This window comes from Malaclemys terrapin, chromosome 14 (assembly GCF_027887155.1).
Source record: "Malaclemys terrapin pileata isolate rMalTer1 chromosome 14, rMalTer1.hap1, whole genome shotgun sequence".
Lineage (NCBI taxonomy): Eukaryota > Metazoa > Chordata > Testudines > Emydidae > Malaclemys > Malaclemys terrapin.
The window spans coordinates 20,545,909-20,834,266 of NC_071518.1; the positions used below are offsets into that span (position 1 = coordinate 20,545,909).

At 42.1% G+C, this 288,358-nt stretch overlaps 5 protein-coding genes across 7 annotated transcripts; 1 reads left to right on the forward strand and 4 right to left on the reverse strand.

Annotated features, from left to right (window-relative positions):
• Positions 1–536: 536 nt before the first annotated feature.
• Positions 537–139,621, reverse strand: TDRD12 (tudor domain containing 12). The gene is made up of 30 exons (XM_054048563.1): positions 139,598–139,621; positions 135,701–135,853; positions 134,534–134,670; positions 130,056–130,175; positions 128,812–128,867; positions 125,539–125,624; positions 123,425–123,623; positions 121,288–121,367; positions 119,185–119,261; positions 118,254–118,314; positions 117,380–117,484; positions 112,109–112,294; positions 108,889–109,045; positions 90,929–91,056; positions 86,261–86,452; positions 76,112–76,240; positions 67,616–67,733; positions 62,613–62,752; positions 62,262–62,482; positions 61,244–61,343; positions 43,098–43,285; positions 42,375–42,585; positions 41,526–41,618; positions 39,470–39,642; positions 28,241–28,380; positions 25,654–25,708; positions 15,551–15,664; positions 15,301–15,454; positions 15,131–15,197; positions 537–1,147 (listed from the first exon to the last, which is right to left on the reverse strand). The coding sequence occupies exons 1-30, from the start codon at positions 139,619–139,621 to the stop codon at positions 1,059–1,061; spliced, it is 3,753 nt and encodes a 1,250-aa protein (XP_053904538.1). The 3' UTR covers positions 537–1,058.
• Positions 139,622–150,312: 10,691 nt separating this feature from the next.
• On the reverse strand, positions 150,313–155,379 carry NUDT19 (nudix hydrolase 19). Its single transcript, XM_054049342.1, has 3 exons — positions 154,562–155,379; positions 152,431–152,638; positions 150,313–151,168 (listed from the first exon to the last, which is right to left on the reverse strand). Exons 1-3 carry the CDS (start codon positions 155,267–155,269, stop codon positions 150,930–150,932), a joined length of 1,155 nt encoding a protein of 384 aa, XP_053905317.1. The 5' UTR covers positions 155,270–155,379; the 3' UTR covers positions 150,313–150,929.
• Positions 155,380–178,423: 23,044 nt separating this feature from the next.
• Positions 178,424–180,976, reverse strand: RGS9BP (regulator of G protein signaling 9 binding protein). The gene has a single exon (XM_054048554.1). It carries the CDS (start codon positions 180,285–180,287, stop codon positions 179,574–179,576), a length of 714 nt encoding a protein of 237 aa, XP_053904529.1. The 5' UTR covers positions 180,288–180,976; the 3' UTR covers positions 178,424–179,573.
• Positions 180,977–181,064: 88 nt separating this feature from the next.
• Positions 181,065–254,854, forward strand: ANKRD27 (ankyrin repeat domain 27). Of its 3 annotated transcripts, none has more exons than XM_054048551.1 (29): positions 181,066–181,177; positions 191,160–191,290; positions 196,928–197,038; positions 198,306–198,462; positions 199,693–199,847; positions 200,111–200,170; positions 200,266–200,319; positions 200,410–200,475; positions 200,574–200,650; positions 201,495–201,616; positions 202,901–202,979; positions 204,096–204,228; positions 211,004–211,093; positions 211,890–212,017; positions 212,570–212,652; positions 213,470–213,585; positions 214,675–214,767; positions 215,197–215,394; positions 215,740–215,799; positions 215,899–216,018; positions 223,194–223,238; positions 233,784–233,906; positions 236,164–236,361; positions 240,842–240,961; positions 241,613–241,774; positions 244,953–245,064; positions 248,167–248,248; positions 251,550–251,622; positions 253,156–254,854. In XM_054048551.1, exons 2-29 carry the CDS (start codon positions 191,189–191,191, stop codon positions 253,435–253,437), a joined length of 3,201 nt encoding a protein of 1,066 aa, XP_053904526.1. In that variant the 5' UTR covers positions 181,066–181,177; positions 191,160–191,188; the 3' UTR covers positions 253,438–254,854. The 3 variants fall into 3 exon arrangements, with proteins under 3 accessions (XP_053904528.1, XP_053904526.1, XP_053904527.1); XM_054048552.1 differs by having other exon boundaries at positions 181,066–181,173; XM_054048553.1 differs by lacking the exon at positions 241,613–241,774 and having other exon boundaries at positions 181,065–181,177.
• A 3,279-nt stretch (positions 254,855–258,133) lies between these two features.
• On the reverse strand, positions 258,134–268,756 carry PDCD5 (programmed cell death 5). Its single transcript, XM_054048555.1, has 6 exons — positions 268,652–268,756; positions 266,345–266,385; positions 265,731–265,792; positions 264,040–264,131; positions 260,727–260,798; positions 258,134–259,244 (listed from the first exon to the last, which is right to left on the reverse strand). Exons 1-6 carry the CDS (start codon positions 268,715–268,717, stop codon positions 259,194–259,196), a joined length of 384 nt encoding a protein of 127 aa, XP_053904530.1. The 5' UTR covers positions 268,718–268,756; the 3' UTR covers positions 258,134–259,193.
• Positions 268,757–288,358: the final 19,602 nt, after the last annotated feature.

Below are 288,358 nucleotides of genomic sequence, written 5' to 3' on the forward strand. Positions count from 1 at the left end.
GGGGACTATTTAATGGCTGCTACCTTCTATATTAGAAGAATAATGTGTGATTGTGTGCGCACACACACACAAATCTACTTAATGGGGTGATTTGGGATCTTTAGATGAAAGGTGCTAAATAAAATGTAAGTAATGATTTTAGTGCTGAGCAGCAAGACCTTACAATTGGCCTGTGTGAAAGGGAGAAAGATTAATCTATTCCTTATTGTCTTTTTTTCTCTCTAAACTAATGCTCATGAAAAGCACCATCTGACACCAAATTGACATCAAGAGACTAAATCCTCTATCTATCCATCCATCCACAGAACAAGTAAAGCAGAAGCAGCAACAATGCAACCTTTCCCACTACCTCAATATACCTCAACTCTAATCTAAAAGGAGGTTTGAGAAGTTAGTTGAGTCTCCAGACCCATTTAATGCCTGACCTTGATGCAGAACTGTCAGCAAATGTACCAGTAGTGTCAAAGTTATATTGATTCTGTGACATACATACAGTATCAGTTTATTAGGAATTGGTCTTGGAATCAGCACTTCATTTCACTGAGGCCAGTGAAGAATCGTAACATGGCAACAGTTTTTAATCATTGTTAACACAGACTAAATATGCATCAGTGACCGAGTTCTGCAACTTACTGCCAATCCACTAAACCAATCATTTGCTCCCCACACCCAGTTTAGTCCTTTTCTTTATTTTTGCTGTCTGGGCAGCAAAGTTTTTTTATACAGTACACCATCAATAAGTGACAACGCTATTTTAAAGTAAATTAACAAAAAACATTGAGAGGAACATACATAATCTTTCTTCTTGAACGGTATAAAAGATTTCAAATTCAAGTATCCAAAATGAATCAAACAACATATTTTAATACAATAAAAGGGCATCATTCACTATTATTTTACTAAAAAAATTAAAGACTTGATCCTCAAGCCCTTAAACTCTGCAAGTAGTTCCATGGAATTTACAGGAAATATTCATCTGAATAAGGGCTGCAAAACAATCTTTAATAATCATTGTGGGTTGGGAGAAGAAAAGGGATTAATAGAGATTTATCTGCTGGCTAGTCATCACTCTCTGTTCCACTATCTTCTGAGGATTCTTCCATTTCTTCTGTTATCAATGCAGAAGAATGATATGCTTTTTGTGCACCTACAATAATGAAGGTGGAAAATGTAGTAAATTATCATGTAAAATAAAAAATTAGTTTATAATATACTTTGATTATGTAGTATGAAAAAATGTACTGTAGACTTTTAGTTAAAAAAACAAAGCACACACTGGAGAAAAAAACGATGAAAGAAAATAATGGCGTGCAGAACTGGTGCTCTGTTAAGGATTGCTGCATTCAGAATTAGAAGCAATACTCATTTCTCTATACCAATTCAAAAGAGCCTGAACTTATCTGGTTTTGGGAGGTGGTGTGTAAATAACTGGTCTAGATGCTTAACAGGAGAGAATATGTTATACATCAAAGTGAAATGAATATCCATTAAACTTGTACTTCAGGAGACAGAACATAGAATGAAATTATTTGGCGGTGAAACAAGCTTAAAATAATGTTTTCCTAACCAGCTCTGTGAACTTTGAGCAATAAGGTGAAAGAGGGGTCCATTTTCTTATGGATTTAGAAGATATTAACAACAGGTAATCTAAGTGAACATAATCTACTATTCAGCCCACAGTTATATCAGAGACACTCCAGTACAAACTACAATGGCTATACCCACTCCTTTAGTTGTGAGTTAATTCTAGAAATTCATATTAACAAGCTTCTTTAACAGACGCAAGCAGATGACATATCTTTTTCAACAGATGCCTCCCACAGCTGGCCCCATCAGTACCTTATACACAGAAATTGATTTTACTGGTAGTAAATTTTCTTTTCTGCTCATGAGGGTCAAGCAACCTGCACTAACTTGCTCAGCCACAGTATCAGAAGAGTGAATTAGGGCCAGTAGAAACTGGAACGATTTGAAATTTTGGAAAAGTGGATGTCCCTGCTTTAAAAAACAAAACAAAAAGAAAATTATAGTTCAACACCTAGCAGTGTGTGCCAGGAACCAACATTCGCTAAAGCTCCAAACATATTTTATTCTTATTCAGCCCAGCCTATAGCATGTTATGAAATGAAGATACACCCAGGTGACTCTCTTACAAATCTCCAATACTGAGTGCACCAAGAGGGAGGATGCCTAAGTTGGAATAGTGTTGTGAGAATGGGTCTTTTAGGGTATGTCTACATTTTGAACTAAGGGTGTTGTGACGGGTTGGATCACAGAAACCCCCTTGGGGCTGCCAACTGATGTGCCAAGACTACTTCAGCCTCTGCTTTCCCTGCCAACTTGGGGCTCCAGCGCCGTCTTGTTGAGCCAGACACGCCAGTCTGCTCCAACACCGACCCAGGATCTGAACCACGTGCCCCAAAGCTGCAGACTTAACTGAAAGCAATTTAAGAAGTGTTCCTGTCTTTAACACTCAGATGTTCAACTCCCAATCAGGTCCAAACCCCAAATAAATCCGTTTTACCCTGTATAAAGCTTATACAAGCTAAACTCATAAATTGTTCGCCCTCTAACACTGACAGAGAGATATGCACAGCTGTTTGCCCCCCCAGGTATTAATACATACTCTGGGTTAATTAATAAGTTTAGGCCTGTGCCAGGGCACACTCACCCCTTGTGAGCACCTCCTGTCAGCTGGGTGTGAACCTGCACTTTCTCTCTGCTTGTGGTGCCCCATCGGCTACTGTCCTCATCAGGTGGGTGTTCAGTGGCTCAGCCCTCTGGCTAAGTAATACCAAGTCTAAAATGGACGAACCCCTTCCTGGGTAACAAAGGTCCAACAAGGATTATCACTGTGCCCTTATTGGTATCTGTGGCCCTGCCTCTGAGCTCAGTTCTCAGACCCCTCTTGGCTTGCTTTAAGTCTGTCCAAGCCCTGTTATAGAGCAGCACTGCCAGGGCTTTCTCCCTAGAGACTCTTTGCCTTTAGCAGTTCTCTGGTATCCCTTTAAGTCTTGCCCTTCACTTGGGCCTCTAACCTAGTCTCATCCCCTCAGATCTTAGGCCACTTCCCCAGCAGCGAGTGGGGAGACCTGGATCCACCTACTACTCTGGGTCCCAACCCAGGGACCCTACAAATAGCATCCACATGCTGCTTCCTTTAATAGTTGCTGCTGCTGTTCCCTGGGCTGCTTCCAAAGTAGTCCCGCCTCTTCACCCTTACCTTAGGGCTGAAGCTCTCAATGCCTATTCTTCTTCACCAAATGCCAATGCCACCAGAACCTCTGGTTTTCCCTTGAGCTCTAGCAATCAGAAAGGAGCACCTTCCTTACTCCTCTGGTCCCAGCCAGGGACTGACCTACTCAGTCCCTGTAGCTCCTTTCAACTAAGCCTGTTGTGCTCTGATTGGCTGCTTCCCTGCAGTCTTTCTAGGCACGCCTGTAGGTCCCATCTTCACTGCTCCTTCCCTGGGGTCTGGTGTACTAGGACCACAAAGCTTCTAGCAGGAGGCCTCATCACAAGGCCACAAGGCACAACATTAGGGAAAGTCCTTGTCTTGATGAAAAACCTGAAACTTGCAGGAGAGGGTTAAATTTCTTTGGCTTGTCTCACTAATGAAAAAGCCACACCAAAAGCAACTTTAAAAGTTAGAGAATACAATGGGAACAAATCCCTTAATACAAATTGTTTTGAGAGAGTGAGTTTATCATATCCCTCAGGGCTAGACTAAGACTCTGTTACAGAGTTATTTTGTGTATCTTGGGTTTGAGATGTTGAACTGAAATAAATGTTTCACCAGGAGACAGGATCCTACCTCAGGTGGTGTTCTGGGGTTGGTTCTCTGCCACAGACTCCCTGCTTAGCCTAGGCAAAGTCACTTCACCTCTGTGTGCCCTAGCTCACACCTGCCAAATGGGGTTACTCTGACCCTGCCTCCTAGGCTAAATCCATTCATGGCTGTATGATGGAGGAAATGGAGATACCAAGCTGGGCAGATTTGGGCTGAATTTCTCCACAGCCTGAGAGTGAGAGCCAGCTGGGATGGGAGAGAGGAGGAGTTAAGGCCAGCTCCTCTGCACAGGGGGGTCAGGGCTTCAGCCCTGCAGCAGCATCTGTCACTAGAGCGGCTGGGGCTCCAGAGCTGGGGGCTTCAGTCACACCTTCTGCCAGGGTCCGGGGCAGCTCCTCCTGCCTGGGGGGAAGAAGGGGAAGAGGGTAATTTCCCCCACACACATGCACCTCCTGCTGGGGCTTTCCCTCCCCCGACCCCCACACAGCTCTTGACGGGGTCGGGGCTTCTCTCCCCCTCTCCAGAATTTTAATTGTTTTTTTAACAAAACAAAGGGAGGCCCTCCTCCTGCCCTGACTCACCCTCCCCCAGCGCTGTCCTGTCCCACCGGGTGCTCAGAGCTACTCTGCAGTGCAGCGGCAGGCACAAGAAGGCAGGAACTGGACCTTTAAAGTTGAAATTGTTTAACAAAGCACTCCATGCGCACGCTGCCACACACAGGGCAGGCATGCAGGGGACTCTCACGCTGTAGCTGGAACCAAATGCCAATCACCTGATTCAAGCTTTCTGATTGGCCAGGACCAGGGGCGGGCCAAGGCTGCGAGCCAATCAAAAAACAAGAAGTTACAAGCTACTGTAAAAGCCCTGCAAGCAAAAAAACTAGCCAACACACAATGCAGGAGCCAACTTAGCCTAAAACAAGCCCAATTTTTTTTTCATTTTTTTTTAGTGAGTTTGGCAAGTCTGATTCCCCTCTGTATTGGGATCAAAGGACAACTGGAGGCCGGAACCAGAGTCAATGGTATGGGATGTCTGCCATCCCTACCCTGTACCAAGGGAGGATCAGAAGCACCTATGCACTGAAGCCAGCACCATGTCAGTCCATGCTCCTCTTAGAGGAGGCAGAAGAGTCACCCCAAGACATCGGTCTTATGTGACCTCTTCCTTGAGGTCGGTGATGAATGATTCCTGCGCCTCTTCGGAGAGATCCCTGCCTGGAACGAGAGGCAGGAGCACTTTCCAAGCCAGAGGGCTATCTGCAGCCTGAGGAAGGCCTCAGTACTGGGTCAGACCTCATGGCCTACTCAAGCAGGTGCTGCTTAAGGCTAAGATCCCGCACCACCTGAGTCCACTTTTTGAATGATTTACAGATCGAACAATGCTCATTAAGAAGGCTTTGCCAAGTCAGAACAAACACCACATGTGGGGGTCACTATTGGGAATCACCACTCCACACAAATGGCAATGCTTGAACCCCAGTGAGGGCATCACAAGGGAGCACTACCAGCACCACTATTCTAAAACTTTTAATTAGCGCTACTAACTAATTAATAACTATATACAACCACCCCCTTGTGGATCCAGGGACAGAATAGGCCCACTGCTCTTCCTGCATGTCATAAGAGGCGATTAAAGGGGGGCTGCCTGGAGAGCGATGGACTCTGCCAGGTTAGAAATTTGCCAAAGACATACCATATGATAAGCAAGTCAATGATGTCCATACCAGACTGATCGCAGCCCGGGTTAATAATGACCACGCCATCTGTCTCCCACCAGGGCAGACGCGACAAGTATACTACTGGTGTAACCCCAACAAAGAGGATCCGTGGAAGAGACAACATAACCATAGCTGCATGGAATGTAAGGACATTGAGACAAATAGGGAGGTTGAAAGAACTCTCATATGAAATGAAACAATACACCTGGCACCTCCTAGGAATCTCTGAGGTCAGATGGAAGAACTGTGGAGAGGTACTAACAGAAGAAGGCCATATACTCTATTACAGTGGAGAGGACAAACATGTCAATGGCGTAGGATTTCTTGTGCATAAAGATATCAAGTATTCAGTACTAGGATGCCGCCCAATGTCCAGCAGGCTTATTTCCATCCGTCTAACAGCAGTACCATTTAATATCACAATGGTACAAGTCTATGCCTCTACAACAGACTATGACGATAAGCAAATTGAAGATTTTTACAATCAGTTCCAAGACATCATTGATAAGGTACACAAGAAAGATATCCTGATTGTACAAGGAATGCTAAAGCGGGTACTGATGCACAGGCAGATTGGCGAGATTACTGTGGCCCTTTCTGTAATGCAGTAACCAATGAGAGAGGATTGAGACTTTTGGAGTTTGCCAGCTATAACAATATGGTTCTTGCAAACACATTAGGAGCACATAAAGCATCCAGACGATCAATATGGCATTCACCTAATGGTCTACATCACAGCCAGATCGACTACATCATGGTGCAAAACCGATTTCGTTCTGGGATTAACGGAGCTAAAACGAGGAACTTTCCCGGTGTCAATATTGGAAGTGATCACGACCTTGTGATACTAAATTTTTGGCTGCGGCTAAGGAAAATCATCAGGCCAAAGTTCACCAGAACCAAGTTTGACTTAGAAAGACTCAGAGACCAAAACATTGCAGAGTCATTCCAAGCAATGAGTGGCGGAAAATTTGTCCCGCTGCTTGCTCTAGAGGAAGACACAGAAACAATGACCAACAATTACAATGCTGTAATGATTGAGGCAGCAATGGACACCCTTGGGAAACATCGTAAGAAGACAAAACCATGGGTCACAAATGAAATACTACAAATGTGTGACATTAGAAGAGAAATTAAGAGAGAAAAGAACAGCACTGAGGGAGCTGATAAATACAGAGCAATTGGCACAAAAATCAAGAAAGGAATGAAGGTGGCCAAGGCGATATGGATTGAAAAACAATGCTCTAAAATTGATGAGTGTATCAATAATAAAAATAGCAAACGAGCCTTCCGGGTTGTAAAAGATCTGACGAAGGAAAGATGGACCAAAGCTAACGCAATTCAAGACAAAGAAAGGAACAGTCTTACAGAAGAAAGGGACATCATCAATAGGTGGACAAACTACTGTTCTGATCTATACAGCCACCAGACAAATGGAGATCCTAGTGTCTTAGCCCAGATTCAACAGAGGAGGATGACTTTCCAATACTAAGTGAAGAAGTGGAGACAGATGTGAAATTGCTCAAGAACGGAAAGGCTACAGGTATTGACAACATCCCAGCCGAACTGATGAAGTTTGGAGGAGAAATGGTAATCTATATACTCACCAAGATCTGCAACAAGATCTGGCAGACCGATGAATGGCTCTCCACGTGGACACAGTCACTAATCATCACTCTGCCAAAGAAAGGCAACCTGCAATTGTGTCAAAATTACTGGACCATAAGCTTAATTAGCCATCCCAGCAAAGTGATGTTGAACAGATTGAAGCCACAAGTAGAGAATATCATCACTGAAGAACAGGCTGGCTTTCGTGCTGGAAGAAGTACCACAGAACAGATTTTCAACCTTTATGTTCTATGTGAGAAGTACTTACAACACCAGCAGAACATCTATCACGTCTTTGTTGACTTCAAGAGGGTGTTTGACAGAGTACGGCACGAAGCTCTCTGGGCAACCACGAAGAAGCACAATGTTGGTCGTAAGCTTATTCTTACCATTAAACAGCTGTATGCCAAGGACAGCAGTGCAGTTCTCGTCAAGGGCACAATAGGAGAGTTGTTTCACACCACTGTTGGAGTCTGGCAAGGCTGCCTTCTTTCATCCACACTGTTCAACATCTACTTGGAGCGCATAATGACTGATGCCCTAGAAGATCACACATGCACAGTCAGCATTGGGGGGGCGAACAATTTCAAATCTTCGGTTCGTTGATGACATTGATGGCCTGGCAGGCAGCAAAGATGAACTTGCCAACCTTGAGAAATGATTAGATGAAACCTCCGCAAAATATGGCATGGAAATCAGTGCAGAGAAAACCAAGTTGATGACAAAAAAATGTGATGGGGCCAGCTCACCATATCACTGTCACTGGACAAGAGCTGGAGACAGTGAAACAGTTCAAGTATTTGGGGGCAATTATCACTGATGAAAGACCCAAAGCAGAAATTCAGGCAAGAACTGCGCAAACAGCAGCAAAGCCTATCCAAGATCATCCTCCAAGGGACAGTACAGGGAAGAGAAGAAGAGGTAGACAGAAGAAGAGATGGATTGACAACATAAAAGTGTGGACAGGAATGGACTTTGCGGAAACTCAAGCACTGACACACAATCATCAGGGTGGAGACAATTGGTTGATTGCTCAACAATGATGGTGCCCCAACGACCAATGCAGTTATGGGAGTGATGATACAACAAACTAGGCTAAGACATGAGTTTGCCAGGTTGTGAGGCAACAACCGCACAGAGTTCCAACTCCAGTGGTAAGAATAAACTGAGGGAGGTCAGGGCAGCACTGCCTCATATAGCCAGCGGACAGGCTACATACATGAGCACTGCCGCTCTATGGGTACTACAAAGCAAAATCTCTGGCTCCAGTGCACACACACCTACTTGGAAAACATGTCTGCATCTACTTGAAGATGATAAGGGTTAATGTGATGCTTGTCCCTTACTATCAATGATACATTCTTGTAAACAGGCCAGACTGAAATCTAAAGATGTGCCAATAACGTAACTATCCATATTCTGCAATGTTTCATAAAAAATAATAGTTTTTTTTTTTTTATTTTGGTGTCTCATAAGACACTTCTTACTAAAGACAATTTCCAATAAATCATGTCATACGAGATTTACTGAAATGGTGGCCAACTGGTTTTTAGATTTTGGGTGCAAACCAAAAGGGCATCTCTTCTCTGATTCAGAAGGTATGAAGAAATCTCTGAACATTGTAGTCAAGGAAGAAAAAAAAAAAAAAAAAGAGTATACAACCGAGAGAAAATACTTGTCTTTGGTTATACTTTTACCATAGTTAGAAACTGGGCTATAATCCTAGTGGTTATAGCAGAAAGAGTGGAGAAACTGTCAGAATTTACCTCTGTCTTTGTATAAGCTACTGGTTTGGACTTTACTCGGCTGGAACTATAGTACAAATGCTTAACTTGAGAGCATTATTATTTATTTATATGGTGCATATCAACCTCAATAATAAAGTCACTATCAGCCCTCTGCAACTTTAAGCTCCTAACATCAGAACATTCTTGTCACTTATCTGAATTACTCCATCTTATTAACTGGAACCAACTGGTGCTCTATAAACTCCACAGAATAGATAGATATGAAGTAGTTCAAGACCTGATCTAGAGAATCAAGTAGTGATCTAACAGGAGCTATGAAGTAATCATCTAGAACAGAAAGAGCAGAGGGTCAGAGGTATTCTTTCTGGCTCTGACATCACATATAATTAAGAATTGGCAACTAGAATTTATATAATTTTGTGGAGAATGAGCTAGCTAGAATAGAATCTTGCTCACTTGTATGTGGCCCTGCGGTGTTATCAGGAATAAAAACTATTTGTGACAGATGTGAGACCTTGGAAATGCAGAAACTCCAGGAGACTATTATACTGAGAAGTGACAGATGCAAAGGCATATGGAATATTGATAGACTTTGGTATCCCTAAGTATTATACATACCTTTGTGAGCTGGGGAATGTATTCTGGCTCTGTTGGGGAGGATTACAGAGCTTCCTCAAGGGACTAAAATCAGAGGGGCATAATTACTGCAAATCCCTGGACAGGTCACCTTCAACAGAGAGTACCACCTCCCTGGGGGGAACTGCATATAGTAGTTCAGACTAGGTTCAAGAGGCCAAGCAGAAAAATAATTGGTTTTTGGTATAAAGGGGGAGCTGAACTGACTCAAAAATCTCTCATTTGATCCTCAAACTGACATTAAACTATAAACAAGAGGGCAAAACCTATAGGAAAGGTTTGAAGAACTTCGTGAACCTACAGTGTCTCAATGTAGAAGATGTGATACACCTGATAAGCCTGACGTGTGTAGAATATTTAGTTTTTTATGATATGCTGCTCTAATGCTTTTGTCCTAAAATAAATATACTGTTAAGTAAAAGCTGTCTGGTCACTAGTAAATACTGTCATTATCCCTTGAGAGAGAGTGAACCATGAGGCTGGACAAAGGTCAAACCTATTGAGATATTCACAGTGAAATGCAGGAGAGACAGGGATGAGAGTTCCTGCCCACAGAGAGATGAAGACTAGAGGCCTGAGAAGACCAGGGAAGGGGCAGAGGTACCGTTAATCCAGATGCAAGAGATGCAACTGATACATCACAGGGTGAGTTGTGTTGAATAAAAAGATGCCATTTCTAGAGTCACTTAGACCATGAATACAGATCCATGTCATTTCTGTCTTCTACGACAACAGAGTTGTTACAATAGGGTATTAGTCACATATGTACATTGATACTGCAGTCCTGTTGAAAACCAGGAGTGGTGAGCATGTTGGACAGAGATTTCTGAGCTCCTTTGCCTCAAAACATGTGTCTATGGAGAAGTGTTGTGATTATTGTACCTATAAGTTTAACCTAAGTTTAACTGTGAAAAGTATGTGAATGTTTGTAATATGTCACAGTAATCTATGACTTGTTTCCTGCCTAAGAATTAACCTTAGGGTATGTCTACACTATGAAATTAGGTCAAATTTATAGAAGTCGATTTTTTAGAAATTAACCTTAGGGTATGTCTACACTATGAAATTAGGTCAAATTTATAGAAGTCGATTTTTTAGAAATCGATATTATACAGTCGATTGTGTGTGTCCCCACTTAAAACCATTGAGACCACAAGCACAGACAGGTGGGACCGCATAGTATTGCATGTCTGGGACGATTCCCAGTGGCTGCGAAACCTTCGCATGCGTAAGGGCACTTTCATGGAACTTTGTGACTTGCTTTCCCCTGCCCTGAAGCGCAAGAATACCGAGATGAGAGCAGCCCTCACAGTTCACAAGCGAGTGGCGATAGCCCTCTGGAAGCTTGCAATGCCAGACAGCTACCGGTCAGTCAAGCATCAATTTGGAGTGGGCAAATCTACTGTGGGGGCTGCTGTGATCCAAATAGCCAACACAATCAAAGAGCTGCTGATATCAAGGGTAGTGACTCTGGGAAATGTGCAGGTCATAGTGGATGGCTTTGCTGCAATGGGATTCCCTGTGGTGGGGCAATAGACGGAACCCATATCCCTATCTTGGCATCGGAGCACCAAGCCAGTGAGTACATAAACCGAAAGGGGTATTTTTCAATGGTGCTGCAAGCACTGGTGGATCACAAGGGACATTTCACCAATATCAACATGGGATGACCGGGAAAGGTACATGATGCTCGCATCTTCAGGAACTCTGGTCTGTTTCAAAAGCTGCAAAAAGGGACTTTCTTCCCAGACCAGAAAATAACTGTTGGGGATGTTGAAATGCCTATAGTTATCCTTGGGGACCAGCCTACCCCTTAATGCCATGGCTCATGAAGCCATACACAGGCAGCCTGGACAGTAGTTCAGGAGCTGTTCAACTATAGGCTGAGCAAGTGCAGAATGGTGGTAGAATGTGCATTTGGACGTTTAAAAGTGCGCTGGCACAGTTTACTGACTCGGATAGACCTCAGCGAAACCAATATTCCCATTACCACCGATTGCTGTGCGCTCCACAATATCTGCGAAAGGGGGAGACGTTTATGGTGGGGTGGGAGGTTGAGGCAAATCACCTGGCCGCTGATTACGCGCAGCCAGACACCAGGGCGGTTAGCAGAGTACAGGAGGGCGTGGTGTGCATCAGAGAAGCTTTGAAAACAAGTTTCATGACTGGCCAGGCTATGGTGTGAAAGTTCTGTTTGTTTCTCTTTGATGAAGCCTCCCCCCCCCCCCCGGTTAACTCTACTTCCCTGTAAGCTAACCACCCTCCCCTTCCCCCTTCAATCACCGCTTGCAGAGGCAATAAATTCATTGTTGCTTCACATTCATGCATTCTTTATTAATTCATCACACAAATAGGGGGATAACTGCCAAGGTAGCCCAGGAGGGGTGGGGGAGGAGGAACGACAAGGCCACACTGCACTTCAAAACTCATTGAATGCCAGCCTTCTGTTGCTTGGGCCGTCCTCTGGGGTGGAGTGGTTGGGTGCCCGGAGGCCCCCCCGATCACGTTCTTGGGAGTCTGGGTGAGGAGGCTATGGAACTTGGGGAGAAGGGCGGTTGGTTACACAGGGGCTGTAGCGGCGGTCCGTGCTCAAGCTGCCTTTCCTGAAACTCAACCATACGCTGGAGCAAATCAGTTTGTTCCTCCAATAGCCTCAGCATTGCCTCTTGCCTTCTGTCAAGCTGACGCCACCTATCATCTTCAGCCCGCCACCTGTCCTCGCGTTCACATTGTGTTTTCCTGGACTCTGACACTGTCTGCCTCCACGCATTCTGCTGGGCTCTTTCAGTGTGGGAGGACTGCATGAGCTCAGAGAACATTTCATTGCGAGTGCGTTTTTTCATCTTCTAATCTTCACTAGCCTCTGGGAAGGAGAAGATAGTGTGAGCACTGAAACATTTGCAGCTGGTGGAGGAAAAAAAAAGGGAGAGTGGTAGTTAAAAAGAGAACAATAGGTAGACTCTTTCACAATAAACCTTGCTGTTAACATTACATAGCACATGTGCTTTCGGTACAAGGTCGCATTTTGCCTCTTATTGAGAGTATGCCAGTTTGGTGTGAGAGATCTTTCACGCAGGGCCGGACAACAGAATTTGGCTTGCAGGCAGCCATGGTAAGACAGTCTTTTGGCTTCTTTAACCTTCATAACGTGGGAATGATTTCAAACAGCAGCGCCCTCATTTCCCATACCAAGCAGCCGTTGGGTTAGCCATTTAAAAGGAGGAGGGGCTGCGTTTTTCGGGTTAACGTGCAGCACAAAAGCAACTAATACCCTCCCCCACACACAGACCCCCAATTCTCTGGGATGATTGCTTCACCCCTCCCCGCACCGTGTGGCTAACAGCGGAGAACATTTCTGTTCAGCCACAGGCAAACAGCCCAGCAGGAATGGGCATTTCTGAATGTCCCCTTAATAAAATCACCCTATTTCAACCAGGTGACCAGGAATGATATCACTCTCCTGAGGATAACACAGCGAAATAAAGAACGGATATTCTTTGAATGTCAGCAAACACCAGGACCATACGCTGCCATGCTTTGTTATGCAATGATTCCAGACTACGTGCTACTGGCCTGGCATGGTAAAGTGTCCTACCATGGAGGACGGAATAAGGCTGCCCTCCCCAGAAACCTTTTGCAAAGGCTTTGAGTACACCCAGAAGAGCTTTATGGAGATGTCCCTGGAGGATTTCCGCTCCATCCCCAGACACGTTAGCAGACTTTTCCAGTAGCTGTACTGGCCGCGAATGCCAGGGCAAATTAATCATTAAACATGCTTGCTTTTAAACCATGTATAATATTTACAAAGGTACACTCACCAGAGGTCCCTTCTTCGCCTGGCGGGTCCAGGAGGCAGCCTTGGGTGGGTTCGGGGGGTACAGACTCCAGGTCCAGGGTGAGAAACAGTTCCTGGCTGTTGGGGAAAACAGTTTCTCCGCTTCCTTGCTGTGAGCTATCATCTTCCTTGTCCCCAAAACCCACATCCCTGTTGCGTGCTACTCCATTGACTGAGTCAAAGCACAGGGGTGGGGTAGTGGTGGCTGCACCACCTAGAATGGCATACAGCTCATCATAGAAGCGGCATGTCTGGGGCTCTGACCCGGAGCGGCTGTTTGACGCTCTGGTTTTTTGGTAGGCTTGCCTCAGCTCCTTAAGTTTCATGCAGCACTGCTGAGGTTTCCTGTTATAGCCTCTGTCCTTCATGCCCTTTGAGATTTTTTCCAAATGTTTGGGCATTTCGTCTTTTTGAACGGAGTTCTGATAGCCCAGATTCGTCTCCCCATCCAGTGATCAGATCCTGGACCTCGCGTTCGGTCCATGCTGGGGCTCTTTTGCGATTCTGGGACTCCATCATGGTCGCCTCTGCTGATGAGATCTGCACTCACCTGAAGATCGCCATGCTGGCAAAACAGGAAATGAGATTCAAAAGTTCGCGGGGCTTTTCCTGTCTACCTGGCCAGTGCATCTGAGTTGAGAGCACTGTCCAGAGCGGCCACAATGGAGCACTCTCGATAGCTCCCAGCGACCAATACTGTCAAATTGCATCCACACTACCCCCAAATTCGACCTGGCGATGTTGATTTCAGCGTTAATCCCCTCATCGGGGAAGAAGTACAGAAATGGATTTTAAGAGCCCTTTAATTCGAAAATAACGGCTTTGTCGTGTGGACGGGTGCAGGGTTAAATCGATCTAACGCTGCTAAATTCAACCTAAACTCAAGGGCTTAGAAAACAGTTCAAGTTGTTTTTATCCAAGTCTGCCTTGACTAAGGAGAAAGGACCCAGCCAGATGACATCCCTGACCAGAACTTGAACCAGGGTCCTAGCAGCAGGTGTCGTGGTCTATTTGCCAGCCAAAGCATCCACCCACCTGAACCTGCAGTCCAGTGTTCCTAAAACATCAACAAAAGCTGTATTTCACCAATCTTTTCTATCCTCTCTCTCATCCATCTTGTGACCCTGTTTTAAACAGGCAGAAAGTAAATGTCCTTCCCACATCAGGACTGAGAGTGAAATTAACCCTTTCCTCTTCAAAGAAATTAAAATAAGAGACTGATATTTTGACTCCAAAAGGAGAGAGACACTTTTGGTAGGGAATAAGTTTGTTCTGCATAATTATAGTTTCAATATAAAAGCTTGTTTTAATTCCTCATTTTCTTGAGTTTAATCAACAAATTTTCAACTTGAATGAATGCTTTTGGGTATTTGCCAAGTAACCGAGTAAATCAAAGGTCTTTGAAAAAAATAACTTCAAACCTATCTATCACTGCTTAATGTTGGATAGTGAGAGAGTTTAACTCTTTAGGTCTTTGAGATCAATATCTATATAACAGAATCCTACTAGTCCAGATTGCTTGAGCAATATGAGCAGGAAAAAATGAGTACTGAATGATCTTTTAAAAAGTTACTCTAAAAACATTATCTAAACTGCAATGTACATGACCATAATTAACTATACACAGGCAAAAAAAATCACTCTGCTAGCAAAAGGTTTTCTATAAACACTAACGTTTCTAGGAGTGAGAACTATCTATTCTCAGGTAAACAGCAGTATGTAAACTTAAATTACATTAATGACTTAATAGTTTGCTAACAAATTTATGTTAACGCTGATATTTGTTAATGTCTTACCAACAGGAAAGGGGCTTTTATCTTCAAAATCTTCCCAGTGTTCAAAATCAAAAGACACATTAGGAATCTGTTAACAGAAATACAACTGCTAACTATATATATATTTCAATACATAATGTTAATACTTTAAGAACAATAAATACATATTTTAATTGATATTTATAATTCACCTTATGCTTTAGTAGACGGCACCAAAATTCCTTCTTGTCTTTTGCAAGGATAATCACAGGTTCTTCATTCTTAATCACACAAACAGACTTTCCTTTAAGTATGCTTGCATGCAACTCCATGTCAGCCACATAAAATTTGTCTCCTGAAAAAGCACTGAATTGTTTAAACAAAATTGTTAGCTTTTTTTGGTAAATGAAATGGAAGCTGGTAAGACATTTTATTTTGCTATGTATGACATTTTGAACCTACCTGAATACAACCTTGTCTCCAAAAAATTCACATTTATAGTCATGTACATTTCTTAATTTTATCTTCATGGTAACAGTATCTTCCTTTTGAAACCATTTTATTTCTGGATAGAAACTAAAATTTTAAAAAGACTAGTTAAACTGAACTTATTTCAATTTAAAATATGAACACACACAAAAGTTCTAGGCATACTAACAACAATTGAACTCATGATCAATAGGAATATCACCCAGCATGATAAAAAAATAGAAAGAAAGGTTAACATACCACCCAGCAAGTATAACAATTAAATATACCCTGTCACTTTACTCCAAATCCCATTTCAAACCCTCTCCTCCAGAAAAAGATGGTTATTGTACTTATAGTAAAACTGATTCTTCAAGATGTTCTGTGCATGTGGATCCCACTCTGGGAGCACGTGCACCCTTTGCACAGGAGTCCAGAAAATTTTATCTAGCAGTGTCCATTAGGGATCATGCATGTGCCATGCATGCCCCCAGATTCCATCTCCCAAGGACAAAAAGGGCGGAATGACCCCACCCACTCCCCAGTCCCTTCTCTACCCAGAGCCCAGATGGGAAGACTCTTAGATGTGGGGATGGAGGATCATTTGTGTGATCCACATGCACAGAAAATCTTGAACAAACATAATTAGTGTAAGGTAAACAGCTTACCAGAAGAAAGCACTGTGCTTTCTTCTGAGTCTTTGTGCATATGGCTCCCACTCACAGTGATTAGCCACAGTTTTATCTATCCGGAGATGGAAGCTTGGAGATCATCCGAATAAGGACTGAGAACCACCCTGACAACCTGGGCAATTACTCTTGATGCTACCATCTGTGAGTAATGTTTGGCAAATGTATGGACCGAAGAACACACTGCTGCTTTACAGATTTCTATTACTGAAACTTAAATGAAACATGCTGTTGAAGACTACAAGATTCTGGTTGTTTGCACTGGAAGATCTAGTTAATTAAATTAACACACTGTCCTGATATAGTCAGCGATCTGTTTAGACAGTCTCTGAGTTGAGATCAGTCTCCCTTTGCTCTTGCTACCACAGGCCACCTGTGGATGATCACCAAAAATATCTTATTCTATTTAGAGAATACAAAAGAACTGTCCCGGCATCCACTACTCTGTCTGCATAAAGAATTTGACATGAGAGCTTGAATTGCACTTTCTGAACTGACATAATTCCCACTAGGAATGCAGCTTTGATTGATAAATGATGCATAGAACAAGATGATAAAGGTTGGGGGGAGGGAAACCATTAACAACTAAAGAAGGAGATTTAAAGCCCAAGGAGGAGAAATCATCCAAACTGGAGGAAACATCTGATTCAAACCCTTTAGAAATCTTGCAACTACTCAATGCGAAAAGAAATTGAAGAACCTGCTATTGGTGGATGACAGGCTGAGACTGCTGTCAAGTGCACTTTAATGGAACCCAAAGATAATCCTGACTTAGTCTGAATCTTGCAAATGGCATCACATAAGTTAACAATGTCATGTGGCCTAATAGCCAAACACAGAGCCTTACTGAGTTTTGAGGGCTAGCTTGAATCTGTGGTATCAATTGAGGGAGGACGACTCCAGAGTAGTGAGAGTCCATGATCCGAGTGTCACAGCAAAATGCAAGGTAGAACAGATTGTTTAGCACAAATACTTAGCACATATTGTAAGGGACCATTCAAGGTAGAGTGGCCTGTTAACATTGAAAAAACTAAATACTACTGACTAAATATTTATAGGAATTATCTTAAACTCAGTTAAAGAGATGTAGGTGGGACATTCAGTTGTCCACACCTCTGCCAAAGGGCAGTCAGAAGGAACTGGGGAGTGGACAGGGTTGCTCCACCCTTTATGCCCTCAGGAGTGGAAATGCAGGGGCATGACCCCCAGTGATCACTGCTGAAAAAAAACTTTCCAGACTCTTGGGCAGAATACATATGCACACCCAGAGTGGGATCTACATGCACAGAGATTTGAAAAACGTGCCCTAGCAAATAAAAGTCTTTTTCAGAGTGACGTGGAGGCAGGCTTTTTTGTATTTAGGAGAGTGAGGCAGCAAATTGCAAAGTCAAAGTGATTTCAAGAAAGAATGCCTTACCCACCACCCCACTCTCCCCATTATAGCGAAGGAGGACAGTCAAGCTCATGCACCTCTGCTGATCTCATCATCATGTGACAAGTGGGGGGGAGACAATATTTCATGTAGGCTGGTCCCACGACATTTAGGGCTTTGTAGGTCAAAACCTTAAACCCCTTCCAGAAGAGGAAAGGCAGCCAGTGCAGATCAGGGAGCAGTAGGCTCATGCACTTCCTGTGACGTACACCTTTTACTAAGTAGGCTGCAATATTCTGCACCACCTTCAGTATCAAAATGAATTTAAGGTATAGCGTGCACTGCAATAATCTAATCTTAAGGTGACAAAGGCATGACCACCACCAGCAGAGTCCACATCTGAAAGGCCAGGTCATATAACTTCTTCACCAGGAAGGGATGGAAAATGCATATTCCTGATTACTGTTGTAAAGTGCCTATCCAACAAGAGCCATTGATTCAAAACCACCCCAAAGTTGTGAACCTGGGTAACTAATGACAGACAAACCCTATTAATCTGTGGGACTGATGTCTACAATCTCCTCAGGCTGCTTCTCCCAACCTACTGTCAAAGATTGTTGAGGCTCATCTGTTTCTGATTGTTACCCCATGCTGCTCATCCATGTGGGCAGTAACGAAACTGCCAGGTACGACCCTGGACAGGTCAGTAGTGACAACAGGGCTTTGGGTGTGAAGGGGAAAGAATCGGGGGTGCAGGTGGTGTTTCTGTTCATCCTCCTGGCTGACGATAAGGGCCTAGGCGGGGATAAACAGAGCCTGAAGACGAATGCATGGCTCTGCAGATGATGTTGATGGCTTTGGCTTCAACTATGGGATGCTGCTCTGGGAAGGAAGACTGCTAGGAAAAGATAGGCCCACTTAACCAACAAGGAGAAGAGCATCTCCATACACCACCTTACCAAGGAAGACTTTAAATTAGGTTCAAAAAGGAAAGGTGACAAAAGCCCACAAGTAGGCATAAAAAAGGTAGGTACAAAAACAGGAGCAACAAGAGGGATAACAGTGGGGAAACCTGCTGTGACAAAGCTCTATCCTTGTCTCCGTGGATCCCGCAGATTTTGCTAGCCTCAGAGGCTCACTGTGACCCTCCACATAGCCCTCCTCTCTCTAGAGGCAGGGGTCAGAGCCTACTGAGCCATTTTCATCATAAGCAATCGAGGGAGGTGAGGAGAAGCTATACTCCCTTGCACAGTCTCTGTTGTCTCAGTCTCAGTGATTAATCAAGGAGAGTGAAGGGGGGAGCCTGGGCCCACCCTCTACTCCGGGCTCCAGCCCAGGGACCCTAATAGTATCAGATACGGTAGCAGATCTTTTAGAAACAGGATGCGTACAATTCCCTGGGCTACTTCCCCACAGCTGCCCCCACTTCCTCAAGCTCCACTTCACCCTTACCTCAGGGCCTCCTTCCTTGTGCCTGATATGGTGTGTACTGCTCAGTCTCTCTTTTTCTTTTTTCCCCCAACAGCGCAACTTCCTCTCAGCTCCTGACATGCACGCCTCCCTAACTGAGAGGTATTTAATTAGTTTCAGCCAGCCCCTGATTTCCTTCAGGTGTCCTAATCAACCTAGCTGTCTCCTCTGCTTTCTGGAAGAATCTTAATTGGCCCCAGGTGTCTTGATTAACCTGGAGCAACTGCCATTTGGTTACCATGGTAACAGGGATTTGTTTAGCCTCAGGCTAACATACCTGTTTCTCACTACTTTCCTATAGCCATCTGGCCTTGCCCCATCACACTGCTCAACATCTTAGCCCTGGTCTACACTACGAGTTTAGGTCAAATTTAGCAGCGTTCGATCGATTTAACCCTGCACCCGTCCACACGACGAAGCCATTTTTGTCGACTTAAAGGGCTCTCAAAATCGATTTCTGTACTCCTCCCCAACAAGGGGATTAGCACTGAAATCGACATCGCTGGGTCGAATTTGGGGGTAGTCTGGACGCAATTCGACGCCTCCGGGAGCTATCCCAGAGTCCTCTATTGTGACCGCTCTGGACAGCACTCTCAACTCAGATGCACTGGCCAGGTAGACAGGAAAAGCCCCACAAACTTTTGAATTTCATTTCCTGTTTGGGAAGCGTGGCAAGCTGATCAGCAAAGGTGACCATGCAGAGCTCATCAACAGAGGTGACCATGGAGTCCCAGAATCGCAAAAGAGCTCCAGCATGGACCGAACTTCAATACCTGGGAAGATATTGGAACAAATTATTAAGCAAATAGTTTGTAATCACCTAAGGATAATAGCGTAATCCTTAATAGCTAACATGGATTTGTCAAGAACATGCCAAACCAATCTAATTTCCTTCTTTGACAGTGTTACTGGTCTAGTGGATAGAGGGAAAGCAGCAGATGTGACATATCTTAATTTTAGTAAGGCTTTTGACAGTCTCGCATGACATTCTCAAAAGCAAACTGGAAAAATGTGGTCTAGATGAAATTACTATAAAGTAGGTGCAAAACTAGTTGTAATGCCATACTCAAAGAGTAGTTTGCTGTCAAACTGGAAGGGCGTATGTAGTGGGACCCTGCAGGGGTCAGCTCTGGGTCCAGTACTATTCATATTTTCATTAATGACTTTGATAATGGAGTGGAGAGTACATTTATAAATATGCAGATCACACCAAACTGGGAGGGACTGCAAGCACTCTGGATGACAGAATTAGAATTCAAAGTGACCTTGACAAATTGGAGAATTGGTCTGAAATGATGAAATTCAATCAAGGTAAATGCAAAGAACTATACTTAGGAAGAAAAACAGCAAATGCACATCTACAAAATGAGGAATAACTGGCTAGGTGGTAGTACTGCTGAAAAGGATCTGCAGGTTTTAGCGGATCACAAATTCAGTACAAGTCAACAATGTGAGGCAATTATGAAAAAGGCTAATATTCTGTAATGTATTAACAGTAGTGACATATGCAAGGTCTGGAAGGTAACTGTTCCGCTGTACTCAGCGCTGGTGAGGCCTCAGCTTCAGTACTGTGTCCAATTTTGGGCACCACACTAAGGAAGATGTGGATAAAGTGGAGAGAGTCCAGAGGGCAGCAACAAAAACGATACAAGGTTTAAAAACTTGACCGATGAGGAAAGGTTTAAACATGCCCAGTATTTTTAGTCTTAAGAAAAGAAGACTGGGGGGGACTTGATAACAGTCTTCAAATATGTTAAGAGACGTTATAAACAGGCCGATGATCGAATGTTCTCTGTGTCCACCAAAGGTAGGAGAAGTGCGAGAAGTATGGGTAATAAGCAGGAAGAACTGGAAGTGCTAATAAATAAATACAACTATGACATTGTTGGCATCACCGAAACTTGGTGGGATAATACACATGATTGGAATGTTGGTGTGGATGGGTACAGCTTGCTCAGGAAGGATAGACGGGGGAAAAGGGAGGAGGTGTTGCCTTATATATTAATAATGTACACACTTGGACTGAGGTGGAGATGGACATAGGAGACGGAAGTGTTGAGAGTCTCTGGGTTAGGCTAAAAGGGGTAAAAAAAACAAGGGGTGATATCATGCTAGGAGTCTACTACAGGCCACCTAACCAAGTGGAAGAGGTGGATGAGGCTTTTTTTAAACAACTAACAAAATCATCCAAAGCCCAAGATATGGTGGTGATGGGGGACTTCAACTATCCAGATATACATTGGGAAAATAACACAGCAGGGCACAGACTATCCAATAAGTTCTTGGACTGCACTGCAGACAACTTTTTATTTCAGAAGGCTGAAAAAGCTACTGGGGGGAAGCTGTTCTAGATTTGATTTTAACAAATAGGGAGGAACTCATTGAGAATTGAAAGTGGAAGGCAGCTTGGGTGAAAGTGATCATGAAATCATAGAGTTCACAATTCTAAGGAAAGGTAGAAGGGAGTACAGCAAAATAGAGACAATGGATTTCAGGAAGGTGGAGTTTGGTAAGCTCAGATCGCTGATAGGTAAGGTCCCATGGAAATCAAGACTGAGGGGAAAAACAACTGAGGAGAGTTGGCAGTATTTAAAGGGACACTATTAAGGGCCCAAAAGCAAGCTATTCCGCTAGGTAGGAAAGATAGAAAATGTGCCAAAAGACCAGCTTGGCTTAACCACAAGATCTTGCATGATCTAAAAAATAAAAAGGAGTCATATAAAAAATGGAAACTAGGACAAATTACAAAGGATGAATATAGGCAAACAACACAGGAATGCAGGGGCAAGATTAGAAAGGCAAAGGCACAAAATGAGCTCAAACTAGCTACAGGAATAAAGGGAAACAAGACGACTTTTTATCAATACATTAGAAGCAAGAGGAAGACCAAGGTAGGCCCACTGCTCAGTGAGGAGGGAGAAACAGTAACAGGAAACTTAGAAATGGCAGAGATGCTCAATGACTTCTTTGTTTCGGTCTTCACTGAGAAGTCTGAAGGAATGCCTAACATAGTGAATGCCAATGGGAAGAGGGTAGGTTTGGAAGATAAAATAAAAGAAGAACAAGTTAAAAATCACTTGGAAAAGTTAGATGCCTGCAAGTCACCAGGGCCTGATGAAATGCATCCTAGAATACTCAAGGAGCTAATAGAGGAGGTATCTGAGCCTCTGGCTATTATCTTTTGAAAATCATGGGAGACAGGAGAGATTCCTAAAGACTGGAAAAGGGCAAATATAGTGCCCATCTATAAAAAGGGAAATAAAAAAACCCAGGAAACTACAGACCAGTTAGTTTAACTTCTGTGCCAGGGAAGATAATGGAGCAAGTAATTAAGGAAATTATCTGCAAACACTTGGAAGGTGGTAAGGTGATAGGGAATAGCCAGCATGGATTTGTAAAGAACAAATCATATCAAACCAATCTGATAGCTTTCTTTGATAGGATAACAAGTCTTGTGGATAAGGGAGAAGTGGTCGATGTGGTATACCTAGACTTTAGTAAGGCATTTGATACGGTCTCGCATGGTATTCTTATCAATAAACTAGGCAAATACAACTTAGATGGGGCTACTATAAGGTGGATGCATAACTGGCTGGATAACCATACTCAGAGAGTAATTATTAATGGTTCCCAATCCTGCTGGAAAGGTATAACAAGTGGGGTTCCGCAGGGGTCTGTTTTGGGACCGGCTCTGTTCAATATCTTCATCAACGACTTAGATATTGGCATAGAAAGTACGCTTATTAAGTTTGCAGATGATACCAAACTGGGAGGGATTGCAACTGCTTTGGAGGATAGGGTCATAATTCAAAATGATCTGGACAAATTGGAGAAATGGTCTGAGGTAAACAGGATGAAGTTTAACAAAGACAAATGCAAAGTGCTCCACTTAGGAAGGAACAATCAGTTTTACACATACAGAATGGGAAGACAACAAAGAGTCTGGTGGCACCTTAAAGACTAACAGATTTATTTGGGCATAAGCTTTCGTGAGTAAAAACCTCACTTCTTCGGATGCATCCGAAGAAGTGAGGTTTTTACTCACGAAAGCTTATGCCCAAATAAATCTGTTAGTCTTTAAGGTGCCACCAGACTCTTTGTTGTTTTTGTAGATACAGACTAACACGGCTACCCCCTGATACTTGACAGAATGGGAAGAGACTGTCTAGGAAGGAGTATGGCAGAAAGGGATCTAGAGGTTATAGTGGACCACAAGCTATGAGTCAACAGTGTGATGCCGTTGCAAAGAAAGCAAACATGATTCTGGGATGCATTAACAGGTGTGTCATGAGCAAGATACGAGAAGTCATTCTTCCACTCTACTCTGCGCTGGTTAGGCCTCAACTGGAATATTGTGTCCAGTTCTGTGCACCGCATTTCAAGAAAGGTGTGGAGAAATTGGAGAGGGTCCAGAGAAGAGCAACAAGAATGATTAAAGGCCTAGAGAACATGACCTATGAAGGAAGGCTGAAAGAATTGGGTTTGTTTAGTTTGGAAAAGAGAAGATTGAGAGGGGACATGATAGCAATTTTCAGGTATCTAAAAAGGTGTCATAAGGAGGAGGAAGAAAACTTGTTCATCTTAGCCTCTAAGGACAGAACAAGAAGCAATGGGCTTAAACTGCAGCAAGGGAGGTTTAGGTTGGACATTAGGAAAAAGTTCCTAACTGTCAGGGTGGTTAAACACTGGAATAAACTGCCTAGGGAGGTTGTGGAATCTCCATCTCTGGAGATATTTACGAGTAGGTTAGATAAATATCTATCAGGGATGGTCTAGACAGTATTTGGTCTGCCATGAGGGCAGGGGACTGGACTCTATGACCTCTCGAGGTCCCTTCCAGCCCTAGAATCTATGAAAGTGGTAACAGGCTTAATCTGCAGCAACGAACAGTGGTCAGATATTTGGAAAAACTTTCTAACTATAACTATAGTTAAGTACCGGAATAGGCTTCCAAGGGAGGTTTTGGAATCCCTGTCATTGGAGGCTTTTAACAACAGGTTGGACAAATGCCTATCAGGGCCGGCCTAAGTAAACTTGGTCCTCCCTAGGCATGGAGAGCTGGACTAGATGACCTACTGAGGTCCCCTCCCTGCCCTTAATTTCTATGGTTTATGATCATTTCAGTCATGTTTGGATTGAGCTTCAGCCAGTCACCTGTCATCCACTCCCCAATCTCCATTAGACATAGGCAAAGGCCCTCAACTGCAATGTCAGAGTTAGACAAGAGTGAGACAAAGTGTGGTCTGCATCTGAAAATGTCATGCCCCCATTTCTTATCACTGACTTTCACCAATAGCCTCACCATGCACACTGAATAAGAATGACAATAGCACCCTGCAATATGACACTCCTGAGTTTGTACAGAAGAGTAGCTATTTTCCCCAACTAACCACTAAGATGTTTCTAAGAGAAAAAGAAGCCACTGAAGGAGAAATCCATCAACTCTCACCAAAGTCTGCAAATCAGTCAAAAACACCTCATGATCAATTATACTTGCTGGCTTTCAACAGTCAGGAAGAATAAGGGTCCAAGGCACAGGTTGTGGCACAAGTTTTTCTCAGAAGCTACAGTATCTCAAAGAGCAACTTTGACTCAAACTCACAAAGGATTTAGCATTCATGCCCCCAGGATCTTGCTCTGTCTGCATGAAAGTACACAGCTCAAACTGTAACTGATCAATCTTTTCCACAAAACATCACATAATTATCTCGTAACGATAGGGTATACAAACCAGCAACAAATTTGAATGAACTAGACTATCCACAATCTGAAAACTTTTTGATGCCTGAGTTTTGCATATGCAATCGTAGAGAAAAAGGACCTCCTCTTTGCCTCTCTCACCGCCAAAGTATTAGAATTTTAAAATCTTTCTGCTGCATCCAACTAGCTTTGGCACAAGATTACAGTAATTATATTGTATATATTCAAGGAAAGGGGTCTTATTCTATGGACTGTAAATTGCTATGCTCATTTATATTGTTAAAAACATTTTCAGTTATGTTTCTGAAATAATCTCTTCAGGGAAAATGAACCAATTCATCTGAATAGAAACAAATAATGAGTGGGGAAAGACTGGGTTGACAGCTCAGGGGATTTCTGATGGGAGAAAGTCTTTAATATCCAGGTTGACAATTCAAATCCAGCCCAGGCTCGCTGTGACCAAAGCTGATACTATTTTATGACTGTTTGCTGACTGATGTGAAATGAACATTTGTATCAATCCACTTCCTAGTATGGAGATATTCTATGACAAAGATCACCACATAATTGGCATCCTTAATTGGCAGTCTCAGAACATAAATCAAAATCGGAATGGGCAAGAACGTGGTAAATTTGCACCTTTAGTAGTTCAGGGTTGGGCATATTGGTGAAAGCAGAGAGGAGTAACTAGAACTACCACTGAATTGTACCTTTCTGTGTGGGGAAACTGAAGATTTCAATAATCAGGGTTGTCAAATCTCATCTTTCAGGAGCACTAAGTTCACGTTAAAAAGTACAAGATCAAGCAGATAACACATTTTCTCACTACAAAAAGTTGGCATTAATACAAATTTAAATTCCAGTACCATTTATGATGATGCTGTGTAGATCCTTCTGCTTTCTTAAGTTCAGATATAGTATCTAAATTAAAAACAATATATTTTATTCAGCATATAGTATTAATTTACTCCACCAAAGTTATCTATATCATGTAAATTTCATCTTTGAAGTCTGTTCCAAGGTGAAGTAGAGAGAATTCAATGGTATCCAAGTTAGGATTATCAAAAATTTATTTTCTTTTAGATTGGTTACTACTACTTTGGGATGTTTTTAAATCAACTTACACACAAACTATGATGAATCATTAATTAAAAACAAAACTATTACATTTTGCATTAAAAGAAGAAAGAAGAAAAATGCACCATGCAGCCATAAAGGTATTAAAACAATCTAGAACAGTAAACAGCCCTGTACCGAATTTAACTCTTCAAATTATGGGATTTAGTAATTTGAAAAGAGTTGGTTGCATTTTGGGAGCAGAACCAAGCTTAACGCTGTAGTTATGTTCCTGAAAAATGTGACTTGAAGTGAAATGTTAAGCGAATCCAATTTCCCCGTAAGAATTAATGTAAATGGGGGGGGGGTGTTAGGATCCAGGAAAAAAAATTTCACTAGACAAAAAAAATATATATTATATAGATATACCCAGGGCCGGCTTTAGCAAGAGCGGGGCCCAATTCCTGGGGGCGGGGCTTGCTGTAAGCCCCGCCCCCAGGACCCGAGCCGCGGGGGGGACCCGGGGGACCCGAGCCGCGCCGCGGGGGGGAACGGGGGGACCCGAGCCCCGCCGCGCCGCGGGGGGACCCGAGCCGCGCCGCGGGGGGGACGGGGGAACCCGAGCCCCGCCGCGCCGGGGACGGGGGGGAGTGGGGATCTGAGCCGCGCCGCGGAAGCCGCGCCGGGGGGGGGGACCCGAGCCGCGGGGACCGGGCTGGGCCGGAGCCAGGCGGCGGGGGCCGGGCTGGAGCCAAGCCGGGCTGGAGCCGCTGGGGCCTGCGGGAACGGGCCGCACCTCCCCGGAGCCCTTCTCCCGCCCCCACCACCCCCACCCCAGCTTACCTCGTGCTGCTGGCCCGCCCCTGCTTCAGCTCAGACTTCCCGCGAATCTCTGATTTGCTGGAAGCAGGGGAGGGGGCGGAGCATTCAGGGGAGGGGAGGAGGGGGAAGTGAGCTGGGGGCGGGGCGGACAGCTGCAGCGCAGGGCCCTCTTGGTGCGGGACCCAAATCAGCCGAATCGGCTGAATTGGCCTAAAGCCGGCCCTGGATATACACACAGTATACGTTTTAAACAAACAATTTAATACTGTTCACAGCTATGATGATTGTGAAGCTTGGTTGAGGTGGTAAAGTTAGAGGGTGGAAGAGGGAGGGATATTTCCCAGGGAATGCCTTGCTACTAAATGATAAACTAGCATTCAGCTGAGCCCTCAAGGTTTAACACATTCTTGTTAAGGTAGCCTCTCACACAAGGCAGCACAAACACGAGGGAGGGGAGACAGCATAACAGACAGAGACAGACATACATGTTGTGTGAGGGAGAGAGAGATGCACACTGCCCCTTTAAGTAAGCTGACCCACTCTTAAGTGCATTGTCTTTTAAGTGGATCAGGAAGTTGAGACAGCAGCTGCTGCCCCAAGCGCTGTCTGTCTCTCTCCATCTGTGTCCCCGCCCTGCTCTATATGGAGAAGAGATGAGCGGGGTGCAGGAGCAGGCCAAAGGGGGACAACCTAACATTAGCCCGCCTCTCTCCCCCCTGCCGCACAGCAAGCAGGAGTCTCTGGGAGCAGCTCCAAGGCAGAGGGCAGGAGCAGCACATGGCAGTGGGGGGAGGGGGACTAGTGGGCGAGAGATTTATCAATACATTCAAATGAGCACATACATCAGAGCTTGCGTACATACCTGTTTGTTTCTTGTGTGTATCTTCTAGACCAGGGGTCAGCAACCTCTGGCACGCCAGGGTAAGCACCCTGGCGGGCCGGGCCAGTTTGTTTACCTGCCGCATCCACAGGTTTGGCCGATCGCGGCTCCCACTGGCCGCAATTCGCCATCCCAGGCCAATGGGGGCTGCGGGAAGCAACACGGGCGAGGGATGTGCTGGCCGCAGCTTCCCACTGCCCCCATTGATGCTGCAGGTAAACAAACTGGCCCGGCCTGCCAGGGTTCTTACCCTGGCGAGCTACGTGCCAGAGGTTGCCAACCCCTGTTCTAGACTAATACATAGCTTTACTTCAACATGCAGCTTTGCATACACACACAGACTAATGTATTATCATAACAGATGTATCCCATGAAATGTATTCTATTTTCCTAATAAAACAAGTTATTTTTAATATATCTGAATACAAAAGCACAATGAAAAATCAGAAAAATGGTACAAATCGTACTTTTTTTAAAACCTGGGATTTTTTCGGTAAAAAGCCATTTAAACTGAAAATGAAGAGGTTTACACATTGCATACATTTTCAGCATGCGTAGGGCAATATGCATTTTGTAAAAAGAAAATTAATAGATGCCATAATTTAAAGATTCAACCTTCACCTATATTTTATCTTTTTATGGAAATTTGTTTTTCAAGTTTTCACAATTTACCAAAAAATGATTGAAATACTTACCACACTGATGATTTTCCAAAGTCATTTGAGAGCTATTGCAAATGTCTGTAAAATTTTCTCCCATTAATAAGCTATGTGGACTGGCAACATCCTTCTCTGGCACACTCTGCGGGCTGTCCGCATCCTGCTCCGGCGCACTTCTTTTAGGTGTAAAAGAGAGCATTCGGAAAATAAGAAAAGCTTCACTATTATGTGGCAGTTAATAGTATACTGTAAGTATCTTTGAATATCTTGCCAAGTAATATCTGATTGATATATATTGAAAATATAGTAAAAGCTTGTTAATATGCACTTTTGACATTCTGTAAGACTCAACATAGGATTCCTGAACTTAGGGAAAATTTTCCACAGAAATTGAAGCAAACAAAAAATTAAAGAGCTTTTATTTTGGTGGCGGTGACTGTTCTGTACTCTGTACCATACCCATGATACCTATCATTAATATTAGCTTGTATATGAAAGGACTGAAGGGTAGTCAGTTGAGCTAGGCAGAGAATGGTAAGTCTGATTTGTAGAAGAGAGATTTCAAAATCTGGTTTTGTTCCAATTTGAAATGAAAATCAAAACTTCTGGGATTCTCCATGAAACAGAATTACAGTTTTCCATCCACTTCTGCCAAGAGCCCTAGATTATAGGCTCCCAACTACTTTGCAAAGAGTGCTCAGGGTCCTGGGACTTCCAAGACTTCCAGACTGAGCTCACCAGATGAGTAGCTGGGACCCTGAAGCACATACTGACGAAAAGCCAGGTGGGCAAGCTGGCAGGTGACCAAGCAGGTTTCCAGCAGGCAGAATTCTGTGTTTCCACAGAATGTTTGCATTTTAATGAACTGACAGATACTGACATAAAATAGCCTATGAAAATATAATATGATAGGTACAAACTAGCTCAGGGTCTAGAAAATTGTGCCCCTCCAACTTATTACAGTTTTTGAGAAAATCAGAGCAGTGGATAACAAACAGGCACATAAAATTTACTTTGTTTACAAAATAGTCTTTGTGACAAACATTAGCTTTTCTAAAATCTAAGGCACTGAGTAAGAGGTAGGATTCTGTCATGAAACAAACACTGCATAAAAAACAAAACCATGTGCAGAAATAAATTATCAGTTTCAATACTAAAGGAGATTAATAGCATTGCCCCTCAAGAACCTATACTAGCCTGGTATTAAAATATTAATAATCAGGAAAAAAAGACTAGCAAAGAACAGCAAATTTGTTGACACTAAATTTTTTGGGTTAGTTAGGACTGAAGACTTGAAACCTAGGACAGCTCTGATCCCTCCAGTGCCTTTCTGGACAAAGAAGAATACAAAGTATACGCTTAAGAACCTTTAGTCTGAGGGAATCAATTGTATGGTTTTTATATCCAAAAGATGTGAGACCTTTTGAGAGCTTGCGTTTGATAGGATTTCTCAAAATGGGTGATTGGATTAAGAAGGGAAGTGATGGGATGGGATGGGACTTAGCTCCAGTGTCTACTTCTTTCATCTATTTATCCCTGGTTAAGAGAGATCATTCTCTTGAGAAGTGGGATAGTCTGTCCCTAGACTTAGACTGTCATGCTGTGCTCTTAGGGGTTTTGCTGACACCTCTGGATTTGCTATCTGAGCTACAGACAGTTCCATGGTTTTCCTGTGATCTACCAGCCATCCTAACTTTGTAACATCTGTGACTAGTACTTCTGGACAAAAGGAGCATTTCTGCCAGTTAGACTTCCTGTGCGTTCTCAAGGCACTTTGTGGAAATAGGAAGGACTGATTTGGTATGGATGCACTATGTATCTTATCCAATCAGAGACATCAGGTTTCTCATCTGTACTGCAACTGGAGTTTCAGATGTGTTGCCCACATGCACATTTCACTAATGGCATGTATGAAATCCATGCACTTCAGTTCGGAGTCTTTTGGCACAGCAGTGTCTGTATGGTGCTCATCTACCCCAAGAATCTTTGTGCTTCATGACAAGGGCATAAAAGGAAATGGAGGACTGGTTGTGGAATGTGATGTGGAAGTGAGTATACAGACAAAACACCTTGAACTCCTCTAGTTATTGTAGATATGTGATGTCTCATTCTCCTTCGAGTGAAAGGATGCAATGGATGTGGAAGCTTAGAGTCTTCAGGAGAACATACTGCAGCACAGCCTTGCAAATATAGCATTCAGCTTGCAGGCTTCAGTAATAGCATTCAGAGTAGCAGCCCGTGTTAGTCTCTATCCGCAAAAAGAACAGGAGAACTTGTGGCACCTTAGAGACTAACAAATTTATTTGAGCATAACCTTTCGTGGGCTATAGCCCACTTCTTTGGATGCATAGAATGGAACATATATTGAGGAGATGTATTTATATCTGAAGAAGTGGGCTGTAGCCCATGGACGCTTATGCTCAAATAGATTTGTTAGTCTCTAAGGTGCCAGTAATAGCATTGTTTTGTGAACATATGAATGGATCCTCAGGTGGCTGCTTTGCTTTAGAACAGGGGCGGGCAAACTTTTTGGCCTGAGGGCCACATCAGGTTTCGGAAATTGTATGGAGGGCCCACTCCCTATCCCCTTACCGCGCTGCCTGGAGCACCAGTGGCTGGCAGTGCTACAGCTGCGCTGCCCTGGCTGGAGCCAGCCATGCCGTTGCCACCGCACAGCACAGAGCACCAGGTCAGGCCGGGCTCTGCAGCTGCGCTGCCCCAGAAGCTCGCAGCCCGCCGCCCTGAGCATTGCGCCGACAGCGGAGTGAGCTGAGGTTGCGGGGGAGGGGGAACAGCAGGGGAGGGGCCGAGGGCTAGCCTCAGGGCCAGGAGCTCAGGGGCCGGGCAGGAGGGTCTTGTGGGCCAGATGTGGCCTGCAGGCTGTAGTTTGCTCACCTCTGCTTTAGAAATATAGGTGTTCCTTAACAATACTGCTGAGGCTGCTTGAGTCCTGGTGGAGTGATCTCAGATGGGGCGGGAGTCCTAGGGTGACCAGACAGCAAGTATGAAAAATAGGGACAGGGTTGGGGGGTAATAGGTGCCTACATAAGACAAAGCCCCAAATATCGGGACTGTCCCTATAAACTCGGAACATCTGGTCAGATTGGCCACTCCACACCAAGTCCTCATGCAGTAAAAAATCCAGTTCAATAGTTTCTGGGTGGATATGGCTTTGCCTTCCAGCCTCTCTGCAATGGAAGCAGTCCAGGTAAAGACATGAATGGTTTTGTTCTCTGCAAACAGAATGCCCAAGGCCTTTCCAACATCCCAATTGTGCAGAGTGGCTTCCACCTTGGAGACACGAATTTTAGGAAAGAACTCTGGAAGGTGGATTTGTTGGTCAAAAGAAAGTCTGCGGCTACCTTTGGTAAGAAATTTGGATATGTTCTTAAGGACACATTGTCCGGATAGACGACTACGTAAGAAGTTACTCTGTGCAGTAACAATGGTTCTTCGAGATATGTCCCCCTATGGGTGCTCCACTATAGGTGTGCTTGCATTCTTGCGCTGCTGATCGGAGAACTATAGCAATGACGGCACATGGGCTGTTTCTCCTCGTGCCTTGCTACGAGGCTAATCAGCGCAAGTGGGCTAACACCCCTCAGTTCCTTCTCTACCACAGAGTCAATGACAAAAACTCTGAAGTAGAGGGTAGGAAGGTGAGTTGTGAGCATCCATAGGGATACACACTCAAAGAGCCATCATGATTGCACCCTACGGGTGCTCTACCATAGATGACTCCTAAGCAGTACAGGGGGAGTCCCATCTTACGGGGGGGTTAGGTTCTGAAGTCAGCGCATAAGGCGAAAATCACATATAGTCAAACGCTCATTGAGTGGAATGGTGGGCGGAATTGCCCGCACTACAGGTACAGTATTTAAATTATTATTTTTCTCTTTTTTTTGTTTTGCAGAGTTAAAATAGTGTAAGTTAAATGCGCCTATGATGCGACTCCACTGTATCCCTATTGGCGGGTTGGGACTTCAGAGTCAGATCAGTTACAGATAACAATACTGTGGAGCCAAAGAGAGCATCAGTGGTGGAGTCCCCAGCGATCACAATGTTCTGTGAAGGTGTGGACAGACGCCCACGTCTCCGCTCTATAAATTTTCTTAAGGAAGGCAACAGATGAGATCAACCTTGTGGAGGGCATGCAAATAACATCTGGAGGAGTCATATTATGAACTTGATAACATGGTCTAATGCAATTTGAGACCCATTTGGAGAATCTCTGGGCTGACATTGCTGAGTTCTTGGATCTTTCCACAACAGCAAAGAAAAGCCTAGAGACTTCCTGAAAGCCTTTGTCCTATCGAGGTAGAAGACTAGGGTTCTTCTGACATCTAGTGTGTGTCATATAGCTTCCCTGTTGTTTCAGTGGTTTGGGGCAGAAGGTTGGAAGGTGAATCAATTGGTTCATGTGAAATGGGGAGGTTGCCTTCGGGATGAATTTTAGGTGAGGCCTGAGCACAACCTTGTCCCGAAAGAATACCGTGATGGTGGTTATGCCATCAGAGCCTCTATTTCACCTATTCTCCTAGCCAAGATGATTGCTATCAAAGGCCATTTTCATTGAGAGGTATATAAGCAAACAGGTGGCCATGGATTTGAAGGGAGGCCTAGTCAGTCCTTTCAGTACCAGGTTTAGGTCCCATGTTTACTATACCCCGAGGAATCTTTAGTGGCTGGGTGTGATAGCACTGAGTATCCATCTAGTGGTTGGTGGAAGGCTGTTATAGCCGCTAGGTGGACTCAGAGACCTTAGAGATAGTCCCAATCTTTTTAGGGTTAGTACATAGTCTAAGATTTGTGGAAGAGTGGCAGATGTCAGGGAGATTTGTTGAGAAGTAAACCAAATCCAGAACCTGGACCATTTTTGCAGGTAAGTACAGTATGTCAAGGACTTTCTACTGTGTAATAATACCTCTTGTACCTCCTTCGAGCAAGAGCTTTCTAGGTGTTAGAACCATGAAGGAGCCATGCCCTGAAGTGAAGAATCTCCAGGCTGCGATGTAGGATCTCTTGACATAATAGATGCTTGTGAGAAGGATCCCTGAAGAGGGATGAAGAAAGGGCTTGGAGGTAGGCACTATGTGAAATTTGACGGACTAGCCTGCTATGGCTTATGGACACACTGACTAGTCCATGGTGATGAAGGACCATGGATGTCTGAAAAGGGTTAAATGATTCCTAAGTGGGAGGGATTGTAGGTCTGGATTCATGAGTCAGTTTGAATCTCCCAACAGCCCCCTTGATAGAAGGAGCTACCTCTGGAATTCTTCACACCCTGTGTCTTCTCAGATGATAGTGTCCTGTCAGGCTTGGTCTGTCTCAGTACCAGAACTGAAGATGAGGCCCTATGAGTCAGTGAGCCAGTGCTCAGACTTCAGATCCAAGAGGCCATGTAGGGGTGATTCAATGCCGGTCTCATGGCTTTACTCACAAGGAATATCTCCCTGTATTTTCAGGTTCTGGATATAAAGGACTTGCAAAATGCACATTTCATGAAAATGTGCAACTCCCCCAGGCAGTATAGGCATTTTAGGTGCCTGTTTGTGGGTACTGCTTTCTCACATAAGGGCAGTATTTATATTCAGGAGACCTAGAAGCTGCCATCTTGGAGCCTAAAGTGGAATGTATACATGAACAATCACTCAAATGAGAACCTATGAACTCAGATGATCACAGGATTTGTTTGAAGTGGGCACTCTGTCCCAGGGAGTATGCAGATGTGGTGCCAGGGTGCTGAACTGGGTGCTATGGCCCTGTCTAAGAATCTCATTGAGTCTATTGAGGCATCTGTGATGAAAACTGTTGCCAGGAATATTTTCTTAAGAGTAGACCTGAACTCAGTATGGTCCTTGTCATCTAGGGCTTAAGATCTAATAGCCAGGATAATGTAGCTCTCGCAGTGTCCAGGGACACTGAGAGCAGCCAATGAAAGACCTCAAAATCCCTTATAAGGGTGGCCCTTCACCTTCCTGTCAGTTGCGTCTTTGGGGAAAAAATCATTTCTGATGGGATTATTATATCCTTTGCTAATTATGCCACCATAGCATTAATCTTTGGTATTTTTGTGATAGTATAAGATACCAGAGTAAAAAAAAAAGCTCAACTTGTGTCTGCTGATGTGTTTTTCCTTGTCAGGGTATTCCATTCATTCCTGATTACATGTACAAAAGGAAGAGTGCTGGGGAATCACTGACTCAGGCTGGGATTTGGGACAGCAGATATTAATTTATCCTTTGATTTGTCATTAATAACTCATCTGGCTATATGGTAGATGTCATTTCCCTGCACATATTAGTAAGTCAGACAGGGGAAACCATTGGTGTTTTTACATCTTTCCTGCTTAGAGCCTCGATCAGAAAGCTCTCTCCCTCCTCAGCAGATGAGAAGTTTGAGACAGAGAACTTTATTCTCTTACATCTTTTTTATTTTTCCTTCCCTTTGTGGGCTTATGTTTTTTGCCTCTTTGTGCCTACTTTTCAGGAGTACCCGCATAACTGTGGAGAGGGCAGGGTCTCTTGTGGCCCTTTTTATTGAAAGCCTTGAGCCCCCTAGATAAGTTTTGTCCCATTACCTGTGGGATGAAGTATCTTTTTAAGAATCCCCCAATTCATCTTGGGAAGAAAGTAGGAGCCCTGTTTCTTTCCCCAGAGAGCTGAGGACCCACTTCAGTATCTTGGGCACAGGAGGAGGGATTTTGTAACCCTTAAGGGGCTATTCCTTCTGGCTGCAGAACCGGCATCTGAGCAAGCACCGGAGCCACAGCCAGAGCTGGAGCCTGGTCAATTTCTGCAGCCATGTTTTTTTATTAAATATATGGACGGGAGGAATTTCCAGCTCATGGGCCTATTAAGTTATTTTGTGTGCGCTTCTGTTCAGGGTGGAACCCACACCATTCACCCAGCACAATCCCCTTCTATCTAAAGCCACAGCAGATTCAAAATGGATGCTATGAAAAGAGGAAAAACAAGCAGTTATGAAAATTTTACTAGTTACTCACTGATTGTTACAAGCATGGGTTGGGACTCCATAATTAATAGCCTCGCATACCTTTCCCACCTAATACAGCGCACCTTATTAATTAGCCATAACGGCTCTGTCCCCGACTGCCTGTAAACAGACTCCCAAAAAATCTGGCTATTATAAGTTCCAAAAAAAAAACCTTAAGAGTGTATTAGTTCCATTGCTGGCTTTTATATTAAAGAGTCCAAATTATAGCAGATGGCGGCAGACTGTGCCATGGCTGGAAATCCCAATGACTAACCTGTTTGGTACAATGGAAAAACGGAAATATCAGTTCTGCTCTCGAGAAGTCAGACCAGGCTCCCTGTCAAACACTTTCCACTGTAGCTGGCAACAAAGGGGAGCATCCTCCAGTTTGATTTACCTAAAGGCCATCAGGCTATGGCAGCTCTGCATTGAGAACATTACTCCAGTAGCCATCCACTTGCCTGAGGATTTAGAATCATCTCATGGACTATCTCTGCAGGACTTCAGGGACCACTCATTTTTCAGGGACTCAGGGAAAAAACAGTCAGCAGATATGCTCTCAACATTGTGGAATTTAATAAGGCCCCTATGAACTCAATTTTTTGAGTGGGAGCAAAGGTTGACTTTACAATGTTGTGGATGAGAACCAGATGGTTAAGCAAGTGGAGTGTGGTCCTGATGGGAGCAAGAACTTCCTCTCTGGATCTGTCCCTCAGTAACCAATTGTCCAGATACAGGAAAATGTGAATTCCCTTCTTCCCGAGATACATAGTAACAATGACCACTCATTTGGTAAAAACCCAGGGGCCAAAGAGAGGCTGAATGGAAGCACTGTGTACTGAAAGTGGCATTCCACCATGACGAACCGAAGGAACTTTCTGTGGCTCAGTAAAATCTCCACATGGAAGTATACATCCTGAAAGTCCAGAACCACAAACCAGTTGTACTGAGGCAACACGGGGAGGATAGTCTATAGTGTGATCATTCAGAAACTCATGTACCCAATATAATTGGTGAGGCTGTGAAGGTTGATGATGGGTCTTACCCCTCCCTTGGATTTGGGAACCAGGAAGTTAAGCCATGACCCCAGTGTCCTGGTGGACTTCCTCCACCTCTCCCAAAGTCAGCCACAAGTGGACCTCCTCGAGGAGCAGTATCTCATGAGAGGAATCCCTGAAGAGGGATGTGGGGATATGGGGAGAGGAACTGGATGGCAGAACCCAATTTGATGGTACTTAGGATCCAGCTGTCAGTGGTGATCAAACCCCAAGCATTGTGAAGGCAGATCAGCCTCTCAAAGGGGGGAAATGAGGACAGAGGAGCAACGACAGAGTGAACAAGGTCAACAAGGAGTCAAAATGGGTGCCTGGTAGGCGCTGATGGACAGTGTGTGGACAGGCCAAACTCCAGGCCTGACTGGGTTCTCCTGTGGTATCTAACCCTCTTTCTGGGGTATATCTGTTGCCTTGGAGGAGGGAAAGCTGGCCAAAGATGCGCTGCAGAGGATGCTGCTGCTGGACGGTGTAGTGGTACCACTGCACTGCCGGTGTATATACCTCCAAGGACCGCAGGATAGTCCTGGAGTCCTTGAAGGAGTGCAGCGTCTTCTCCGTTTTGTCCAAGAACGTTTGGCTACTAAAGAGAAAATCCTCATTGGTATGCTGGACATAAGGGGCAATACCCGAATTCTGCAGCCAAGAAGCCCTCGTCATAGGGGTGACTGCGGCAGCCATCACCCTGACCAAGATGTCCAGCGCAGACTGAGAGGATGTCTTAGACACCAAGCAGCCCTCAGTGACAAAACCAGAAATTCCTCACGTGAGGTCTTGGGCAGCTGGTCTGCAAACTTTGACATAGCTTTAATTAAGTACCCTGTTAATAAAAGGGTACTTGGACAGCAAGACTTGCTGGTTAGCAATTTGCATCTAAAAGAAAACGAGGTGATGTAAATCTTTCTGCCTATGAGGTCCAATCATTTAGAGTCCCCATCCTTCGGGGTGGACTTAAACCTGCTTGTCCAGTTCGGTTGTTCACTGCAATTATGATTAGGGAATTTGGGGCTGGATGGGAGTAAAACCCTCAAATCCCTAAACAGGAATGAAATAGAACTTTTCCATGTGCTCAGCTGTGGGGGTTACCAAAGATGGCATGTTCCAGAGGGCCTTTGCCGGTTCAAGGAATGCATCGTTGACAGGGAGGGCGACTTCCCCAGGAGTAGACGGCTGTCGAACATCCACCGATTTGTGGGTGCTCTCTTGCAGAATTCTGCTTGGATACCAAGGGACACAGCTACATGCAGAAAAAGGTTTTGGTACACTTTAAAATCCTCCAGTACCAAAGGGGAGAATGAGCCAGACAACACAGCACTGTGCGGAGACTAAGACAAGGCCCTTTACTGAGCCAAAGCCGGATCCCATTCCATGGCTGACAGAGCCAGGCAAGATGATTCTGGAGGCTCCATAGGGAGGACGACTGCAAATGCCAGGGCTGCGACAGATCAATCACCACCACGGACCTGACTAGCAATCTTGCCTTTGAGTGCGACGAAGGGTAGGACATCTGTGACTGAAGAGCATCCCACAGATTCCATGGAGGTCACTGGTGGCCGGTAGGTGACCAGCAAGGGATCTCTGTCTCAACCACAAGATGTGTGCCAATCCTGGTACCAGTAACGGTTCATCAGCGGCCCTCAATGCTAGTCAGGCAATGGAGAGCAGGAGAATTGTGACACTGCTTTCCATATTTTTCACAGTAATATTATGATATGACTGTCACAATCATAATGTATTTTATGCAAGATCGGTCATGTGAGGTATCAGAAAGGTTATGATTTACTGAATATGCTTATCCTATTTGTATGCATGTATCATTTTTGTATCTAAAGTTAGGAATATTTACTATACGCACCTGTACTACAAAAGTGTTTGCATCTGGGGAACGCCCACCAGAGAGAATGCAATCAGTCTGGCTGGCTAGCTAGCTGGGAACAAGTCAACGGACCATTAAGGAAAACAAAAGGTCTTTGAAAATGCTAATCTCCCACCTTACTGAGAAACTTTCCTGGGATACTACAAACAACCTCTGACTCATGGCTGCTTTGACACTGCAGGGTCATGTCACCTAGTACTGGACTCCATTATAGAATACCAGTATTTTTCCACAGGGAGGGGGCAAAACAAAGGGTTCCCGCCATATGTAAAACCCATTTAAGGCAGGGGAGTGACATAATCAGCGTTTGTTTTTCACTGAATCCCCCACCCAGGATGACTGCTGGAAACATCTAAGAAACAAAGACAAAGGGTGGGGAAGGAGGACTGAGCCCAGGCTGGAAAAGGTGTCTTCCCTGTGAAAGAAATACCTGGAGTTTTAAGCCACAAGCAAGAGCAGCTTGCCTTCAAGAACCTCTGCAATCTGCCTAAAACAACATTTAGCGTGAGAAATTACTACTTGTAACCAATTTCTTTAGTATCTTAAGCTTGGCTTGCGTGTTTGTTTCATTTGATAGGTAATCTGCTTTGATCTGTTTGCTAACCCTTATAATAACTACAAAAGATAGATTTTAAGTGAATAAACTTGTTTTCTCTAAAACCAGTTTGTGCAATTCATAATTGGGGGGGGGGGCGACAAAAGCTGTGCATATCCTTCGTCCACATTGATGTTAACTGATCCTGCAGCAGCCAAGCTTCCCCCTCCCCCGTTTCTTCCCACAACGTGGTGCATTCTGGCCCCTCCGCCTTCTCCTCTCAGTGGGCAGCAGCATGCCACTCAGTATCGGCTCGCATGCTGTGTTTGGCACGCGTGCCGTAGGTTGCCGACCCCTGGTCTGGGTTGTCACTAAACCTCTGACTTCCAGAAGCTGGGAATGAACGACAGGGGATGAATGGATGACTCAGATTTTAACAGTTCACCTGCCCTTTTGATGGAGGATACTGAAATTTGGTACTTACTCATTAACAACTACTCATCACAATAAACAACAAATTTGAATTTTGACATTTCTATTACATGTCATTTGAAGGTCAGTAACGATTTTTATTTTTTTTTCTGTGATTTGGCAATGCTGGCTATGAGTCCAGAGAATGCTCTCAGAGAAAGCAAGCATGTTGTAGGTACCAATCAAGTAAACAAGTGAAAGGTTGACTGTTGTCAGCTAATATTCATACCGTATAAATATCCTGTTTATCAGATTAAGAAATTCTTTGCAGACCAAAAACAGCATTCATTAAAAGAAGAAATCAAGCACTGAAATGAAAAGTGATCACTTACAAAGTTTGCAAGGTTTTCTCCTCAAGAGCTAACATTTTTGCATGTTTACACAACTTTTGAAGTTGTTTTATATGTTCTGGATTGTCAATTCCCATTCCCATAGACAAAATCTCAGATCGAATATTGTATTCATTGATAGAAGTCTTCAACTCTGAAAGCTTGGTGACCCGGACCTTAAAGAAAATATATGATGTAAATACAACTGTTCTTATAAGAAACTCATTCTACCTCTAACTTGTCTATTAACTTCAAAACTAAAATATTAGGCACATGTGTATCTATACCTATGAATACACACAACTAGTTGATCTCTAGTTAAATGGAAGAATTACCTACTTGTAATGTTTGGCATTAATTTCTTCTTCTCTACTATGAGAGTGTAATGATGAACAGTGTTACAGTACCACACACTTCCATCAATTAGAGCAACTTTCAGAACCACAGAGAAGGAAGGGTGTTGTAAAGATTAATGATTATGAAGAACTCAAATACTATAGTGATGAATACCACAGAAAAGCCCACCAGGAAACTGATAATTCAGTCTTCCTTGCAAGGTTTGAATTGTGTGCAATAAGTAAGGCATGGGGACATATACATTAAACAATGAAAATAAAACAAAATACCAGAATGAGTATATTGAATAAGGCTGGGGTCCTCTGAAAAAAACAAACAGTATGTGACCACATAATTAAAGAATATATCATAATGCATACTCACAAAGAACGAAATTAAGGTTGCATAGGCAACCTTAATTCTGATATTTCCTACCTTCTCAGTGCTTGACTTTGAAACCTTAATGTTCTTTTAATGTAATTGTGTTACACACACACACACACACACACACACACACACACACGTAAGCTCTTTGGGATAGGGACCATATTTTCCATTGTGTGTGCATAGTCTGACACTTTTGGGAAAATGTCTGTGTCCATTTATACATTTAATGTTGTTTTGTATCATTTAAGACTGCAAACCTGCTTTGTGAATTAGAACCTCCACTTTGCATATTACTGTACTTTGTGTCCTGTGTTGAGAGCCAGATTATGTAGCCCATCAAGATGTTTCGTAAGGCCAAAAGAGGGGGTATTTCTTACCTTATGCAGAACACACAGGAAAAGTAAGCCAAGGTTGCCACGGACTACTGACTTTCTAATAACTCTTATGAGCTTTACTACTCCTTCTGAAATAATGGTAACTGTGTACGTGAACCCAGCATGGTAGGCGTTCTGTGTATAAAGGGAGCCAATCGCTGCGAGCAGCAAGAGGAACTTGAACACCTGAACATGGACAGACCTTGGACCCAACAGATTGTTAGGAGCAGTGAGGAAGAAGAGGGAGGTAAACACAAACATTTGTTTTGTTTTTTTAAATAGATCTATCACTCTTGTATGCTTTGTAAATCTGTGTTTATTTAAAATGTTTCTTTAAAAAGCCTGTGTGTTCCTTACTCTGTCACTTAGTCCCTGAAGTTTATAACTAGGCGCACCAGAGCTCACCCAGCTCTGGAAGGAACAGATCTAAGCAATTGGTAAGGTCAAGAAGACCGAGACACTGGATTCAGGATCAAGTCATCTGGACTGCGGGGTCATATAGCCAAGACGTGTATCAGACACAGGGTCTGCAACTGAGGAGTATGCCTGAATAAACCAGAGCTAGAACAGCGATCAATTGTTACCCAAACCCAGGGAGTTTAGCAGCACACAGAATTAATGTTTTATTGGCATAAATTTGGGATGACCTGTGTAATCTATTTGCAGCTTTGCCACTAGTGCATTATGCAGTTATCCCAAAACTTTGAAAATACACGATGGCATAGTGTATCTCAGTATATTTACATACACATTCACAAATTATATATTATATATATATATATATATATATATATATATATATATATATATATATATATATATATATATATATATATACACACACACACACACACACACACATACCAATAAAAAGAGAGAGCAAAGAGAGAAACATTTACTGGGCATTTATAAGGAATTTAGATAAATATTCTCGAATAGTGCTATTTATATTTAATACTTACCATTGGATCAACCCAAACTGTATTTCCCAAGGCAAGCACTATTTTTGCTTCATGAAGTTTTCCTCTAATTTTGTGATGAATATATCTAGTAACCTAATAAAAACAACTCTGATAGTATTTAAAGTACATCTTAAATCAAATACAGATTTTGTATCTTAAGCTTAGAAGGTTACTAAATTATAATTAACAATGAAATTATGGTATTTATCAAATAGTATCAACAGTTTTGGAGAAAACAGCATACAAACTATAAAAGATGTACATTGCAAAATTACAGATCGTATTAATATTGCATGATTAATGGGGCTGGCCTAGAAGTCTAGTGAATTATGTTTTACCACTGCAACATGGGGAAAAATACAAGTATGGGTCAAGGGTATCGGAAACTATATTTCCAATTGCTCCTGGCAGACCCAAGGAGCAGTGATGACTGGTGCTGGAAGAGGCCACAACTAGCCTTCCTGTATTGGTGGAAGACTGGTGGAAAGTTTTCAAGAGAAAGGGGGTAAAAAGGATTGTACTGGATTCTGAGAAGGGCTCCCTCAGAAGCTTATTCTCCAAAGAAACAGCACCAAGCATTTACCCACTTGGAGGGCAATTATGATTAAAGTAACAGTTATGAAACAGGTTGTTTCTGTCCTTTCTAAAGACGCAGGAATATTAAATCTCTCAGTAACAGAAGATCTTTAAAAATAATTAATGAAATGTACTTACAACACCAATTTCTAAAAATTAAGGATTAACTATGAAGCATAAACTACCAAAAATATTGGCTCCATTTAAGTGAATCAGAAATAAGTTTTCTGAACTTGAGATAAAGAGAAACATACTATATTAAAGAAAGATTACCTTAGGGTTCCATTCGATTTCATTATCAATAGGTTTCACCCTACAAACAATAAATTCCACAGCTTGCGGGGGCAAAATTTGAAATCTTGTAGGTAAGTGAAACAGCTGATGAACCTGAACTCGACCAGTTCTGCCTTCATCTATGTACCGGATAGTAACATTGCAGAAGAAACAATTTTCTTCTTTTGGGGGTATCTCCAACACTTGAACCCTTAAGGGAGAAAAAAAGTGAAAAATTATTTTTGTTTTCCAAATTAAATACAATACATTACCAGAGTTACAAAAAATGAAATGATAAATACAATCTTAATCTATTGGGTTTTGCTTAACATTTATGAAAATGTAATATAATCATAGTAAATGAAAATATGAGTTACCTAGTTGAGAGACAAGGTGGGTGAAGTAATATTTTCTTGGACCAACTTCTGTGGGTGAGAGACAAGCCACACAGAGCTCTTCTTCACCTTGTCTCTCTAATACCCTGGGAATGACACAGCTACAACTATGCTAGACACGACCTGAAACATTCTGTGCACATTAACTATACTAAACAACTATACTACATGGAATTCTGGTTAATAATGGTCTCTTACAGTCCTTTGAATACTAATATTGAGTTTTTTCAGGTATATACAAATATATCAATACAAAGTACTTACTTTAAAATACCTAGAAATTTTATTCTTTAAAATCATTCTTTCCAAATCAATCTGAATATCTTACCTGTGAAAAAGACCTTCTTCATGTAATCCATACAGTGCTAGTTTCTCCACCATTTCAACTGACACTTTATTCCTGGCTTTCTTAAAATACTCAATCATCTCTCCAACAAGAATTGCATATTGATCTTTTTGTTTATCTATTATGCGACCGAAGTAGTTTGTTGCATCCACAATGTGGAGAGGTACTATCTGAAAGTGTTTAAAAAAAAAAAAAAAAGTCAGTCAACTCATAAGATTAAATTACTGAGCTACACAGACTTTTATAGCTAAATCCACAGATTTCATTCCAGCACAGATCAGTATAACAGTAGCCTACATGAAAGGAATACTACAAGCTAGGCATCAGTTCAGTTTCTAATAGACAGGAGTTCATATTGCAAGAGCCAACACCACACTATCAGTTCATAGTGTATTCCATGTCTGTACAGTGGCCAAGAACTGAATTGCACCCATGTTGGTTGAGTCAATGGCAGAATTATCTGGACAAGGATGCACTTGTTCTGGTGAGCAAGACCTTCAATCTGGCACAAATACACTTTAAAATGATAACCAATATTTTAATACTACTTAGCAATTGTATAGCATTTTACATTTACAAATTACTAAGCAATAACAATCGCAACATCCCTGAGAGAGAAGTAAGTACTGTCCCCATTTTACAGACAACGAACCAAACACACAGATTAAGTGACCTGCCGAAGGCCACACAAGCCATATAGATTCTTGTCAATGTATGCACAGTAAAATCAGAAAATCTATTAGGAATTTATTAATTGCTGATTTCTAGCCCTCCTTTTTCAAATGAGGAGTAAAGAAATTAGTGCACTATCTATACCTCCTGATTCAGTTCTAGTCTGCACATCTAGTAGATGCCATATTATAAGGACAACACAAATAACTTGATTTTGGATTCTGAATTACTTAGACTAATGATGAAGAAGGCAGGCTAAAGAATAGTTACTTTACCCTCCAGTAAGTAAGCTTCTTTGGGATGCTGGTAATGCGGATTCTGCTGTAGATGCACTTATGCCTCAAGAGCCCAAACTTGGAATCTTTTCTGAGTAGTAGTGCCCTTGACCCTCCCTCACAATTCAAAGCCTGTGTCTGCTGAGAACATAGAAAAGCAAGAACTGAGGGCAGCTTGTAGGATCCTCATTGATTACAATACCTCTAAGAACCACAGTTACTGTAGGGTACGTAATCTTTTTTGTTGTTGTTGAATTTGCATCACTGTAGATCCAACTCTAGGTGACTAGCAAGCAGTAAATATCCTCTCAGGATGATGGAAATGAGGAGTATCAGCTGCATTAGTGAATTAGAAATTGGAGTACTACTCTCCAAAATTTGGCCTCTGATCTAGTAGCTACGTCCAGTGCACAGTGCCTGACAAACATGAGTGACAATTGCTCCACATAGCTGCCTTGCAGATCTCAGATACAGGCACATTTCAGAAGCAGGCCAAGGATATTGCCTGGTGGACTGTGTTACCCAAAATTGGGCCAGCTAGTAAGCTTAGGGAGGACTAATGATCCACCAGAGTTTGGTGGAAAGCAGCACGTTTATTATACTGATAGTTAAGCTCAAAAGAAGGGGGGATTCACACTCACACACCCAGGACAGGCACAGCACTGGAGATGTCAGGATCCTTCAAGGTAAGTGTTCCACAGCGCAGCGATGGACAGTGCGATGAAGGTAAGTCTTCCCGAGGTACGATGGAATACAACGCGGTGAACCACTGGCCAGGTGGTCCGGGCAAAAGGCCTTCACAGGAGGTACAATCTTGAGTGCGCACTCCTGAGCACATGGCCCCTTCCCCTTTTAAGGACCTGCTCCTCATGGCCTGCAACTAGAGATGACTTGGCTGCATCTGGTTGGTCACACTCCACCTCGGGCAGTGTCCATGCATTAGGTGTGTGATCGCTGCCTAATTAGAGTCCCATACACCTTGCCTACCTGGGAACATTTCTGATCTTCTAGCTGTTCAAGTAGCCCTTTCATTCCACAAGCATTCCAGGAGGAAGGGGGAGGGGGAAAGCTACTTCACAGGTACTCAAAGAGGGATGGGAGACAAAAGTGGGGGAAAATGTAACGGACCTTTTGTTATACATAGCATACAGATCACTGCTGCTCCTACAACAGACTGACCCTTAGAAGTTGGTAGGGGAGGTGCACCAGCCATCTGATAGCGTGAGATGCAATGAGTAAGCCATTTTGACAGTCCTTGCGATGAAATAAATTGGCACTTGAAGCAGCCAGCTATTGCCACAAATAGACCAGGCTGGGAGGGTGGGAAGGGGTCAGTTCTGAAAGATTTGATCCTGCCAATGTAATACCAAAGAGATCTGGATTCATCTAAAGCCTGTAGCCTTTTTCTTTGTGTGAAAAATGTTTTGGGGAACACAGCTAAATTAATTCACTGATTTAAGCTAAACTCAGAAGCCACCTTGAGAATAAGTTTTGCATTCTCAGTACCACCTTGTCTTTATGGAATGAGGTATACAGGGGCTCAGCCATGAGTGCCTGAAGCTCACTCATTCTTCTGACCAAGAAGATGATTTCCCCCCCGCCCCACCAAAAGACCACCTTGAGAATAAGATGGTGGATGGAGCAGTCCATAAAGCTTTCAATTGACAATGCTGAGGTTTCATGCTGGAGTAGATTATCTGACAGGTTGGTAAGTATTCATTAGGTCATGGGTGGGCAAACTTTTTCGCCCGAGGGCCACATTGGGGTTCTGAAATTGTATGGAGGGACGGGTAGGGAAGACTGTGCTTCCCCAAGCAGCCTGGCCCCCTCCCACTTCCTGCCCTCTGTCTGCCCCCCCTCAGACTCCCGAGCCATCCACCACAACCCCCCGCTCCTTGTCCCAACTGCCCCGACTCCTATCCACACCCCCGTCCCCCCCAGGACTCGCATGCCTATCCAACCCCCCTGTTCTCTGTCCCCTGACCGCCCCCACCCCAGAACCTCTGCCCCATCCAACCGCTCCCTGTCCTGACTGCCCCCTGGGACTCTCTGCCCCTTATCCAACCCCCATACTCCTCAGCCGCTTAACATGCCGCTCAAAGCAACAGGACTGGCAGCCGCCGCTGCCCACAGCGCTGGCAGCACAGCAAGCTGAGGCTGCGGGGGAGGGAAGACAGCTGGGGAGGGGCCGGGGGCTAGCCTCCCTGGCCGGGAGCTCAAGAGCTGGACAGGACGGTCCTGCGGGCTGGATGTGGCCCACGGGCTGTAGTTTGCCCACCTCTGCATTAGGTCCTTGAAAATCTTGGATACTGCCAGAGGGAGAAGACTAAGAGTGATTGTATTGGCAAAAAATGTACCAAAATTGCTGCCAGATGAACCCTGACAAAGCTAAAAGAAAATCTAGAATGTTTTAACTGCAGCCCACCACCAAGAATCTTTGGTACGATGCCTGCACCAGCTCAAGTCCATTAGGGAAGCCCACATCAAGAATCCTTTCTATTTGGAGGAAGTCTTTCTCAGACATCTTTTTTTTATCCTGTACCAAGTTTTCTTGATCTTGTGAGGAGCAGTTCTTTTTGCCATTGTGCTCAACCAGTCAGCATCCAGGCCATCACATGCACCATTTTTGAGTCTAGCAATACCTGACCCTGATCTTGCAACAACAGGTCTGAAAGCCTGGCCAGTGGTTTCATAGACATCTGTAACAGGTCTATCAGCCAAAACTGCCTCAGTCATAGAATATCAGGGTTGGAAGGGACCTCAGGAGTCATCTAGTCCAACTCCCTGCTCAAAGCAGGCCCAACCCCCAGACAGATTTTTGCCTCAGATCTCAAAATGGCCCTGGATTGAACCCTGGGTTTAGCAGGCCAATACTCAAACCACTGAGCTACCCCTCCCCCACAATATCCCTCCCCAGTCAATAGGCAGCTGGTCTCATCTGGCTCCAGCAGTCACCCCTGGGGACTGGCAGGGGGAAAAGGAGAAACAAGATTGGTGCCCCCTTGCTTGCTTATGTAGTTCATAGCAGATATACTGTCTGTATCTGCACTACTGTCACAGAACAGGGAGAAAAGCCACACACTTTAATATAACACCATGTTGTAAAGTGATTATATGCAGGCCTGTGTCCTCCTTGTTTCTGTAGATGGTCTGTGTGGGCTCCCGTCCAATCCCTGACACATCGATGACTAATGTCCTGTTGGGACAGGGTCATGAATGGTACTCATTTTTGGGCCTTGTCAGGATGCAGCTACAAGTCCAGCACTGCGAGGACATGAAGTGGTAATAGGACTTTCTTGCTTTGTAGGAGAGTAGACTGACTTAAGCCAGAGCTGTAGAGGCTTCAGGTGAAGTCTGGCAAGCAGGGTTATGTATGTATACACAAACACATGGACTAATAATGCAAGGCAATTCAGTTCCATCACTGCCAGTTGTGATTTCACAGTGTTCAGCAGCACAGGCACTGACTTTTCAAAGTGCCAGGGGGTGCTCGACCCCCAGCTCTGCCCCAGACCCCGCCCCCACTCCACCCCTTTCCACCCCTGCCCCACTCGTGCTCCACCTCTTCCCACACAGTCCCACCCCCTCCCCTGAGCGCCCTGCGTCCTCATTCCTCCCCCTCCCTCCCAGCCTCCTATACGCTGCAAAACAGCTGTTTGCGGTGGGCGGGAGGCGCGGGGACGGAGGGGGAGGCACTGATCCATAGGGCCTGCTGGTGGGTGGGAGGCACTGGGAAGGGGCAGGAGCTGATGGGGGGCGCTAAGCACCCATCATTTTTTCCCCGTAGGTGCTCTGGCGCTGGAGTCGGCACCTATGTTCAGCAGTAACTTAAGTGAGAGAAACGTGTCCTCTGACAAGTAAGCGCTCACTACCACAGAATCTAACCTGGGCCATATGAAGTTTATCATCATCTGTGATGGCATGAATGTCGGTTTCTTCCAATTCACCACGAGGCCCAGATAAGCAGGGAACAAACAGTTGAGAACGGTCAGATTTTGCTTGTGGGATCTGCCTCTGATCAGTCACTGGCCTAGAAATAGCCAGACGTAGATGTTCCTTCTTTCTTAGGTCTGCAGCCACCACAGAAAAGCATTTTCCAAAAGACTCTTGGAACCATGGAGAGTCTGAAAGGCAGTTACTTTGTACTTCTAGTGATTTGGCTCCACTGAAACAGTTACTTATACATGTACTGTAACTGTTGTTCAAGATGTTGTTGCACATCTGTATTCTACTCCAGGATATGTGGGCATCCAGAAAACCTGAACCAAAGTTTTCTGCAGCATTACCCATAAGGGTGTCATATGAGCCCTGCACATTCTTGTGGCCTCTCCCAAAGCTATATAAGGGAGGCACTGCCCTGAACCCCCTCAGTTCCTTTGCATCAAAACATAGCAAAACAGGACTCCAATGCAGATGGGATGGAGCATGGGTCGTGGAATTCAGAACATACGTGCGCAACAACGTCTCAAAAAGCAACAGTTAAAACACAGGTAAGTAACCATTTTTTCTTCTTCGAGTTGCTGCACACGTGCATTCCACACAGGTGACTCACAAACAGTACCATCAGGGGTGTGTGTGTCAGAGTATATTTAAATAATCACTGCAACACTGCCTTTCCAAAGTTTGTATACGATCTCCAAGCAATTGTGATTGCATAGTGATGAGAGAAGGGATGCACCAAGGACCAGTCCTACAAGATCCAGTAAAGGGACATCCTTTGAAAGAGCTACCAAAGTAGCCAGTCTCTGTGGAGGATGGGTGTTTGCTACCAAGTAATACAGAAACGAATCCACCTGGAAATTGTGCTGACACTGGTAGAGCTCTCATTCTGTCATCATATGAAACAAATAGGCAGGAAGATAGCTTGAAAGTCTTGGTCCTGTCCAGATAGAAGGCTAATGATCGCCTGACATCCAAAATAGATGAATGTGGTTTGGGGAAAAAAATCATTAAGTACAGTGATTGTTTCAAATGAAAAGCCGAAATCACTTTAGCTAAAAACTGCAAATGTGGCCTCAAAGCTACTTTAGCTTTAAGCAATGCCGTATATGGCTATCCTGCCAGGAGAACCTGAAAAGCTCTCCCACTCTTCTGGCTGATATAATGCCAGTAAGAAAGGATGTCTTCTGACTTAGGTGAGGCAAAGAGCAGGTACCCGTAGGCTTAAATGGTGTACCCATCAAAACAGCTAACACAGCATTATGGTCCCATGCTGGTAATATATCCTGAACAGGGGAAAAACTCACACAATCCTTTTAAAAATATCTGGAGACTATGGGGTTGGGGGAGGGGGAACCAATCTTCCCTGAATGGGAGGGTGAACAACTGAAATTGCTGCTAGGTGAATTCTGAGGGAGCTTAGAGAAAGGCCTGAGATGAGATGAAATTTAATAAGTACTCTAAAATGTTAGCTTCTGATGGAGATATACTACAGAGAGTAGACCAGATTAAAAATTGATTCCACTTAGCAAAATAAGTGGATTTAGTGGATTATTTTGTGCTCTTATGCAATATTTCCTAAACTGCCACTGAGTAATCTTTCTCTGCCTGATGTAACCACTCAACTGCCATACCATAAGATGCCAGCTGTCTGGATTTGGGTGCAATGTCCATCTGCAATGCTGGGACAGAAGACTTGGGAGAGGAGGCAGAGGCCATGGAGATTGAATCAAGAGACCATGAAGATCCAAGAACTAGCAGAGTTTCAAGCAAGTGGAATTACCTATAAGAATTACCTTAGCATGGTCTTACATAAGAACAGCCATACTGGGTCAGCCAAAGGTCCATCTAGCCCAGTATCCTGTCTTCTGACAGTGGCCAATGCCAGGTGCTTCAGAGGGAATGAACTGAACAGGTAATCATAATGTGATCCATCCTGTCGCCCATTCCCAGCTTCTGGCAAACAGATCCACTTATTTTCTTGCTTCAACTTTAGGCTCACCTGTGGAATGAGTGGAATAGGGGGAATGTGTTCATGAGAGTTGGCCCCCAGCACCAGTAAGTGAGCCTGGACTTTAACCCACTCAATAAAAATGGTTACTCACGTTCTTGTAACTGTACTTTGAAATGTGTTGCACAAGTCCATTAAACTCCATTTCAGATGCAGAAGCACTTCCACTTGCCCAGGTAACTAACTCTTGTGGAAAATTTTCTGCTATTAAGGAGAACATTTTGCAGCACTGCCACTGAGCAATGTGCCTCCTTCGCATTTAGCCACTGATGAACTATGCTATGAGATGCAACACCTTAAGGATTCAGGTGCAGCACCTGGCTGTGGTTCTGCGTCAGGACTCAGGTTATAGGTAACAAAAAGATCCCAAGTGGACAGTTCATGGAGGTCTGAATGCCACATCTGTCTCAACCAGGCTGGGGCTATAAGGATCATTCTGCCATCATCTTGCATGAGCATGACTCTGGAATCAGGGGTACTGGCAAGTATGCACAGAGCAGGTTCTTGTTCCACAGGAACATGAAAGCATCTGATATTAATCCAGGACTGTGACCCACCCGGGAACACTTCCTGTTCTGACAAGTCGCAAATAGATGCAGTGATGGAAAGCTTCCTATGCAGAACACCAAAGCTACAATCTTTTTCTTGACACCATTCATGGTCTAAGTTAAAGGATCTGCTCAGACAATCTGCCAGGCCATTCTGAATTCCCAGCAAATGAGACAGAATGACAGAGCCTTGAATACACCAATTCCACAACTTGACTGCCTCCTGACAGAGGCAATCTGACATGGCATCCCCTTCCTTGCTCACATAAAACACTGCTGTGATGTTGTCAGAGAGTACCTTGACAGTCTTGCAAGTTCCTGATGCAGGAACTGCTAACACACACAAAAATACTGACAGCAACTTCAGTATGTTTATGTGAAGCCTGGCCTTGTGAGCAGTCCACAAATCCTGAGCCTGAAGCGTACTCATATTAACTCTCCAATCCACGGTTTAAGCATCCATTACTAGAGTCATGGACTGGGGGAGAGGGGCAGAAGGGAACTCCCCTGCACACATTATCTTGGCTCATCCATTAATCCAGCACAGACAACACCCTGTCCGGGATCCATACCAGCCTATCTAGTTGGTGAAATTAAGAATGCCTGACTGCCTTGAGCCATGCCTGCAGTGCCCTAAGCTGTAGCCTGACATAAGGGGTCACATACATAAATGCAGTGTTTGAGGCAATTCCTTACAGAGGTCTGAGGCTAGTCCTTAAGAGACAAACAGAGGTCCCACAGAGTTTGAAACCTGGAAAGAGGTGGGAATATTCTGGCTGATGTTTGTGACAGTGTCCAGAGACCCCAGGGGGAGTCTGAACACCAAAGAATAAGGAATTGAATCAACTGATAGTATATGATATTATTATACTATAAAAGTGTATGAAGTCTTATGAAAGCTGCAGACTCAGTGTTAATTGATATTATTGCACGATGTATGCATGGTTAGAGTGCAAAGGGTTATGTATGTGTGCTGGAAATATGTTCCTAAAATATGTTCTTGGGCCCGGTCTACACTACAGAGTTTTGTCAACACAAGTTACGCCAGAATACAGCCACTGCTGTACTTAAACCACTGATGCATGTCCATATTGCTTCTTGTGTCAGTGTGTTTATTTACACCATGCTATGAACCTTCTAATAACATCTGTGTGTGCCTGAAAATTAAACACATTTTAAATCACTTTTTAAAGTAGCACTTAGTAATTCAACCAAACTGGCATTCCTGAACACTAACCTGAGAAGCCCACACAAGGGGGTGGAGGGAGGTGAGTGTGCCAGCATGCTGTCTCCAAGTATAGACAGCAGCCGGAAGCAACCAATCATGAGGCAGAACCTGGTGCACAGACAGCTAGAGTCTCCCTGTCCCCACACCCCAACTCAGAGACCAGTACACTGTGATTCTCTCCAAGTCCTCCCACCCCCTCCCCTATAGTCCAGGCAGAAGTGTGTTTGCTGCCCAGAGTGGCATGCTCAGCTGGGCAGTAGCTATGTGAGCTCTGCACACTGAGGAATTTCAACACTTTCTGAGGCTTTGAAAGGGGAGGGGCACATACCTGTATAGCTGGATGCAGGGCAGCAGAGTTCAAAACAATGAGCAGAGCGGTCATGGTAAGTATATTGGGATACCTCCTGGAAGCCAGCTACGGCGACATAACAAACGCAGTGTCTACACTGATGCTTTGTCAATCTAACTTTGCTGCAAAAAGCTCTATACCGCTCACTGAGGTGATTTTATTTTGTCGGCAAAGCAGGAGAGTTTTGTTAGCGGGAGGAACAGTGCAGTGTAAACACCTCCACTATTTTGTTGGCAAAAGCTGCCTTTTGCCGACAAAACTGTGTACTGTAGACAAGACTTTAGACAAAGAAATCCAAATTCACCAGTCTGCCAGTCAAGCTTTCTAAAAAAAGGACAATACAAGTACATTTACATATTAAGTGAACAAAGCCATCAAGTTAACAAGAGAAGACAATTTAGCAATTATACTGGCCAACCAAATCTGCACCCCAGAAAACCTTCCAGGCTCTTGATGAAGAGAAAATGGACTTTGGGTAATACAAGTGAAGCAAAAAGGCTCTTTAGTTATCCAACACCGATGGGATAAAGCATACAGAACTCTCTGAGGCTGTGAAAGTTGGATCCCTTAGTCTGGAGGACTAGGGATGCTAGCAACTTGATGCAAGAAAGAAAATTGCAAAAATTAAGTTTTAGTCACTAGAAAGCACGCTTTGTCTTATTTGTAACCATACCTTTTCTGTTATTCTTGCTTAGTATCACTTAAATCTCTGTTCTTTGTTGTTGAACTTATTCTTGTTTTATTAATACACATCACTGTATTCAGTTAACCAAACAGGCTGATGTGTGCTCTGTGTCTTTGGTAGGGTTACCAACCCTCCAGGATTGTTCTGGAGTCTCCAGGAATTAAAGATTATATCATGTGATGAAACCTCCAGAAATATGTCCAACCAAAATTGGCAACCCCACTCTTTAGAGGAAGCACACTTAATTTCTGGTTTCAGAGTAGCAGCCGTGTTAGTCTGTATCTGCAAAAAGAACAGAACAGGAGTACTTGTGGCACCTTAGAGACTAGCAAATTTATTAGAGCATAAGCTTTCGTGGGCTACTGCCCACTTCTTCGGATGCATATAGAGTGGAACATATATTGAGGAGATATATATACACACACACACATACAGAGAGCATGAACAGGTGGGAGTTGTCTTACCAACTTTGAGAGGCCAATTAAGTAAGAGAAAAAATTTTTTTTGGAAGTGATAATCAAGCTAGCCCAGTACAGACAGTTTGATAAGAAGTGTGAGAATACCAAATGGCCATTACAAACACTGAATCTATCTCCCCTTGTAAGTATTCTCACACTTCTTATCAAACTGTCTGTACTGGGCTAGCTTGATTATCACTTCAAAAAAATGTTTGCTCTTACTTAATTGGCCTCTCAGAGTTGGTAAGACAACTCCCACCTGTTCATGCTCTCTGTATGTGTGTATATATCTCTCCTCAATATATGTTCCACTCTATATGCATCCGAAGAAGTGGGCAGTAGCCCACAAAAGCTTATGCTCTAATAAATTTGTTAGTCTCTAATTTGCCGCAAGTACTCCTGTTCTTTTCACTTAATTTCTGTAATTGTTGAGAGAGGGACTGCACACTGTAGGGAGATGTCTCTGAGGAACTCAGGAACTGGAGTTGATGGATTACCACGTACAGGGCAAGATTTAAATTGGTGAAGTCTTGAAGAGTTTGCTGGCAAGTCAGACAGTTTGTGTGTCAGAGAACTGATACACAGTTTAGCAGCAGTAAAGCTCTCGCTCTTGCTAAGGCAGAATGGCAACACAGTGGCTCACAGTTCTAGGTGTCCTAAACAGATCACATCACAATGCTGCCCCCAGTGAATTCTATCCTCCCCAGAAGCATCACATTGACTTCTCTTTGTTCACTTTCAGGTCCAGGACATGGAAGAGACTTATTGTTTGATGGATTGCAGCCTATACCTGGTGTCTGAAAGGAGCCCAGACTAACAGTAATCCACTTAAGAATATACATGGATACCTCTTAAGGAGGTAGGCAGCCACTATTGCTGTACACTTGGTAAAAACCCTGTATGATGATCACAAGCTGCATGGCAGGACAGTGAATTAGTCTTCTACGACAAACCTCATGAACATACTGTGGGCAGGATGAATTGCCACATGGTATATGAATCCTTTAAGTCAAGGGAAGCAAACCGATCTCTTGAATCTAGTGAAGGGATAATTGTAGTTAGAGGTACAATACAGAACTTTTTTTTTATATTGAGATTCTGTAGGTCTAGGATGGGATGGAAGCCCCCTCTGGCCTTGTGCATTAGAAAATATTAGGAATAAATCCCCGTCCCAATGAATAGAGGGCTTCTTTTATGGCTCCCTAAGCATGTAGCGTTTTCACTTCTTGTCTTAGCAAAGCCTCATGAAAAGGGCCCCCGAAGGACTGTGTTGGGCCGGGGGGAGATAGAAAGGAAGTGCAGGGTATATCCTGATTCCACCATGCTAAGCACCCATTTGTCTGAGGTGATGGACTGCCACACATGTAGGATATGGTATAACCTGTCCCAGAAAGGTGGGGAAGGGTCAGTAAGTCCCAGGCTGGGTAGCATACGGTCCTCAACATAAAGTCAAAATTGCTGTTTGGTGCCCTGGGAATGCCTAGATTGGTCAGCCTAATGAAAGGGGTCGTACGGCTGTCTAGGTTGATATTGAGGACCATATTATGGCCAGAGCTTGGAAGCCCAAAGACTTCAGAACTGGTCTCAAAGCCTCATCCATTTTGGATGAAAACAAGGCACAATTCTCAAAAGGAAGGTCCTCAATTGTGTGTTGTACCTCCCACAGGAATCCCTGAGGACTGTAACCAGGAGGAAAAGCACATTATTACTGTTATCACAGACCTGGCTGCAAAGTCCATCAAGTCGATAGAAGCCTGTAGGACTACTAGAGAGATGAGGCAGCCCTCAATGATGAGTGACTGGAATTGCTCTCTGGAAGTTTCAGGCAGCTTGCTGGCAGACTGGGATCTGACCTACTCATTTGAGAAATCATATCTGGACAAAGTGTTGACTGGCAACATGAAATTGTAAATTTGCTGCAGAATAAGTTTTTCTGCCAAAAAGGTTGAGGTTTTTTGGCATTTTTTCTTAGAGGGTAAGCCTTAGCCTGACCCTGATGGCTCATCTCTTTCAGCATGGCCACAACTAATGATCCAGGGGTGGGATGTAAATAAAACCACCCCTTGGGACTGAACCTGGTATTTTCATTCCAATTGTTTGGTCACTGGTGGAATGCAGGAAGGGGGCTGTCAGATTGTTTCGGCCTACTGCATAATGGCATCATTTACAGGGAGGGCCACCTTCCCTACCACAGAGAGATAGAGAATGTTAATGAGCTTGTGGGTACTCTCCTCCACAAGCTCCACTTGAACGTCCAGAAAGGCTGCTGCTCTCCTGAGGGGGTCCTGCTGCATCTTAAAGTCACCTGGCACCAGGGAGGATGCATCCAATACCAGGCCCTCATCCTGGGATGAGGGAGCTTGAAGCAGGGGCAACAGAGATGACTCCCATGGCTGATCTTGTGGTACCAAACACCAACTGCAGCTCTGTAGCAGGCTGAGCTAAATCTTACATCTGGGAGTGAGAAGGCTGATTGGTACCTACAGGCCTGTCAGTACTAATAGGAGAGTGCTCCCTTCTGGGGAGATGTACTTGTGCTTGACCTTGGTGATGTCATCCCCCAGAGTATCCAATAGGGCCACTGGAGGAACACTTTGGCAAGGAGTCTTCAAAAAGCTTCCCTTGGAAAACCAAGGGGGCACAAATGCCGGTCTAAGGGCAGCCTTCATGAAGATATATCGGAGGCACTCCTCCCTCAGCTTCTTCATCCTGGTGTTGAAGCCATGACAAATAGAGCACCTGTCTCTAATGTGGCCCTCACTCAAGCACTTGAAACAACAGGAATGAGGTTCACCAACAAGCCCAGGCTTTTTACAGCCTGTGTAAAATTTGAAACCTGGGGACACTGACACAGGCTCCACTGGTACTGGGTTGGGTCTGGAGACTCACTGGACTGGAAAAATCCACAGTGATTCTCCTCAGAAGTTTCTGATGAGACTTTAAAATCCTTTGGAACCAGAGAAGAGTCCAGAATCATTGAGTAATCAGGGGAGAAGAAAGAAAGGTTAGCAGAAGCAGATGGATCCTCCTGTGGTAGAACTGGTTCCTTAGGCCTTGGATCCTCCTGCACCATTAGCTGCTCAGGGGGAACAACATCTCTTCATATTTCCAATCTAGGTGGCTCTGGAAACTGCTCTACTGAACACTCTGGAGACCTTCCCCTTGACTGGGTCTATGACTGAAACCTAGGAGAACAGGAAATATCCCAAGGGCTCCAAAATGGCCAAAGCATAGGGCATGGGGAACCAATAAGCACAGTGCCATGACTATCTGTCTGCTAAATTATCAGACCCAAGCCCGATGCTCTCCTTCTGCAGACAGTCTAGAAGACTTGCTAGATCAACTGAGTCTAGGAGGAAATGGTGAGATAGTAGAGGACTTTGAGCCAGACTCCAGAGAGCCATCTCAATAATGAGCAAGTATCAGGGGCACAAAGCCTGCTGGAGTCACTCAGCAATGTAATCTAGCTGTAGCCTATCGTGAAGAGGCCAGCATCGGTACCAAGGCAGTACCTCAAATACGTCTGAAGACATTGATGGCACATCATCATCAACTGGTGTCAGGAATGACCTCTCATACTCAGTGCCATGGTATAAGCTGGAGTCAGTACCCAAATGGAGTCCCAGTACCAACGCTGTTGGTGCTGAGACAGACGCCAAAGACTGTACCAGTGCCATCACACTTTATACTAGTGCCAAAGAAAGTACCTGAGAAGGCGTAAGCCCCTACAATACTTCTTGTCTGGAACCAACATCGCTACCACTAATAGTCTCCGCGTCAGAACTGAGAAGACAGACAGACAGACCTGGTAAACAGGAAACAATGCAATGGACTCCTGTACCACAAAACAGTCTGTAATGGAGAGGCAAAACAAACCTTTGCTGCATTTTAATCTTACAGGGTTGTCAATACCAATAATATCTGCCCCAAAACAGCATCCATTGTTAGGGGAACCAACAGTTACCCTGAAAACTGTACTGAAAATCAACAGTATGGCACAGATCCTCCTGCCACAGTACTCGGGAAACATGGGTTGACAGCTCAGCTCTACCTGGGTACCTGAATAGTCTCAGTGATGATCTGAGTCCTTTTATTGAAGAAGAGGAGGAACTCTCAATGTTTACCATTCAGAAATGCCTCTCTTGTGTTATGGAATGGAGGAAAATACAGCAAATTAATAGTCATTTCTACGGATAGGAATGCTCATTATTACTGCATAGAACATGCATGGATCTAACCAGCAATTATATTGGACAAGAGATACTGGTTTGTCCTGTGTGTCCTCTTTCAGGGAGGCCCTGGAGAGGAAAACCAACCTCTCTATGAGTGGCGAAGACTCCCCCTGCAATTGGACTCTGTCAGAGACAACCACAACCACACTTGTGGTCTGCAGACAGGCGGGAAGTGAAGTGTTTCCTCCAGGGCCCAGAAGCCGAGGCAGGACTCATTGCCTTCTCCCCAGGTGGTGTTTGACGCGCAGGTCTCTGGAAATCTGCTCTCTTTTCTTGAAAGAGGGGCAGACATTGAACCTCTCAATGTGTCCCTCATGAAGACAAAAAAGGCAGTACATATAGAACTCACTATTCAGGATGGACACCCCACACAATGCTCAGTACTTAATGCTCAGCAAGTGCTGCATGCCACCAGTGCGTAACATCAAAATTAACTAATACCACACAGTACAAAGTAAAAAATAAAAACAAAATAATAAAACAAAAGTGTACTAACTATTTGCCAGTCATGTAGAGTGCTAAACAGACAGACTACGCACAAGAAAACCCATGAGGAAAACTGCAAGGGGAGCTCAGACTCAGGCCATGGACAATGAGAATAAAATGAAGAGAGTCGGGGAGGCACCACCCAGATATAACCTCAGGAGGAGCCACAAGGATGTCAGGACGCATGCACCGCCCTGACAGGTACTGCTGCGAAAACTCTTCTGCTCCAGCACATGGGGTACACAAATATTCCTGAGTAGAAAAAATGTGTTTAACCATTCAAAAAAGAATCTCAGATACTTCCTGTGGACCAGATGGATGTCAAGGTGGAAATCTGTCTTGTATAGTACAGAGCCATAACCCAGTTGGTTCTAATCTTTGGACTGAAAAGGCCCAATTTTGGCAGTCCTTGTTTTTCTAATCCTCTTGCAGGACCTGGTCTTTTGCTGGATACTACTAAAGATCCTGTGGTCAGATGTGCCTAAAATTGTTCAAGACTATAGGGGATACTTGGTAGTGTTTATTTACTGGCTGTGGGCTGGAGGGGAGTAAGGCTAGAGAATGCCACAGTCCCCTTCACTAGGTCCATTATACCTCTCATTACCTGGAGAACAATTCTTGATGGCAGTGAGGATGTCAAATTTTCTCATGGTTCACCATTATCTGGATGTTCAAGGTTTTGTCTATCTTTGTCAGCAAGTCCTGTAAGATTTTAAAATCATATATGGTTGATGTCAGGGCCAAAGTGAGTGCTTCATCAGGAGAATACAAAGACTCCTTTGGTAGAGAAGGTATTTGCAGTGCATCTGCACCACCACAAGGGGCTTCCTCCATCTCGGACATGGGGGTCTGGCCACTAGAGCCTCCTCTTAGTCACATGATACAGTGGCCCACTCCTGAACATATGGTAGGGTAGGTCCCAGTAAGGTCAGTGGGCTAAGGAGGCAAGTTATAAGGGTACCATCCAAATTGAGGTTGACCAATCCATTGCCAATTATACATCAGCATTTGCTACAGAATTAGTCCAGAAACATTGCAGGTGTTTCTCTCTAAACTGATGGGAAAAGGTTCCTGCCTTGATGTACGGAAGGAGGAGTGACTGGGAGTTGGCAAGGTGAAGTTCACCTCCAGGAAAATCAGTGCCATTAGCTGCAAGTCTAGTGCTGGGACCAGTATTGCTGCCCTATTCTACCCTACAGATATGGTGGTTTTGGTGCCTTTAAATGTTTTTTTCTCTCCATTGAAGCCAGGTGTGCCCTGATCATTGGTGCACTTGCCATAAACAGCCTAGTCAACTCCAGCTTAGTGGATGTCTCTTCTTCAGGTTTGGATGTGACTTTTATGGACTGCTCATGTAGATATAATCTGAGACTCATGTATGTCCATTTTCTGGTGCAAAAAGCAATGGCAGATTGAGCACTTATCAGGGACTGTCCTTCCCTGAGGCAGAATAGGCATTTGCTTTACCTATCATCTAAGGCCATAAGACAACTGTATGATGGACAGGGTTTAAACCCTGGGGATTTATGTCCATCCTGATGGCAACTGGCGCCAAGTGCCTCACACCACTGTAAAGAGAGTCTTCCGCATCTTTTTCCTGATAGAGGGGCACGGCCACTCTGCCCTTTACGCCCTCACACAGGAGCATGAGATGGCACAGGGCATATGTGCAGCTCAGATAGACTGCTACTCAGAAAAGATTCAGAGCTTGTGTAAATTCAAAGAAGAATTTTTATTTTCAGTAGTCTCCCAGAAGGCCTCATCTAAGCAAGGCTAGGAACCTCATATTTTTAGGGATGAAGCATGCCACCATATCCGACTTAGGGAAGACCTTCCAAATATCAGAACCCTGGAGAATTACTGGCTTGAAGTCCTTTTGGGGACTTCTAGCTATTGTGCTGGGGTAATATCTGCCATCTACTCGGATATGATCCTGGCCACATATATGGCAAGATGGACAATAAAACACAGAAGTCTGGTCCACCTTTCTGTCTAATGGGTCTTTAGAGATGCTGTGCTGGGGCCAGCTAATGGGAATGACCCCATAACTTCTCCATTTCTCTGAGATGTGGTACAATTTTCTTTCTTACTTGGAGTGACCATCCTGTATCCATGAATAATCACATTAACTGTTTCAATAGAAGTAACAGCTTCTTTTCATCCAGCAACAAGCACAATCTCCCACACTGAACTTAATTTCTGGTTTGGAGAGATGAAGCTATTTTAGTGCAGCCCAGGTTCTGGCACAAACTAATATGACAATGGCAATGAAGAATTAAGTTCCTTATTCAGAAAAATGCTGATGCATAAACAGCTTCACCAAGCCTGTAGTTTGAATAATGGCTAAGAGGCAGAAATTGAAAACAAAAAAACAAAAAACAAAACAAAAAAAAAGGGCAATACAGCATCAGCAGTCCTTTATAGGACTCCTGTTTCCTTTATCCAATGGGTTAGGAATGAGGCCTCATTTTCTAGAAGGCCTGACATAGAATGGCCTCAACACAGGAGGCCTGAACCTTTATTTGTCTCATTGCAGACCCTTCATTGATGCAGTAATAAAAGCCACAGGTGAACTTTGAGGATGCTCACAAGACCCACCTTCACTTCAAACTAAGGGCTTGTCTACACTTGAAATGCTATAGCTGCAGCACAGCAGCTGTGCTACTGTACCGCTTCAGTATAGACATTCACCACAGTGAAGGGAGGGTTTGTCCACCTCACTGAAATGCGGTAGCATGGTTGACAGAAGAATTCTTCCATCGACTTTGCACAGTCCACATGGGGGTTAGGTCGTTTTTAACTACGTGGCTTGGGGAGGAGGGTGGATTCTTCACACACCTGAGCAATACAGCTGGATCAATTTAACTTTTGGGCATAAACCTGGCCTACGGCTGTCACACTGCTTACCTCTACTGCAAACCCTTCAGGTGAGCAGGACACTCCAGATGAGGGTTATTACTGTGGGCTTAAACAGTCACTGGAATTAAGAGCATTTTTTGCCCTTCTTTTTCTTCTGTGAATATTATTGTGAGTCAGCAGTCAAGACCACCTGTTCACTTCCCTGAGCTAAAGAAAGAAATTAGGACACAAAGGAGAGCTATGGGGGAACAGAACACACAAAGGACCAAATATACTAATTATTCTGTTGATGCTGTTAATTGTCAAATCATGTTACATAAGAGTGCCAACTAGCCATCAAACCTGAGTACTGGCAGAGTTAAACAAGATAAATTCTAATAACTTACTGTGACACATCCAGCCATTGGTATAGTGTTATCTGACATCTCTTGGGGTAAGTCTATTTGTAAGTGAACCCGATGACGATCTGGACATATTCTCATATCCCTGCATATTCATATAATAAGAAAAACAGTTTAAGAACAAGATGGAGAACTCAAAAGATAGTATACTAATAGTTTAGACCATGGTTTCAGGAAAGCTTAAAAACTCTAAAATTTTGTAAATACCATAACTGAGACAGAAGCTTAACAAGAAACATGAGGAACAGCAAACTGGTGTGGGGGACGGGAGAAGTAGAGATTTCAGAAATGTAATGTGGAACTCAACAGCAGCAGAAAAAACAAGCACTAAAATGAAAATTCACTACTGAGGGTTATTTATTTTTACTATCTGATCTGTGATATGACCCATATTGCAATTGCAATAGGCACTACATATTAATCCATTAATGTGTGTGCACATTTAACCTCTCCTCAATCCACCAAAGCAAGAGAGAAGATAAAAATTATCTTCAACAGTTCAATTTACTTGAAGAGGTCATTTTAGCACATAATGAGGAATTATTGGTGTTGATTAGTCATCACAAATGTACGCTCAGACTTAACTATTTTAAGAGATCAATAATAGTGATCATTACTACAAAAAATATCACAAAGGGCTGTAATGAAAGAATTCATTAGTTCTATGCTCTTAAAATGTTGGTGGTTAGCTCACTGAACAGTTATTTTCCAAAAGGAAAATAGATTTATCACACAGCCCCTTCACTATTAGAGGAAAACTAGGGGGCAGTCAGGGAAGTAATGTTATAACTTCCAAAGATACCTATTGTCCCCTGGAGGAACATGAACACTTTTTACTGTTAAATATGACAGAATACTTATCACCAGATGGAAGCAAAAGAACCATGACTGCAAATCTAACGTGAATACAATTCTCTAAAGGGAATTCTTATCATTTAACTAGTAACAGTCATTCAAAGCAGATGACATTAAACTTGTTAGCATAAACTTGATATTTTCTTACTTGCAAACACCAGATCTTTTAAGGTACTGACAAAGAGGCCTTGCAAGTTTCATATCTTCTTTGGCCTCAAGCACCCCCGCTGTAAAGTCACACAGTTCCGGTGGAATTTTAGCATCTGTGTGTTCTAAATAACGCAGTACACCAACTGCATGGCATCCATTTCTTTCTGTCAGCAATAAGATTGATTTTGCCTTTGTGTATACTTGATCTATAGAGGAACCCTTCAGCAAAAGTGGAAGAAATTTATTTTTAGGCTTTAGAAGTTCTTCAATAGTCATGTGGCAAAATGTTACTATTAATAAATGAATGCTAGCCAGCAAAACTAAAATGCCCATTAAAAGCTACTCAAACCTTTTCTAGTACATTCTGGAAGTTATCAGACATGCTGTGTAAGCGCACACCAAAGACTCTTGGAGAAGCAGGAAAACTAAAATGAACCACACAAGTTGCATCAGTAATTCCCAAGGATGGCATGCAGTCATCAGTTAAAACTGTAAAAGAAAATAATTTCAAATATACACGTCATGCGTAAGTACTACAAAATATTACAGAAAAAGGCACATTACTTAATGGTATTTGTGCTTGTTATAGCTGTTCTCTCCTCTTCATCCTCTACTAACTATTTTATGACTATTTTTCAATAATCTAAAACGTTTTCCTGTCTTCCATAAACATACTTACAACAGGTATCACTTAACCCCTTTGCCCGCAGTCAAAAAACTTTACACACATCAAAAAATAAGAACACAGGATAGAGGAAGAGGCGACAAATTTTTATCACAGGTAATTTTAGTATGTTAAGATGTGTCTTCTCTTTTTCCATTCAACAGAACAATTCCTTACCCTGAACTGATATAAAAGAATAGTAAAGAGGAGGAGGAGGTCACTGTATCATGCTGTTTGCAACAAATGATCTAAGAGCAGAAATCATATAAAGTAAAATGGATGACAAACAGATCTTTACAAAGACATTTACAGAACAGCTTTGATAAAATAAAATAGATAATCCAATACCTTAAGTGCTGAACAATGCTCAGGGTTTAACCCTTGTACATCCCCAGAAAAGGTGTCAATTAGAAGCAACAAAGTGGTGAGGCAATAACTTTTATTGGACCAACCTTTTACCTCACCCACCCAGCTTGTCCTTCTAATAACTTGGGACAAACACTGGTACAACAACACTGCAAACAATCAATCTGAAGTAGCAGTTTTTCAGCTTGATGTTTACGAACTTCAACACGTTTCCTCCAAATTTGCAGCACAATAATTACAAATACAGTTTAGCCCAAAATAAAGCACAGACCCACAGGTTCCATTGTTCCAGGAGAGTTCACAAAGAGGACCTCAAAAGTGAAACTGCCTTCAGGAAACATACATGTACAAAGTACAATAAACTAAACTCTGAACTCGTATCCATGAAGTGAAAACTGAATGTGGAAGTGGCTTGCATTGAGGCCTTTCAAATGCTGCCAGAGGGAATTAATGGACAGGAGATATGGAAACCTATAGATTATTTATGCTGTAAGGTCTACTATACACCAATGAAGGAAAGCTTCCCAAGTCAGCTGGTACATAAGGTTGGTAGAGTTATTCCTAGGTATTAAAAGAATGGCGTCAGCTTCTGGCGATTAACCAAATACTACAGCATCTCAAATACTGTGCAGTTAGGCTCCATTTTTTGACACCCATATATTGAAAAGGGAACTCCTGAAGGAGGTTGAGAAAAACTGGAATTTTCATGATTGATTTTCCAATTTATCAGATCCTAAAAGACATCTTTAGCATAGATCTTCCTCACAATTCAAGCAAGAAGTGAGTAAAGAGGGAAGTTATGAAAAAGATACTACAATGAAAAGGAGAAGGCATCTGTGTAAGATGTTTCTCTCAGCGTCTGGAACAAGAGTTGCTAATCTTTTTGTTGGACTGAAAGGCAAAAACATTCACATGAAATACATCCCACATAGATGTTATAATTTGAAACGGTGACTTATGTATCTGCCACTCATCCCGAGACATGATGCAACTACAATCTATCAGTATGAGGGTTCAACATTCCATTAGAATGAACATTTTCCTGCTAACTCAAGAATGAAATTTTATTGCTTCTGATCTTAGCTTTTTGTACCTGCTTGATGTACTTCACCCCATCCTGTTTTTGTTACATTCCAGTTCAACTGTGGAATAGTTTTTTTGGAAACAAGTTCTTATCTTGGCAGCTGCTTTGCATGTGACAGTTAATGCTTAAACTCCTTTTTTTTTTTTTTTTAATATATTCTGTGATGGACTCCCATCTAGGTACAACATCTGGGCAATCAGGAAGCTTGATGAAATATGAATGTTCTTTGGGAATGTTAAATCCAGATTCTGGTGCTAGAAACTCCTGCTCTGAAGAAGAAAAAATTGCAGCAGTCTTTGAGGAAGGTCCTACGTGTCTGTGCCCTAAAAGAAAGCTATCATCATGAGGAGGTGTAGCAATTGTCTCTTTTAGTGCTTTTAGAAATTTGTAGACAAAATGGGAGTCTCTCTGGCATTTTCCTGTATTTCTGCTATTTTTGAATGAGAGTTCTCGTTTCCCCTTTTCCCTCACTCCCTCCCCAAAAAAGTTCAAAAACAAACAAAAAACCTCAAACAAATCAAAACCTGCACTTAGAGGTTGACTTGATCTTGACATGTCTAACATGACCTTTTCTACAAGTACATGACCACTTCAACAAAGAAAGTTTTGACCAAATAGAGAATATCAAGGCAATGGTAAATTTGGTTACCCTTTTCTCAGTCACAAGACCATGATCACAGGTAACCTGGAAAGCAGATGTTGGGACTGCAAGGAAGCCCAAGGTTAATATTTGTTATCTATCAGAAAATGAAGGAATTCAAGACTGTTTGGAGAGAATAAAATGAATGTAACAACTTCAGATCTATGGACAACAGGTAATTATCTGGGTCACTTTTAGGCATATGTGACAGGTTGCTAATTCAGCCCTCTGTCATGCCTGCTCCCATTTAGGGGAATAAATTAGAGCTGGCTGGAGATAACCTGGCCCTAATTGGGGAAGCAGAGAGAGCTGTTGCCTAATTAACCTGGGGCTGTATAAAAGCCTCAAGGGAAGGAAGCCAAGGGGGGAGCAGAAAGAAAGGGAAAAGACAGCGAGTGGAAGCAGGGAGGTAGCTCTTCCCTCCTCCAGATGGTGAAACATCAACTGTAGATGGTGAAGCAGTGGTGGCAACAAGCCTGTGAACAAACTGCACCAGTAGTTACTACCCCAGGGTCTCAGAGTGACTTTGTGGATCTAGCAGAGGCAGGAGCCATGGGGGTTCTGCCACGCTCGGCTATAGCATACTAATTGAAAAGTGACTAGCGTAAGACTGCATGAAAGTCTCTGGTCATCTTTGCTTCCACAAATAATCCAGAGTAAATAGAAAAACATTCTTCTGAAGGCACAGGAGATGATATTCAAAAATTTTGGAACTTCTGAATAGCCTGGAAAATTGCAAAACATTTCTTTGCAATGGAGGACAGAGATGATGAGCTAAAAAAAAAAAAAAAAGTGGTGTGATTCTCTTGCATCTCAATTAGATATGTGAAAATTACTTTCTGTGCCCATCTGTTTTGAGTTTTGGTGGCCAGAATATCAAGAAAGATGTTAGACATCTCCTAATGGGGAAAGGCTACTGGGTTAGAGTCACATTTTCTTTGGTGGGCACTGAATTCTGGTTCTCCACTCAGGGAGACTGTACTGTAGAAGCATAGTACTTTTCAATCCAGAGATCTGAAAGAAATGAAGAATGTGAAGGTTGATAATCATAAGCCTAATATCTGAACCTGGATTGTTGAATTCTGATATTCTGGTTGCTATGAGGCAAGATCCTCTCAAACTATGAGGAGTTTCCAAGTGCCTTTATACAGATCCCTCAATTGTCCCATTGGGGAGGGAGAGATAGCTCAGTGGTTTGAGCATTGGCCTGCTAAACCCAGGGTTGTGAGTTCAATCCTTGAGGGGGCCACTTGGGGATCTGGGGCAAAATCAGTACTTGGTCCTCCTAGTGAAGGCAGGGGGCTGGACTCGATGACCTTTCAAGGTCCCTTCCAGTTCTAGGAGATGGGATAGCTCCCTTAATTTAATTTAATTTAAAAGGCACTTGAGAAAGTCAATCTAGATGGAAGTCAGTTCCAATTTATCTGGCCAGTGCATTACTGACAAAGGTTTATTGGGAAAAGCAAGTCACACTGCAGCAAGTATCAGATTCTTCTTAAAAATCTTTTAAGTCTTTTGATATCGAGATTTTAGTCATGACAGCATCACCCTGGAAGAGACTATATTGTTCTTGGAAGCCAGCAAATGCCAAATAAAAATCTCTTATAAGAACATTCTCTGTCTTTCATGACTCCAGAACCATTAAAGCAGAAAGAGAATGTTTTTGGAACTGTTCACTGTGATTAAAAAGGAAGAGACTATTTTCAGAGTAGAAGTAGAGTAAAAGAAAAGCAAGGATATTCATCCCATTTTACTGGTATAGTTGACAAGACACTTTACCAATTAATCTTTACTTGTCTTAATGAAGCCACAAATTATCTTCTTGAGTATATGAAAATACAGCTTTGCAATCCTTTATTTTCAAAGGTGTGCTTTTGAGAATGCATAGGATTCTGACTGTCAAACTGCTTGATATCCAAATGACTGATTTTTTTCCCCTGTTAAAATAAAGTGTGGAGACAACCGCTGAAGCCCAGGTGCAAGCCAGGAGATCAAAGGACAAGCTTTTGTATGAGCACTAGCAACCAGGCTCAGCATAGACCACTATGAAAATGTTGTAATACATAAATGGCTAAGAAGACTATTTTAAAAAACAGGGGGAAAGACTTCAACTTTAAGACCGTAAGAATAAGTACACTATAAAAAGTTGCCCAGCAGTGAAACAAAAGGGACAAAAGGGAAGAAAAGTACCTCCTGGCCCCATATTGTGACTCTACCAAAGAGCTTCCATAGCTTGAGTCAGCTTCACTGAGAATGAGGCAGCTTTTATCTGAGTTACTAATCCACACCAGACCAAATTCAGAGCCAGTTGCCTCCTGTAGAAAATCTGGCATAACCTAGAAATGAGTATTTAGAGTGGTGCATGATCCACACACAAAAAGTGGCATATAGCCAAGAATTGGCAAATGAAACTTTTAGTGGCATTCTTAAGCTGCACTCTCATTTTAGTAACGTAACTAAATTAAACGTTTATCCATGAGTTCTTATATAGACTCAACTATGAAATACCACTGGCTGGAGACATATTCTTTAAAAACAATGTTAAAGCAAAGACCCCAAAAAATTTTAAATGACAAACTCAAAAAGGAATGTACTTACCTAACACAACATGGCTGCCAGAACTAAAAATTTGTTTCCATTGCTCTACAGCATATTTGAAATGAAATTCAATTTCTCTGTGTGCTTTCAAGCAGAATATGGAACTACTCACCACTGCCTAATGATGAAACATAAGAGTTATGAGTTTTTCCAGAAGTATATTACACAAATGAAATCTGATTACCAATTATTACTCTAGCTGAAACAAAGTCTTCTTGTTCTACTGGTACACTGCATACCTCCTGGGCTCATATGTGACAGGGGTACCCACAAAATCTTCTATTTAGAAATAACTCTGCTTTATAACTTTAACTTCAATCATTCTTTAGTTTAACATTTTTAGGTAAACAGACTTTTTGTTTATTAAAATAAATATGGTGTTTTTCTTATTTAAAGTCAATCCTCTGATATAAAAATGATCAGAACTCTATTTAAACATTTTTGTGAAGAAATGGGCTGTCTTACCAACTAAAATGTCTGATGTTTTCTGAGTGCATGGGTAACCCAAAAATAGCTTCTACAGAAGATTTCAACTTTCTGTGGACTTAGTCCTCCATTCTGATTAAAGTTAGAAAAAAACACTCTCAAATTATCAAAAGTATTCAAAAATTGCATCCTGTGCATGTACAGGATTTTCTGCTACTAATATTTTAACAATTTTCCAGATATATTAACGCTCATGGGGTGCATCACATAATGAAATAAATGCTACTATTTTTATCTGCAATTTTTTATTACACATTCAGATTTTTTCCTTTCAAACTCTACTCAGCCAAAAGGAGCACACTGGTACTTTTTGATACCTCAAGGCACAGATGTGTAGCATGTCAAGTAATTTTCTATCTAGGCACTAATTAAACAAATGACTGTAATAGGGCCAGCTGCCAGAGGCCAAATGATTGAATCAGGAAAATGGATCTCTTTAAATAGCAAGTTTTTAATAATTGAAATAATCAATTTTTAAAGAGGGTCCTCTTGAATTAGTATTCCACTTCAACCTGTACTACAAAATTCTGTTTCAACATTTTTGTTAACAATATTCCACTTAAAATATTTTTCAACTGATTTGGCACACATGGCTTAAAACACTTACTAACAGTCGAACGTAAACTAAGCTGGCAAAAATGTAAGAACGATTAACTGAAAAGTCATCTATTTGAAATGTCCTATCTCAACTACATAAAGCATAAAAGCTACTTTATACCTCCCAATTTCACAAAGATAGAGCTTAATGATTACGTGATTAAGATTCTCGAGTAGACTACTGTTGCCACACTGTTTTGTCTCAAATGCAGAGGTTATTTTCAAATGTAATAAGACCCGTGAAGCCACGCAATGACAGGTGGACTGCACTGGCTTAGGGGATATGATTTTTGACTGATACCTGAGAATTCTGGCTGAGTGACTGTCAAGCTGAAACCTTAAACAAGGGTTTTAATGTTCTTGGGGAATGAGACAAACCAATGCTACTTGGCTGGAAATATGAAGATAAAAATGTTTTGCTGGAGCTCAGAAAGGAATGCTATATCTGATTAAGTGTTCTTTGTGCTTTTGCTATTTTTAGTCATCTTTTGAAATAGAAACTATGTGCATACTGTAAATGAAATTACATACAAAAACTCACTTGGAAAAGAGTGTTGAGATGTAAAAGTCAAACACTCAAAAGTGAAGATGTGGCAAAATTAAGGTTGCCTGTGTAAGGGAACCAGGTTTGTTGGAGCCACGTGGGGGCTATAAGGATAACTTTGGACTTTTCCAGTCTGATCTTGTGAAGCACCCGCGCTAGGAGAGGGGTGGGAGGAAAGGCATATAGGAGGGGAGCGTCTCATTTTATAAGAAAGGCATCGCCTAATGAGTAAAGGCCCAGCCCTGCTCTGGAGCAAAACTGCGGACATTCAGCATTCTGTGCAGTTGCAAAAAGGTCTACTGTTGGTAACCCCCAATGCTTAGATTTTAAGGTCAGAAGGGACCTAGTCTGACCTCCTGCACAACGCAGGCCACAGAATCTCACCCACCCACTCCTATAACAAACTCCTAACCTATGTCTGAGTTATTGAAGTCCTCAAATCATGGTTTAAAGACCTCAAGGTGCAGAGAATCCTCCCGCAAGTGACCCGTTCCCCACGCTGCAGAGGAAGGCAAAAAACCTCCAGGGCCTCTGCCAATCCGCCCTGGAGGAAAATTCCTTCCCGACCCCAAATACGACGATCAGTTAAACCCTGAGCATGTGGGCAAAACTCACCAGCCAGCACCCAGGAAAGAATTCTCTGTCGTAACTCAGATCCCACCCCATCTAACATCCCATCACAGACCATTGGGCAAATTTACCTGCTAATAATCAAAGATCAATTAATTGCCAAAATTAGGCTATCCCATAATACCATCCCTTCCATAAACTTATCAAGCCTAGTCTTGACGCCAGATATGTCTTTTGCCCCCACTATTCCCCTTGGAAGGCTGTTCCAGAACTTCTAATGGTTAGAGACCTTCATCTAATTTCAAGTCTAAACTTCTCATGTCCAGTTTATATCCATTTGTTCTTGTGTCCACACTGGTACTAAGCTTAAATAATTCTTCTCCCTTCCTGATATTTATCCCTGTGATATATTTGTAAAGAGCAATCATATCTGCCCTCAGCCTTCTTTTGGTTAGGGCTAAACAAACCAAGTCTTTGAGTCTCCTTTCATAAGACAGGTTTTCCATTCCTCGGATCATCCTAGTAGCCCTTCTCTGTACCTGTTCTAGTTTGAATTCATCCTTCTTAAACATGGGAGACCAGAACTGCACACAATATTCCAGATGAGGACTCACCAGTGCCTTGTATAATGGTACTAACACCTCCTTATCTTTACTGGAAATACCTCGCCTGATGCATCCCAAGGCCGCATTAGCTTTTTTAACGGCCATATCACATTGGCGGCTCATAGTCATCCTGTGATCAACCAAATACTCCGAGGTCTTTCTCCTCCTCTGTTACTTCCAACTGATGTGTCCCCAATTTATAACCAAAATTCTTGTTATTAATCCCTAAATGCATGACCTTGCACTTTTCACTATTAAATTTCATCCTATTACTATTACTCCAGTTTACAAGGTCATCTAGATCTTCCTATATGAATACATAGTGTAGCACACGTGTCCAGTTCCCACTCGTGGTCCTGAGAAAAATTCCTGCTTAGTGCATCTGCTGTGGTGTTTTGGCACCCAGGTAGGTATGATGCTGTGAGGTGGATCGTGTGTGTGATGCACCAGTGCCAGAACTGTATGGCTTCTATGCATAGGGAGTGTGAGAGTGCTCCCCCCCTTATCTGTTTACATAAAAGATGCATGCCAAGTTGTCTGGGAGGACTTATATGGTCTTGCCTTTGGTGATAGGTAAGAAGTGGGAGTACAAATTGTGAACAGCTAATAGTTGTAAAATATTCATGTGCAGAAGGGACTCCACAGCCCTGGATAAAATGTGAGTTCAGATGTGTTACCCAACCTATGAATAGCGTGTCTGTTATGATGGTCATTGTTGGGGGATTCTGTACAAAAGGCACCCCATGCAGATGTTGTCTGGTTGTGTCCACCAGAGTTGGGAGTATTTTATCTTGTTTGGCATTGTGCGGTGTTTGTTTATATTGTGTCTGTGCAGGATAAAGGTTGTCCAGAGCGAGGATTGTAGATACTGTATGTGTAGTCTTGCATGTTTGATGACGAAAGTGATGGCAGCTATATGGCGCAACAGTTGCAGACAAGTCCTGGCAGTTACCTGCAGACTGTTTAGTGTTGTGGAGATCAGATTGGTTAAAGTTAGGAATTGTTGTGGTAGAGAGGGCGTCGCCTCAGGAGAATTGAGGTAGGCTCCAATTAATTCTAGTTCTTGCACTGGTGGTAGTGTTGTGATGGACTGCCAGATTGGTTAAAAAGGAGTTAAACAATCTCCAAATGGTTGGGAGATGATCGGCGGTTCTAACACTGAAAGATGTGGGGGGGGGATCTCAGACTCTCGACCAAAGTCTCAAATTTGCTGTTTAGATGTTGGTTGTTGAGACATAGCAGATGGCGGTGGGAGGTGTCGCCTCCTTGGAAATCTCTGTTTTCAGCCCTGTTGTTCATATTGTCTGCGGGGCTGTGTATAAGAAGTGAACCGGAATCTCTGTGGGTTATAGTATTTACCCTGTCTTTTCTTGGTCCCAGATATATAGATGCCTAGGGATCTCAGTGTCGCCCTCAATTCCTTGAGCATGTGAAGGGACTTGTCTGTTTTGGCTGCAGAGAGTTTTGGTCCTTCAAATGGCAGATCTTCAAGCATCAATTGCACCTCTCTGAGAAATCCAGAATATAACCAAGAAGCCCTTCGCATCACTTCCGCAGTGGTTACGGACCTGGCTGCCGTGTCTGCAGAATCCAGGGCGGTCCGTAATGCAGTCCTGGTAATGAGATGCCTTTCTGAAAGAATGGACTTCAATTGTTCTTTTTTCTCTTCAGGAATAAATTCTGAGAGTTTGGAGTAGTTACTGTGGTCATACTTGGCGAGTAATGCTTCGTAATCCTGAGGTGTAGAGTGGCAGAGTATACCTTATGGCCAAAAAGATAGAGTCTCTTCCAATCCCTGTCATATGGTGTATTTTTGGGGTGTTATCTGCCCCGTTCACTGACCGTATCCACCACCAAAGAATTTGGCATTGGGTGCAAGAAGAGGAACTCTGTTTCCTTCCTTCCTATTTTTTTAATCAGACCTCTTGAAAGTAGGTGGGATTGTTGCTGGTGTCTGCCAGATTGACTTAACTGGTTCCATAATCACATCACTCATGGGAAGAGTGATTTTGGACGAGGTCAATGTCTGTAAAATGTCTAGGAGTTTATGCTATGCTTCCTGGACTTCTTCCAGTGAAACCACCAGTGAGCTCAGAACTCTATTATAAAGGTCCTGAAATTGTTTGGAATCATTTCCCGTATTGGGAGGTGGTGGCATGATGGGGTCATCGGGGAAAGATGAGAAGAAGTGGGTTGCTGGTGTCGTCTCCTGGTCAGAGAATTCTTCCTCCTCTTCAGCCCCCTATTCTGTAGGTTCGGATGGTCCTGGTACCGAAGATGAAGGTGAATGATGTGTGCTCACTTTGGGTGGGCTGGCAAGTTTGGGGGGGGAAAGGGGGGAGCATGGGGGGGGCATGCCAACCACGGGCTCCAATATGGCCACTCTGTCGGAAAGGAAATCAGTGGCATCCATGGACGCCCATACCAGTGATGATCCTGAGGTTCAGCAGAGTATCTTCTGTGCAGGGGATCTGATCTGATGAGAGTATGAACGGGGGAAGAATGTTGTGGAGAGCATATTTCCCCTTCATCCTCTTCATCACTTGAGAATGGGGGAAACGGATCGAGGCAGAGTGATGAGATGGCTTAGTACCAAGCGTGCTGGAGTAATGTCGGTACCGAGAATAGGAGACTACAGCATCGAGATGATAACGAGATCTTTTTGACACAGGAATTGCTGCCATGTTGGTGGCATCAGTACCATTGAAGTCACAGTGGTCAGTACCAACTATTGCAGCATGATTGTCGGTGCGGTGAGTGCACCAAGTGAGTGGTGCCAGCACTAGGTGACGCCATCATCTGCGGAAGTGCTGATAGCATGGGGTTTCAGTTTCCTCTTATTGCCTGTATCACAGCTAGCCTGCTTGGGGTCTTTTGCTCTCCTGGTACCCACGGTACCTGAAGGTCCCACAACTTTGGACACAGAAAAGGCGGTACCAATGGGGTTTACCCATTTGAGAAATGCTATTTCTTGGCTGATTCCCGGGATGGAGAAGTGGTGACTTACTTTTATTTTTGCCACCTTCTTAGTGAGGTGGTCCTGAGTCTGATCCGTGGAAGCAGGGCCCCTGTCAGAGGTTGCCATGGGTGACTTCTGTCCTGAAGGTGTCCTTGCTTTGGGCTTAGAGGCCGGACAGAGAGAGACTTCTCCCTGAGAAGGATTTTGAATTGTAGGTCTCTTGCTTTCCTGGTCCGGACTTTTAGGTTGTGACAGTGCAAGCACTTTTGAGGAACGTGTCTCTTGCTGAGGCAGCAAACACACTGAGTGTCCGTCTGAGACAGGTATTGAAAGTCTGCAGGTGAGCTAGCATTTAAAGCCCAGGGAACCGGCCATTCCCCTCAGAGGAGGGTTTCCTCCCCAAGAGGGAAAACTAAAATTTCTACTCTAACTGATACCAACTGGAAAGCTATCTTCTAATCTAAGGGGAAAGATTTCCCCCCCCCGCCCAAAAAGAAAATTAACGTGGAAGAATTAAACAACTAAGAAACTACGGCTAACTAGCGAAAACTTTGCTAATAGTAAAGGACACTGAGGCTAGGTCTACACTACCCACCTGAATTGGCGGGTAGAAATCGACCTCTCTGGGATCGATTTATCGCGTCCCATCGGGACGCAACAATCGATCCCCGAATCGACACTCTTACTCCACCAGCGGAGGTGGGAGTAAGCACCATCGACGGGAAACCGCAGAGGTCGATTTTTCCGCCGTCCCTACAGCGGGGTAAGTCAGCTGCGATACGTCGAATTCAGCTACGCTATTTGCGTAGGTGAATTTGCGTATCTTAAATCGACCCCCCCCCCCGTAGTGAAGACCTGCCCTGAGGTGCTGGCTAGCTTCTCTGACTCAAGCCAAAGACAATAGAGAAGGAACTGAGTGGGGGGTGGGCGTACAGCACCAGATAACCACCTGAAGTCACGTGAAAGGGGAACCACATATGAGAGACAACTGGACACGGCTACCACAAATCTCCAATTACGAGCACAGGGGTGCACGAACACCTGAAGTGGAGCACCCACAGTGACATCACTCGAAGACCTCACTAGTACCAAGTACAGCAGAACAGTTACCTCCCATGTCATACATACAACACTCCCATTAATACACTCCAGAATTATATTAGCCTTTTTCATAACTGCATCGCATCGTTGACTCGTATTCAATTTGTGATCCATTATAAACCCCAGATTCTTTTCAGCAGAACTACTGTCTAGCCACTTATTCCCCATCTTGTAGTTGTGATTTTGATCTTTCCTGAAGTGTAGTACTTTGCATGTGTCTTTATTGAATGTCACCTTGTTAATTTCAGACCAATTCTCTAATTTATCAAGATGATTTTGAATTCTAACCCTGTCCTCCAAAGTGTGAACTGTTCCCAGCTTGGTTTCATCCACAAATTTTGAGAGCATATTCTCCATTCCATTATTCAAATCACTAATTAAGATACTGAATAGTACCTGAGCCAGGACATATCCCTATGGGACCCCACCAGTATGTCCCCGTAATTCGACAGTAACCCATTGATAACTACTCTGAGTGTGGTCTTTCAAACAGTTTTGCACCCACCTTATAGTAATTTCATCTAGACCACATTTCCCTAGCTTGCTTATGAAAATGTCATGTGGGACTGTGTCAAAAGCCTTACTAAAATGAAGATATATCCCATCTACTGCTTCCCCCTATCCACTAACCCTATCAAAGGAAGAAATTAGGTTGGTTTGGCATGATTTGTTCTTGACAAATTCATGTTAGCTATTCCTTATAACCCTGTTATACTCTACGTGCTAACAAAATATTTGCTTAAGAATTTGTACCAGTATCTTTCCAGGTATCAAAGTTAGGCTGACTGGTTGATAATTCCTCTTTGTTCAGCTTTTTAAAGATAGGCACTATGTTTGCCCTTCTCCAGTCCTCTCGGACCTCTACCATCTTCCGTAAGTTCTTAAAGATAATCTCAGAACCGTTGGCAATTGTTTCAGCTATTTCCTTAAGGACCCTAGGATGCATTTCATCAAGCCCTGCTGACTAGAATACCTTTTTACTTATCTAAATATTTCCTTCCCTCTTGTCATTAACATCAATTGTATCCGGTCGTGGCAGGTAAACAAACCGGCCTGGCCTGCCAGGGTGCTATCCTGGCAAGCCACGTGCCAAAGGTTGCCAATCCCTGGTGAAAAATTAAAATAGGCATGTATAAATTGCAATTTTCAGAGATTTAACTTAGCCAAATTTTTTGTGTGGACTCTCACTGAAATGGCTTTAAGAACTGAACATGGGCAAAACAGAACCAAACACTTTCTCCGAATCATTCTTGGAAACAACTTTTGCTAAAACTTACCGCCATAACAAAAGTGTCAACCTCAGTGAGATCGACCATGGAAAATTGCATCCTGAATGGCTTATAACTTTGCCAAACTTTTGCAACTGAAAACATGATATTATGTGAGTGTTAGGAAACCTCAATTGTACTACATAAATGGCTAAAAAAGGTCTTTGGAAAGTTTGAGCAAAGGAACTGAGAAGAGAACATAATTTCTCTCCCAAAGTGAAAAACCCATTCCAGAAGTCCAAACTCTTCCTCTCTGCTCAGAAGCCAAGACAATATTACTATGGCTTATTGTACCTTGCTACTTAAAACACATTCCACATCAGTACATACGTTATAGATTAATAGTTAAATATCTGTAATACTTACCTTATAGACCATTTCTGTTTCATCTACAGAATTAGTGAAAATCAGGGTCTTTTGAGCTTTACTGGGAGTAAAATCCAGTATCTGGAGTAATACAGAGATTCTCTCACAGTTCAAGCAAAGTTGCACCACCTTATAAAAGTGACAAAAGGTCAATTAGAACAAAGAAGCCTCATAACATACTATCATTTTGTTATATATCTGTTCGTTCTCAGAGCATTTTGTGCATGTATATATTGCACTAGTACTACCTGAAACAAAAAGCATAAATCAATACTAGTTATGAAGCTGCACCTATCTAATCCTAGATGCTGTACTAGAGTTGTTGTAAATAAGATGGTTTAGCTGGTGGCAATATTGCCATGACAAATACATAATATGTGGTACACACAGCCAGCACCCACCCACATACATGAAGGCAATATGCATGTGATAAATTGATTTATCATGCACCTTTGACCACCGTACCTGCCCTTCTATTAATTTACCTCCGAAATTCATGCCAATAAAATCTTTGTATCGTAACTATTTATGTAACTATACAGATAATGCATTCTTTTACACACAATTAAGGCATATCTATACTATATACAATAGTTGCTCGATATCCTCAAAATGTTCATAACTACAAATGGTAAACAACAACACCTCAGCTCATCCCAATTTTTGCAACAGTGCACAGGCTGTACAAACATTTCTATTCACATACAGAAGGTGCACTTAGAATGCATTATGGTTTTGGAGGTACAGGTCTGTCTCATCTTACGCGGGGGTTCCGTTCCGCGGTTAGCGCATAAAGCGAAAAGCATAAAGCGCATATAGCCAAAACCCCATTGAGTTCAATGGCGGGCAAAATCGCCTGCACTACAGGTATAGTATTAAAACTGTTGTTTATCTCTTTTGTTGTTGTTTTTTTTTGTTTTTGCCGACCGTGTAAAGTTGAAATCGTGCATGTTAAATGCACATAAGATGTGACAGACCTGTATTACTAATTCAAGTGACATTTCCTATATTTAAAATCAATGGAATTAGTAATACATCTAAACCTAGAATGCACTTTAAGTATGCCAACTCCTTCCCTGAAATGAAACCAAATATGGGACAGAACTGCACCTTGCATAACACAACAATATGCAGTGACAGTCAGCAGAGGCTGTGGAGCCTGGAGTCTCCTCAGTATAAAAGAGGGAGCTACTAGCAGACATTTTCTGCAAGGAGCCCTCAACTTTAAAATTCACGTTTTCCTTGATCCAAAAAAATCCCAGGTTTGCTGACCTTCAGGGAACCCTGCAATGCCCATCTTTTCATCCAGGTTTTGGGGAACAGGGTATGGATAACTGCTGGTATTTGTAAATATTAGGGCTGTCAAGCAATTAAAAAAATTAATCACGATTAATTGCGCTGTTAAACAATAGAATACCATTTATTTTAAATATTTTTGAACGAATACTACATTTTCAAATATATTAATTTCAATACAGGGGGAGGGATAGCTCAGTGGTTTGAGCACTGGCCTGCTAAACCTAGGGTTGTGAGTTCAATCCTTGAGGGGGCCACTTAGGGAACTGGGGCAAAATCAGTACTTGGTCCTGCTAGTGAAGGCAGGGGGCAGGACTTGATGACCTTTCAAGGTCCCTTCCCGTTCTAGGAGATAGGATATCTTTATTTATTTATTTATCATAATTACACCACAGAATACAAAGTGTACAATGCTCAATTTATATTTATTTTTTAATACAAATATTTGCACAGTAAAAAAAAACAAAAGAAATAGTATTTTTCAATTCACCAAATACAAGTACTGTAGTGCAATCTCTTTATCATGAAAGTTGAACTTGTAATCGTAGCATTATATACAAAAAAACCTGCATTCAAAAATAAAACATGTAAAATTTTAAGAGTCTTCAAGTCCACTCAGTCCTACTTCTTGTTCATCCAATCGCTCAAACAAGTCTGATTACATTTGCAAGAGCTAATGCTGCCTGCTTCTTGTTTACAATATCACCTGAAAGTGAGAACAGGTGTTCTCATAACACTGTTGTAGCTAGCATCTCAAGATATTTACGTGCCACATGTGCTAAAGATTCATATGTCCCTTCATGCTTCAACCACCATTCTAGGGGACGTGCATCCATGCTGATGAAGGGTTCTGCTCGATAATAATCCAAAGCAGTGCAGACTGACGCATGTTCATTTTCATTATCTGATTCTGATGCCACCAACAGAAGGCTGATTTTCTTTTTTGGTGGTTCAAGTTCTGTAGTTTCCACATCAGAGTGTTGCTCTTTTAAGACTTCCTCATCCCTCTCAGATTTTGAAAGCACTTCAGATTCTTAAACCTTGGGTCGAGTGCTGTAGCTATTTTTAGAAATCTCACATTGGTACCTTCTTTGTGTTTGTCAAATCTGCAGTGAAAGTGTTCTTAAAATGAAAAACGTGCCGAGTCATCATCTGAGACTGCTATAACATGAAATGTATGGCAAAATGCGGGTAAAACAGAGCAGGGGACATACAATTCTCCCCCAAGGAGTAAAGTCACAAATTTAATTAACACTTTTTTTTTTTTTTTTTAAACGAGTGTCATCAGCATGGAAGCATGTCCTCTGGAATAGTGCCCAAAGCATGAAGGGGCATATGAACGTTTAGCATATTTGACACGTAAATACCTTGCAATGCCGGCTATAAAAGTGCCATGCGAAGAGGAGGTTACTCACCCTGTGCAGTAACTGACGTTCTTCGAGATGAGTGTCCCTGTGGGTGCTCCACTACAGGTGTTGGTGCGTCCCTGCGCCTTTGCCCGGAGATTTTTGCAGCAGTACTCATAGTGGCCACGCATGCTCAGAAGCTGCCCCCCGCTGTGAATCTAGGTTGATAGTACGCATGCGTGGCCGGTCTCCTCAGTTCCTTCTCTACCACGGAGGCCCCCCAACTCCGAAGTAGAGGGGAGGAGGGTGGGTAGTGGAGCACCCACAGGGACACTCATCTCGAAGAACGTCAGTTACTGCACAGGGTGAGTAACCTCCTCTTCTTCTTCGAGAGATGTCCCTGTGGGTGCTCCACTACAGGTGACTTAAAAGCCGTGTATCTTAAGGAGGTAGGGACTTCGGATCTGGTAGGAACGCCGTTGAAAGTACCGCCCTGCCCAAGCGTATGTCAGATAGAGGGCCTTGAGTAAGGGCATAGTGTTTAACAAATGTGTGGTCAGAGGACCAGGTGGCTGCTTTACAAATGTCAGCCAGGGGAATTTTGCGTAAGAACGCGACAGAGGCAGCCAGAGATCTAGTGGAGTGTGTTCTAATGCCGTCTGGAGGTGTAACCCTCTTCATCGGATAGCACAGTCGGATACACTGGGAGATCCAGTTCGAGAGTCTCTGGGTAGAAATAGGCGTGCCTTTGGAGCGCTCTGCAATAGAGACAAAAAGTCTGGAGGAAGTTCTAAAAGGTTTGGTTCTATCCAAATAGAATGACAAGGCTCTGCGTACATCTAGTGTATGCATTGAGGTTTCGAATGAGTTCGCATGTGGTTTCGGAAAAAAAGTCGGCAGGTGTATGGGTTCATTAATGTGGAATGACGCGTGTACCTTCGGAAGAAATTTGGGGTGTAATCTGAGGGTAACCTTGTCTTTAAAAAATATCGTATATGGTGGGTGTGCCATAAGAGCTGCTATTTCTCCTGCCCGTCTGGCAGAGGTAATTGCCACTAGAAATGCTGTTTTCATCGAGAGGTGTAAAAGGGAGCACGTGGCTAGGGGTTCGAATGGTTGTTGAGTTAGGCCAGACAGTACCAGATGAAGGTCCCACGGGGTGGTCGGTGGTTTAATGTCTGGGTATAAGGTTTGTAGTCCCTTGAGGAAACGCTTCGTGATAGGGTGAGCAAAGACAGACGTGTCATCAATTCTGTCGTGGAAAGTTGTAATAGCAGCTAAATGGACCCTGATGGAGCTGAAAGAAAGGCCGGATTGCTTAAGGCCCAATAGATAGTCAAGTATAATTGAAAGAGGTACCGAGGTAGGACAAAGGTGTTTAGCAGAACACCAATGTGTGAATCGTTTCCACTTTTGAAGATCGGTCGTGCGAGTAGATTGCGTTCTGCTATGTAGGAGCACCTTCTGAACTTGTTCAGAGCAGTCTAATTAGCTTTGGGAAAACCATGTAGGAACCAGGCCTTGAGGTGAAGCATGGACAGGTTGGGGTGGAGAAAACGGCCGTGTTGTTGAGATAGAAGGTTCGGGATGAGCGGCAAGGAGATTGGTGGTTGGATTGACATTCTGGTGAGGAACGGAAACCACGGTTGTCTGGGCCACGATGGGGCAATGAGGATCACCTTGGCTCGGTCCGTTCGTATTTTTATCAGAACCCTGTTGAGAACTGGTATCGGGGGAAATGCATACAATAGGTTTCGGTGCCATGAGATCATGAATTCGTCCCCCAGGGAATGTTTGCCCAGTCCTGCTCTGGAGCAGAAATTGGGACATTTCTTGTTTTTTGTAGTTGCAAAGAGGTCTATCGTTGGGTAACCCCAGGTGCTGAATACATTGTGAATGGTTTTCTCGTCTATCTCCCACTCGTGGTCCCATGGGAAGCGTCTGCTTAGTTCGTCCGCTGTGGTGTTCATGATCCCGGGAAGATAGGCTGCTGATACCCGGATGTTATTCGCAATGCACCAATTCCAGAGCTTCATAGCCTCTGTGCACAGCGAATGGGATCGAGCTCCTCCCTGCCTGTTTACGTAAAACATGCATGCAATGTTGTCTGTCATTATGCGTACGTGATGATGCTTGATTAGTGGTAGGAAGTGACGGCACGCGTTGCGAATGGCTCGAAATTCTAGAACATTTATGTGCAGGGAGGTCTCGGTTGGTGACCATAGCCCCTGTACTGTGTGATGAGACATATGTGCACCCCAACCTGTCATAGATGCATCGGTGGTCAGGATGAGTGATGGAGCCTGTTGAAGAAACGGGACTCCAGAGCAGAGGTTGGAGTGAACGGTCCACCAATGTAGCGAATCTTTGACTGGAGCAGGCAGGGAGAGAGTCTTGTTTAAAGAGTGCATATTCGGTTTGTAGACCGTTGCCAGCCACGCTTGGAAGCACCTCATGTATAGGCGTGCATTCTGGACGACAAAAGTGCACGAGGCCATGTGACCTAGTAGTTGTAGGCAGTCTTGGGCAGTCACCTGTGGACTGTTGCGAATAATTGTGGCCAGTTGGTTTATGGAATTGAAGCGATCGGGTGGGAGCGATGCCAACCCCGTCCGGGAGTCGAGGTCTGCGCCTATGAACTGCAGGTGCTGGGTGGGGCGTAATGTGGATTTGTCTCTGTTTATTTGTAGGCCGAGAGATAGAAAGCAATCGACTGTGAGCCGTGTGAACCGGAGCGCCTCGTCGAATGTTGAAGCTTTGAGGAGGCAATCGTCGAGGTAAGGGAATACTATGACCCCTTGTTTCCTGAGGTAGGCAGTGACTACAGCTAGAAGCTTGGAAAAAGCACGGGGGGCTGTGGATAGTCCGAAGGGGAGTACCCTGTATTGGAAATGTGTCGAACCGAGGGTAAATCGGAGGAAACGTCTGTGGGCCGGATGTATAGTGACATGGAAATAGGCATCTTGTAGGTCGAGGGCAGAAAACCAGTCGCCCTGCTCCAGCGCTGGGATTATGGTAGTGAGGGTAACCATCTTGAACTTTTGCTTTTTGATGAATTTGTTGAGCCGCCTGAAATCGAGGATTGGTCGCCATCCCCCATTTTTCTTTTCCGTTAAGAAATAATGGGAGTAAAAACCCTTCGCTCTGTGCCGTTCTGGCACGATTTCTACTGCTCCCAGATGAAGGAGATGTTGCACTTCTTGGAGGAGTAGCTGCTCGTGAGAAGGGTCCCTGAAGAGGGACGGGGAGGGTGGGTGGGTGGGAGGTAAGGAGAGGAAGGGGATGACGTATCCAATTGTAACTACCTCTAAGACCCACTTGTCGGAGGTAATATTCTTCCATTGATGGGAGAAAGGTCGTAGGCGGTGTCCAAAGATAGATGTGTCGGCTGAAGTGGGGGCGTTGCTTTCTAAACCCTCGACCAAGTCTTCAAATCTGCCTATTAGTTGGCGGGGGTTGAGGTGCCCCTGCAGAATTTGGACGACGTCGCTGGAATCTTGGTCTTTGACGTTGTGGTTGTTGTTGTTCCTGCAGTCTATGGGAATGTTGTGTGAATGCGGGGTAATGTGGCCGGTGGTACGGTTGGTATCTATACTGCCGTCTTCTGGTCGTAGGTGTCTGGAGACCTAGAGACCGGAGGGTTGTCCTTGAGTCCTTCATTGAATGAAGCACGTCGTTCGTGGTAGAAGCAAAAAGTTTGTCACCGTCGAAGGGAAGATCTTCAATGGTGCTCTGAACTTCGAGGAAAAAAGGAGGAGGAGAGCCATGAGCCCCGTCGCATGACTATCGCTGTAGCGGTCGATCTTGCCGCTGTGTTGGCTACATCGAGGGCTGCTTGGAGAGCGGTGCGTGATATGGTTTGTCCCTCAGAAACCATAGCTCTGAACTGTTGTTTTCTCTGTTCTGGAATGTCATCAATAAAGTCCATGAATTTATTATAGTTTTTGTGGTCGTATTTTGCCAGGACTGCAGTATAATTAGCTATACGAAATTGGAGGGTGGAGGATGCATATACTTTGCGACCAAAAAGGTCCAATCGTTTGCTGTCCTTGTTGGGTGGGGCGGAACGAGAATACTGTTGTCTAGCCCTCTGGTTCGCAGCGTCTACTACCAATGAATTTGGTGCTGGGTGGGTAAAAAGGAATTCAGAATCCTTTGGAGAAATAAAATACTTCCTGTCTGCTTGTTTGCAGGTAGGTAGGCTTGTCGCTGGAGTCTGCCAGATGGACTTAGCGGGTTCTAAAAGGGCTGCGTTAATTGGTAATGCCACCCTGGAGGAAGAAGGGGGCTGTAGGATGTTCGTTAGCTCATGCTGTTGTTCGGTGACCACCTCCAAGTTAATTCTCAGGTCACTGGCAACTCTTTTAAAGAGGTCCTGGAATTTTGCATATTCGTTCGAGGGAGTCGGAGGAAGGGGAAGTAATGCTTCTTCAGGTGCTAGCTCCGGCTCTGTTGGAATAGGAGCAGGGCTAGGTTTATCCTGGACGCATGACTGTGTTGCCAGGCGTCTCGTGTCACTGGCATATTCGTTAGGAGGCGGCGCTGGATCGGTGTTGCGCCTGGTCGAGTGGCCATGGGGCATGTATTCCCGAGGGTATGATGCCCATGGTGTCCAGTATTGCCATGGTGGCGGGTAGGGCATAGGTGGTGCCATCCAGGGGTTCACCCCCCAGGAGGCAGGGTCCTGAGAGTGGGATGAGGTAATTTTCTCATAACCTCTATTGCCCAGGGTCTGGGGCTGGGAGTCATGATATGGAGAAAAAACTCCCTGTGGATCTGTTTCCTCCTCACTGGGGGAAAACTGCTCAGATCCTGACTCAGGCATTGGAGAAGAATATTCATTCATCAGGGGAGACTGCAGGGTAGGTGATACCAGGAGATCTGCTGTCTGGGTAAAGTGAGGTAATGAAGCTCCTGCGGGAGGTGAAAACTGAGCCGGGAGAGGCTGCCGTACAGGAGCATTCCTGCGATCGGGGTTTCTGCCTGTAATCTCTGTATCAGAGTGCACCGCAGGGGTCGGTGCCGCGGTCGGTGCCGGGCGGGCAATATCAGCCTGCCTGGGGTCAGGCATGTTGTGGAATGTCGGCACCGTATCATTCGCGGTGCCGAACGGTGCCGTAATAGAGGCAGGCAACTGGAAGCCTGATGCCTCGGCACCGGAGCCTCGCGCCGCCGCCGGAGCCTCAGGCGGCTTTTGCGCGGTTCCCGAAGAGCCCGGCTCATGAAAGTTGCTGAGGCGAGGGAACACAGGCAAAGAGACCGTTGATCTGCCTGGAGATACTTTGTGCCTCATAGCCTTGTTTGGTGAAGAAGGGTGCCCCTTCTTCGTAGATTTTTTCAGTTTTTTTGAGGCGGGGGGGCTGTGGCGGGCAGCAGAGCCGGCTTCAGCGCCTGGGTCTGAAACTGACCCGATAGACTTTTGGAGGAGGAGCAGTTTAAGTTTAAGCTCCCTGTCCTTCCGTGCCCTGGAGCTGAGTTTACAGCAATGGGCACATTTTGGGGGAATGTGAGCTTCCCCCAAACATTTTATACACTTTGAGTGTCCATCCGATAATGGGATAGCTTCCTTGCACGTAGCACAGCGCTTGAAGCCTGTGGAGCCAGGCATAGCCGCGGCCGACAGAAATTTTTTTTTTTTTTTTAAACAGAGAAACGGGGTAATTAACTACACTAACAGAGAAAACTGACAACAACTAGTTACTAGAGGGTAATTGTAGCAAAAGTGGAGGATTTTCTAATGAGTCTGCTGAGCTCCGTCTCAGGCCGGGGACGGTTGAGAAGGAACTGAGGAGACCGGCCACGCATGCATACTATCAACCTAGATTCACAGCGGGGGGCAGCTTCTGAGCATGCGTGGCCGCTATGAGTACTGCTGCAAAAATCTCCGGGCAAAGGCGCAGGGACGCACCAACACCTGTAGTGGAGCACCCACAGGGACATCTCTCAAAGAAGAACACCTGTTCTCACTTTCTGGTGACATTGTAAACAAGAAGAGGGAAGCGTTATCTCCTGTAAATGTAAACAAACTTGTTTGTCTTAGCGATTGGCAGAAGAAGAAGTAGGACTGAGTAGACTTGTAGGATCTAAAGATTTAATTGTTTTTGAGTGCAGTTACGTAAAAGATCTGCATTTGTAAGTTACACTTTCAAGACAAAGATTGCACAACAGTACTTATATGAGGCGAATTGAAAAATACTATTTATCGTTTTTACAGTGCAAATATTTGTAATAAAAAATATACACAGATTTAAATTACAATATATATGAAAATGTAGAAAAACATCCAAAATATTTAGTAAATTTAAATTGGTATTCTCTTGTTTAACTGTATGGTTAAAACTGCGATTAATCGCGATTAATTTTTTTAATCGCGATTAATTTTTTTTAGTTAATCGTGTGAGTTAACCACAATTAATTGACAGCCCTAGTAAATATCTTGAAATACTGTTTGATTTAATGTCACTGCTGGTTATTTGTGTTGGGGGAAGCTGACTGTATTTTTAAAATTATGTTAAGGGTGTCTAGCGCTCTGGATAGGCATTTCCTCCCCCATGTCTAAATAAATAAAACAGAACACTGAAGAAAAGTTAGAAAATAGGAAGTGAATATTACATACAACTGCAAGTGCAAGGGGAATTTAGGCTAGAACAGGGGTGGCCAACCTGTGGCTCTGGAGCCACATGCGGCTGTTCAGAAGTTAATATGCAGCTCTTTGTATAGGCACCGACTTTGGGGCTGGGGCTACAGGCGCCAACTTTCCAATGTGCCGGGGGCTGCTCACTGCTCAACTTCTGGCTCTGCCACAAACCCTGCCCCCACTCCACCCTTTCCCGCCTCCTCCCGAGTCTGCAGTGCCCTTGCTTCTCCCCCCTCCCCGCCCCAGAGCCTCCTGCACACCATGAAACAGATGACCAGGAAGTGCGGGGAGGGAGGTGCGGGGAGGGAGGGGGAGGCACTGATCAGCAGGGCTGCCGGTGGGTGGGAGGCACTGGGAGTAGGGTGGGGGAGCTGATAGTGGGCTACTGACATAACTGTGGCTCTTTGGCAATATACATTGGTAAATTCTGGCTCCTTCTCAGGCTCAGGGTGGCCACCCCAGGACTAGCAGAATAAAGTTACCCTAACTGAAACTTATAAGTCATAAATAATAATGAAAGACCTTATCTGTAGCGCGTAGCCCCTACAAAGCATAGCTGTAGAAATTTTCAGCAATCCATCTACAGACTTTGTACTATTAAAATCTCAAATTAAACACTGAACATACACATTTTTGCATATATTCTGAAGTTTTCTTCTGTTACCATTTCAAAAATAAGCTTCCCTTGTTATCTTTTCTACATCCTACTATGGTAAAACTATAGAATGTTTTCTTATTTTTGATCAAATAAAATAGATACATGTGCGCACATAACTTGTCAATGTAATGCAAACTGCCACTAAATATAAATTAAAGAATCCCACTAAACAACTTCAACTTGGAAGAACAGCATAATCTCTGGGTTTTTACCTGTTGCACATTTCCATATATGGAAGCTTCTTCCATAGCTGTTATCACAATGTAAGGATCATTCATGAATTCTTTTGTTAAATGTTCTATATGTTTACTCCAATGACTTCCAACAGCAACAATCTGATGTGGTGCCGATTCCCGCTCTTCAATAGTAATTGTTTTCTTGTAATACTCTAATATAGTAAATATCTATAAAACAGGAGTATGAATTTCTTTTTGGCAAATTTTCTTTTGTTCCGTTCTATGACCAGAAAAAGTCAGTGGAAGTAGCATTGATCCAGCAAGAAAGCAAAAGAATTGCTATTCATATATAAGCACCCATACACCTCTTCCCTGTTAGATACTTCCAAAGAAGAGCTATTTTTTATAGTACAAATACTGGGTCAAGCAGCATCTTGAAACAGAGGGGAAAGTGGATATTTAGTATGTAAGAAGAGAGTAAAAAGACAAAATATTACCAGGGAATAATTCTGCCTGGTAATAAGTCCCTCTTCTCTCAGCCTATAAACAGGAATAGGGCTTGTTTACACAATGCTTTAGTCCACACCAAAGGGATGTAAATTCTAGTGCGCAACTAGCATGTCCTGCATTAACTGTCCCATGTGGACCCTGCTGGCATACACAAAAAGTTTCCTAGTGTGTGTTGAGACTACATTAGCACTCACTAGGGGGGACTTTTAGTGTACACCAGCAGGGTCCACATGAAACAGTTAGTGTGCAACACACTAGTGAGCACTCGAATTTACACTCCTCTGGTGCAGACTAATGCACTGTGTACACAAGCCCATAATCAATACAGGTAGCTTACTGTTTGCTGCATCTGTTAAGTGGAAGGCTTACTTTGGTGAGCCACTTGGAGAATCTTGTTAGAAAAAAGGCATCCTTTGATATTACAGGATAAACTATTACTAACACACAAAAATCTGTGGGGAGAGATGAATCCACCCTTTGCAAGTCTCTAGTGCACATGTATTAGCCTGTGAAGTTCATAAAGCTAAGACACCTCTATAATTGGATAACGCCTTACAAACTTTTGGCTGCAGACAACCAGCCTGCTCACATACCTATAGATTACAGTTTAAGTCAAATGGCAATGAAAGTTTTAGGGCCTGTTTTATCTTTGTTGCATCCATCCAAAAATATAACTGCACTTTCTAAAAACCTCTCATATGAATCAGGACAAAAGCAAGTGCTTATTTAATATCCAATTAATGGAAAAAAATTCCTAAGAGAAAACGTACTCCATTCAGAGCACAATAGAGGTAGAACAAGGATTGACTAAAATACTAACAAGTATGCATGCTTAAAAATGTCTAATTTACGGGAGTGGGTGGGGGGTGATACTAGTGTTTAAGAACAGGTTGTTACTGAAAATTTAAAAATTACAATTCTACATGAAAAACTTACCTACTTTTGTTACCGGTACACATTAGCATAACTGAAAGATTAAAGAAAAACATTTATCTCCAATTTATCTGTATATCTGAAAGCTCTTTATAGATAGCCAGCTTCAACATTTCCCCTCAAGTTTATATGGGTCTTTCACAATGAAAAAAGGCAGAGAAAAAGATCTTTAAAATGCAAGTGTCATGAAAGTTGGCAAGAGGTTCAGAGACGTGAAATTATTCCAAATTCATTTGATGAAACTGATTAGACTTCAAGTTGGTGTCCCTTTAAAATTTAAGCAATACTTCTCCCAAGGACTCAAAAGAATAGCTTATCCAAACTTAAGACAAATCCCACTGAAGAAGCAACCGTCAATAAAAGGTCTGCTTCAAAAAGGACAAAAATGATAGCTTCAAAAATGGGAAAGAAGCAGTGTGGCTCTGCTAAACAGCCTATCCTTGAGACACCTTCTAAAACCCTGTTAATAAAAAAGGTATTGCTTATTGAAGAAAAATCTTCATGTCATCTCCCCAGGATCACCAGATAGTGTTTAGCAACAGTGGTAAGTATCTATACCATGGTAGGAATCTGGGTCTCTGATGGTCTCCAGAAGTTATAAAGAGCTGTCCAGGGCAGCATCTCATAGGGCCCTCCTTAGATGAAGAACAAAAAAAGACTATAAGAGGGAGCCTTCAGAGAAAGCTACTGAGAAGAGGATGACCCTGACAGAAGGAACTATTGGCGTCTGGGGAACGTGGAGGCCAGGACAGAGTGGCAAGTGATACTCCAGAAGGATCTGAAAAACCCAAAGACATGGGTCAGCAAACATAGAAGTTCTAGTAGGGAGATAGTTAATAGTGGACAAGTACAAGTAATTAGCAAGGTGGAGGGAGCCACCCGGAGGCTAGACAAGAGAGTGCATATGCAATATCACAGTGGTGAAGTAAGGGGAGCTTGTGGCATGCTGCTACCACAGGAAAACAACCCGCACAGGAGACAAAACAGGCCAGTGCTGAACCAACCTGGAATTTGAGACAGGAAAAAAGCATGTCCATATAATTCAGTGCTTTTTTAGGGAGCAGGGACAGCTTGGGACCCTTCACTTTCACTTGACTAAACTTTGACGTTTAAACTGGTGCAGAGACATTCAATACAATTCACTATATGAAACACTTATAATGCTACAGTGTAAAAAAGAGGTGAAATTCCCCAAGTGTTATCACTCCCAATTTCCATCAAGACCATGATGCCTTGAGTAGAAAAAAATGCTTCTGAGTAGCCAAGGTTTGTCAACATTTTATTAGAATAATAAAGATACTCAGGGAAAAAGTCTATCCTCCACTCTGGCAGTACAGAACAATAATGTAGCCCTGGTGACATCTCAGAATCAGGAAAATACAAGGGTGGCATACCTTTTTTCCCCACCACATATTGTGGCAATATCTTTTTTGATATGAGGTATCGAATACTGCACACAATATTCTGAGGCCATACCGGGCATTATAAACTTTTAATATTCTCCATCCACTTCTCTATGGAAATAACACTTTCTTTGCTTTCTTCAACTGCATTCAATTGACTGAGCTGTCAACAATGATGCCCAAGTCAGTCAACTGCCAGCAGTGGCAGTTTGAATAGAAAATAAGGGAAAGTTCATGTCCAACAGACAGTACTTCAGAAGACCAGAAAGTTCTAACCTGTCCCACATTAAGATCCAAACCAAAAGTGGAAATTATGTGATGGTATTTTTAAAGGACAAACTTATGAAGTCTAAAAATATATAGAACAATTTTAATAGTAGGCAAAGGCAATCCCAATTGTCTTTGATACATAGAATCCACTAAGGATACCTTGCTTGCACATCTGTAATTAGGTACCAAAAAAGTCTATGTGCAGAAAACTCAAGAATTGGCTAAGATGCGCTTAAAGCTATTTTCTTTCTTGAATCTCTCTACCATCTTTCTGTCAGAGACCTTTTAAAGATACACTGCCTTCCACTTCCATTGAAAACTTCTGACTAAAGAAGCCTCAGTCACCGCAGGACCTAAGCAGGGAAATGACCTCCTGGCCTCATAGCACTTTCTGGTAACCTATCCTTAAAGAGAGATTAGCATCTGGGTACTACGAGAACTCCATAATTCCCTCAATAGAAAGATAGGAAGACAGGCTCACACCCCACAAGAGTCTCTTTCTGGAGATCCTGTTTTGTTGAGCAAGAACAATTGTCCAATATTGCCAGTTCCAAAGAAAAACTTTAAGGTTAAGTCCGCTCATAGGAAGTTAAAAAGGCTCCTCTGCCTGGAAAACACTTCCCCTCCTATAAAGAGCTGGAGAAAAAAAACCATGCACATTGACAGGGTACAAGGAAAGAATTAAGGAAAGAATTAAGCTAGAAGACTCTTGAGTTTTACACCGTTAAGTTCTTGATAGCTAGCTAGCCTTTGTCTACCCTTAGCTGACAGAAGAGGGGACTCATACTTTTTTGGAGGATACTGGAGTGGGAGAAAGTTGAGAGGTATAAGACGCAACAATTAAGTCCCCTGAAACTGGAATTCTGAAAGGGGGTAGAAAACAGGGACTCGTCTACATGTCTTTCAGAAAGCAAAAACATGTTTAGGTTTCCTAACTGAGATTTTGGACCTCCTTAATTTGGTATGTGGTAACGTCTGATTGAACTCATTTCTGCCTTGTATGCCATGAAGACTGAGGGGCCCGCCAGTCATAATCAAAGAAAAGACCTCAATGGAACAGTTACCGGAGAGGGGTCCTTGTAGCAGGAATGAAAGTCATCTACTTAAGATGACATCATGCTAGTCCCATAAATTAGGTATTTCCTTTTCTACTCTTCAGAGTCAGTAGCCACCACACTGAAAAAGCAGCTGATCTTTGGAGAAGTGGAGGGTCTCCCATAACTCTTCTGAGAGTAGTGAGGAACAGCAAGAATAAGGTGGAAGGGAAAGAGAAGGGAGAGAGGTGTGGGGAGAAACCCACGTAAGCGTTTGCTTTATCTGAAAAAGAAACCCATTGTTCAAGATTGGTGGAGATTTAGCAGCAAAAGCAGTTTGGGTTTTGTTTCTTTCTTTTAAACCATGTAATATGTCTTCACATCCAGGGGCTGTCTTTTTTTAAATTCATGCCACACTTAGGCATTACATCACGGGCTATAATTTTTCTTTTTATACAAATTTCATATTTATACACTGTCCTCCACCCCCTTTAAAGGCTTTTAAGTTGTATATTACTGAAGTAGTGTATTATCTGAATGTATACCATACTCACTTGTTTGCTAGCTTCAGAGAACAAGTTATCAACCTCATCAAAAACAAGATGACAGAGTCTAAGAAAGAATAAGCTATGGTGTTCAAGCAGTCTCAAAAGGCTGTGTGGTGTAGTTACAATCACTTCACCTATATTTTAGAAGAAAAGAGTTAACATTCATCTTTGATTTGTAATGTTTTCTATTTTCACAAATACTATATTAATACAATTAAAACATTACTGTAATCATAACATTGGGGCATTTTGTTTGAGATTAATAGCAATTATTAATCTTTTCAAACCATTTTTATATAGTCCATGGTCTCAATCTTTGGCTCCTGGTCTGGCAGGACAAAATGGCTGAAAAATTATCCTAAAGAATCCTGCCCCCTGTTGAAGGGCAATTCTTGGGTGATGTAAAGCCACAATAGGTGACCCTATGCCACCCACTCCCTCTCCCCACCTCAGGTGCATGTCAGGAATGGAGTGATGGGAGGGATGTGGTGGGAATGCAACAACCAAAGTAACTAAGAGCAGTATGCCAGGAAAAAGAGTTATTTACATATATCCGTGCTGTTAGTGTTGAGACATGGATGCAGACACGTATTCCACTTAAGTGTGTCCAGTGAATCAAAGCAGGGAACTTTACTTAGCAGTACCCATCAAAGCAATGTTCATGCCCCCTGGCCTGAGTAGCCCCTCCATGACTATATACGGGGGTGGTGCCCCGACCCTCCTCACTACCTTCACATTGGAACCCAAGGCTGGAAATTCTGATGCAGAAGGGAGAAAGGGTGAATTGTGAAATACACATCTGCACCCACATCTCAAAAAACAGTAACAGTACCAGTAAGTAACTGTTTTTTCCTCTAAGTTGTTGCAGATGTGAATTCCACTCAGGTGAAACACAAGCAGTAGTGAGACTCTGAGCTCCACTTTCTATTTGAACAATATCTGCAGAACTGACTTCCCCAGATTTGCATCCAACCTAGATGCCATGGTCATCACATAATGTTTGGCAAACATATACATGGAAGATTATGTAGCAGCCTGCAAATGTCCAAAATTGAAATACTGCTGAAGAAAGCTATCAATGTTGCTTGAGCCCTTGTGGAATGAGCCCATAGTCTGTGGGGGAGTGGTTTGAGCCACTTCATAAGCATGGTAACGCAGAAAGTAATCCATCTGGAAATCATGTCAGACACCATCTGACCTTTCATCTGATCCTTGTAAGAGACCAAAAGCCAAGGTAAGAAACCAAATTATATAGTTCTTTCCAGACAGAACACCAAGCACCCTCTCACATCCAACATATGAAGCTGCTGTTCAACTGCATTCAAGTGTGGCTTAGGAAAGAATACAGGTAATAATTTGGTTAAGGTGAACCTGCGAAAGTACTTTGGATGAAAAAAAACAGTCACCTTTGTGACTGTTGTTCTTCGAGATGTGTTGCTCATATCCATTCCAATTAGGTGTGTGCGTGCGCCACGTGCACGAACATTGGAGAAATTTTCTACCCTAGCAACACCCAGTGGGTTGGCTGTGGAGCCCCCTGGAGTGGCGCCTTCATAGCGCTGGATATATACCCCATTCGACCCAGCGCCCCCTCAGTTCCTTCTTGCCGGCTACTCCGACAGTGGGGAAGGGGGGCGGGTTTGGAATGGATATAAGCAACACATCTCGAAGAACAGTCACAAAGGTGAGTAACCGTTTTTTCTTCTTCGAGTGCTTGCTCATATCGATTCCAATTAGGTGACTACCAAGCCTTACCTAGGCGGTGGGGTCGGAGTGAGACATCGCTGTGTGCAAAACCACTGAACCGAATGCAGCATCGTCTCTGGACTGCTGTACCAGCGCATACTGAGCAGCAAAGGTGTGGACCGATGACCAAACTGCAGCTCTACAAATGTCCTGGATCAGGACTTGAACCAGGAAGGCAGTCGAGGAGGCTTGGGCCCTCGTGGAGTGGGCGGTGAGGCGTGGCGCTGGGACACCAGCCAGGTCGTAGCAAGCACGAATGCAGGACGTGATCCAACAGGAGAGACGTTGGGAGGAGACCGGTAGGCCTTTCAGCCGGTCGGCTACTGCAACGAAGAATTGAGTCTTTCGAAATGGTTTCGTACGCTCAATATACAAAGCAAGGGCCCTGCGCACGTCCAAGGAGTGCATACGCTGGTCTTGGCGCATGGCGTGTGGCTTAGGATGGAAGACCGGGAGGAATATATCCTGGTTCACATGAAAAGCTGATACAACCTTGGGAAGGAAGGCAGGGTGGGGGCAAAGCTGCACCTTGTCTTCGTGGAAGACTGTGTACGGAGGCTCATATGTGAGGGCCTTGAGTTCAGAAACACGCTTGCTGAAGTGATGGCTACAAGGAAGACTGTCTTTCAAGATAGGTAAAGGAGCGAGCAGGTAGCCAATGGCTCGAATGGGGGTACTGTGAGCTTGGAGAGAACCAGGTTAAGATCCCACGCCAGAACGGGTTGGTGTTGCTGTGGGTAAAGGCGGTCTAAGCCCTTGAGGAATCTGACAACCATCGGGTTAGAGAAGACCGAGGAAGCGTGTTCTCCTGGGTGGAACGCCGATATAGCGGCCAGGTGAATCCTGACTGAAGATATCGCCAAGCCCTGCTGTCTCAAGGACAGGAGATACTCAAGTATAAGAGGAATAGACGCCTACAAGGGGGGCATGGCTCGCTGGACGCACCAACAGGAGAACCGCTTCCACTTGGCTAAGTAAGTGGTCCGTGTAGAGGGCTTTCTACTTCCCATTAGAATCTGTTGCATGGGATGTGAGCATTGTAGCTCTGTTCGATTCAGCTATGGAGCATCCACGCTGTAAGGTGGAGCGATTGCAGGTTGGGGTGACACAATCAGCCGTGGTCCTGGGAGATCAAGTCTGGGCATAACGGAAGCGTGATCGGAGTTTGAACCGATAGCTCCAGAAGCGTGGTGTATCAGTGCTGTCTTGGCCAAGCTGGAGTGACTAGAATCACACGTGCCTGGTCTCTGCGTAGTTTGAACAGTACCCTGTGGACCAGTGGGAATGGAGGGAAAGCGTAGAACGGCTGGTCTTTCCACGTTAGAAGGAAAGCGTCCGACAGGGAGCCCAGAGACTGCCCTTGTAGGGAGCAGAACACATGGCACTTCCTGTTGGCTCGTGATGCGAACAGGTCTACCTGGGGAAATCCCCACCTCTAGAAGATGGAATAGATTATGTCCGGGCGAATCAACCACTCGGGCGTCTGGAAGGATCTGCTGAGACGGTCCGCCAGAGTGTTCTGGACTCCAAGGAGGAACGATGCCATGAGATGTATCGAGTGGGCAATGCAGAAGTCCCACAGGCGAATGGCCTCTTGGCATAGGGTAGACGACCGGGATCCTCCTTGCTTGTTGATGTAGAACATGGCCATGGTGTTGTCTGTGAGGACTAACACGCAGCAGCCATGCAGGAGACCGAGAAATGCCTGACAGGCTAGGCGCCCCGCCATCAGCTCTCGAATATTGATGTGCAGAGCTAGTTGGGATGCGGTCCACAGGCCTTGGGTATGGTGCTCCCCAAGGTGAGCGCCCCCTAGAAATGAGGCGTCCGTGACCAGGTGCAGGGAGGGTTGTGGGGCGTGAAACGGCACTCCTGCACAAACCACCTTGTGATCCAGCCACCAGGTGAGAGGTCAAGACCGAGTGCGGAATCGTGACCACCATGTTCAGGCTGTCCCAAGAAGGGCGGTACACCGAGGACACCCAGGCCTGAAGTTGACAAAGCCGAAGTCTGGCATGCCTGGTTACGCAAGTACAAGAGGCCATGTGACCCAACAGACCGAGGCACGTCCTTACAGTGGTAATCGGGAAGGCCTGGAGTCCGTGGATGATGTTCGCGATGGTGTGAAACAGAGTGCCTGGCAGAAGAGCTCGGGCGAGTGTGGAGTCTAAGACTGCCCCGATAAACTCTATTCTCTAGATCGGCTCCAGAGTGGACTTCTCTTTGTTGAGTAGAATGCCTAAGTCGTGGAATGTTTGTAGTATTATCTGTACGTGCGCCTGAACCTGCTCTCTGTGCGGCCGCGGACCAGCCAGTCATCTAGATACGGGAAAACCTGTATCCTTTGTCGCCGAAGGTATGCTGCCACGACGGCCATACATTTGGTGAACACTCTCGGAGCCGCGGACAGTCCAAAGGGAAGGACGACAAATTGGTAGTGTACCTTGTTTACTACAAAACGAAGGAAGCGCCTGTGAGAGGGGTAGATCGCTGTATGAAAATATGCGTCCTTCATGTCGAGGGCGACGTACCAGTCCCCAGGATCCAGGGAAGGGATGATGGTCCCCAAGGAGACCATGCGGAACTTCAACTTTACTATGAATTTGTTGAGTCCACGTAAGTCTAAAATGGGTTGCAGACCCCCTTTTGCTTTGGGGATCACGAAGTAGCCGGAGTAAAACCCCTTGCCCCTTAACTCTGGGGGAACCTCCTCTATGGCCCCCATAGAAAGGAGCCCAAAAACCTTCTGTATAAGGAGATGCACGTGAGAAGGGTCCCTGAAGAGGAATGGGGAGGGGTGGGAGGGGGGAAACGAAGAAAACTGGAGGGCGTATCCCCTCTCCACTGTGCGAAGGACCCAACAGTCCGAAGTTATAAGGGACCAAGCACGGTTGAAACGGGAGAGGCAATCCCAAAATAAATGAGATGGATCCTGGGTAGTGGCTGGTGCGTCGTCCTCGGGCGCAGCTTCAAAAGTTTTGCCTAGGTCCTGAAGGTGGCCTAGGGGGGCCCTGGTTCTGATCGGGTTGGGGTCCCAGTCGGCCTCCGTCTACCACCTCGTCCCCGCCTTCTGGGGAAGTCCTGTCTCGGACAAGGAGGAGGAGGGTAGAACCTTTGTGGCTGTGGCCTAAAGGGCCTGCGTTGAGGTCCTGGGACATGCATCTCCAGGGAGCGCATGATGGTTCTCGAGTCTTTGAGGCTCTGTAACCTAGAGTCCATCTTGTCCGAGAACAAGCCTTGGCCCTCCAACGGCAGATCCTGCAGGGTCTGCTGCAGTTCTGGCAGTAACCCCGAAACCTGGAGCCAGGAGACACGTCGCATGGCTATCCCAGACGCTAGAGTCCTGGCGGCTGAGTCCGCAATGTCGAGGGAGGCCTGTAAGGAGGTTCTAGCCACCTTTTTGCCCTCCTCCACCAGGGCCCCAAACTCCTCCCTTGAGTCCTGGGGAACCAACTTTTTGAATTTACCCATGGAAACCCATGAGTTATAATTGTACCGACTTAAGAGCGCCTGTTGGTTTGCGGCCCTGAGCTGCAGACCCCCCGCTGAATAAACCTCGCGTCCAAACATATCAAAGCGCTTAGCGTCCTTTGATTTGGGCGCTGCCGCCTGCTGGCCATGGCGCTCTCTGGTGTTCACTGATGAGACTACCAGTGAACATGGTGGGGGATGCGTGTAAAGGTACTCATAGTCTTTAGAGGGCACAAAGTACTTCCTCTATACCCCTCTGGCAGTTGGAGGGATGGAGGCCGGGGTTTGCCATAGGGCCGTAGCGTTAGCCTGAATTGTTCGGATAATGGGCAATGCCACCCGCGTTGGGGCATCAGATGAAAGGATGCTCACCACCGGGTCCTCCACCTCCACTATCTGCTCGGCATGTAGGTCCGTATTTCTTGCCACCCTACGTAACAAGTCTTGGTGGGCACGAAGATCTAGGAGGTGGGCCTGAGGGTGTTGTACCCGCCACTGCCTCATCTGGGGAAGATGAGGAGGATGCCTCAGGGGGTAAGGGATCTGTGTGAGGATCCGGCTCCAAGGGACTTGGAGGTGCAGGATCCCCTGCACCCAGGTCTGGTTCCTGCGTGGGCGTCGGGGCCGGAGCCTCCATACCCCCTGGGGGAGGACGGGAGATGATGGCCTCAGGAACCCTGGGCTCAGAGTGAGCCGAGCGAGAGGCCGCTAGTGGAGCCCCTTGAGCCTGGTGATACACCCAAGGGGTCCAGAAAGACCAATGCGAATGGTCTTGTCGAAGGTTGTCTGCCCCCTCCTGCCAATGACCCAAGTCATCTGTGGCTTGACCTTGAGCAGGGTACGTTGAACGGGGAGCACTTTCAGAAGAGTGAGATGCCGATCTCGAGGGCCAGGGCGGTGCTGAGCGTGGGTGCAGGGAAACGTCCTGGTACGGTGCCGAGCAGTGCCGATCAATCGGTGAGTGGTCTCTGCATGGTGCCGGTGAACGATACCGGGATCGAGAATGGTGCCAATATGCATGTCGGTACCGGGATCCGGATCTGGACGACGAAGACCATCTGTAACCTCGGTGCCGGGAGCGGCCTCGGGAATGGGAGCAGCGCTCATACCAGTACCGAGAGCTGCGCCTTGACTCCGACCGGTACCGATGCTCAGATCGGTGCCGAGAAGAAGACCGGTGCCGCGAGGTAGATCTGTGCCGCGAGTACAACCGGCGCAGAGATGGAGATCGGTACCGGGAGCGGTGCCGCGAGTCCACGCCCGGAGAAGGCGGCCGTATCAGGGTAGGCTTGCCCCTGGACTGTACCGTACGAAAGGCATGCGGTGCCGTGGGTTGAGAAGGCGCCGGCTCCGTGAGGGCGATGAGGTCTCTCGCCGTGGCAAAAGTCTCCGGTGTAGAAGGGAGACAGGGCTCCACCACCTGACGAGGCGGTGAGCCAGTCCGCACCGGACTCAACGGCTGTACACCCGGCGCCGGAGTCAACGGTGCTGATGATACTTGCACCCTCTGGCGTTCGGAAGCCGGGCGTGGCTCTACCACCGGTGCGGGGGTAGCCGGTGCCTGTTGGACGGCAGCGTCCTGAGTTTTACGGGGCCTTTTACGTCCCAGAGACAGGGACCGGCGCCAAGGGGCTTGCGGCGGACGCGGTGCCGAGGGAGGACGGTGCCGTGGCGCCTTTTCCGCGTCTGCCCGCGGTGCAGTACCGGAAGGAGCCACTGGGGCACTATGCACCGAGGCACTCGATGCCGAAATCTGGCGCGCTGAAGGAGGATCCGGGCTAAGTGCTGCTTCCATGAGGAGCTGCTTAAGCCTGAAGTCCCGCTCCTTTTTCGTCCTTGGCCTGAAAGCCTTGCAAATCTTGCACTTGTCCGTTTGGTGAGACTCCCCTAAGCACTTCAGACAAGAGTCATGGGGGGTCTCCCGTTGGCATAGGCCTAGCACATGTTGCGCACGGCTTAAAGCCGGGAGGCTTGGGCATAAGCCCGGCTGTGCGCTGGGGGGGAAAAGAGGGGAATAAAGGCCCCTTAACCCCCGCTAACTACGAAAAACTATTTATAACTATTAACAACAACAACAACTACTAATCTAAAAAACACAATTAACTATCTACAAGAAGCAACGGGTAAAGCTAGGGAGAGTGGATAACAGCTATGCCGCGCTCCACAGTTCCAACGACCGTCACGGGCGGTAAGAAGGAACTGAGGGGGCGCTGGGTCAGCTGGGGTATATATCCAGAGCCAGGAAGGCGCCACTCCAGGGGGCTCCACAGCCGACCCACTGGGTGTTGCTAGAGTAGAAAATTTCTCCGACGATCGTGCACGCGGCGCGCGCACACCTAATTGGAATCGATATGCGCAAGCACTCGAAGAAGAATTTCAGATGTGGCCTCAAGATCACTTTGCCTCTGAAGAACTGCGTACATGGCGGCCCTGCCAGAAGTGCTTACATTTTGCTAACTCTCCTTTCAAAAGTTATAGCAATAAGAAAGGCAGTTTGCTGGAAAAGCAGAGACAATGAGCAAGTTGGTATTGGCTCAAAAGGAGGACCTTTGAGGTCAGTCAGCACAGTATTAAGGTCCCACAATTGGACCGCTTTCTTTATAGATGGAAACAGGTAGACAATCTACCTGAGAAATCATTACCATGGGAGTTTGAGAACACTGGCCTCCCTTGGAACATGGAGATCAGTCACTAGGAGCCAAACCCAAGGACTTCAAATGTAATAATCCACAATGTCCTGAACATGAGCTAACATCAGTTGAATATCAATATACTTTAAATATTGACTAGACGAAAATGCTTCCACTTGGCCAAATAGATAGTCCTAGTAGATTATCTTCTACTATTTAGCAGGACCTTCTGAACTGCTTCCTAGCATTGCCCTTTCTAATCGTGTAGCACATATCATCCATGCCATAAGGTGAATCAATGATCAATCTGGCTGTGGTGCTGAGTCAATAGTTCAGGAGGGATAGGAAAAGATTTGGGAGATCAGACAGACAGGCTGAGAAAGTCAGAGAATTAATGTTATTTTGACCAAACGAGCACAATGAGAATCAGTTTGGCATAATTCAGCTTCATTTCGAGGATAATCTGAGGGATGAGGGGGAATAGGAAGAAAAGCATCTATCAAGCATACATCCTCAATTCAGATGGAAAGCAATGGTTAACAACTCTGGACTGAATCCTGCTCGAGAACAGAACTGCCAATACTTCTGATTGTTGCAAATGAGTTGACCAACAGGATGCCTCATTCCCTGACAATGCTGTTCTTCAGAAATCTCTCATGGTCCTACTCAGATCATCCACCAACTAGTTCTGAGACTCAGGTAAGCAAGAGGCTGTGTATATCTTCTTTGAGGCAAAGAGAGCAAAGCTTCATTAATTCCTGCCAAAGCTGGCTGGAGAAGGCTCCTCCTTGTTTGTTCACATTATACATTGCAGTGGTATTGTTGGTAAGAATGTGTACTGCTGGATCCCCAATCTGGTCCCGACAGCCTCGGCAGGAACTGAAAATAGCGCGAAACTCCAGTATATTGATGTGAGAAGCAGCCTCTTGTTCCAACCACAAACCCTGAATCTTTAATGTCCCTAGATATGCTCCCCAGCCTATTGTGGTGGCATCATTGACTACACTCCTGGTTGGCAGAGGTCAGGCAAAGAGAACGCCCTGACATCATTGCTATTTTCTGCCCACCAGTGTAGAGAATCCAGTGTCTCGGGAGGTACTCAGACAAGCCTGTCAATGATTGGCAATTGAGTGATAGATCACCTAAATTATGACTGCAGAGGACAAAGATGTAATCTTGCATGCTAAACCATGTAAGTGCATGTGGCCATAACTTGAGGTACACATGGACCATGGTTGAAGGATGAGATTTGAGAGCCAGACAAAAACGAACTATCTAGAATCACTTGCGTGGGAGAAAGGCCCTCAAATTTGTAGAGTCTAGTAGAACCCCAATGCACTCCATTTTTTGAGCTGGAATCAATGTTGACTTTATTTTGTTCAAAATCAACTCTAGCTGTTTGAAGAGGTGTAGTGTGACACACACCTGACTGAGAACTACTTGTTCAGACCTGTCCCTCACCAGCCAATTGTGCAGGTACAGGAAGATATGAATCTCTTTCCCCTGGAGATAGGCTGGTACCACTGTCATATTTGTTAAAGATGCACGTGGCCAATGACAAGCCAAAGAGAAGAACTGTATACTGATAATGTTGACTTCCTGTGGCTTCCTGTTCACTTCCTGTGGCTTAAGAAAATAGCCACCTAGAAGAAGGTGTCCTGGAGATTGATGGCACCAAACCAGTTGCTGTGATTCAAGGCCCAAAGATTTAAGGCCCAAGATGACCATGCATATGAGGAGACCACTAAGAGCAAGAATAGGCCTCACCCCTCTCAGGGACGTAGGGGATCAGGAAGTACTGGGAGGCCCTTTCCCTGACGCTGCAGGGAGACCTCCTCGACAGCCCCCAATGAACACAGAGTCTGAACATGCTTAAGGAGCAGTGACTCATGAGAGAAGTCCCAGAAAAGAGCTGGGATGGATGGATAGGAATTGAATGGCATAACCCAATCACAAAGTGTGTAGGACCAATTGTCTGAGGTTATTCAGTCCCAAGCACTGTGGATGTGGGGACAGCCTGTCCCCACAGGGAAGGGAGAGTCAATGTGACTGTTTGCCAGATGAAGGACAAGCTGGCTGGTTAAAGCCCACACCAAAAGGCCTTCTCCTGACAACTTATGTTTTCTCTTGGAAAAGTCGTGTTGCCTTCAGGCTAAGAAGGCTGTTTGAAATACTGCTTTGAGCATGGACAGACGTGTTCTTGTTGCAGACTCCCATAATGATATATTTTTACTGCTGGATGTGATATATTTTTACTAAGGATGTGACATGTTTTTCCGAAAACAAAGACCGCCTGTCAAATGGTAAGTCCTCTATGGTCAGTTGCACATGCAGAGCAATGCCCGAGTTCTACAGTCAAGAAGCCCTCCTCATTGTCTTAGTTGAGGCCATAACCCTGGATGAGGTGTCTGCCACAGCAAACACTGACTGCAGTGATGTTTTCCCCACAAAACAGCCCTCTGCCACGAAAGCCTTGAACTTTTCCCTGCCATCTTAAGGTAACACTGCTCTACAGCCAAAATGCTTCTGAAATAAATGTAGTCAAACTTTACTAATTCTCGGTCACTGACAACGAAAATGATGCTTAAAATTGTTGATTAGCTCTAGTTTTCAAGACATGCTATTGGGTCAGTATATACGACCCTTGACTTGGGAATGGCGGAGGATAAGTGAGTTATAAAGGGAAGGGATCTCAATTTAAACCAGAAATGACTAAAATACATCTTTGACTGGATCTATGAATAACTCTGTGACTGGGTTTGGATAGTACTTGCTTTTTAGGCAAAACAATGAATGATGCAATCTGAAGCTGGTATTACGTCATACATGATATGAATTGCATCATGTTATTCCTAGAAGTCATGGATGATGCAATCATAACGAAGCTTCCATCACTCTGCTGAACAAATTGCCCTATATCAGCTCTAGAAATCATACAGTGTCGTGCTCGCTTATTTGTCAGTGTTTGATTTTGCAAAGGGACACATTTCTGTTTAGCCAAAGTGAGCAGAGAAGCCTCGTTCTTGTGTGAACAGTGCAAATAACTTCTGCTATGTTTGTGGTGAAGTGACTTTTGCAACACAAAAGCGCAGTATAACCACTATGGTTAAGAAAGCCTATCACCTTTATTTTGGCTGCAAAATTGGAGATCAGGACAAGAGGTGGGCCCCACACATATGCTGCAACACTTGTGCAACAAAGCTTCGCCAGTGGTTGAACAGGAAAAGGAAATCTATGCCTTTTGTAGTGCCAATGATTTGGAGAGAGCCAACAGATCATACCAGCAATTGTTACTTCTGCATGGTGCCTCCAGTTGGGAAAAGTGTGTCAAAAAGAAAAAGTGGACTGTGCATTATCCAAACATTCCATCAGCTATACGCCCAGTACCCCACGGAGGGGGACTGCCGGTTCCTGATGCACCAGAATCATTCTCACTTGAGTCAGACGAGGAAGAGGATGAAACTTCTGGTCCTGAACCATCAATGTCACAGGACCCACATTTTCTCCCATCCTCCTCCTCTGAACCACACCTCATAACACAAGGTGAACTGAATGACCTTGTCAGGGATTTGGAACTACCCAAGAGTAAGGCAGAGTTGTTGGGCTCCAGACTACAGCAGTGGAATCTCCTGGCAGGTGATGTTAGGGTTTCCATGTTCCGTGACCGTCAAAAGGATCTTGTCCCATTCTTCTTCATGGAAGGTGATCTTGTAGCCTGCAACAACATCGATGGTGTGATGGCAGCCCTCAACATCGTTCACGATCCAGATGAGTGGAGACTGTTCATTGATTCATCGAAGACGAGTCTTAAAGCTGTTTTACTGCATAATGGCAATGTTTTGCCATCAAGTCCAGTTGGTCATGCAGTCCATAAGAAGGAAACCTATGACAACATGAAACAACTTTTGAGGTGCATAAACTATGACCAACATCAGTGGCAGCTTTGTGGCGATATGAAGGTTGTTGCTCTCTTGCTTGGTATGCAGACTGGATACACAAAGTACTGCTGTTTTCTCTGCGAATGGGATAGTCGTGCAAGAGATTCCCACTACATCAAGAAAGATTGGCCACTCCGACAGTCATTGGAGTCTGGGAGGAAAAGTGTTCAGCATCCACCACTTGTTGAATCAAGGAAGATTTTGTTACCACCCTTACACATCAAGCTGGGTCTGATGAAGAATTTTGTCAAGGCCATTGACAAAACACGAGCAGCTTTCAAGTACCTCCGTGGAAAACGTCCAAGGTTAAGCGAAGCTAAGATAAAGGAAGGTGTCTTTGTTGGTCCTCAGATCCGTGAACTTCAAGATGATGCATTAGACCATGCACTGCATGGCAAGGAAAAGACGGCATGGAAAGCCTTCCAGTTAGTGGCAATAAATTTTCTTGGAAACAACAAGGCAGACAACTACAGGTTGTTGGTGGAAAACCAAGGAAAGCCTTGGTTGCAACATGTCACTAAAGATACATTTTTTACACTCTCGTCTAGATTTTTTTCCACCGAACTGCAGAGAAGTGAGCGACGAGCAGGGCGAGCGATTTCACCAGGACATCGCAACAATGGAGAAACACTATCAGGGCAAATGGAGCTCATCAATGCTTGCAGACTATTGCTGGACAGTGACAAGAGATGCTCCATTTAATGAATACAAGAGACAAGACAAGAAGCACCGAGTAGACACTGAATAGGACTAAACTATGTACATAATAGTTTTTTGCCTTTTGTTTCATAATAAATTTTATTTATATAACCCTTTTGCTGATTTTTAAAGTGTTACATAAACAGGACAGGTGAAATATCATCATGTAAAGCAACCATAAACACATGAAAAGACCTAGGTTTACAATTTATGATTAAAACTCTACTATCTACACAATATACATAGACATAAAATGTAACAACTTAAATATCTTAGAAACAGTAGCCAATCAGTTGTTTAATTGTCATATTTGAATTCAGCACATCAAAATACATAATAAATAGCACATTTTCTCTGAAGCAGACGACTTCTCAAAAATTGTAGACCAGTGTAATTTATCTCTAAATTGAGACAATGCATTCCAATTTACAAAGTCAGACAAAAATGCCTGCTGATTAGCAATGAGCATCTGCACAGATAACGTAGAGTACACCTTGCTCCCCATTAAGTCAATTTTTTTAGCCTCTTTCTCTTTAGGCATAGACGTATCTGCCTGATAAATCTGCTCACTAGTCAGAGTCACCACAAGCAAATTGGAGCTGGGTGAGAGTAGAAACACTCAAAATCTTGCATGGGGATGTAGTAACATTTGTCAGTATGTTTTGGTGTAGGTGGCACAGACACTGGCATGTGCCACAGGGACTTTGCTAGTTCCAAGAGTCTCGTTTTCCAGGAAGGCTAACTTTCCAAGGGCTGAAGGCTGCAGAATGTTCAGCAACTTACGGGTGCGCTCTTGGACAAGCTCAGCTTGGATACACAAAGCTGCCAATATCTACTTAGAAGGTCCTGATAAGCATTAGTCTTCCAGAATCAGGAAGGATGAGTCCAGGGCTGTGGAGTCATCTGGCAAGGAGGATGACAGAGATGGTGGAACAAGAACCTCATCCTCAAGCAAAAGTTGTTCCTCTTACAGCGTTGAAAATTCAGGAAGGACAATATTGGCTTGAATCTCCTGTCTTGAACTACTCAAGATACTTAAGTCCAAAGCAGACTGTGAAGAGTTACAAAGGGATCTCACAAAACTGGGTGACTGGGCAACAAAATGGCACATGAAATTCAATGTTGATAAATGCAACGTAATGCACATTGGAATACATAATCCCAACTATACATAAAAAATGATGGGATCTAAATTAGCTGTTACCATTCAAAAAAGATCTTGGGAGTCACTTTACATAGTTCTCTGAAAACACCCACTTAATGTGCAGCAGAGTCCAAAAAAAAAACAAAAAACTGAATACTGGGAATCATTAAGGGATAAATAATAAATCAGAAAATATCATATTGCCTCTATATAAATCCATGGTACACCCACATCTTGAATACTGTGTGCAGATGTGGTCGTCCCATCTCAAAAAAACACTGGAATTGGAAAAGGTTGAGAAAAGGGAAACAAAAATGATTAGGGGTATGGAACGGCTTCCGTATGAGGAAAGACTGGGACTTTTCAGCTTGGAAAACAGACGACTAAGGGGGGATATGATAGAGATCTATAAAATCATGACTGGTTTGAAGAAGGTAAATAACGAAGTGTTATTTACTCCTTATAACACAAGAATTAGGGGTCACTAAATGAAATTAACAGGAAGCAGGTTTAAAACAAACAAAAAGAAAGTATTTTTTCACACAATCCAGTGTCCAGGGGTCAGCTCCCCCCACCCCATCTCCTTCTCTCCCTGCCCCCTGGCCAGGTGGAGCCAGCCAGTGCGAGGCAGCTGCTGATCTGGCTGGTGCTATGGAGCAGGCAGCCACAGCATTCCCTCGTCCCCTGCTGCTCCTGGTGCCTGGAGTTGAAGCTGCTCCTCAGCTCCCAGCCCCTTTTGCTCCCACAGAGGCAGCCAGTAAGAGCTGCCCAAGTGTGGGGACCCGGCTCTGTAGCTGGCAGAGCCCTCTGGGAATCGGAACGGCAGGGGAGCCCTCCGAGCACACAGCCCCCAATACCCCACTCCTTACACCCTGTCCTATCCCCTTGCCCTCACACAGCCCTAGACACCCCTCTCTCTGCATCCTGAGCTACCCCTCTGTCCGCACACAGCCCGTAGCTACCCCCTCCCTGAACCCTAAGCTGTTTTCAAACTTTTTGAGCTGAGTCCCCTCTTTGAGTTATATTTTTTGGTTTGTACCCCTCCACCCAGACAGGCTGGGTGGCCTGCTGAGGTGAGTCAGGGAGTGGAGGTGGCACTCCCTCCCTGGACCCCGCCGTGTGAAGCTGGCTTGAGCCCCACTAGCCCCGCCCCCTCCCCAAAAATAGAAGTCAAACTACATCTATGCCCAAAGTCCCTGCCACAATGCCACTCCCACCCTCGCTGGGCCCTGGAGTTTTTATAGCATGCGGGGGAGGGGCTCAGAAAGAAAAAGATTGAGAACCCCAGTCTAGAATACGGACTGAGATCTTTAAAAACATGCAGCGGTCCATGGATGCCAAGGCAGCCAATATGGAAATGAGTACTGTACCAGAGGCCAATAAGCACCAAGCCAATCTCTCTTAACTTCTGCTCAATCTTGGCACCACTGACAGTCCTTCATAGGAGATCTAGAGGATTTGCAAGACCAAATCCTGGAAGGAGACAAAGAAGCAACAGCTGATCCCAAGCTGGACTATGAAGAATGCCCCAAATAGCCTACCGTTAACAGAGGGACCAAATCTGCTGGGGCTACCAAATGTCACGACTGAGATCCAGTGATGCATCAAGGCAATACTGTAGCCAGCACAATCACTGACTGGAAACCCAAAGCTGTAGCAACAGCTGGTAGCAGAAGACGACTGATGCTGGAGTCACAGCAGGTACCAAAGAGGGGGTTGGTGCTGGATCAGGAATCAGTCCTGCAGATGTCGAGATCTTGGTTAGTGAAGTTATGGGCACTGAAGATGGTATCAGTACTGAAGAGGGATATCTCAGTGCCAATGATGGGACCAGGTTCACCTCTCTAGCAAGTCTCCCTGAAGCAACCACCCAGGGTATGTCAGGACTATCAGAGTACCATTCCTGAAGAGGATTCCTGAATCAGTGAAGTGTCCGAGACGGAAAGACAGAGTAAGTCAGCTGCTGCCTGATAGACCAACGGGGTTGAGACTATTGGTGCTGAAAGTGACATTGGTTCTGGATTTAAAAGGCCATTCAGCAGACAGTACAGGAGTTGACAATACGGTGCAGGTCTGGTTTTGCCTCAGTATTGGAGACCAAGCAGACAACGCTGCTCTATCTGAGACACCAGGCAAAAGATGGCAGTGTCCCACACTCCTCCTGAGGAAGAGGAGTAAGAGTCTCTTTGAGCCCTAGAATGGGCCCAACTAGCGTTAGGAGTTTTCGTTCTTGAAGGTTCAGAGGAAGGGGACCACTCTCTTCTTTCCAAGGAGAAGAGTCTGAATCTGGCAGCCTATTTGAGGTACACACTAGCTATGGAGACTCATGGGCCTGGCAATCCACAGAAGGCCCTGACAGCAAAACTGCCCTCACAGTCTGCTCCATGAGGTGTTATTTTAAACACAAGCTCTGGGTGATCTGAGTCCTTTTCTTAATGGAGCGACAAATGGAGCACTTTTCTTTATATGACCCTCTCCTACACACAACCACCACCACGCTGGCTCTTTGGAATAGCCACCCCACACAAAGGACAGTGCTTAAACCCTGGTGAGGGCTTAGCAAGAAAACCCTGCAACAAACAGGATAATTCCTAAAGTAAATACTAGCCACTAACTACAAGGGTAGTGCTAACTATTTACAGACAATTTCACTGTTCTCTCAGAAACTGTGAGGTAAAAATTAACTGCAAGGGGTCTGGGCTGGAGCCACCTTATATATATTCCTGGGAGGGGACTACAAGGGCCAGAGCACCACCCCTATGTGTACTGCTAAGCAAAGGTCTCTAGCTTCAATGAGCTGGGTGCACACACACCAGAGTGGAGTACACATCTGCAACCACTTGAAGAGGAACTATTTCTGTCCCGAGCAGCCCTAGGATAGGAGAGAAGAAGATGGCTTAGGGTCATATGCCCCTCTCTTTCACTAAGCAGAGATGTGGATCCAGCCAACATGTAAAACCAAACATACACAACTTCTACAAATCATCACCACATTATGTAGACTAAATAGTAGACTCTGCTTAGGAAAGTCTCACAATTTGGAAAATATGAATGTAGTGAACAGTTGTAGCTGCATAGCTGTAGTTCTATATCTGGTTCTAGTCAATATAGTTTTTAAAAAAAAACAACATTCATGGCGGGGGGGGGGGGGGGAAATGACAGTTGTATTACACTAGAGTCTAGAGACAGGCTGAGATTTGCAAATAATTAGTAAGTAAACCTAACATTCAAATCTATTATAATGATCACTCAACAAAACTGATAGTTATGCAAACATTTATGATATAAAGAATACTCAGACTGAACACACAAGCCTACCACCAGTTGAAAAACAATTCACTCATTAGGGATTTCAGATAGCATGCATGATACAAGAGAGCAGAAAGCCTAAACAGGCCATTTAAAAAAACCCGTTTCAAAGTTTGTTTCCTGTTTGTTATTCTCCATTCTAGCAAAAAAGCCACCAGCATTTTTTTAAATTCAACCCTCAACAAAAAGCCAAAATATATATATATATATATATATCTAAATCTGAATGCAAACAACAACGAATAAAGGGATAGGTAGTAAAGTGGGTACTTCTACAGCTAGAGATATTGGTTCAAAGTGATAATGGTCATGAGTATGAGTTTAGGGGTGCACATCTGCAACTAGCGCCTTCACACCTTCTTCCATGCTGTCCCTAATGCATAGACTGCCCTATTCATATCCATCTGCACTCCTACTGCCCTTTCCAGCCTTCAAATCCTTAAAACATACTTCCGTTGTAATACCCAATGCAAATTGTCTAACATTAGTAATTAGGGCAGGTAGCCTGTTCATGATTCATTAACAGCTCTTGCCCATTTTATGTTAAAAAAATTTGAAGCCCCAGCATGAAGCCTGGTAAATAATCATCTCATTTTTTTCCATCAGTGGACATCTTTATACCTCACAAAACAACAAAACTGATAATCTCTAATCAACACTGAGAAGTACAGGACTAATGTCCCAATTCAGCAAGATACTTAAACCACCTGCCTACAATTCTGAAACACATGAAGTAGTGCCATACATTTTAATGAGGTCTTAAACAACTGAGGTGTTATAGGTAAGGACTTAGACGCACTGGCAGAGCAGCATGAGGATTTTTTACTGCACCAGTATTAAGTTCTACCAAGTGTCGCTAGTCCATCACTGTCCTAGAATTCCAAAGCCACACATGCTTTGTCAAAAATTATTGTCATTACTGTCATTTAAAATCACAGCCTTACATAATATGAAGTGTAAAAACACTTTGCAAATTTAAAGCTAACCCCTATCATTTCACAGCATAAATAAGCAGTAAAAAATTCTTACATCCTCGTTGAAGTTTCACATTTTTGGCTTCTTCTTTATTCAGTCCTAATAATATCAACATTGGATGAAGTGGCCTGGAGCATCTGCCATATTTTTCCAATAATTCAAAAACAAGTTGTGCTTTCCTCCACCCAGGACATATGATTAATGCTACTGGCTGTATACACACACAACAAAAGAGACAAATTATTTCACACAATTTCCCAGTTTAGGAATAGAAAAGTTTAGAATGCTAGAGGCTGTAAGATCAGGAGTAAGTCTTGTAAGGCAAGAATAAACTTTGTAATATGAGTGATTTTTCTAAAATTGTAAATTAAGCTTTTCAGTACAGTAGGTTCTCTCAAATTGTTACATGCAGATAGTATAGGTCCCAGAGGGATGGAGGATTAGAGGAAAGGCTAACTAGAGCAGAACACGAAGCACAATTCCACAGAATAAGCAACAAGCAATAGATATGCATGGTCAAGTCATGGTTACTTGACTACTGTACTATACACATTATATCTCAGATTTTCAAATGGGCCAAAATGCATCCTTCATTTCTACGAACACAAACTTCTGTGCAAACACTTAAGAAATGCTATCCCCTGTACATGTACATAATATTTAGATATTAAAAAACCCTTATCCCCCCATGTGCATGCAGGTGATAGGGCTTGAACTGCGTGTGCACGTTTCCATGTACTCAACTTTTTGGAAGTTTGGCCCTAAATGACCAACCACCATGCAAAATCAGGAACTCAGTTTTCAGTGATTAGTGAACGTGGGAAAGAACTTCCAACTGGTTGCCTTGATAAGCTATTCTACTAACACCTAGCCTTTGTCGGACAAAGATATGTCCAGAGCCCAAGAATAGTGGGTTCCAGGCAATGGCTTTGTTCCACATACAGGTCCATACTGATATGGCGATAAAAGTGGTTAATTCAGATCCCGGCTTCTGTGCTTCAAAGGCCCAAATAAAGCACAGACTTTTTGAAAGGCTGAATTCAGGACGTACAAAACTCAACAACTCTAGCCAACTTCTACTGTAGCACTGTGATCTTCAGATGAAGAGGTTCTGCCACCCATCCAATCATATCTTGAACATTCAGAAAGTCCTCATGTGAAAAGGTAGAAGACAACCCCACATTAGCACCAGGCAAGGAGAAAGAAGAGATCCCAGTTGGTCCTCGCTCCCCTTTATTCCCAGTGATATTGTTATATAGATTTCCTATCAGATGAAAAGAAAGTGATGGAGGACTAACCCTTCTTGTGAGGGTCCACAACCACACAGTTCATTCAGAAAGTCACTCCCTCTGAAGTCTTCATAGAAAACCTCCATATAGAAGAGCTACCCACAGATGGTTTCTTTCCATCTCTTCCCAATCTACTTTTTACATATAAGCTATTTAATTCCTAAACAGCGAGTATCAGACCCAGTGAGGCTCCATAATAGTGTCTCCACTTCTGCCACCATTACAAAGTTTGGCCCTTTTCATATTAATGAAGTGGCATAACAGAAATAAATCTTTTCTTCTGCACAGTCACAGTACATCTCAGAGAACCAACATTACCTATCTAAATACTGCAATGCAGAACCTTTCAGTAATCATAAAAACCTTTCTTGAAGGATTCCAAAGTGCTCTATACAAAACATCCAAAGTACAGACAGACAGCATTTATAATCTACCACTGAAATTCAGCTACCGTTAGAGTGAAATCTAGGAGCATTTAACAGCATATAGCAACTGTTACACAACAGGTAAGCACAGGGAAAGAAAGAAGTTACTTACTTTGTGCAGTAACTGGAATTCTTTGAGAGGTGTTCCCTATGGATGCGACACTTTAGGTACGCATAACCAAAGGTGCATGGAGTGCATGCAAACTTGATATGGAGCACCCACAGGGACACTACTTCAAAGAAGAATATTTTATCCAATGAAACTGCAGGGGAAATTTAGATACTTACAATATTTTATCCAACTAGGAATATCACCAGGATATCAGGGTTATCACCTTTTTACTTACCGTATACACTCGATCATAAGCCGGTTCGTTTATAAGCCAACTCCTGCTCCCCAAGATGGATAAGTAAAAATGGAAAAAAATTACAACCTATTCATAAGCCAACCCTATAATTCAGGCGTCAGCAAACTTTGGCTCCCAGGCCATCAGGATAAGCCACAGGCGGGCTGAGATGGTTTGTTTACCTTGAGCCTCCGCAAGCACCGAGATAAACCTAAGTAAAAAAGTGTCCTGGCATGCCAGCTGCTTACCCTGACAGGCCGGGACAGCAACTGGTGGGGAAATGGTTTGTTGTTGTTTTTTTTTTTTTGGGGGGGGGGGGGGAGGAGAAGCTGGGAGTCAGGGGAGTAACCTCTGTGACCACCCCCCACATGACCCCAACCGTAGCCCGGGACCCCCACACTCTCCCCATCCCATCCCTTCCCACCTTATCTGGGGAGGGCCAAGGGAGGATGTCTCTGACCTGGCTGGAGCTACTCCAGCAGGCTGGGCAGCACGGCCACAGCCTGCTCCGGCAGACCAAACCGTGCGGCGCGGCTGCAGCATGTTCCAGCGGGCTGGGCCGGGCAGCACGGCCACAGCCTGCTCTGGGGGGCAGGGCCGAGCGGCACAGCTGCAGCCTGCCAGCCCCAGAGCTGCAGCTCTCCCCCGGAGCTGCAGCTGCTTCAGAGGCTCAGGGAAGAGTAGCGTGGCCAGAAGCGGAGAGACTCTGGCCCCGCCTCTTCCCTTCTGGCTGTGCTGCCTCTCTTTGCTCCCTCTGTTGGGTAGGAGGGGCTGTTTCCCACCTATCCTTCTCTATACCCATTCATAAGCTGACCCCCTTCTCTGGTGTTTCCCTTTTTACTAAAAAAAAAAAAAAAAAAAAAATCGGCTTATGAATGAGTATATACGGTAATATGTAATGAAATATAAAGAAACCAACATTTTATAAAAGTTGTTAATGAGCTGGATAGGGATATAATCTTATACATCTTGTTTAATATCTCTCATAGATGTGTCTAGACCCGTGACATAGATATAATCTACCAATTTTTTGAAAAATAAGAGTTTGAGGCATATTTCAACTGCCTTTGCATTATAAATTATTCCTGAGATGTCTAGGTTTTATACGCCTAATATGAGCATATTTTCAAGTGAAACGCTATGATGTCACTTACACTTTAAATTAGAAAAAATGGCACTGTCTTGTAAAATAAACATTTTTTGTTTTACTTACTCCATTCCTAGTTGGCAGTGACTTGTAGCAGCTTCCTGACCGTAAAAATGTAAGAACTGGTGGAATATACAAAAGAGGATCATTTCCATGATGAGAAATGACAACTGAGTCACATCCACGAGCTATTGGTGGCCAACAGTAAGATTCCGTGAGATTAGGACCTAGAAATTTATTTCGGAGAAGCTCCTACAAAAATAATGAAAAGTGTCATGTCAAAAACATTGTGGGCATTTAAGTGCTTAATTTTGAATGTATTCTTAAAAAAAACAGATGTAAAGATCTGAAATATCTTGAAAGGAAAGAAGAAACAAATGCAACACGTATTTTTCTTAGGTCAACATATCAACATATTTAACTTTTGTGGTGAAAGCTTGTTTCACTGTATTTTACCTCCATTTTTGGGTCACTTATTGCCCCCAATAATACACCAGCAGGATCCTTCAATCATGATTTCTTAGACCAACACATACAATAACTATAATGTACATAAAATGTCAAGCAAACAGATTACACATGATGGAATGACTGACATGTCTCTTCTAAACATGAAAAGGTATATGTACAATCTAGAAGTGCTTCAAAATGTCCAAAAACATTGCTTGCACTTGCTTTAAATGGCCTAAGGCCTGTTCAGAAGTATTACTAAATCACTTTCATACCAATTTTTAAATGCAATGATGCTTTCTAAATTTACATAGAAGTCTCAATGGGGCGGATTTGAAAAATAGGCTACTCACCCTATGCAGTAACTGAGGTTCTTCGAGATGTGTCCCCCTATGGGTACTCAACTTGTGGGTGCAGCAGAGCACCCTGCGCCTGGGATCAGAGATCAGCAGCAGTGCCCATTGGACCACACATGTGCACCACGCCGCTCTCGCGCTATGAGCGGGGCATATATATAGCACTGTGCAGCCCGACTGCCCCCAATTCTTTCTCTGCCACAGAGCGTACATTTTCAGCTCCAAAGCTGAGGGGAAGAGGGCGGGTAGTGGAACACTCATAGGGACACACATCTCAAAGAACCTCAGTTACTGCACAGAATGAGTAACCTTCTCTTCTTCTTCAAGTGATGTCCCTACGGGTGCTTCACATGTAGGTGACTAGAAAGCAGTGCCCCAATTGGAAGGCTAGGGCTTCAGAGCAACATTTGCTGCCAGTGAAAGGACAGTATGTCCTAGGAGAGTGTCTGCTGTGGTATCATGTGTAATAGTGTAGGGATGGGCAAAAGTGTCTGTTGATGCCCATGTGGCAGCTTTTCAAATGTCAGCAATGGAGACATTATTGAGAAAAGCTATTGAGGGGGATCGTGAATGTGTGAAATGTACTCTAATTGCAGTAGGAGGCTATTGTGGAGTTTGTAATATAAATGTATACATTGCAGGATCCACTTGGAAAGGCATTGTTTAGAGATAGATGTGCCCCTGGATCTTTAGGTGATTGAGAGGAATAATCGTGATGATTTTCAGAAAGGTTTAGTCCTGTCTAAGTAGACTGCTAATGCTCGTCTCAGGTCTAGGGTGTGCAGAGTTGCCTCCTGTTGGTTAGGAAGAAGCAAGAAAGGTGCACTGGTTGATTCAGATGGAAAGATGATGGAATCTTGGGTAAAAATCTTGGATGTGGGCGTAAAAAATGGTTACTCACCTTCTCATAACTGTTGTTCTTCGAGAGGTGTTGCTCATGTGCATTCCAAACCCACCCACCTTCCCCTCTGTCAGAGTAACCGGCAAGAAGGAACTGAGGAGGTGGTGGGTCGGCAGGGACCTATATTGACCACCAGGAAGGCGCCACTCCACGAGGCTCCACAGCCGACCCGACAGGTGCTGCTAGGGGAAAAACCTCCCAATGACTGTATGCGTGTCATGTGGCCTAGAAGTTGAAGACACATTCTGGAAGACACCATCTCTACTACAGGACAATTCTGGCTTGTATGGCATCCAATTGTGCGCTGATGAATTCCAGGTGTTGTACCAGCGTTGAAGTGGAGAGGGTAACCATCTTGAAACGTCATAGTTTGACAAATTTGCTTAAATTTTAAAGGTCCAGGATGGGTCATCAGCCACCAGATTTCTTCTGGATCTAAAAGTAATGGGAGTAGAAACCCTGCCTCCTATGTTTGAAAGGGACCAGGTCTATGACTCCGAGTTGTAGATGATGATTTATTTCTCCCCGTAGAATGAGTTTGTGAGAGGGGTCCCTAAAGAGGGAGGAAGAGGATGGCGGGGCAGGACAGATAGAAAGGGAATTGAGTATCCTTCCTTGACTATCTCTAGAACCCACTTATCCGAGGGGACTAGTCTCCATGATGGCAAAACAGCTAGTCAGTTGCCAAACTGGTGTGATGTCAATGATAGTTGGAATGACTGGAAGAAGGGGAGGCTTCTCGGGGTCTCAACCATAACTTCAAAATTGTTGCTTTGGTGGGGACCCATGAGAGGTAGCCCCCCGACGAGTGGGCTGTCTACGTTAGAAGTGAGGTCTTTGTTTTCAACGCTGGATGTCATAGTGCTGTTGAGGCGCAATCCCAACCACTGCGGTGGTTGGGATTCCGGAGGGAGAGGATATTTCCCTGAGCATCTCTTTAGCATGGACGTGTAGATGCCGAGAGATCGGGGAGTAGCTCAGTCTTCAAGAGAGTGCAAGGAATCGTCTGTGTGCTCCAAGAATAGTTTTTGGCCCTCAAAGGCTATGTCTTCCACAGTGGTTTGTACTTCCTTAGAAAAGCCAAGATGCACATCTCATGACCACAGCAGTTGCAATGGAGTGGGTGGCAGTATCTGCAGAGTCTAACGAGGCTGTAGGGTTGTACGGGTTAGGAAATGTCCCTCCGATATTAGGGTCTGAAACTGCTCTTTCTTGGCCTTTGGAAGGTCACGACAAAGCTCCTCCAACTTGGAGTAGTTTAAGTAGCTGTATTTAGCCATCAGAACCTTGCAGTTCGAAATTCGAAATTGGAGGGTGACTGATGAACATGCCTTGCATCCAAATAAGTCTAAGTGTTTCCAATCTCTGTCCGGATGGTTAGAATGGGTTTGGTTTTGAGGCCTCTCTCTTGCACTGCATTGACCACCAGAGAACTTGGGGTGGGGTGCAAGAATAGAAATTCTGCACCAGAATGCAGCATTTTTTGTCGGAGTGTTTGCAAGTCAGAGGAATGGACGCCGGGGTCCACAAGAGCACTTTCGTGAGGTTGAGAAGAGCCTCACTGATCAATAGTGCAATCGTGGAAGAAGAGGATGTGTGCAGAATATCAAGCAGCTTATGCTGTTGATCGTTGGCTTCCTCCAAAGGAATCTGCAGGCAATCTGCAATCCTGTGGATTAACTCCTGAAAACCTATGAAGTCGTCTGCAATTATAGGAGGTGGAGGTCTGGTAGCCTCGTGACGGGAAGAGGAAAAGAAACGTAATTTTGGTGGAGGTTCCTCCTCCTATCCCTTCTCAGTCGGTACCAGCAGAGGTTCAGCCTCCAGAGGGCGAGACATCGATGGAGAAGGGAGAGGTGTAGGTCTCCAGCTCTGCTCCATGGGAGGTTTCCCAAATTGTGCCCTGTACATGGCCCCAGGGTCCCAATATAGCCAGTGGGGGGGGGGGGGGGGCAACTGACCTTGCAGAAGATGGTGTTCTTGCAGACTGTGCCTCAGAGTGTGAGGAGGAAGGCCATTTCTTCTTATCAGAGCGAGAAAGAGATGACTTCTCTTCAAGAGACACGGGGAATGAGGATCAGCAGACGACCTGGCAGAGCGTGAGGGCCTCACAGGAGCGGAGTCCGGGCCTGGGTCCAATGCAGGTCACAGTGATTTCTCCATGAGGAAAAATTTTAACCAAATGTCTGTCCTTTTCTGGCCGTTATGCCACGGCATTGGGACACTTTTGTGGGACGTGTCCCTCTCCGAGACAGCAAATACACTGTGGGTTGCTGTCCATTACCAAGAAAGCGGCCCCAGAGGGGCATACCTCTTATACCCTGGGGATCTGGGTATAAGGGTGAGGGAACAAAGCTTCCTAGACTGGAAGGACGGGAAAATGAAAACCTAAGCTATTGAAATAGTTGTAAAGGTAAAGTTAAAATAAAAAAATGGCTTTTTTAGATTGAAGAAAGGAGAAGGAGAAGTAGCACTAACTACACTACAACTTACAGGTAAGGCACTAGCTACTGAGGGAACAGGAGAAGCGGACTCTGCTCTGGATTCCATCCCAGACCAAAGGCAGCAGAGAAGGAACTGAGGGCGGTTGGACTGTACAGTGTTATATACACATCCCGCTTACAGCGCAAGAGGGGGAGGTGCGCATGTGTGGTCCGACGGGCACTATTGATGAAGATATTTGATCCCAGGCACTGCCACACCTGCAAGCGTAGCACCCATGGGGACATTACTTGAAGAACCACTGCTCAGGAACCCTTCTGAGGCCAGCTACCATCAATGAGATCCTTTTGATCAAATAAGCCAAAGTAAAATCAGTGAGGAGACTGACCTGCTATGAAAAATTCAACCAGCTCCATATACTTCTCTTGGATATAGTTGGTGTTGAATGAAATAATAAACTGGGTGTATTTAAAAGCTTTTGTCCACTTCACAAAAAAACGAAACTGACCCTTAACATCCAGTCATTGAAGGATTTGTTGAGATAATATGCTCAATAATGGGATCTGAATCTCACCTGAACACATTCAAAATTACCCTGAAGTAATCAGTGGATGAAGTGAAAATGGAAGCCATGAAATGAAGGATCTCTGTGTTAAAAGTAGTAGTTAGGGCACTCAGGTAATAAATTCCATCCTCTCCCACTCTAAATTCTGAGAAAAAGACACTACTGTCATCAACACCTTCCCCGTCCATCTTCTGCTTATTGCTGGCTTTGACCCCCAAAACAGTTCCCCAGGAATCTGGCTGTCCATGTTAAGCACGGGGAATACATACAGATATATTCCCCTCTATGCCTCTTGGATGAGACACATATAGGCGAATACCCTTTTCCCATACAGAGGTTCCCAAAGAGGCTGGGAGGATCTGCCTGTTCATTGTCTGAGCAATTCTCTTTCTTAAAATAAGCAATCTCCTAGCTCCCACCTCCACCAAGAAATAGAGGCAGGGGCTGGAAATTTGAGAACAGTCTCAAAGTAGTATTAATTTTTTTTTAAATGAACACACTTGCTGTTCACTCCTGCCCCTCTTTTTAAAAAATGGAGTCCTTTAATATTTGAGGAGTGTGGTGAGGCATCAGAACCATCCTTTAATATATTCAGTGTATCAAACAATAAATGTTAATATTACCTTTTTCAGATCTACCAAAAGTGGTGTTGTTTCAAGAACTGATCTTGGCTCTATTTTGTTGCTGAGAACAATGGGAGGTTGTGCTGTATTAATCTTTTGAAACTCCTGAAAGTACACACATCATTTAGAAAACACTAACAAAAAAAATATGTCATAAAAAATTATTTCATATGCTACCCCACAAAAGTGGCCAAAGAGTACATTTTATTTAAATTTTACATTTTTAGTATTTAGTATTTTTAGTAGAATTACGAGTAAGAAAGGCTACTTGCCAGTTTAAGTACTTCTGCATATTCTCATTAGTATAGCTCACCAAAGAAAGTGGGACTCTGCATACCTTTTTCATGTGTTCAGACTTAAATGTTCTGCTGAATAGTTGCATTACCCCAATAGGTATTGCATTTGTATATGGTTTCAAAGCTGAGAGATGACAGTGGCATGCATAATGAAACTTGGAAGGTGCAGAGGCAATTTTTGAAAATCTTTTTTTTTTTTTTTTTTTTTTTTTTTTTTTAATAATTTGCCAAAAATCTGCACACCTTTTCTTAACCATGCACACTCAATGCACTTGCATGGTTGTTTTTGTTAGATCATGAACTAAAAAAAACTGTCAACATATTAAAAATCTGGGCTAACTATGAATGCCAGGATAAATGCTAACAATTAGGTTCTGAATATGAGGGCATGATTATACATATCTTGTCTAATGATAATGCCATTCTTGGGTCCTATTAAACTTTTTATAAGAAAGTATTTAATATATTTTAAAATAGGACTATTTGAGAACAAACAATGTACTTGTAATTACAAGGCCATAAAGAGCTTAGTAGTGAAGTTTATACAATAAAAATATTAAGTTAAGTTTTAGAAGTACCTGCTGTTCATACTGAATATCACCAGTTTTCAAAGAATCAGGATTCAAAAACTGCAGGAGCCTGAAAAAGTGTTCAAGTATTAAATCCAACATTTATGAAACAATGATGTCCTTTTCCAAACACCATCACAACCAGTTTTTAACTTCACTTAAAATTATTATATATACACATTAGTATGCTGTGAAATATTTCAAATGTCTAGCATGTATGCAAAGACTTTAAATTCCCTTTAAAGAGCTGCAGAAATTCACAAGAAAACAGAAATTGTTGTTACTAATAAATCAAGATGTTCAGAATTTAATACTTGCCTTTGACCTATAACAATCAGTTAAGGGAACCATCACTCAAATCTCAATAGCTAATTTCTCAGGATACAGAGAACTAAATCAAACTTAATCCAAGAAAAAGGGGTTTTGAAATTTCAAAAAGGGAAACAACCAACTGAGTCTGGCTTCAACTGCCTAATTCACTCATTTAGCTTTCTTTTCATGCACTTGCTATGTATTTAAAAGGGAAAAGGAATAAGGGGGAAAATATACTTCACAGAGCCACTTTTTTCATTGTGTTCTTTATCTCCTTTAGTTGTTTTTTAATTATGTTTTCATTTAAGGCACTAGAATAAAAGTTATTGCATGAACTTACAGAGGTATACAAAAACACTTTGTTACAAAAGACTGAAAATTCATCTAATAGATGTGAAATGCCAATACTTACACTTAGTTGATGTTTGCCTAGCTAAACTGCATTCAATTCTCTCTGTTTAAATGTAACCACTAGTTTTACTATGAAACACACCCATCAACAAATCCCCAAAAAAGCTAAGTTCTCTTTTAATGGCCTCAAAACATTGGCTGAAAACACTCTGGGATTTGTATTATTGTTACATACAAAAACTGTTAAAAAAAAAAGACAAGAATATTTGAATCATACCTGTTTACCTGCACAGTAGGCTGTGCAGAAATATTTATATTTTCCTTCAAAGAGAAACCCACAGTTGCTCTGACAGTCTAACAAAACAAGACAAAAAATAGATATATATGTTGTCACTGCCCTGAGGAAGAGTGCTTTAGAAAATCATTATTCCGTGTGAAAAATTACGCATGATAAGATTGGTTTTGTTTCTAATGCAAGACCACAACCACTTCCAGCTAAAAAAACAAAAGCTGCAATTCCCCAATAACGGCCACAGTAAGACGAGACACAGTTAATTTCACATTTTTGAAAGAATAGAACAGAACAAACAATAGATTTAAAAAACAAAAATAGTTCATTTTTGTTTCAGAATTAAGAGAAGATGCAAACAGATTAATAATTCACACCAACATTATCAGAACACTGAAGATCTTTTAAGAAGTTAGACATTCAGACTATTGCAGTTAAAAAAGCTTAAACACCAAATAAATCTAGAAATTAATCCGTTATCATACCATCACCAACCTTAAAAGGACATACTCACCCAAAGTACAGGTGGCTTCACAAAATGGGATGCCTGTCCTCAAATCCCCTCAGTATTTTTGTGGCTTTAAAATCAAATTCTCCTATTTTTTAAGTATTTTCCCATGATACTGTGTGAAAGACCCACACAAAAGAACAAGGGAAACAGACTGACTATATAAAGAAACAGTGAAACTGATTACGCATTAAGTGCTGTAATATGCTACCTATCAGGGTAGCAAGTAAAAGTTTTTCTGACAGAAATAAATTCGCATCCTTTTAACTCTGTTCCTTACCCCTGACTGCCATTTCACATCAAATTTTCAAATGTGAGCTACAACTTCATGGCTGCACATGCAACAAAGAAACAGACTGTGTATGTACATACAAACAGAAGTTCAAGTGACAGAGTCTATGAGCCTAGAGACCCCTCTCTGGACAAGTGTAAAACATGAAGATTCAAGAAGCAAGCCCTCCAAGAAATCTGATTTGGGGAAAATTTGAATGTTGGTTTGAGATACATTAATATATAGTAGTAGCTTGAATAATTGTATTAGGTGTTGTACTCTTCACTGTGTTACATTAATGATTTGTATAATGGAATGGAGAGTATGCTTATAAAATTTGCAGATGACACCAAGCTGCAAGAGGTTGCAAACACTTTGGAGGGTAGGATTAGAATTCAATACAACCTTGACAAATTGGAGAAAGGCTCTGAATTCAACAAGAGGAAATTCAATAAAGACAAGTGCAAAGTATTTCACATAAGAAGGGAAAAATCAAATGCATAACTATAAAATAGGAAATAACTGGTTAGGCAGTAGTACTACTGAAAAGGATCTAGATGTTACAGTAGATCACAAATTGAATGAGTCAAAATGCGATGCAGCTGCAAAAAAGACTAATATTCTGGAGGGTATTCACAAGAGTTGTACTCAGCATTGGAAAACAGTGTATAATTCTGGGTGCCACACTTTAGGAAAGCTATGGACAAATTGGAGAGAGTCCAGAGGAAAGCAATAAAATGGTAAAAGGTTTAGAATACCTGACCTATAAGGAAATATTAAGAATACTAGGCATGTTTACTCTTGAGAAAAGAAGACTGAGAAGGACCTGATGAATATCTTCAGATATGTTAAGGGAAGCTACAAAGGGGACAGTGATCACTTGTTCTCCATGCCCACTGAAAATAGGATAAGTAGTAACGGTTCAATCTGCAGCAAAGCAGATTTATGTTGGATATTAGGAAAAAATTTCTAACTAACTATAGCAGTAGTTAAACTCTGGAATAGGCTTCCAAGGGAGTTTGTGGAATCCCCCTCATTGGGGGCTTTTTAAAAACAGGTTGGACTAACGTCAGGGATGGTCTCAGTTTACTTGGTGCTGTCAACCGAGCAAGGACTGGACTTGATGACTACTCGAGATCCTTTACAGACCTACATTTCTATGATTTTATGCAATTTATCTTTAATTTAGTACTAATATAAGCAACTGCAGAGGAAATAAATGAACTTTACATTAAAGAGCACTTTTGAACATCACATTTTATGCAAATTTTAATTTCAAGTTATTTTTGAAAGATGGGTATGCAATACTTACAGACTCAGTTTTTCCATTAACAGCAGGTGCAGCAATTTTTCTGCATGTCTTTTCAAGAAAAAAATTAGAAGCATCACCACCTAGAGGACACGTATGATTATACTTTACAACCACAACTACAGCTACTATAATAGCTCTCAAAAATATATTTTTGTTTTTATTATTAAAAATCGCCATATGTATATGAAATCATACATGATATATAACAGGGCTATAAAGAACCTCGAAAAGCAAAATTTCCTAATTAATTGTATAAAATCTTAAGACATTTAGCTACTTTTATGAAGAGTGTGCATACTTCTAAAGCTTGTATCGTATCCACAGGGCAGTGCATGCACTTTTAAAAATTTTGGACTACTATGTCTACACTGCAATTAACAACCTGTGGCTGGCCCAGGCCAGTTTACTTGGGCTCACGGGGCTCAAGCTGTATAATTGCAATGTAGATATCCGGGCTTAGGCTGCAGCCCAAGCTTTAGGACCCTCCTACCTCACAGAGTCCTACAGGCTGGGCTCCATTCCAAGCCCAAATCTCTTCACTGCAATTAAACTGCCCCATAGCCTGAGCCCCATGACCCCAAGTCAGCTGGAACGGGCCAGATGCAGGTTTTTAATTGTAGTGTAGACATACTCTAGAGCAGGGGTCGGCAACCTTCCGCACGTGGCCCATCAGAGAAATCTGATGGCAGGCTGCAAGACATTTTATTTACATTGACCGTCTGCAGGCATGGCTCCCTGCAGCTCCCAGTGGCCGCGGTTTGTTGTTCCCGGCCAATGGGAGTTGCTGGAAGCAGTGGCCAGCATGTCCCTGCGGACTGCACCACTTCCCGCAGCTCCCATTGGCCGGGAACAGTGAACCGCAGCTACTGGGAGCTCCGGGGGGGCCGTGCCTGCGGATGGTCAACGTAAACAAAATATCTCACGGCCCACCAGCAGATTACTCTGATGGGCCGCATTCGGAAGGTTGCTGACCCCTGCTCTAGAGGGTCTGATATTTACAGAGCTGAGCTCCCACAGCTCCTCTTGACTTAAACTGCCAATAGTAATATTGACAATATAAATACTTGAACACTTTAACCTTTATTTTAAAAATATTACAAAATTCTAAAGTTATTTAGCTGCTACTAGTAGTGAACAATTTCAGTGCAATCAAGACTAGCAGAGCTGACGCAGAAATCAACATTGCAACTGTGAATAAGAGATGAGGTAGGACATAAGAATGGCCATACTGGCTCAGACCAATGGTACATCTAGCCCAATATCCTATCTTCTGACAGTGGCTGGTACCAGATGCTTTACAAGGAATGAAGAGAACAAGGCAATTTATTGAGTGATGCATCCCCTGTCATCCAGTCCCAGTTTCTGGCAACAACAGGCCACAAAGGGCCTTAAAAGTAAAAACAAGAAGGTTTGCGCAGAAAGCTGAGAGTGATGAAGAGCTGCAAGAAACAGAAGCACAGGATAGGATTATAGAACAGTATGATGGTTTCAGGAGAGCAGAGAGAAGAATGAATGAACTTATGATATAATTCAGCAAGGTCCCAGGACTTCCTCCTCCAAAGGTAATCAGTGGAACTAGTAACAAAGACAAGAGGAGAGACAGTGAAAGCTGGAAACTGGTAAGGCAGACAGAGAAATGGGACAGACAGAAAGAAAAAGCTAAAGTTGGAAGAACAGGTACTGCTGAAGACACTTATCCAAGGATTTTTTGCCATGTAAATTTTGTGTATTATCAAGCTTCCACATTTTTTAAGCAGATGGCCCTGCATGTCTTTCATATAACATTCTATTACTTGTGCTCCTTAAGATTCTACAGTGTCTTTGGACTGTAGACACATATAGCCTAAAAAGAGACCTGAACACCTCACATTATACTAGAAATACAAAGTGCCTATTTCCTGATCTCGGGAACAAGATCCAGCAAACTTTTAAACCTAGAAGACTGCTACTATTTCACTAGATTTAACAAGGGGACTGAGTTGTGTTCAGGTGAAAAGAGTGGCTTTTGGAATAGAAATTATGTCACCCAGTGCAACCAACACACAATTTATGTCAATATAGTGCTGAGTTAATGTCCCACTCCCTTTTTTGGAAACTATACTGGGCTTCAGAAGGAGTAAGTATACATTGTACTCACTTGTTTCAAGATTATTGTGTACCTTCCCCTGCATTAACATTGGCCAAAGAGCAAGTGCAGGACTGATCACTTTCTCTGGAGAAGACTTCAGACTTAATGAGGACCATGGCTTTTGATTTTTGGCAGAATTAACTGTGTTTTCTTTAGTCATCACATAACAAGCAAAGTTCTTTGCAACGAGATCATCATTAACACATATCTACAAAACAACACATTTCCTATACATGAAGATAAAGTACAAAAAAAGTAATCAATTGAAAATTCACAATGTATATTTGGAATATAGTTGAAGATTTGCCTGCCATAGCATAGCCATGAAAATGAGCAAAGGTCTATTTGTGGACATTTTCAGCAGAATATCCTTTTAATAGCAAAAAAAAAAAGGGAAATTCATTTCTAGTAGTTAGTATGTTGGCACTTTAGAGTGCAGTTCTACTCTGAAAAGTGACTTTGCAAAAATAACATTATGGGGTTCATGCTTACTGTCACTTACTAAATTCTGCAGCAAATGTGCTCAGACAACATACAATGGTTTTCTTCTGTGAGCCCTGAAAGCTCATTCTGACTGGAAAGTCAAGCTGATTTCTTTCCTTCTCATACATCACTAATAGCAATGGCAGGCCAAACTATGTCTGTGCAACCCTGTTGTCTGTAAACGTCATTATCAGTGACAACCACAGCCTCCATTGGCTTCAATGATATTGCACAGGTAATAACTAGTTGGAAATTAGCAAGCAATTATTTGAAAGTGCACAAGAGGGAATGTAATCTAGCTCATTCATTCAGCTTTACCTTGGTAGCCAAAATAGTAAAAATATATTTTGGTCACTAATGTAAGCAAATATTATGATGAACACATGCAAGAACATGCAAACTAAGGAGAATCTGCCAAAGAGCCAATTCACCTCTCTTGTCACAGACGGTTACTGTTGCAAAGCAGTGGACTTAAGTTAAGCCACAAACTTGCAATAGCTATAACAGTTAGCAGTCTAAAATAAGTGAAAACAGACATCATGGAAAGTACTTAAGGCCAACATTTTCCAACATGGGTACCTAATTCAGATACTGACATTCATATTTAGACACCTAAACAGCAGCAGACTGATTCTCTCAGTTACTGACAACGCTCAATTCCCATTGAAGTGAATGAGAGAAGTATTCTCAGCTAGGTAAACTCTTTTCTGAGCATATGTTCTTTGTTGTTCTTGGGAATTTTTTTTTAAGAAGCTGGAGTTTCAGGTAATTTATTGAGTAGCACAATAGTAATGAACAGAATTTTGGATTCCTTCTAAATTGCTGTCCTTGAACAGCCAAATGTCCATATTAAGAAAATCAGAAAATCATGCACTCCCATTATAAATGACAAGCATGATTAAAAAAACAGCACTAAAGGCAGCACAAAAGGCACCTTAAAAAAAAAAAAGGTTAATTTCTAAAAAATGGGCAAACAGTCAGAGAGCCAAGGTTTTATTTTAGAAGAACCTGTTTGGCCTCCGAAAAAAGACATCACATCGAAACACTTTGTGTATATCAATCACACATTTACAATTTTCCCTCCTGCAGTCTGTTTCAGCAGTAGCCCCATGAACTATCAAGCCAGGTCAGAAACTATGCATTCTGATTCATAAAGAGGCAGATGCTCATTTGAACTATTATTTAAAAGTTAAGTATTCCCTTCCCCGTCCCACACACACAAAACCACAAAGAGGCTACATATTCAAAACTATTCCAAGCAAAACTATAAGTGTTTTTCTCCAGTGAACCATTTTTAGCATAACTGATAAACAAAATATTTCTTACAGTGCTGAAAAGTGCACTTCATTCACTCTCCTATAAACAAAAAATGGCTGAAGGATTTTTGCACTGGAACAAAGAATGAAAAACTTTTCAGGGAGCTATGAGCACCAGGGACTTACAATAAAAGCCCCATTAAATCCTTAATTTTAGCTTTTACAATAACTGACAGAAGTTAATATTACTGTAGCTCATCCAGAATTAAAAAAACTTGATTCTCAATAAATTGATCACATACTAATGTGACCACAGTGACTTGCAAAATACTGTATGAGCGTAGATCTGCAGGTGGACGGATTTGTAAGTGTAAGATACTTTACCTTTTCATCTTTTATTGTTACATAAAGATAAACATCAAAATTGTCATCTTCTATAGCACATAACTTTGCCTCAATCTGGGTGGTTCCTAAGTGTAATAAAACAGAACAGAAGCACCAAAACACAACATTAAAGGAGGAAAAATGTTTAATACCAACTAATTCCCCATCATAGATTTCTTGCAATGTTTTCATTGCTTCTTTCTACACTAGGATTAAAGCAATTTCATTAAGATGTATACATAGGCGTATTTAAAGACAAAGCACTGCCATATCGTAGCAGAGTCAAAAACTTCAACTGATACCTAACTGCAGCCATGTTTTTGCAATATATTAATTGATTTCATACTAGTTTTGTAAACTAAAACTAATTAGAAATATGTCCATGTATCCAAATAAGATAACTGATGGATCACAATCTGTACTATAAAGTTTAGAACAGATAAATTTTAGTCCCTCAAGGCAAATCTCAATGTAACCTTAAAAATGGAGTCACAGCTGACATCTCTATTATACGCACAACCATCTTCCCACAAGGATGCTGTTGCACGTAATTTACTTCCTTTCAGAGCCTGAATAACTTCAAAGTGGTCTTCGCCCAATACTGTATATCAACTGTAACTAATCCATGATTTATACTACGGCTGTCAAGCGATTACAAAAATTAATCGCACTGTTAAAGAATAGAATACCATTTATTTAAAAATTTTGAATGTTTTCTACATTTTCAAATATATTGATTTCAATTACAACAGAATACAAAGTGTACAGTGCTCACTTTATATTATTTTTATTACAAATATTTGCACAGTAAAAAACAAAATAAATAGTTTTTTCAATTCACCTAATACAAATAATGTAGTGCAATCTCTTTATCATGAAAGTTGCACTTACAAATGTAGAATTATGTACAAAACAACAACTGCACTCAAAAATAAAACAATGTAAAATTTTAGAGCCTGCATGTCCACACCATCCTACTTCTTTTTCAGCCAATCGCTCAGACAAACAAGTTTGTTTACATTTGCAGGAGATAATGCTGCCCCCTTCTTGTTTACAACGTTACCTGAAAGTGACACCAGGTGTTTGCATGGCACATCTGTAGTTGGCATTGCAAGATATTTACATGCCAGATGCGCTAAAGATTCACATGTCCCTTCATGCTTCAACCACCATTCCAAGCGACATGAAAGCATGAAGAGGCATATGAGGGAATGGTTTGATGGGATAACGTGATTTTAGTCAATTAATCAACAGCATGCCATCGCTGGTAAATAGTATCAATGGTCAATGAGGGTCTGGCTGGAGAATCTTGCCTGAATGCTCGGGGTTCTACTGATCACCATATTTGGGGTCGGGAAGGAATTTTCCTCCAGAGTAGATTGGCAGAGGCCCTGGTGGTTTTTCGCCTTCCTCCACAGCATGGGGCGGGGGTCGCTAGCTGGAGGATTCTCTGCGACTTGAAGTCCTTAATCACAAGATATGGGGACGTCAACAGCCGAGTCAAGGGAAAGGGGGTGGGTCAGCTTTTGTGGCCTGCATCATGCGGGAGGTCAGACTAGATGATCATACTGGTCCCTTCTGACCTTAAAGTCTATGAGTATGTTTAGCTTATCTGGCACATAAATTCCTTGCAATGCCAGCTACAAAAGTGCCATGTAAATGCCTGGTCTCACTTTCAGGTGACACTATAAATAAGAAGCAGGCAGCATTATCTCCTCTAAATGTAAACAAACTTGTTTGTCTTAGCGAACAAGAGGTAGGACTGAGTGGACTTGTAGGCGCTAAAGTTTTACATTGTTTTGGGGTTTTTTTTGAGTACAGTTACATAACAAAAAAAATCTACATTTGTAAGTTGCACTTTCATGATAAAGATATTGCATTATAGTACTTGTATGAGGTGAATTGAAAAACACTATTTCTTTATCATTTTTACAATGCAAATATTTGTAATAAATAATATTAATAATAACAATAAAGTGAGCACTTCACACTTTGTATTCTGTGTTGTAATTGAAATCAATATATATATTTGAAAATGTAGAAAAGCATCCAAAACTATTTAATAAATTTCAATTGGTATTCTACTGTTTAACAGCGCGATTAAACACTATTCATTTTTTTTTTGAGATTTTTTTTTGCGTTAATCGCGTGAGTTAAGTTAATCAACAGCCCTAATTTATACTAGTAGATATCAAAATCTCCACTTTTGAGTGTTTTAGGCATTTATTATTGCCTTCTTCTGGCACATCAATTACTAGGTTTGTAGTATTTCCAGTGACAGACTGGGGATACATCTGTGTCACACTGTGAACACCATTTTGGATTGTAACCTTCACTGCGACCTTCACTTTGCATTGTAATCTCCAAATTGGGTCATGACATGACACCAAGGTGGTGCAGAAAACCAGTCTAATCCTGACAAGGTCAGCCTAGTTTGGTCAACGTGTGCTCATGCTATGGTGTGGGACACCCTAGCAGAGGATTAACAAGAGAACCGTTAAGGGCCATCAACTCTCTCAACTACCAGCCTATCCATGAGTTCAATAAAAGGGCTACAGCTCCTCAGCCAGGAGCACATGGGCAAGTTTAAAAAGATGGCTGCATTGCTAAGAAATAGGACGCCCACCACCACATGCAAGCAGACCATACTATACAAAGGGAAGACCAATAGGGCTGCAAGGCCTAAGGACACAGACCAGACTTCAGGACTCTCAGTAGCGATGAGATGAGACTACGGGACAACATTCAGGACTGTCTTAATTTTCCAGAGATCTGTAACTCATGTGCTTTGTTAAGAGTAAAGTGTCTGTGTTAAGAACTTGCTTTGCTAAACTTGTGTTCCTTGCCTTCCTGTCACGTTGTCCCTGAAGGGATTAACTGAGAAACCAGAGCTTCCATAACCAGTTGGACTCTAGGGATATGTGCCTAAGTGTCTGGGGGCTCAGGAAGGTTGTGGCACTGGTTCTGGGGTCTAAGGCAGCCAGACTACGAGGTCCTACTTCACAAGAAGGGGGTTGAAATGGGCATCGCACCCAGAAGTATGCCTCAGGCCCCTAGAACTAGGAACAGCAACCAATCACTAACCAAACCCAGCAGAGCTTAGAAGCATGCAGGGCCCAGGATTTGGGTCCTTTTATAACAGACTGATGCCCAACTAGAGAGGCAGACTGGACAAGATTGTAACACTTCCTATAATAAGTTAACCAGCTGTTCATTTTGATTTCTCTGCATCTTTTCCACAACATTCTTGGTTGTAACTGTATTTTTCTTTACCTTTTAGAAGGTTTTGAAAGTACTGAATAGCAGCACTGTCCCATCTCTTTGCAGGTCTAGAAAGATATAAACAAGATCGATTATCTCACTGTAGCATAAAACAGATGATTTTTCACACATCGCTATTTTATATGATAGTACACTTGAATGAAATTATGAAAAATATTTTAACAGCTATATCAATAATAGAATACTACCAAGGATGGCAGTTGAAGCACAACCACTAGAAAAAAACAAAGAACAGATTAGATACAATATAATAGGAATACTTTAAGAAGTTTACTACACTGTGCATGAGTTCAGTCTAGTTGATCATAGCTACTTTTTCCAGCCCTGCCATCAAGAGGAATTGCACATTACTGATTTAGAATTGCTGAACACAATATGGTCCACTGATTGTATATTAGTAAAAGACAAAACACGTTGGTCTATACCCTCAAAGAAAGTGAAGGAACATTAGTCCCCAAAAAACAGAACAGGCAATTAAATGGTAAGAGCACATTAATTACTTTTAATAAAATAAACATGTGAAATAATGTTTAACAGGTATGACAAAAGTCTCCTACAGAGTCCACAATTTAATGCAACATGAAACCTTGTTAAAATATTTAAGGGTCCAAAAAAATAAAAAAGTACACCATTTAACAGCTCCTTATTTAAGTCGTGAATGCCTTATCACCTCCCACTTCCTATACAGATGGCCCATTATAACGATTATAACACCTGATACACATATAATGTAACTTAAGTTACATATATTCCCTCTTCCAAACCAAACAGAATACTACCAAAAAAATAAACAAACAAACAAACAAACCACTTGGGTCAGCCTTGTGTTAGTACTTTATACTGAGTTGGTTTCCTGCTGTTGATCATTTGCTAAGCAGGGACCTTAACCTGTGCTACTTCAGCCATTCAGAGCTTTGGGCACATGATCACGCCCCAGGCCACCAGGAACTGAGGTGTTTTTACTACTCAACCGCAAGCTCTCTCACAAAGGAATCCTATCCAGTCCTTTGCAACCGAAAAAAATAGCAGCCACTGCATGAGTGGTACAGATATATAGCAATGCCAAAATCCAATAGCAATCTCAAAGACCCTACTAAGGAGGAAAAAAAACCATCAAAAGGTGGATTATAAAAATTAATTTCTTCTTTTTTCGCAATTAAGCTGTGCATTTAACTAGAAAATGTATTTACTAATTTTGCTTATAGTACACTATATTTCTCTCAAGCCATACTTACACTATTTCTGAAGCGTCTTCACAGAAATCTATACGCAAAGTGACTGGCTTTGTGCAGTACAGTCTAAACTTTTTCGCTCTATATGGGAGTTGCATAAATGCTTCCACTGCAACCCGAATGCTTAACAGTGAAAAAAAGTTTTAAACATAATTAGATGTAGCAACCTGATACGAATCTCTATTCACTACATTCTAGGGCACACCAGCGCTCCCAGGTCCCACCCCACTGCAGTTGGCAACACAGTGTTAAGAAACCAATTGGCAGTTGAAAAAAGCAGGAAAGCTTGTTTTCTTCTTCCAGTTTAAGAATAATAACTGTGTGTGACAGGATAAGATCTTAGTTCTAAAATCTTGAAGGGACATAGTAACTAAAAATAATCAGTTCAGTTTACAAACCTACAAATAATACTTCCTTTGATTAATAAATAAGTTAAATTTAATTGCAAAATATGTTTTGGTAAGTATTTTTCCTTCTGTATCCAGCACATTTATGGTAGTTTTATTCATTAAAAAAAAATTAAATGTTTTTGTGCATTTTAATTGAATTTCCTTCCAAATAGAGCTTGACACACATCACAAATAAAAAAATTATCTAATAAATAGGAAATGCACCATTCACCATTTTCTAACAATATGAAATAAAAATTAAGAATCTGAATACATGTAAGTTAAGTTATATAATTGCTCAAATAAATGTGTATACATGTAGCGTAACCATCTAGTTAGGAAAAAGGAACACCAAATTCAGTATAAAGGCTATTATTTAGTTGCAAATCAATATGTTTTAATGGTTACCAAGCAATGAGACTCAGTTTTTCTTTAGGAAGTAACTCAAAAGTCCAAATGCAAAACATGGTTTAGATCAGGGGTGGGCAAACGTTTTGACCTGAGGGCCACATTGGGGTTGCAAAACTGGATGGAGGGCCGGGTAGGGAAGGGTGTGCCTCCCCAAACAGCCTTGCCCCCACCCCCATCCGCCCCCTCCCACTTCCCGCCCCCCCCTCAGAACCCCCAACCCATCCAACCCCCCCCCCGCTCCTTGTCCCCTAACTGCCCCCTCCCGAGACCCCCCACCCCTAACTGCCGCCTGGGACCCTACCCCCTATCCAACCCCCCCGCTCCCAGTCCCCTGACTGCCCCAACCCCATCCACACCCCCGCCCCCTGACAGGCCCCCTGGGACCCCACACCTATCCAACCCCCCTCTGTTCCCCATCCCCTGACCACCCTCCCCGCACCCCCAGAACCTCCACCCCATTCAACTGGCCCCTGCTCCCTGACTGCCCCCCAGGGCCCCCCACCTCTTATACAACCCCCCAGCCCTGGCCCACTTACCACTTAAGTCTGGCTGCCACGCCAGAGCCAGACACGCTGCCGCTCTGCTCAGCGGGAGCGCGCTGCTCTGCCACCCAGAGCACTGCCCATGCAGCGGTGTGGCTCTGCGGGGAAGGGGGGGCCAGCAGGAGAGGAGCCAGGGGCTAGCCTCCCTGGCCAGAAGCTCAGGGGCCGGGTAGGACGGTCCTGCAGGCCGCCGTAGTTTGCACATCTCCGGTTTAGATTGATGATTTAAATCAATCTTTCCTGCTTTTTTAAATTTAAATCATGATTAAAATCAGTGATTTCCGTTGCTTTGATTTAAGTCTACCCAATATGCCCCTATAGCAGGGATGGGCAAACTTTTTGGCCTGAGGGCAAAAAGGGTATGGAAATTGTATGGCGGGCCATGAATGCTCACGAAATTGGGGCTGGGGTGTGGGAGGGGGGGTGAGGGCTCCGGCTGAGGGTTAGGGCTCTGGGGTGGGGCCAGAAAATAGGAGTTCAGGGTGTGGGGGGGGAGGGCTCCAGGCTAGGGTGGGGGGCTGAGGGGTCCAGCTGGGGATGAGGGGTTTGGGGTGCAGGAGGGTGTTCTGGGCTGGGACCAAGAGGTTCGAGAGCGGGGGGGGGTCAGAGCTGGGGCGCAGGGGTTGGGACTCAGGGGTGCAGGCTCTGGGCAGCACTTATCTCAAGCAGCTCCCGGAAGCAGTGGCATGTCCCCACTCTGGCTCCTACGTGACGGCGTGGCCAGGCAGCTCTGCGTGCTGCCCCATCCGCAGGTGCCACCCCCTGCAGCTGCTGGAAACAGCATGTCCCCCCTCCGGCTCCTACGCAGAGGCACAGCCAAGCAACTGCACAATGCCCTGTCTGCAGGCAGGTTCCCGGACAATGGGAGTTGAGGGGGTGGCGCTTGGGGCGCGGGCAAGATTCGGAGCTCCCTGGCTGCCTCTACTCGTAGGTCCTGGAGGGGGGACATGCCACTGCTTCCAGGAGCTGTGCGGAGCCATGGCACGTGCAGAGTGGGGCAAGTCTCCAACCCCACTCCCCGGCTGGAGCAGGGCTAGCCCCAGACTCCACTCCCCGGTGGGACCTCGAGGGCTGGATTAAAATGTCTGACGGGCCAGATGTGGCCCATGGGCCATAGTGTGCCCACCCCTGAATGAACAAGTCATTGAACTGAACTAGTTGAACAAACTGAAATTAAGAAAATATTCTCTCTGCACCTGCATAAGTATCTGCTGTCAAAAGCTGGTTTAACACTTAGCAAACCCCATTTCCAGGGGCTTAGTCAGTGACTTCTACCATTTCAGTTGACTTTCCTTAAAACTTGGCAGTAAATATGTAGTGCTTAATATTATTTTTATTATTTAAATGATTGTAATAGGTTATGGTAAGTTTACATCTTCATATAGGTTGTCAATTTCAAATTTAGTTTTAAATAAGTTTTTTTAAAATAAACCAGTTTTCTAATTTAAATTTAAAAAAATTTTTTTTTTTTTTTTAAACTTTGATTTTTTTAAACTTTGATTTTATGCAACCTTTCTAGGAGACACATTGCCATTGACTAACTGGGCAATCTTGTTTTATTTTTCTCTCCAATAGAAAGTTGAATATGTGAAAGCCAGTTACTGCTAGCTCCACCAGCCATAAGCAAAGAACAGATTTAAGGAAAGTAGCTGTACCCTAGTTCCACCTCCACCCAACCAATCCAAAGACATTGAACAGCCCTCCCCCTCACCAAAAAAACCCAGTTTTAATACTTCCTCCAGTTTCTGAGGCCAAAGGGAGCATGCTGCAAAGATGTTGCTCGCTTCCTTGGTATTTGGAGGCCTTTTGGCCCAGTTTGATCCCTTCTGCACCAAAGAAAGTTCTTTTTGTGAATACTGGTGCATTTTTTAGGCTATGTCTACACGCCACATCACTGGCAGTGCATAGGATATGCGTCGCCACACACTGCAATGAAAAGCAAGCTGCATCCACACTGCAGTGTCTAGCGTGTGTACATCAGTGAAAGGCTCTGGCAACTCCCTTGCATTTCACTGCAATGAGGAAAGGCTCTAGCCTGAGGGCATGGGAGGGGCTGGCAGCTGCTGGTGGAGCGTTTCCTGACTGCCCAAGTCTTTCACTGCATGAGGAAAGGCTCTGGCCAGGTGAAAGGGGCAGTGGGGAAAGGCTCCAGCCTGCTGCCAGTCTTTCCCAGTGGCAGGGAAAGGCTCTGGTAGCTCCCTGTGGAAGGAAAAGACTTTCAGTGGGACGCTACCCTGCTAAAAATAGTAATGTAGACGGGGGAGGCACTGTTTGAGTGTGTAGAGAGCCCTGTAGGGTACATATTCTAAGGGTTAAAACAGGTCTTTACTCACCTCAGCAGTGCCTCACCATCTACACTGCTATTTATACCTATGCTCCAGGGTCATGCAGAGTATGTACTCAACACAGTGCCGTAAGGAGCGTACAGTGTAGACATACCCCTAGAGCAACAGTTCTCAAATTTTAGCAACCCGAGGACCCCCATTTTGATTTACATTTTTTCATGGACCCCCAAACTCCCCCGCTCAGGCCCAGGCCACGCCCCACTCCACCCCTTCCCCCAAGGCCCCACCTCTTTCCGCCCCCAAACACACCCCGTCCCCACTCCTCTCCCTCCCTCCGAACTGTTCCGCGGTGTGCAGGAGGCACTGGGAGGGAGGGGGAGGAGTTGATCCGCAGGGCCGGCAGCCCCAGACATGATTCCGCCCCCTCCCCAGAGCGTGCCCCATTCCCACTCCTATCCCTCCCTCCCAGAGCCTCTTGCACGCTGCTAAACAGCTGTTCCCCGGCATGCAGGAGGTGCTGGGAGGGAGGGGGAGAAACTGATCAGTCGGGTCAGCGAACCCCTTGCAGTACCCTCACAGACCCCAGTTTGACAAACGCTGCCCTAGAGGTATCTAGCCCCTGTAGTGACAAATGTAGCACTTGATACTGCAAATAATGTCAGGTAGTGCTTAATACTGAGAATGATCCCATTATATGCCTAGTAGTGTTTGCAGGACCTGACTCACAGTCTTCACAATTTAAACTACCATGGGTCTCTAGTTTTAGTCAATATAAATCAAGATTAAAAATATTCAAGTGCATGAATTTGAAAAAAGCCTTCAGCAATAACTTCATAAATCACAATAATACATACTCTTTTGTTTTAACAGGAGTATACTTGGCGTAATCCACAAGGAAACACTCTGCCAGGTAATGATCAGCACAGAACAGGATTGACTTAACAACTGCTCTACACCAGCATTTCAGTTCCTGACAAAAAACCACACAAACCTGGGGAAATAAAAGATACTTATATTTCTGTACATGGACCTAGATTTGTACAAGTTATATATTCACTTCTTGAATACAGAAATAGCTACAGCACAAAGTCATTTATAAAGAGAAGAAAATAATTTTATTTCCAGTGATGTCTTCAAAAAAAGTATTTTGCAGCTTATGTAATTAAATATTATTTCTACAAATGTATAAAATATGTACAGTAAAAGCTGTATTATCTGACACTTTGCCAACCGGAAAGCTCTAAAACCTAGCATTTCAGGAGGGGATGCTCTGGCTCTGGGAGGAAGTTTGGGTGCGAGAGGGAGCTCAGGGCAGGGAGTTGGGATATGGGAGGGGGCTCGTGGTGCCGGATCTGGGCAGTGCTCACCTTGGGCAGCTCCCCGCAAGTGGCAACATGTCCCTGCTGCTCCTAAATGGAGGAACAGCCACGGGGGCTCCGTGCGCTGCTCCTGCCCCGAGCACTGGCTCTGCAGCTCCCATTGGCTGCAGTCACCAGCCAACGGGAGCTGTGGGGGCAGCGCCTGCAGGCGGAGGCAGTGCACAGAGCCGCCTGGCCGTGCTTCTGCCTAGGGGCATCATGGACATGTCACTGCTTGCGAGGAGCCTCCCGAGGTGAGCGCTACCCAGATCCGGTACTCTGAAACCGCTCCCATGCCCCAACTCTCACCCTCTTAGTTGACCGGAATTTTTGACTTACTGGCACCCCCCATTCTGCCAACATGCCAGATAAAGCTTTTGCTGTATATGTGCTCATCCTCCAACTTAAATTACACAACAAAATATTAAAAAGGACTGCCCAAACATCCAAAATACCTCTAAACCCACACCACACACTTTTCTCAAAAGCCCAAGGAAAAGATACTGTAGTTACATTTTAATGTACTGCAATGGAAATACTTTCAAGATAAGAAATACTTATAAGCTATGATTCTAATATATAAACCTCTAACAAACCAATAAAATACCAGTATTTTCTACTTCCCTTACAATCTTTATGTAGCAAAATGACTGAAAATGTTACCTGCCCTTCTTCTAATGTTAATGGCTTTACTTCCTCCACATCTCTGTTATAGAACTGATTCATTTCAGCATGTAGTTTTTTATATTCCATTTCACTGTCTACAAAAGTCCTGCATCCTTTTACAATGACCCAAAAGCACCCTGGGTCTTCAATCTAATCAAAAGGTGAAGCATAATTAAAACCACAAAAAAAAGATGACAAGAACAATGAACAATATCAGGTGCTGAGATAAAAAAAAAAAAAAAAAAAAAAATCACACCAACCTAAAAGCCACATATTTCCAAGAACGTCTTAGCAACATACATACACAAACTTTCAATGACAAAATGGTCACTAATGTTCAAATCACATAACTGGCACTGTAACATGAAAAAAGTTTAAAAAGTCAGAGCTTCTAGTGGCTTAAAAAGGTAAGAAATCTTCTGACATTTACACTTTGTCAGGTGAATGGAAGGGCTTCTGTAAAAAATAATTAGGATAATCTGTTTAACATTTCAAACAACAGCATTTACACATTTCAAGTATTACATACAATACTCTATACTCTTAGCATAACAATGTCCAATTCACCAGCTGTGTTGCCAGGACCAATTTTGCCTGTCTTTAAAAAGGCTCATTCTAGGGCCTCCAATCCAGAAGCATATTGAAAATACCTGGTCTTTCATCCACACTCTGGTCTTGGGGATCTGGAGCACAGCTTCTTTGGAACATGTTTTCACCTCTCCACAGTGCTTTGGGCCCAAGCACTGACGTTCAGGTTTTTCCAAAGTCCACCTCCAAGGCAAATTGGCTTCCCCAATTTTTTTAACCCATAATTTTCCACAGTTTTGGATGAACTCAATAGCTTAAGAAATGCTGGTAACTTCCAAAGCTGTAATACACTCAACTTCATGTTTCCTTAACATAGTTAACCCAAGATCTGTTAACAGACCTTTAATTAAAATAATCCATTCCTTCTCTGTGGCATATGTTTACCAAAAATAATTTCTCTGAAGGAAGCCAAGACGGTTGAATATGAAGAGTTCTAAACCTAAGAAATATTTTTTCCCTCTGCCTACTGCTTTCACATCCAACATCTTCAAAATAAGACACTTTGAGCAGTGAGTAAAAAAAAAAAAATCCCGGGAAGATTATTGGACCGTTTAAACTGTACACAGATACACAAAAATTGGGGGTCAAGAAAGGTTACTGACACACCATATTTTGTAAAACATTCCTGTCAAATCCCATGGGATCATAAGTATGTCTATTTTATAGTGGTTAGAAAATACGGAGATACAGGACCAAAGGATTCACTCAGCATGTTTCCTCATAAAATTACCTTTATCTGACCATTATGTGGCATCTCTTATGGAGTGAGCAGTTTACAGGAATGCTTTATAAGCTTCCTCAAAAGATTTAGGCGTTGTGATGGTTAATCAGCTGAATGTGAACTCTCAGTGCAACACTATGGCCAAGACGACTAATGTGATCCCAGCATGCATAAACAGAGGAAATCTCAAGCAGGAGTAGAGATGTTATTTTATCTCTATATTTAGTACTCGTGCCACCGCGGCTGGAATACTGGTACTGGAGTACTGGTGCCCACAATTCAAGATGGATGTTGAAAAATTAGAGAAAGTTCAGAGAAGAGTCACAAGAATGATTACAAGATTAGAAAATCTGCTTTATAGTGACAGATTGAGCTCCTTGAGTCTGTTTACCTTAATGAAGACAAGGTGAAGGGGTGACTGATTACAATCTATAAATTGCTATATAGGGAACAAATATTTAATAATTGGCTCTTTACTCTAGGAAAGAAAGGTGTAACACAATCTAATGTCCGGAAGTTGAAGCTAGACAAACTCAGACAGGAAATACGGTGTAAATTTTTAACAGTGACAGTAATTAACCTTTGGAACAAATTATCAAAGGTCACAGTGGATTCTCCATCACTGACAATTTTAAAATCAAGACGAGATGTTATTCTAAAAGATATTGGCTAGGAATTATTTTTAGAATTTTCTATGGCCTGGGAAATTAGAATTTAAGCCTGTTTTCTGCATTTATAAAACATAAGCTTTCTTTCTGCATGATCATGCAGAGACAATTCTAATAAAGACACAAGGCCAGATGATAAATATGAGTCAAGTCCCTTTTACACTGTTTCTTGCCTCCCTCATGAGCATGAAGATTTATCCTGCTCCTGCAGCTAGAAAAGCAAGCTTAACTGTTCTGCCCTTCTATGCAGGACTGAGGGGGGAGAGGGATAGCTCAGTGGTTTGAGCATTGGCCTGCTAAACCCAGGGTTGTGAGTTCAATCCTTGAGGGGGCCACTTAGGGATCTGGGGCAAAATCAGTACTTGGTCCTGCTAGTGAAGGCAGGGGGCTTGACTCAATGACCTTTCAAGGTCCCTTCCAGTTCTAGGAGATATCCTATCTCCATTAAATTTATTTATTTAAGCATGGTAGAATAACTGGAACATCTTTTTCTGTGCTTGCTTCTCTTTTCTTTATCCATCTTTCCACTGGGAGCAAAGATAGGCAGAAGTGTTGCCTATGCTCTGCCTGTTTCCAGAGAAGGCTAATTAAGTTAAAAGGTTCAACTAAATAAGGGATCAAAGGTCCCAGCCCAGCAGTAAATTCTCATTTACCACCAAGAAGGGTACAAGCAAGATAAAAGAAACCCACTGAAATTTGTTGGCCATCAAGCAGAGAAATACTTGGTAAACACCAGGGATGGTCTGGCTGAGAAAGTAGGATGGGAACAGTGTTTGCTGACTGCACTGCAGGAGGAAGTTAACACCATGTACGTGGGGAGGGATGAGGAAAGGACTACTAACAGTGAAGAAAAAGGACAGTTGTCTCTAGTGAGGGAGCACAGGATGGATTTTTAACAGAGTATTTACAATAAAAGGAAACGTTAGTTTTAGTTCACTATTGTACATTTAAAATATTTAGAAAATGTACATCATATTGATGCTGGGCATAAGAAAATCCTATATTGTCAGTTTAATTATTTTTAAATGACGTAAGTTAAATCACAAGAATATTATTGAGTTCTGTTAAAAACTGTCTAGGTAGTGACCAAAGATTTGGAGCTGGAGACTAAAATTTTGGGTTTAGAAGCAACTATCTTCCAACACAAAAAAATTAGCCTTGAGTCCTGGGAGTAAGGACACATTTCATAGTTTCACAACAGACAACATTCTCCAACCATCTCCTACATACAGGGTATACCTAGAACACATCACACCTGCCCTTCCTTGAATCAAACCACAATTAGTGTTAGTTCCCTCCTCAGCTCAAGAATAATTTATGGAGAATCCTAATTACTACATTTTGGGGATGAAACAAAAAGAGCAGGCAATTGGAACTGAGCTCTTCAAGTGGAAATGTTCAGTTTTGTCAGAACCACAAAATTTCTGTCCACTTTTTCCTTCTATCCTTTGTTTTCTTTCTGTATTCATAGTTCGATTTTTCTGGTATTCAGAAGTTCCCACTTAAAGCAGCCTTACCAAATTATATTAACCTAGGTGGAGAATCACTGAGGTAAAGTGGGGTGGTAAACCTTTGTAAATTTTTTGAAAGTACTCTAAACCATGCATAAAGACAAACAATCAGTTTATAATATTATGGGCCTCACTTACACAGGGAGCAGGAAATGTCATGAGTGCCTATTCTTAGAGTTTCCACCACGAGAGGTTGCCTTTTCCCACCCTGGGGCACAGGCAGTGGATTCAATAATTAACGCATACAGATCTTCTGAAATCTGCATAGATCACAAGTAACCTGTGGAATTCCAGCACCTCCGTAATAATTCCCACTTCCCATCATCTTCATAGTAGCCATGCTCCCGCAGAAGTATGCTCTGATCTTTACAAAACTTAGATTTATTTTAAAACAAAATCAATATACCTTCAATATCAAGACTTCAATCATTTTCATCTATTGAAGTCCTCTTCTGAAATGAGACATAAAAGTGTTTAGCTATCAATTTTATAGAAATCTTATAAATGTTGAAGCTAAAATTGCAGTGATACTAACCATATCTAAAAAGCCTACAGATTTAAAAAAGACTCACTTAATTGACTGTATTTTTAAAGATATCTATCTAGCTATTATATTTGCAAATACAGCCTTCACTAAGTAAACCATTTTTTCTTAATGAGACTTAATTTGAAGCCTAATTGAGATTAACTACCCAACACATAACCACATTCATATAAAATATCTGTTTAGTGCAGTTGGAATATCTGGAATACATAACTTATTTTGATCACATATCTTACACTTCTATATCAAAACTCCAGAGGAAAACTCTGCCTAAACACAGGGCAGTTGCAGATGAGTTAACTGATCATGGGACTAGGCAAGAAGCCATCTGGGGTGAAATACTGTCCTCACTGAAGTAAATGGTACATTCCCATTTGACCTTAACAGGATCCAGGAGTGAAAACCTGACTGCATTCCTATTGCCTGCATTATGCAGGAAGTCAGACTAGATGGTCATAATGATCCCTTTTGGCCTTGAAAGTCTCTCTGCAAACTTGGACAAGTCATTTATATTCTGATTTTCAGAAGTGCAAAGCAGAGCACACACAGCTCCCACTCACTTAATGGGAGCTGTAGATGCTCAGTACCTCTGGGGGGGGGGAAAATCACACCATCACCCTTTTTTCAAGTTACCTATCTGTAAAAAGTGATGTTTCCTCCACTTTGTAAATCATTTTGAGATCAATGGGTGAAAAAATAGATTACATATGGTGAACAACAAGATAATTAAGCTTTAACTGTTTGTATTCAGTTTTAATGTATACTTTAAAGTCCTATCAGGGGGTTAAATTATGCACAGGAATGAAATAACACATTTTTCCATCCTGTATTTTTCACCCCTACCTCACCCCAAAACTTCTATTTTTTCAGTGAACAGTTGCTCATGCTAGATATTCAAACAAAAATGTGTACTGTATCTGCACTAGTAAAGTTAGCAAATTACTAGCGCTGAATTTTCCAAAAATCTTGCAAGAAATTTAAGTATTATAGTAGAGTTAGTATTTGTGTTTATGAAGATATATTTTTACTCACTTTTTCTCTTAATGAACAGATCTCTGAAACAACAAAAGAGTTCAGTTAATAGCCTTTCCTAGAAACAGAAATTTGGGGCAAAATGGTCAAGTGGTCAGAGCTCAGTCACATGATCCAGTGACTGACACACTGAACTACAGTTCTCACTCCAGTCTTAAAAAGGAAAAAAAGCTCCCTTAGTGAAGATTCATAGATATAAAAGAATGAAAAAAGGATATAAACCAACAAGAAAGATCCTCTCCTCCACGTCTCTGATAAAAAATAAAACAATGGACAAGGAAAGATGAGTTTTATCTCTGAAGGTACAGTGAAAATTTACAAAGTGCATTAACTCCAGCTACAGAGACACACAATGTTTAAAGGTATACCATCAACTTAAAAATCACAAGTGTCTGAAAATTGCTTAACACCTAAGAATACTATAAATTAAAATATTACAGTAAAATACTATTTTTTCTAGTTTTTGTTCATCTGACAGCCTTTGTCTAGTAACTTTTGTTATTTTTTATATGTAATCTGTCATTTTTCTCTTTTGTTTCAGTGTTCCTTTCATACAGCAATCAGGGAGAGAAAAAATTAAAAATAAGAAAATGTGATTATAAAACCAAAAAAAGTGGCAGGGGAATATGTAAGGGCTGATGGGATATCAGAAACAACTTTCAACTCTTTAACTAAATATCAAGCTGACAAAATCCTATAAATATTTTAAAGGGAGCCCAATCATGGGGAAGCAGAGGAGGATAGAGGGCTGAAAATTGACATTTCAGAGTGAAAATGAGGCCAAAAGAAAAAAAGCTGATAAAGAAAAAAAAAAGCTGAATTTAATAAAGAGCCTGAACCAGAAATCTAGACAGAAAGGGCATATTTCAACAATTACAAAGTGATGCCATCTCTATAGCTATCTTATCACAAGAAATGTGACAACTCTCTTTCAGCCTAATGCTCCCATCATACACACTCTAGTTTGGGGGATCATATTATGGAGGAAGTGACTTCCTATCATCTCTCAATTTAGTGATAAATGTGCAAGAGCACTTAAAAACACACACACACACACACACACACATACACCCCTCCATATCAGAAATAAAACACAGAAGGAATATGTGGGGCTTCCCACCCCCTTCATCAATGTTATGGCTAAAATATGTGTGACTGATGAGGGGACCCACCCCCCTTCTTGATATTGGGGATAAAATGTTTGGGAGAATGAGGATTTGTCTAAATCCCACATTCACCTTAATATATGAAAAATATACATGGGGGGGATGGTGCAACTTCCCCATGAACCCCCCCCCCCCCACACACACACACACACAATACTGGGAAAGACATACACCCGGCACTCCCCTACCCACCATTCACACATCCCTAGCTTGAGACTCACGTGTATAAGAAAAGCACACAACTCTCCTCCCCCTTCTGTCAGGGTTAACGCAGATCCCTGGAGAAAGGAGAAGAAAATAAAGGGGGCTCTAGTGTTAACAACCCACTGGGGATAGAAAAAAAATACTTTAAGAACATTAAGAAAACTATCCCCCCCCCCAATCTCCCGCTTTTATTCCTCTGTTGCTCTTTTGAGTTTTCTCAGAGGGAAGCCGCATCCTTTCCCCCACCACCAGCTCTCACCCACTTAACAGCCCTCACCCTCCGTCACAATCCCCACTCCACGAAGGTCCCCGTCGGCTGACCGCCTACTACTAACAGCCGCCCTCACACTTCTCTCAGAAGCTTCTAGAAGAGCCTCTTCCCACGCTTAGCCTTGCCACCTACACAGCCTGAACGGCTAGAGGCGCTAACCACCGAGGGCAGTCCTCCCTTCGGCGCCTGCGCATGGTGAAGCGACACTGGTAAGGCTCTTCCTCCCGCCCAGTTCCTCGCCCCGCGCTTGCGCAGTGAGAGCGCTACACGAGCACACGCTAACCCTGAGCTCTCTACCTCACGCGGATACGCCAGTCCGAAGCGCCTGCACAGCATCCACCCCAGCCCTGTTCCCCCCCACCCCCGTACTGTAAAGGCGCCAAACTGTCTCTGCTTAGGTGTGCCATGCACGCGCAGGATTCCAACTGTATTCTCCCTGGCAGCTCAGGAGGGGGGAGGGTCCAGGGCGCTCTTGGAGAAGGCGGGAGAGGGGGCGATGAGAGGCAGGAGAAGGGGAAGGGCGCGAGGAAGGTGTAGGATAATGTTACTTGTTCTTTTGGCCTTGTCTAACGCTCCAAATGGCTGCCACAATCTTGCTATACTAAAGGAACCAGACACAAAAATGGCCCCTCCTTGCATTTGCCCCCTTCCCCAATTATTCTTGCTTCTGCAGGGATCGATTCAGCAGGGTCTAGTATAGACACAAAAATCATCTGCTGAGCGCTCTCCCCTTGACTCCGGTACTCCACCAGAACAAGAAGCACAGGCGGAGTCGATGGGAGTGCATCAGCTGTCAACTTACCAGATCTAAGTACGTCCACTTCAGCTAGGCTATTCAGGTAGCTGAAGTTGCGTATCTTAGATCAATCCCACACGGTAGTGTAGACAAGCCCTCATCACTCTCATGGAGCATAGCTTCTCTGGCTACACCAATACGTCTCCACAGCCTCGGGCTAGAAGAGATCACTGAGTCCTATAGTGAAGGAGAATCCCCTTTTCCCACTGAGAGGAACCTGAGCTTTTAGCTCTGGCCAGGCTTAAGAGAACATTTTAGTTTTGGTATAGAAAACTTGCTCTGATCATTTTTATTTAGTTTTTTTTACAGCTGGCTCTAAGGCACATGTAATTGATCTGGCATAACCAAGCCAGCTCCAACTATACTGCAGGCCTAGGAGAAGCATTACCAATTGAATTCCTGTCAATTCACTAAAACATTTCTAAAATTGCATTTTATGTGTCTCTTACACAATACAGGAAGGTGTGGTCTTCTTGCTGCTTCTTTGAGATAACCCATTTATCAGCATCCTCCACTCAGGCTGATTAAATCTTTATAACAACACTACCTCTGCAAATTGTATTTGTGTTTAAATGCATAGTATATTTAGTTCACATACATTAACCTTGTATATGTGTGAGGGGCAAACATGATTATTTTTAAAAACATCTATATTTTGTTTTACTCTAATTAAACTGTCTTAATTTCTTCCAATTCCAACAAGTCTGGAGGGTCAACAAAAATCAGTCTCAGAGCAGGTCGGTCAGAGGTGGGCAAACTCTGGCCTGTGGGCAGCGGCAGCTCTATGTTTTTTGCCGCCCCAAGCACAGCAGGCAGGCGGCTTTCAGCGTCGCGCCTGCAGGAGGTCCGCTGGTCACGCGGATTCGGCGGCATGCCTGCGGGAGGTCCGCCAGTGCCGCGCCATCAGCGTCCCCGCCACCAAAGCCACAGGACCAGCAGACCTCCCGCAGGCATGCCACCGAAAGCCACCTGCCTGCCGCCCTCACAGCGACCGCCTGCCTTGCCGCCCCAGGCACGCATTTGCTGCGCTGATGCCTGGAGCCACCCCTGCCCCTGGGCCACATCCAGCCCGCAGGACCCTCCTGCCCAGCCCCTGGGTTCCTGCCCCGGGAGGCTACCCCCTGAGCTCCTACCCTGCTGTTCCCCCTCCCCCGCAGCCTCAGTGCACCCTGCCACCCCAGCGCAATGCTCTAGGCGGCGGGCTGCAAGCTCCTGGGACAGCGCAGCTACAGAGCCCAGCCTGACCTGGTGCTCTGTGCTGCGCAGCATGGCTGTAACACCACCAACCACCGGTGCTCCAGGTAGCGTGGTAAGGGGACAGGGAGCGGGGGGGCATTGAATAGAGGACAGGGGAGTTCGGGGAGGGGTGGTCAGCGGGCGGGGCAGTCAGAGGGCGGGGAACGGGGGGTTGAATGGGGAAAGGGGTCCGGGGGGGGGCAGTCAGGAAGGAGGGAGGGGTTGGGTTGGATTGGGCGGCGGGCGGCAGTCAGGGGACAGGGAAAAGAGGGAGTGGATGGGCAGGGATCCCAGGGGGCAATCAGGGAACAGGGTGGGTTGGATGGGACAGGAGTCCCGGGGGGAGGTGGGGGCGCATCAGGGTGAGAAGCGGGGGGGGGGGCGGATAAGGGGTGCGGGCTGGCCCACACCTCCTTCCCCTAACTGGCCCTCCATACAATTTCCAAAACCCGATGCAGCTCTCAGGCCAAAAAGTTTGCCCGCCCCTGAGCTAGGTAGTGGAGACAACTCTTACCATTTTTCCTCTTTTATATAAAGGAATTGATATTTTACTCTGATCTCCATGCTCCACCCTACAGCAAGAATCTAGTCTCTCACATTTTTCCACCACTGATTTTCATTCAGTCATTAGTATTTTATAACAATTTAGTCTCCCATAGAAATAGTGTGCAAATGGTATCTAACTCACTTAAAATTTTCTTCTGACATTGCCTTATTTTGTATACCTAAAGCTTTCTAGCTTTATTTCAAATTTTCCTCTTTTTTGGCCTGGAAGATTCACCCTGCTGGATTGCTTTTGCTTATATTAGTGTGTAACAGGAACATACACATCAGATCATACAGACATGAGTAAAAATGGAAACTACTCACTTAAGATTTAAAATGTTACTGGCAGGTGATCCCGTGTCTTAAAACTCAGTGTCATTTTTATGAGAAGGAAAGGATATTTCTTGAATATTTTCAACTGAACATGCTCTCATGTAATAAGAATTTGTTTGTAGTTTATCTTTCTACAAGGGAAATGAACCTTACTTGAATTTAAATTTCCCTTTTAAATTGTTTAATAATCTTTGATTTCAAAAGTGTTTTACAGAAAAAGATACCTCACTCAAAGAGGTAAAAATCGAAGAACAGATAAGGAAGAGACATCAGTAACAAACTAATACAAAAAAAACCTTGAAAAAATAGATTTTGGAGACAGTAGCAGTGCAAAAGAGTAAAGGAGTATTATGTAATGCTGTACTGTCTTCCACAATCAGTGAGGAAATCCCCTGCATGTCATTTTTGCTGCATTTCTTCTCACAGCTCATTTTAATATACAGGTGAACTGCAATAAGTGAAGTAAAGGGAGCCAGATAATATGGAAGTGGTGAAGGTCTCATGCTGAAGCTGATCAGTTGTAGTATAAAGACTTTTAAATTCTCTCATCTTCTTAGCACTCACCTAATTCCCCTCAAATGCTAAATTATTGGTTCATCATTCTCAGTGTCAACTCCCCAACTCAGAGTCCCTCACTGCTTTCACCCTCTTCCACTTCAAATACAAGCTTCTTGTGCTTATCTAATGCCCTTTACAATTAACCTACTTCTGTAATCTTATTACATTAAGCCCCTAACCCTCCTCTCTGACTCCATCACTTATATGGATGTATGCTACCGTGGCCCCACCAGTGACAAATCTAGCACACCTTCTTTATTTTCCCCCTTTCAGACTCCCCAATAATTCTATGACAGCTCTCTTGCCTTCATAATGCTTCTCCTTGAAGATATTTTATTACCAAAACATAGCTCATATAATCCCCAACAAAAAGTGGAAGTCAAATCCTAGTGAGGTAAATAGAAAGGAGCATAAACACTGCCAAATTAAGTGTAAAAATGTAATAAGAAAAAACAAAAAGGAGTTTGAAGAACAGATAGCCAAAAACTCAAAAGATAATAAAATGTTTTTAAGTATATCAGAAGCAGGAAGCCTGCTAAACAACCAGTGGGGCCCCTGGACAATCGAGATACAAAAGGAGCACTTAAAGACAATAAAGTCATTGTGGAGAAACTAAATGAATGCTTTGCTTGAGTCTTCGCTGCTGAGGATGTTAGGGAGATTCTCGAACCTGAGTCATCCTTTCTAGGTGACAAATCTGAGGAATCGTCACAGATTTAAGTGTCACTAGAGGAGGTTTTGGAATTAATTGATAAACTTAACAGTAACGCGTCACCAGGCCAGATGGCATTCACCCAAGAATTCTGAAAGAACTCAAATGTGAAATTGCGGAACTATTAACTATGGTTTGTAACCAGTCCTTTAAATCAGCTTCTATACCCAATGTCTGGAAGATAACTAATGGAACGCCAATATTAAAAGGGCTCTAGAGGTGAACCTGGAAATTACAGACCAGTAAGTCTAACGTCAGTACCAGGCAAATTAGTTGAAACAATAGTAAAGAATAAAATTGTCAGACACATACAAGAACATAAATTGTTGGGCAAAAGTCAACATGTAAAGGGAAATCATGTCTTACTAATCTATTAGAGTTCTTTGAAAGGGTCAAACAACCATGTTGGCAAGGGGGATCCAGTGGACATAGTCTACTTAGATTTCCAGAAAGCCTTTGATAAGGTCTCTCATCAAAGGTCCTACGTAAATTAAGTTGTCATGGGATAAGAGGGAAGATCCTTTCATGGATTGAGAACTGGTTAAAAGACAGGGAACAAAGGGTAGGAATAAATGGTAAATTTTCAGAATGGAGAGGGGTAACTAGTGGTGTTCCCCAAGGGTCAGTCCTAGGACCAATCCTATTCAACTTATTCATAAATTATCTGGAGAAAGGGATAAACAGTGAAGTGGCAAAGTTTGCAGGCGATACTAAACTGCTCAAGATAGTTAGGACCAAAGCAGACTGTGAAGAACTTCAAAAAAATTAAAAAATTAAGTGATTGGGCAACAAAATGGCAAATGAAATTTCATGTGGATAAATGTAAAATAATGCACATTGGAAAAAATAACCCCAACTATACATACAATATGATGGGGGCTAATTTAGCTACAACTAATCAGGAAAGAGATCTTGGAGTCATCGTGGATAGTTCTCTGAAGACGTTCATAGCAGTCAAAAAAGCTAACAGGATGTTAGGAATCATTAAAAAGGAGAGAGAGAATCTTATTGCCCTTATATAAATACATGGATACGCCCACATCTTGAATACTGCGTACAGATGTGGTCTCATCTCAAAAAAGATATACTGGCATTAGAAAAGGTTCAGAGACGGGCAACTAAAATTATTAGGGGTTTGGAATAGGCCCCATATGGGAGAGATTAAAGAAGGTAGGACTTTTCAGCTTGGAAAAGAGGAGACTAAGGCGGGATATGATAGAGGTATATAAAATCATGAGTGGTGTGGAGAAAGTGAATAAGGAAAAGTTATTTACTTGTTCCCATAATATAAGAACTAGGGGCCACCAAATGAAATTAATGGGCAGTAGGTTTAAAACAAATAAAAGGAAGTTCTTCTGCACACAGTCACCCTGTAGAACTCCTTGCCTGAGGAGGTTCTGAAGGCCAGGACTATAGCAGGGTTTAAAAGAGAATTAGATAAATTCATGGAGGTTAAGTCCATTAATGGCTATTAGCCAGGATGGTAAGGAATGGTGTCCCTAGCCTCTGTTTGTCAGAGGGTGGAGATAGATGGCAGGAGAGAGATAGCTTGATCATTAACTGTTGGTCCACTCCTTCTGGGGCACCTGGCATTGGCCACTGTGGGTAGACAGGATACTGGGCTGGATGGACCTTTGGTCTGACCCAGTATAGTCATTCTTCTGTTCTTATGTATTAAACATAGTTCACTTCCCACACACAGTGAATAGTCCTTAAAACCCCACTCTTCCCAGCAAGCACACCCAACCAGCTTCTCTGCTGAGAGTCCTTCCCATACCATTCTCCAGTATCTTCCACCACTCCTAGGCTCCTTCTCAGTTCTCTTCTATCCCTCTGCTAGGACAGCCACCCCAGCCCTTCCAGCTATAGTAGAACACCTCTCTTCCCACTGCCTCTCTACTGGGAGATCATCCTCAGCAAGAGAGTATCCCTCACTCCTTCTGCCTCTCTCATTGTTTCCCTGAGTCCAGCACTCCAATATGGAGTGTCAACAGGTTAGCCCCTCCACTGTTCTCCAGCCCTGAGCTTCAAGTTTCAGCTTTGATGGCAGCAAGCAACAATCTCTTGCTGCTCTCCAGCCTTCTCCCAGGAATCAATACCAGCTTCCTTCCAGGACCTTCCATAGTCCCCCTGGTCTCTGGCAGCTCTCACCAGCCTTTTTCCTGACTGAATCAGTCTGTGCTCTAACACAACCCTCATCCACAAGGTCTCTCCCTCCAGGGCCCAAGCTGCCCTGTTTTAAGCCCAACAGAGGTGCACTGGTCCTGCTTCCTCTTAAAGAGCCAGTGTCACCCTCTGACAGTCGGCTTCTTTTATGCCAACTTATGTGCACAGATCTCAGTCCCCAAACTAGTCCATAAAGCCCTTACCCTATCCTTAAAAGTCACTTTTACTACAATGCCTATATGACAAACTGCCAGGCAATACCAGCTAGATAGATGGACATTTTCTGTTTACTTAGGTTTATTTGGAGTCTATATGTAACAGAACTAAGTAATAAAAATTAACCATTTCAGCATTTTTGCATTATTTTACAGATATATTTTCAATATAACGCTAGTAAAAACAAACAGCTATGCATCCGAAGAAGTGGGCTGTAGTCCATGAAAGCTTATGCTCTAATAAATTTGTTAGTCTCTAAGGTGCCACAAGTACTCCTGTTCTTTAAACAGCTATTAGTTCACTGCCTGAAAATTTAGCTATAAAGACTTTTGCCATTTTTAGTGGCTAAACAAAAGTTTAGTAAACAAGCTCAAGCTGGGGCATTTAAGTGACCACGTACGCACAGAACAGAAGCATGTTGTACCCCTCATTCTCCTAATACTGCAGTGGTTAAGAGCTGAAATAACATGAGATACTAACCCACAAAATCTCCCAATTGCCACTTTTGCCTTCTTCTTGTCTTTTTGTTGTCTAGCAGAGGTGGTTTCAACTTTTTTTTGTCAATATATGCTGTTTCACAGAGATTTATTGATTTTGATTAAGTTTGATGGTAAGATCTCAGACATCCCGGGTGGACTCCCCAGTCACTTACAATTTGAAAATCTGAGCTTTTTGATCTGAAAATGGATGTTTCAACAATTCTGTTGGTGAAATTGTTCAAAAAGTTTTGGTTTTGTTCCAATGAAGAACAAAACCAAAATTTGAAACCTCAAAAGTTGTCATGAAATGGAACTGTTGTTACCTGGTGAGCTCTACTATCTATGGTCTAGCCCCTAATTATCCTCTATTCTCCCTTCTATGTATAACATGCAGCACCTTTATGTAGATCTCATATCACTGAGTCTTGCTCTGAAAACTCCACTTGTAAAAGAAAAGTAGCAGAGATGAACAACAGTTTGGGAGCTGTGTGAGCTGTATTCCCACACCACGAGACAAAGATAGCAAGGCAAGATACCACCAGTATAATAGCAAGGAGCAAACGTGGGATGTTTGTGGTAGGACAGTAATGTTTTCAGGGCTCTACATTTTCCTCTTCAGTTGTTCATACTGATATATGCAGTAACATTAATTTCTGTATTCTCAGAACTATACAGTAAACAGTATTTTCATCTTTTAAGTTGTTGAAATCTTTCACTTAAAGTAAATATGGTACTAAATAAAGGGAATGACTGCTGTCAAACCAGTCCTTTGATAGTTCGTTCTTAATTTGGAAATAAACTTAAATTTTAAAGGGAATAAATCTCTCAACCCTCAGTACACCTTAAGTAATACAAATAAAACTATTGAAAATAAACATTTATTAAACAATTAAAAACAAAATAATGTTGGCAAATAAATTAACTTAATGAACACATGTGGAGATTCCCAAAGATGAGAGTAGGAAATGCAGTCATACAATGTAAAACTCCTTCAATTACATTTCTAGACACATTAACAGTGTCATCTAAAAGATATCTTTTGGAAGCAGAACAGAAGAGCTAAATTCTGAGTACGACAAGAATATTTCAGTACTCAATGAGAAAAGGAAACTGAATTGTTCAAGGGACATGGGTTACAGATTAGTCCACTTTTATTACATAAATTGGCAATGGCCAAATATCATTACCATATAATGGCTCTTTGGTGAACAACATGAATTAAGTTGGTAGTTTACATCAAGTTCTCAGTGGGCATGTGTCCACATCACAACTGGCACATTTGTTCAGTTTCAAAGCATTAAATATATATGAAGTCTGAACCCTCCTCTTACCAAAAGTAGCCTCTCCTGATCTTGTTTGAGATACACTGGCATGGCAACATAAAGAAGCTTGTACTGTTGATACCCATGATGTACCTAACCTGTTCTTTCGCAAATGAAGACTTCATCCTCCAGGGCTGAATTTAAAAGAGATGACATATTATAGTCTGCTATTGCAATCTGCATTACTTCCCACTATATTAGAGTCCATCTTTAGTGGATTGATGTGTTTATATTTTGGTTGGATATTAACATGGACAGTAAGATTGTTAAGGTTTTGTATTACAACTCGGTGAAGCGTACTGTCTTCTTTCATTAGCTCTTCAACCTTCTTATCTGTTGACAAAAAAAGTTTCTTTTCTCCTGTATAATCTGGATCTTTCGGATACAGCTCATCTCCTGAAAAATATTAAGTTTTAATTCAATAATTTTATTTTTCAGTGATCTAGCAATTTTTAGGATACAAGCTACTTTACTATCAGTATTTGAAAATGCGTGGGAATGGAGTTCAGAGTACAATCAGATTTAAAAGAAAATTGCTTCCAATCTTTCCCAAATTTCAAGATGGCCATGAAATTCCATAATAGCCACCAGTGATGCAACACTGCTGGTTCCTGGAATCTAATGGAACATTCAAGTTCTAAGGCAGCTTTTCCAGATACTAAAATGAATTTTATTTTTTTATTATATACAAATAAAGAAATATCCAAGAACCTCATGTACACTAATGAATATGGTCTCAGTGCATCCTTGACATAAGTAATTAGATATTATAGACGGACAAATGAGGCAGAGATTAAGTGACTTTCCCACTTTACACAAGAAGTTGCAGCAGACTAAGAACAGAAAGCAGATCAGATTACCCAGTTTTGTTTAAAAACTGATCTTGGTGGAAGGATCTTGTCCAGCCTTTTATGGAGAGCAAGTGTAATATGATGAAAATATAGAAAGGAAATTAGGAGGCAGAAGAAAGACCAACTGTAATAAATAAGAAAATTAGAGAGAAGGTGACCAGAAAAAGCCAAAAAGATATAAGAAGGAGAAAATAGCAACATAAAGATACAATTTATGCCCTTTTGAAGAAGGAAAAAAAAAAGCAACAGGAGAGGAAAGAAGATAAAAACTAAAATGTTTAAATAGGCAGGTAGCAGCAAGATAAAGATATTAAAAAGATGGACTAGCTAATAATCACTCGGGGTACTGCAATGTTTGGAACTCTTGCTTAGCAAGGAGTGCAGGATCAGATCTATTGCCCAAATAAGGCCAGTAGGATGGGGCTCTAACTCATCCTGCAGACAAAAATGAAAAACAAATAAAATAATCGTACCCTTCAGCATGAAAAGTATGACAAATTAAAATATTAATGACCCCCACAATACCCTGTATGAGAGTTAACACTTATTGACAATCTGATTAAATGTAGAAATTACCATACTGATCAGACCAGTGGTCTGTCTAGTCCAGTATCCTAAGAATGGCCAATATCAACTACTTCAGAGAAAGAAACCCTGCAATAGGCAATTATGGGCTAATCTACTCTCAAGGAAAATTTTTTCTGCCTTTTTTCTCCCTAGTAGTCAGTTGGCCCCAAAGCTCGAGGGTTTATATCCCTTCCAATGCTCTTTTATGGTAATAAAAGCTCTTTCACTTGGTTAATTTACCTGGTAACAGATGAATGTAGCCATCTGAAGCAGCCAAAACAACAGGCATCCAACGTTCACACCCTTCTAAAGCACGGTCGGAACCAAACCTATGCAGGTCACAAAGTGAAGTAAAGTTGCACAGCCTACATAATTCATAGAACTGAGGTGGAGCAAACCATATTTCTTGAGACTTAAAGAGTTCAATAGCTTCTGGAGGGGTTGACCACTGTAAAAGGAAGACAAACATGAAATAATATTTTCTTCTTGAGCTCTTTTGGTGAAATTCTATCAATTGCTTAAACCTTACTGAAACCCTGAGCAGTGGCAAAGAAGGCCTTGTGTGAACCCTGGGATCGATAACATCTTATCTGAACAGTTGACCCTATTAACGTTCTGGATTCCAAAAAGAGGTAAAATTTTCAGTGTGTTGCCCGCAGATTTAGATTGAAATGGAACTGTACTGGTGAGTTATACACACACCAAAAAAATCCCACACACACACACACCACAGTTTCAAAATGGTAGCATTTTAAAATATTTCTTCTGCAAAAATGTTGATTTTTTTAAATTCATAAGACACTTGAGGACTACACGTAAGTGTGCCAAATTTGGACTTCAATGATGTTTTTAAAAGGGGATATTAACTCTGCTTTCAGGGTATGATAAAGACTTCCATTGAATAATGCAAAAGTCAAAGCAAATTCAGCTACAAAATTGCTACAAATGCCTTCATTATTAAGTGGAAATTTACCTCAGAGCACTTGCTTCTTAGCCAAGGAGAGCATTCAGTTTTCAGAAATTAGAAAAACCAGATACAGAGTGTTAACTTCATGTCAGTTATATTTTCTATATGCATGGAATTCTTCCATTATTACCTAAATGTTGGTTTCATGTATCAAGACTATGGTGTATGGGCCTTTACTGACACACCTTTCCCTCCATGTTCTTGTGAATGACATCCACAATACATTTCTGATGAGATATTGGTAAAAAGTAAACAAATATTTATCATCAAATATTAACTTGTTCAAAACAAGTTCTCTGATGTTTTAAACTTTGGATTGTGTTTCATGGTATGTAGTTTCTATCAGAGACAAAGAAACATTGGTAGTGTCAAAAAAATGTAGTGTACTTGTACAAGGGACCACAATTATTAGACAACCATCTCTGTCTTGAGACCACCCCAGAGTATCCCCAAGCATATAGACTATCAAGGGTCACATCCCTCTAATATTGCATAATGTGGGTGTATGATAGGTGATTATAACAGGAGGATCTGCCCGTTTAATAGTTCAGGGAGCAACCAACTCCCCACCCCAGAGAAAATCCCAGAGACAGATTCTAGGAAGAAACTGAAGCAGCTGATTAGCACCTCATGACTGGCCCACACTCTCAGCTGGACAATATAAAGAAGTCAGTTCCATAAAAGGGTAGGATTAACTAACCATCCAGTGAACAGAGCAGGAGGTGGCAGGCAGTTCTTGAGCCCTCTGGGGTTGGAAAGGGCCTTACCAAGTAGCTACCAAGAGCAGAAGACCCCAGTCTGAACGCCTATAGAGTGTTATTTGTGTTAGAAAAGCATACAAAAAAGTTTCTCTCTTTGTGGAGACAGTAAACAGGGCCCTGAAGAAAGGGACAGAAACCTAACATGGACACGGCTGACTGTCTATCCCCAACAAGGGACTAGGGCCACCAGTATACAGGGATCTAGAAGTGGGTCACCTTTTGATGGTCTTCTGTGGTTGATGTATTTATCCTCTGGAAGTCTAATAGCTCCTTCTAGTCACATGGCATGTGGGTGTATATGGGTTAATCATCTAAAATTCAATCACCTACTACCTTGTACAAAATATGTAATATATAATAGGTTTCAGAATGTCAGTAAGTGTATGGACATCTGGAATCTGGCAGATCAACTCCAAATGGTGCTGCACAAGGGTGCAGGTTACAAGATGTACAAGGACTCTATAGGAAGTACATCTACATAATCACCTACTTGACCAGCACTATGTTGGAGGTATGAAGGCGTGAGGGGTAAGGAAATGAATGTTGCATAGGAGTGGCCCCTCCTGGGCCCTGCCTATAGTTTCCAGGGGATGTAAGGGAAGTATAGGGAAAAATATGAGGTGTTTGTGGTGATGAAACCTACCTGGAAGCCTGTCACCTCCTGCTCGTCCTGCGACGTGTGCGGAGGCCGTTCCTCAAGGCAGCACAGGTAGAAGGCAGTGTCGTAACGCCGGTCGCCCCGGCCAGCCCTGGGCACCGGAGTCAGCCAGTTGCCCCACTCGTGCAGCGCCCAAATGTTGGGGACGCAGCGCAGGTAGCGGCAGAGCTGCAGGAAGCAGGCCGGGTCCTGCTGCACCCGTCGCCGCCACTCGGCGAGCTCCGGGCCCGGCGGCAGGTGGTGCTGAGGCAGCAAGCGGGCCGGGCCGGGATCGGAGGAGGGGCCGGGGCCCGACACCAGCAGCAGGATGCCCGCCTCTTCGAAGGTCTCCCGGATGGCGCAGATGCGGAAGGCCACGTCCCCCGGCAGCGGCGAGCCAAGGCCAGCCCGGTCGGTGGCAAAGACCGGAGCTCGGTTACCGCCCGGCGGCGACGGCCGCACAGAGCCCAGCCCGCAGCGGGGTAAAGCGGGCAGCAGCCCCAGCCAGTCAGCAGAGAAGTCGGCTGCCTCCAGCAGGCCGCCCGGGAAGACATGGGCGCTGGGCAGGAAGCCGCTCCGAGGGCTCCGCTGCAGCAACAACATCTCGTAGTCAAAGGGGCGTAGCGGGGAGCGCACCGCCCGGGCCGGTGCCCCGCTCCCGGCCGCCAGCAGCAGCGTAGCCGCCTCTCGCCAATGCCGCAGTCGCGGGTTCATACCGGCATGAAGGACAGGAAACGTGGTGGCCTAGCCGCTCTCCTCGTGTACCACCCACCCCGGCTCCATCGCCCCCAGCTCCCTGGGAGGAGCCACTGCACCTGTGAGGCTTAAGCATGCTTCTTAATGGACAAAAGCAAGGAGGAGTACTTGTGGCACCTTAGAGACTAACAAATTTATTTGAGCTAGGGTTACCATATTTTAAGCCTCCAAAAGGAGGACACTCCACGGGGCCTTGGCCCCGCCCCCCATCTGCCCCTTCCCCAAAGTCTCCGCCCCCTCCCCTGCTTCCCGCGAATATTTGATTCTCGGGAAGCCTGAAGCAGGTAAGGGGCGTGTGGGGGGAGGAGACGCGGCCCAGTCTGCCCGCCCCGGCGTCTCCAGCCTGGGTCAGCCTGCCCAGCACTGCCCGTCCCGGGCCGAGCACCCCCGGCCCACCCAGCACCGCCGGCCCCCGGGCCCCCGGCCGAGCACCCCCGGCCGGGCCCCGCTGACCGCCGGCCCAGCTCCCGAGCCCCCGGCCCGGCCCCGCCAGCTCCCGGCACCGCCGGCCCCCGAGCCCCCGGCCCGGCCGACCGCCGGCCCCCGAGCCCCCGGCCCGGCCGACCGCCGGCCCCCGAGCCCCCGGCCCGGCCGACCGCCGGCCCCCGAGCCCCCGGCCCGGCCGACCGCCGGCCCCCGAGCCCCCGGCCCGGCCCCGCCGGCCCCCGATCCCCCGGCCCAGCCGACCGCCGGCCCCCGAGCCCCCGGCCCCGCCGGCCCGGCACCGCCGACCACCAGCTTCCGAGCCCCCGGCCCGGCCCAGCCGACTGCCGGCTTCCGAGCCCCCGGCCCGGCCGACCGCCAGCCCCCATGTCCCGATTTTCCCGGACATGTCCGGCTTTTTGGGATTTCCCCCCGGAAGGGGATTTGGAGCCCAAAAAGCCGGACATGTCCGGGAAAATCCGGACGTATGGTAACCCTATTTGAGCATAAGCTTTGGTGGGCTACAGCCCACTTCTTCAGATGCATGGAGTGGAATATACAGTAGCTATATATATATATATATATATATACACACACAGTACATGAAAAGATGAGAGTTGCCTTACCAAGTGGGTGGTCAGATTTAATGAGACAGTTCAATTAAAGTGGAAATGGGCTATTATCAACAGGAGGAAAAATCACTTTTGTAGTGGTAATCAGGGTGGCCCATTTCAAACAGCTGATACAAATTAACAAGGTTACCACTCTGAAACCTGGCTTAATGGACAGTGAGTAGATAAGTAACAATGCCTGTGTTAAAAACAATTAAATTCCAACACACACGAATATAATCCCCAAAGAGAAAACCCATCAGCGTGATGAAGGCATATCAGAAACTGACAATGAGGAATCCCTATAGGGCAAACATTTAGGCAGGCAAGTAGTTTAGCCTCCCTGTGCAGAAGCTTAGGAATGCACAGTGGTACATGAGAGTCAATGTCAGTGAAGCTTGTATGGTTAATTGGTGCAAAGAAATGAAAAAAAAAAAAATCTGCATTTCTTGAGATTTTAAACCACCATGATTACAGTAAGAAAACCAATGATTTAATAGAAAATCTATCACAATAACAAGTGGATGTGAAGACCTTGAGCTCTGGGTGGCCCTATTTCTTCTTAATTATTGTTTGCTCCTGACCTCCCTAACTCCAGTAGCTGGAAGTCAGGTTACACAAACTTTCTCCACTATGTCACAGTGAAACATAAACTATCCACAGGAATCACATCTTCCATTGAAATACAGCTATTTCAAGGATGAAACTGCATCTGTTAACAGAAAGTGAAAAATATTTATAGAACTGCAGGGAGGATTTAGAGAGATGGGATGTAATTACACAATTTGAAATGTAGCCATTGTTAATATCCTGTTTCCTACTTTTGCACACACAAAAAATAATACTGTGGGATCTTTAATAAGCAGAAGTGATCAGGACTGAGGTTTTACATTTCATCTGAAGAGTGCCATATACAATGCTAGAATATTGTTTCAATACTGTTTCAGAGAGTACTAAATTACTAATGCTACCTTCTGATGCACCTTGGAGTTCCTTGTAGGTTTTTCATAAGTTCTGAAGTAGTCCAGCGCTGCCTAACTTGTGAGTTTATTATTTACAAGAGCACAGCACAAAGTAACATGGCTGCAGGTCATGCAATACGTTTTATTTGTAAAAAAACTTCCTTAATACGTTAACACAAAACATGTTGAGAGGAGTCAATCCTCAGCTAAAAAAAGAGTAAGGTTTTAAAACGAGATTTAAAGAGAAGTGGCTCCCTGGCTCTGAGCCAGGGTGTTAGGAGAGTTCCAGATACATGAAGCAGCAGAAGTGAAAGTGCACTCCAAGCATCCTCTCCAGTATCCTCTTCGCTAGCTTTGTGACACTAAACTCTCTAGAAGAGAGAGCCAGAGGAATAAAATAAAAAGAAGACTTTAGTTAAGACCATCAGCTTGGAGGCTACTGAAGCATACTAGATACCCACAAAGCATGCAGACCTCTGGAAGAAGTAAGGCAAGATAAACAATGTTTAAATGGTAAAATATAGGAGATTATTTGAGTGGATCAGATACTCTACAGAAAATGTACATCAAGCCCAAAGAAATTATATTTTTTTAAAAAATGAGGTTAAAAGAAAGTAAAGCTTCCAAAATCAAGCATTCAGAAGTTAGGAAATACCAGAATTAAGGTTGCCCATGGAACTTTAATTTGGCCCCTTTGTGTATATGCATAATGGCATAATCTTTAATTACTTGATCACAGACTATTTTTCTAGAACCCTGGTTCATTCAGTTAATTACTGGCATTTCCTATCTTTTGAGTGCTTGACTTCACAACGTTAACATTCGTTTCACAATTTTTGTATGTAACATAATTATAGGAGGAACTAACAGGGATGCCTACATTTAGACAAGCAAACATTTTTCCTTGGTGATACATGCCTTTTTCTGAGAAGCTCTACTACCTCCATTGTTTGCGACATGGTTTTGATCTTTGACAAGGGAAAAGCCCAGGGACCAGAGAGGTGCTTTTTGTTCATCTCATGACATTCTATTCAGATTTGGCAGTTATAAGCTGTTGAAAATCACTATTTCCTTACTGTGTCCTACGTTTTTAAAATTTCATTTTGTCAGCATGCCAAAAACCCTGAACATTGTAAGCCCAGACTACACAGCTACAATAGCTGCATCATACTGGGAACCCCAGGGTGCAGAAATTCAACCCAGCTGCTGTGAGCAACTTTGTAGCAGTGGGAGAGAGAGAGAGTCAAGTCTGGTTCCCCTCAGTCAGCCTGTGGACCAGTGTAGGCTTATGCCACACTGAGCATTCACAGAAGCTGGGAGCAGAATATAGATGTCTAATAGAGCAGATTGTTGGTATGACTCTCATCCACATAGCCATGCTGCCTTTCAGAAAGAACCTGCTGTATGTTTGTTCTTAGGTATGCTATCTATAAAAGGGGGCTACTCATTCATTGTTAACCTGCTGTTTCAGTGTGCTCAGGAGATGAATCAGGATGGTTGCATATTGTTGTTCTTTGTAGGAATCCTGCCACATTTGCTCTAGAAGTTGAAAGTGTCTGAAGAATGAGTACGATAAGAAGAGAAAGGATGGGTTTATGGTTAAGGCTGGTTTAATGACACACACAGAAGAACTGAGTTCTCACCCTGCTTCTGCCACAAATGTCCTTTATGATGCTGGACAAGTTACTTAAACCAAATTTTGACAGGTGGCCACTAAATGTGTTCTTAATATTTCTAGGTGCTTGAGATACTTTCAGAAATGCTACTGAGCACTCACAACTATAACTGAAGTCAATGGGAGCTCGGGCTACTTAGTACCACAGGCAATAAGGCAATGAGATCTGGAGGAATGAGCACAAGGTTGGGATTCAGGAGATCCGGAATTCTCATCTTGACACTGACTTTCTGTCTGATCTCAGACACAACTCTTAGTCTCAGTTTCTCCATCTGTAAAATGAGGATAACAATAATCTCTTGGCTCCCACGGATGTTGTGAATATAAATTCTTTAATGTTTATGAGGCATTAAGATACTGTATTACAGTAATGAGCACCATGAGGAAATTAATTCATTGTAGAATTTGGATGATGTGCAGTAAATAAGGTGTGAGGCTATATATTAACCAATGAAGATAAAAGGGAATGTTGAACACCTAACTCAGTCACTGAACACTGCCTCCAACTGAATGAGACACAGGTTCTGTGGAAACATAATATATGGTCATGGAAAGACTATCATAATACATATGCACTAGTGGGCAGAATTAAGATTGCATGCAATCTTAATTCTAGAATTTCTTTCAAAGGCTTGACTTTGCAATCTAAATAACTTTATTTTAGCATTTTTGTATGTAACTTATTTAGACTTTTCAAAAGCCTTTAACAAAGTCACTCACAAGAGATTATCAAGCAAAGTAAGAAGTCAGAAAGTGAAATACTGTCATGAATTAAAAAGTGATTAAAATCCATAAAACAAATACTGGGAATAGACAATCTTCAACATTGCAAAAATTTAACCAAGAGGTGCCCCCAAACATCAGTACTATAAATTATAGTTAATATAATTATCAATGATCTGGAAAAGGGTAAATAATGAGACAGCAAATTTTTCAAATGACACAAAATTATGTAGATTAACCAAATATTAATAAAGGAATTAACAGAGCTAGGTGAATGGTCAGTCTGATGGCAGATGAAATTCAAATAACATACACTGAAGGATAATAGTCAAACTACTCAGAAATGTTATCGAGTACAAAATAATCTGTATTCAGTCAGGAGAAATAACTGGGCATATTAATGAAAACATTTATTCCATGTATCCCCCTGATTTGTTCTTCCTCCCTCTGAAATAAGAAGTTGTCCCCAACACATTCCAATAATTGATTGGAAATTTTTTATTTTGCTGTATGACTTTTCCAGCAGATGTCTGGATAGTTAAAGTCCCCCGTTACTACCAGGTCTTGTGTTTGGGATAGTTCTGTTATTTGTTCTAGAAATTCCTCTTCTACCGCCTCCTCCTGATTTGGTGGTCTAGTATAGATCCCTACCATGACATTGGCCCTATTTTTTCTGCATGTTATCTTCACTCAGACACCTTCAGCTGATCTGCTTCTCACCTCCTCTTGGATCTCAGAACAAGTGTATATGTTCTTTATGTACAATGCAACACCTCCTCAATTTTTTCCCTGCCCAGACTTCCTGAACAATCTATACCCTTCTATACCAGTATTCCAGTCATTAAATTTATCCCACCAAATCTCTGTGAGGCCAGTTAGGTCATAATTTAGCATGTGTACTAAGACTTCCAATTCTTCTTGTTTATTCCCCATATTCCTTGCAATTGTGCATAGATATCTAAGTAGTTGAGAAGATTCCCCCACTAATTTCTCACTTGTTGCTCCTATACCGTATTGTAATTTACCATTCCCCCACCCTAAGGTGACCAGATGGGATGAAGAACATATCAGGACAGATTGGGGGGAGGGGAATGGGGTCCCGCTGGCAGAGCAAGGGGCAAAAAAAAAAAAAAGCGGAGTCCCACCAGCGGAACAAAACAAAACAAAAACAAGAGTGCGAAATATTGGGACAAATGGCGTCCCGACCAAACATCAGTCGGGACGCGGGACAAATGCCTAAAAATCGGGACAGTCCTGATTTTATCGGGACATCTGGTCACCCTACCCCACCCCCAAACATTTAATCATCTGTCAGGCTCTTTTATACCTACCTGTGGTCCTTTGTCATCTCTCCCCTTTGAACCTGGTTTAAAGCCCTCCTCACTAGGTCATTGAGTGAGTGTATGAAGTTGCTCTTCTCGTTCTGTGTTAGGTGGACTCTGTCTCCTCCTAGCAGTCCTCCTTCATTCCATGGTTGAGGAAGCCAAAGACCTCCTGTTGACATCATATGCACAGTCATGCATTTATCTCCAGGATATATATGTCCCTGAATGGGTCTTACCCTCAACTGGAAGGATGGACAAAAACACCATCTAGGCCCCTGACTACTTCACTGTCTCTGAGAGATCTGTAGTCACTACTGATATGCTTAGGGTCACAGCTGGCAGTATCATTAGTGCCTACATGGATGAGCGGCATGGGGTAGTGGTCAGAGGTCTGGATGAGCCTCAGCAACCTTTCTGTAACATCTTGGATACAGGCTCACAGCAAACCTCCCAGGATATCTGGTCAGGTCAGCAGATGGAAGTTCAATCCTTCTCAGAAGGGAGTCCCCAACTGCAACTACCCTACATCTGCTTCTCTTGCAGGTTGTGGCCCCCAACCCTTGGAGACAGGTGGCTCCTGCTTTTCAGATATTGGGGTCTGCACTTCTCCTCCTGTTGCCAGTACAGCATTTCTGATTGTTGACCTCAATGGATGGTGTCACACCCCAATGGTCCCCTCCCTCAGGGAGTCCCCAGGGAAGGCAGATCAGCACTGTATGTGGCTAATGCTGTTGCAAGCATTGCAAAACATTTTGGGGAGGGTCAAAAGTCTGTAAGTGGGGAATGAAAAATTTCTTTGCGGGAGTACGAGAGGCCAAAAGAGGGGGGGGAGGAAGAAAAAATTAGAGAACGGATTAACTTGGCACTTCAGCTAGCTCCGTGTGAAGATAAGACACTGGCCCCGGCCCAAGGTCATGGGCTCGACAAGAAATTTACAAACAAGAAATTTACAGCTGCCCAGTTGTGAGAAGAGAAGAACTACGTGGAGCAGCGCTGCAAAAATGGCAGCAAAAACAGAGCAAATGAGGCAGCGATGGTGAAGGCCAACAGAAGGGAAAACCAATTCTCCAAAGCCAGTGTGTTTTGGGCAGCCAAGAAGGCCACAGCAAGCCAATTTGGACTGGTACAAAAAGCACCAGGCACAAAGGGCCCTGGACAATGACACCCCCAAAGGAACCCAGGTGTAGCAGGGTGGTCACCCGCTCCTGCCCTGAAGGGCTGAAAACAACCCTGGGAGAGGGCTGTGGCAGGGCAAAGCAGCGAACCTGGGCTGATTGGTAAAGCAGCGAACCTGGGCTGATTGGTGAAGCCACCCCCCAATCAGGCCACAGCTGACCCTATAAAGGGGCTGCTAGGCGGGAGCTTAAAGATTCTCTCTCTAGCTTGCTGAGAGAGGAGGGCCTGGCTGCTGGGAGCTGAATAGGGTACCTGAGTGGAGCAGGGCTGGGGAAAGGCTAGAGGAGCTTGGGAGCTCCAGCCTGGGAACTCCCCAGGCTGCAGGCCTTGATAAAGGCCGGAAAAGTACTAGGGTGTAGCCCAGAGTAGGCAGAGGCAGCCGGTCCCAACCCCCCTTCCCTGTAATGATTGGCTTATACAGACTGCAGTCAGCCCCAGTGAAAGGGGGCTAGATGGTGACTGGCAGTAGCCATTGAGGCAAGGTGGGGATAGTGGGCGGGGGTTCCCCTGGGTGGAGAGACCCAGAGAGCGGGTGTACTGCCAGGGGGCAGTACCCGAGAACAAGGGGCACCAGGTCCGCAAGGGACACAGGAGCCAGCAGCAGCAAGGCACCAGCCTGCAGAGTGTACTCCGGGTCAAAAGAGCTAATTCCCAGGATGACCGATAGGAGGCGCCGCAGGGGTGAGTCTCGCCCCATTACACCAGAACTTAAAAACCCTGCCAAGAGCTGGAGCAATTTGGAAATTACAGCAGATTCCCCGGATGAACTGGGTCCAGGGCAAGAACTCCCGTCCACCCTTCCCCCTCTTCTTCTTACATTCCATGCAGGCCTGGCCAGTCTTGGGTAGCGCATGTGTAAGTATAAAATTGAGTTAGGACTTGGGGCTCCAATGCTTTCTTTCTTCCCCTGAGTGACGTGGAAGCGTTCCCAGCACTCTCTGCTGTATTTTATTATTTTATTAATAAAGCTTTAAAACTTAGACCCTTGATGTGCTTCATCATCTCCTCCCTAAAAAGATCCTGAAGCATCAGCCTAATCAACTGATGCCTTCAGGCAAATTGGTAACAAAAATCTGTCACAATGGGCGACCGGATGGTGGTGGAGCACCATCTACTGCCTGAAGTGGCAGCCAGTCTCCTCCCGGCAGAGCAGCCAGTTCTCCTTCCTCTGGTGCCACTGTAGTCTTCTCTAGTTGGTTAGTATTCTCTGTCCCAGATGTCTCATGTGCATCCTGTCAATGAAGTCCTCATGCTCCCAGATGCTACACAGATGAGCCACCTCCTTCTGCAGCTCTCTTACCTGCTTTCTGAGGGACTACACCAACCAACAGCTCTCATGCCAGATGTTTTCCCCTGCCTGGCTTTCTTTGACATGCAGGCCACCTTCCCAGCAAGTCAAGACCAGGTTCTGGGTAGAAGACTCCAGGGTCAGGATGCCTGTCTGGCCAGGTCCCCACTGGTGCAGGTAGAAGAAGAGCTAGCAGTGGTGTTGTTGACATGCTGTTTTCCTCACATAAGCAGGTTCTTCCTTGTGGAGTACCAGCAAGTTGAAGAAAAAACTACCTCCCTGCCTTCTTCTGCTGGCAAACTCAGTTGTCTAACTCACTTTGTCTTCCAGCTGCCTTTGTCTCACTAGCCACATGTCTTATAGCATTGAAGCCTAAAGCTTAGCTGGATTAAAAAAAAATTGTAATAGATTTTTCTGTTTGTGAGAACATCGATGGTAATATTATACTATACAGAATTTATAAGGGATATAATCTCTCATTCTTGAGGATATAAGCCAACCACTGACCCAGGGGAATTTGAAAGAATACTTTCCCCATGGGCCAGTTGTTCTATAATGTTTTTTGTTTTGTTTGTTCAATAATAAAGGGACATCAATTTGAAATCCAGTCAATTAAGAAAAAAAAGTTAAAAGTAGTTTCAGATTCTATCCCACCTCACCATTCTCTAGCCAGTTTTGTGGTCTTAAAATCACTTTTTTTTTCCTTTTTAAACATGTTTTTCTCTCCCCAGTTTCTTTGTGAAAGACCCCCTCAAACAGGGGAAACAGTGAAAATGGACTAGACACAAAGTGCTATCCAGTGCACCAGGTGAACAAATAGAAAAAATATTGATTTTTTCCAGTGCCTTTTAGTTGTAGTAACACAACTGACTTCATGGCCTAACAATAGTAGATTAAAATAAAGAAGTCAGGCAAATGTGATTTTTAAGTTGACTGTGTCCTGCTAAACAAGTACCTGAAGCTATCCATAATGCTACTACTGTATGACCCTGAACTGTATTCTCTACAAGAAGAAATGTTTTTTGTTCTTTTTTATTAATTTGTAGGGATATTGCCAAGTATGGAGGAATGGAATGGAGAGGTTAATATGAGGTCCTGGAGACAGGATGAGACTATTTCATGGATAGGTTCTGGAACGAGGGGTGCTCTGCACCCCCTGGCTTGAAGTGATTTCCATTATATACAGGATTTACAGTTTGGTTCAATAGCTCTCAGCACAAGGGTTGCCAGGTGTCCGGTTTTTGACCAGAACACCCAGTCGAAAAGGGACCCTGGCAACTCTGGTCAGCACCACCAACTGGGCCGTTAAAAGTCCAATCAGCGGCGGAGCGGGGGCCCGGGGTTAAGGCAGGCTGCCTGACTGCCCTAGCTCTGCACAGCTCCCAGAAGCAGCCGCCAGCTCCCTGCAGCCCCTAGGCTAAGGAGGCTCTGCAGCTCCCATTGGTTGGGAACTGCAACCAATGGGAACTGTGGGGGTGACGCCTGCAGGCACAAGGGCAGAGCACAGAACCTCGCTGGCCGCCCATGCACTGAGGGATGCAGGGACCTGGCGTCTGCTTCTTAGGAGCCACGGTAAGCACCTCTGGGATCCCAAACCTCATCCCACACCCCTACCCCAGCCCTGAGCCCCCTCCTGCACCCCAAACCCTTATTCCCTGGCCCCACCCCAGAGCCCACACTCCCAGCCGGATCCCTCACCCCCCTGCACCCCAACCCCCTGACCCATCCCAGGCCCCTCTCCTGCATCCCAAACCCCTCATCCCTTGCCCCACTCCAGAGCCCGCACTCCTAGCCAAAGCCCTCCCCCACCCCAACCCCCTGCCCCAGACCAGTGAAAGTGAGGGAGGATGCGTGAGAGCGAGCGACAGAGGGAGGGGAGATGGAGTGAGCAGGGGCGGGGCCTTGGAAAAGGGGCAGGGCAGGAGTGTTCGGTTTTGTGCAATTAGAAAGTTGGCAGCCCTACTTAGCACCCCCACTATAAAAATTGTTCCAGCAGCCCTGGATATGTTAGAAAACAGGGTGACAAATTTGAATTTGATTCTGAGATAGACAAGAAGCTAGTGAAGGTGATAGAAAACATGGTTTAATTTATCTGAATTATGACATAATCTTGGTACACCATTCTGTACTCTACATTGTTTGAATTTGCTGCAAATTACAGAGGAGAAGCCTTTGCAGATTTTTAGCTTGTTTTTCATAAATATATGCCTTTTCTGACTGGAGTTTTTTTTTTATATACTTTAATATTTGAAAAAATAGACTTGATACATTCAGGATGGCATAATCTTGTCCGCAGCCCTTTTAAACAATCATTTGCCTTTAAGAAACCTTTTAACCTCTTTTAAGGTGACCACATTTTTTTAAAAGAAAAGTGATCTGGCTTTCTCAGCTTGGTTTCTGGAATTGTAAGGGATCAAGTTGGGGAGGGGAAATTGTTGTAAAGGGTAAGAAGTGGGAAGGGGTGGTAACTTATGCTTGTGATAGAGGATGGGTGCCTATTTGTGAATCTTCCCATCCATGTCTTTCCCCCCCCCCCCCCCCCCCCCGCTTTGTCAATTGTCCAAATTCCTGTGCCTGGTGCTGCTGACCACCCAGTTTACGCCCTTTCTAGGTGAACTTCTAGCTATGTCTGTGCTGTGTTACAGTGTAGTATTTCCTCAGTGAATTGTTGTACTCTGAAACCTGAAATACTCTAAATTCCACAGCATGCCAATGTGCACAAAACAGGAATTTGGACTCCATTGTGCATCAGAGTGCACAACAACAATTCAATGGTGAGATGTTGCAAGCTGCAATTGGGCGTAACAGACATAGCTGGGCTACAAGTTCATCTTGGTGCTAGGGTGGCAGACTGCAGAGCACAGAAGGTCAGCCAGCTGGCTGATTATACTAAAACTGGGACAAAACACCAGCTTCAGTATAATCGGCCAAGCCACAAAGCCATTCCCCATCCCCCCAAACACACACACATGCAAAACCAGGACATCTGGTTACCCTGGCCTCTTTATTTGTACTCCCTCATCAATGATAATGATTAGCATCCTAGGCAGTGAGAGTTTAAAGGACACCCCTGTTTTTGATTACTGCTGGAAGACATTTTGTTTCCAAAATCAGAGTTCAGATGAAATTTCTTTGCCTTTTGTACTCTTATTAAAGTTATCTATTTTTCTGTTAACTGTAAATCTTATTAGAAAATGTGCTACAGCTTAAGAGCTGGTTTTAAATGGTGAAATATTAATAAACAAGTGAGGTCTTCCTAGACTTAATGTGCAGTGGATCTAGATTCTGCTGATCAAAGATTCAGATTCAATTATACTATATCATTCTAGTGTAAAAGCATTTTTAAGCAGTGAGGACTCATATATAGATAATGAACAACATCATTTCCAAATCTGCAATATAATATGTCAGCATATTTCTTATAGGCAGCTGTCTTATTCTGGCAAAAAATCAACATTAATTTCTGGAACAGGTGGTCATTCTTTCATAACACATCCCCTGAGGAAATCCTGATAATGGAAAACAGTGTAGATCATATTGTCATCTTATAAACTATGATTTTAACCTGCTGTACCAGCAGTAACCTCTTTTTATCTCAGTACAATCTAAAGGCCAAATCTTTTTAGTGTTTCTCAAAAAAGAAATCCCATTAAAAACACTGGGTCCAATTCATCAATGTAATACAGCCCTATATGCTGACTCCAGTGATGCAAAGTGGTCAGAAACCTGGCAGATTCTGCCCTTAGAAAGTCTCTAATTATAGGGGAAGTCCTTATGTATTGTAGAGCTGGAGCAGGAGCTCTGCACAATCCTGCTTGCAGTCTCCTGCACAGGTGGCATGTAGGGGTCATGGGCAGAGACAAGAGAGTCTAACCACTGCACATGGCTATTCCCAACCACTGCAATTGTCCTTTGGTGTCGCAGCCAGACGGGCTAAGCTGACTCTGCACACTCCCCGAATAGAAGAGGCATAAAGCCACCTTTGCTTTACCCCAAGATCCTGCACTGAGTGGATCACAGGCTTAGCTGAGACTCAGTCCCAATGGCTTCAATGGGACTGCTTATGTGAGTCTGGCAAATAGGATTTGGTTTTAAATATGGCATTTTTTGTTAACTACACTTCTACCCCAATATAATGCTGTCCTCGGGAGCCAAGATATCTTACCGTGTTATAGGTGAAACCACGTTATATTGAACTTGCTTTGATCCTCCAGAGTGCACAGTTCCCCCCCCCCCTCCCTCGGAGCACCGCTTTACTGCGTTATATCCAAATTTGTGTTCTATCAGGTCCCGTTATATCAGGGTAGAGGTGTACTTTATTTAGAAAGTAGACAGCCACTTCACTATACCAAACTAACTTTTATAAAATGTGACCACTTGTTAATGTAGCTTAGCCAAGTAAATCATCAGGTGCAAATATATTTCATTAATAATCTAAAATAAACAAATTTATAGCAATTAATTGTACAATAAATAATAAATTATACAAAAATTGTTAAATCTAAAGTTGCGTGATAAGCGGTGATGCAAATTCAATAAGTATGCACAGCAGTTATGCAGTTGAGATGCTAGCATGAATGACTTACATTGCATAAATGGGAATTTATGGAACCAGACATTATAGATAAAGTAATAATATTTGTCTCATGGCCATATCCAGATCACACAATATTCTCAACTGCTTTTGGCAGTTTAATTTTAAATTTCTCAAGCTATAGAACTTCCAGCACTTCTAGTAGATTATCCCAGTCTCATAGATATCACTGTCTTAAAGTTTTTCCTGTTATTTAACCTATTTTTCCTTTTTCAAATTTCATCACATTAACTCCTTGATTAAAAAAAAATCCTTTTCCAATTTGGTGTCTCTTATCAATCTTGGTCCTGCTAGTGAAGGCAGGGGCCTGGACTCGATGACCTTTCAAGGTCCCTTCCAGTTCTAGGAGATGGGATATCTCCATTAATTTAATTATTATTTATAATCCCTCCCTCTTCACATAACCCAAACAGAACTTGCATCAGGTCAAACTGTCAGCAGAAGCTCATTCAGTGTTCTCCAAAAGAGAATTAACAACATATTAAAGGGACACCATCACATAATATAGCCCCAAGGTTTAGGTTTTGTGAAAAAAAAAGATTTTACAAAACTGAGTGTTTTTTGTTAATTAAAGAAAAGAGCTACCAAAAACTTTGTATGGATTTAAACATTCTCCTGCAGTGTCTGGATCCCAGATATACAAGCATTGTATTAGGATATGCGAAAGGGACTGGGGCATAGACAGTCTTGCCTCGTGGTCAAGGATGGTAGTTAGCAGGAGTCAGAGGAATCGCTAGAGCCAGGTTCAGTAAGGAGGAGTAAGGGTCAGGCTGGAAATCAGAGGTAGTACGAGGCTAGTATCAGGAGGCCAGAATCAGGCTGGAATCAGAGATCAGGAGATGAGGTGAAGTCTGGAGTCACAGCAAGCCCAAAGTCTGTGCGGATGCCCACACAACTTTCTGGTGCACCCTCCAGGGTCAAATAGGATGCTTGGCCATCAGAGGGCCATATGGTACTGTCACTCTGGCTTACTTGTGGTACTCCCTGTGGTGCTTGCTCCCCTGAGTGTTGTTTTTGTTGGGCTCTCAGTGGCACTGTGGGCATGTCAGCTAAATTCAGGCCCCAGCTCTGTAGTACTGGGTTCTAGTCCACAGATCCTTACAGGACGCAAGGCACAATGTGAGATTGATTAGTCTGTTTTCAGTGTCCAAACTTATTTACAATACATATAACAAGTAGTCATAGTTTTGTGGAAGGATTTCATTTTAAGTTTAAAAAACAAACAAACAAACAAAAAAATTTCCTGTGTAATTCCAGTTTCTCATTTCTGGCCAGTGTTAAGATTCCATACGTAAGGCCTGTCAGGTAAAGGAGACTGTTAAAATGCTCAGTTGATTTTAACACATAAATTGTGCTCTCTTTGCTCTGTCCTGTTGCCCATTGAGTCCTTTGAATCATTCATTAGGGAACTGCACATTCCTCTGCTCAGTTGTCTCCTTTATAATATAGCTACTGAATTACCAGTTTCACATGCTGCAGATATGGGCCATAGCTATCCAATCTACTCAGATTTATCCCTCTTTACTTTGTGCACCCAGCAAGATCAGAGCCTGAGATGTTATGAATGTTCTGTAACTTACTAAACATAGTCACCACAACTACAGATCATCAGGAATTTTTTTATGAAACTTTTTTTCATCAGAAAATGCTAGTTCATGCAATCAAAACATTTTGCAGGAAAAGTTCATTTTCAATTAATTTCTCCTTTCAAAGTACTTCTTGTAAAAAAAATTAGAAATTAACAATTGTCATAACTTTCCAATTAGGCATTTTTAAATGAAAAATTCTGGTTTTGTTTGAAAAAAAATTATTTAAAAAATTAAGTTAATTTATAATATTTTTAAAGTAAAAGTTGAAACAATGTTTTGAAATTATTGACACAATGTTTCAATTGACCAGAACTTTTTTTTTATTTTTATTTTGGTTCATGAACATTTTGGCAATTTTTGACATTTCATCCTAATTCATAACTGGAAAAAAATTTGAAATCTTGAAAATTATCAGTTTTCCACTCAGCTCTAGCCCCAACCAATTTAATCAGGATTGTGTATATACATTGTGGTGCCCACTATGTTTAATAAGTTAACAAAGAGATCTTCAACCTCAGGCTGTGATGTTGTCAGATCTTGTCAGCTAATTAGGGTCATTCCAGATCTGTAACTGGATAGCCTGTTTAATAGATGGCACCCACCCTTCTAGTGATTAATTAAATATGCCTTATTTTTAGGGGACACGTTGTGGCAGAGCTAATTCAGAAAATATTGCCAAATTCCTAGCTGCAGAGGACCTCCCCAAGTCATGGAGTCTCTACTAATATTTGTGTTGTGTTGACTGCTCATGTCCCAGTTCCACATTGTGTAAAGGATGAGCTGCTTCTTGCTGATTTCAAGCTCAGTGGTGGAAATAACCCAGGCTTCCTTGTTAACTATTTAATAACTGATCATTTTAACAGAAACATGCCTACATCACAATCTCAAACTGCCTCCTATGTCTTCATAGGTGCCAAGAGATCCAACTGTCTCTGTCCATCTGCCCCCAGCCAACTTCTAGAATGTGGTAAAGCATTTTCAATACAAAACTGTGTAGCACATTGAAAATTATACATTTGGGGGCTGTGTACAGTTACATCAAATGAAACATCACAACAATACAGTATTGATTGGCAATCTTCAGTCTGATCATGGCTCAGGAATGTCGAAACCGTGTCAGCAGTTTTTCCCAACTCAATTATTGCCTATCAGACTGATGAAGAATATTAGATTAGTTCCTGGCAAAAAAGAAATTGAGGGTATAGGAAAGACTGTACAACTGGCTTTCTGTCTTTTTTAATATCAGATCATTAACCCACCCATGCTCTTCATCTTACGTGCCAGGTCTTGCTTTTTCCTACTACATCCCTTTCTACTCCATTGGTGTGCAAGTTACATTACTTTTGCACATGCACTGGATGCCAAATCATTGCAAGTTACAGTACTTTTGTGAGTCAAACCAGATGCATAACTAATATCTCCGTTTCATCACCACTGAATTTGTCTCAAAGACTTTCATGTGATTTTCATATAATTACAGTAGTCTTTGTCTACACTACAAAGGCTTTGTGGTATAGCTTTACCAGTGTAGCTATACTGGCATACACCCCTAGTGTAGTCGTACCTTATGTTGAGTGCCAACAGAAGGAGTTTTTCTGTCAGCACGGTTATACCACCTCTGTAAATGATAGTAGCTAGGCTGACTGAAGCACTCTTCTGTCGGCAAAGCTCTGTCTACACTGGGGGTCTTATGGAGTAGCTAGGTGGCGTATGTTTTTTTTTCCACATCTCTGACTGACATAGCTACGCCCACAAAACTTTGTAGGTTAGTCCTAGCCTAGGTTTGAGTTTGGTCAGAGGTGTTCAGCTATATTACAGGACATCTTTCCATACTTTGTAATCTAAGCTTAAGCTTAATGTCCAGCTATGAATGTTGTAGAGTTTGTTTATATTTTCCTTAATTTAGTTATTTTGCATTTAATAAGAGGTTTTCCTAATGTCTACTAAATCCAATAATTAGATGTTATGCATAAAAACTCTTCACTGTGGTTTTTCTTCAGTACAACTTTGGGAGACTATTTCATTATCATGCATGGGAATAGATTCCCTCAGTCAAATTCATCACTGATGAAAGCCCACTAAATTCAGTGCTGTCACATCAGAAACAGACTTGGCAGGCAAAGGGTGATATAACTTCTAGAATCATATCATTACGTTTAATATTAAATACAATACAAGACATAGTTAATAATAGACAGGCAAGACACCACCTTCACAGGCTTCTGTGAGAACCCACCAGCAACAGACTGAGAAATATCCATTTGAAATAAATGTTTTCAAAGACACTCAGTAGAGTGAGAAGTATTTACCTCACAAACTTTCACAAAGGTGTAACGTGTAGGAGTGCTGGTAAGATACAGAACATTCCCTAGTTTTGTGATCTGCTTTCATTTAGCTGGAATATAATTTAGTACACATACAGCTAGAATAGCTTTCATATTCACTTAGGCACTCAGTACAGTGATAGATATAAGAATAGACATGGAACAGAATCTGTTTTCAAGATTTACTACACTTTTATTCTGAATCTGAAATTTTTGTTTGGGAAAAATATTGTGAAATACCTTAAAATAAAGCTGGCTTTTATTTGTATTGTGTGAGCTAACTGAATCCAGTCTAATAGCTTTTAAACTTGCAGTTTGAAAGAAGCTGTTTTGGGAATTATAGGAATGCCCATTACACTCTCCTAATTGTTGAAGATAATTGAAGAGAGGGATGTATGTATGTGTGTGTTTTATTTTATTTTATTATTTTGCTTCTGGTTTGGACCATTTATATTGCAGCAGGTTTTAGCCACAAGTAAATTTTACAGCCAAATTGTAAACTATCTTAAATATTATACAGTGTAACTAACTTAACTCTGCTCCTTTTGCTCAGTGCTAATTTGTGCCCACCCTCTAAAAGGCTCCTTAGGCAAGTCAAGCAAATGTTGTATCCAGCTGATAGAGCTAACAATACCAGCATAAACACTAAGGGCCTGATTCTCCTTTCATTTATGCCAATTTTATACCGATGTCACTCCACTGAGCTCAATGGATTTGCTCCTGATTTACAGTAATGTGAGAGAAGAATCAGACCCTTTATGTCTGATAGTATATCTCTTGATATGAAGGAATAGGCAAGAGCCAGAGCATATATAATTCATACATACAAAATTAAGGCTGTTGATAAACTATATTTGTAACACATCCTCTCCCCCAGATTGAATATTTTAAACTGAAAATGCAAGCTATCAAATAACGTACCCCAAAAACAAAACAAAACACAAAAAATAAAAAAACAGGGCTCCAAATCACATACAACTGAACCAATGTGTAAGCACTAACTAAGAATAGCTCACATTACTTTTTGTAAATGTGTCATTGCTCCATTTATTTTCTCAACAACCATACCTACATTTTACAAGATATTAAACAGAGATGTGTGTGTTTATATAATATACAAGACAGTTTAATCTAACTCAGAGTAATACATGGATTCAGGCAATTTGTTATCATCAGTGTTGTGTTGCATTTTAGATTCCACATCTTGAACTGGAGAATGATACAAAACTTCTTTTTGGATACCTAGGGTTCAGCACTGGCATAATTCCAAGACTCTTTGATATGATTTTTTACTTGTTCAGCAGATAGATTATATATTGAAGCCATGCCTAATTTTCTGATCTAACTGTATAGTAAAATTGCTTGAGAATTCAGCACTTACATTCTTTTCCTTTCAGAAAACTGCAAAATATATTTTGAACTATCCTTCAACTTTGGTCAAGTATGGACTGATATGCCACATGATTAATCCAAAGTAACTCATTCTGAAATGCAGCATTTTAAAGTTTAAAATTGTAATCACTTTCATTATACAGTTCATTTGTATTTTCCTTTTAGGACTTTAACAAGATGTACTTTACCTTCACATGTTTAAAACTATATAATAGCATAACCATATTGATAGGAGTCATACTTTACTGTCATCAAATTATAAAAGTAAGTACATATTTGCCCACATACTCTGTTTTCCTCCCTCCCCAATGTGCACAGGTGAATGAGCTGTCAATAAGACCTTTCTATTGTTAGTCAAGTACATCAGATATAACAAACAATTTCTTCACTAAGCCCCCTTTTACTGTATGCTTACAACAGCAAATGACTGCTCACGTGTAGACCTACTATTCTGCCCAGACTCAGCCTGCATTAAAAGACTAACATAATCGTATTGCGAGAAAGCATTTAGAGAACTATAATCCAATGGTCTTCCTGAAAGACTTTTTATATAATGAAAATCTGTGAAGAGTGAATATGTTGATCAGAAGCATCGAAAACATTTAAACATTTCTGTATATATGATCATTCCTCAGTATAATTTTTTTTAAAAGGCTATAATCAATCTTTCAGGTTACAAATATGTGTTTTATTTTTAAATCCAAAAGCTCCTTTGATATCATGCAATTTGTTCAGTATTGTTACTTTGAATAATTTCATTCATATTAGAAAATATTTTACATAGTTCTGTATATTGAATGCTGAGACTTTAATTCTACCTCATATTCATGATGCCATGAGGTTCGCATTGTGCTATCAGTTTAGAACATGAGTACTACCAATTTAATTACAGTCCGAAGTTCAGGTAGTTTATGAATGAAGGCCCAGATCCTGCAGACTTACACATACGCTTAACTTTATGCATGGGGAAACGATCCCAGAATTAATCTTGTAAAGTTTAACAATTGCAACATTTCACAGAAACAGGTTATCTGCCACTGTTGTTATGAGAGCCACAGGTCCACATTTTGTGGTCCTTCAGTCGAGCAAAACTTCTACTACAGTCAATAGGACCTTTGCTTGACTCAAGACCACAGAATTTGGGTCCCAGACATTAGAGATGGAAAAGATTTATTATATCATCTAGGCGCAGACTCTAATGGTATTTAGGCTCCTTATTTCCATTGAAATCAATTAAACTAGAGTGGACAAAGTATTCATATATAATGTACTGCAGGAGACAATGCTGTAGTGATGGGGTTAGGGACTAGGGCCCAGATCCACAAAGGTATTTAGGCTCCTAATTTTGGAGGTTAAATACCTTTGTGGATCTGAGCCCTAGTCCTTAACCCCATCAGTACAGCATTGTCTTCTGCAGTACATTATATGCTAGTACTTTGTCCACTCTAGTTTTATATGTCCTAAACAATGGGATTTCTGTCAAAGATGGTACATTAAAATTAGAATTTAAGATTCATATCTGTAGTCAGAAGGTACTTTTTTTTCTTTAATAGGAACGTAGAATTATGGTGTTTGTATCTGAGAGTTTGGTATATCAGTCAGATGATTTAGAATGAAATAGAATCATCTGGTTTATTGAGCTAATTGTCAATAGACATATTTTAAAGTGTTTTTTAAATTTAATTACTGATGCAAGTGAACCAGATAGTTAACAGAACATACTTTATTTTAAATGGAAGAAATAATAGTGACAGTAACAAGTTTTACTGCAAGTATAGAAAATGTAATTCCACCATGCACAGGATGGAATGATGCAAGTTAATTCAACTATAAGATTTTAATATTTCACAGACTCATACTAAAATGGATATGCAATATCGATTAAGACAAGTATTTTGAAATAAAACCTGATAGTTTGAAAAAAATGCACATTGCTTAATTTCTTTCTGAATACACAGAGTAACATTTGTGGTGCCTGGTTAGCAACATAGTCAAAATATTTTTATTTTTGTCACACACTGAACATGTACAATATTATAAAGCTTGATTTTAATAATCTTTATTTACAAAAATATTCTTCCCAATCCCTTCAAACTGCAATTATAAAGTTCATTCTTAGATTGAAAATTTGTAAACTGAACAGAATTTTCAGCAAAAAAGGATTGATTTGTTTCACAAGAAACCAAATTTCATTGTTTAATTCAGCTTTTTTTTTTTTTTTAAAGTATTAGATGGATAAATAAATTGTAATTGCTAGTTAATGTCTTTCAGGTTGCTCATTGGGATGTTTTAACATTCTCCCCATATTCTTATTTGTAAAGTTTCTATTTATAATAAGATATTCTAACATGATATAAAAAGCTTTCTAATAGCAGTAAGAACCAAACATTTACTTGGGTGGGGAATTGCTCTTGCTCCCATTTAAGTCTAATGCAAAATTTCAGATTATTTGATGAAACTAGGATCTGCTCCTTGATGCAGACTTGCACAAAGGGTTTTTGTTTATTACCATTTGGATTTTATGCATGTAAGTTTCCCTGAACTATGTCACATTGTACATACAGTGGTACAGGGTATTTTTAGGAGATTAATGGTAGGGTATTAGCCAATTAGGTGGTGTCAATCCTGCTGTCAGACTTCTATTTATCTTTTAATATCACATACCTTAATGTAAGCTCAGTTGATAATACTCATGTTGTTGAGACATGGACAAGTTAATGATGTGTAAATCTGCAGTTTGTGCTGAGATAGAAAAGTTTAATTTTTTGGAATGATACAGGGTCCAGTCCTTCAAAGGCTTATTTGTGGGAGTAATCACGCTGAAGTAAGAGGAGCTACTTACATGAATAAGGGCTACTCACATAAATAAAGATTTGAGTAGCTGAGTCTGTATGTCTTGTATACACTACAGATTTACAACTTATTAACCTGAGGCTCATTTTTTAAAATGTCAAATTGTTTACTGTTAAAACACTTATACAACTAACTGAAGACAGACAGTATACGCAATTCAGGACTTTAAGACCATTAATGTTGTGGATATTATCATTTATTATCCATCAGATACCAAAACTGCATTACTTGGGCACCCAAAACTCTTACCAAAGTTAACTGAGCGCAATAGGAGTAAAAGGAAAGGAAAGGAAAGCAAGGAAAACAGGATAAGGTCCTAGTTCTTATTCAGTTCCTTGTAAACTGAATGTTGGAAGAGTGCAAACAGTGAACATGAATATCTAGTGATTGGTGGTAGCAATCCAAATCTATAGTATTAAGGTTTTCCATCAAACTTTTTTTTATTTTTTTTTATTTTTAGAAAGGTGTCTAGCCCTTATGGTTATGAAGGAGACCTTCACTTGTAAGTCAACGCACAGCAGTTTCAGCGAGTCTCCATCTAGACAGACTGGAACAATAGCACCAAAAATTCAAACTTTCTCTCTCTTCTCAAAATAATCTGTTTGTGACCATTAAGCAATCAATCAGATTAATAACCACATACAAAATTACCCCAGTAAAATGAGTGAAGTGTATTGGTTAAAAATGTACAGCCTTGCTCTGAATCCCCACAACACACAAAAACTTAGCCTGGGCTGGACCCATATGGAGAATTCACATTAGCATCTATGAGAATTCCACATGCTGAGCAAGGGCAATATATGGCCTTAAATTCAGACTAGTAGCATGGATTAGTGTTAACTGACCACTTCAACATGAATGGTCCCTTGAAATATGTGTTAAACATTCTGTTCCACCTTATATTTAGCTGTGACACTCTGAGGATATTTCCCAGACCTGAAGAGCTCTGTGTCAGCCTCTCTTTCTCTCACCAACAGAAGTTGGTCCAATAAAAGATATTAACTCACCCACCTTGTCTCTCTAATATCCTGGGACCAACATGGCTACAACACTGTATAGGTTCAAATGTGACATACAAGAGCTTTTATTTGCTCTCCAAAAATCTAACTTTACTAGTCTTTAGTTTTAAAGGGTAAACTCTGGGGGCACTAGGAGAAAACTGTGGAGGAGCCAGCCAGAAACTCCAGTCAGTAAGGGCAGAAGCAATCAAAGCAGGGATTTTTGGTCCTTTGGAGAACTTTATAGAGTTTTGACTGCTTTCTCTCTCCTGTGTTGATTGGCTGTTTGCTCCAACCTTCCTGCTCCCCCTCCTTCCTCAGTCTCTTCACCTCAGCTTCACTCCACACCTGTCCCATTACCTTCTTCTTCCCTGCCCTGTCCCCTCACTCTGTTCCTATTTAGCTTATCCCCTCTATGTACCCCCCCCCAAAAAAAAAACCATGATTTTTGCCTCCATCACATAGTTCATTCTGCTTGTATGTCAGAGCATCTTCCTCCAGTCTTGTTTGATTAGACTGTAAGCTCTTCAGGGCAGGAACTGTCTACTGCTCTGTGTTTGTATGGTACCACATATAATGGGGGCTCACTCTTGGTTGGCCTTTATGCACGACCATAATAAACATGATTAATAATAAATATTGTAAAATGTTTGCCTTTTTTGAATTACAAAATTGTTTTATTAAGAAAGCTGACATGATTTTGTTTAAACACACATACACACTACTGCATATGCACAGTAACTTCTTGTCAACAAATTTCATGGTGAATTTTAGTAATGTGTCCTTTATGCTCAATTCAGAGGCGTCTCTAATTTATCACTTTACATTTTAAACCTTATATCGCAGTGGCTTGTCTTTATATTTGCCTGAACAGTACAATCTATGCCTGTGGCACTGTATAGTTACTCAAGAATCTGTGTGCACAGGAGCAAGTCTACTTTAAACAGAACAGATGTACATAATTTGTATATTTAAAAAATGGATACATGCATTTTTATGCGAGAGATCACAGAAATTCTCTTTAAAGTCAGAGTTGTGTCAGTGCTCAGAGTTTTATTGGGGGAGGGAAAAAAGTTTAAACTGTCTGCATGTAAACAATCAAACAAAAAGAAAAAAATGTCAGTTAGGCTTTATGCTCTGTTCTTACAAAACTGCACAGACATCCGATCAAAGATAGGCCCAATTCTACATTTCCAGTCATTTCAATTGGACTAATCAGGCAAATAAAAATGACAAGATTGAATCCTGCAGTTTTGGTTTCCTCTGGATTCCTGCAGATAGCTATATAGATCTTATTAACAGTAACAGGTCAACATGAGATTAGACCTCGATTTGTGCTGCAGAAATAGAGGCAGACAAGCTAGAGCATTGGTTTTCACTTTACATGATTTTGTTAGTTTGACATAACCTGTTTTAAAAATTGCTACTTCTAATTTTGGATAAATGTAGAATATTTAATTTTGCAGCTGATGTAAAGTTCAACCACTTTCATGGAAAGAAGAATTTGGACACGTAGCAAGAATTAGCTTTTCTGCTGGGGAAAATAAAAGGAGATATATAAAAGGGAGGGATGGAGACTTAATACCTCTCTGTGAAAGCTGTTCTGCAGAAGATATTCTCCATCTTTCTTGAAGATTTGGATTTCCTTTAGTGATTATTAATGTTTGCTCTGCCAAAAAGTGCAATTAGGATCTGTACAAACAGTGCATTTGGTATCAAACATTGATTGCACACCCTCCTAGGTTTAGACTCCAAGGATTAAGATAAAATAGACATTGTTTACATCTTCTTGCTGGGATTTTCTGTTTTTTCTTCTGGGCAGAATGTCCAGATTTTGAGAGGAAAACTCTCATACATGTCCATTAGTTTTGCCACAGCCATCCACCTTATCCACCCCCAAATCCTGTGCAATTCTCAACTACTTTGTAAACATGGACCAGCAATGAACATCAGAGCCTACTAAAGAACAATAATTTCAGTCTACTGAGAATAGTCATCTATTAATAGCAGACAAATCCCTGCTAGAGCCTGTAGTGATAATACCCTGATACTTAGCACACAGTTAACCATTACAAAACCAGCCAAAAGTCATCCTATACTGATCTGTACCTTTCCCCCCCTTTTAGAGCTTTCAAACAAACCAACCAAAACCACATACATCCAGATGCTCGAGGCATGATCAGATTGTATGCTATCCAACGATTTGTTTTTATATGCAAGATGTTAATTGTCAGCTCTTCCAAGTGACCCATCTTGAAAGAAACCATACTGCATGAAATACTTGTGAGAGAGATTGAGAGAGGAAGTCTTGCAGGAACACTCAGCCAGCCTATGAGAGTTTTACCACACACACCGCCAAGACAATAGCGATAATGAGAACCGCGGAGAAAATGATCCCAGCTAGAACTTTGCTGATATCGCAAAAGGATTTGTTTTCCTCCACGGAGATCATGCCAATGGAGGAGGCGCCCACGCTAATGGTGGATTTGAGTTCAGCCCCAGGGTCCTGTTTAGCCTCTACTGTCCACTGGGGGACATTCACTTTCATCTCCATCTCGTACATCATCTCTCCTACTTGGTTGATCTCGTTCTCCAGGTCTTTCAAATCCACTACATCTATGTTGTGTTCAGCCTCGTATTTCATGTTCTGGACGCTCATAGCCCTGGCGGCCACCCCAGAGGTTCCCCCGCTCATGCCCGTCTGAATCAGGTGCTTTTTGGGCACGTTAAGGGGGAACTCCTGGCCCAGCTCCAGGGCTCTCCTCATGTCAATCTCCAGGATCTCCATGCAAGTGGAGAAGATCACCCAGAGCCTCTCGAATTCAGCCTTGTCCTCCTTACTCACCGTCTTGTCCTTCAGGACCGCGGTGAGCTTGTTCCTGTTAGCCACCGCCAGCTCCTGGGCTTTCTGCCGAGTTTTCTTCAGTTCCTCCCGCAGGTTCTGCGAGTCCGAGGTGCCCCCGATGGTCAGCACCATGTGCCGATAGCAGGCAGTCACCTTGCTGAGCGCATCGAGCAGCGCTTTGCATTCCTCCTTCACCATGGCTCAGGCAGGCTGCAGACTCCAACAGGCGGGCTGGGCTGCTAACTGAGTGAACTTGTGTCCCTGCTGGTCTACCTCCCGCCGGCTCAGTTCAGATTACCCTCTGTCGGACCCAGGGAGCTGCCAGCGCCAGATGTCACCAACACGCATGGTAATAGCGGAGCTGGGATCCTGCATGCAAATACCTAGATCGAGTCCCTTCCGACCGCTCACACGGCTCCAAATCCTCCGACGGTCCATGCGAGCGGGAGAGGAGTTTGGGGAGCGAGTGGCATCGCTTTGCGCATAGTATTCAGCATCCGAGGGAGGGTTGCCCCAGTCCCTACTCCAGACACACCGAGATGGAGAACAGCTGCTGTTTCCTGCAGGAGGCTCCAGTACAAGAAAATCAGATACCCGTTGTTTTTAAATGCACCAATCCGAATGGCCAGGAAGAAATGAATACCAGAGCTAAAAACAAGGCAGCCTTTAATTAAAGCCGGAGTGCTGCCTCCATGTGACCAGAGGCCGGTCTGCAGCGCCAGGGAACTCGCCTGCCCAATACCAACCCGGCGCCTCGGCTATTGACATTAAATACTGCACAGCTGGAGCACCTGGAGGAGTCACGTGGTTCCGAGCAGGAAGTAGCTCCGCGGTTTCTCTTTCCAGCGAAGTACAGCCGCCGTGCTGCTCGGCGTGCCTAGGCTCCACCTTCGCAGGCTGCTGATTGAGTGGACGCTGCCTCAGTCGCGGGAGAAGCCGGGGCTCATTGGCTTGGCGTAGCTGGGCTGCACCGCCCGCCTTGGATCCTGGTAGGGCTTGGTTGAAATACACAGCAGTTAGGGGGGGAACTGGACGGCTAGTGGTTCTCTTGTGTCTGGGGAGGAAGTGAGACAATGTTACCTTTGTAAGTAAGTAAATTTTCTGGTATCTGTTGACTCCCGATTCTCTAAATGAGGCTGCAGGGGCTGTGGGGACTTACACTCCCTCCAGGGGGGAAAAGAATGACTTTGGGGACTGCTGGGCAAGTGGGGCCCCTTCTCCTGGCCTTGTCAGCACTGACCGAGACGTTTCCTGTGGCAGAGAGTAGCCCTTTCGGGGGCTGTAGTTGTCCTTGCGGTGCCCCCAGCTCCTCATTAATAGTGGGGGAAGGGTGACTGAAAACAGGGTTTACCGCTGTCACATGGTTTTCATTTTAAATTGTCTTCCTACCAAGGCCTGTGAACTCAAGCTTCGAAAACCACCTTCCATCCTCCTCTTCTACTCCAGCGTAAGAGATGGGATGGAGGGGGTTTTGGAAGCATATTTTGTTCCAGATCTGTGTCCTGGCAGTGCTGTTGCTTCGTGGGAGTTAAGTTACAGCGTAATGCAGGCGTGTGGGGCTTGTACACAGAGCTTCGGATGGCTTCCTTTTTATACGCTTCAAGGGAGACACCGTTGCAATTTAAAGAGTGTGTGTGTTTTCAGAGAGTGAACGTGTTTTAGAAGGGAAGTATGCAAATGCTTTTTCCACTCTCAACACCGTGCAGGACTCTGGATGGGATTGTTCACCTTCTGAAGTGTTGACACAGCAACTCTGTTGTCGATATCCGATCCAAACTATAGGTTTCTGTCCAAACATGTGACTTGTTAGCCCTCAGGAAGTCTCCATCCTGATTGTCCCTTGGGGTGGGGAAAAAGCTCCAAAGATATTTTTGAATGAATTGGGAGATGGGAAATTACATTATGTTGGGATTAAACTGCATGCAGTATAAACATGGGGTTAAGGGTCTTTGAGTTAAACACAGGATTATTGTTTTTTCTTTTTTTGAGGTCCCACTTGTGTTAGATGCTGAAGTTAATAGAGCTGTTACTGATTATTTTTCAGACAGTACAAACTTCTTTTTCTTTCTTTCATGAGTAAACACTGTTCCTGTCAGGCTAGGAGAACTGATACTTTTCTGCATCTTTAATCATAATACTATCTTAGACTATTTCTGTTAATGCAAAATTGAATTTAGCATGCTAGCATATGTACAGAAGCTGAATCAGACTTGTTGGTTAGTAGTATCAACACATTTTGCTTCCTTCCAAAGCTTCTAATACAGTACATAAACTAAAAGGTTGTGTTTCTCTCTTTGAGATCACTTAAGTGAGTATGAACTGTTTAGGAAGCTTTGTAGCAAGTGTAGCTTTTGAGCCAAGAAGATTTACTTGCACCTGGCCTTTTTATAATTGTACATGCAAATTAAGAGGAAGTTAATGTGACAAACTTGAACACTTGTTATAAATTAGTAAAATAATATTGTGAATTGAATGCTTTGCAGATATATTGTAGAAATGCTAATGTAACAGTTGTTAGTTGTGAGTAGTGAATATTTCATACTGTGCTGACTATATTATAATTTAAAACATTTTTTGGTAGCTATATACTTTGGTAATGGGTGCTCCAGACTCACTTAAATGGTAATAGTGAGTACTGACCACTACACTGCACAGTAATTTATGCTATTATGCAACATACAGTACATATTTATCAAAGAGGAATGCCAGAAAACTTAATTGCCACAGTCTCCACACCTCATTCACCCCTGGCTCAAGGAACAGCCAGATGGCTTGCTGAATTAAGTGACTTGAAATAGATACATTCTCATATTCCCATAAAGAATGAAAAAAGAGCAAATGTAACATATGCCATCATAGTGGAACAAACAAATACCATATGTTATAAGTGGTATCTAGCTTGAGAAACTTTCTTGAAATTTGTTATGGAAGCCCCAAGATCAATTAAGTAGCTCTATCAGTTTGAAGGCGATATTAATCTAGGAAGATTGAGCCAAAGAATGTGGGATCTTGCATGGGAATGCAATGACACTAGGTGAACTTGAACTACATGTAAGCAAAGATTTGTAATTGCATAATGGGCCTAGTCAGGTGGAAAAAGGATAAGCCCTAGCTCTGGATATAAAGTCTTATGTGACTTGATGATGATGATAAGCTTATGACTATCCAAATTATGCATCTGTTCATACTTTGAAAGGGTTTACATGTAAAAGACTGATGCATTTCAGTAATATGTTACTACTTATTTCAGTGCATCGGACCTTTACATTAGAAAACTTGCCTGAAACTAGATGGGAGACTAACTGGTTGAAGGAATACCTTTGTCAGAAGGAAACATAATGTTTCAGCTTCTGACTAATTATTTACACCTGGAGGCAGCAATAGATAATACCTGTAGTCAGATACTTCTTGACAACAGATCTTTACATTTATTATTACATGGAAGAATAAAAACGGTGTTCTTCTCTAGTTGATGACTGTGTTTTCCAATACCAAATCCCAGACGGTACCTCTACTGCAGATTCAGCCATAGCTTTGTTATAGGAATTGTCAAATGACAGGTAGAAAATGCTTAAAATCCAAAGACAAAGATTGATACTTTTTTTTAGGGTAGAGTAGTCTTGCAAATGTGTTTGGAAAATGTAGCTCTTGAAAGACATTATAGAGAATTACTTGCTAAATCCCATACCCTTTTAATTTGCCAATGGGCTCCCCTGTCCTATGATTCTGTTTCATGTGCTGTAGATTAACAAACCTTGGCTCAGATGTACTAACATTTGGAGTAAACTCAAAGTTAAGTACCATCATCTAAGAAAGTTCTGCCTGTAGTTTGGGTCAATATACGTTTTTTTTCCCCCGCCTTCCCCTCCCCTTCCCCCCCGCCCCCCAAAGGAGGGATTGTGTGTTTGTTTTTCATCTAGATATCTCAACCAAGAGAGCTTGAAAACTTTGAAAATCAAAAAGCCTCAGCCATTATTCAGGCCTGTGCTAATGTTAGACTAGTTTCCTTCAAATAACAAGCAAGAACATACTTTGATTAGTTCTTCACCTGTCTCAGCTGTACCTACTGTGCAAGTGTTTTGAAGAGTGGCTTGAAAATGTTCTTGGATTTTGTTTATCACAAAGCAAAGTAGCAGCCAAGTCTGGTGCTGGTGTGTCTGTAGCTACTGCAGTGACAAGGGTACAGGTTGGTGATTCTGGTGCACGGTATTACGTAGCTTTAAAACGCCAGTGTTGGCTGAAATGTCACTAAATGTTTTAGTAAGTAAAAATTAACTATGGTGAAACTGTTTGTCTTAGTACAAAAGATGGTAGAAACACTGGTATTGAAGTGCAGTACTGCTCTGATAAGCGACTCTTAAAAAGTTGTCATAGGACTCCATGATTACCATGTCTTAGTGAACTCAAATGAAAACTTTTAAAAACTTTGCCTATAATGAGAGAAAATACCTTTCCCAGTTCCTGGTTTAAAAAAACTGCACAGGCAGTCAGTCCATTCCACCCATTTCTTCCATGCTACATTTTATGTACTGAATTCCAGACAGACGCATTCAAATCTCTTGATCTCCACATGGTGTAATAAATATTTCAATGTACTAACTCACCCTTTTCCTTTACTATTTTCTTTTCTTTAAAATCAAATACTAAAACATCACCTAATAGCTGAGGACTCCAACCCACAAAAACTGGGCTAAAGGGAGGAAGGAGGTAATGAGGGGAAGGAAATTCAGAATTGTGGCTCCCAGAGCAACTGTCACTTGGCCATATTGCAAGTATTTAACCCCGTGTGCAGCTATATAATACTATTCAAGCCCAAGGGGACTGAGTTACAATTGAGGAAACTGTTAATGCGCTAAGATAGTCAAAGTTTAAATTCTCAACCATGATGTTGTTGTTTGGCGGTGTCATGCAGAGAGGATAAATTCTATTCTGAAGTCCAAGGTATGTTGTGGGCTTTGTACTCCTTTGTTAAGGCATGGTATATATTTATCTTAATTACAGAAGTGTTTTAATCAGTTTTTATTTTTGAATGTGGATTTGTTCTTCTGTATCATTTCATTTTGTTGGCGCTCTAGATCACACTGAACCGTGCTCAGTAGTCTGCTTGTCCTATGGCTGCTGCCACTAAGCGGTTTAGAGCTAGTTATTTGTGATGTGTAATCTCATGTGTTGGGAACTGAAGTAAGATCACTACACTAAACTCTCTTCCTGTGACCATCTGTCAAATCAAAATTATTTTAAATCACTCTAGTCTGTCTTGGATTTGTATTATGTTCTTTTTAGGTCCAGGCAGTGGATTACAAACAGCACAGTTAGCTAAGCTATCTATATTCATAAATTAAATTCAGTATTTTGCCCATGAGTTGGGATATGATGGTTACAGATGGCGTGGTTTCTCATGCGCACCTCTCTTGTGTTTCTGATCAGCTTTATCACACGGTTAAAGGGACAGCTAAAGCTTTTTTCAGTCTTCCCTTCCAGATGGAAAGAAATCTTGGAATTATGTTCCATGGATATATAGCAGAAAGAAAGGTGAACTTTTTTTGGTCATCTTTCTGAAAAAATAACTAAGTAAAAACTGTGACCGGCTTAAGGACACTTTGTGTCCCCAGTCATTATTTTCTCTTTCCCAGTCTTTGTGGTATAGGAAACTTAAACCCTGCATTCTAGCTTCTTGACTTAACATATTAATGTTCTTGGAGCTTTTCGGTAGCTTGTGAAATATCATTTAGCAATAGCTTATGACTAAACAGTTCAACTATTTATGAATAAGAATAGTTCCTGGCAAGCCAAATGTTAAAATAGAGTACGTTGGGAAATACATGATCTCAGAACATAGACACAAATTAGTTTCCTGCTGAGATCCGTGTAACTTTTTTAGTTTGACTGTTTAGACAAGAAACTGTTTTTATATGAGAACTAAAATCAGGATAACTTTTTTAGTTTTGCATGCATCTTAATGTTGCTGCTGCTGGGATAAATTTAAATCTGACACTCTGGATTGAGCCATATATGTGAATCTCTTCTCCTTTAATCCTGTCCATGAAAAACCCCACATGATCAGTCTTGGCAAACGTTACTCCCATGAGTAACTCCAGCTTTAAAGAGGATCAGACATATCAATTATTTACACGAGTAAGACTTCTCAGGATCAGAGAAGAAGGTTCTAGCCCAGGTAGGATCATTACAGTTTATCTTAATTATAAATAACACACCAAAAACTACATTAAATGAATGTTAAGGATGCAAAGTCAAGCACTACAAATTTAGGAAATACCTGAATTAAGATTGCATATGTAACCTTAATTCATCCCCCTCCTGTATATGCATTATGTTATAATTTCTAATTACATGATCTCATGCTTTCTTCCCGTCCCCCCCCCCCCCAGACCCCTGCCTCATTCAGTGTACAGGATGGATAGTGCTCTGGGAATGCACCAGGTGGCATTTGAGGCCTTGGCTACACTCGGGACTTCCCAGTGCTGTCGCGGCAGCGCTGTGAAGCACGAGTGTAGTCGCGCCGCCAGCGCTGCGAGAGAGCTCTCGCAGTGGTGTATGTACTCTACCTCTCTGAGGGGAATAGTTTGCAGCACTGCGAGCGAGTGTGCAGAGCTGCAGGCTCTGATTACACTGGCGCGTTACAGCACTGTACTCGCTGTGTTCAGGGAGGTGTTTTTGCACACCCCTGAGTGCAGCAAGTTGCAGCGCTGTACGCCGCCAGTGTAGCCAAGGCCTGAGTCAGGTGTCTGCCTTTTTCTTTGTCTCCTGGGTGCCAGCAGGGGGAGCCTTGAGAGTATAGGAGAGAATGTGTGTCTGCTCTGTTCCAGGGCCCTGGCCTGTAGTAATGGGAGAAGCAATTGCAGGGGAAAATCCTGGTGAGCTGTTGAAGCATGCTCAGTGCAGGCAAAGTCTTCAGAGAGTTTAGCTGCCTAACTCTAATAATTCTCTGCTGAGTATGTGTGAACTGACCATGCTATCAGCCTTTGGGCAATTTTTTTGTGGGATCAGCAAAAGGCACATCCCTGATGCGTAGAATGGGAGTTCGGTCAGCTCCAGCCAGTTTTTAAGTCTGTGGTCTGAACCATGGAGCTTCTAGAGCTTTTCCGTGAAACAGCTATAGGACATTTACCAAAAAAAAAAAAAAAAAAAACTTTTCCCTAATCTAACTTTCGGGAACAGCTGAACTATCTTAGCTGAAGCTTTTTGAAGAAGTTCAGCCCCAGGCAGATACCCAGCATGGAAAAATTCAGCCTGAATGGTTATCCTTTGACAGAGTTATAAGCAACTGAAAACAGGGTCTTGCAATGCCAAGTATCAGGCAACCTGAGCTATAGGCTGCATTACAGGTCGGTCTCATCTTACGCGGGGGTTCCATTCTGCGGTTAGCGAATAAAGCGAAAACCACGTATAGTCAAAATTACATTGAGTTCAATGGCGGGCGGAATTGCCTGCACTACAGGTACAGTATTAAAATTGTTATTTTTCTTTGTTTTGTTTTTTGTTTTTGCCAACCGTGTAAAGCTGAAATCGTGCATGTTAAATATGCGTAAGATGCGATAGATCCTGTACTAACTCTGCCTAGAATAGGGGGAGCTCTCAGTCTGGTATAGGATCATAAGGCTACATCTGATACATAGTGTAGCTGCCTCTTCGCCTCTGGTTACACTATCTGTTTTGGAAACTCACATCTTGCTGTCACATGCACTTCCTGGACCCTAGGGAGCCTCAAAGGAAAGAGGCTTTGTCCTTCTGCCAGCATGGTATACAACCAAGAAACGAAGTGGGGGAATATTTCACAGCTCACTAATATGAACAGTGTGAAAGTATGAGAGAAATAAGAGAACATCTAGCATTTTACTAATTAACAATATGTTAAGACTGCAACTGCATATAATGAAGAAAATGTTTAATGGGGGAGAAAGAGGGTAGATACATTGGGATAGCATAATTAATTCAACTCTAAAGGCTCTTGAAAGAGTACCTAGAGCAGGGGTTGGCAACGTTTGGCACGCGGCTCGCCAGGGTAAGCACCCTAGTGGGCCGGGCCAGTTTATTTATGTGCTGACGCGGCAGGTTTGGCCGATCGCAGCCCCCACTCGCCGCGGTTTGCCGTCCCGGGCCAATGGGGGCGGTGAGAAGTGGCGCGGGCGAAGGATGTGCTGGCCCGGGATGGCGAACTGCGGCCAGTGGGGGCTGCAATCGGCCGAACCTGCCGCATCAGCAGGTAAATTAACTGGCCCGGCCCGCTAGGGTGCTTACCCTGGCGAGCCGCGTGCCAAACGTTGCCGACCCCTGACCTAGAGCAATAAGTGACCTGTTGTATGCTGTACATATAGAAAAACTTAAAATAATAATTAGAATAAATATCTCATCCTTTATCCTCATACACTAAGTGAATAGTGCCATTTTGTTTTTTCTTCATGGTTTATTCAGTACTGTACTAGAAAATTATTTTTTTCATGAGTATGTACTATGTTTTTTTTATTGGAATTAGGAAAAACTGATTCCAAAATAAGTGGTAAAATAGACAACAGAGGGTCCTGTGGCACCTTTTAAGACTAACAGAAGTATTGGGAGCATAAGCTTTTGTGGGTAAGAACCTCACTTCTTCAGATGCATCTGAAGAAGTGAGGTTCTTACCCACAAAAGCTTATGCTCCCAATACTTCTGTTAGTCTTAAAAGGTGCCACAGGACCCTCTGTTGCTTTTTACAGATTCAGACTAACATGGTTACCCCTCAGATACTTGGTAAAATAGACTTACTTTTTATAGAGTGCCTCTGACCTACTGTGTTTATAACCAGTAGTGCTTATAGGCGCCAATCAGACTGTACAAACGCTTAAGACATTGTCTCTGTACTAAAGAGCTTGCATTCTAACTTGAGACAGGAAGAAACAAGTGTGTAATGAACAATATGAAGGAATGTGGTGACAGGACTAAGGTAACTGTCACATTATATGCTCTGACAGTTTGCACAACTCAAAAGCTCTGGCCATAATAACTTATATTTTAATACTGAGCATGTTGCTATTTTTCTCTGTGGCCTTGTGAACAGTGATAGAAAGTGAGCTGGAACAGCTTCTAAAGATATCTGATATAGATTTATTGTAGATGGGCACAGCTCTTCAAACTGTTCTGATGTTTGTCTGGTGCATGTAAATGCATTTCCCCAGATGACCTCTGTCAAGTTGAAAACTGAGTGAATTGCACTTTTATTTCCCTAAAAATATGTGCTAAAGTTAGGAAAGCTCATCTAAAACAAAAATATCCTTTAAATGTTGTGGATAGTGCCCAGATTCCATGCTGAGTTCCTCTTTTGAGTGAAATGTTGGTCTTAAGTCTAGTCTCTTTTGAACTTGGGGATCCCATTACAAACATGTTACCTTCTGCAAAGGGGATTGCGTAGACTTGCCAAGACATCGTACCATAGAATAACTTGTAAAGTCTTCAAGTTTGGGTTGAGAGCATTGATAAAAGGGTAACTTGTAGTGTAGTTTCCTCTGCTACAGTAGTTGTTCTGTTTAAGGGATAAAGGTGGGGGAAACAGATTTTCCAATCTAATACATTAGGAATTTACATCCCAGACATTTGTAACCTTGACTGACCTCCTTTCCATCCTATAAGTAAAATAAAAATTCTGAAGTCATTCCAGAGGCATCCCATTATGAGTCACTGAACCTCACGTTTGTGAAACGTGTACTGTAGAACTTCTGTTGAGAATTAGAACCTAGGAAGCCATAACTCACATGGGGTTTTAGCGTCTTTAGAAACAAAGAATTTTATTCCATTCATTAGTTTAGTTATAATAAGAAAGACCTTTTTATTTTTACCAAAGCGTACTGTATTTCTGGACTTCTTCCATTAGACATGAGCTCATAGACAAACTGAATGTTAAGACCTGAATTCATTAGGATTGGTTCACAAATGTATTAATGACAGATCAGGTAAAATATGTTTTTAGACTCTGAGCCTAATTCTTTCACCTTGAATCAATGGGATTACTTCTGGAGGGAAGGTATTCCTTACAGTGAGTGAGTGTGGTAGAATGGGACACTTAATTAGTTGTAATTATTGTCAGTGGTGTCTGTCTCAGAGCACCATTAGTCCATATTCATGGGGAGAAGGGCAGGCTTGAAAGTAGGGATTAGTTTTTGGCTAATTTCTGAAAGAGATGACCTAGACCAGTGTTTCTCAACAGCCAGTTCATGGGCCAGTGAGGGTTCCTGGGATTTCCCTGACAGAGTTTAGGAAAGGCAGCAAGCTGGTCCTTGGTATCAAAAAGCTTGAGAAACACTGACCTAGACAGCTATAGTCAGAACTTCTTGGTTGTGTGTCTCCTTTGAACTTTTGATTAATTGGTTCATAATAGATGTACTATTTCATATAATGGAAATTTTTTTCCTTAAGTAACTTTTTTCCCTTGATAGCTGAGGATAGTGTCATGAAAATACCTGTGCATGACTGTTGTGCAATTTACACAAAGAATAATGGTAGAAGTGGTTGTGTTATCTTCGCAGGGTTTGTTTTTCATACACCAGTTGTTACTGCAGTAATGAAGGTTTTAAAGGTTCATGTGTGTGGTTTTGTTTTTCTGGCCAGCATACTGCAGTAATTATTTATAATACTGCTTGAAAATGAGTAGATTGGGTTGTCTGAAATCATCTATTTACAGTTATAGCAACACTCAGGCCCCAAACAGGTGGTGTGCAGATTTTATTAGAAGAGATGGTCTCTGCCCCAGTAGCATAAAGTCTAACTTACTACACAAGTAGGTGTAACAGCTGGAAGAACTGGGGAGGGATAATAGTAATAGGAAATGTTTGGTTATGAAGACTAATTTTGCATGAAGTTCCATGGTTCTGTATCAGTCACTTTATATTGGAGTTAGCTCCACATTCTGTATCTTGATGTGAGACAAGGAGAGTAGTTTATACTTCTCTAAAACATGAAAGGAAGTATACCGAAAATATCCTCTTCTATATTCCCAAATGTTGTTACATCTGAATATGAAAACTAAACAATAGAATAGCTGTTTAACTTATGTAATATTAACACTTGTATCTCTTCTAGAAAATATCTTTGGAATCTCTGACGTCCATATGGCTATGTATGATGAAGATCTCTTGAAAAATCCTTTTTATTTGGCTATTCAGAAACGTCGTCCTGACCTTTACAGGAAAGTTGCAGAATTCCATGGAATTGTAAGTAAAGAGCTTGTTTTAAATTGACTGACTACATACAGAAGCAATAAAATCTCTCAGATTCTCACTAAAATTTAGGAAATGATGAGAGCAAGCCAACAAACTAGATCAAAACTGAGATACATAAAGTATATTACATTGTTTTTATTTTTATATATACATGAGGGAATGCAGGAGGTAGTAGATAGAATGTATGGTGGGGCTTTCACCTTTTAGGGGGATTCTTACAATTATGGTTCATAGAAAGACCCAAAATATAAATCCATATTTTACATATGGGTTTGGCACTCTTGTGTTCAGGAACATATTGAAGTCCCTGGCTTGTAAGGGAAGAGAATAATGGCCCTTTGACCAACAAGCTACTTTATTTTATATGACATGAGGCTACAAATATCATGCCACTATTGTTTTTGTTCAGTTTTAAAGACTCCAGGTAACTGTTGAATGCACTACTGAAAGACTGTCTGTACTTGATGGATCTTTACTTATCGGAAATCTTCTTATCAAGCCTTATCTTCTAGTTGTCCTTGCTGGTCTGAATAACTTGTATATCTAGTACTGTTTGTCATAATTAGGACCTTGAGAGACTGGGAACCGAAGCATTTTGCAATTGTTTTTATATTGTAAATCAATATGCACAAATCTGTTCTGGCATTAAAACATCAACTAATAAAAACCTGGTTTATTCCTGCTTTTTAAGTGTTAGTAAATATTAGATATTTTTAAATGAGGGCTTTTGACCTATGACTCCTATGAAGGATGCTATATAAATCTTATATTCACTTTTAAAGTGCCTAGCCGGAGAATGCAAATGTACTTGCATGGTAGCTTCTGCATGGCTGTGTCAATATTTGTTTTTTGTTTTGTTCTGTATCACTTCCAAGTGTTGCTTACAGTGATGCAGTTCCATTGATGAGAATGCTAATGTACATGAAACACCAGCAGCTGTAGGTGTTTTAAGTCCTTTGGTGTTTATACCCTCCTTGAAGCAGGTCTAGACAAAACAGCACTTAATTTGAGGGTGAGAGGGGAACTAACCACTGGCTCCTGGGCCTCTGTCTGTCCTCGTTCCCAGCACTGTTGCCACTAATACTAGCCATGGGAAACCTTTAGGGGAAACATCCTAGCTTGTGAGTAAGCCTTGCAAGCAAGAATTACAATAATTTTACTGCTCTCTAAAGCAATCTGGCCAATCTTTCCAAATGGTCTTGGTTTCTATTTTTATTTATTAGCTACATAGAACCTTATTTAGAGGGTAGCTCTAATTCCAAAGCCTACGGATGTCTTTTATTAGGTTAAATAACCTCACTTATTCTTGGGCTTTTTGATCAGCAATGGCACAGGAAAAATTAGTTAGCCTATTTATCTTAAAATCTTGGAGAAAGCTTTTTTTTTTTTTTTTTTTAAGATGCATTATTAGGGCTAAGTGTCAAATCATTTCTGCATCAGTGGTAGTTAAGTTTCTAAACTTTGAATATCTGTTGAACATTGTGTGAGTGACCTGCAGTATGTAGAATACATGGAGTAAGAAAACTGAAATATTGGGGTTACCACTTTCATGGGATTTGAGCAGAAAAGTTGAGTATGAAAGCAATTGTTTGGTTTTTCTTGTGGGAATTGTGGGAGAGGCAGAACTTTTTACACAGGCTTTGTCCTAAATCAGTATTAATAATAGTTTAACATTTAACCTTGTCCACATACACAAGTGGGCCTGTGCAGTATCCAGTTTTTCTATAACTAATGTAGGAGGACATTGCACAGTATTGTTTGAACAGGCTTTCAGTGTAAAATGTTGTTTTGACACTGTGCCTGTTAAGTTTCTATAAACTGCTCCATTTAAACTTTTAAATATTGGCAGCACAAAACAAAAAGGCACTTTTTTTTATTCTTTAAAGTTTACTGTACTTCTAATTCAGTAATAAGATCTTCTTGCGTACCAAAGGAATGGCGAGAAGGGGACTAAACAATGTCCAGTCAGAGTGCTTTGTGAATGTCTGAAACTGTAGTGCTGCTGTTAGAAATGTAAATATTTGCAGAACTTAAATTTGTCAAGATTCCTGGTACCTGCTGCTTCTTTGCTCATCTCAGGTCTGACCTCCTTGTGGAGATGATTTTGCTGCTAATGGTATTGCTTTTTATGCCTCCAGAATAAAAGCATTTGTTTCTGTGAGCAGTGTTAATATTTCCAGAGAGTGCTCTTATCTGAAGAGTCGAAGTGTTTCTGTACAAAGTATCTTTCAATACTGAAAGCGTTTTAGTTAGGAGAAATTGTAAATTTTTGCACTGTTCCAGGGAACAGCAGGAATAGACAACGTTGTAGTCTGTGACAATCTTTTATTTTTCGTTTGAAAACTAGGCATATATATTACCAATTTTAGATCAGTTTCTTGATGGAAGAATAGGGGCTCAAAATATTCACCAGGTAGTTTTAATGGTAGCTAGGCAAATTTGTATGTATGAACTAATATGCCATTTGCCCTGGTACCTTTTAAGACTACCTTTCTTCTCTCTCTGGTGACCTTTTTGTGGCAAGCAACCAAATGGTAGTGACTTGGGAATGCAAGAAACAATGGTACTGCTACCTCATTAGTATAACTGTTCTACCAGAGAGAAATATTGGCCTGTCACAGATTAGCATGTAGCTAGTTTGTTAAAGTGCTGCTTTAAACGTAGAAACTGGTGTGATCCCAGTATTTAAGTTGTCCCTCCATTGTGTGCGGATTTTTTTTAAATGCATAGCTGATACAGAGAAGAGTGAAAATGCTTTAGAAAGGTGTATTAGATTTGTGAAAGGCTTTGCTTTAAGAGCTATGCAGACTAGTTCTTAGAGGTAGTCACAGTCCCACTTTCTATTCTTCTCTGAATATATCATTTCAACTTGTAGTTCTAGGGCTGTTCAGAATCCTGCTATGCTGCTTCTTTTTTTAAAGTCTAGCTGTTTGAAGTAGCTGTTTGTTTTTGGTTTTTTTTCTGTATGACTGAGTAAATTGGCTTCTTTCTGTGTGACTGACTCATCTGAGTTGCTGTAACTAAGCAAATTTGGAGGAGAGGATATATAACTTCCTTCTTGCTATTGAGGTGGTCGGCAGCGGGGGTGGGAGGTGGGGCAGGGTGGAGATCAAAAACAAAGTTTTGTGTAGGAAGAGTTCTCTACAGCTCAGATCAATGCTCTGAAATCGATCCACTGGAAGTTGATTTAGCAGGTCTAGTGAAGACCCACCAAATCGACAGCAGATCGCTCTCCAGTCGACCCCTGTACTCTACTCCACAATGAGAAGAGTAAGGTAAGTCGACAGGAGACTTTCTCCTATCGACTCTTCCCCCTCTCCCCCCCCCCCCCCCCCCGCAGTGTAGAGCCCACAGTAAGACCCAAAGTACGTCGACCACGTTATTCACATAGCATAGGTTAACTTACTGCGGTAGTGTAGACATAGCCTAAGTGTGTTTTTGTTTTTTTTTTTTTTTTTTTTTTTAAATTCAACTTCTGCTCAAAGAGCCCTGAATGGAATAATTTATGTATTTGATAATCTAACACTTAATGCTTCATTCTCCACATAAGGAAGAAAATTTTGCTTTATCTTTCCTAAAAACCAACTGTTTCTTATAAGATTGTTTCTTAAATTAATTGTGGACGCCATTATGTCCTAGATAAGCGGTGTTAGTGAAACTGAGACTATTCATAGCTTTTTGGCTCTTAAAGTAGTTTTGAAAAGATGTTTGGTGTAATTTTTTTTTTTTTTTTTTTTAAAGTTGGTGGTTCAAGTAAATCTTACCCTTTTTGGAATTTCAAGAAGCCTTTGGCATACTCAATATGTACTGAAAACTTGGTCTGACAATTGCCGAGGGAGCCTATAAGCAAACTCAATAGACAATCTAAATGATTCGCAGAAGACTTTTCAAATTTGAAGGCCATTATAGCAATATCCTGGGTTTCTCCAGTTACCTTACTTATAACTATGGTGCCTGAAGAAACCACACTCCATCTTTTCATTTTCTTCTCTCTCCAATCCCAGTTAAAATGAAGGGCTGAACTTTAAGAAATGCTTCAAAGTGAAACAGTGAGCAAGTCTGTTATAATGAAGAAAACTCTCTGATTGCAAAGGGGGCAGACTTTTTCTTCCTTTTAAAACCTTTTTCAGACAGCTCAAATCCTGGTGAGAATAGTAGCAATTGCAAGTCACTGCTCTTAACACTTCACCACACTGCAGTTTAGTGGCCTCAGTCCACTCCCAGTGGTTATGTTTGTAGAGCCAGTATTCTGCATAAGCAGACTAAACAATTGTTTAGGGCCCCAAGCAGCTCAAGAGGGCCTCCCATTCACTTTTTTATTGTAAGAACTTGTCTGTTTTAGTATTGGGGATTGGGAGGGGGGAATATTCCTGCTTCGGGGCTAGCACCGGCACTATATGTTTGCAGTGTGAATCCACCCCGAAGAGTACAAACTGGCAGAGATGTAGAGGATTGAATTAGCAAGGTGGTGGATCAGAGAATAGTTTTTAAGATATTTCTTCCAGGTCAGGGTTGAGGCACAATGGCTGGGCAGAATGAGGGAGGGAAGCTTGGAGTGTCACTGTGCTGTGTCCTGTGTATGAACATCAATCCAGCACCTTCCATGAGCTCTAAGTTGTCTCACACAAGCTGAGAACAGACTGTACTTCATTTCAAATGATTGTATAGTTCAGTACTACTAATGTTCTTCTATTGATTCCATAATTCACTCTAGACCAGGGGTTCTCAACCTTTTTCTCTGAGCGCTTCCCCCACGCCCCATGTGTGCCACAACAACTGTTTTTCTGCGTATCCAGTAGATTAAAAACCAGGGCCAGGGTAGCAAGCAGGACAATTTCCTGGGGACCCCACAAAGCTAAGTTACTTGGGCTTCTGCCCCAGGTGGTGGGGCACGGGCTTTGGCTTTCTGCCCTGGGCCCCAGCTAATCTAATGCCAGCCCAGCTCTCTGGTGTATTTTGGCACCCCCCCCCACCCCGAAACCTGCTCATGGCCTCCCCAGAGGGCCCCATATCCCTGGCTGAGAATCACTGCTCTAAAGGCTCCACTAACCTGTTAATGGGAGGAGGCCCCACTATGCATGGTTTTTTTCTTTCTTTTTTTTTTTTTTTTCCTTTTCTGGTGGCCTTTCACTTGGTCTAAGAAAATACCTTAATGAACACTTAGTCTCGGGTTTTTAATTTAATGTACAAATGTCAGCAATATAAGATCTGTATTTATATGACTTGGTGTCTTGCTAGAGATGTTGCTTTTTTGCATCAAGTTCCATCTGCCTTTCCTTTTGGGTACAAAGTGCTCTGATTGTCCCCAACTTGTAATACTTAGAATGTATACTCTGATAATCTCCTATCTCTTGCAGCTAAAATAAAACCATTTTTTTATTTATTTTTTAAATTCTGTGATCTGAGATGTTGAGCAGGAATCTTGGTTATGGGCTCTGTTCCTATAATAATAATAATATAATAAAAAAAGTAAATTATAGACATGCACTGTCAAATGATGATACAGGTCTGATATGAAGAGTGCTTGATGCGGAACACAGAACAAAGGTTGTTTGATTTGGAAGCAGTTGGCACACTGCATTTCCTCCTACAAAGGCATGTGATTGACTGATTTTATTCTTTCTCCAGATATTAGTACCGTGCAAAGGGAGCCTTTCAAGCAGCAGTCTCTCTACCTGCCAATTTGATTCCTATATTTTAAAACCAGTGGAAGAAAAATTTCAGACCCTAAATGGAAAGGTATTGTCTTGTTAATACAAATCTGGTGGAGGGATCCTGCCTGGGAACATGATAGACAAGAGTGAAAGGGGAGAGACCAAACTTCGAGTGATCCTAGGGTAGGCAGAGTTTGAGATAGTGCTATCTAATGACTAGAGCAGATAACTGGAGGCCTGGTCTCTGTTCCTGATTCTGCTCCTGGGAGTGTAACTCCAAACTCATTTTACAGAAGGGGAAATGGAGATACAGCTTCAAATTAATATCACTGCATTTGTGCAAAGTATTTGTATTTATTCGTAGAGCTAATTAGTAGGACAAACTCAGATGGGCTGTCTGTTCTGTCCATGAGAGCTTTGGGTTGAGTTCTGTGCTTGTACTCTAGCTGTACTTGTATAGACAGTAAGGGAGAAGTTTGTCCAGAAGAGGATGGCACAGAGTCTCAGACTTTTTTCTTAAGTTATAAATTGCAGTCGCCTCACACTCTGCACAAACTGATTCAGAAACATTCTGGTGACTTAATGTTACAAAGTTAAAGATGTATTAAAACAAACTGGACAGTCATGCTAATTGCTATAAATGAGAAGTCCTTCCGTGTGGCATGCTAGTATCAGTTAGTGGCATTGTTTTTTTTTCCAGTGAATTTTGAAATAAAGAAGTTCAGAATTCTTGCTTAAATGGGTGTTCTTTGTCCCAAATGCCCATAAAATAAGCTTCAGTGCACTTAAAGCATTTCAAAAGTTCTTTTAAAAAAAAAATGCTAAAGGTGAATGTGGAAAAACATGTTTTTTTTGTTGTTTGTGTTAAATGTGGCTAGTGACTTTTGCGTGCCCAACTCAAGGCACCTTTTAAAGGGACATAACTTTATTAGAAGATGGGTAGTAGGCATTTTCTGAAAACTGGCCCTTTTTAAGGTGTCTCAAGTTGAGTAACTAAAAACTTGGGCACCTACCCATTTCTGAATCTTGAACAAATGTGTCTGAATTTTCGTTGAACAAAAGATGCAGTGGAGAACAAACTTGGGGGGGGGGGGGGGGCAGGGCACAAAATCATCCAAGATTACTAATGTGGATTTAAAAATAAAAAACACTCCCTGCAGCACTGACTTGTTGAATAATAAGCTAAAACAAAAAAACAACCACCGCTACAAAGTACTTTTAATGGTCTTTTTGGTCTTACAAATACACCCTTCTTTTCCTAGTATACAGAACTATGCATTACAATTGTCAACTTCCTGTTTTTCTGCTCAGTATTGTGATTGATTTTTTTTTTTTTTTTTTTTTAATTTCAGGAAATCTTTATTCAAGGAAACTTGATTATTTTAGGAACTGGTTTTAATCATAATCTCTCAGTACCTGTTCTCTTTGAGGAAACATTCTACAATGAAAAAGAAGAAAGTTTTAGCTTATTGTGTATAGCTCATCCCCTGGAAGAATCTGAAATCTTAGGTGCGTACAGAAATGCCAGGAAAACACCAACAGTTGGTCTGCTTTGGTGTGAAACAAGACAGTCCTCTATTTTATAGGGTTAAGTATAATTTTAGGTTTGTCTTACAAAGCAGTACTTTGGATGGAAAACTCAAGATTTTTTTTTTTTTTTTTTTTAAACTGGCATGCTATCACTATTGATAGTGTAGCTAGGGAAGAACCAAACTTTAAACCTTGGCTGGTATTTTTTTTTTTTATGTAGTATAAGACTTAATAAAATTATTTTTAAATGGCCTCAATTTGAACTGAAAGTCAGCTCTGTGAAATGCTTGTTTTTAATGCAACATGGAATTAGAATTTCAGGTAGGTCCTAATCGGACAGCTTATTGTCTTGACTCTGTTTAAAACTAGTACTTGTATCACTTTATTAATGGTGTTGCTCCTTTCTACTGAGATCTTGAGATTGAATAAACTCTTTGATGTGGTCAGTTGCCGTATTTAGAAGTTGTCTGATAACCGTTTTTTGTAGCAGCTTTTCTTTTGGTGATGCCTGACTTTAGTATTAAAATTTTTAATTCTTGCTTCTTAAACTGGCTGCATTTGACATGGATCTGAGTAAGAACACTTTCCTGCTCTGGATTGGAGATACTGTAGGTAAGATTAGGGAAATATTGCCAAAGTAACTGCTTTAAAGCAGTATATGTAGCTTTTTTGCAGAATTTTGGCAAGTCGTTGCTGCTCACTGAGGGTAAAATAAAATGAAAAAGCAAAATGGAAACTTCTAAAAATGAATGCTGTCCCTAAAAGGCTCAACATACTTTACTTTCACATTTTATCTTGCAGAGGGTCTGGTAAACTGTATAAATGAAACTGACATTAGGGAAAGTGGAGTAATAACTGGCAGGGAAGTGTGAAAACTGGATTTGAACAATAAGTTTAAATGAGTCTGATTTACTCCTATATGGAATGAAACCGTAAACCTTAATCTAGCTTCTGAAAATAACTTCTCTTTTTAAAGGCGTGCTGTTGTTTTTTTTTTTTTTTTTTTTTTTTGGTCTGGTTATTTACTACACCTTCAGAAGAGCAGTAGAAGACTACAAGGTTAAAATCTGGTTTGGAGGGAATGAGAGCTGAGCTTGCTTTGGCTGTAGGTGATTAAGTTGCCTAGATAAATGGGAGCAGATTCTGCAATACAGATGGAAAAAGAACCTGGATGCTTTGTGGTGCACTAACTCCTAACTTTCATTGCAGAAGAATTTAAAACCCCATCAAAATCTTATTCCCTGAAAAACATTGAGGATGTGAGAGAATTTTTGGGAAGACATTGTGAAAGATTTGACAAACACATTGCATCTTTCCATAGGACTTTTAAAGAACATGAAAGAAAAAGCCTACGACATTACATAGTCAGTATCTCACTTTTAACCTTTGATAACCTAGAATTTTGACCTAATGTTTGTACATGGTGGTTTGCTTTTTTTTTTTTTTTTTTCGTAATTAAAAAATAATAATCAAATCCTGCTTGTCTCCGCACTTCATTACATTTTACTAATTGAGTGGGACTACTTGCCTGGCTTAGATAATCAGGATTTGTCTGAGTTCTAACATTGCATTGCTCATATTTAAATAACATAGCAACTTTTTAAAATATCATGTCTTGATTTTTCAGGATTCTGTTAATGCACTTTACACCAAATGCCTCCAGCATTTACTGAGGGATTCTCACTTGGTAAGCACTACTTCAGTAAATCTGTACTGTGAAAATAGCTGCCTATTGCTTAGACAATGTATTTAACTCAGTGCATAAATTCCCATATCTTTTAGAGGATGCTTGCAAAGCAGGAACCTCAGATGAATCTGATGAAACAAGCAGTTGAAGTAAGTCTCTGAGGCTAGGTAAAAACATCAATGGGTTATTTTTATCTCTTCTTTCCTTTTCCTTTCTAAACTGTGGTGTTTGTTCCCCAGATGTATGTACATCATGATATTTATGATCTGATCTTTAAATATGTGGGAACTATTGAGGCAAGTGAGGTAAGCTCTTTAATTATATTTAAAAAAAAATCTATGCAAGACTGATGAACCAACTTTTGTACAGCTTCTAAAAATATTGTGTTTTATTCACTGTTTAGGATGCAGCCTTTAACAAAATTACAAGAAGCCTCCAAGATCTCCAGCAAAAAGATATTGGAGTTAAGCCTGAATTCAGGTGAGAGTTGCATGATGAGGGACTTCTACATAACTCTTCATCAGGAATGGATTAAAGCTAAGTAGGTCTCAGGTCAGCCAAAAAGCAGCTCTTCTCCAAAGTCTGCTCGCTACTCCAGGGGAGGGAAGTCCATTTCTTTCTGCACTAGCCCCTGCGATGTTCTCACTTCTCCAAAAGATAGAAAAGTAAAGGGTTTGATGGCACCAGCTTGGGTTAGCTGCCCCATTGATGTGGTCTTAATTCCTCATTGCCTCCAGTATCTTAAAACTTCTCTCCCTTTTTTTATTTTGCTTTCAGAGGTGCTGACTTGCTAATGTGCTAAGGGGTGCTCGATCTCTGTTCCACCCCTGAGCACTCCCCACCCTCACTCCTTCCTCCCTCGCGCACTCCCCAGCACCTGCACGCCACTGAACAGCTGATCACCCAGAGGCAGTGATGGGCAGGGCTGCCAGTGGGTGGAAGGAGCTGGGGGGAGGGGGAGGCACTGATTGGCAGGGCTGTTGGCGGGTGGGAGGTGCAGTGGGAGCTGATCGGGGGGCTGCTGGAGGGTGCTGAGTGCCCACCATTTTTTTTTTTTTTTTTTCTCCCTGTGGGTGCTCCAGCCCTGGAGCACCCACAGAGTTGGTGCTTATGTGCTCAACAACATTTGGAACAAGAAGTTCCACCTTTTGTTCAAATGCAGATCTCCCTGATTCCAAGGGTGTGCAGAAGTGAACTCTGCCTCTTGGGCTTTAATTCATGGTATTGCCTGAAATTTGAACAATTGCACAAGCATACTTAATTAGTACATCTCATAAATCTGGGTTGTATACTAAGGCTTTTATCTTTCAAAAATATTTTATAGCTTTAATATTCCACGTGCAAAGCGAGAATTGGGTCAGCTGAATAAATGCACCTCCCCACAACAGAAACTGATCTGTCTTCGAAAAGTGGTGCAAATTATTATGCAGTCTCCTAGCCAAAGAGGTTGGTATTCAAAGCAATGAACTGGTAATTAATTTTTAATATGTGGCACTCTTCATCTTGAAAGCACTTTATATATACTCTCTAACTTTATTTGTGCTCTCTGTGTATATATACTCTCTCTAATATTATTTTTATATGTTGAAGAATTCATGTTCAAATAGAATACTAAGGGTCTGGCTTGCAGAATATTAAGTACAACAGGCAAAACTAGGGTTACCAAATGTCCCAATTTTATAGGGACAGTCCTGATATTTGGGGCTTTGTCTTGTATAGACACCTATTACTCCCTATCCTGATTTTTTTTCACACTTGCTATCTGGTCACACTGGGCAAAACAGACCCTTGAAGTAGTATACTTACCTTGGGCATAAACATCCTGTGGGAGAAAAACACTTGACTTGCATTGATACCACAGCAGAGAAAAGGCCTAATGTTGTTTTTTCTGCTGCAGAGGAATATTTTTCTTCAAGGAGTTAAGTGATTCATTGTAGCGCTGTTGAGTTGCTACAGCACTCTGACATCTGCCTTACGGTCCACCATAATCTTGTAAATGCACTGACTCCCAAAGGATGTTAAGTTAATTGAGACTTTCTTTACAACACTTAAAAATAGAATAAAACTGTGGAACAATAATCCTGGAAGATAAATGTTTATTCCCATTATTGCATGATGCCTTTTGTTAATCCATTGAAGATGTAAAATTAAGTTCCCTCTAATGAAACATGACCCTCTTGAAGTCAGATATTGAGTGTTGGTATAGTCCCACCAAACTGTTCAATGGGGCTGAAGTAAGAAATCCCCCCTCCAGTGAACAGGAGGCAGTAGCTCTCCACAGTCCATGTCTCTCCTCCCCATCACAAAGTTATTTATTATTTTACTATTTTAAAGGAAGGCTCTTTGGCTCTGAGGCTGTCCATTGTAGGGCTGTGCATGGTTTTGGGAAGAGTAATTATTCAAAACCTAGAGTCATAGAAACTCCTTTACTTCTTGAGGGAAGAGTTTGACAGAGGTGATTCCAGGGTATTTTTTGCACTCTACCATAGGCTGACACTTCTTGAATAGGCTGGCCTACATGGGTCACCTAGAAGGTGCATGATCTGATGAGTGGGTCTGGGTCCTGTTGAGGGTATCAGTAGAAAATATTGAATAAGTAACCTTTCTATCTGAAATGAGTTTAAAAAAGCTTAAATATTAAAATCCGCGTTCAGTCCTGGCTCTTATCTTTGGCCTCTTATGGCTTAAGCCACAAGTTTTTCCTATTACAAACTCTTTTATTTCCTTCAGTGAACATGGAGACCATGTGTGCAGATGATCTTCTCTCTGTGTTACTGTATCTGCTTGTAAAAACAGAGATTCCTAACTGGTATGTAACTTTCTTTTTACTGTACAAACATATCTGTAACTTGTACATAATGTTGCTGCATAAATAAATATAGATTCTTCTAGCAACAGCTAGCTCTACCAGGACAGGCTTGCTGTTTTTTATAACAATTTCTCAAATAGGTTTGAAGGGATCTTTACCCTCAGCAATAAAAAGGAACTTGCTTGTTTCCAGTCCCTCGGGAAAGAGCTGTAAACCTTGCTTCCATTTCCCTCCCCTTTTTATAGCTCGTCCATCACACATCAAATGTTGCTTGTTTTTTTGCCCCTTCCAGACTTCTTGATGTGACCCATCTTCACCTTTGGACCTATTTCATACCAAAATTCCTGACTTAATCTGTCTCTAAGCAGCCAGGAACCAATCCTCAATTCTCAGCTTGGTTCCTGGGGAACTTGACATTCAAAGGTGTGGAACACCTGGAGAGTAATCAATATCCAGAGGGATAATGTAACTAGAATGTTGCTGAAATGAACTTAACTATTTACTGCTAATATCTAACATACCTTTATGGATACTGGGTTAGAGATTAATAGTATGAATTGTACATTTAAATGTACTTGCAATGTAACAGTTGCATTAGCATTGCAATCCTGGATGTGGCTTTTAACAGACTTTTTTGTTTCCTTTCTTTCTTTGTAAAAAGGCATCTAAAATTAATGAAGTGCTTATGTTTTCAAGTACCATAGAATTTAGCACCACCTCATAATCCTGGAAAGTGTGTCCATACTGAATGCTAAATGTATCCATATTTTGCATAACTCTTCGTTCTTTCATCCAGCAGTTTCAGGGCATTTTGTATGTAAGCTCTCATCTCCCCTTGCTGGACAATTGGTTCAGCCTCTTCCATTATCTCCCTTCTTCTCAGTTTCAAACAAATACTAAAATAACCCAAAACTTTTCCTTCCTAGGGCTCTCAACAAGTTCAGGGGTCTGTAAATATAGCTGCTAGCTCCTTGTGATAAGAGAATGTGAATTGGCTTCTAGTTCCATCCACTTCTCTCCCCTCTCTGAGTAGACTGAGTAGCAATTTTAAAATAAGCCCCTCTCTCTCACACCTTCATGAATCCTTAAGGATAAGTGTTTTATCTTTACTTCTAGGATGGCAAATTTGAGTTACATCAAAAACTTCAGGTTTTGCAGTTCAGCAAAGGATGAACTGGGATACTGCCTGACCTCTGTTGAGGCTGCTATAGAATATATTCGACAAGGAAACCTCTCCGACAGACCAACAGTAAGATAATTTTATGACCATATTTAGCACCTTACAAGTATTAACTGCTCCTTCTAATACCTTTTTAGAGGTAGGTATTTTCCTTCTCTTTCCTCATACACTTAATGGTGATCAACAGGTTACTTAGGAGAGCAAGGTTCCATCCTTTGGGGGGAAATCTTAAACCCAGGGTCTCCATCTTCTACCTGCACAGCCAGGAGGGAGGCAAAAGATCCCACCTCACTTCTTTGAAAAGAGTAGTGAGCTGGTGTCCTAGCTAATGATCTTTCTCAAGTGTGGGTGGGGGAAATGTGAGTTTCACTGGTGAGCACATAACATCTGCTGCTTTACTTGACAAATCACTGGACTACCTTACCATCCCCTAGTTGCTTATAAAGCAGGTTGGGACACAACATGTTAAAGGTGCCATCTAATTCCAAATTCTTACTCTAGCCTGTTATATGGATCAAAGGCTTTCAGTAGTCTGAGGATGAATTAACAATTGATCTTCCATTCTATCTGTTTCTATTGAAGCATTATTATCTAGAGTTTTGGGTCTAGAAAATTAATGGCATTCTGTAACTGGCAATGGTTAGATATGAAAAGGAATGTGTACTGAATAATCAAATTTAACTAAAGGCAAATGGTTATCTGTCAAAGTGGAATACCTTGGGTGAAAATCTCACACACACACACACACACACACACACACACACACACACACACTGCACAGTACTTAGCAAGATGATGTATGCTTCAGGCTACATGACATAATGAACTGCTGTGGGAGGTTGTACAACAACACTCTACAAAACCTGATCTTTAAAACTGTATTCTTAAAATATTTACTAAGGAAACACGTTAAAATGGTAGTATCGCATAATGGTTTGCGTCCGAAGTGGGTATTCATCCACGAAAGCTCATGCTCCAAAACATCTGTTAGTCTATAAGGTGCCACTGGACTCTTTGCTGCTTTTACAGATCCAGACTAACACGGCTACCCCTCTGATAATAGTTTTAGTAGCTTTTTAGAAAATGCTAGAACTTTTTTTCTAGATCAGTTGTCTTATTAGATAGCAGCATGGTTTTAACCTCAATACAGTCTTACGGAGCTCAGTGCCATGCTTTCTCTTAGAATGCTGTGCAGCCTTTTTCTTTAATGTTTATTTTAAAAACGCTGGCTAAAACCTACATAGTAGCAGTGGGAGTGGGGGAGAAAAAAGGTTGCACTATAGATCAAAAACAGAATTATTCAGCGAGCCTTGACCACATAGTGCAGCTTCTAAATGTATTCCATGTATATGTTCCAAATAGTGGGCACCAGCTTTGGATTTCCCTCTTGTGAAGCTGATGACATTTAACAAATGATTTATGCAATGCAAATAATGAACTTTGTGGCACCAGCATGATAGCCCAGTGGTAACACAAAGCTCTGTGATGCTGGACAGCAGAGTTTGAAGCCCAGGTTTGCTCTTGGGTCTCTAACCTAGCAGGGGTCAGAAATGCTGCAGAGGCAGTGAATTAATTTCATGGTGGGTGAGCATGCCTTCTGTCAATCAGCTCAGGTCCCTGCAGGCCAATCAAGAGAGAGTGCTGATGTGACTTTAAAAGCTGCCATGGTCAAAGGAGAGCCCCTGTGGTTTATTTAGGGTAGGGAGCCAGCCTCTTACATGTGGAAAACCGACTAGGTCCTGAATTTAGATCACACTTGTTTCTTGTGCCAAATGAAGAGAGCCTAAAAAGAAACCTACCTAGGGTTGTGTTTTTTGTTTTGTTTAACAAAGTCCTTCTCAGTAGCTTTTAAAAAGTGTACTGTAGTCTGTTTACTCTGTTTTGTAATCTCTTTTGGTTGTTAAGCTCTCAAAACACTCTAGAGTTTCTGCTCTTGCAAAAATAGGTGTTCCCGGTGTGACCTGGAAACCAAAGGATGTGAACATGGGACCACAGAGACTGAGACTTGTTTGAATTATCTATCAACTGCATAGCACTGGAATCTGGATTACTGTGGCCGGCTTGATTGATTGGCTCAATGTACAGGGTTTGGGGTGGGACAATTCCAGGGCACAATCTTAACAAAGCAAAACCTCTTAGAGTAACTTCAAAATTTTATTTAAAGAAATACTTTTATGGTAATATGCTATTTTGCTTTTCTGTGGTGATCTTTCCACAAATCTATGGCACTCTGAACTATTGAACATTTAGAAAAGAACATGATGTTTTGTATTTAGTATCTCTTGTTATATTGCTATATTGAATCCTGTTAAGAAAACATAATAAAGTGTTAATGTTAAAAACAAAGTTTGCAATTTTTCCTTTTTAATTTCAGCCATCATGCAGCTATCTCAAAATTCTTGTAATTCTCAGTAATATATGAATAGCAATAGTTCCAGCTGACTCTCAGTCCAGAAATATTTACATTTTTAAATTCTTTGTAAAACAGTGCATGAACTAACACTGAGGATACCAGTAAAAAACTGTATTTGGTGGATTGTGGTCTTTTTTCAAAAGACAAAATTGGTTTTATATAAAACAAGTTGCTCATTTAAAAAGAAGGGACCGAAAAAAAGAATAAAAATTGCCTTCCTCTAAGTCTGGTCCCATCTGTCTTCACATAACTGAATAGAGCAATTCTTTACATAACAGGAGATCTCACTATATATTAAAGGTTGTTCCAATTTTCTGACATTGCTGCCGATCTTAGATGTCTGTTTTGAGAATGAACACTAATTGATTCTTCCAGAGTTCCAAATAGGAGAACCAGAGACCTGAGCAGTGCCTCAGAGTATCTCCCTGGTACCAACTTGTTGCATTTGAAATCTGAAGCCATAGTATAAGCAGAGTAGTGATTCCAGCCTGCAGGGTTCATAAGCCTTTCAAATGACTGACAGTGCAGACTGAATGTGTTGGTCATTCCTAGTTTTCCTCTCTCCTTCTGGGCTTCCTTCCTACATCCAACTTCCATTTCCATTGTTACCTAGCTGGTTGACTTCTAAGGAAAGCCTGCAACACCAGGGAGCAACAAGAACAGCTTCAGGCATCTAGGGAATCTCATTCTTCTCTGCCCCCTACCACCATTTTCTCTTTCCCCTCACCTTCAGTGTCTGTGTGGGAAGCCTGCAGCAGGAGCCCTCTTCCTCCCACTGTCAACATCGGGGATTGAAAGCTGTGACTCCATTGTGGCCCCTTAATTAGTGCCATTCCTAGGGATGTGTAAACCAGAGAATCATATAGTGCTCCTTTAGCAGCTGCAGCACTGGGGTTTGGGGTGTCAGCAATAAAGTTTATTCTAAGAAAGAAGGGAAGCCTGAAAAGGACAGGACTCACATGGGGTGGGAGAATGAAATTGGGGCCACCATTCACCAAAACTCCCCTTCTCTATTGGGTGCTGGGCCAGTCTGAATCTTCTGGATTACCCCAATAAAAAGGGATCTGAGAACAGGCACTGCTTCTGTACAGTGCACTGTGAGCCATGTGCATTGAGGAGTAGAGCCAGGAACGAGTACAAGTCACCCAGCAGCTACTGAACAGGAAAGAGCGAAATTCCCTGAGTGAAGGGGGAAGGATGGGGTGGGAGGAGGGCAATGTATATAGAAAAAAGGGGTAAAAACTCAAGGTAGTAGTGTAGTCTCTGCCAGTCTCACCAGCCCTACGCAACTGAAAACATTTGTGTGTGTTGATCCCTAATCTCCTATTTAGTTCTGCCCCGGCAAAGAATAAATCAGTTGGTCTTCAGTTTCCTGGCTGGGGCACTGGGCACTAGTCACTAGGCCAAGTTTCAGGCTCTTTGCTTGCCATAGGATCCTGCTGAATCCTTTACTCCATTCCAAGGTATCCAGTACTGGTGGGGGAAACAGGAGTTAAATGGTAAGGAAAAATGATGAATCTCCAGGTCTGCTGTGACAACTCCTGATGCTGCTTGCAGCGGGGACAGATAGCTTCTGAAGGAGCTGCTAGCAGTCAGCCTGCTCCTTCTTAGCCCTTCCCTCCACCAGTCCCTAGAGCACCCAACTGTGGGCAAAACACATAGGGAGGAATCCGCCTACCCAAGGCAATAGCAGGCAGCAGGACTGGCCTGTTGGCAGCATATGTCTTAGTGCTTTGAAAAAGCAAATGAGGAAAAGACAAAAGGCACAATGGAGAAAACTAGAAGAGATTGAGGCACAGCTGGGAGAGGAGTTGAAAAGAGCCTGTAGCTGGATGGACCTATTGTGGGGGTGGTAAAATGGATAGGGACTGGAGGAGCACGTGAGTTATGAAGGTCCCTCTTTGAATTTGTGCCTGTGGATAGTGGGGCTTCATAACTATTATGCCCCAGCGGCAGGGGGCAGTAACAAATGGCTTTCATTTAATGGGCCAGAATGTAGCAACAAGTTCTAGTTCAGAGATTCTGAAAGCCAACACCTGCCCTTTTTTGGGGGGTGGGTGGGAAGAGAAGACTTTTACACTGAAATACATGGACAGTACATGTCCTCAACCATCCAAGAGTTCAGGTCTAAAGTGTTGTTCATTATAATAAAATCCCCTCTAACTAGTGACCCACATCAGCACTGATGGAAATGGAGGTATTTACTGTTCTGGACTCAGTTATTGTCTGAGGATTTTGGCAGGGGATTGAAGGCAGGTTCTAATATATTTCACTCTCTTGTCGTGTAGATAAGGGATGATAGGTGCTTAAAAGTTCTGGGAATGCAATCTATCTTGTCCTACTGCAACACAAGCAATGTTTTTGGTAATTATCAGAGAATTCTAACCAAAACAATCCATCCAGGGGACCATGCTCTACTTTCAAACAAATGAAACCCTCATTCTCACTCACTGAAGTGTAGAACATAGTAGCTAAACCAGAACATGCAATTTATCCTTTCAATTAATTGTCTTGCTTGTAGAAATGGTCAATAGACAATGCTTCAGAAGGTTACCCATTCATTATTTCTCTTTGGCACATATTCCCACATAGGAATAATTATATAACAGGGCAAAATCTTTCCTGATATTTCATACAAGCCTGTGTTCTGGAGCATGAGGATTGCCATCATTTGGGGGAGAGAGAAATAGTGCTGAACTACTTGCCTGGGATTTCTGATGTTCATTAATTCCATAGATAGTTTAATACTGCAAGTAATTACAATCTCTGACCAATTGCACTACGCACTCAGGCCAACATTTTCAAACCTGGGTGCCTCTAATTAGGCACTAAAATCCATATTTTGACACCTACCTGTCAACTCATCCAGTGGGAGCAGCAGGTGCTATTTCACCAAAACCTCTGAAAAACCGGTCTACCTATTTAGGTACTAGAAAGCTAGGCACCCAGGTTTGAAAATGTTGGTGTCTGTCCTGCTATCTTTTGTGTGTAACTAAAACCCAAACCAAACCAATTTAGAGGATATACATGTTCTCTAGTCTCACATCACAGTATTGAGTTTTTAAATCTCTGTATTGAGTTTTCCATTGTAGGTCAGTCATATGCATAGTTTAAAAACTATTCCATGGTTTAGCATGCATAACTAAATTCAGGGGCTACTAGTGATCAAAACCAAACAAGTTCTTAGAATAGTTAGTGCTTTAAAATTTTGTGTGGAAAATTCAAAGAAAACAAGCAATGTTAAAGATTGTACACACTTTGGGAGAGAACAGCTCATGTACATGCAAGCAAATGGAGTTCCTTTTATTGATCTTACAACTGTGTAAATTTAGTGACTAATAAAATTGCTGTAAGGAGAGCACAGCTCATGTGAGGCTTATGAAAAATAGTACCATATCACATACACTCACAATCCGTTGCAAGTTTTCATCCTAAAATTTCTCTATATCAAACATGTTTAACTATTGAAAGAAACCCTAATTACCAAATTATCTAGAAGCACCAGAACAGATTTCTGTTTCTAGTAGTTCTAGTGGTGATGGTGGCTTTATAAATGGTTTTGAGAGGCTTTCTCCATAAGATCACCTACTGTGATCTTAACATGAAAACCTCAGGGATCCAAGTTTCCAGAAAAGCTGCTGGACTCCACATTCCAGTATCACCAGGAAACCTGAGTGATCTTGTGTTCATTTGCTCTGAATTGATTTTTCTAATGCTTCAGTTTGATATGCTGCCTTATTACTTTCGCACAGAGGGCACTGGCTTAGTATTTGTTACATGCAAATACAGTAATTATTATTTTGAGATTTATTCTCAAGTGCTGAAGAATGAGTCACATCCATTTCTTCTCAACTATTAACACCGGCACTAACTTTGCAGATTTTGTGTCCATGTTAGGTAGAGAAGCCTTCAGGCTAAGCCAGCATGATTCTGAGGGGCTTTCTGATTCTGGGGCTTCAGCTTGACGCTGCTACATGGCTGGCAGCAGACAGTATCTGCCCCAGGCCTGTTTTTAGGCAGTAGTTTTGTGACTGTCCATCTTGCTCTTTGGCACACCCTCTTTAGTCTGTGTTTTATATGAAGCACACCTCTCACTAACTTGGCCACTCAAAAGCTGCTTTTACTTTGTTTTTTCTTATTTTTATTTTGTTAATGAAACTCAGATGTTTTAGTACTAAAATGTCTAAGGTGTGCCCTGGGATTATTTTATGGACTAACATCCAGTTAGGTGACAGGGAATGCTCTTGTACAAATGTACAAAGTAATTGATACAGAATTTTAAGTATTAAATCAAACTTTTAGGGTTTAACCTGTTATATAAGCTAAGAGCTGGTAAATATATGTATTGCATATTAAAATTTTTTTTTTATAAAACTACTTTATTTTTACTAATATAGGGAATATTGGTTGACATGGCTTGTTTCTTTTCAGGAATCTGAGAGGTTTAGTGACAAGTTCTTGAGACAAAGAATGAACTTGCTATCCCAGATGTCCACGACCCCAATAGATTGCTTGTTCAAGGTGAAAAATCTGCATTGCAGAACATTGTACATATATAATCTTACACACAGTTTTCTAGACTATAACACACACTTTGTAATGACTTTACCGTGCTGCTTGTACTTTGGAGTGCCAAGAAAGCCATATGTTAGACTATAAAGAGGTGCTTGGGTAATCAGGGCATTGCAGTTCTGTGCCAAAGCTTCTGCAAGTTGGCAATGTGTTCTTACAGATTCTAGCACAGAAACAAATGGAGTTGGAATAGTGCTGCTGTAATAGTCAATAGCCCATTAAAACAGAGATGCATTGCCAATGGCTGTTAGTCTCTAGAGACTTTGGTGCCCAAAACCAAGAAGTTTTGCTGAAAAAAAAATCTAAAGTGCTGTCACCTCCCATCTCCTACATATTGTGTTAATCAATCTCATAGTGTAATTATAAAAAGAGAATTTCACCTATGCAAAGACAAAGCAGAGCTACTAATTATACATATTTAGAGCTATGGCTAGAGACTGCTAGTAATAATGTGTCTGAACAGAGGGAGGTCATTGTTGTAACTGAGTCTGGAAGACAACAATGTGAAATTTATTTTAATTTTTTTTTTTTTATGGAAAGCAAACCAAGATCAGATGTAAGGGCTATTTATACTGAAAACTCATTGGGTATTATGTGCAGCAGCCCTATCCAGCCTTGCACCAGTGCTTCTAGTGCTTCATTCATAATCGGTTGCTTTGGTTTTGTGCTTCAGTGGATGAAGTAGGTTTTATTTTAAGCTTCTTCACATCAATACCTCACTCTTTCTCCTCTTGGCTTTTTGTAGTATATTGCTTCAGGTAACCAGGAGGAAGTGGAACGATTACTAAGTCAAGGTGACAGTGATAAAGACACTGTACAGAAAATGTGCCACCCACTCTGTTTCTGTGACAATTGTGAGAAACTGATTTCTGGGTAAGGATTCTTCGTCTTCATATGAAAAGCTTTCTAAAGGTCTGTGTTCTAGGATTTCCTTTAGAGTATGAGGGCAATACTGGTATGTGCAGTACCTCATCCAGAAAATGCTTCTGTTTGGAGAGGATATTGGCTACATTTTAGGATTGTGTGTGTATATATCTAGGTTGAGAGGGACAGAAGAAATTGTAGGTGTGTCAGAATTATGCATGCAGATTTGAATAGAAAAGTATTGAAAAGCTGGGAGCTCCATTTCCCATAGATGGGAGATAGTGAGATGTCCTTTGGACATGTTAAAGAGTGACTCTTCTCTCTGAATTTGGATTTCGCAGCCAAAAGAATAGATGTCTGGATTTTTTTTTCTTTTGGCTTAGTAAAAAACCCATATGGAATAATCTGTTAATGAGAAATGGTGGAGGATAAATAGGTTTGAAAACTTAAATAGGTTTAAAAACTATGTAGAGAGTGTGTGTGTGTGTGTGTGATTGTAAACTTTCTCCAGTACCTGGTATACAGCTAACTTATGTTCTTGAAAACTACCCTGTTTTATAGGAAGATGAATGATCCTTCCATTGTCACTCCGTTTTCCAGAGATGACAGGGGATACACACCACTTCATATAGCTGCTATTTGTGGTGAGTATTGCTGTCTTTCCATGACTGTGTAATATTTACCTTCTGTGTACTCTTCATTAAATCCTTGAAAGAGGGGACACATTAGCTTATTTTCACCTTACATTCTGTGCTGAATTTTGCATGAACTGTATTTTACTTATGGGTTAGACAAACAGAAATCCTGGCCCAGAATGAAACTCTTGTATTCTTCCCTTTAGCCCAGGTGCTCCTGTCTGCATTTTCTTTTGGCTTCTTATTTGTTTTTGCCTTGGTGGCTGCCATGGTGGCATTTCTTTTAGCCAGATGGGTAGATTAGAAGGTATCCTCAGAAAGGAGACACCCTATTACAAACTGACAGCATATGTGGCAAGTCTTATATACATCCTGTGACCTAGTATATGTGTCATGATATACACTATCCCTCCCCACTCCTTGAATGTGGGTCATGGTCCTAACCTCAGGTTTGTAAGGAAACACATTAATCTACTTTGGAGATTTTTTTATCTGTTCTTCTTGCTTTTATTACCTTTGACTTGCACAGTACATATGCCAAGGGCAGAGCACTTTGTGTGACATCATTTTACTTTCCATTCCCTGTTCACCCTCAAGATACAAGTGCAGTTTAGTTGCAGTTAGTGGCCCTCTTTCTGAGCTGTGTCCTTGAATAATCTGTAGTAAATTGACTGTTCATTACAAAGAGCAAGTACTAAAAAAGCGAATATGCAGTGTGCACAAGAATGAAGAGTGTCAAGGTTTGAAATTCTCATTTTAGTTTGAAAAGTAACTTTTCCTGTGAGATGTTTACTTCTCAGTTTTAATGACCACATATTTTCCATAGGGCAAGCATCATTAATTGACCTGTTAGTTTCCAAAGGAGCTGTAGTCAATGCTACAGATTACCACGGTTCAACACCTCTTCACCTTGCCTGTCAGAAAGGATATCAGAATGTTACAGTAAGCACTGAAAGACTTAACCAATGAATTTTTTTAACACCTATGTAAGTTGAAGAAAAAACAAATCTAACTATTGCTGTTCTACTGATACCATTGTTCAGGGATGTAAAAGCTTCATTATAATTGTGTGCTATCACAATTCAGGGCCTTTAAGCATTTTAATTAAATGCTAAACTTTATAGGTTTATAATTTAGATGTCTCCATTTTCTATGATCTACAAGATCTCATGTTGGGAATAAATTCTTGTCCCCTCTGTCTTCTTGGTTAAAGTATTTATTTTTTAAATTCTATTTAACATTTTCTAAATTAGTTTGAAAACTAGATTTTGAGAGGTTTGCCAAATTTATATGCTTTTCTGCATTCCCATAATTCAAAGTAGCCTTATTATCTTCAGTTACCTTTTGTAAGCCCATTCGTCCAGATTAGGATTTGTATGGCTTTGCTTATTTCTGACTAACTCAGTTGTTAGTGATTATGCATTCATAGTATTTTTCAATATGTTTTTTAATTCATGTCTAATGTTTAGCACAGACTGATAGGATGGTGGAATCTCTGCTCTGGATTGATGCAAAAGAGCTATTATGATCAGTCAAGTAAATACAGTGCTTTAAACATTGTTTTGAAAATAGACTAATCATACAGTTCAGTCAGTTGTAGACTTGAATTTTTTAACATTTTTTTTTGTAATATTACAGCAACTCAGATGTTCAAAACTAAGAAATTCAGAGAGAGGGATGAAATGATGCACTTAATTAAACCCATTGTGCCTTTGCCTTTGCCTTTACAGTGCTTTTAGAACACTGAGTGAATATCCATGTTATCTGTGCTGCAGTACCTCGCTACAGTAGATGATTTAGAGTCAGTTTGCAGATATACTCTGTGGTTTTTAAATAGTGTGTGACAAGAACTGGAGCAAAATAGTGGCATGAAGCCAAGGACAGCCATCTTTACTTACTGGTTTAAAGCAGGAGAGATGTGGTTCTATTTGTACTATAGTAATTCATCATCCTAGAAACCTAAAGGGTGCTACAGCAGTAACAATTGTTTGTCCATTAATTTTCTTACTTAGATGTTGAATTTCTTTTTAGCTTCTCTTGTTGCACTATAAGGCAAGTACAGATGTTCAAGACAATAATGGCAATACTCCACTTCATTTAGCCTGCACTTATGGTCATGAGGATGTAAGTAATTGTTTTGTAACAAACTTAATAGACATCCTAATAGGATTACTGCATGGAATGAAATTGTGATGCCAATTTGGATTACATTTATTTATTTAAAAAAGTAAATAAAACACAGTTTTGCAGGATGACTCTTTAATTCATATTACAAACTGGCACCTTATTATATCATAGTATTTGTTTAATGTAGGTATCCATTAACATTGGTGTAGCCGCTAGAAAGCCTAATTGTTTGGGTCCCTTGTATTCATTGTTTATTTATTGTGGCCTTTTAAAAAATGATATATATTTGATAGGACCTCAAAAACCTACCCCAGAGAGTAGATTCTAGGATCTGCAATAAAACCAGCATTACTGTTCAGATTGCACATGTTATGTGGATTGGGGACCAGTGCTATAATTCATTGGTGGCTTTTCTTTTCTCTCCAGTGTGTCAAAGCTTTAGTCTATTATGATGTACACTCTTGTAGACTAGATACTGGTAACGAAAAAGGAGATACTCCCCTCCATATAGCTGCTCGTTGGGGCTATCAAGGAATAATAGAAGTGCTGTTGCAGAATGGAGCCAACCCAGATATTCAAAACCGGATGAAAGAGACTTCCCTGCAGTGTGCATTAAACTCCAAGGTATTCTTCCCAATCTGCTAGCAGGGAGGTTTTTAAAATGCATTTCCACAGTGATTTAGCTGTATTTGAAGCTTAGTTGTGAATGGGATATGTGGGCATATACTCTTACAATTAAAAATAATTTCCATTCACTTTTAAGAAAGGAAGCTCATATTTTACATCTTAAAATGCATGGCAGTGGTTTTTTTTTAATGTGGAACATAAACAGTGCAAATTGTTGCTTTAATCTGATCCATCATAATCTCTTTTGCTGATATTAAGTGGTTGGCTAATTTCTGTTTCCATCAGTAAATTCCTCTTAAAATTGAGTTACATTGTATCTCTTCATTAATATGTTTTCTGCAGATTTTATCATTGATGGAATTAAACTACCTAACATTTGAAAGGGGACAGAGTGCTTCTGAGGTAACAGTGTGAGTTGCTAATCTTTTGCATACATTTTAGCTGTTTAACATAAGGATGTAAACCCTCTTATTTGTTTTGTTTTTGTTGACCTGATTAAAGTCTCCAGTTAGGTCTCCTCAGCATTCAGCAGACACCTTCAGCAGAGGGTCATCTGTCTCCAGCTTGTCATCAGCGTCAGCAGATACCAGACAAGAAGAAATTAAAAATAATTACAAAGAGGTAAGAGTAATAAAAGCTTGGTATTTAGCAGTGCAAAGGTAGCCTTGAGTGTCAATTCTACAGTGTCATTTTAAATTACTCCCCCAGACATAGCTGTCAGGGATAGCTAATTAACAGTAAGTAATAAGCATAAACTAGTCCAGCACTGATAGTAAACTAAGGGAGCGCTCCAGGAAAGGGCAATGGAAGTTTTTTCACTTCAGCCAAAGGGAAAAATCCTCACTTGTGTCTCCTTTAAACACACTATGACTTTCCTGCTCTGAGAAGGATTCCATGGAAAGAAAGCTCATTTATTATACTTTCTCAGCACTTCACTAAACATAAGTAAGTAGTCAGAGATGGTTCCACGAACAATGAGGTCTTTCAGTACTGTTGCACTAGGTAGGAAGCTTCTCTGTACAGGAGCACCGAGTGGAGTACCCATTGGGTTGGAATACTGTGAATAACAAGATGCTGCTTTGTGTGTGAATCAGAAATGTGCCAAGTAAAGACTCATTCCCCAAGTGTGAGGAAAACCTCTGAAGACACCTGGCACTATATATATCCAGGTGTGGAGGAGGCACACTACTGGTGTTAGGGCAGATGGTGAAGCACTGCTATTCGGAGGTATTGGCTGTCATCTTGATGTCTAAGCATACATTTTTGCTTGACTCTTAGGAAGGGTTAATGATGGAACTGTATTTTTTTTTTTTTAAAGTGTACCTTGGAGCTGTTAATATCACAATGTGGTTAACTGGGTGCTCTGTGTGTTCGTAAGCTCCTGGGGGCTTTCACTCTTCCATTCTGTCTATAAAAATCAGCATCAGAACCAAATAACATCTTATGGTATGTTTTAAAATTAATAATAGAAAAGAGATGATTCTAGACAGGGAGTTGACAAGGAACGTGATGAAGTGCAAACAACTAGCTTTTGTAATAAACCACAGGAAGTCAATTTTCAGACCATCGTAAGGAATATATCTCATCTGCTGCCGTGCCTGCATGTCATTTGTCCAGTTCCAATATATCCAAAATATGGCTGATAAAATCCACTCTTACCAGGTCACTCCTCTTTGAATTTCCACACTCACTTCCTCTCACCTTCCACCTCAAACCCATACTTCTCATCTTCTTTTCCCAAGCCCCGCTCAACTCCACCCTGACCTCTCAGGTTTAATTTCTTCTTCCTCTTCCTACTCCTCTGTTCCTTCCAAGCCAACCTCTTAAATATCTTTGTCTCCTTCCATACTACCTCTTGCTTAGAATTCTCTTTCCTTCCTTTTACAAAAAAAAGGACACATCCCTCCTCTCTTCATTCAAATCTCTTCTTAAAACATTTATTCTAGGAGGCTCTTAGATAATTACTCCAAAAAGCATGAAGGAGCATGAGTGGAAAATGTGAATTCACACTGTGGTATTATCAATCTCTTCTTGGATACTGCGTTTATTTGCGTGTACACTTTTTCCAGTGTGTAATTTACACTGTAATATCCTTATAACAGGTCCATGTCTGTGTGTACAGAGCCAAGCCCAGTAATGTTGCTCCATAAATAAGGTATAATGCACACAAAATCTCACCCAATAACAGATTGAGGATTTGTTTTTTCTTAAAGGGACAAACTTATCACACTCCAAAGGCTGAGTCTGTAGTTCAAACCAGGAGAAAAGATTACTAGCAGCTTATACCTTAGTCTGTTGAGGTTAATGGCCTTTCTGTAATCCAACTGTAGTTCATTACTGTTAGCCAAGTTTCACATGGGCTCACTGCTATTACTCCCGCTAAGCAAGAAGACCAGAGTCTAATTCTGCAAATTCTCCATGTAGGGAATTGCCACTGGAATTAATAGGAGACTGGCAGGATTGGCTTTACAGGCTGTAGGATTAGACCATGGGCTAGGGGGTCAATGCAGTCTTTATCCATTCACATTGCTGGCTGCTAAATAACTATTTGTCCAAACAATTCAATACAAGGAGAGGCTTATTTGGTGTCCTACACAAATGACTTGCCATGACTTACTGGCACCATGGAAAAGAACCATTAGTAAAGAGATGGGCAAATAATTTTGGAAATTTCTTGCCTAAGGATCTTTCAATAACTGCTTTACCCTCTGGCAATGGAACAAAATAGCAAGTAAGTGGGTGAAATGAAGCAGACTTTGTCAGGTGGAATTCTGCATCTTGTAAGCTTGCATGCAAAGGAAGATACAGTTCTTCCATTGAGGAGAGAAGAACCTGGAGGGGTGCCAGACTTTTTTATAACCAGTAATGAATCATGCATAAGCTACACAACAAATGCCAACGTTCCTCTGACTAGGTTGCTGCTGATAAACTCCCGTGCGTTCTTGGATGCATAAGGATGTGAGTGTTTAACAGAGAGATGACCAGAGAGCTGTGTATCCCTACTATCCCATTCCATTACTGTAAGGCTGTAAGCTATAAGATCAGACAATAGTCATGACCTTATTTTGATCTCTCTGGCAGAGTTGGACACAGGTTTAATGTAACAATATGCAAAATAAGCTGTACAAGTCCCCATCCAAGTCCCTCTTCATCTTTGAGTAGATGCCGCATTTCTGCATGCCCAGGACATCCCTGCTGACTGTGACAATCCCAAGATTGTGGTAAACCTCCTTTGACAATTGAGGTTTTACAGCCTCAGGTGACACCATCCCGCACACATAGTCCAGGGCACCAAGCGAGTGAAGGCAAAGCATAGCGTTCTAAATGGGGAGCAGGGAGGAACAGAAAAGCCTTTTCTACACTATAGTAAGTCCCCTAGCCCAGTGATTCTCAACCAGGGGTACATGTACCCCTGGGGGTACTCAGAGATCTTCCAGGGGGTACTCAACTCATCTAGATAAGTGTTTCTCGACCTGGGGGATGCATCTCCCATGGTGGTCATGGGCTGGGTTTGGGGGGGTGGTCATAAGTGTAGGGACGACATTAGAAGGTGTCATGCAGGGCAATTGCCCGGCGATCCATGCCATAGGGGCCTCCTGTGAAGTTAAGTTACCTGCTTCAGCCCTGGGGGGCAGGACTTGGGATTCAGACAAGGCTCACAAGTGAAAAACAGGCTCAAGTATCACATTGAACTATAAAAAGAACAGGAGTACTTGTGGCACCTTAGAGACTAACAAATTTATTTGAGCATAAGCTTTCGTGAAGTGGGCTGTAGCCCACGAAAGCTTATGCTCAAATAAATTTGTTAGTCTCTAAGGTGCCACAAGTACTCCTGTTCTTTTTGCGGATACAGACTAACATGGCTGCTACTCTGAAAACTGAAATATAAGTACAATATTTATATTCCAATCGATTTATTTTATAATTATATGGTAAAAATGAGAAAGTGAGCAATTTTTCAGTAACAGTGTATTTTTATGTCTGATTTTGTAAGCAAGTAGTTTTTAAATGTGGTGAAACTGGGGGCACTCAAGACAAATCAGACTCCTGAAAGGGGTACAGTAGTCTGGAAAGATTGAGAACCACTGTCCTAGCCTACAGTGTTAGGCAACATGATGGCAAAATGGCAGAGCCCTGTCTACTCTATGACTTCCACAGTTCCACAGGAGCCACACTGGTATTGAAGGATGGCTGAAAAGTTTGCTAATGTAGCTGCTGCCTTAAGGCATTCAAGCTATGCTGTGGGTGACTGCTGTGGGCTACTGTGTTGTGTGGGAACTTCTGGAAGAGCCCTGTGCAGTTTCACTGCTTCAATAGGCATAATATCTCTACTGCTCTCAAGGGTCAATTTCCTATAGTAAAGTTGCAGTCTGTTCCATTTCCCAAACAGCAGCACCCGATTGGTGGATTGGGAATAGGGTTGCCAGGTGTCCGGTTTTAGACTGGAACGTCCAGTCGAAAAGGGGCCCTGGTGGCTCTGGTCAGCACTGCTGACTTAGCCGTTAATAGTCCAGTCGGCAGCGCAGTGGGGCTAAGGCAGGCTCCCTACAGCTACTGGAAGCAGCGGCATGTCCTCCCTCTGGCTCCTATGCATAGGGGCAGCCCCTGTCCCAAGCACCGCTCTGCAATTCCCATTGGCCAGGAACTGCGGCCAATGGGAGCTGTGGGTGGGGGCGGGGGCACCTGCAGACAAGGCAGCACACAGAGCCACCTGACTGTGCCTCTGCATAGGAGCCAGAGGGGGGACATGCTGCTGCTTCCGGGAGCTGCTTGAGGTAAGTGCCGTCTGGAGCCTGCACCTCTGACCCTCTCCCATGCCACAACCCCCTGCCCCAGCCCTGATCCCTCCCCTCACCCCCCAAATCCTTTGGTCCCAGCCTGAAGCACCCTCCTGCACCCCAAGCCCCTCATCCCCAGAGTCCACACCCCCAGCCAGAGCCCTCACACTCCCCACCCCAATCCCAACCCCTTGCCCCAGCCAGGAGCCCCTCCCACACTCTGAAACCCTTGGTTCCAGTCCAGAGCACACTCCTACATCCCAAATCCTTCATCCCCAGCCCCACTCCAGAGCCCGCCCGCCCCCCAACCCCTTGCCCCAGACCTGATCCCCCTCCCGTCCTCTGAACCCCTTAGTCCCAGCCTGGAGCACCTTCCTGCACCCCAAATACCATATTCCTGGAGCCCTCACAGTCCCCCCCCACCCCAACCCCCTGCCCCAGCCCTGATTCCCCTCCCACCCGTCCAAACAACCTCAGTCCCAGCCCAGAGCACCCTCCTGCACCCTAAACCCCACATCCTGAGCCCCACTGCAGAGCCTACACCCCCAGATGGAGCCCTCGCCCCCCTCCCGCACCTCAACCCCCAGACCGGAACCCCCTTCCACACCCTGAACCGCTCATTTCTGGCCCCACCTCGGAATCCGCACCCCGAGCCCGTACCCCCTCCCACACCCCAACCTCCTGCCTCAGCCCAGAGCTCTCTCCCACACTCCGAACCCCACGGCTCCACCCCCCCAGCCCAGAGCCCCCTCCTGCACCCCAAGCCCCTCATCCCTGGCTCCACCCCAGAGCCTGTACCCCCAGCCAGAGTCCTCACCCCCAACCCCCTGAGCCAGCCAGTGAAAATGAGTGAGTGAGGGTGGGGCGAGCGAGCAACAGAGGGAGGGGGGATAGAGTGAGCAGGGGGTGGTGCTTTGGAGGAGGGGCAAGAGTGTTTGGTTTTGTGAAAGTAGAAAGTTGGCAACCCTAATTGGGAAGAGATAGGGAAAGGGGAACGTTATGGAAAGTACAGACCTCCCTGATTTGATTTGATTTGTTTTATTGTAGATTTATACAAACATATATTGCCTATCCCCAGATTGCTTTTACCATATATTAGAAATATGGTAATCTAACAAAATTAATTTTAGCAACCTGTTCAAAACCAGGATGAAAACGGGGGGAGTGGAGCCTATGAACCACTCTAGCCTCAGAGTCCCTTGCCCTCAAACACCTATCCCAGTCTCCTCCCCAAAAGCCTGGAGAAAGAGATTATCCCAATAAACAGTATTTTCCTCTCCAACTGATTCTTTCTTTCTTACTATATTGGTAGAGAAAAGAAACATAAGACTAAAGCTTCCAAAATAAGTCAGAGAAAGAACTAAGACCCTAGTCCTACATTTTGATCCTTACTGGGAGATTCTTGAGTCCCCATTGAATTCACTTGCTCCTCCATTTATTTGGTCCACTCATGCAGATCCAGTTGCAGGATCTGGGCCTATGTAGCAGTTCTGTTTATCCAAACCAGAAGCCATCTTTAATTTTGTACGGGACAGAAAATAATAAATTATGTATTTTCATCTAGAAGTTATTTAGAGATATTAAGTAGTTTATGCCCCAAATGTAGGTTTTGTAATACATTTGTTGCAATATATAATTATATATTCATAATTTTTTTTTAAATTACAAAACATAGATTTTGGGTTTTTGCAATTTCAGCACTGAAATACTGAGCTAGTGCATGAGAACCAAAAAGTGAAAACCAGTTAGTCTATTTCTTTGTTGAAACTGAAAGCAATACAAATGTAAACAAAAAACATTAATCTCAGACGTTTATCATCATGGTCCAAGTGGTGTAATGTTGAAAAGTAAATTCAGTTTTAATCATCTAAGTTGTTATTAGTAACAGGGACAAGGAGACTTGTTTTTAATTATTAATTTATTTATTTTGTGTTCATAATATGACTCCTAATGTGCCTTCAAAAATACTTGAGTGAGTAATTTTAAAGCAGACCTCTCCATTAATTGCAGTATGTTCTTTGGAAATTGAAAATGTTTTGTTCACCCATCAGTTATACCCTTTCTATCTGGCAAAGGAATGTCTGTCTGTCTTTTGAATGTGCTCAGATACTACCAGTGATGTGCAAGGTAGAAATTTCTAGATAGAAGCTGAAATGTTAATCTAATTTAGAAATGAGGTCAACTGCCACAGTATCTTATGCTGAATCATCTTTTTATACACTAGTATCACTGGTGATAGCACAGCCCTATGAATATTTGTTAAAATGCTGATATACAGGGTCATCAAAGAGCTTTTAACATGCTTTTGCAGGTGCAGCAAAAATACTGCATGTTTTTATATCTTTTCAATGATGTCATAGTAAGTTTTAATTATTTTTTAAAAAGCAAACTCCATATTTAGAATAAATTTAGATTTTGGGACCAATTTGACAATGTTCATTTTAACACTGAAGTAGAGTAGAACTTACAACTACTACAAACCACTAATATGCAGATACAGAAATGCAAAACTAGAAACCACGTTTTGACTCAACTACTATTTAAAAAAGAAAAAAAAAAAGGACCCCTTTTGGCATCAACTACCAGCCTAGCAAGAGCCCCAAACAGTAGCATCATCCAGGGGGAGCTACATGCCTTTAATAGCTTTTATTTAATGCTGGATCCTAAATAAAGGTACATGCATAATTGCTGGTGAAGTAAAAAAATGTATTTGCAGTATTAACTAGCATGGGCTTATTTACATATGCATCATAGGTGTTCTGTATTTAGATAAGTAATGATTATCTTCTGCTACGCAATTCAAAAATCATCGAATGGCTATAGGCCTTATACAGATTTTGTATTTCATAAGTTAATAATGTTTTCCTTTAAAACTTTATCAATATATCTGAAATGGGCCAGCTGTAATCCTACAGCATCAGATTAGGAGGTTAATAAAGGACACTGGATTTTCAGAGTACAGTTTAATACTAGTATTACTAAAGCAACTAAAATTCCCTTTTCTGATTTTATATACAGATAGAAAAACTCTTACGAGCAGTTGCTGATGGAGATCTGGAAATGGTAAGTTCTTAGAATGACTTGATGTAGGGTACTGAATTCCCAGCTATCCTACTAAAGTTGAGGAAGCTGTTTACACATAACACTGGATGGAGAATGCATAGTCAATTTCATTTAAAAAAATATGAATCAAGTGCTGATTAACTTATGCTGCTGTGAATATTCATTTCACATTCCAAAAGTACTCAGCTAACAATAAATCAGTAATTTGAAATTACTTGGTGCTCTAGAGAATAATTTAGATCTGAGCAAATATAAAATATTGTTTGTTAAAGGAGAAAACTATGGATATAATTCTTTTAAACATGTTCCTCTTTATTCATTGATTTGAAATATATTAGTTTTATTCTTTTATTTGGTGCCCTTGTGATTTTAAAAATAAAACAAACTTCAATCTGATGTATCCTGTGCTTATTTCATTTAGAACAGAGTTCCTCAAATGTGCTTAGTAGCACTCCAGCCCAAAGGAAGAATTGTTCATAATGTCTTCCAGCTCAGATAGAAGGTACTTTCAGGGCACTATATAAATGCATATTAGAAACTGCTTTGATCCAATTATTTTTGTAGCACCAATCTATAATCTAGGTGGCAGGCCTAGAGCTGCTCCCCATTGGTGAAATTGGGACATTAGTGAATCCCAGAAAAAAACGGTGTATGATTCTCCTCTTGCTTATGCTAGTTTTGGTCTGGTGTATCTCTTCACTAGAGTTTCTTCAGATTTATTCCAGTATCAGCGAGAGAAGACTATGGCAAAGTCACTGTTCCTGTATTACTGTTTTCCTTTCTTCTGTGTTTTCTGAATCCTTGTTCTTTTTGCTGCTCCACAGGCTTTTGTCTCCATCTCTATGAATAAGGCTTAAGGGTTTTGGAGTTCTTTTGGGTGCCACTTTATTAGGATATTGTGGGTTTTTTTCTGTTATATTCCCTCTTCTGTTTTTTTTATTCTGAGTAATTTATACACTATTGTTCCTTGTGAATTAAAGCCAGCATTTTAAAAATGTGCACATTACCCCAGTTTGCATGTGCAAAGAGCTCAGACTTCAAGAAAGTTCACAACTCAGTTTCCTTTCATATGTTATAGCAATTATGAAAATTTGAAGTTGGCAGATATTTCCTGAACTCCAAGTTGCCAGCACCTTTAGTAGAGACTGATCAAAGCTCAAAATCAATCTGAACAGAAAGTTTCAACTTGCTGATTTTAAGCACTCCCTGTTCACAGTGTATACATAGTACATATATAACATATTTGTGCATGTGCATATACTGTAGGATGGAAGTCTGGCTTTTCTTATTTAGTGTTTGTGGCAATAGCAGAGACCATGAATGAAAAGTTAAATTGGCATTTGTATGCCATCAGCAAGTACAAAGTAAAAATGGGTTTAAATAGTACAGAATTTGGGTATATTTTGACTTTTGTACTTCACTTCCAATAATGAGCTGACTTCTACAGCAATATGACCATGAACATTTAGATCCTATAATTTGCATTACTTACTGTCTGTCTTGATACATTTGAGCTACTATAGCAATTTCCTTCTTTTCTTCTGAAATACTTGAAAATTATGGTACTTTTGAAAACATTTTACTGAAAAATAGCAGCTTACATTTAAAAAAAATTAGAGTTCTAAGTTTGGGGTCTACATGGGTTTTTTTGTTTTTTTTAATACTCATCATAAAACAGAAGACTGAAAACCCTGTTACAGAGTATAAGATATACTGGGTTTATGTACAGTATGTACATAATGAATCTTTCTAAAAATTCCCCTAGGGTAACACATTCCAGGATTAACAGATATGTTGATATGGCATCATACAGTCATCTGTCTGAATATAATATATATTATGTAGTTGATTCTCTACTGCAGTGGTTCCCAAACTTGTTCTGCCGCTTTTGCAGGGAAAGCCCCTGGCGAGGGCTGGGCTGGTTTGTGTACCTGCCGTGTCTGCAGGTTCGGCCGATCGTGGGTCCCAGTGGCCGCGATTTGCTGCTCCAGGCCAATGGGAGCTGCTGGAAGCGGCAGCCAGTACGTCCCTTGGCCTGCACCGCTTCCAGCAGCTCCCATTGGCCACTGGGAGCCGCGATCGGCCGGACCTGCGGACGCAGCAGGTACGCAAACCGGCCCGGCCCGCCAAGGGCTTTCCCTGCACAAGTGGCGGAACAAGTTTGAGAACCACTGCTCTAGTGTCTTCTATACCAGTCAGATGGTAGGTATAAGTTTACCTACTAGTTGATTAAGAAAAGGAAAGAACCATCAGTACTACTGTACACTCATTAGTTAGGTAAACATGTAAACCCCACATTTACACATCTGACCTCATTGATTAGTTCAAAGTCACCCAGCAAGTCATTGTCAAAAGTAAGATTAGAACACAGATTAGCTGGTTGCTAGAGCTATCCCTAGTCCTTATTGCCTCCTATCGTTAGACATTTTAACTTTGTGAGACCATTTCCTAATCTGTAAAATGGGATAGTAATACCCACTTGCCTGGGGCTGGGGACATCTTATATCCTGTTTATTTTCAGACTCACATAGAGTAAATATTGTTGCCCTGTTTTACAAATGGGTAACCTGAGACGCAGAGAGGCTAGTCCCATATTTCTAAAAAAATGGTATTTTATTTTGGATGCCCAACTTCAGATCACTGTTAGTCTGATTTTTTTCCCAAAGGTGTGGAGTGCCTGCAGTTCCCATTGGCTTCAGTTGGAGTTATGGTTGCTCAAAGCTGAAAATCAGGCCCCACGTGTCTCAAGTTGGGCATTCAAAAACTCAGCTATGTGTAATAAGAGGAGGCCACTTTCGAACATGCTGCCAAAGTGTCTTGTCAGGGAGGCACCTGTGATGATTTAGGGGTCTTGTCTGTACTGCTTCTGAATCGGAGATGATTTTACAAAATTGTATCATGAAATTACTGTGCCATGGAAAGCTTATATGTATGTGGATCCACTCTGAGTTAGCAAGGTTTTGTCATGTCTCTCTGCCAGGCCAGAGACAATGGTGAATGAGCAACACTCAGTGTTTTTCTATTTAAAGTCAAATACAGTAACTCCTCACTTAGTCTTCTCGGTTAATGTTGTTTCGTTGTTACGTTGCTGATCAATTAGGGAACATGCTCGTTTAAACTTGTGTAATGCTCCCTTCTTTGGCAGCCACCTGCTTTGTCTACTGCTTGCAGGAAGAGCAGCCCCTTGCAGCTAGCTGGTGGGGGCATGGAACCAGGGCGGACCGGCAGCCCCCGATCAGCTCCCCCTATCATCTCCCCGCTCCCCTAAGTTCCCTGTGCAGCAGCTGCCTGCAGTTCAGCTGTGTCCCTCCCCCCACTGCCATGGAGCTGCACCCCGAGACTCCTGCTTGCTGTGCCGGGGGGGGAGGGAAGGAAGAGGGGGGCTAATGTCAGGGTGTCCCCCCTGCTCCTGCACCCCACTTACCCCATCTTCCATAGAGCAGGGCTCAGGACTGAGGGAAGTTGCAGCAGCTGCGGTCTCAGCAAGCTGATCTAATTAACAAGGCAGTGTACTTAAGGGAAATGCGCATATCTCCCTCCATTCCTGCTGCCTTGCAGAGTGAGAGAGTTAACCCTTGAGGGCTCAGCCAATTGCTAGTTCATTATTTAGCAGTAAGGGAAATAAATATCCCACCCTCTGACTTCTCCACCTCAACCAAGCTTCACAATCATCATCACTGTGTACCAGTATTAAATTGTTTGCTTAAAACTTATACTGTGTGTGTGTGTGCTGTGTGTGTGTGTGTGTGTATATATATATATATATAGTCTTTTGTCTGGTGAAAAAAATTTCCCTAGAACCTAACCCCCTCATTTACATTAATTCTCATGGGGAAATTGGATTCGCTTAACATCGTTTTGCGTAAAGTCGCATTTTTCAGGAACATACTTACAACCTTAAGTGAGGAGTTACTGTACCTTGGGACAGAGGGTTTGCTCTTGCTGAGAGAAGATACTTCCTCCTCTGGTCTGAAGGGAGGGTGGGGTTGTAAGTAATGGAAATTTACCAGGCAGAGACCAAAATTAGCAGGTGACCCCAGCAGGAGTTTTATGAAAGGACTGCGGGAGAGCCATTTTGCACCAGATTAAGAGTAGGGACCCTGTTGCAGGGGCAGGGTAGGCAAGGGGGAAGAGGACCCTCCCTTCCTTGTTGACAGAACACAAATGATCCCCCTTGGACTCCTAAGGGAAGGGTAAGCTAGTGAGGGACATTGTGTTTAGAATGTTCTATTGTTTTGTATGAGCTCTGCTCTCCTGTGCTGTGCTGTGACTGAATATAAAGATGGTAGACTTTACAAAGCGTGTGTGTGTGTGTGTTGACTGCTTCACAACTACTGGATGTTCCCGAGGGAGTTAAACAGTAAAGCAGAAGGTTCAGCACTGTTGTCCTAGTACATTAGAAATCTGAGGCCCTGGGTCTTACTGTGGTTCAGACACTGATATGTTATGTGGTCTTGGGAAACTCAAGTGAGTTGCCTGACCCTCAGTGTCTCATCCATAAAATGGGGGTATTTGCCTTCTTCATGATTAAGTCTGTATATAAGAATAAAGTAAAGGTGCACAATTTCACATTGATTTTTTTCACAGTTTTGCCAAAGCCTAAAGCATATGAAAAATATTTAAGACAAATGAAACAAATTACTGAGGTTTCAGCTGGAAAGACTGAGTTCCAACACGCATGAACCAGTATTTGACAATGCAGCGTACAGAGTAGTGCAATCTCTGCATTTTGATGACAAATCTCTTGAGTTTATACCTTGTGGCTTCTCTTACTACAGTTGCTGAATGGAATTGCTGTATGTCCTCTTGTAAAACTGTTCTTTGTGAAAGGAGTTGTCTGACTGGCTGGCACAGGTTCCAACTGTGGGTATCTGTTAAAAATATGATTATTTCAAAAACCTTATCTTGTTCTTGACAATCTGAAGTCTGTTTCCATAGGAACAGAAGCAGCAATAGAGTCATTAGCACTGTTGTAGATTTCTGCTGTGATTGCTAGCTGAGCTTTGCAAGAGCAAATTTTTAAACAAATCCTAAGGAGCCTAAAGATTTTAAAAATTCTTATGCTGTGGTTTTGCAGGAAGCCACAAATAAACAGTTCTTTGCCTCCATCATAGCATCTGGAAAAGCTTAGACAGCAGATTTGTTCGGGCTGTAGATAGCCTGATTAATCCAGAGTGTCTTTGCTCAGTGTCTGGTTCTTTGGAAGGAAACTTCTTATTTTGCAGAAAAAAGTAATTTGATTTTTGGCAAGCTGTTTGGTGCTTTGGTGGTCAGGTGTTTTTTTTTTTTTGCGGGAAGGTAGCTGGGAGAAAACCCTCACAGAAATTACTTAGTTTTATGTCTAATGTTGCTTTCTGAGGTACTGGAGTTGGGGAGAGCTTCATGCCATGACCTATGCTTTTGATTAAACAGATACTTATGTCCTCCCTGGAGGGTGAAGGCTGTGTCCATTATTGGTGTAGATTGCTAAGAGTTGTATTAGAGAATGCTTACTACCAAATGCTTTGAAGGAAACTTTTTTATGTGGTTTTTGCTCAAGAAACCACTGCTTGCAGTGAATGATGATTATCAGTCTTCCATTTCTGAGTAAGTCTGCTGAGAAGCTTGTGGTAAAATAATTCTCTCAATATGTGGATACTTCAGATCTCCCTCTGCTCTAGGACCAGACCTAACTTTAGTACAGAGTCTGACTGACTGCGTCTTGGATGAAGATCATGTGTTCCTGCTGATATTAGAAGACCTGTCAGTTTTCAGATCTGTTAAAGCCTTCAGTTCTATTGATCATGGAAGGGTGTTGATTTTTCCACAAACCTTAGCAGGAGTAAATGCTGCTTTTCAATAGCTTTGTTCTTTTCTCTAAGAGGTCGCAATGGGGTTTAGCTAACAACTGCCCATTTCATAGAATCATAGAACTGGAAGGGACATCGAGATGTCCTCTAGTCCAGTCCCCTGCACTTACAGAAGGACTAAATATTATCTAGACCATCCCTGACAGGTGTTTGTCTTAAAAATCTCTAATGATGGAGATTCCACAACCTGTCCAACGCAATTTATTCCAATGCTTACCCCACCCTGACAGGGAGTTTTTCCTAATGTCCAACCTAAACCTCCCTTGCTGCAATTTAAGCCCATTGCTTCTTGTCCTGTCCTCAGAGTTTAAAGAGAACAAATTTTTCTCCCTCCTCCTTGTAACAACCTTTTTTGTACTTGAAAACTGTTATCATATCCCCTCTCAGTCTTCACTTTTCCAGACTAAACAAACTCAGTTTTTTCAATCTTCTGTCATAGGTCATGTTTTCTAGACCTTTAATCATTTTTGTTGCTCTTCTCTGGACCTTCTCCTATTTGTCCACATCTTTCCTGAAATGCGGCGCCAAGAACTGGACACAATACTCCAGTTGAGGCCTACTCAGCGCGGAGTAGAGCGGAAGAATTACTTCTCGTGTTTTACTTACAACACTCCTGCTAATACATCACAGAATCATGTTTGCTTTTTTTGCATCAGAGTTACACGGTTGACTCATATTTAGCTTGTGGTCCACTATGACCCCCAGATCCCTTTCCGCAGTATTCCTTCCTAGGCAGTCATTTCCCATTTTGTATGTGTGCAACTGATTGTTCCTTCCTAAGTGAAGTACTTTGCATTTGTCCTTACTGAATTTCATCCTATTTACTTCAGACCATTTCTCTCATTTGTCCAGATCATTTTGAATTATAATCCTGTCCTTCAAAGCACTTTCAATCCCTCCCAGCTTGGTATCGTTCACAAACTTTATAAGTGTACTCTGTATGTTGTTATCTACATCATTGATGAAGATACTGAACAGAACCGAACCTAGAACTGATCCCTGCGAGACCCCACTTGTTATTTCCCCAAGGAGTCTCAATTGTGGGATCTGCAGGTTCTACTTCCTTATTCCTCTTACTCAATTTATAGATGGGGCTATTTGGTGGATAAGGGAGAGGGCACAGAGTGCACTGTTTTCAGTATGTGGATTACACTCAGTTTTAAATCTTCCTTGACCAGCCTGGATGACACAGGTGAGCGCCTTAACTATGTCTGTTTTGAGACTGAGGTGTGACGGCTAAAATTTGGTCCAGATGAATTTGAATTGGTGCTAGTAGGTTGAGGGAAGGAGTTAGAGGATATGGGAGAGACAACACTGGCCCCTTTAAGGGTATTTGTCCGCTATCAGTTGCCCTAATTGGCAACTTGGACAGTGTGTTAGATCCTCAGTAGTCTTCAAAGAATTAGTTTAATAATATAATATATGGAGATATACCTATCTCATAGAACTGGAAGGGACCCTGAAAGGTCATTGAGTCCAGCCCCCTGTCTTCACTAGCAGGACCAAGTACTGATTTTTGCCCCAGATCCCTAAGTGGCCCCCTTAAGGATTGAATTTATAATCCTGGGTTTAGCAGGCCAATGCTCAAACCACTGAGCTATCCCTCCCCCCTTTAGTAGGGACTACAATAGCTTCACACTATCAGCATCTGGCCAGGGGAATTACAACATTTTCTCTCTGATGCAGACCCTGTTACAGAACAATTCAATATGGAAACTGAAGCTGGTGCAAAGTGCAGCAGCCTGCTTTCTTAAATGGTATATTTCATTAAGAGCTAGGGGACCTGTATTGGTGCTTACTGGTTTTCAGGTGGACTTTAAGCTGTTGGTTTTACCTATAAAACCTTCAGTGGCTTTGGGCCTGCCTATTTGAAAAATCACCATAAAGAACATCTCTGAAATAAATTTAGATTATTTCTGATGCTTAAAATGTGGCAAATATTTTACAGAGGTGATTATCTGGGTAGGGGGATGTTGGTGTGTTTATGCATATAGGGCTAGCTCTTTACTTAGGCAAATAGGAAATGAAGTCAGTGGGAGTTTTGCCTGCCAAAGGCAGGCTTATTCAGGCCACGCTATGGTAAAGTCAGTTGGTTCTTTGAAACACATAATGTGTAATTACTCCTGACATTAAATTGTAGTATTGCTTGTCATTGCCTGTTCTTGTGTGTTCTAGTAGAATGTGTTTTATAGTATACTTCAGAAAGAGAATCTGCTACAGAATAAATATATATTATGGGTATCCAGGGAGCTAGCAGTCTTGCAAAACAGAGCTCTTTAGTCCAGGAGTTGTTTACTTTTCTGGGTTGCATCTCACTCAGAAATGTTAAGAAGCTGTGAAGTGACATAAATTAATTAGCAAGATTAGATTATAACAGCTTCATGAGATACTTAATGTGTGTGTCTATTTAAAAGTGCATTTAACCTTTTGACCAAAATCCTTGGTTAATCCACTGTAATTGGAAACAGATATGCTTGGGTAACATGTTTTAAAGTTTTGGTGAGACATAATTTCAAATCTCATCATTAGCATTTTGAAAGCTTTAATAGGCGGGCGGGGATGGGGGGTGCTTATGTTTGTGATTGTGATTATGTTACTCTGTGACAATACAGAGTTGGAGAGTAGGGTCTGCTGTGTGAGGGCCTTGCAGATTCTGAAACTATTTAGGGTACTGAAAATTGTTTTCCTGCGGTCAGGGTGCTGCAGTGACAAAACACTGCCCTTTTTAGCTGTTGCTGGACATGCACAGATACACTGGCCAGTAAAATATCGCTAGTCTGCTCTTCTACAACCACATACTTACCCAAGAGAAGTTCTCAGCTTTGCAGTTTACTGCGCTTCAGAGAGGTGAGACCTTACTTGTGAAAAGGGAGGGGAATACAGGTGCAGTCATACTCTCCATGGGATGATAGGGAGGACAACATATCCCTTTTCTATCTCTATCCCCCAGCACTTAATACCCTGAAACAGGCTTAAGGCCCTCACTGTTTCTCCTGGTGCTCCTTCCAGCTGCTTCTGCATAGGGGCAAGGCCAGGCTATTTATGCTCTTGTAGCTTGCTGAACCACCATGGGGATAAGGAGGAGACCTTGCTGGAACCTGCAGGATTGAAATGAGTGGGTGAAATGGAAGAAGCCTGTAGAAAAGCTGCCCCTCTCCCTTCCTCTTCAGCAGCGGCTTGGAGATCCATTGCCTGTGCACTCTTGCAGCATCAAGCCCCGCTATGGAATCCAGTAAAGATGCTCTTATTTCTGTCTTCAGTTGTCGTGCATTGCCCCCCATCTTTGCCCTATGCCACTGCTCATTGGAAGGCACAGGGCAGATCTGGGAGAGACTCTCCTCCTCAGCAGTAAGGCCATAACCTCCATTTTCACATTCTCCTGCAGGGGCTTTTAGTGCTGGAGCAGCACACATGCATTTGTTCTCCTATAAATGCTGCTGCCTATGAGGAGAGGAATAAGATGGCACATGTTAAAGCTGTGCACTCTCCATGCTACTGTAATCCTGCAGCTACTAGACGGGTTCTTCTCTATTCCTGTGGCAGCCCCAGAAGAGCTATGCGAGCCCTGGAAGCCCTTACACCATGCACCAGTTGGAGGGGAAGAGCACCAGCACCAAATAAGTGCCCTTACTCTTGTTTCAGGCTGTTCTTGCGTGCGGGGGTGAGGCCAAGGATAACGTGATGCTCTGCCCACTTTGACCCTGCCCTGACACCTGGAGAGGAACAATTCTCCATTTGTTTGGGGCACTACCCTGGGATTTGGAAGACCTAGATTTAATTCCTTCCTTGGCCATGGACTAGCTGTATGACCTTGGGCAAGCTACTTAATCTCTCTGTGCTTCAATTCCCCATCTGTAAAATGGGGATAATAGCATTGCCCTTCTTTCCAGGTGCTGTGAGGATAAATACATTAAAAGATTGTGAGGAAGTCAGATACTACAATAATGGGCTCCATATAAGTACCTAAGACAGATACAATTACTTGGTACTCCCCAAATCTCATTGGTCTACAATAGGTTAATGAGGTTCTCTGTAAACAAATAAAAACAAAAAAGAACTACTTAATAGTGTTTTTGTTATTTACAACCACATGTGACATTAACACTCAGTGAATATTCACTATGTGCAGCATTAATGTGTAGATTGTCTTCAGCAGAAATGTGCCTTACAAATGAAGGAATCATGTTATTTAGAGACAAACTTAGGCCTCCCTTTCAGGCTTAAGAAATGCATCCAGCTCATGAGAAGTTACAGCTCTGAGGAGAAAATGTATTGTACCTGCACAGTTTATATGCTGGTTAAACGTCGTCATCCTTGTCACTTTTATACTTTTAAAAGTAGATGATGAACAAAGAATCACGTTGACATGAACTGGCACAAACTTTGGCCTAATCTTCAGCAATCCGAGCTAAAAGGATTTGAAGGGTTTGAGCAGAGGTGAACACTGAAGTCTTGATTAGGCAGTAGGAAGTCATTTATAATTTACTTCATTGTTACGTGGTGAACTGCTGCTGGCTGCCTTGTCAACTGTAACGTTAATTTTTTTTATTTGGCCTGCAGGGGAGCCAAGGTTGGGAGTTGGCTCGTTCAGACTCTCCAATGATCCTGTGTTTGTGAAATTAACATGTACATGTTTGTAATTATCAGGAGATAGAGATTTTGGGCAATATAAAGTGGGACTTTGTTTTTATGCCAGGTTCGCTATCTTTTGGAATGGATGGAGGAAGATGTAGAAGAAGCAGACGAAGCTGACGATACAGTGAAGCCAGAGCTCTGTCACCCATTATGCCAGTGCTCAAAATGTGAGCCAATACAAAAGGTTGGAATTTTTTTCTGTTCTGTAGACAGAATAACTTTTGCATTCCTGTAGTTAGTTTTTTTAGCCCAGGAAAATAATATTCCTATTCTTCTGCACAGCTGCGTCTCTGCTCACAAGAGGCCTGTGATTAAATGTGCACAGATCTTAATAGAGTTCATCACCTTATAGGATGAAGTTGCTGTACTTGAAAATCAGGCTGTGGAAAGGATTGGAATAGAGAAGCAATGCTTAGAAACTCATTTTGCTTTCTGATGGAGGAGTGGAAAACTTGTGTGTTTGGATTTTCTTCTTCACCCCCTTTTTGTATTGTTTTGGTCCAGGATTTGTAGTCCAGGCTTTCAGTAAGTTCTGAGTAACTTTGTAAATGTGAGGGTAAAGAGAAGCTCTGCTCTAGGCCTCCCAGTTGTTTCCTTTACCCCCTTATCTGCTCTAGGGCTCCACAATTTCTCTGCTGATCTGGGCCCTTGATAACTTGCCCTCTCGGCCCATTGAACATTTTATTCTTTGGTAATATCTTAGCAGGAAATTTACTGTCCTCATAAATATCAATACAATACTAATAAGACCACTTTATTGTTTATCATATCTTTAATTCAAACTGTATCTAAAAAACTAAAGAGCTAAATAAAATTATGGAGAATTGTTGTCTCCCTTGCCCATTATTTATCATACAGTGGAAAGAGAAACGGGCTGTGATATGGGATTAATCATGTTCCTTGTTGGAAGCCACTGCCATGCCTTCCAATGAGTAATAGTATTGAATACTTAAATACTGATAACTGTTTCTTTAGAACACGTGTTTTGGGTCTCATTTGTGGAAATAAGGAACGCTCATAATTTAAAGAAAATAGAAAGCTGATTGCAACTCAGAAGGAAAAAGGATTATTGTGACTGAGTGATGATGGAATCTCTTGCTTACCGAAACAACGGCTTTGAGACATTTTAGTTTAGCTAACTGTTAACAGTGGAATGACCACCTGGTTCTTGAATAAAAATAAGAAGGCATTTGTTAAGTAGTCTTGCAGCTACACACTGCAGTTGGGAAGAGGGAAGGATGGGAAAGGTTCGCTACCATTGTGAAACGTTGGCTTCCATGCAGTCTGAGAGAGCAGTAGAACAGGACATTCTCTGAGTAGTCTGTAGGCCACATCCCAGTTGGATCTTAAGCAACTTTTTCCAGATGGCCTCCAAGGAATTCATGCCATATAGCCCTTCCTACTGTTCTATCTCAGTCAGGATACTGTTCTAAAGGGCTGTCATACGAATGCAGCTCAATAAGGTTTAGCAGATCTGCAGAATTCCATTTCCTCAAATTTTGTGATTTCCCAAAGACTATAGTAATTATTAGTATACACTATATTGGTGCCATGGATTGTTTCCATAGAACTGGAATTAATTTTAGCTGTAGTTGTAGCCCTCAAAAGCTGGACCTTCTCATAGCAGGGAAGTAGACTAAGGCTTGGTCCACGCTGGGGTGGGGGATCGATGTAGGAAACTCAACTTCAGCTACGAGAATAGCGTAGCTGAAGTCGACGTTTCCTAGATCGAACTAAGTTTACTTACTGCAGGTCCATGTGGCGCAGGCAAGCTCCCCCGTCGACAGCACTTCCTCCTCTCGGTGAGCAGGAGTTCCGCAGTCGACGGGGGAGCGCTTCTGGGATCGATTTATCGCGTCCAGATGAGACACGATAAATCGATCTCAGAAGATCGATCTCTACCCGCCAAATCAGGCGGGTAGTGTGGACCTAGCCTAAGTAATCTCTGTCTCTAAGAACGCAGACTGTGTTCAGTTCTATAATCAAGTCTGGATCTCTTAAATCACATGTCAAACTGAGCAGTTTTCAGTCCCTGCTAATAATAAAAATCTTTTTGTGAAATTTTTCTGTACTAACCTATCTTGTTTAAGGAAGGAAAAAATAAGACAATTATCTGTCACCAGTGCTCGGGGCCAGTTCTAGGGGTGGGGCAGCAGGGCAATAATTCCCAGGGTGCCAGTTTTCAGGGCACTATACTGCTATGCCACTTGCCTTTTTTTGTTCCCGTCTGATTGGCTGACTGTGTGGGGGCTTGGCTCGGGCTGCTGGTGCCAGTGCCACCCAACTGCTCACTGAAGAACTTAAATAAGACTCCCTGGACAATAGTGTTTGTAATGTCTATCTGCCTGTTTCATATATACTATGCAGGTATTTAACTGCTCTTTACTCAATAGAAAGTATTGTGATCAGTTTTCTGTGGTTTTTATTCTTTTTCCCAACAGAAACTTGCAAGAATCCCTGCTAATGGACTTGGAGTAAATGTTACAAACCAGGATGGCTTTACACCACTTCATGTGGCTGCACTGCATGGGCACCCTGAGTTAGTCTACCTTTTGTTGAAACACGGTGCCAATATCAGTGCAAAGAATATTAACCATGCCGTACCTCTTCACCTGGCTTGTCAGAAAGGTCACTTTCAGGTAACTGGTTCTCTTCATAGCTATAAGCACAGCAGGTAGATTTTATTGGGGCGTGGGTGGTAGCTCAGTAAGTGTGCATCATTGGAGAGAGGAGACTAGAACGGGGAGGAAAGGGGACAAATAAGTAAACTCCTATCCCCCCCTCTTCATTCCAGGAAGTGGGAGGGTTGGTTCAGGGTAGCAGAGGCCAGAGTATAAAGGGGACTTCATGGTATTGTTCCTAGTGCTGCTTTATGCTGAAGAAGCAGACTGGGCAAGTGAGGCTCTCTGTCTGCCTGGGTAAGGGATAAAGCCTCTTTCAGTAGCCTCAGCATGGACTGTGCAGAGCTAGCCTGAGGATTTTGTTTTGAAGGGAGAAGTGAGTAAACTAGACCAGACGGGTCTGGCCTCTTGTGTTGGAGAGGGGACACAGGAAGAATATACTCTGTGTAGTTCTAGTGAGGATGAATGTATTTCGTCTAAATGTTAAACTTATATGCTGCCTCAGGGACTCCCTCCCGAATCCAAAATGGTGATGGGACTTGCAGGACACTGCAGCATCCAGCAGTTTTTCCAACAAGCCTGTCATGCTTTTCAGGTACCAAGCTAGGAAGGCAAGCTATTGTCACTTTGCAGCAGTCAAATGCAAGTGGGTTATAGCTCTGCTTTACTGCACAACCTGAGAGACCTGAGGTCACCCCCCACTCCTGAAAATCAATAGTAGTTCCCAGTTTCTGTGTATCTTCTTTATATTAGTGAGCACACGCATGCAGATATCAGAATATATATATAATTTCAAAACACTTGGTTATAGGCAGTCTGTCATAAAGGCATCTATGTGTCCTCTGCATCCATTGTATTCTCTTAGTGAGTTTCTCTATATGGTACAAACATAGAAACTAAAGGTATTTCAAGAGAATCTGTGATCTGAATAGGTGAGACCTTGATGGTTCTCATTAACTCACTGGGATCCCAGTCCTACTTCCATTGGAGATCGTGGGAGTTTTGCCATGACTTCTGTTGGAAGCATAATCAGGTCCAAGAGACTGTCTTGACTTGTCACTTGGCAGCAGTCGTCAACATGCAGTGAAAATTAGGCCTCCTGGAGTGAAAGAACTAACCCATTAGCCTTCAACCCATTTCATCAATCCGCAAACTACTTTGACACTGACTCCTTACAACTCACCTTGTATAGTGTATTAACAGTGAGAAATATCTTTACAGTCAAGTGAGGCACATCTGGGTGTATTAAAAATTATTTGAGCTTCAGCAGTTTAAAGCTTCCATATACAAGCAGCTGGACACTTCTCATTACAAGGTAGAATGACTTATCCCACATTAACCATTTAAAGAGGGCTTCTAGACTGAAAAGATTTTAGTTTTGTGATTACTTTAGCCTCCTAAGCTCAGACACCTCTCTGATACCTATGCTGTGGAGTAGACTTTTAATGTGGTTTCCATGTACATTTTTGTGGTTGAAGTTGATTTAATCAGATTATTAACTTCTTGGGGCAGGGGTTGTGTCTTCATATGTGTTATTACAGCACCTAGCACAGCAGGAATCCAGTCCTGTTTCTATGGGGAGGGATCGGGCCCTCCAGCAATATTACTGATACACACTCTGGCTGAGAATGTTATTTGTAACATCACTTACTAGAATAGATTTGTGTTGTTCTGGAATAGAAGGTTTTGACCCTGGTCTGTATCCCAAAGAATTGTCACTGTTTACATTGTTGTTTCCTCTGTACTTTTTATATTGTATTTGGCATGGATGTGTGAAGAATGATAAATTGAGCTTTCAGAGTAATAGTTCTAGTCTCCACAAAATATATACTACAGGATATCACCTCTAGCGGTCTCTTCATCATACGTATGCTTGAAAAACGTATACACCCAGTAACACCCACTCTATGAACTATGGGTCAATCAAACATTTTTTTTATGTGAAAGAATTCTTTTCACTTCAAAACAAAACAAAAAACAACTTCTTTGTTGGTAGTCTGAACTTTGTGGCCAAACAAGCAAAGCAGTTTGCATCAGGCAGTGCTTTCTGCTAATATTTCACGTTCCAAAATAACTAAGTGGTAAGCCTGACATAGAGCAAAAAGGAAGTTAAAGGTTTTTATGTCTTTAAAAAAACCTCCTGTCCACAAAACTCTCCTGAGAAAGAGAGAGAAGATCCCTCCCATGCTGCAGTAACCACTCCCTCAGTACTGAAATTGTTTGTGTGAGCTTTCTCCTTCTTAATGGCCTGAAATTACTGTATAATGTAAGTGTTGGCTCAAATGGAACCACTTCATATCAATCACGTTATAATAAATGTCTTGTGCAACTGGCTTTTCATACATATTTTTATTCATTTTTAGACCGATTTCAACCCATGTTTAAAAACTTCTGCCTCATGTTTAAAGATTTAAAAATAATTTCATTTAATAGCTATCTGCTAGCAGCAGAATTGCTGCTAACAGAACTCATGAAATTAGCCTTGCTGAGACTGGGAGTGACGCTGTTTTAAGTAGATTTTCACAAGATTTCATCCCCTCTCCATTTCATTGCCTGGCATAGGCTCCCTTATGGCTATGTATTCATATACTTTGGGTCATGTTTTTCTTTGTGTCGTGCTCCATTCTTTTCTGAGGACATGAAGTCATTGAGTTCCTTTTACATGCATTTGCTGCTGCATTTTTAGATGGAATGTGGTCAGTGTTGGACATACCTGAGTTTAGTTTTAGCGTAATGCTGATCCAGGGATTGAAATTTCCTTCTCCCGTTGACAAAACTGTAGTCAGGTGGGTCCGTCTCATCCAGTGGCATGTCAATCTCCTGGGCTTTTCAAAGGGTTTATTCAGTTTCTTTTGAGAACTTCACAGAGGAAGAAAATACCCTTGAACTCTGAAGGGAGAGACTATGTGTGTGTGTATGCATGCACACATTGGTGTCCTTACTGTTGTGGTGAGAGTGCTATGTGCTTCTGCTCTCTAAACACACAGCCAGAGCAGGGAGACGTGCCACTTGAAGCTCTGAGAGTGGTGTTCAGTTCCCTGTTTGTTTCCAGGCTGAGCTGCGGACATGGGAAGTACTGAAGGAGAAAAATAAGCTAGTTGAGGAGGAGTGGGGGAGAGAAAATGGGTGAAGAGATTGATGTAGGGGAGACAGTAAATGGAAGGGGAAAATATTGGCTGTGAGAAAGCAGGTGGAAAGGACAGAAATGGAGAAGGGGATGAGAAATCAGAGTGAAATGGAAGAAAAATGGAAAATCAGGAGTGTGGCAAGGAGAGAGGAAAAGGCAGTACAATTAATTGAAATGAAGAGAACTTTAAAGAGAGAGAGAGAGAGAAAATAGTAAAGAAAATGTAAACAAGAAGAAAAAGGAGGAAAAGATGTCCACAACTCCTAGGTCAGTGAACGTTAGTTCTCTGGTGTTAGACTGTATAGTACTTCCCTGCCAATTATCCTACAACTCCCTAATCTACTAGGATGAGGGATGCCAGGATGGCGTTGCTGTGGAGCATTCATCCTTTATAAGGGCATTGGCCGTGTGTGTGTATGCGCACGCATATAATTCACATGTCCCAGAACCAGGTTATTTATTTTACTGACTATAGGGGACTGATGGGGAAAGTTTCAAATTAACTTGTTTTAACCTCTAAGGAGCAAAAGATTAAAAGAAAAGTAGGTAGAAAACTGTGCCAGATGGTCAGCAGTTGACCTGGAGAGAAGCATCCTGCTGCTGCTTGTCAGCCATAACGATTGCTGTGTCATCCAGATAGTTACCAAGCAAAGCATCCAGACTTCAGACAGAGGAAAAATCTTTTCATTATCTGGATTTTCTTTGAATGTTAAATTTATATTGGATCCTTTAAGGATCTCCTCCAGCCTGTTTATTTTAAAGGAAAGTAAATTGCATGTAGCATTCCTAGATTAGGTGCTTAAAATAACTAAACCTTCTTATCATGACCAGTGGAAACATATACTGAAATTACTGCTTTTTCCATCTATCTGTGTTCATTCTCCAGGAACTTAACTTCCAAAAGTTAACTGGTAAATTTGGGTGCCTCCATTTTTGGCAGCCCCACTTTGAACAAGCCTGGTTTTCAAAAACTGAGCATCCAAAATCAGTAGTCACATTTGAAAATGTAGGCCCATATAAGTCTGATGGGCATAGGTAACAAATCAGCCTTTAGATTGTCTGCATAAGATGCTCCTTATTGGCATTATAACAAGTTGGCACAATATAGGAACATAGACCAAGGGGTACACAAGGTTCAAGAACTAGGTTTTGTCCTAGTTTAAACCAGTGTTCTCCGCATCAGCGGGACTCTTAAATTAAACCTGGTTCTGAGTATCTGAAACACTTCAGTCTTGATTTACAGTATCAGAAAATGTATTCCATTAGAAGTGTCATTAATGGTGATGCAGTAACTACAATGGTATTTTAACTCTATGATTCTGGTAAGTTAAAGTATTTTAAACTAGCATTTTAATATCTCTCTTCCCATAGGTAGTAAAGTGTCTAGTGGATTGCAATGCTAAACAAAATAAAAAGGATGTACATGGAAATACTCCCTTAATTTATGCTTGCTTGAATGGCCAACATGAGATTGCTGCCTTGTTGTTAGAGGTAAGATTTCTTCACAGAAAAGGTTATGTTTAAAATATCCATTCACTTGTGAATGAACCTTTAATATTACATGTACTGAGTACAAAACATTAGTATTAATACTAGTAATCCATTTCTCTTGTAAAACTTCTGGAAGGAAAATTGAGAGCAGTTCTGCATCTCCCCCCCTCCCCCCATTAACTCCATCCCCTATGGTGTTTTGTTTAGATAAATACTTCTGTAATGTTATTGCAAGTAACACTTATTATTTAACAACTGGAGTCTAGCTTTTCTGAATCCTGGTGTATGTCATCAGAATTCCAGATAACTGGTAGCAAAAGTTGATAATATACCAAAAGCATTTTCTTCTTAAAACTCTCTCTCAGGCCTCACCAACATGAGCTGGGATATGTAGCAGATGTATGCAAAATTAGATAAGTTGATTCATGAAATTAAGGGGAGAATGATCATGGTTGTTGGGTTTATTGCTGTTGAATTCACTGTGGAAATCTACACTTTCTGTATGTAGCTGTAATGTTTCTAATTGATTGTTTTGGTATAGTACTCTATGTGCTTTTTTACAGGAGACAAAGAGAAAGGTAGTGTGCTGCCTCCAGTTGATGCTATTTTTTCCTTATAACATTTAATTCAATTTTTTACTTTTCCTTCCAGCATGGGGCCTCTGTTAACCTTTCTAACAGCAAGGGAAATACAGCACTGCATGAGGCTGTGATAGGAAAACATGAAGTCTTGGTAGAGCTGTTGCTTCAGAACGGTGCTTCGAACCACATTAGGAACAAAAGGCAGTGTATACCTCTTGACTGTGCTGAGCTGGTAGGTGAAGAAGTCCACTTCTAGTATTAGTTGTCCCATTTTAGCTTGTTCTAAACCCCTGTATTGATCTTTTAGGAGGAAAATGGAATCGTACAGGCTTGTCACATAACCATTTCTAACCAAACCTAAGCGAAGATTGTCAGGAATACTGTTAATTTAAAATGATAGGCAGGAAATCATGAAGCACAATGAAGCTCTAGTGCTAATTTGATCAATCTTGTCTTTGTTTAACATCTTACAATATCATTTCTCTCCTTCGGTTTTGTTTTATCACAGGTCTGTTGAGAATTTCCAGCTAAACAAAATTTCCTTCTGTTTGAACAGCCACTTTTGAGCTCTTCAGTAGCATTCTAACTCTGTTTCCAGAGGACTAGAAATTGACTTGTTTTGGTTCTTTTAATTCCATGTAGCTTCAGTGGAACTGTTGGGCTAAAACAGCATGTACCACAAGGAACTGTGTTGCAAACATATTGGTGAAAGCAAAATAGAATTGGGGTACCCATCTCCATTAACTCTTAATGAAAAACTGGGATTGGTTACTTATTGAAATCCACAGCAAAATATGCCATCAGGGAAGGAAAAGACAAAACAAAACATACTTTAGTAAAAGAGGATGGAAGCTTTATGTATATGCAGACCAAGTAATTCTCTGACTTAAATTATCACTGGATGTGCTTCATGGTTGGGGGAGTCAGAACAGTTTGAAGGACCATATTGTTAAGTACTAGAATTCTTTTTTCTCCCTTAGGAGAATCCTTGCTTGTTTTATTTCTGAAATTAAGCATATACTATGCAGAAGAAAAAATTAGTCTGGAAGCAGCATAAACACGTACAGACGTACAAATGTGTGAACGTTAAGTTAAAATTCAAGCTGGGAATGGCAGAAGGGGAGAAAAGAAGTCCATTGAGGGAAGCTGAATGCTTTCTACCATAGATAATAGTGAGGCAGATTGTTCAAAGGAATAAAGGCTCTTCAGATTGTTTGTTTTTCTCCTATCATATATTTCCAAAATCCATTGTCAGGGAAAGCAATGTTTTAGACCCATTTGCAGTCCCTCTTGAGTACATCCCTTAGGTGCCTGGCTTGGCTTCCTTCTCTTCACTGTGTTCCAATCACTTGGATTTCTGGGTTGCAGTGCCCTGTGTTACAGTGCCTGTAAATACGACAGGCCTAACTGTATTAGGCACCTGCAAGAAACTTTCCTTTGGGAGCCTGTGACCAGTGGCTAATTATAGTGACCTCAAAACAACTTCTTCAGAACAAATGTATTGTTTATTCACCCAAAGGTGTATAATCTCACAAGCAAAGAGAAAAGGGTTAAAACACCAAAAGTCTATATGAATCTGGTCTAATCTAAACTTTCCTTACAAATTTTGGTAAGCACCACTTAGCTCAATTATATCCATTTCTGTGCTGGGAGCAACATAGCCCTGCTGAAGCTTCTCTCTCTCTCTGTTTCCCCTGAGCAGCTGCTGCCCAGCCCCAACTTCCTCTCTAGGTGAGGGTTTTAATGGTTTAGTATCCCTTTGATCCTAGGTTCTGGCCTTGGGGGAATAAATCAGGAACCAGGTGGGTAGGCATTTCCTGATTCAATAATGTATCTCTTCCCCCTCTCCTCACTTTCTGTTAAGGACTCCCAGTATTCTCTGTGGAGGTTTCTATCTCTTTTTTCATTTCCTGCTTGTTTTGTTTCCCCTAACTGCCCCTTTGATTTAACTCTGTATAGTCAGATAGAATTAATATCAAGCAAATAAACTGGGGTACATATAAAATTCATGCAAAATAATACAGTTTCCCCCTCATTCTCCACATCCATACGTACCTCTCTTCTGATGCAAACCTTGCTCACTCCCTGATTGATGTCTCACCTTGATCACAGAAACCTTTTTTTCCAGTCCTCCATTTTCTTCTCTCCCCCTCAGATTTGATATCAGCCACACTGCTAGTTGTATTCCTCACTCCAGCTATCTCCACATTTTCCCTTCACTCCCTTTTGCTGTTTCTTATCATGTCGAACTCAAGCCCTTCTCAGCCTCCCCTTCAGAGGTCATGCATGATCTTGCCTCCAAGTCTTCTTGCTTCAGCCTATTGCCTTTTCTTACTCCCTACTCTCTTCCTAAACCACTCCTTTTATTGTCCTTTTTCAGGCTGCTACCTTATGCTTGGAACAGCTCCCCACTCCTTGCTTGCCTGGTGCCCTCTCTTCCAAGAATACATCCTACACTAGTCTCATCTTCTCTAGTAACCTCCTCACACTCTCCCTTACCTGAATTATTGTTTGCCCTTTGGGGCGTGCCTACCTCTTGTAACACACTATGTTCAGTGAGTCAGGGAAATTTAAAGTGACTGATTTTTTTTTTTTTTTTAAGAAGAAAATGGGAGTAAGATTATATTTTAAAATATAAAACAGCAAAAGCCTCCTTTCTGAACCACATGGGTATAGCCCATATATAGTATATAGTTGTGCTCTGAGGGAACAGCACTCTAGGAATCTACTATGGTTGCTCCCCTAGTTATTGCTTTAGTAATGCTTTAGAACTCAAGACAAAATTAGGATATTCTAACTGGCTGTGAGTGATGGGAATCCCACCTAAATAATGTTTAGTTAAATGCACAGATCTAACTCCCCCATTTAGAAATAGCAATAAATGCTCCACAATATTAAATTAGACGGGATTATTGCACTGCTTGGGTGATTACAGTCACTCTGCTTTCAGCTTTGTGCTCTATAACAGCCCCCAAGGCATGTGATAGTGGCCCTAAAGTGTACTGCTGCCTGGATCTTATTACTTCTATTATTTATTCATAAATTAGATCAACCCATAAATTACCCGGTTTAAAACAGCAATTTGTAGAATTGGTAACTTTCATCTTTTCCAAATCTGGAATATTTTAATGGTAGAACATCTGTGAAGAATACAACCTTTAGCTCACCAGTTTGGAATAGCAGAGCTTGTGGAACATTAGACGAATTTCTGCTTCCATTTAAACCTGAGATTAAAATAGTCATGTAATTGTAGGTTTGTATTTATAAAGGTGTATATCATGCTGTTTGTTGCAATCATTTTGGCTGAAAATGATTAACCAGCACATTCTACATTGACTACTGGAACCCTAATGTATACTGATGTTTTCTTTGTTCTAATAATGGTGAAAACTGAAACTCTTGTTGTTAAGAATTCAAATATCATGAAGTTGCTACAAACAGCACCAAGCTATGCACCAACATCAGCAGAGGGAGGAGAAACAGACTATGAGCAGCATGTTACTATCAAGATCAGGAAAAAAGGTATGTGTCACATTTTTATTAGTATAAATAGAAAGAAGAGATTTGGGGATGAATGTGTGCTAGATCAGATATTCTGTAGTATTTATTTTATACATAATATAGCTTTAAGGAACAGTCAGCTGCTTTACATACTGTTTATTACAGGTAACACCTAAATTTACTGTAACTGAAAAAGATTGGAGGAGGGAAAGTAATTTGGCTGTTAAATTTACCTTGTGCATTTGATGTTACTTTGTGCAACTTTCATAGTCTCTTCTGAGTAGTCAGTTTTCTCTTTTTGCTTGTGAGTCTCTATCAACAGAAGAGAGACATTTAACAGTGGGGAAAATGTGGCAGTAAAACCATCACAGCTGCTGGGGAATTGAAGAGAAGGTGGTACCTGACACTGCTTTTAGTTTACTTTTTAAAATTGTGACTAGATTTCAGGTTGGCTGTTCCTTTTACACAGTATGGAATCTGTAACGTACAGAGGTCCATTTGTGTTTATACAAAGGGAGAAGAGAATTTGTTAATTCAGTATTCCTGTGTGTTTGCTTTGTGGTCTTCTCTTAATATATGTAAGGATAATTTTTTAAGAGAGGTGTGTGGAAAGAAGAGAGGGCTAGGATCTATGTTACTTCACCGAAGACCTATTTAATCTGAAAAAAATATGTTCAAAAATAGTCAAGTAAATAGGTAGAATCTGAGTTTAAAGTTATTTATGCTGAAAAGCTGCCTTGAAAACTGAGTGAAGGAAGTACTCTCAGGAGTTGTGCTAACTAGCTGCTCATGTTTGGAAACAAATACAATCAGTGCTACTAACTCTGCACTAAGCTATGGCAAAGTGCCAGTCTTGCCTTAAAATCCACCTGCAGCTCTTCAGTTTCTCAGATGAGCTGATATGAGGGGGAGCAATATAACAGGAAAGATAAGTGGCATTTTGCATTCATGCTTAGCATCAGAAGAGAGCAGCACCTGGTGTAAGGAAGACTTAAGTCTCTGCTTTTGTTTGTGTACATGCAGCCAGTTCATCGACTCGTTACATCCCAGTTGATCACTGGGCGGTAGCATTCTGTACCTATGCTGAAATACACACGTTCCTTGAATTTGAACTCAGGGATAGCAGTGGATTTGTCTGCTACAGCAAGCAGTGGTTTTTGCTTTGCTAGGTTCATAAGGTAACCTGCGGGTCTGGTTGGTGGTTCTGAAATATCCTTCACCTGGTGCAATCCAAACCAACACACTGAGGCACACACTGCTTGCCTACCTAATACATACATATGTTATGTAATGTATTTTGTGTTAGCACTTAGCATCAGGGGGTATGTCTACACTGCAATTAAAACCCACAGCGGGCCCATGTCAGCTGACTCAGGCTTGCGGGCTCTGGCTAAGAGGCTGTTCAATTACGGTGTAGCTATTCGGTCTTAGGCAGGCGCCCAAGTTTGGGGACCCTGTGAGAGGGGAGCATCCCAGAGCTTGGGCTTCAGCCTGAGCCTGGACATCGATACCACAATTAAACAGCCCTTAGCCCAAGTCCAAGTCAGCTGTCACTGGCCACCTGGGGGTGTTTAATTGCAGTGTAGACATACCCAGGAAGTCCTGGAGAAGCGAAGTGCCTTTCAGTCTTCTGCAGGGAACTATGATTACAGCCCGTAACTTCATTTATTTTTATATATTAATTTTTGTTATGTGATGTTATAGCCTCCTCCAGGATGAATGGAACTTTATTTTTACTTTTTTTAGTAGCCCCTGGATGTTTGGAGTCAGACATATCCTTTTGTTTGTTTTGCCCTAAGGAACAGTGATGGACTAGGTCCAGCATTCTTTCTAATTAGCTTGTACCCATATGGATGTTTTGCCCTACTTGCCAATGCTTCAAAAGCTCATCCATCTTAATGTTCACTACAGGGAAAAAATCTTATTTCTACCAAAATTAGTTAATTTATTTAATAGATAAACTTCAGTATTGATTTTTTTTGAGGACTCTCTACAAATGTATGTAACTTTGTTACCATAACTATGACATCAGACACTTTTGGACAGGCATTAATAAGGTTGAATCAAAATATAATGTGTATCTCTTAAAATAATTGATTTATAATGATGTCCAAATGTATGAATGCAGTTTGGTTTTCAGTGTTGCTACTGTTTTCACAATTATAATGCTATTCCTGCTACAGGACTAATCACATCTTTTCATGAGAAATACATTTAAAAAAAATCAGAGTTTCAGTAGTCGTTTAAAATAATGTTGGGCGCTAATTAGAATCCACGGTACACAATGCCCAGGCCTGCCTATTTTGGGAAGTTTGTTGCTGTGACAGTGGTGACAAGCTCCACAGCAGGTCTTTGAAGCTAGAATGGGAGACTAGTAGCCTCTAGGCCCTTAACATGTGATCAGTTTAAACATAATACATCAAGGCTTTAGTTAACACAGGGATTCAGATTTTGGTTGTGGATCAGGCAGTAGCTCTTAGTATTGTGAATGATGATGTTGATAATTAAATGAAGTTGAGTCACTGCTTTAAAAACTTGCTTTGGCCAACCTGCAAATTTTGTGAGCTTTTACAAATGATTATGGTGATTTTCTGACATAATTTTTCTTAAGAAAGATGTTAAATGTTTTGTAGTTTAACATGAGAGTTAGAGAAGTATCCTGATGCGACAGGCAGAAATGCTACTTTCAGGAATGATGGTGGCAGTTTCATAGAACTGTAAGATAGCCATGACATAATAAATCTGAATAACACTGGGATTATGTGGTGGTTGTTCGTCAACTGATTCTGACTTGGAAACATTTGAACTAAAGTCCCTGAACTTGAGAACTATTTTTACATAGTTTAACAAAATGCCCTTGTGAAGCTGGGACAGTCATGCTCATCTGATCAGGGCTATGTTTCTTTCTTTTTGCAAATTAAAATGGCTTAAAACATCCAAGAAGAAGAAAATGTGACTGGTTCAGATGACTTCTGTTATAGTTTTTAATGTGATTTTAAAAATTAAGTTCAGCAGATACCACTTTTCTATTCAAAACTGTTCTAACTTGATTCTAAAATATGACTGAAATTTAATTTCTCACCCCCAATCTCCATTCCCGCTCCTGGTTTTTTGAACCTGTAGTAAATGTTAAGTTACCTGAGACAGCAGATGATCCCATCAGCAGACGACTTCAACTGGTCCAATCAATCAACAGATTTAACAAGTAAGCATAGAAACCTCCTTGAAATACCACTGACGTCATTTCCCAACAAGTAAGAAACCTAACTTTTTAAATAAAGAAGAAAATGGGCAAAGCGTATATCACACTCCAGATAAGCTTTGGCTGGCAGTTTCATAGCAGTCTAAGGGATTTTACTACACATTTCTCATTCATTTTAATGTGTGGCAAAATCATCTAGACTGCTTTGAAAATCTCCTCCAAGCACTGCTTCACTGAGATATTTGAAAACTGTGATGATGATAACTCTTTTGATAATTGCAGATACTTGTATTTAAGCTCTTATACATAAAATCATAGGACTGGAAGGGACCTCGAGAGGTCATCTAGTCCAGTCCCCTGCACTCATGGCAGGACTAAGTATTATCTAGACCAGTGGTTCGCCGTTCCAGGCCAACGCTCCAGGCCAGTACTCCCTCCTAGGCAGGAAGCTGCACAGGCCAAGGGACGTGCTGGCCGCCCTTCCTGCAGCCCCCATTGGCCTGGAGCGGTGAACCGCGGCCAGTGGGAGCCGCGATTGGCCGAACCTGCGGACGTGGCAGGTAAACAAAACGGCCTGGCCCGCCAGGGTTTTTCCCTGAACAAACGGCAGCTCTAGTTTGAGAACCACTGATCCATCCCTGACAGGTGTTTGTCTAACCTGCTCTTAAAAATCTCCAATGATGGAGACTCCACAACCTCCCTAGGTAATTTATTCTAGTGCTTAATCACCATGACAGTTAGGAAGTTTTTCCTAATGTCTAACTTAAACCTCCCTTGGTGCAATTTAAGCCCAATGCTTCTTGTCCTAGCCTCAGAGGTTAAGAAAAACAATTTTTCTTCCTCCTTCTTGTAACCACCTTTTACATACTTGAAAACTGTTCTCCTGTCCCCTCTTAGTCTTCTCCTCTCCAGACTAAACAAACCCAGTTTTTTCAATCTTGCCTCAGAGGTCATGTTTTTTAGATCTTTAATAATTTTTGTTGCTCTTCTCTGGACTTTCTCCAATTTGTCCACATCCTTCCTGAAATGTGATGCCCAGAACTGGACACAATACTTCAGTTCAGGCCTAATCAGCGTGGAGTAGATCGGAAGAATTACTTCTCATGTTTTGCTTACAACACTCCTGCTAATACATCACAGAATCATGTTCGCTTTTTTTGCAACAGCATTACATTGTTGACGCATATTTAGCTTGTCCACTATGATCCCCAGATCCCTTTCCGCAGTACTCTCTCTTAGGCAGTCATTTCCCATTTTGTATGTGTGCAACAGACTGTTCTTTCCTAAATGGAGAACTTTGCATTTGTCCTTATTGAATTTCATCCTATTTACTTCAGACCATTTCTCCTGTTTGTCCAGATCATTTTGAATTATAATCCTATCCTCCAAAGCACTTTCAACCCCTCCCAGCTTGGTATCATCCACAAAGTTTATAAGTGTACTGTGTATGCCATTATCTAAATCATTGAAGAAGATATTGAACAGAACCGGACCCAGAACTGATCCTTGCAGGACCCCACTTGTTATGCCCTTCCAGCATGATTGTGATCCACTGATAACTACTCTCTGGGAACGGCTTTCCAACCAGTTTTGCACTCACCTTATAGTAGCTTCATCTAGGTTGCATTTCCCTAGTTTCTTTATGAGAAGGTCATGTGAGACAGTAGCAAAAGTTTTACTAAAGTCAAGATATACCACGTCTACCGCTTCTCCCCCTTCCCCCAATCCACAAGGCTTGTTACTCTGTCAAAGAAAGCTATCAGCTTGGTTTGACATAATTTGTTTTTGACAAATCGAGGCTATTACTTATCACCTTATTATCTTCTCTGTGTTTTTGCAAATTGACTGCTTAATTATTTGCTCCACTATCTTTCTGGGTACAGAAGTTAAGCTTACTGGTCTATAATTCCCTGGGCTTTCCTTATTTCCCTTTTTATAGATTGGCACTATATTTGCCATTTTCCAGGCTTCTGGAATCTCTCCCATCTTCCATAACTTTTCAAAATTAATTGCTAATGGCTTAGATATCTCCTCTGTCAGCTCCTTGAGAATTCTAGGATGCATTTCATCAGGCCCTGGTGACTTAAAGACATCTGACTTGTCCAAATAATTTTTAACTTCTTCTTTCCCTATTTTAGCCTTTTCTGGTCCTACCTCATTTTCACTGGCATTCACTATGTTAAATGTCCAATCACCACCCACCTTCTTGGTAAAATCTGAAACAAAGAAGTCATTAAGCACCTCTGCCATTTCCACATTTTCTGTTATTATTTCCCCCCTGTCATTGAGTAACAGGCCTACCTTGGGTCTTCCTCTTGCTTCTAATGTATTTGTAGAATGTTTTCTTATTACCCTTTATGTCTCTAGCTAGTTTGATCTCGTTTTGTGCCTTGGCCTTTCTAATTTTGTACTATATACTTGTGTTATTTGTTTATATTCATCCTTTATAATTTAACCTAGTTTCCACTTTTTGTAGGACTCTCTCTGATTTTTAGGTCATTGAAGATCTCCTGGTTAAGCCATGGTGATCTCTTGCCATACTTCCTATCTTTTCTATGCAGTGGGATAGTTTGTTCTTGTGCCCTTAATAACGTCTCTTTGAAAAACTGCCAACTGTCTTCTATTGTATTTCCCCAAGACTTGCTTCCCATAGGATCTTATCTACCAACTCCATGAGTTTGCTAAAGTCTGCCTTCTTGAAATCCATTGTCTTTATTTTGCTGTTCTCCCTCCTGCCATTTCTTAGAATCATGAACTTGATCATTTCATGATCACTTTCACCCATGCTGCCTTCCACTTTCAAATTCTCAACAATTCCTTCGTATTTGTGAAAATCATATCTAGAACAGCCTCTCCCCTAGTAGCTGCCTGCACCTTCTGAAATAAAAAATTGTCTCCAATACATTCCAAGAACTTATTGGATAATCTGTGCCCTGCTGTGTTGTTTTCCCACCAGATGTCTGGGTAGTTGAAGTCTCCCATCACCACCAAGTCCTGTGCTTTGGATGATTTTGTTAGCTGTTTAAAAAAAGCCTCATCCACCTATTCTTCCTAGTTAGGTGGTCTGTAGTAAAATCCAAAGTATATTCTATGCTCAATAGTTGTTTATTCACAGAAAATACTAGATTTTTTTTCTGTTTTTGTTTTTAATATGAATACACACTTCAGGTACCCGATCTTTGTATGTTATTGAAATGTTGCCATCTTGTGGCTGATGAGTCCACAAGATTATGTTGCAGAGAGACTGTCACTAAAGACACGTTGCTTTGTAGTTAGTTCTAATCCTTTTTAAATATATTTTTAGATCAAAATATTTACGGAGAACAATAACAAGAGATAAAAGTGTCCCTAATTTTGATGACGAATTATTGCATCAGGTAGGAGAAAATGTTTGCTTGAGTTCTTTATATAGCAATTTTATTTGCTTCTACACTTATGGAGTACTCATGTCAGTTCTTACATTTCCTCTGTTTAGTCACTTGTTGCAGGCTCCATCTGTGTGTTGTCTGTGTCCTGCCCAGAGCAATCTGGGATATATATCAAGCCTTAGAGGGCCAGAACATATGAGAAAAGAGCTGTAGTCAAGCGGAGATGAAACTGACATTATTGGGGGTTTTTAAGTAGGTTGAGCAAGAATCCTAGAAGAGACCATTAAGGTGGGAGACCTTGGTGTTGAGATTCCAGATGGCTCTTACATTATAAGCGCTAATGTGCCCATTGTTAGGGAGGGATTGTTTGCAAGTAATTAAGGCAGCAAACTGGGTGTTGGAACTCCTGAGTTCCATTCCCAGCTCTGCCACAGATTTCTTTTGTGACTTTGGGCAAGTCACTTAATCAGTCCACCACTGTTTCCCCACCTGTAAAATGGAAGAATGCTTTTCTGCTTCATAAAGTTATGAGGCTTCGTAAAGCACTTCGAGATCTTAAAATGAAGATGCTCAATACGTTATTACTTCTAACCAGTACTAACCATACTACATCAACGGTTTAGTTAACAGTGGGATTTCGGACTTTTGGTTGTGGATCAGGCAGTAGGTCATACCAAGATGGTGGTTTCCAAAAAGTTGATGTGCAAAAACAATATACAGTACTTCTGCCATGGGTGGCTGTTAGCACTATGATTTTACTAGAGCTTTGAGTTCTAAATTGTTACATTAATTTGAATTTTGGAGATGCCCATTCTGAAACTTTTGGAAGATCTTGTTTCAGGAAAAGCTTTTGGTAATGACTATTTTTGGGTATTCTTATTTATAGACCATCTATCCTTAATATACCTGGACTTTAGTATTTTTAGTTAACTTTAACTAAAAATAAAGTAACTCCTGTAAAATATCCAGTGTTCCAGGAGAACCACCCCTTTGCCAAGCAAAAAATAATCAAGAGTAGGTGTGAAAGGGGGAATTAAAATAGTTAAAGATGCAGTGAATGAAAGAGAGAGGCCTTGAGGACAGCTACAGAGACACTATGGCAGACAAGGATCCTGCATCCAATCCAATTACGCCTGGAAGTCTCAACTGAGAGCAGTGACAATTTGGGTGATCTCAGTAGTCTTGGAGGGTAGAAATGGTAGTTGCTTAGGTACTTGAGTCCTTGATTTAGAGAGAGCACTGAAAATGAGACAGCTTGAGTTTTATTCCTAGCTTTGCTGGTGACTTTTTGTATAGTCTAGGCAAATTACTTAACATCTCTGTACTTGTTTCCCCATATGTAAAATGTAATGATTATGCTTCTTTGTAAAGCACTTTTAATCCTTGGCTATATGCCTTACGTACTTTTCGATAATACTGTATAATAAAAGTAGACCTTGGAACGAATCTGTAGGCTTATATTTAAAATGTAGTCTTTTGACCTTTTTATGGGCAGAAAAATATACAGTGCCTTTAACATGTACCATTTTTTCTTTCCCACAGTTAGCTATTAAGAGCTTTGATAAGACCAAGTTAAAACCTATTGACCAGATGTTGGATCAGAGCAAAGTTAAGATTATTGACGCAGAAAGCAATGGTGAACCTGCGAAACAGGATGATGTGATAGATGCTCCTCTTAGAAGTAAACTAATGCACCGAAGACACACAGTTAGTGTGGCACTTTCAGCAGAGAATGTCAGTGACGACAGTGATTTATCCAACACAAGAGATCCAAGTATTTCACTGTCAAAAGACTGTTCTGGTGACTTGCTATCAAAACACTAACAAGGAAGTGTGAATTTGCTGCCAAAAACTAAAGAACCAGGTGGTGCCAGTTTCAAGATCCTCCTGCTGGGCATTAAAGAATTAAATGATGCTTAGAAACTGCTTTCAAAAATGGATCATAAAGATGAATCTTTAGCAGAGGCAGAATGTTCCCATATGGCTTGCACTTTTGAAGACTGAATCCTCTGTTTATCGTGGAAACCCCTCCCCAGCCAATTTGTGACTGATTTCAGGAAACTGAGACATATTGAAATGTCAAAGTATTTAGACAGAAAGAAGTGATTGTTTCCCATTCCACTTTCAAAGCACTTATTAAGAAATTACTTATAACAGTAGAGGAGAAAGGCTATATAGTACTTTCTAGCTACCCACTCCTGTTTTTTTAAAAGGCATTGAATTATTTTTTTCTTTTCAGTTTTTGTCACTAAATTGGTTATATTATATTTATTGCCAGAAGGAATTCAAAAGTCTCTATTTTTATTATAATGCTATGAGCCACTATATTTATTTAATAGCATTTTAGAAATTAATGTAATTTCTGTATATTGCAACCAGCTGCGCAAACAGTCCATAAAAATCTACAGCATGAGATGAACGTGAACGGTAGTATCCTGCAGTCCCTATATAGACAAAGCGCCCCCTGATTTCAGTGGAACATTTACCTGTATAGGGTCTGTAGGATCATGTATTACTGGCGATGGAATAAAATAAAATGCTCTCACTGCAGAACAGCTTTGGACTGAAGAATGTTCAGATCCCACTTAAAATGCTCATTTCTGTGCAGAAACAAGCATGCTTAACACACACAGTTGGCTTTTCCCCCTGAACAAATCAGACAAAGCCACACACATTCACACCTCTGCACGAAGCCTACAGCTACTAGGTAAGTTATCTGGCAGGAAAAGTAAGAGTTTGCAGAAACTGGCTGCATGTTATCCTATTTTAAAAGGTGATATTTTAAAGGATGCTCATAGATAACTAGATGGAAGCTTAGATGTTGAACTTGTTTCTTAAAAAAATTTTTTTAAACTGAAAAAATGTTAAGTGTGAATTAAAAAGAAAAAGACTTCAATAGCACAATTCAGGTTCTTAATGATAGTTTTGGTTTACAGGTGGTCACATCCAATTAACATTTTGTTTCTTTTATAAAATAGTAATATAGACCATTTTGATTTTTTATGGTGGTATTGATACTATGCTTAGGGCACTGTGAAATTGGAGGACTTCCCATGTGATTATTTTCAAATAATTTTTAATGAGAAGTAAAAGGTGCTTGAAAAATGAAAAAACTCTAAGATGAAGGTTGCATGTATATTTTTCTAAATAATTTGGGTTCATTTAATTTTCTAACTTGCCTTGGATTTGTGCCAAATGTTGGAAAAGAAAAATAGTAAAAGTAATGATTCTTGAAAATGTTCTTAACTTTGACTACTTATTTAAAAACTGACTCCCTTTAGCACGGTCTTCTCACTGTTATTGTAACGTAATGTTTAACTATTTTACTTTAAGCCTAAGGATGGTTTAGGAATAGTTACACTAAGTTTGGATGGCTTCCCCTTCCCCACACCTTCATATTACCACTGAACATGCTTTTCTCCCTTTGAGCTTTTTTCTTTAATCTAATATAAAGGCCTGCATATAAAAGGGAAAAAGTTACAGAAGCAGTTCGATTTAAATGGGATATTTCCTATTTCTAGATGACTTCAATGTATGTCCTTCCCTTTCTGCCCCATACTATTTATAAACAACTTGAGAAAAAGGATGATCTTGTGCTTAAATTACAGCAGGAGACATGGACTGTACTTTTGGTCCTCAAAACAGACTTTGAATGTGACCTATGGCAAATCCCTTATTGTTACGCTATGTAAAATTGGGTTAATTACCTACTTAACATAGGGTTGTTTCATGGCCAAATTTATTTTCTATAAAGTGCCTGGACATGTTTAGCTGGAAGGTGCAAGGTATCATTTGTAAATTTAAGATTAAAATATGGGTAAACTTAAAGAGAAAGTGTGAGCACATTTTTAGAATTGATTTGTGGGGATTAATTTCAGTTTAATTACAGCATTCTCTTAAACAAAAGATTGCCTATCTGCCTGCTTCAGTAAAAAATGAAGTTGGATAATGAGAGATTCAGTTAATTAGATGCTTTTAATAGTTGCAATAGTATATTACTATCAAGTATAAAAAGAGATATGCAACATATTCAAACAGTCCAAGTATATTTCATTAGATATTTATTATAAACCTATTATGGAGACTAGCTTTGGCAACAAGATTTGTCATGCTGTTTATTCAGTGACCCCTCTCCTTTGGAAAATACACTTCTAATCCTGCTCTCTCTCTCCTTTTGGGAAAAAACGAGAGAAATGTAAGAGGATCTGAAATTAACTAGTTAACTTTTTAAATGTTGCTAATAGCAAACTAGATGCAACTCCTAACAAAAATTTCAATACGGTACAATACTTACTGCAAAATACGTCATACTTCAAACCTATTTCTATGCAATTAATAAAACAGCTCCCGTAATAGTGTTTGTAATAAGCTTCAGCATTGATTTTTTTTTTAATTTTTTTTTTTGGCCTGAGTCTGAGCTGTTTCCCAATCACTGTTTAACTTTTCATTTGGAGGACACTGCTTGCATCTTCAGCCTTGTCTGTTGGGATACTATTGTGATTGCCTCCCTGAAAGGGTCTCAAAAGTTTCAGTAATCTTAACTTTCCCCTGTAGAAGTGAAAGTATCTCAGATACTTACAATAATAAGTAGGCCTGAACATGGGTAACATGGATGGATGGTTCAAAACTGCTAGAGTGCTTCAGTTATCAAAACAGGGAGACACTAAAATGATGTGGCACATTGAACAAAGTTTTTGATGTTTGACTAGAAGTGCCCAACCACTGATAGGTTGGGATGTAGTTTTTTGAAAACCAAGAAGACACCTATGCTAAATTCTAGGTCATCCATCCATTTAGTGCAATACATACAGCAAATCTCACTGAGCAAACCAAGACTCCCCTCATCACAGCTTTCCCCCAAATACCTCTTCAAAACAATGGATTTGCAGTATAGTCTCCATGTGGTCAAGTTCTTCTTGCTCTGAAACAGCATGTGTGAATTCTAAAGTCACAGACTGTTCTACTTCAGGGAGAAGCCCCCCACCTCAGCAGTTCCATCATTGCTGTTAATATGATCATACATGGCACAGAGAAGGGGCAGTCCTTCAAGTAAGCAGGTTCCAGAACATTTAGGGCACTTTATTTATTTTTTATAAAACCTACCTATTTTTTTCAGCTGAAATGGACAGGGCCACTCTACATGCATCCGAAGAAGTGGGCTGTAGTCCACGAAAGCTTATGCTCTAATAAATTTGTTAGTCTCTAAGGTGCCACAAGTACTCCTGTTCTTTTAACAACTGTTTGATATGTTTCACTAGATGTTTGACACTTATCTCCCACTCTTTGTAATCCAGTATGAGAAACATGACTGCTTCAGTCCCAAAATGACTCAAAGCTTTGCTGCTATGAAGCAAACTTAAGTTGTGAGTAAAAGGCAGGGCCTGCTCACAGAATCTGGCAAGAATAGGACTGATATTGTAGAAACACATATTCCTAAACAGTGCTACACACAAGAACACAAACACCCCATACCAAGTATGGTACAAAGATAACGAGAGCATATTGATCCCTCCTAAAGATAAGGTCAGGATGACAATATGATGGATAGAGATGTTTTGATCAAATCAACATGTACAAGGTAATGGATGGTAACAACCCATGTCAGGGGGCAGTAACAAATCACATCAGAGGGGCAATATATAACTTGTTTGTATTGATGTATAAAATGACACTGAGGGAGTGTCTTTGGCTGGCCTAGGGGATAATGGAAAGTCCCACCATTAACTGAACTAGTCCATTGAAATGGGCATACCTGTATTAGTGTACCTGTACACTAGGACCATGCTTCAGTGACAATAAACATGGCAAGAGTTCCTTCGCTACAAACGGGTCTGTGGTTATTGGGCAGTGCGATCGAGGTCTGCTGTACCAACTGTCTGTGCAGAGCTGGGACAGCACACAGAGAAAACACACATGCAGCCAAACATCTAACAACATCTTACCACACTAAGCAGTTTCACTCTTCTGATATGTAAGGAAATGGCCTAAACTAAATTTAAGTAAATTCAGTAGCATCTTAAACCCATCTAATGGAAGATCCTCCTTTAGTAATAATGAGATGGTTAATGTTGAGAAAGATGGGGAGCAAACTTAAAGAGCACTTTAAACAGTTTACCAGTATACCCTACAACTGCAGACTAAAGCCCTGATATCACGAGATTCAAATTGTACTGGGTTTTCACGTCTTACTTATTTACAATGAAAAAGTAGACATTATTACTGAAAAAGCCAGTTTGCTCTCTGAAAGGAGTCAAATCGTTTTTTTAAACAAATAGGCTTTTCTATTAACTTCTCACTGCACTAAAATTAAATGGTTGGGTTTTTTTTAAACATGAAGAGTTGCACAGAGGTATCACCTTCGTAGAAGCTGAGCACTATAGCCTACAATAGAGTGCCATTTTAAATAAGGAAGTTGGTAATGTAGACTGCAAGTTAAAAATACAAAATTGACAAACACTAGCTGTAGTAATCAAAGTTTTTACAATATTCACACAGATGGAAAAACAGTCACTACTGCTCATACTTTTTTAAACAAAATTTTAATCAGTTCCAAACCGTTACAGTTGGAATAGTGTACACTGTTGCTCTTAAATGAAAGCAGAAAACAGCTCTTCTCCGGTAGTGAAGTCTCTCCCCTTTTCACTTCCATCTTATCACACAAGATGTAACAGTATTTGTACCACAAATTTTCAAATAAGACGACAACACAGGGTCAGTTTTACTTTATGCATGCAAGTCACATGGAATTTAGAGCAGGTGCCTTTCCTTTTTTGACAAAAATAAACTCCAACCATTTAATTAAATAGGAGAATAAAGAACATGGTGTTACCAACTATCTGAATAGAGTTGTATTACATTAGTTATCCAATTAAGTTTCAGTCACAACTGAATATCCACTCTACTCAACTTTTTAACCTCATTCTGCAGAGACAGAGACAACTTGACAGTTTCCAGAAGAAACTGATTCAATCAAACTATATGCTATGTACAATTTCATCCAGCAGACTACATAAGATGTCCTCTCAAAGAACCACCTCTCTTCTCACCAACTCGTTCAGCAGCTGTTCTATTCTGCAGACTCCAACAAAAGGTTCCACCGGCCATAGTCTGAGAACCAGTGAGGTATTGTATAACCCCTCAACTAAAGGATATCTTGTTTCTGTATCAACTGTTGTGACAGAGAGAGAGTTGTCATTCTTTCAGCTCCCACAGGCTCTGGGTGTTTGCAACCGAAGACACTTTTACTGCCCTCCCAAGACCTCTCTTATGGTAGCAACAACTTACGGAGTGGCAGGTGCTGATAGCATAGCTTACATGCTGAGTAGGACAAAGGAAAGTTCATGCTAAGAACATGGTGGGAAAATCCATACCACACAGGCCTCTTTACTACTACAAAAAGTTAAGCTATAAAAACCCTTCTCAAATTTTGTTTTACAGAACATGAGTTCATTTATTTATTGACTTTTATAAAAAAAAAATGCAGAAAGCAAATACATTTAAATATTGTCAGAACTTTCAATTTGCCTATACTTTGTTTTCTTTGCCTTTTTCCAGGCAGTTAAGCAATCTTACAGTAGCATTTAATCATCATCATCCTCTTCATCAGAATCCAGTACTTTTCTTCTGTTGAACTAGAAACAAACACAATAAATTCAGTTTACAGCAACTCCTTCCAGCTTCAAAGATTCAAGACTCAAGTTAATCACTAAGGGCAAAGTTCTCAATGCTTATCCAAGTTAGTAGTCCCATAGGTGCTGTGTGGATGGAATCTAGAATCCAATCCTTCCCTTCCCCAGCATGGCAACATAAAGAAAGGGCTGTGGGCAACCAGTCTATGGTAACTTATAGAATTGTAGCCGCTACAGCCCGTTGCTCCCTGTAAAAATATTTGTGACCAGTGGACCTATGTGGTTTGCAGGCCCTACAACCCCAGCCCACAAACCTTCCTCCTGAAACTCAGCTCCAAGGTACAAGGTTACAGTCCCCAATACAATATTTCTAAAGCCTGAATTTATCCTATAGAATTATTATGGTTTTGCTACACATTTAGAAGAGGGAATTTTTACCTAAGTGTTTAAATAGCCTGTCACAACCTTCCAGAACCTCTTATCAGTGCAGAAGTAATGCAGATTCACAGTGAGCATCACCAAGGGTGTAGACAATAGGAAAAATAGCAAGCACTAAAATATTGTCCAACTTCTGTGGTCAAAAGCTACTTTCATAGTTGAGTACTCGGTTACTTTAGTAACTATTCAGGATGGATAAAATTCTATGATATAAATCAAAATTAGACTTAATTTAATACTCTAAAACCTAGCAAAATTAAATTTGAAATTAACCTACATTAAGGGCTAAACTTACCTATTAATCATTACAAAAATAATTCAAGCAGTACATGTTTGCTGCCAAAGATTTAAAGAAAGTCAATCATCTGAACTGGTCACTGGCTAAGCACATGGAACCAAAGTTTGAAATCCGGAATCAGCTTTTAAAAGCAGTAGCCTCTTCTGCAGGTGCAGAGAGAATATTTTCTTTCAGTTTATTCCACTAATTCAATTCAATGACTAGCTAATGCAAAGTTGAAAAACCAACCAGGAGATGAAAGTGGAGGAATGATATTTTTATTCATAGATTGGAAAAGGAAAACTGAGGTATGAGAAGATCTACCAGTTCTAAAATCTTGAAGGCATGCTGGCCAGCTATAAACGACAGATATTTCCTTTGTTTAAAGAATCACTTTTAAATGCAAAACATGTTTTAATAAACTTATGTATTCTGTGCATTCAAGGTAGTTTTATTTAACTAAAAAAAATCTGAAAATGTTTTTTGTGCAACTGATTGAATTCCACTTTTCATCCAAATCCAACCTGACAAGTCATGAGTAAAAAATGATCTAGTAAATAAATGCATGGACTATTGTCTAACAAAAATGTAAAATTAAGAATCTAAATGTATATTTAAGCAGTTATATAGCTTAAACATACAAATAGTGTATCCTCCTGAAATAGCATGAAATATGTGCAGCAACTATTGTTGGCCCTAGCCTTTTATTTTTCTGCATTGTCTGAGAACAGGTTTGAACCAAGTTTACACTGCCTTTGGAAAAAACTTACCTTTACTGTTGTTTTCTTTTCTGTTTGCTGGCTCACTTTTTCAAGTATTTCTATCAACCCTTGTTCTGATACCTAGAAGAGCAGAATAAAAACCACACACTTTATTTGGAGAAGTGGCTTAGGTTCAAATAATTGAATCTAGTATAGTTCTCTTGCTTCCCTTTCCCCATTTGTGTGCTTGCAAAGATGTTTAATTGACTACTGAGACTAACATACTGTTTAGTGGCTCACATGCCAAAGAGACTGATTAACTGCGATTAATTGACCGTCCTAATTGGTAATCACATGATTAACTAAAAAAAATTAATCATGATTAAAAAAATTAATCGCGATTAATCGCAGTTTTAGTCATGCTGTGAAACAATGGAATACAATTGAAATGTATTAAATATTTTTCTACATTTTCAAATATATTGATTTCAATTACAACAGAATACAAAGTGTACAGTGCTCACTTTATATTTTTATTACAGATATTTGCACTATAAAAGTAATAGTATTTTTAATTTACCTAATTCAAGTACTGTAGTGCAATCTCGATCATGAAAGTGCAATTTATAAATGTAGATTGTTTTTGAGTGCAGTTAAGTAACAAACAATGTAAAACTTTAGAGCCTACAAGTCCACTCAGTCCTACTTCTTGTTCAGCCAATCACTAAGACAAACAAGTTTGTTTCCATTTACCGAAGATAATGCTGCCCACTTCTTAATTACAGTGTCACCTGAAAGTGAGAACAGGCATTCAAATGGCACTGTTGTAGCTGGCATTGCAAGATATTTACGTGCCAGATGTGCTAAAGATTCATATGCCTCTTCATGCTTCGGCGTTCGTTCCAGAGGACATGCTTCCAAGCTGATGACGCTTGTTAAAAGAGAATGCATTAATTAAATTAGTGACTGAACTCCTTGAGGGAGAATTGTATGTCTCCTGCTCTGTTTTACCCGCATTCTGACATATATTTCATGTTATAGCAGTCTCGGATGAGGACCCAAGATATGTTGTTCGTTTTAAGAACACTTCCGCTGCAAATCTGACAAAATGCAAAGAAGGTACCAATGTGAAATTTCCAAAGATAGCTACAGCACCAAGGTTTAAAAATCTGAAGTGCCTTCCAAAGTCTGAGAGGGATGAAGTGTGGAGCATGCTTTCAGAAGTCTTAAAAGAGCAACGCACTGATGAGGAAACTACAGAACCCAACCCACCTTCTGCTGGTGGCATCTTACTCATGATGAAAACGAACATGCGTCGGTCCACACTGGTTTGGATAGTTACCAAGCAGAACCAGTCATCAGCATGGACACATGTCCTCTGGAACGGTGGCTGAAGCATGAAGGGACATCTGAATCTTTAGCACATCTAGCATGTAAATATCTTGCGACGCTGGCTACAACAATGCCTAGCGAACGCCTGTTCTCACTTTCAGGTGACATTGTAAACAAGAAGCAGGCTGCATTATCTTCTGTAAATGTAAATGAACTTGTCTGTCTGAGCAATTGGCTGAACAAGTAGGACTGAGTGGACTTGTAGGCGCTAAAATTTTAATATTTTTAAATGCAGTTTATTTGTACATAATTCTACATTTGTAAGTTCAACTTTCATGATAAAGAGACTGCACTACAGTACTTGTATTAGGTGAATTGAAAAATACTATTTGTTTTTTACAATGCAAATATTTGTAATTAAAAATATAAAATGAGCACTGTGCACTTTGTATTCTGTGTTGTAACTGAAATCAACATTTGAAAATGTAGAAAACATCCACAAATATTTAAATAGATGGTATTCTATTATTGTTTAATAGCGTGGTTAATCATGCGATTAATCACTATTTTTTTTAATTGCACGATCAATTGAGATTAATTTTTTAAATCTCGACAGCCCTATTACCAATGTGATATTACTGCCACTAGAAGATATTCCTGTAACAAGTTACAATATGGCTCACAGAAAATTGCACCATTTCCGTACCAATGACAGCTATTTTTAAGAACTACTTATCCACAGTACTGTTCTCAAATCTTATTGCCTCAAAAAGCCCTGCTGCAGGAGTCATGGGCCTGGACAGTTATAGATTAAGTGCAATTCCCGCAAGCCCTGTGTTTCATTTAAAAGGAGTGTAAAAGTCCTGTGTCCTCTAGGAGTCCCTTAGTTCCCCATCTACCTCCTGAAGCCTTAATTAAAGTTGCTTTCTGGAGTGGGGAGAGGCCTCCCTCAGCACACTGCCCTCCTAAAAATCAGCATTTGGTCTTGCTGCACTATTGAAAGAACAGCGATTTGTGAATTGAACTCTAAGTAACAACCGTAAATGTTTTGGATAATACACTGTAGATTCACGAGGCTACCATCCAACTCAACAAGTGAACCCTGATGGTGAGACACTAAAATGTCCGCTAGTTCATCACAACTAGTTACATGATCTTATTCACTAAGGGTAGGTCTAAACTACCCGGTAGTGCGGTGGCAAGCAAATCGAACTTTTGGGTTCGACTTATCGCGTCTTGTCTGGACGAGATAAGTCGAACCCGGAAGTGCTCGCCGTCAACTGCGGTACTCCAGCTCAGCGAGAGGAGTACCGCGAAGTCGACGGAGGAGCCTGCCTGTCGCGTCTGGACTGAGGTAAGTTCGAACTAAGGTTCTTCGAACTTCAGCTACATTATTCACGTAGCTGAAGTTGCGTACCTTAGTTCGAATTGGGAGGTTAGTGTAGACCTGCCCTTATACTTACAGCCAATAGCTCTAAACATCAAGGGACTATAAACTTCCCTTCCCCAGGATGCTTATGGTACTTTGGGAAGCCACCCAGGTAGCAAAACTGATTAAGATGAAAACACAATACAGTTTTATCACATTTGAGGTGAAGCTTAAGGTAGTCCCTGTCTTTGTGGAAGCTGGTATAATGTGGGTTAGCTGTCAGCACCTGCAACTCTGGAACTCCCCAGCTGAGCCAATGGCCTCTGTGAAGGCAATGTCACAAAGGAGAACAAATGCTTTCAATTACAAGACTGACAGTCTTCCTAGGCATTAAACTGCACTTCTTCACTCCAGAATAGCACGTCAGTTTAAGACAGCTAAATCATAAATATTTTTAAAAACGTATGGACAGTGTTTACACACAAATGTACATAGATACATACACACACAGCTTAAGGATTTGAGAATCATTCATATACATGCTGTAACTCACACCTTAGCATGTTATACAAAATGTTGTACACTTCAGTGTTAAATTTCTCAGTTTGTTTCATTGGGTACACTTGGTTTGAAAGTGACCAGGCAAACAAGAGCTAGAGTAACATCAGAAATTTAACTTACCTTCCCACCTAGCTGTCCAAATCTTGCCATCTGTATAAGGTAATTCTCTACAGCTTTTGCCTTTTCTGGCTTCACAAGTGCTAAATTGCTTACTGCAACAAAAATGGGTACTGTTCATTTTTGTATTTTACCTCCTTCATCTACTATACAAAGAAGTGAATGAGGTACTGTACAATTTATCTACTAAACAGAAGTTGTACTGTACAATTTAGTCCTAAATTCATGCTAGGATACGAAAGAACCATGAATTGAAGGGAATAGTTTTAATTTATACAAAACATTCTACAAATATGCTCCTTCTAAAGATTTGTTAGGGGGTTCAAATCTCTTACTACCTACAACAAGACAACCCTACATACTTACCGGTGTTTCACCCTGCCTACTAAACTTAATGCTGCAGATCACTAGTAGCAAGGCCACATTGCTCTACCAAGTACCACCTCCATTTTTAATACATACAAATTAAAATCTCAAAATCAGGTTATGGGAAATTGGCAATGGACAAAAATGCCTTTCACTCCTAGGTACTGGTTCAAATCGAAATTAGATCAGTTGTGACCAATTTGTTATCACTTTAGATAGATGGTCTTTGGCATACAAATAAGCTGGTAGTCACACTCACAGCTGATCTACACTACAGGTCGACATAAGGCCACACTACAGCCTTCCTCCCACCAGTGTAAATGCCCTACACCAACATAACTCCACCTCCATGAGAAGTGTAAGGCTTATGTTGGTGTAGTTAGGGCAACAGTATTTGTGTAGACACTGCATCCCTTACATCGGCTGTCTTGTCAATTTCATGGCAAGAAAGTCAAGCAGCTAGAGCCCAGCTGCCCCCCAGCTCCCAGATGGAAGCCAGGGTGAGAAGCCCAAGTGGTGCCTGTTGGGAGCCAGGCAGCCTTGTCACCATTGGAGAAAGCGGAGAGGGCTGCCTAGCAGGAGCCTGTGGGGGAGCCAGGCTCCTGGCAGGGAGCTGCCAGCGAAGCCGAGATACCAGGCTCTCAGCTCCCCACACTCCCCCTCTTAGGTCAGTGGAAGCACTCCTTGTGAGGACGCACACCACCAACCCAAAGAAGGCAGTGTGGACATGTACCACCCAGTAATTACTGTGGTGACTGTAAGTCAACTTAATATAGGTCGATGTAGGTTTGTATAGTAGACAAACTCTCAATTTCCTAATGAGGAAACATCCGTATCAGAAAAGCTCATCATGACAACTCTCATCCTTGCATGCAGTCTTGGCAGAGACCCTCATTTATTCTCTCATTCCTAGAGCTGAGCCCCTCTAAATAAGGGTTAAGATACACCGATGGGATGGCATAGGGATGCTGGCACTTCTGCTTACTATGCTTTTCACATATTCTCCCCCTAAACAGAGAAATTCAGTTTAAGCAGGCTATCGATTTGGCACCTTTCACAAGCATCAAATTTACTAATTCCTGCTCCCACTAGAATAAACCACCACATCTGAGGATTTGCTTTTCAGCATATGTGTATCCATGATCAGTTTTTAAAAAATATTAGTGATTTGAAAATCCACAACATTAGTCTTATTATTTTTCCATCATCAGAGATAAATGCTTTCTTTTATTTAATCTCCTATGCATTCTATTTAAGGCCTTGATTTAGGGAGACATAACAGTACAAATGAGAATTTTTATTTAATGGCAAAATACATGGATGCTTACATCTGGCACGAGCTGCTTGATCCAGAACTTGAGCTAAAATGCTATTTCTCATCTCTGACTCCCTGTAATGAAAATTCAGTTACACAATAGCACTAAGGTTTCAAGCATCAGACATAGCATCTTGCAAGATGACCAAGTCTGCTGAATACTTTGTATTATCAAAACAAAAACCAAATTATTTTTTTAAGGACTAAAAGTCATTTCATTCAAGTAGGTACAGATGTTAAGTATAACAAATTAACACACAAAAATGAAGAAAATTTAATGTTTATCTGAGGTGTAAGAAAATAATGTTTTTAGCAATTGTAAACAAACAACCCACAACATCCTACAAAATCAAACGAAAGATCTGATCCAGTTCCCACTAACAGGTGCAGGTTCTAAATAATTTAGGGCCCAATTCCAAGCATCTCAGGCAAAATTCCCAAATTTTGCTTAAGCGAAAGATAAAACCCTTTGACTTATTAGCAGCTGATTTACTGGCTGTTCTATAACAAAATAATCCAGTTTAGTATTTCAAGGAACTGTAATTAATGTTTAAAAACAAACTGATAGAAATTCAAAACCACTAGACTATGAACATGCTACCTAAAATCACCAGCTCACAATCATACCTCTGTTTGGCTTCTTGTTGCGCTGGATCACCAGAAGGATCCTGAAAGACAAGAATGTCAGAAGACACTTTAGCAATCCCTTTAGAAAACACTCTGTGCAGGATGTCAGATTTTAGTATTTCACTGGAATTTAAAATAAGCTGGCTAAAGCAAAATTATCTACCTGACCATGGTTAAGAGAGGCCAGGTGGGTGAGGGAATATCTTTTATTGGACCAACTTCTGTTGGTGAGAGATGCAAGTCTTTTGAGCTAAACAGAGCTTTTTCTCAGACCTAAGGAAGAGCTCTGTGTAGCTCAAAAGCTTGTCTCTCTCACCAACAGAAGTTGGTCCAATAAAAAAAATATTACCTTACTCACCTTGTCATTCTAATATCCTGGGACCGACAAGCTTGCAACAATACAGCATGACCATAGTTTAGACATTGAGAATGTAAAGTGCCTGCCCTAACAGATGAGTGATCCATGGTTGTTTGTCCTGGTGGAGCAAACTAGTACCCTAATCCTGCAACTGGGTTCGGCCAGGTAAAGGCAGTTACAGGTTTGGGGCATAAGGCCAGCTCTGTGATCTTTGAAGGCAGAAGGGTGAGCTTTCCAACAGCCTGCCGTAGATCACAGCCACCGACATCAAACTACCTAAATTAGGCTTGCAATTAAAGTTGAAATCTTCAAAACTTCCAATTTATGAACAGACTACAAGCAGCAGCAGCAACAGTGGTAACCAGTCTAGAAAGGGTTTTGAAAGTGTTGCTTTCTAAACAATTTGTAAAAGTCTATCTTCTCTCCCACTTAACAATTTTGTTTGCAAATTTTCAAAATAAAATGGTGTACACAATACAGGAGCCCTGTTCTATTTTAACAGAATGTTTTATTCAAAGAAAGTGATTTCACAGGTTACATCTCTTCCAGTTCTATTCCCACCCTATTAATTTCTTAGAAGAAAGTTATTAAACACAGATTAATGGAAGGGGAAGAAGAGTCCCACCCCTAATCACTTCATAACAGATGTGTGATTAAAGTACAAAGCAGATTTCCATTAGTTGTACCGTACATGAATAGTTCCTTTCGCCATCCCATTACCCAATTTGGTATTTATATTCTCCCAAGTATTTCAAAGACAATGATGTGTAGGTATTCTATAACTCAACAGTTTCTTAAAACTCTTTGAGCAATGCAGGTTTGCTTCCATTTACTCTTTTAATTCATTCAATACATCAGTTCTGAAAAACAATGACTGGCCTTTCAGAAAACCGAGGGAACCGTGCAGCATATCTGCTGGTGGTGAAAGAAGAGACAGGTACTGTTTGGGCACGTGGTGGAGGACCAAGGCAACAGGAATTGAAATAGGGTGGGGAACTGTCCATATGAGGAGCTTCTTCTTGGAGTCTAAGGAGGGGAATAGGGGTTGCTGGTGTTTGTTGGAAGTGATGAGGGGTGGGGCAGAGAGCCGCATGGGCCCTGAAGGAGAGGGGGAGGCTGGCAAAGGATCATCTGGGTTACAAGGCCTGGGCATCAGGTGTCTGGAGAAGTTGTCTGGTCTCTGGGAAGGCAGATAAGGTGTGGAGGGAGTGGTCTGGGCCCAGGGTGTATGGTTGGGCTAAGGGGACCACCTCTGTTAGATGAAAATAACAGATGCTTTATTTTAAAGGACATTTTAGGGAAACACCACTTCCCTTAGCTTACCTAGTATTTTTTTCTCCCAAGTGTACTTTTCTACTTCTCTCATGTACACGATTCAATTATCATAAAATTCAATTTAATGTTTAAAATGGGAAGCCAAGGGGCTTTATTTCAAGTAAGGGACAGCTAGCCACCCTACTGGGCCCTGGGAAGGGGGGGCTAAGGGGTGCTTGGGGGCCCAGTGAAGGGGGCTGTCAGGGCTAGCTGTCAAGGCCCTGGGGAGCGGGGAGCCGAGAGGAGTTGCTAAGGCCGTGGGGTGTAGGAGGGGCTGAGGAGAGGGCGGTGGGGGCTGTCGGGTCCCCGGGGAGGGGGGAGGAAGCTGAGGAGAGGGCGGTGGGGGCTGTCGGGTCCCCGGGGAGGGGGGAGGAAGCTGAGGAGGGGGCGGTGGGGGCTGTCGGGTCCCCGGGGAGGGGGGAGGAAGCTGAGGAGGGGGCGGTGGGGGCTGTCGGGTCCCCGGGGAGGGGGGAGGAAGCTGAGGAGGGGGCGGTGGGGGCTGTCGGGTCCCCGGGGAGGGGGGCAGAATGGGGCTGTCGGAACCTGGAGGGGGGGTCCCCGGAACCTGGGGGCTGCCGAGGAGGAGGGGGGGCTAGTCCAGGGTGGGGTGTCCACGAGCGGTGCCAGCCGCTTACCCCATGCTTAGCCTGCAGCTCAGTCAGCCGCTGCTTGCGAAGCGCCTCCAGCTCCTCGTCCGCCATGGCTCGGAGTGACGAGGGGGGCGGGACAACGCGAGATAACCGGCGGGGCCGTGCACCGCACAGTGCGCATGCGCCCCGGTCCCAGACCCCGCCAATCCATTGCCGAGAGCCCCGTCAGGCTGTCGGCCGAGAGCCGGTGGGATGAGGGAATTGGGCGGGGAATGGGCGCTGAGGGGAGGCGCTGGCAGGACCTGGCGCAGCGAGATGTTAGGGTGTGAGCGGGTAGGACCAGCTTCCTACATCCCCCACCTCGGGCTGCTGGCCGGGGACTCCCACATCTCGGACCGTCGTCACGGCCCTGGGCGCCGCGGGGCCCAGGTGCGCGTTACCGGGTCTGGCCCACCCCCTCCTGCCCTGCATGCGGCCTCCCCTTCAAACTTCTCCCCACGCCTCGCAGCCCAGCACGGCTCTGCCCCTCGCCTAGCGGCTTCCTGGCCCTACCCCCGCTCTCCCTCCCAGCCACGCCGGCCGGCGGGCAGCGGCAAAGGGCAGCGCTCTGTGCCGGTTGGGGACACCCTCTGCACGGCGTCATCTTCCCCGGGCCCGAGGAGCTGGTTGTGTTGCTAGATTCCGCCAAGGGAGTGGTGCCTAGTGGCTGCGCCGTGCCGGAGCTGGCCCTCTCAATGCCACAGTGGTGCAGATTGCACTGGCTGGCTCCTTGCATCCGTTGTTCTGACTGATATACAGCCAGTATGTGGTTTGCGATATCCAGCGAATTTGGTATGTCTGTATTAGAGAAATCGTTGTCTGTAGTGTCCCTGAGCTGACTGAAAGTCACCTTGCAGCCGCTTGCAGAAGGGCTTTGGTGGATTCATAGGGAGACCCTAAGTGGATGAAGTTACCCCTATCATTTATAGGAGCAAGCCTCACAGTCACAATTAGTCTCCATCCTCAGAACTGTCAGCTGTGACAGCTGGTAGCTCGCTCAGCTGATTAACTTCCTTATTTTGATGGCTGAGTCACCCCTCTGTCCCACCAGTATTGCCCCCCTTTAGAGTCTCTTACCACTTCAGAAATGCTCTCCCCGAGCCTCACTTCCACAACTGTGGATCACTGGCTGACACTGCATGCTCCCACAGGACATGATTCACCTCACATACACACACACAGCCCCCATTATGCCCACTCTGGCCATGGAACTCTACATCCATCTTTGGACTGCTGCGGATACTGTATCTCAGCACCCAGTGGAGGGTAGGAAGAACTCAGCTGGTAGCTTTGCTCCTAATAGCCCCTCAACTACTAGCTGCTTCTCTTCCTCCAGACCCAATAAGCCATGGAAAGCTGATAAATATACCAGCCCTCACTTGAACTGGTGTAAGGTAGCACTTATACCAATTCAGAGTGGTTATTATGGACACACTCCACCTGGTGGTGTTGTAATCAGTGCTACACAAAACACAAGTCATGATGCCTGACATAGAGATCTCTAATTTGGCAAGAGCCCTGTCTACACTGCCACTTTACAGCACTGAAACTTGCAGCGCTTGGGGTGTTTTTTCACACTCCTGAGTGGGAAAGTTGCAGCGCTGTAAAGTGCCAGTGTAGACCAGCCCTAATTTGGGAGTTATCATGGTCCAAATGCAGACCATATTTGGCACTAGATGTTATTCCATCTGAGATACCAGTTATCAAACAGGCAGCTCTTCAGGGACTGAAAGTGCTACAAGTTTTAAAGATTACTATTTCTATAGAAATTCAGGGGGTAATAATAAACAAAAATCAGTTATAAAAGGCATCAAATTACTTGCTTTTTGGTGCTTTGAACTAAAAATTCCTGCAGTGGGTGGGAAAGCAATTAGTGGAGATTTTTTCGTTTGTTCCATTTCTTTGTAATTGTTACAGCAGGAGGGGCAATTCAGTAGCTCATTATGACTAGCTGTGAAGGAGGAGAGAGGGAAAGGGAGAAAAAGCTTTGATTTTTCCTTTAGTGAAGCTGGAGTCACTCATTCACATTTCTAACCTGCACAAGACCTGAAGTCCTGTGTCCATCCTCAGAGTCAGCTCAGTATGTACTGTTGATTTCCTATTGGGCCTGCTCTCGCTTCTTTGAATTTAAAACAAAAGTGTTATCAGGAGGGCACATTTCTGCTGATGATTTTGAGGAAGCTTTATTATCATTATGCTAACAGCAGAGGGAGCCCTAGCTCTACTAAAGCTCCTTTGTTGATTATTAAAATACAAAGCAACAAACACAATAATTGTTGTTTTTTTGCTGTGCAGTATGTCCTCGCAGATGAAGCTTTAATCTATATCGTACATCTCTGTTGCTGTAAATTCATGCTCCATTATACCACCATATGCTTTGATTCACTCAGAGGAAGCTGCGGCAATCCTAACATTTTGTTTTGGCTTCATAGCTGTTTATACTGCATGTTTGATTGCATATTGTTTTCTCACACACTTAAAGGTTATGTCTTAATAAGTTGTTTTAAACAAGTTTATTAGCAATGAGCCTGCAGTTGATGAGTTTTTATGTCATGAGAAGGTATCATTGCAATTACTGACAATTACACTATGAGTTTCAAGAGACAGAAGGAGAGTTTAGCCCATTAAAAAGAATCTGGAGGCATGAAGCACAGTGTTTTGGTTTTTATCTCGTTGTCTAGTCAGCTGTCTATTTGCTTTTTTGTGTATTTTTAGGTAATACATATTGATGCTTCTTTGATGCAAGCTGGACTGTTTCATAGCTGAAAGCATGAAGGTACAGAAGCAGGTTTTCAGAATGATTCACAGATTGATTGAGCTTCTCCATGATATCTGAATATTTTAGTGGGGGATTTAAATTATTATTAAGTAAAATTAGTTCTTTAATCTTTTTACACACAGTAATAGGTCCACAGAGTCTTAAGTACCATTTTTGTAAATGAACAAAGGTGCAGTATTCCTGCTTTTCCAACTGCTCAAAGGTCTGGTTCTAAATCTTTCAGTACATTTTATGATTAACTATGTTTCTCCTACAAATGGTCACTAATATATCCAGCCTAAATTTTCAAAAGTAACTAATGATTTTGAATGCCTCTGTTTTTGTGTGTTCAACCTTAGGGATCTTAAAAAGCCCTGTTTTTAGAGGCTGGGTGCTCTGCTCTTTCTGGAAATCAGGCCCCTTGAAGATGGTTCAAGTGGAGCACCCCAAAATTGAGTGACTTTTTTAAACATTTAGGCCTAATTGCTTTTGAACAGAGGAATCAAAAGGAAGAATATGGAATGTGTCATAGTTGTCACAGAAATGAAACAACATTTTGCGTAGTGTTGCGTACTAGACTAAACATAAAGTCAGATTTCACACTCAGGTACATAGGTACAACTGTAAGTAAAGTCAGTGGGAGTTGCACCTGTGTAACTCTGGATGTAATTTGATTCATAAAGAGCATGCATGTGTAACACTGACAGAGCCTGGTGGTTGTGGGCCAGGATCAAACCTGGCATCTCTGGAGCTTAATGCATGAGCCTCTACTGCATGAGCTAAAAGAAACATCTCCCTTAGCCAAGGCTGCAGCAGACTCTTCAATCTCTAGCTGGTCTAGGTGTCACACCAACCAGGCATGGGTTATATACTTCCCTTAGCTGAGGAAGCGTGTCCCTAGCTTCAGAGACTTCCTAGTTGATATTCAGGGCCAGCTCTAGGCACCAGCAAAACAAGCTGGTGCTTGGGACGGCACATTTTTAGGGGCAGCATGGCCGGCGCCAGAATGCCGCCCCTAAAAATGTGCCCCGGCCGCCCTAGCTCACTCCGCTGCTGCTGCCACAGCACGCGAAATAGCTGATTTGCGCGCCGCTACTCGCCCTCCCTCCCAGGCTCTCAAACCTGGGAGGGAGGGGGAGCAGCGGCGCGCAAATCAGCTGTTTCGCGCGCCGTGGCGGCTCGGGGTCTCCCCCTCCCTCCCAGGCTCTCAAACCTGGGAGGGAGGGGGAGACTCCGAGTGGCCCCGGCGCGGCGCCGCTTCTCCCCCTCCCTTCCTCCCTCCTAGGCTTGAGAGCCTGGGGGGAGGAGGCAGGGCTGGGGATTTGGGGAAGGGGCGGAGTTGAGGCGGGGCCGGGGGTGGGGTAATTAAATAAGGGGGGGTACCCAAAATTGTTTTTGCTTTGGGAGGCAAATATCATAGAGCCAGCCCTGGTTGATATCCTGGACGGGCTCCTATTTTTAATGCCAACAGATCCTGTTTGGCAGTGGCATCAAACCTGGGACCTCAGGAGCTTAATGCATGAGCTTCTACTACATGAGCTAAAAGACTCATCTTTCTGAGGCCTGGTCTGCACTAGGAAGGGGGATCGATCTAAGTTACGAAACTTCAGCTACGTGAATAATGTAGCTGAAGTCGACGTACTTAGATCTACTTACCACGATGTCTTTGCGGTAAGTTGACTGCTGACGCTCCCCCCTCAACTCCGCCTATGCTTCTTGATCTGGTGGAGTACCGGAGTCGACGGGAGAGCGCTCGGCAGTCGATTTATCGCGTCTTCACTAGACGCGATAAATCAATCCCCGCTGGATCGATCACTCCAGAGATAAGTGTAGACATGTCCTTAGTCAAGTCTATAGCAGACTCTTCAATCTATAAACTAGCTGATCTAGGTGCTAGTAGAATGTGACAGAGTGCCACACCCAACAGGCGTGGGTTACACATGCTATATATGTAACGAACCATTTGTGACTATTATTTGAGTTAGTAGAAACAAATCTAATTTGGTAACTACCTACAGTATTTTTATACAATCCTTAAGAAGATTCCTAAGGACCTTCAACATTTAAGAGTCTCAGGTGTCTATAAACTTTATTTGGAACATCTTAAACATATTGGGCATGATTTACCAGTGTTTTAACCCACTTTCACATCAGTATTTCCATTAGTGGTTACGCTGATGTAAAACTGGAGTAACACAGTGGTGAATCCAACCCAATATCACTTACACTGTGCCTCATTCAATAACATGGGCCTGATTGTGAGCTCATGGTTTTAGAGTGGTGTAACTAAATTCACTTAAATGGAATTATTCCTGATTTACATCACTGTGAGATCAGACCCCATTTGTTTAACATGTCTTAGCATGTAAGGTAACTTTCACTATATGCCAAATAGCTTTTGAACTAGCACCCATTATTTATGCTTGATGCAAAGACTGCTGAGGTTTATAAGCAAGTAAATATTCTAGGAATTTGACCAACCTGCAAAGGACAGAGAGTGGAGGAGTCAAGCACTAGAGTGAAAACAGTGAATGCGATGCCTTGAATGGCGTGGGATCCTTTGGTCAGACTGGATCTAGAAAGCTGTGATATTCTCCCCTTTCATCCCACACCCTAGTTATTATCAGTTATTTACACTTTTCTTAAAGAAACCAAGACACTGAAGGGTTAAAGAATTTATTCTAATATATATCTCTTTTTGTTATACCACACTGTCAAATATTTCATATTGCTGATGTTTGTATATTATTTAGGCTTAATCTATTTGAAAATTTCTAGGTACTGTTGAACATGTGAGGAACTCTGATGTTCTAAGAAACTTGGCAGTTGCCCCAGAGAAGCCTGAAATTCCTATTTATAGGCTGTTTATCACTGTTACTCTTTTTTTAAACTAATGTCTATGTACTGTTCCTGAAATTCTGATCCACCCAAAAATTAATCCCTAAAGTCTTCTAAGGGAATCTAATTACTTAATTAATGATGAAAGGTTGTTGCTACTGTTACTAAAATAATATGTTTCACAGATATTACAAAATGTTCATTTAACAACATTTGAGAAAAATCACCAAGTTGGAATATTGTACTCTTTAAAATTGTGATTGTCTAGCTGAGGAAGATGATCAACATCAATAGGTTGGCTATGTGCTAAAGATATATTACCAGTCTAGTATAATAACAGAAGAAGAGAACTTAACTGTGTATTTTGAAGACGTGTCTAACTCCAGGAAATAGTTTTTGATTAGCAAAAGTTTCATTTCCAAGAACTGTAAGGTTTAATTTCAAACAGTAGGTGGCTCACAAAGACTTTTTCCTTATATTCCTATAGTCTATCTTACACAAGCATTCGCATGACCCTTATCATCCTTATAAAAGTACTACTGTATTCTGTAACAATAGCCAAAAAATTGCAGCAGCACTATGGCAGGCTCCCGTGTTATGGCCTATTATGGCTCCATCCTGTAGTACTTTATTGATGGAGCATATAGAAGAATTCCTTGTTTCCTAATGAGACACTGCCAGTCATTTATGACCCAAAATAATGGTTTTCTAAAAACAATATTTTACAGAATTTAAAATAAATAGAAATAACTCCATGGTTTTCTCCTAAATTCCAGTAGAAACATTTTTTAACAAATAAACATGTCCTTGCAGTGTTGACAACCTAACCATCGCAGAATTTTGCCATTTCATGAAAAACTACATATTAAACGATCGAGAAATTAATTACAAACAAAAGCAAAATTGACCAGTGCATTCAGCATTCATTCTGAGAGAAATTAAATAAAGTCACATAAATGAAAGTAAATTAAATTATTAAAATTCCTTCACTTTTAATAATCTATGGGGATATTTGTAACATAGTAATGTGTTTTTTTTTTTAAATATATCATTAATCAATCAGCATTTGGTCACTGATACTCATATCAAGCCTGATCCAAAGCCCTTTGAAGTCAATGGAAAAATTTCCATTTTATTACACTTATGAGAAATTCCATTCAAGTCAATAGGGTAATTTGCAATGTAGGGTTCTACTCAACCTGAATAAGGGTAGCAGAATTGGGCCCTTAATGAGTATAATTTGGAAACATTAAAAATGAAATTGTTTTTATATGTAATCAATTTCATTTTTAATGACAAATGCAAAATAAGATATTAAAAATATTTTACTTTAAAAATAGTAAGGAAAAGACTGTTTGAGGGTGTAAGGGATGGAATGTAAGGATCGGGGGGAAGCTTTTCCAGACTGGAAAGGAGAGAAGTGAGGAATGGAAAATCTTTCTAAACCAATTCTTTGTGAGCACTTCCATGTTTGAAGTGATGTGTATATATATATATTGTAGGCTTTTCTGACTGCATCCCTCTTTGGGTTCAACACTGACCATCCTGAAATAATAATGAAAATTCTCAGATCCTTACCCTATTGATACCATCAGATCAGCACAGCATATTTCAACACTTTTATACTAGTTATACTTTTAAGGCCTGACACAGAGCTCCCTGAAGTCAATGAAAAGGTCCTATTGATTTCAGTGGGCCCTGGATCAGGACCTTAGGTCTTAAGCCAGCAAAGCACTCAGTGAATGAATATGAATAACTTTCCGCACCCGAGAAATACCATTAAAATCAACATTAAAATTTGCTATCTTTGTGCTATCACTTGTAAAGATCCACCATTATGGGCAAGGTGCCAATTGTTGTCAGTAGTATCATCTAAAATTCCCATGAGCAGTATTTTAAATAAGAGACTGATATCCCTCCATCTCCCCATCCTTTGACTGGTACCTGATTTTCTAATAAATATCTGCAATAAAACTGCTTTATCATGCTCACAGTTAAACAAAATTATAGTTTTAGAGCACCCAGTCCTCTTTACTTTGGCCCCAAAGCTTCTCTTTATATTGTTGTAGCTCATTCTCTGTCTATATGTCTTGGTCCTGTATTTGTATGCATCAAGAGCAGCTGTGGTTAATGAGCTGGTGCACAATAGAGTCAATAAAACATATGTAGTGTGCATTGTTAGCACATATATAAAAGTGATTAGCAACCTATAGATTAAAACAGAACTGGCTTTTTAAAAAAATTTTGGATCTGAATACTATCTGTAATAACTCAGCAGTCTTCTGTAATAATATTGAATGTATCTGTAAAATTTCTACAAGCTGGATTTCAGAGTCACTTATTCATTGTGTTAATTAATGACAAATGTAGAATAAATTGTCTTGTGTTCCTTTCCTACGAATTTTTATTCTTACTTTATTTCAGATTCAAACCGGAATTTAATTTGAACAGAACATTGTAACTGCATTAATACAGTCAAGAATCATCATTTTTAGACCAACTGAACAGGTTAAGCGACTCTGTGATAACAGAGGCGAGGGTTACCCTTGTTCATTATCTGTGTTTGCAGCTGAATATTGCATGTTCTGTTCTCAAGCACTGACATTCCTAAACTCCCATGTAAATCACTGAACCATAAGTAATATGGGCTAGACAATCTAGGAATTTCTTACTGAGCTAAAGCAAAGCAAATGTGTAATTTGTAGTCACTAGTAGTATTGTTTTAAGTAACAAACTTAGATTTTCTCATTTTCACTAAAGCTGTTAATTTAAGGGTTTCAGCTTTCCTTCTAAATGAGATAGGGTAAAATTTACCTTTGATCTCATGCAACTGAATTGCTGATTTTAAAAAAAGATCTTAGATGCTACTTCTTTGGAATTTGACAATGGAGATGTTGAAGTGTGGATCTACCAAAATGTGATATGTAAAAAATGGCACATTCTTACTCAACAGATCTCCCTATATATACTGAATCATATCTGCCTAGTTTAGTGACAAAAAATAAGTTATTTTTTCTTTTACTCCCTTCAGAAGTAACACAGCTCTGGGAGAGTGAACTAGATTCTATACCTTCTTTTGCCTGTTTAACAGAATTCTAACATTTACTTACATATTGGAACTGCATGGGATCTCGTTCTCCTTTCACGTAAGACCTGTTCACGCTAGCTAGATGAATTTTAAAAATGTGTTAGCTAACATGTTTTAATTAACATGTTTCAAATCCGTAGCATAGAAAGAGCAAGTTTTAAGTGAACACCAGGCTTCAACTCAGCCAGCTAGTACATGCTAAAATTCAACTTGTCTACATTAGAATTTTAGAATGTGTAATGTGGAACACAGTGGAGGTGAGGAATGTTCGAAGAGGACATAGCATGTTTAACTGGGAATGGATTCCTTAGTCCCAGTCTGTAGCAGCCAGTGCTCATCTGCTGCACATCTGTTTCCATGGCATATGGACAGAAGTAGTGAACATAAGCTGCTATTTCCCACCACCATATGCATTTTTGTAGGACAAGAGATCTGTACAATTTGTGGACCTACTGGCCACATTCTGCCTCACCATGCTTTTTCATGATATATAATGGCCCGCAGAATCTTCTTTGCTCCACCACTGCTTTTCATTCTCCCTGCCTGTGCAGCAGAGCAACAGTAATTCTACAGGGCTACAGTTTTTGCTGTAACCCCTCCCCGGGCCTCAGGATTTCAGCCATAGGATTCAGTTCCTAAATTACAGGAGATTATTATAGCCACTCTGACTAAGTCATTATATATAGTAATTTGAGTTCTTTTGGCGTTTTCATTACAATTATATAATCCAGTTTTTATATCTCAGCTAAATAACTTGCTTCAAAATGGAATTTGGCATACAATTTCTGAGCTCAAGAACAAAGAATTGCTAAATATGTAGATGCTATATATAGGTAACTTCATCCATTCCTCACTCAGGCAAAACTTCCATTGAAGTCAATGGGAATTTTGACTAAGACAGACTTAGTCGTGGGTGTAGATTTGCCTCTGTGTGTGTGTGTGTGTGTGTGTGTGTGTGTGTGTGTGTGTGTATTCAAAATGTTTGAGTATTTTTAACTTCTGAAGGCTTTAAAATGGTAGTTAGCTAAGTTAAGATATGAATATACATTTGTATTACTCAAAAGCTGCATTGATTTAAAACATGCAAATGAGCTAATTACTGTAAACCTGACATTTTCTAGCAGTGTATATGGGATTTTATTCTTTATTATTCACTAAACCTGGATATTTGCAATGATAATTGTTGTGTCATTCAGTATGACACACATGCTAATTCAGATCTACAGTACAAAGCACCTTCCCAAATAAGCACACACAAATGTTCAGCACTGTCACGTTGTTCAGAGTTATTTAAACAGCCATTAACTTCAAGAGAGAGTTGAAATAAATCTGAACTAATTACTGTTTTGTTTCCTTCTCTGGGAATTCAGGAAATTGGAAGCAACTAATGCTTTATGGCTGTTTGGCAGAAATTTTGAGGAGGTCTTTTTCTCATTGAAGCACACAGGATGTCTCAACCTTTTGACCTGTCCAGCACAAATGTTGTCCTGCAGAATCATTTGTGTCCAGTGCTGTACAAGGCAAAGGTGAAGTGGAGACTCCATTCTAATACCTCTCTCTGTATTTTCATGCAGATCATTGAGATAAGGAGCCAACCATTAACTCTACATGTTCACACCAAGCATTTTTTCCCCATTTTCGATTTCAGTCCAGTACACTACTTGAGTTGTATTAGTAATTATATTCTTTAACCATAAGCATGGAAGCTTAAAAGGAGAGCCATATTAAAGTTCTTGACTTGGACTAATTCATCATACATGATGCTCATACATGGCATAGATTTCTATCCAACTGTTAGAGCAGTGATTCTTAACCTACTTACCACTGTGGGCCGCATATGCAGCTCTTATGTGTGATGTGGGCTGCATCCGCACAATAATGTACTAGCTGTATGGCCCTGAGGATGTCACATGGGCTGCAGTTATGTGACATCCTCAGGGCCATACAGCTAGTACCCATGGGCAGCAGGTTGAGAACCACTGTGTTAGAGTGTCTACAGATGAGGTGATTGTCAGTTTTGAAAGGACAGAGTTTCCAAGCATAGAAGGTCAGTCTGTGTAAAAGCTCAATTTTCCCTTTCCATTTTCTTTATTACTTGCTATGTCACATTATTATCACATGCTTCCATAGGCTTAATCTCAAACAATTGTACATTAACACATCAAACAAAGACTTTCTCTTGGCTTCCTCCTTTCATTCTGTATCACTGCTGGGCTATCTGCCTATGGCAGTGGAAAGGCATAAGCACCTTAGCCAGAAACAGTTACAATAATCTATTAATAGTGTTGGTTGCAGAGAGACTCCCTTGTTGTGACTGCAATTTTATGAAGTTTTATCTGTCTCACATGTGCATCTTTTTCATGCTGAAAGTAAATCATGTTTTTCTGGACAGAGAAGAAGCCATGCATTAAGATGTTAAGTGTATTTTTCATAATTTAAAATACAAGAGGAAGTCCTCTCTTAGAGCCTCTGTATTGGCTATACATATCCTCATGACATTTGTAATCTCTTGTGAGGGTTTTTAGCAGGGGAAAGTGACATTACTTGTGTGTTCCAAATGACCCTCTCAAATGCAGTTCCTCAGCAGAGGATCTTTACAGACACTCAAGGATGCTGTATGCTACAAGGATCAGCAAAACATGGGTCCTAGATACTAGAGTGATGGGAGCAATGCAAATGGCATAGATAAGTTTATGGAGGGGATGGTATGATGGGATAGCCTAATTCTGGCAATTAATGGATCTTTATTAGCGGTAAATATGCCCAATGGCCTGTGATAGGATGTTAGATGGGGTGGGATCTGAGTTACTACAGAGAACTCTTTCCTGGGTGCTGGCTGGTGAGTCTTGTCCACATGCTCAGGGTTTAGGCGATTGCCATATTTGGGGTCAGGAAGGAATTTTCCTCCAGGGCAGATTGGCAGAGGCCCTGGAGGTTTTTCACCTTCCTCTGCAGCATGGGGCACGGGTCACTTGCTGGAGGATTCTCTGCACCTTGAGGTCTTTAAACCACGATTTGAAGACTTCAATAATTCAGACATAGGTTAGGGGTTTGTTACTGGAGTGGGTGGGTGAGATTCTGTGGCCTGCGTTGTGCAGGAGGTCAGACTAGATGATCATAATGGTCCTTTCTGACCTTAAAATCTATGAGATAAATTTGACAGACATTTTGGTTAAGTTACTTGTCTGTACTAATCCACTTTATATTTTCTAAACACAGTTGCAGAGACAGAGGAAGTCTGCAATGGGATCTCTGCCACTTCTGGTGGTTCCAGAGTGCTAGGAGCAGTAGATTAGGTGCATAATCATCATGAGGATGAGGAAATGTATAAGAATTATAAACTGCTGTCATAGGCAGATCATTGCATATGGCTACCATAAAGTGTATACTGCATTCTGTGACTATGCGCACATTATGCATAAGAGCCACCTGTTTTCCTTTCCAAGCATCCACCAGCATCTACCAAGTTATGCTTTGAGTATTTGTAGTGACCCATCAGGCATGGAGAGGGAGGGGAGAGTGAGATCTGTGAAAGGTTTATTTGTTGCTGCAAGTTTCACAACATAGTAGTCAAGAAATCACTTTCCCTTGGGAAGGAAATGAATAAGCAGACCTGGTTTGGAGCCTGCATTGACCATGCTTCTCTAAGAGGTGGATTTCAGAGGAGATTGTAAAACATAGGTTTCAGAGTAACAGCCGTGTTAGTCTGTATCCGCAAAAAGAAGAACAGGAGTACTTGTGGCACCTTAGAGACTAACAAATTTATTAGAGCATAAGCTTTCGTGGACTACAGCCCACTTCTTTGGATGCATTGTAAAACATAGTGACTTCCAAAATAAAAGATACTACTCAGTTACAGTATCCCCCTCACCAACTCCTTTCCCCCCTTATGTTTCAAGAGTACTAGTGGGATAGATTGTATCTATTGCTATGAAAATCACTAAGTGCGTAAAGTACTTCTTTTTATATAATGTGCCAGTCAACAACTATCTAAGCATAAGGGCAACGGAGGCCTGATCTACTCTACAAACTTAGGTTGTAAGCCACACTACTACTACTACTGTGTTGGAAGCCACACTACTACTACTACACTACTAGGTCCCTTCTGCCAACCTAACTCACCTGTAACAGCAACTTAATTACTCCACCTCCACAAGAGGCATAGTACTTAATTCGATGTTGATGAGTCAACAGGCAGTGTGGACACAGCGTTATGTAAATGGACTGAATTGGCCTTCAGGAGGTGTCCCACAATGCTCAGTTGTGACCTCTCTGGTGAGAGCATTCAAATCTGCTGCACAGCAGCCAGGTATACAGGAAACAGCTCCTCCCCTGTTCAACCCCAGGAACTTTGGAATTCCCATTTCCTGTATGATCAGCATGGAGAGCTCGCCAGCCTAGCTGATCATGGTGACTCAATGCCCCAAAGGTGCTCCAGCCTGGAGTACACAGGGGGTGGTGGACCTTATTGGTCTGTGGGGAGAAAAATCTGTGCAGGCACAGCTCTGATTCAATAGAAGAAATACAGACATCTATCCAAAGACTGTGTGAGGCATGGGGGACGAGGGCTACAGTAGGGACACGCAGCAGTGCTGCATGAAAATCAAAGAACTTTGGAGGCGTACCAGAAGACAAGGGGGGCGAACAGTAATTCTGGTTCTGCACCACAGACATGCCGCTTCTACAATGAGCTGCATATGATTATTGGTGGCATCCCCACCACTACCCCCAAATGCAGCATGGACACCTCCCATGAGTCTGAGTCCCGGGCCACCTCACACAACAACAAGGTGGGCATTCTAGATGAGGAATGATTTAGGTGCATTAGGAGGAGAAGAAAGGGAGACAGGCAAGTAGTGGATCCATTCTCCCTGAGAACCAGGAGCTGGTTTTATCCCTGGAGCCTAGCTGGTCGCAGGACAGCATGATGTCCAAGCGTGATGCTGGGGAAGGCACCTCTGGTGTGTATGAAATTCCAAACAAATTGTAGGGGTTACATGCTCTTATATTTTATGTTTAATCTGAAGAAAAAGTGAGGTGCTGTGGGTATCTGCTTCCCAGTGGCTGCTCCAGCTACACAGAGGGTACTCCCTGGAAAAGACTGGTTATGTGCACAGGGATGCCCTGGCAATCCTCCATGGAGATCTCTAGGAAACTTTCATAGAGGTACTCTGCATCCTTTGCAGAAGGTTTCTGGGGAGGGCTGTCCTATTTCTTCCATCACTGTAGGATACTTCCCCATGCCACTCCAATATTAACTCTACTGGCATCATTGTGGTACACAGCCTTGCAGCATAAGGACCAGGTCTGTACTCAGACACTTGCAGCATCTGCTCCCTTGCCTCCTTTGTTACCCTTAGGAGACTGATATCACATAGGAGAAATGGCAGAAGTTTTCATTACAAGTGTTCATACTGCAAACAATAGAGCATGTGATCCACTACCCATGGTGACTTCCAGGTCCCTCAGCCACACTTTTCCTAACATGCTGGTGGTTTGGTTGACAGGAATTGATGTTGACCTCAGATTCTGCAAGTCCAGGGCTACTACTACCAGCAGCATTAAGGGAAAGAGGGATGGACTTCCTGTGTTCTCTCATGGCCTCAACCCCCGACCCACCCACACCAAGTTGGACAAAGACAGCAATTTGGGAGGCTTAATGCTGGTCCCTGGTCTCAAAGCAATGTCCATGTTTCTAGGGGGAGAGGGCATTGTCCACCTGTGCTCCCAATGCAGGTTTGCCACAAGTTGCAGAACAAGACCCATCGCCCATGCCGCAAGACCATACTCACCATGGCTGGAACAGCAAACCAGTTCATTGAATAGCTAGGGATTCTGAGCATGTTCTGGCTTGCACTTGAGTGTAATAAGGGGAGTGTTTTTTAAATAGCAACCTTGCACTAGACCCAGGGAATGCGCTGACAATGGTTGCCTTGTACTTTTCATGCCTTATAGTGGAAAGCTTGGCCTTTGGCACATCCTCCACACCGGCTGAGAGGCTTTTGCAGATTAGAAGGCAAAAAAAGAGGACGCATGATGACGTTCACTGAGATAACAAACACCTCTAACAGCTGAGATGGAGTTAAGAACTTAGAAGATTTCATTGTCTGAAAAACTGGACATGGACTTGGAGAGCATCCCAGAAGCATGAGCGTGTCATGCAGGAAGAGATGCTTCAGATTATGAAGGGCCAATCAGTTATGTTGAGGCATCTGGCTGAACTTCAAGAACAGCAGCTTGAGGCTAGACTCCCTCTGCAGCCCCTGTCTGCAAGCATCGCCCTGTTCCCAATCCCCCTCTCCCAAATGTTCCTGGAGGTGATGGTAGGGAGGTGCAATATCCCTTTCACTCAGCACCAGGAAAGGATACCAAGAACAAAAGGCGGCCATTCAAAGACATTTGATGGTCAAGACTACTGTACTTTTGACAGACAAGCTGACATGTTTTCTCCCCTTCCAATTTTCACACTGTTTACTCAAGGTAAAATTATTTTCCTGTTTTTTCAGTTTCTGTGTGTGTGTGCAATAAAAGTAAAAGTTTCAAGAATGAAATGCTTTTTATTGTTTCCAGTCATAGGAGTTTGGGGAGGGAGGTACAGGAAAACTGATGCAACAGAGGGATGGTATGGGAAGGCACAACGCAGATAAGCAGCACATATTACTGTGGCTCATTACTGAAATGGTTTTCAAAGCCTCCTGGAGACTCAGAGCTCCTTCCTGGGCTCTTCTTATTGCCCTGGTAAATGGCTGCTCAAAATTAGCTGCCAACCTATCTGCCTCCATACCCCACCCCTATGGAAACTTCTCTCCCTTTTCCTCACAGGTATTATGGACCACACTGCAGGCAGCGATAACTATGGCAATATTGCTTTCACTGAGGTATATTCCACCACCGTTCTGCCCTTGCTCAGCCTGTTGTTGAACTGCTCCTTATTGCTGTCCAGGTGGCTGGTATATGGCTTCATAAGCCATGGGAGCAAGGGCTAGGCTGGGTCTCCCAGGATCACTATTGGCATTTCAACATAATCAGTGGTTATTTTGTGATCTGGAAAGAAAGTCCCTAATTGCAGCTTTCTGAACAGACTTGTGTTCGTAAAGATGCGTGTCTCATGCACCTTTTCTAACCATCCCATGTTGATGTGAGTGAAACACTATCTGTGATCCACCAGCACTTGCAAAACCATTTCAAAGTATCCCTTATGGTTTATGTACTCTTTGGCAAGGTGGTTTGGTGTCAAGATAGGGATATGCATGCCATCTATCACCCCACTGCAGTTAGTAACCTCATCATTGCAAAACCATCCACTATGTCCTGCATGTTGCCCAGAGTCATGACCCTTCTTAGCAGAAGTTGATTAATGGCCTTGCACACTTGGATCCCAACAGCTCCCACAGTGGATTTACCAACTCTGAATTGATTCCCCACTGACCGATAGCAGTCTGGCATTGTAAACTCCAGAAAGTGATTGCCACTCACTTCTCCACTGTCAGAGCCAGTTTCATTTTAGTGTTGCTACACTTCAGGTCTGGGGAAAGCCCTGCACAAAGTTCCTGGAAAGTGGCCTTTTGCATTCAAAAGTTCTGCAGCTACTGTGGATCCATAGCTGCATAATGATGTGATCCCACCAATCAGAGCTTCTTTCCCGGGACCAAAAATGATGCTCCACCTTGTTCAGCTGCTGCATGACTGCCAGCAGCTATCGGGAATTGTTTTGTTCTATGGCTTGCAGCAGGGCTGCTTGCATGACATCTCAATGTTCTGCGTGGCGGCTTCTGCCTTGGCTCTGGAAATACTGCAGGGTAAGGAACGAGGTGTTTATAATGCTCACAACAAGAATGTACAGTTGAGCAGGGTCCATGCTTCTCAGGCTATGGCTTACATGTGGATAAGCCAGGCTTTCGAAAAAAAGGCACGAGAACGTATGCGTTGTTTACCATTGATATCAGGGGAGGGAGGGAAGAAACTGTATCATAGGAGGCCAAAGCCATGTTCCCATTCCCTCCTATAACAATGTTTTGGTCCCATGAGGCATTGCAAGCCCTTCCCCAAACCCCGTGTGGCTAGATTCACTGTGGGTTAGCTACCCATGGTGCACTGCTCTGTGCATTGATGCAAGCGCTGCTAGTGAGGACGTACTCCACTGACACAATGAGCGTGGTATGGACACACATGATTGACTTAATTACTGCAGCAGCTGGATGTCAACTTACATTAAGTCAACTTAATTTTGCAGTGTAGACATGCTCTAAATCAAGGGTAGGCAACCTATGGCACAGGTGCCGAAGGCAGTATGCGAGCTGATTTTCAGTGGCACTCACACTGCCTGGGTCCTGGCCACCGGTCCGGGGAGCTCTGTATTTTAATTTAATTTTAAATGAAGCTTCTTAAACAGTTTAAAAACCTTATTTACTTCACATACAACAATAGTTTATTTATATTATAGACTTATAGAAAGAGACCTTTTAAAAACGTTAAAATGTATTACTGGCACACGAAACCTTAAATTAGAGTGAATAAATGAAGACTTGGCACAGCACTTCTGAAAGGTTGCCGACCCCTGCTCTAAATGATCAAATAATACAGCCACACAAACTGGTTGCCCCTAACCTTTGCCCCAAAATCTTACACAATAAACCTCCTGATTAATTAAAAGCCAGATTTAAGAGATGTGTCCTGCACAACATCCTAAATGTTTTCAATATTTTTATTTATAAATGCTATTTATGTCTCCAGTGACCAGTACCTGGAAGGAGGTGTTAGTTTGCTCAAGTTAGCTCATCTATGAAAGTGGATTCAGAGGACTATCTATGGTTGGGTTATTCATTCTTTAATACTTTTTCATGGCTAAAGTAACTCTACTGACCCTGGTTCTTATCAATGCCTCTTAAACATTTGATTTTGACCTGGACCAAAACAACACATGATCACTTAAGAAAGGAGACCTGCTATGACATTCCTGTGCATAGAAAACTGAGGGCTTGGGGAGGGCATTAGGGATTGTAATAATAAAAGAAACACTATGTTTGGAATAGAAGCTCTTTTATCTCACATTATTAAAAGAGGACACATTTAGTTATGGTACAAAATTACTCATTACAATGATATTCAACAACAACAATTATATTTTTTTTTTTTTTAACTCTAGCCCCCACAAATAAAAACATTTGCCTGTGTCCCTGCAGTAGGAACTTGTGTGCTAGATCTGGTAGATCAATGATATACCCGTTAGAACTTCCTTAGGTCACTTTTGGTGTCTTTCATATGTTCATAGGTTTTAAGGCCACCAGGGACCACTGCATAACAGAGCACACAGAATGTCATCCATTCCCTCCTGCAATGGAGGGAATTATTGTTACCCACTATTTAAAAGAAAACTATCAAGTTGAATAATAAGTTGAACAAAAGCTAATAACTACAAGACAGCAAATAGGTCTGTGTTCTTAGCCTTCTCTTGATTTCTCTGCTGCTATTGCCCTTACAGGCTATAATGAAAAGACAGAAATTCTCTTTCTGTTTTCTTTTTTCTGAGTTCTCTGCCTCAAGTACAGCCAGTTCTTCAGGGCACTACTCTGGCTCTGGCTTTATCATCCTTATAAGAGTGAGAAGAGGCTTATCTTCCCTGTGTTGGGTTGAGTCAGTCTATAGATCATTCAACTACCCTTTGCACTCCACCTGAAGAGGTCATTCCCAGACCATTGAAAATAATCTCTCATTAGTCCCCTGTCTGCCCAGCTCCTTGTTTTGCCTAATATGTGATATTCCAGGACAAAACATAATGTGATCCTCTTTACAGCCTTAGGATCCCAGGAAATACATTACGTTCCAAATTCTGCTGTTGTTACTTGAGCAACTCTTCCATTGAAGTCACTAGGGCCTAGATCCTCAAAGGTACTTAAGTGCCTACCTCCCATTGAAATCAACTTAAATACCTTTTAGGATCTGCGCCTGGGACTCTTGCTTGAGCAATGTGTGCAGAATTTAGCTGTTTTTTCAGAAGATTCCTAAATTATCTACTATCACTTTGGCCTTTATCTTCTTTCTTTTTAGATATGTCACAACGTGACCTTAATGTATCAATGAAAGCAAAGGTATAGGCTGTCTAAGCATTAATTCTCTGGTTTCTAAATGTACAAAAATATTACATAAATGGAGTTGTCTTAATTTCATTGCTGAGAACACAGATGCATCTCAATTTAAATCCATTAATCTCATTTCATTCCTATTTGGGACTTTTGTTCTTTTCCTTTTTGGTCTCCATTAACCTAGTTAATCTCATCATCCTTCCTTCTTCTCAATAAACACTTTTCAGTAGAATCAGAGATTGCTCATTGCACTTTTTGTCATGTAAATTCATCCTGTCTGTATTTTAGTCATGGCATTTCATCAGCAGGCATCACTATGGGAAATCAATGAGTATATTTACAAAACTTATATTACCCTCACTGTGAGAAAATATCTTTAGCTTTGGCTATAAAGCTTACGTGGAATTGATGATATCCTTCAGAAACAGGAAAAGGGGATGCATGCGTGCTAGTGCTAGTAGTTGCAGTGGGACAGCTGTGCACTTCTCAATATACTGCCCAGCATGTGCTCATGAAAAACTTGAGCATACAATATTTTCTTGGATAGGAAAGATATGTGACATTTCTGGTAATTTATGATTAATAGTCCAGAGTTTGGAATTCACAGGAACATGAAGGCAAATTTATTCTTTTGAGAGGAGTATAGGAGGCCATAAATTAACTTAAGGGAAAACAAGTTAACAGCAAACTTTTACCAGCTCACAAGTTACCTCTGCAAGATCTTTTTTTGTTCTCTAAGGTGCAAACTCCAGCTGTAATGATTGACAAGTGGTGACTTCTACGAAATGTGCAAGCAATATAATCTGAATAATGAAACACAGAAGTACTTATTACATTGCCTCAAAAATATTCTTGCTTCTTCTTGCTAAATATGTTGACATGTCAAAATATAACAACATTGATGTACTGTAAAATATATAGCTAAGTTTGTAATGGAATGTTTGTCA

What these genes read in the sequence shown, in the direction of transcription:
- TDRD12 (XM_054048563.1), bottom strand. Translation starts at nt 139,621, where the DNA reads ATGATTGAAGTCTTGATATTGAAG. An exon ending in ACTCCTGTTAAAACAAAAGA is followed by an intron (nt 130,176 to 134,533) that starts GTATGTATTATT and finishes TTCACTGTTAAG; the next exon opens with CATTCGGGTTGCAGTGGAAG. An exon ending in GAGAAAACCTTGCAAACTTT is followed by an intron (nt 28,381 to 39,469) that starts GTAAGTGATCAC and finishes TACACCTAAAAG; the next exon opens with AAGTGCGCCGGAGCAGGATG.
- NUDT19 (XM_054049342.1), bottom strand. Translation starts at nt 155,269, where the DNA reads ATGAACCCGCGACTGCGGCATTGGCGAGAGGCGGCTACGCTGCTGCTG. An exon ending in AGGAGGTGACAGGCTTCCAG is followed by an intron (nt 152,639 to 154,561) that starts GTAGGTTTCATC and finishes TTCCTTTTACAG; the next exon opens with TGGTCAACCCCTCCAGAAGC. An exon ending in CTACATTCATCTGTTACCAG is followed by an intron (nt 151,169 to 152,430) that starts GTAAATTAACCA and finishes AATATTTTTCAG; the next exon opens with GAGATGAGCTGTATCCGAAA.
- RGS9BP (XM_054048554.1), bottom strand. Translation starts at nt 180,287, where the DNA reads ATGGTGAAGGAGGAATGCAAAGCGCTGCTCGATGCGCTCAGCAAGGTG.
- ANKRD27 (XM_054048551.1), top strand. Translation starts at nt 191,189, where the DNA reads ATGGCTATGTATGATGAAGATCTCTTGAAAAATCCTTTTTATTTGGCT. An exon ending in TCATATAGCTGCTATTTGTG is followed by an intron (nt 212,653 to 213,469) that starts GTGAGTATTGCT and finishes TATTTTCCATAG; the next exon opens with GGCAAGCATCATTAATTGAC. An exon ending in GTCAGAAAGGTCACTTTCAG is followed by an intron (nt 236,362 to 240,841) that starts GTAACTGGTTCT and finishes CTCTTCCCATAG; the next exon opens with GTAGTAAAGTGTCTAGTGGA.
- PDCD5 (XM_054048555.1), bottom strand. Translation starts at nt 268,717, where the DNA reads ATGGCGGACGAGGAGCTGGAGGCGCTTCGCAAGCAGCGGCTGACTGAG. An exon ending in CAACAAGAAGCCAAACAGAG is followed by an intron (nt 265,793 to 266,344) that starts GTATGATTGTGA and finishes TTTTCATTACAG; the next exon opens with GGAGTCAGAGATGAGAAATA. An exon ending in AAAAGAAAACAACAGTAAAG is followed by an intron (nt 259,245 to 260,726) that starts GTAAGTTTTTTC and finishes GTTTGTTTCTAG; the next exon opens with TTCAACAGAAGAAAAGTACT.